The sequence below is a fragment of the Protomyctophum parallelum genome (genome assembly GCF_964188405.1).
Source record: "Protomyctophum parallelum genome assembly, chromosome: 15".
In the NCBI taxonomy this organism is placed as follows: domain Eukaryota; kingdom Metazoa; phylum Chordata; class Actinopteri; order Myctophiformes; family Myctophidae; genus Protomyctophum; species Protomyctophum parallelum.
The window spans coordinates 19,872,361-20,117,188 of NC_139710.1; the positions used below are offsets into that span (position 1 = coordinate 19,872,361).

Below are 244,828 nucleotides of genomic sequence, written 5' to 3' on the forward strand. Positions count from 1 at the left end.
TATAGGCTACTAAATGTATTTCTCCAGGTCTTTAATTAAAATGTAACTGTCAAATGAGATTATACCACCTGCTGTCACACCCATAAGCCTACACCAGGAGCAGCACGATATCTCCCTCTAGTGACTAAACATGAATATTACACAGAAATGAATAAAATAAGGAATGCCAAACATTTCCCACAGCTAGCTGCTGCCAGAAGCTTTGGGGTCTTCAGGAGCCAGGGTCCTTGAAGACCCCAATACTCATTGGCATTTGACCTCTTGGTCTTGTTGAGATGAAGCGGACTGACACAATGGGACACGAGGCAGCATTCGATGAACTCCAGAATTGTCCTCACAGTAGTAATAGTGTATTCACAGCAGAGGAAACCATGCAAGGCACCAACCTAGGCTACTGGTTCAGTGTCTTGCTCAAGGACACTTCGACACTATTATTTTTGCCATACAGAAGCTGGTTCTGCGGTTCCATTGTCATTGTACAAACATGAATCATCTTGAACATGCATAAGCACTCCTGAAAATAATTATCAGCACTTTGCTAGCAGTCAACACGCCATTTCCAATTGCTGTGGAAAGAAATGGGATGTGCAGCACTTTACTACATTGAATTTGTCTATGTGATTCCACTTTGTCTCAGATCACTTCAGTTTATTGGTGCTTTATTGGCTGTCAGTGTACTGTACAATTTGCCAAAGCAATAAACTATAACATTAAATGTTATATTGTACTTTTTCTTCAACTCTGCAGGGAATAGCCTAGAGTCCCTAGACTGTATGTTTTTTATAAGCCCCTTTGAGTTTTCATTTGTTATAATGCTATAAGAAATCATAATGTTTAGTGTCTTCATTGGTGCTTCGTTATTATAGGTGGTGTCACCTGAGTTAATCATTAATTTCTCTACTCTGTTGGGTCACCACTCACCACCGCAGCAGCCCTATTTGCAGAAAGACGATGGAGAGGCTCTATAGTAGCCCCCAATCCTGTGCTGGTACCAGCGAAATTATGTGTGTAGTCCTGGTAGGCGTAGGCTACAGTGGGAATTAAAACTAGGCGAGCAGGTGAGGTTGTGACACAGGTATGCAAATCAAACGGAGACAGATGAGAACTAATCTAACCTTCTGTCGTTCCAGTCTCTTATCTCTTTTGCAATCTAATAGCAATTTGCATCAACGTCCAGACGCAGATGTAGTTCCTCCATGACTGAGACACGACCTAAATCATGACAATGGTAATGTACAATTTTACATGATATTTTAGTCGACACATATATTGTTTGTGTCGTTCGACGTTCCACAGGTGGAGAAGGAAGTGGGCAAGTGTACGTGTTTCTGACCATATAACAGACCTGTTTAGAGCGTGCATAGGATAATCAGTTTCTTTTGAAATGGGATTTTTGTAAGAATTGCTGATAACTAAGAAGACCATCATTAAAAAGTCTGATAATTAGTGTTACAGATGTTCTCCACTAACTCTAACTTCATAAAATGCTAATTTACTGAACTGACAGTTTGGACAGTATATAGCCTACCTTTAAAATAAGCTATCACACTAATTAATGTAGGCTTTTTTGTGTTAGTCAAAACTTAGATTTGGACTTTAATTAGAGGTAATTAAATAAATGAAAGGAGTCACATTTTCTCACTAGCCAGTTGATAGAATACTTAAGTCATGTGTGCTGGAACTTTCGGAATGTAATTATTAATTTTCTTACTATTGTTGTCATTTGGGATAATTAGCCTATATGGTGGCTTAATTATGTTACCATCTTGTTTCATTGTTTACTCAAATGGGTGCACTGTAAATCAGGGTGCACTTGATTTACCATGGAAGTCAACAGGATAAACACTGTTGTGTAGGCCTATTCCATATCTTTTCATCCAAAAATATCTTTGTTGGCCAATTTCAAGGATGTAGTTTGAGTATTATATTAAAAATATATATACATTTGACCTTAAACTGCGGTGCTGGAAAGGAATTGTTTCCCTGTCTGGGTTTCATAACCCTTTCTTTTAACAATGTAAAGCTGACTGACACTTTTACTGATGATCTTGGCTTCTAGGCCTACATGTTACACCGTTAATTCAACTACCTATCACACAGCATTTTATTTATTTTTAAACCCTTTTCTATATAATGTACAGTATGTGTGAGGACTCAACTTTGCGCAAATTCTGAATTATTCAATATTTGAATGATGGTAGCCTACTCAGCTTGTTTGCATATTGTTGTTGCACCACTTTTTCCTTTCCCTATACCGCCTGATGGATTTCTGGGCAAACAAGAAATATTAGAGGCTTATTATTGTTCGAGCTGTTGTTAAAGTTTGAATCAAAGGGCCAGAAATTGTACAGCTACAGAAATCTCTCTCTCTCTCTCTCTCTCTCTCTCTCTCTCTCTCTCTCTCTCTCTCTCTCTCAATTTCAGCCTTTCTTCTACCTTACTTCTACTAATTAGTCAGTTATCAATCATGTCAATTATGGTAATATTAATACTGTCTGGTTGTGTGTCCGTATGCCAAAGTATGCGGGATCATATTCTTTTAAACTATTTACCGTAATCCCTTTTGCACACCGGCCCTCTCTGTTTGTCCCTCTACAATCATTTACATTGCCACTTCCTCTATGACCATTGCTTGTGAGAACGGTGCCGACACCACTTCCTGATTCCACTTTATCATCGTCATTATGAAATAACAAACTACATACCCCTCCCCTAAGGCCTAAGCCATGGATTTACAGTATACTGTAGTGACACTGTTTTTTCCACTATCTGACCTTCACCACAAAGCAGGCATTGACAGCTGTAACAGGTCTGAGGCCAGGCTGACTATACTGAAGATTAACTACATATAAATGCTCATTAAATTGGAAGAAAATAAAATACTCTGTAATGTGTACATTTATGCTAATTTCTCTGTTTCTCCCATCTCTCTCTTCCTCCATCCCTCCCTCCTTCAATTTCTCTGCCTCTCTGATGTTTCAGAACTTCTTCGGGAAACTGAAGAATCTGTAAGTACACTAGATAAAAGTGTCATTACCTTTACTGCCTTCTGTGTGGTTTTCTATAGGCAATACAGGCTACTTTATTTGTCTGAGAGTGGAAAACATGCAAGTATAGCAGCATAATAATAATAAGGTACCAGCCTGTGTTTAAACTGAGCTGGTGCCAGTCCTGCATGGAATAACACAAGAGGTGTACCATATGGTACTGTTGTTGTAGTAGTAATAATAAAACAGTGCTGTATTATGTATATTGTATCCTCTCAGACACAGTGGGCCCCCAGCTCCACCCAAACGGATAGGTGAGATGCAATTCGCTCTTCATTTCAAAGGAAGAAATAAAAGTATGGTGACTTGTTTATATTTTGTATTGAATTGTAATGCTCTCTCTCTCTCTCTCTCTCTCTCTCTCTCACTCTCACTCTCTCTCTCTGTGTGTGTGTGTGTGTGTGTGTGTGTGTGTGTGTGTGTGTGTGTGTGTGTGTGTGTGTGTGTGTGTGTGTGTGTGTGTGTGTGTGTGTGTCTCTCTCGCTCTATCTCTCTCTCTCTCTCTCTCTCTCTCTCTCTCCCCCCCTTGCTCTCTCTCCCTCACTCTCTCTCTTGCTCTATCTCTGTATGCTTATTGCAGATAACAATGCTGGGTATGGCTGGCCAGAGGGTGAATTTGTAAGCAGCTTCAACATCTTTGCTGTAATTGTGCTCTGCTGAAATTGTGCTCTGCCAGGCTTTATCATGGAACAACCCGACATTGTAAATGACTGTATGTTGTATGTACTTACTTATGGCAGGATGAGGAATATGGGGGCGACACATATGAAGCACCTCCCTGTGAGCCTGATGTAAAGATGCCGTCTAGACAAGTGGAAGAGAATGTTTATTTGGGTAAGAGGAGCAAGTCATTCATTAGTTCAATTGTACTTTTACATCTAAGTTTTAAGTTAACATTATGTAATATGGAGGAGTTAATTGGTGACAATTGGCTATGCAGAGAGGACATCCAATCCTGTTCCCCAGAGGCAAGCCGCCCCTCCCCCGAGACCAGCCAAGGTGACACCGATGGGAAAAGTCTTGGTAAATAGTCTTTCTCTCAACTTTGTGGTCCATGTCATCTCATGGTTTCTATCTTATCTGTCATTAAAGTTCATAAAGACCATGTTCCTCTCACATAGAAACAGCCATCACAGCATGATTCTGAAGAATTCTACATTGATCCCAGCTTCAAGAAACGTAAGTCTATGATCATCATTAAACAGTTATAATTTTTGTTGTTGTTATCAAATGTTTTTTATTTTAAGACAAAAATCACAATAAGACACGTTAACAACATGAATGACTTAAAGAAAACAAAACACATATAAAACAACACATAACAGCAAAAGCAAGGAACACAAAAACAAACAATCCCACCCACCCCTCCCCCCCGAGACCAAATATGCCACAAAATGTCATTACTCCTACTACTGTGCAATGGAAACAAAAAATAAATAAATAATGATAATAATAATAATAATGATTAAACCATGCCCTTAACCAAATCTGCAATACCAGACCAAATCTCAATGTTTTCCTCTTTTGCACCATGCAATCTTGCTGTAGACATCTCTAGATAAATGATATCTAGAAAGGTCAAAGCCCATTGGCGAAATGACAATGTATGAGGCGGTTTCCAGTGCGAAGCAACCATCTTCTTTGCGGCCGTTACGCCAGCAAAGAAGACACGAATACGGGTGTTATTTAACGGCAACTGGGATACATCATTTAATAAGAATAGAGATGGGGAGGGTGTGATGTTAACTTGTAGAATAGTCGAAAGGTTAGTAGCAACCAAATTCCAAAATGTGAGGACACTCGGACACTCCCACACCATATGAAAGAATGTACCTATGGTGTTTGAAGTGCAGAAAGTGCAGTTGTGATTATTTAAAATCCGCATAGCACACAATCTAAACAGTTATTCTTTTGAGTTCATACTGTATATGAAAACATAATTTCTCTTATACATTATATATGATATAACCACGAGTGTCAACAACAGAGTGTGGAGGGGTGTTGTCCAGGGGATTATTTTTTTTCTTTTTACTGCTAGGTGTGTTTTGTTTTTTGTTTGTTTTTTCTTGTCTTTTTCTTTTGTGTAAGTCATGTGAATTTTGTAGGCTTTATTGAAAAAATCATTAAAAAACTTTGATGACAAAAGAAAACATAATTTCTCTAAGATTAGCTAAGACACCAATGTTTCTAGAACATCTTCATGATACTACTTTATGCACTCACAGCCCCTGAGATAGACAGGAAAGAGAAACCAGGGAAGAAATCAGCCCCCAGGCGGATGGCCCCTCCTGTCCGCACTGCCACGGCCCTACCTGCCCCGTCCCCTGCTGCTGCCCCACAGGCTGAAGAAGGTACTCGCCATGTAACATTGATTGATTGATTGATTGAATAGTTTATTAACATTTTGCAAAGAAATCCAAAAGAAAAAATACGTACAGTAAAGGGGTGGGAGGCTTTGACTTTTTCAAATTGTAGCCACCTGTAAGTGCTCTTTGATAGCGGTTCTGACGTGGTAGGGATTTACATTCCTTAACAACTGTTGATAGGGCGTTGTGGCATAAGAGGAGAACAACTCTAACCCCTTGTTTGAGCCAAACATCAGAACTGAACATCAGAATCAGAATTTTGTCACATCACATTACAAGTAAGGTGGGTGAAATACTTTGTTGTGCAGGCACTCATTGCAGTTACGTGAAGTGGAGCTCCCTCTGGTGTTGTAATTGTGGACATTGTTGACCTTTAGGAAGAGTTTGACAGGTAAATAGGTGTCTTTGCAGTGTAGCACAGGGGTTCTCAACCTGGGTTGAGAATTTGGGGGTCCCCAAATTATAAAAAGAATAAAAATAAATAAGATTTTCTTTTGCAACTGAATGGCTGCAAAATGGAAATGTAGAGTTTACATAGTACACATAGTGCATGCATAAACTTTCCTTGAATGATTATATCTGGTTTCAGTATTTATTTATGATGTATTTTCTCTAATATTAAGGTTATTGTAGCGTTCAAATTTGTATTGGTGGTGGGGAGGGGGCGGGGCAGGGGTTGCAAGAAATGGCCAAAGCCTTTTCGGGGGTTCCCAGCCAAAAATACCTGAGAATACCTGGTGTAGCGTATCTTGGAAACCAGGCCCATTACAAGTTGCTGTACTCCTCAATGTACTCTTAACCCATTTTAGGCGGGAACCCCTTTTGGTGTTAGCATTACGTTATGCTTTAGCTATTGAAAAATAGCAGACCTACAAGCTTGTAGGTCTGCTATTTTTGAAAAATTGAAGAGCGACTGACATAGAAGACTTTTTTTAAAATCTGATCTCAGGTCAGAATGAAAACTGTCAGGATGTAGAAGACAAGACATTTTTAGGTCAGAATGGGTTAAGGTGCGACCAGTAGGCATGTAACGATATATCGTATATCGATATATATTGCTATTATATCCCGACGATATGTATCGATTTATTAAAATTTTATAGCGATTTTCAAAAAAGATTATGTGTGACACAGGTGATGGTCGTTATTGATGCTCATTAATACATCAAGGAAGGCGATTATGTTTCTGCACTGTCAAATAGGTCTACATCTATCCTAAGATGCCATCAAAGAAAAGAAGAAATGTTAACTCGAGCTAGGTTTAAACATGAAAGCTTGTTTACAGTTGTTGCACAGAAATTAAGTAATTTTACATGAAAAGTAATGCTACTTTTGCAATGTAGTTAAATAAAAATTGTGAAAAAAGTTTGGGGGGAAGATAAATCATTAAAAAAAAAAGATCGTATCATGAACCTCATATCGTGATACGTATCGTATCGTGAGTTGAGTGTATCGTTACATGCCTAGCGACCAGTGAGGAGATCCTGAACAACACATGTGTTCTTTGGTTGACTTTTTTAAATGACATTATTAGTTGCCATTTTATCACTGGAAAGATGACCTCAGAACCCAGATTTCATCTTTTCTTGCGATAACATTGTCACCTACTTTAACTGTGAAGCCTTGATGGTTTCTATTTGGTTTCTATTTGACCCAAAGATAATGGATTCAGTTTTCCCAAGTGTAATGATAGTTTGTTATCAGCGAGCCAGGTGCCGATTCTACCAAGTTCAAAGTTCAGGTATTTTTCAACCAGCAATTTGTTGAGACGAGCAGAGTCGAGTACACCGCGAACAAGAACAAATTGCAGTCAATGCAATCAGGCTGATGTCATGTCGTTGACATAATATTAGGATTAGGAACAGTAAAGGAAGGCCCTAGTATGCTTTCTTGCGGAACGGCCACAGCTCACTGGGAGGAGGGGACTCGGGGACAGTGTTCTCTCCCCTCCAGGTAGGATTACACCCAGCTCAGAGCTCTCTGATGTACTATGAAAACCAATTGCCTTTGGCTTATCAATAAACTCGCTTATCAAACAACTCTTCCTTCACATAATTCACGCATGCTATGAATGCAATGCTTATTTGCACTGCGTGACTGGGAAGACATTTGCTACACAAAACTACGATAACCAACAGCAACAGTTTACCATTATTACTCGCTGACTTAATTACACCACCACTAGGGGACACTATAACCCAATGATAGCTGACCTAAATCTTTCTTTCCTTTCAGATGTATATTTGGATCCAAATGAGGGCGAGGTGAGCATTAGTGACATTTAATAACTTAGTTATGTGCCAGCACTTTATCTGGAGATATTAATGTTGATGGTGATCTTTTTGCTTCAGGGAGAAAATGATGACTTGTATCTAGAGCCAACAGCTGGTAGGTATCCCATTTCCCTTGTTTCAAGTCTTTGTGGGAACATTTATCACTAGTACATTGATGCGAAAGCACAACTGACAGCTACAGCTACATCTACATTACAGCAAATGCTTGCATAAACCCTTTTCCCATCTGATGAAGATTTAACCACAGTCCATGATACATTCCTTTATTTTTCTACCCTTTAGCTTGTCCTCCTGTCATGCGTGGGCCAATGAGGATTCCTTCCAAGACAGTGTCTGTCCCATCCCTTGTGCCCTTGTAAGTACATCTCAATGAATAAATGATATGATGATAATGATCTCTTATTAACTCTGGTCAGAGAATGAAGGAAATAAGTCACTGTAAAAAGAATCCCTCGAGACAGATTCAGAGCTCCGCAGCTGAATCTGTCAGCAACTCCTGTTACAACGTGTAGAGTTTGTTTGTTAGTAGGACTGTAAACAAAGACGCACCACCGGAAGAGGAGGGCTGAAGCAGAGTGCACGGAGCGACATCTGGTGTTGCTGATGCGGGTGGTATCCCCAGATGCAAATTCAAAGGAAAATGTTTCTTCTGTTTTTGGCCGACAGGTTGCCAGATTACTGTAAACATAAATGCACATGAGCAGATATGTCATTATAACTACATGCTATAAAAAATAACCTCCTCTATTCTCTGCTTGTAGGATGAAGCCTCCTGTTCCCAGGGCTAAGTCTGTGAGTGTCTTCAATCACGTCTCACCCCTTTAACCACTGAATCAATGCACCTTATCCTCATTTAAAGGGACCCAATGAATTGGAATCATTAGTCTGGTGAATATAGTATTTTCCTGTGAAACTGTTCTATTTCACTGGTGTGATGCCATGTCAGATCTACAAGATCACAACTCCTGTATAGATGTGCTATTTTTGAGGATCGCTAGCCCCTCCTACATCCAGCTTTTGGTTACCATCCACAAACGTCTTAAACAAACATTAAATTCCCATTGACAATGAATGGAGAATTTGACATCATAGTGTCTGAGCAAATAGGCATAGTGTCTATTTTACACTGCGATGATGTACGATGATAAGAGCGCCCCTCACTTCACACGGATATTGATTTATCGCTTTCTCCCGCACAGAGTTCTTCCTTCAATGAGGTAAACGCTGGTAAGATCACCTTGTTTGTGCATCAAAAATATCTCATGCCTAGTAAAAACACATCACAAGTCATGATGATGATGATGATGATGATGATGATGGTGATGATGAACGTCTGCTGTTACACCAGTTCCTCCTCTAGATGTGAGACGCTCAACATTTCCTGCGTTTCCTTCTAAACTCCCTCCGCCAACCCCTAGTGCTAAATCCCCCATTCCATCCAGCCTGAAGGAAGCCAAGCCCGGGTAAGAGTCTGGGTTTCGGTGCTGAGCACACACTGGAGGAAATATCTGCATTCAGTGTTACTCTAAGTGTATCTCTAATACTTTGTTTCAGCCCACCACCCCCTCCAATAGAGGCTAAGCCAGCAGGTAAGCAAATAAAGTGTGCAATCTCTAATAGATTTTTACACACATTTTATTTTTGTTGTCAATTGTTTTTAATTATTCATTATATCACAAAAACAATACTTACAATAATTATGCCAGCAAAATATAGTGTACATAGATGCATCGTGAATGAAACATTAAACAAAAATAAAACAACAGTATACATACATACAACACAATACACATTACGCAGTATACGCACATAGGTTGAGGACGTTTTTGAGTTTTGTTGGGTCTAACTGTGGACCTCTCAATTTTGTACACGGAGAAACTTTAAGTGAATCTATCTCAGAGAGTAAGGTTTGACTAAATAGGGTCAATGTTTACTCTTCAATTCAATTCCTTCAAGGATTCAATGGCCTTTATTGTCACATACACATACAATACCTGGTAATATTTGGTAATGGGATTATTGGTAGTGAAATTATTGTACTTACAAAATATGGTGTGGATAACAATCAAATAATAGCAATAGCACAGTCACATACTGTAGGCTGCTGCATGTGGTGGTGGTAAAATTATTATAAAGTGCGGTATAATACTACAAATTGGCAACACATTACAATATACACAATGTGATAGAATCTGTGCAGTCTGTGCAATCTGTAAACGGTGCAGTCTATATCAGTTATGGCCTGATGATGTTCTAGCCTTTATTGCCATTACAGATGGAACGAAATGTGTACATCTCAAGCCAATATCGCATGCACGCACGCAGGCACGCACGCACGCAATTTACAATCCTACAAGCAAAGAAAGGCTGTATGAATAAAATAAAATAAAATCCAAGATCCTTAGTGTAAAACTAATTGTGGTGGATGTATTGGTAAACAGTATTTTATACAGTACTCTCAGCGGTATTAACACTTCTGCTCTGTACTTATCACACACCTTTTTTGTTTTAATCTGTACATTTCAAGTTTCACCTACTGGTATGAAAGCTACAAAACAGTCAGGAAATGAGGTATGTTTCTTTTCGTGCATCCCATGTACAAGAATGATTATACATTTTAGCACTGGTATTGTGTGTTATGATTTGTACTTGGTTGTGCACTGTGCCACGCACCAAAAATAGCAGATCTACAAGCTTACGCTTGGCATGTTATGAGCTTGAATGATCTGCTATCATCCTTTATGATTTACTGTACAGGACAGAGAGTGGTTTGCCCGAGACTGCGATAGGAAGACTGCTGAGGACCTCTTACTTAGAGTCAATAAGGTACACAGCATTATGTCATTATATGAGGGATTCTCTGTCCCTTTGTCCTCATTTACAGAGAGGCGCTGTCTCATTTTACGCTAAAATGAACAACTAATGGTGTGAGAGTAATGTCAGCCACAATTAGTTTTTATTTCCTACCAAGGAATACACAGAGAAGGATAGAATTTATGTTTGTGTGCACGTAAGGTGTGTGTGTGTGTGTGTGTGTGTGTGCGTGCGTGCGTGCGTGCGTGCGTGCGTGCGTGCGTGCGTGCGTGCGCCTGGCCTAAGGATCTACAAAGTAGCTGACACGTACACATAATTGAAACCCTCTGAGTCATCTCAAACCCAGGCTGAGTCAGAGGCCTTACTGATACTGATACTTCAATACTGTGTAGACCCTACATCACATACATAATCACACTAACTGTCATCTGTTCAGTCACTTTCTCTGTCCCTCCCTCCCGTCCTTCTCTTTGCATTTCATCCATCCTTCTTTATGCATGGTCCTCCTTTATTTGTCACCCTCTGCCAATTTCTTCTCTGAATCTCGTTTTCCTCAATCAATAAAGGTCTGTCTGTCTGTCTGTCTGTCTGTCTGTCTGTCTGTCTGTCTGTCTGTCTGTCTGTCTGTCTGTCTGTCTGTCTGTCTGTCTGTCTCTGTCAGTCATTAAGTAAGAGCAAAATGTCTGTTGTGTGAATGTGGTCAATGATACAGTATGCTCTCTTTGCTGTAGGACGGAGCATTCCTTATAAGGCACAGCTCAGCCCAGAATTCCAGGCAGCCATATACCCTGGCTGTACTCTACAGACAGAAGGTCTATAACATCCCCATACGCTTCCTGGTGGAGACGCAAGGCTATGCCCTCGGGAAGGAAGGCAAGAAAAATGAAGAGGTAAGGATGAAGGCAGGATTCATTGGGTTGTATCGCTACCTGAACATGATACAAGTGCAAATATAATCATCTTTATCTGTTACTTCTGTGCTCTGTGAGAGAGAAACAGATGTAGTGACTCCATTCGCTTTAATAGTGAAAGCAGGTCTCAAAGTCTCACTTTTGGTATGTGAACAAAGGCAAATAAAGAAGATTCTGGACGTGCCTTAACCACTTGGCCACCCTGAGAAAAGCATTCATGGAACAAATGTGCCTCTCAGTAAGCAATCATACACGATTACACGTAGTAATCCCAGACTAAACAGCCTTTTTCTTTTCTCTGTCTCCGTGTGTCTCTGTCACTTCCCTCTCTCAGATCTTCAGCAGTCTCCACGAGATAATCTCTCACCATAACAGTAACCAGCTGCTTCTGATCGACAGCAAGAGTCAAGCCAAGTACACTACGTACCTCACACATCCCGCACGACCATAAGCACTTGAATCCTATATACTGTACTTCATTGACCAGGGTCCCCCAGTGGTCTATATTTGATCCCCTATTTGTCCCCCTCTACACCAAATCCTTGAAGCTCATTTTGAAGCTCACAACATGTCACTGTAAATCTGCTGTTTTCACCATGTTTGCCTATTTTTGCCTATTACAACACGCCCATACTCAGGACGCTAGGGTTCATGTGGTTAAAACTACACTACCAACAACCTCTCACACAAATTAACTGATACAGCATACATAACCTCCGATGAGTTTAATCAACGTTTTCAGCATGTGAGAACAATTTTCTTACTTACCAAAGCGTTGTTTGAATATTCTATCATTCAAAATGCAAAGACTTAATTTCGCTACTTGATATGATTTTACGTTTTTCATAGCAACAGTTAATACCATGAAATGTAAAATTAGAAACCCTCCATTAAGAAAATAAAAGGTGTGCAAGGTATCCTTGTAGCTCAAGTAGAGTAGAGCGCTCACCTTTGGACCACAAGGTTCTGGATTTGATTCCAGGTACCACGAACGCAGCGTTATGAGTAGCACGGCTTGGGTAACTAGTCTTGTGGTAAGTACTGGGAGATGGTAGGTGTTGCGCTCCACCACCTCAACAATCTCCTATATAGACTATATAGACTATAGTGTGTTTAAAAGTAGATAGACATCCTCGTTCTCAGGTGATACCAAGCCACTCTGACCTACCTACTCTTACTGAAAAGAAATGTCAAATGATACCTTTGCGATATTGTAGGCTTATCATTGGCTGGGTTTCTCGTACGCATGTGGTGTAAGGCGGCACATGCTCAGTTGCTCCTCTAGGCCGCACACAGAAGCCTGTGAACATAGACATTTCGTGCACAGATGTGCCACGCAATGGTAGGCCTCAGGCCTGAGGCCTGGTATGGTAGGCCTCAAGCCTCAGGCCTCAAGCCTCAGGCCTGGTATGGTAGGTCTCAGGCCACAGGTCTACCATTCTGAAATTAAATGTAATAATATTTGGACTGCTGGACAGCTGACTGAGAAATATATATATACATAAATATAATATATATATTTATTATATATATATATTATTAAATTAAATTTCAGAATGGTATACCTGAGGCCTACCATAACAGGCCTGAGGCTTACCATTGCATGGCACATCTATGCACGAAATGTCTATGTTCACAGGCTTCTGTGTGCGGCCTAGAGGAGCAACTGTGCGGCACTACAAGTCTTACACCACATGCGTTCGAGAAACCCAGCCATTGACCGTGAGCCAGCCTTATATTGACTAATCACATGATTCTTCCTAATGTATGTACAGCTGGCTACGTTTTTGCCTGATCTGCTTGAGTTTTGGTTGTGTGTATTGACCCATGAAGAAAAACAAAAAGAAACATTTGTATCTATCAATAAATGTTATAGGGTCATATGAATGTGTTTATTATTGCTGCTCTCCATTTGGTGGTCTAGTGGCATGAGCTGAAATAAATCCCCCATTGATGGAAGGAACCCGCTCAAGTACATTTCAAAATCCTGTGTCTTAACCACCTAAACCCAAAGCAGACCTGAGTTGCAAGCAACTGTATACTCGGACAGCTTTTTTCTGTCTACACACTAATATAGCCGATCTACACAATCACAACGTGTCTCAGATCTTGTAGATCTGCTATTTTGGGTGAATGTTCCCCTCCAGAATAGGGATGCTGGATCTCTCTAGAGAGATTCTATTACAAAGAAATAGATAATGACAGAGAGCAAGGGAGAAACTCTGAAAGCGTAAACACGGATAGTTTCAAAGGCAAACAGAGGCTTTGTGGTTAAACTCAGACTAAGGGCTTCCAGTGGCTGTTGACCATTGGTTGCAGTGGTGGTACTGCCTGGATAATGTATTATAAACTGGTGTTTAGAGAATTACGGTAGTTTATAGGAGAGAGTTTTGCATAATACAGCCCTGTGCGTAAACTTGCTACTAGTGCCTAATGTATGCTCTGGTTTATGCAACACCATTGTATAATGAAGTATAAATCAAAATCAGGCTACAGTTATAAATCTATTCTCAAAATCAGCACTTGAGGACTTAAAGTGGGCTCAGCCTGTGGTGAGTGGAGGGTTTGCAGTTTGGAGCTGGCTAAGCACAGGAGCTGAATTTAAATTGTTTCCTAGTGTCCAGTGACCATTGGTTAGCTTGCCCTCAGAATGAACCCCTTCCCAGTGTCAAACCCACAATTCTTTAGCCTGCCAACTGGTTCTGAACTGCAACTATAGATTATTCTATCAATATTTTTGTTTTGATTCCTATAATATTTTCTTAGTTTTTAAACGCAAAATAATTGAATGCAATACATTTGAACACATTTTTTTAAATTCTAATTACATTATTTTTAATAATAACTTTTATGACCAAATTACATTTTAAAGCAATACCTTGCATTAAACACTCATCCATTAGCCTATTTAAATCAATATTTGTTTTTTTTTGTTTTTGTTTCTTGCTGGTTCCAAACTGGTACATAGAGTGATTTTTCACCATTTGTTACTGGAAGAAGCTAAATGTATATCAAGAAGTTTAATTTAAGTTAATGTATATTCAGAACGCCATATTCTTCGGAACACTAGGCAGCGGCTATTGCTGATATAAAATGCTGTTGGTTCTTTCCACATTCTGACCAATAGGCTACTTAGAATGTGATGATCTCCAAAACAATCAGTCAGTCAAACTCTCTCCAAACCATCTGGTCTATCCCACTCAGCCAAGGAGTGTTATGCAATGTTGCATTAACACTTGAGATTTTACTGAGCAAGTGATCAACACTGAAAACTAACACATCAAACACTCTGTTACTGTTTACCATATGTATTCATTTTATTACAGATAGCTTCTCATACACCCTCAGAGGAGTAACATTTTTATATTTTAATTATTATTAAATTAAATTATTATTATTATATTATTAAGACAAATTGAATTATACTTATATTAAACAGACCCCTAGACCTCACCGAAGGCCCCCGGCTGGGGGTCCCCACACACCACTTTGAAAAACCAGTTTTTGAGCGGTGCCTCGATCCGCTCCATTACGCAGCTATGTGTGTACGCGTCCCAGCACGGATGCATGTCCGAGCACCCCCTGGCCGTGTTCCTGGGGGTCTGGATGTTGCGGGGACCCCCGGGGACCCCCACACTGTAACTCTGTCATTCCTCGACCGTTTCGGATGCGGGAAGGCTCGCCGGAACCGGGCCGGCCCCCTGGGCGAGTTCCCGGATGTCTGGATGTTCTGGGGACCTCCCACACGTCATTTCTCAAAGATTTCTTCCAAACATAATCAAAGTACAGTACACAGCACTGTCAGCACAGTACACTACAATACAGTACAGTAACTATAACAATAACTGTACAGTTGCACCGCTCAATTCACACAGGTGTGATTTTATTTATAAGTCCACTGGCTGCATTCTAGAAGTTGGCTGATGGAAAGGTCTTGATGATGATGATGATGATGATGATGATGATGATGATATGAGATGGGGGATATGGTAGGCTACAATAACATTAGGCCAAGGTGGGAGAGGGTAGATGCCCATGCCCTTAATTCTAACTTTCAGTCATCATGGTTAAAATCATAACCTTCAACATACTTTTGAGGGGGTGTGTTCTTCCCGCACTTGATTTAGCAGAGATGGTAAGAAGGTGGGAGGGTGGGGCGCTCGATCGTGTCACGAGCCCCGATTTCGAAGTTGGTGAAAGGAAGAGGGGGAGAAGGGGCTGCGGCGGAGGGGTACAAAGAGGACGTGTGTTTTCCCCCCACTGCATTGGTGTTTCTGAGGGAGCTGCCTGCGGAGCTCTGTACGCACGCTGCTTGCAAACCAACCATGTTTTAACTCGCTGACGCTGTCAATCCTAAAGGCTCCCTGGTCTGGGAGTTCTGACGAAACGTCACGGTCTCTTTCACATTGGGCTGAATAGTAACTGAAGTGGACTAGTTTCCTTAGCGGATGCGCAGATCCTTTTGCTTGAGGATTGTTGTAGGGGGCTAGTAGTGAATGGGAGCAGTCAGTGGATTCGTGTGATATCAACGCTAGCCGCCGCACAAGACCCAGTTCCTACTACTGGCCGTCATATTTGTACTTTTGAGGACATTTAGGGCACACACACAGTAAAAGACCACATCAATTCCCCCTCGTGTCCCCTTCCCCTTTCCTTTCCTTGCGGATTCTTCAGACAGAGAAAGCTTCAAGAATGGCTCAGATACTGCCGATACGATTTCAGGAACATCTGCAGGTAAGGAGCCCCCCCCCCCCCCTCCCCCAAAACGCCTAAAAATGTATGAAAGATGATTTCTGTTTGCAGAGCTCCTCTTCTCGTAGGTCCACAAACACACGGCACATGTCGCATTTCAATGGAATCTGAAATAGGGCTGCAGGGTGGTGCTCAATATAGCTACAGGCCTACTTTTCTCCCGTCGGGCAGATGATGACTTGTAGAAATTGAACGGGCAGGTCTAATGCGGACCCTCTCGATACGCCGCAAAACAACGTCGCTGTCATTTCCAATCACGCACTGGCGCCCAGTCAAACTGCAGTGTTTTGACACTTTGTAGCAGACAAGTGAGTGAGCTCAGCTGTTCGTGCAACATTGTAACTGAAACCTGGATGACACTTGTTTATGTAGCCGTGTAGCTGCCATATTACTGTCATATCCCGGAGCGGAGCACCATATTGCTATTGTAACGTTAAACAATATTGTGTAATCTACCTCTTGCATCATACTGCTGGGCCGATGCGATATATCTCATGTTTTGTGAGGAGAGTGTCACACAGTGAGAAAGGCAGAGAGAATGCATCAACATGTTAACGACAGTAGTAAACGGCCTTGAGACAATCTCGGATTGTGGACACAGACAGAATACAGACTCATGTAAAAGTGTGTAGGCTACCAGGCTTCAGAAAATTGTCAACACAGACAGTATGGCTGTGGCGAAATGTCCATGGTTGTCCTCTTTGCTACACTTTTGAGATCAGTGGACATAGTTAATAATCGTTTCACCATATAGCTAGAGCTGCCCATAGTGTTTTGCAGCTAAAGAAAAACTTTGTGACGTGTTTTGCACCCCCCTCCTCATCTGTAGCCTGTTGTTATGGTAACACCAGGCAGTCAAATGGCCTTTCACAAGAAAGAGCAGAGCCCCCACCCCCTCTCTGCTCCCTTCCTCTGGCCAAGTAGCCCTATTCCTACACTTCCTCGGCCAAAGATCCTCTATGCACTAAAAACTGTGCCAGTCTGAGAGTCTAGAGTACACAAGCTACAAGGCCCATCTCTTTCTGACAGCAGTCAGTGGACTTAACCTGATTGAGGCAGTGAGGTCCCTCTCAATTTCCAGGCTGTTGTGTTGGGTCATAATTCCCCAAACTCTACATACAACATCCATTTGCAAAAAACTCATTTTGGGCAATGAAAAGCAAGAGTGATTCTTATTCCAGTGCAACCGTGAAATCCAGACTGCCCCAGTCATATCCCCCCATGAATCTAGGTAGATCCAGCAGAGTAAAAAATGCTTGGAATTTGCAAACCTAGGACTTTGGGCCTCAAGTTGTTTAGCTTTTTCCCCCTGTCCTGGCATTTACAGCTCTCCCCTACAGTCTGGGCTCGAGATCAGGACTCTTAGAAAGTGTAGTACAAAATCAGTTCAAGGTTTTTGGTAGCCTTTTTAATTTTTATACATGGTTTTATAAATGGTGGACCAATGGTGCAGCATGGCAGGCAGACTAGCCATTGCCTAAGCAATATAACTGACAAAGTGAAATTGTACCAAGTCATGCAGTATTCCATTCAAGAGCAACTAAAAGTGTCTAATGTGGACATGTTAGATGATCTATGGCTCTCATGGCTATTGTTCCACTTGTGGGAGAAGCAATACCAGTCATTTTCTCACTCTGCATCAGTAGCTAAGCATAGCCTGTCTACACGGCCCTGTCATTAACGTTGAGCTGTGTGTGAAGTTGCCCTCACTGTTATTCTTTTTTCTTTCTTTGCTTATTTTTACTGGTCTGATTTATGATCTCTGGGCTGGAGCTGTGTGAGAGCATGTCAAAGTGTGTAATTAATTGACTAGATGGATTAGTGCTGCTCTAGTATGTATGTATGCCCTACTTACTTCTACTTGGATGTGTGGGGCAGAATGTAACGTAGCCTCATACTGTGGGGGGCTTCTCTGAAATAAGTTTGGACTGCAATATGATGGAGCACAAGGAGAACGTAGCTTGCTGGTTGCAGTTTTCAAGTAAAACAATCTACTTGCTGACATCGTCCTGTCAGTCAATATTGTACAAGTTTCTGCTACACGGCACTTGCTGATGGGTATATGCTCACTCTGTCAATGGGCTGGTGCCATCGGGTCTAACAGGCACATAATAATAAGGCGAGTCATGATGTACTGTAAGCAGGCCCATTTAAAGCCCAGCAAATCGCATCAGGACAGGAAGCCGGAAGTAGAAGTGATTTAATCATTTTCGGTCCCACAGAACCTGCCTGTGACCGTCACAGCTCCGCTAACGACCTGAGATGAGCATCTGTGCTGCGGTCAGTCATGTAGACCGTAATCATCAATCAGAGAGGGTGACATGGGTCTGTGTTCAATGCATGTTCAAAATACTGCATGTCACACACAGCCCGTAGTTCTTTTTGAGGTGTTTTCTCTTCTCATTTTCAGCAACATGGAATGTGAAGTTGTAACATCACCAATGGTTCTATTTGCTGCATTCAGTGCGTTCCTCAGTCTTTAATTGTGTTTGTGTAACAAACTCACATGATCTCCTTAGGGACCCAAACCCATCCATGTTGGGCAATATTAGTGATGTTCCATAACTTTCATTGCCATTTCCATGAATATTAGTTCAGCCATTTGACAAGCACTAGGCAAAAGTATTTAGGAAATATTATAGACAATTGTGTGTCTTTTATCAAGATTAATTAGTTGTGTAGCGAATAGTGTATGATAGCGGGAGACACAAGGTTGTGGTTAAAGAGCGATCTAGTCTGGAATGTTCTATTAAGAAGGGGGGGGGGTCTTCCGGTGAGTCAGCCGTCCCACCCTAACATGTACATTATTACTCAAGGCCTGTGTTACTGTTCCTTGGAAGCATAACTGAAAACTTCCTCCAGCTCTCTCTCTTCCTTCCTTTTTTTTTTTAAACACGGGTACACTGAAATATCCTTAACTCTAAAAGTGAACAAAACAAACACAATATACCCTTACTCTAAGAATATACCACCCTTTCCCCGAGTCCATATATTTTCCTCAACTTTTTCTCCTGTCTCTTCTTGAAGATAGTTCGGTTTTGGCAGCTGGAGGAGAGGCAGCAGCTTATGGCCTGCAATCCTCCTGCAGGTCCTCCCCGTGCCCCTTTGTTAAACCCTGCTCCCATACTTCCCCATTCCTCTGCACAGACCACTCTGTCTTCACAGAGAGAAGTGAAACACCCTCTTCTAGCAAATGCGGGTGGAACGTCATGACATGGACATGATTCATTATGAACGCTCCACTGTCTACACCACAACTATTCCAATATGCACAGTAAAATCGCCAGTGTTCATTTAAGTTCTTGAGGTGTATACATTGATCAAAATCGGGTCAATTTTACCATGGGAGATTATCACTGTAACGAAACCTGCTGTCTATCCTCACTCCTGTGTGCCCTAAATAAACCTTACAATCGCTTTTACTTCTTTTGCAGTGGACATGATTTAAGGATTTTGGACTGTAGGCTAGCATGCGCATAGTGTTGTCCTTGTGATTTGGCATACGGATTCCTTTCCCCTTGCCTCACACTGAATAATGGCGTCTGCTATTCCCAGTTCGGTCATCAGAGTAATATCTTACCGTATGTTTGGTCGCCACACCCTGGCACACTCAAGGTTGATTTATGTGTTGGCAAATTTGGCAACATCTCCTATGTCCCGAAGTGCGTTCATCAAAGTGAAGCTCATGAGGCTTTGCAGTAAGTCCACCTGACCATCCTGGATGAGGCCTCGATGCTGCATCAAACGGGTCTTGGGGCAACCTCTCATTATCAAAGTAAACGTGTTGTTAGATTTGCTGACAGTGTCTTCACAGAGGGTCCAGATGCTAATTCGTGCTCAGCTAGGGCAGATCTCCTCTGGGGAATCACTTTGGTGCACCCACCCTTATTCATGCTAGATGAAGTTAAACTCTCTCCCATTTGCAGTTGGTTGTTTACATAGCAGATCTAAGTGAGTAACAGTCTACTGTTCAGGCCTAAACAATCACAGGGTTTGTTGAATTAGGGTAATGCTATAATCGGGCAATTAGCCATATTGAATTATCAGAAATGTGATGGTCATTATATTGTATCCCCGGGAGGGATCTTTTCTGTCAACAAACGTGGCACAATACTCCAGAAAATGGTATTAGTGGATAAAATAAGAGTTTAAAATCTGTATTATTGGTTGAGTTAATGTTTTGTCTGCTGCCCATGTCTGGTTTCCCACTATGCCGCCAAATGTCCCTATTTGTAAAAGAAGCCATGAGAACATCCCCAGGAAAACTGGAACAGAACGTCTGCACTTTTAATAGAAACACTTGTTGTTTTTTGTGGGCCACCTACTGCTCCTTCCTTCGAGGCAAATGTCAGCTAGTGCCCATCAGCCATGTCATGTTTATTTTACTGTTGAATCTTTCTTTCTCGTTGGTGAGGAATGACTTTAATGCTGAATAAATCTTTATTTTTGCTCAACTTGGTGCCAACTGTAGGCCCTCTGTAGCTGACGTGGCATTCTGCTTCCTCGGTCCTGATGACTTGATTATGTGAACGCAATGAACACTGTCTGAACTCATGTTTTTATAATATGTTGGGACTAATGATGACGTGACATTACAATAATGATGATCGTCATTATGTAGCCCATTAGGCCTAATGTTACTTCCTGTCATTTTGGCCTCTTCCTTGCAGTTGCAGAACCTGGGAGTGAACCCGGCCAATATCGGGTTCAGCTACCTTACCATGGAGTCAGACAAGTTCATCTGCATCAGGGAAAAGGTGGGCGATCAGAACCAGGTGGTGATTGTGGACATGTCGGACCCCACCAACCCTATCAGAAGGCCCATCTCTGCAGACAGCGCCATCATGAACCCAGCCAGCAAAGTCATCGCCCTCAAAGGTAACATATAAGAGGCCATTGTTGTGACTGGTTCGAGCGCGTAGACTGCTCAGACATTAGATGAGAAATATGTTTTGTAGCAGGTTAGAATAGTGATTCAAGTTTCATGGGAAGAGCACACTTTCTTGTTTTCTTGTTCTTGGTTTTAGCTTTTAGAGTCCCACTGTGAACCCGCCAACCCGGCCATTTTGAGTACCCTAAATCTTTATGTTAGAAATGTTGAGTATGGGTCCCCAGCATTTAGAAACTGCCGGATGCTAACTTGCATATGATGGGCAATTTTCATAATTGGCATATTAAGCTGGGTTACCATTATCATCCAATAGAAGGGCGACATACCAAAGCCTACACGGGTTGTGCAAGGACGTGCTGTGATTGGCCAGTCGCTGTGATTGACAGCCTAAACCTAACCCTAACCTTAATTATTTTCTTGCCATCTACGCTTATAAACGTAGCTAGGCTATTGGGACCTATCTATGCCAGCTACGCTTATAAGCGTAGACGGACATTTAATCCATATATGAACGCGCCAACCGTTTGTTTACCTTTTAGCATTGCTCCGGGTAGAATAGCCCTCCTCCGTCACCACCAGCGATGCGATTTCTAAATCCAGCTCCGTTGAGCCTCCATTATAACCCGATTTTCAAAGTGCTGTATCTCCAAAGGTTAGAGAGCTGCCCATTGTGAGCCGGCACGCACCCGGCAATCGCCCGACGATCGTAAATCATTTGTGATTTTGTATCTGGCTGTGGTCTGTGTTGTGTGGTGTTGTTCCACTTCCGGAAGCCCCCACCTTCCTGTTTAACCCGGAAGGACAACCGGCTCCATAGAGTGGGCCTGGACGGGCAGACTTTGGGGCAGTACAACCATGCTAACACTAGGGGCAGCAAAGGAGTTAACCTCAGTAAAACTATACCTAAACCTAACCCCAACCTTAACCTCAGTAAAACTATACCTATACCTAAACCTAACCTTAACCTCAGTAAGCTTAACTTGCCCGGGGGCGTTGTTATAAACACAACCCGTGTAGGAATTAGTATGCCGCAATATAAGGCAACATTTTCATTATGCTTTAAGTAGCATGGTGAGAGGGGTCAAACTAGGGGTTTTTCATGATTCTGAATCCATCGCAAGAATTAGTTTTGCACAAAAAACACTCATTAAGCTAAAAATGGCCATAGCCGTCATCACAAATATGATGAGGTCAACACATTTGTGGCTATGGCCAAATTTAGCCCAAGGAGTGATGTTTGTGCAAAACAAAACTAATGCTTGCAATGGATTCAGAATCATGAAAACCCCCTAGTTTGACCCGTCACATGCAACTTAAAGCATAATGAAAGTTTCTAAATGCTGGGTGGGGACCCATACTCAACATTTCTAACATAAAACCTTGTCCGGGTTCACATTCTGGCAAGTAGACTATTTATTTTGTCCATCTAGTGTTCTGTTCATGTGGCATCGCCACCGTCGTGTGATGATGATGGTGACTAATGCTCTATTTCCTCAATGCTATAAATATATGGACTATACTCAATTCCATTGCCTGTATGTATTAAATTGGTTGTGTAAATCGATTTCCTGCTGCTGAATCCAGCTCTCGGAGCACAAATAACAAGCACAGCCCAGATCAGAATGATTTAGCTATAATGCTAGTCTCCACAGTCTTTGCCGTCTCTCTGGCAATCGCTCTCATAGGCTTGAGGCAAATTTACATGTATACTGAAGCAAATTTATAAATCGTCCAACGAAAATAACACATTTTTACCTGAAAAGAGTTACTTTCATTAACCACACCATACTAGGCCCCCTCCTGCTTTTGCTCTACTACATATCTTTGCCTAAAATAGCCTATCTGTTGTGGTCATTGTGTTGTGGATCTTGTGTTGTAATATGTTGCGAGCTTGAAGATCTGCTATTTTCACCAGATGTTTGCCCTCAGAATAATAGGCTTTGTTTGTGCATGATTGCATTTCCCTTTTCCAGAAGGTGGCATACTCACTCTTTCTTTCTTTTAAAAACGAATTTATATTTCTTGACTAAATGACCCATATGCTTCTGTGAGTTTTTTTTAAAGACTAGCTGCTATTCAGGTAAGTGGATCTGTTGATAAATGTAAAATTAAACAATAAATATCCTGTTTTGGGTCACTTGAGAGTTGAAACACATGAAGGTGTCATGTGTTATTGGTTCAAATCTCCTGCTGGGCCAATCAAATGAAGCTATGAGACACTGACCCAGGACACGAAACGGAAACGCCACCTTCTAGAAAAGGGAACTACAGTCGCACACAGAACCATATAGGGGTGGTAAGGATCAAGTGGTTAACTATACTTGACCCTTTATTCTTTTCCGTCTCTTGCCTCTCTTTATTCTTTCTCTTTCCCCCCGTCTCTGTCTCACTGACTTTCTTTGGCTCACTCTTTCTTCCTCCCGAGGATAAAATGTCCTTGTTCCCTGGGCTCTCACTCTTCGGTTCCCCTCTTCCCCACTCCCCCTTGACTTCTCTTTCTCTGATTGACACTTTGCTTTCTCTCTCCCTTGCTCTCTGTCCCCTTTCTCAGATGGTGAGTTCCTTTCTGTCCGTCTGTCTGTCTTGTCTGCCTGTGTCTACTTGTCACTGGCGGTCTTGTTTCAGTCATGAATCATGATACAGCAGTAGCCATGTCTCTCTCATAAAAGCCTCCCCTCATGTATTTTTTTTAAACGTATTGTCTTTTCACCCCTTTTTTCTACCAATGTAGTCATGCTGTCAATTAAGTAACCTTCTAGATTCTAGAACAGTGGTTCACAAACTTTTTAGCACAAGACCCAACAGAGACATCAGATGTATACCTGGGACCCAAACTAGTGAAAATGCCAGATCGGCTATTTTCACTACCACTTAAATATTTGTTTTGTAATTGATGGAATTTCTTGGATTTTGTTTTCTTTTTTTCTCCCATGCGATTCTTTGGAAAAAAAAAAATTACCCCTTGTTTGACCACCCATTTGTGGGTCCACGACTCACAAATGGATCCCAACCCACTGTTGGGGAAACGGCCTTCTACGGTCCCCTGTCTCTGCTGGTCTTAGGGAGGTTGTAGGCCAGCACGTGTCTCCAATACACGTGATGTCCGCTTATCGTCACCCCTGATGACGGTAAGGAGATTCACATGGAGGAGGTAACGCGTGCAGAAGACTTACGCGCTACTCCTCCCAGTTTAGCTCCTCGCCGAACAAAACAGGCCTCCCAGACCAACCTGCAGGCTTCGCTATAGTGCAGAGACAGAGATCCGCCCTCCCCACTCACAGCCTCCAAGAAGGCCAATTGTGTTCGTTGTGACACCCATGTATTCTGACCATGTGTTTTGACTGTTTTTATTATTATTATTATTTAATTAAAAACACACCTGCTTTAAAATATCACCAACTCCTCCATGCACACTCCAAACCCTGGCACAAACACTTTTATGAGAACAATACATGTGTTAGCATGACCTGTTGTATGCTGGTAGAATGTATGTGCGGTATTCATCATCAGATATCATACACTAGTGAAAGTGTGGGTGGGGGGGGGGGGGGGGGGACTGTTGTGTATGTGTCTGTACTTGCACGCGTGTGTGAGTGTGTGCCAGTTGGCCATATCCATGTCCAGATCTGTTCCTTGCAGCGTATGTAGTATGCCATACACTGTACATACATTATGTGTGTTGATGGCAGTCTGCAAAGTAACTCTACTATTACGCTGTTTATTTGTTCAGTTTGTTTCCTTAGTGGTCAGGTCATACTTGGGTTTATTAAAACAACCCACACAGATCTCAAGACAGATTTGTGACTCCTGCAATTTCCAAATGCTACCTGTCTGTAATTCACAAGCTCTGAAAATGAATAGTAAATACGACTGATATCCGGTAATTTACCCACTCCTGTGCAGTCACTTCAACTCCTACTGGAAAGAAAAAAGAATGTATATATATATACACAGTACACGCATTCTTATTTTTTACATTAAAAAAGGAAACAATTACTGCCCGAACACAGGCCAATTGTGTTCATATAGACGCTCGGTTAGACCACATGAACACTTGTGTCCCTATTCTTGGCATAAGCGAACATTCTGCAAAAATAGGCGAACATTTGGCAAATATAACAGATCTACAATCTCACAACGTGTCGTTGCGCTGTGAACTTGTAGATTACTGTTTTCAGCAAAGAGGAAGGAGTCGAGGGACCCCTGGGGTACCTCGATCAACAATGTAATACTGTATAATGGGTTTAAGTGGTTGAAATATATTAGATATTTTTAAATGATTGGTCAAATACCTCCTGGTCTTTTCCTGTGGAGGATGACGTCTTCATTTTCTCAAATTAACGTGCTGAATGTACAGACTGGAGCATTCAGAGATTGTGGAAGAGATGGGCTGGCTTGAGAGACTACACATGCACAGCCCAGGTACAATGACAGGTTCTTTGCTATAATTCATTCATTCATTCAAGTATATAGGTTTCCCTGCAATATCTCTGGTCTTGGTATACTATTTTTGACCTTAAAGATGTGATCAGTATTAGCTCACAAACAAATACAGTGATTAAAATTAATGTCAAGGGCTCATTACCTCCACATTTTATTTTTTATTCTTATTAAATGTTTTATTGGCTGGCGACAGGCCATATAGTGTCACCTTTTTTCTTTTTCTTTGTTATAAGTAGTATAGAACACAACCTCTGGAATACATATTCATGTACAAGGGTTTACTGTGCATTTCCAATGTATTTACTTTTGTTTTGTGTTTATTTGGCAGGGACAATACACTAAAAACAGGGTTTATGTATTACATACTGTACACATGATTAGACGTGACTATGTGTGACATAGTAGCTTATTCAGAGGAGATGTTGATGCCCTGTGACTGACTAATCTTCCGCGATTTGCATTGCAATGTTAGAATCGATATTTTGTGGCCCAAATAAAAATGATGCATCGTGATGTATCAATTAAATCCAGTAACATTTTGTGAATTCATTGCATTTTTAGGAATAATTCTGTATTGAAATTAATCGTGGTGAAATCAGACATTTACACCCCCTACACGTGACCCTTTGGCCAATGTACAACTGTTCGATGCAATGAAACTGTTGCTCTCTCTCTGTCGCACCTCATCACGGTCTATCTGTGCCTCCCTTTGTCATCAGCTGCTAAGACTCTGCAGATCTTCAACATTGAGATGAAGAGCAAGATGAAGGCTCATGCCATGACGGAGGAGGTCATGTTCTGGAAGTGGATCTCGGTCAACACAGTGGCCCTCGTCACCGACGCAGCGGTCTACCACTGGAGCATGGAGGGGGACTCGCAGCCCACCAAGGTGTTCGATCGGCACGCCAGTCTGGCGGGATGTCAGATCATCAACTACAGAACTGACGAGCAACAGAAGTGGCTACTGCTGATAGGGATCTCTGCGCAGGTATGAAAAAGAACCGAAGACCCGAACCGAGAACCGGGGTCGGGTCCAAAATTATTGACTTGTCTCTCAGGCACGGGTCAGACTGGTTTCAATTGCCCCGGCCCACGGGTCTTGGTTGGTCCATTTGAAATGGATGAACCTGTGAGGTCCCGATGACCAGCTTTTTATTATTATTATATTAAACTCTTTAACCTTTTGGTTTTAAAATGAGACTTATGCATTGTAATTAAGAATCCATATTGTCTGTTCTTGCATATTGAATGAGCCACGTTTAACATTAACAGTCAATTTCAAGCACACTGCCCTGCTGAACACCATGGAGGCTTCTTAGCAAAGTGAAATGCAAACTAGTTGGAACGTCATCTGTGTGGAGCATGTTTATGGACATCATCTCCGGTATAAAGTCGACAATAATGTTCTCTGGCTGCAGCACATTTTTGCCCCCATGTTTTAATACTAACTTTATTCTCGTAAATCTGTCCTGCAGCAAAACCGCGTGGTTGGAGCAATGCAGCTGTACTCCGTGGACAGAAAGGTCTCTCAGCCCATCGAGGGTCATGCTGCGGCCTTTGGGGAGTTTAAGGTGGAAGGCAACGACAAACCTTCCACATTATTCTGTTTCGCTGTGCGTTCTCAGGCTGGGGGCAAGGTGAGGGGGCTAGAGATGTCTGTTGAGATTCTACCTGCATTCTCATTTGTGTTTTTTGTCGTGTCAGTGTAACTCTGTGGTGTTCTTTGTTGTTTTTCAAAAGAGAAATCCCTGACTTTCACCACAGATTCTAATGAAAGTTCAACAGTCCCCAAGTTCCCTTACGTTTTCAACCAAAAATGTACACTGTATTATAATCTATTCTCATAGTGTGTATTTTGCGGCTGCCTTTCAGACTCACGCTGTCCTTGTTGTGGTTGTCCTGTCTACCTTGGCTGTTTGTTCATGTGTATGAATTCTTCATTTTTCTCTCAGTTGCATATCATTGAGGTGGGTCAGCCAGCTGCAGGAAACCAGCCATTCACTAAGAAAGCAGTGGATGTGTTCTTCCCTCCAGAGGCCCAAACAGACTTCCCTGTAGCCATGCAGGTAAGGAAGGACCCTCTAGAATTCCTACTTGAATATCGGTTCAATTGACATTGGCTGACATTTTACTCCAATTGTCTCTCTGATGTTTCTTAGATTGGTACGAAGCACGGTGTCATATACTTGATCACAAAGTATGGCTACATCCACCTGTATGACCTGGAGTCTGGAGTGTGCATCTATATGAACAGGATCAGTGCAGAGACCATCTTTGTAACCGCTCCCCATGAACCCACCTCTGGAATAATTGGAGTCAACAAGAAGGGACAGGTGAGAAGCTAGAGTGTCTAGCTGCTAGACAACGAAGGGCCTGGTGTTGAGAGCCAGTGTTTACAAATTTGTCTTGCTATTCCATTCGTGGCAAAACTGGAATTTGGACAGTTCTATACTATTGGAAATTAGTTATTGTAATTTATATCACTTTCTAGGTGTTGTCAGTGTGTGTGGAAGAAGAGAATATTGTCAACTATGCCACAAATGTCCTGCAAAATCCAGACCTGGGCTTGAGGATGGCTGTGAGATCAAACCTGGCTGGCGCTGAGGAGTTGTTTGCCAGGAAGTTCAACACCCTGTTTGCCCAAGGATCTTACTCAGAGGCTGCTAAGGTTGCTGCTTCAGCACCCAAGGTATGGTGTCCCACATATCTCCATTCCTCTGAATACTTTGTAATGCTATAAACATGAAACATTTAACAAATACCCCCTTAACTGCTTGAATCCTAAATACTTAATCCCGTCCTTTTCCCCCTATACACCAAGGGCTCCATTTTTGTCACCGCTAAACCCCTTATCCCTAAACTTCTTTGCCTATTTTTACTATTTTGCAAAACATTATTAAATAGTTAAAATGGTCCGTCCCTAATGGGACTTATCGAGGGTAGCTACTGGGACGTAAGTTGGGACTTGATCACTCCCGGCTGGGTCACCTGAGTGAGGGGTATGATGTTGCGAGACCCGAAACCCTGATGACCTTGGGATACATCAATGCGGATACGTCCCAGGTGCATCCGTTTATGTGTGTATTTTGTTATAGTTCTTCTATTTATAGTGACTCATAGGAATAGACTAAGTGACAACCAGGAATAGTCTGGTGACCACCGGAGAGACGGGTGGCAGCCGGAAATTAGACGGCACCCGGGAGCAGTATGGGTTAGCGCCCCAGCCTGTGTCTTCCGTGAGGAAGAAGCCCAACAAACCCACGGTGAGGCCTTTAGGAGGGCCATGCAAGCCTCAAGCGGAGTCTGCGGCACCACCAAGGGCAAGGTGGAGCCTGCGCAACCGTTGCGGCTTGAGAATCCACCATTCCTGAATAAAGTGCCTGGTGCTGGGAGTCTGGTCCAACGCACAGGGCCTGACCTGGTGAGAGCAGGAGTGGACCTGGTGAGACGTAGGAGGGGCCCGGACAGGTGTCAACCCACAGAGCCTAGTCCTTCCATGTGCCAGAATGGTACCTCCCAGTCCCGGCAGAGTAGTTCAGGAGGAACGGATTGTGTGGCCCTGGTTTTCCCCTAATGGGACTTATCGAGGGTAGCTACTGGGACGTAAGTCGGGACTTGATCACTCCCGGCTGGGTCACCTGAGTGAGGGGTATGATGTTGCGAGACCCGAAACCCCGATGACCTTGGGATACATCACTGAGGATACGTCCCAGGTGCATCCATTTATGTGTGTATTTTGTTATAGTCTACAAGCTCACAACGTGTCAATGTAAATTGGCTAGTTGAACTATTCAAAAATGTTCTTCAAAATAGTAGGCAAAGTAGTTTAGGAATAAGGGGTTTAGCGGTGACGAAAATGGAGCCCTATATCTCTTCGCCAAAAATAGCCAATCTATATATGCTCACAATCTGTCATTTTCTTAACAGCTTTTGTGCTTAAGACGTGGCCGCACGTCCTCTCAATAAATAACTGCGGGGTGCTGAGTATGTATAGGTGTCTTTAGGTCCTTTTAAATGATCAAAACGGGATCGCTGTAATCCATTTTTGACAGCTCCCGTTGCTAGGCAACGCCTTGTTCAGTGCTCCTGGACATGTTTTGCGCATGCGCACATCATTTACTTCCTTTACTACGCTACAGTTGCGTTGCACTTGCATGCCGACCCCTACATTAAATTCCTCCCTTCTCGCTGCTTCAATCGTCCCTCCAGGGTATCCTGCGTACGGCGGAGACAATTCGTAAGTTCCAGAGTGTTCCCGCCCAGCCGGGCCAGGCCTCTCCTCTGCTGCAGTACTTTGGCATCCTATTGGATCAGGGCCAGCTAAACAAGTTTGAGTCTCTGGAGCTGTGCAGGCCTGTCCTACAGCAGGGACGCAAGCAGTTGCTGGAGAAGTGGCTGAAGGAGGACAAGGTAGGAACGGAGTGGTGGGTAAAACAACAGTGGTTAAGGTGCATAACCACATAGGCGCTAATGTAGCCTGACAGCGAGTCGCGAGTGACCTTTGCTGCGTGTCACTCCCCGTCTCGCTCTCTCCCTATTTCCTGTCTCACTCGACTGTACTATTTTAATAAAGGTGGAAAATCCCCCAGAAAATATTTAAAACGAAACGACGGTGTGGGGCACAATCATTCCCAGGAAGGGCTGAACGGTATCTGCGATAATATAGCTTTTTTCCCCCATGACGTGCAGTAACATATGTTGCTATTATTTAATATATTTCTTAAAGATATTTTGAGGGGATGTTCTGCCTTGATTGATATTACAGTGTAGAAAGACAGGAAATGGGAAGGAAGAGAGAGTCAGGGAGTGACATGCGTCAAAGGCTCATCAAAGGCTATGTGGTATGCACCTTAACCACTCTGCTATTGGAAATCCATGTTATGTGTTATTACATTGTTGGTTGATGTATGTAATATTGTAACATGCTGTGTGAGGAGGCTGTGGCTCAGGAGGTAGAGCAGGTCGTCCAATGATCGGTGGGTCGGCAGTTCAAATCCTGGCTCCTCCTGTCCTTTGACTGTTCGGCACGTCAACTCGCCGTTCGCCAGCGCCGCTCGTCGGCAGTCTCCTCCGTGAGATTGTGGAGGTCGTACTGCTGGGGAAGATCGGCGTGTGCACGCATCCGCCTGGGTGACGTCAGACTGCTGGGCGAGTTGCTTTGGCATGGGATGAACTTTGACCAATAAATCACAATGACCTGGCTGGCAACATATATGGGGGCAGGGGTCTGATGTCACATGATGTCACGATGACCTGGGGTGAGCGACGGGGATTTGAGTTGGGTGACGTGACAGAGTCCGCAGTAGTTGACGGTGGAGAGCCGGGGCGCCAAACGGAATGGTACGGTCAAGCACTGCGCATAAGTTTCGCGCTCTACTCGCACACAAGTAGGCCACTCATGGCTCGACAGAGTGCATTTCTAGTTCATTTTGCACCATGTGCTGTTTACACATGACGAGCAGACTCGTCTTAAGGCGTTTAATATCGCTAGAACATTGCCTCGCTGTGTTTCATTCTTTGAACCACTCTGGTTGCTATGCACGGTTGCTAGGGCCCCTCCTGCACTGTTTGTTTTCACTCAACCACACTGTTTTAGGCCGCGTCTTTGCAGAATTTTGCCTCGGAAACTAAAGCGCTGTCCATGGTGTTGAACAGATCGGCGATGTTCGGAGGTCTTTTCTGATTATCCGTTGAGCGCGATGGGAACATTGGCATTTTCTAGAGCTAGTATGGACCTCATTTTAGCTCGGTAGCATTAACGCTAATACTTTAGCATTCAAGATGGAAGCCTAAAACGGAAGCGCATCACAGTGGAATGGCCAGAATTCCCCAGCGCCAGCGCCATACCACCTTCGTCCAGCAGGCGGCACTGAGTCAATGTGTTAATGTGGATGTGCCTCAAATGTAGACCTGAAAAAACACTTTAAATGTCTCATCACACCAGTTATGGACTAAACATCAGTATTCAATATCATCACGTGTTCCATATCCCTACACTTCTGTAATTGCACTATTCAGTAACATGCCTTCTTGTTGTGCATTCTTTTACTGTATTCATTTATATCCATTTGTATTTTTGTTTTGTTAAAACACAATATCTTTTCATAAGCAGAACTGGAAGTATATAACATAGCACCATCGTCATACTTTGTTACCTTGTTCAATCTAGCTATTGTGCAGTATAATCTGCAGCTCTGTTGAACATGTCCCATGTGATTGTGTTTCCGTGCTATAGCTGGAGTGTTCAGAGGAGCTAGGGGACTTGGTCAAAGCTTCAGACCCAACCCTGGCCCTTAGTGTTTATCTCAGAGCCAACGTCCCCAACAAGGTCATCCAGTGCTTTGCTGAGACCGGCCAGTTCCAGAAGATTGTCCTCTATGCCAAAAAGGTAATTCAAAACTGATCTCAGCACTGATCTCAGCACTCAGCACAGTGTTTCAAGCATTCTGTTCTACTTTAGCTATTGAAAAATAGCAGATCTACAAGCTCTACGAACTTGTAGGTCTGCTATTTTTGAAAAGTCGTGAAAATGTGGCACAAATCTTTAAATATATATTTCAGAGTGAACATTTTTAACTAAAATATTGGCTTCTGGGGGGGTCCCTGAAACTACATATTTTGAGATGGGGGTCCGTGGCCCAATAGAGATAATTCTGGGGGTCCTTGACATGAAAAAGGTTGAGGACCACTGACATAGAAACATGGGTTTTTTAATCGACCTCAGTCCAGAATGTGTTAACAGCATGATGTTTATATGGTTTGCTGCAGGTGGGCTACACTCCAGACTGGGTGTTTTTGTTGAGGAACGTGATGCGGGTCAGTCCAGAGCAAGGTCTACAATTTGCGCAAATGCTGGTCCAAGACGAGGAACCTCTGGCCAACATCAACCAGGTGAACACACACGCACATGCACGCCAACATCAACCAGGTGAACACACACGCACATGCACGCCAACATCAACCATGTGAACACACACACACACACACACACACGCACGCCAACATCAACCAGGTGAACACACACGCACATGCACGCCAACATCAACCAGGTGAACACACACGCACATGCACGCCAACATCAACCAGGTGAACACACACGCACATGCACGCCAACATCAACCATGTGAACACACACACACACACACACACGCACGCCAACATCAACCAGGTGAACACACATGCACGCCAACATCAACCAGGTGAACACACACGCACATGCACGCCAACATCAACCATGTGAACACACACACACACGCACGCCAACATCAACCAGGTGAACACACACGCACATGTACGCCAAAATCAACCAGTTATTACTCACTCACTCACTCACTCACTCACGCACTCACTCCCTCCTTAACATGAAACACTACTCCTACATGTACCCTCCTTTTAAAAATGCACACACTCACGGTTCCCCAGAGTGGGAGCCGTCCTCTGTGTTATTCCAGATGTGCCAGCGATGCCTGGAATTAACTGACTTGGCGACTGCCTCCTCCTTTTAAAGCCACACCACATCTCTGTGCTCAGTCTTGATCCTAACCAGGAAACCTGACCTGATGCTGTCCTAAGCAACACTGGCTTCTCTCAGCTGTGACCTTTATAGTCATTAAAACCCAAAGCATTGCAACATCTGGGTCCCAGACCTCTGATTCCTAACCCTAGCATCCTTATTCTGGGGCTAACAATCAGCGAAAATAGCAGTAATACAAGTTGTGAGCTTTTAGACTGACAATTTTCGTCAACGATGTCTAGTGTAGAGTAAAATGGAATGGGTCCTAGTATAGAGCCCTTGGGAATCCGATATACTAAGTGTAGGGTTTAAGTGGCTAATAGTCTTTATGGAGTGAGATAAACAGACTGGATAGGGCTCATAAAACATCTGCAATTGAATCATTTCATCAAGCTTTCTCCTTTCTCTTTGCCCTTCCTGGTAGATAGTAGATGTTTTCATGGAGGGGAGTCTTATCCAGCAGTGCACCTCCTTCCTGTTGGATGCTCTGAAGAACAACCGGCCAGCAGAGGGACACCTGCAGACACGTTTACTGGAGATGAACCTCATACACGCCCCTCAGGTATACTGGACATTCTTTCAATAATGTCTTGCCTCAACGCTAACAATTGGCAACAACTGCTCTGATCACGTTAAGTGTGTGTGTGTGTGTGTGTGTGTGTGTGTGTGTGTGCTCTCTAGGTAGCTGATGCAATTCTGGGGAACCAGATGTTCACCCACTACGACCGTCCCCACATCGCTCAGCTGTGTGAGAAGGCTGGTCTGCTCCAGAGAGCTCTGGAACACTACACTGACCTGTACGATATAAAACGAGCTGTGGTACACACGCATCTGCTCAACCCTGAGGTATGCTACTGTGTTTGTGTTCGTGTGAAGTCATTTCTTCACTCTTTTAATAGGATGACATTGTTCTTAAATTATCTCTCCGTCTAACTGTTGCTCTGTTTCTGCTGTTGTCTCTTGTCGTCTTCCTTTCTCCTTTTACTAAATAAGTAATGTTTTCATTTATACCTCCCTCCAGTGGCTGGTGAACTTCTTTGGCTCTCTGTCAGTAGAAGACTCGGTGGAGTGCCTCAGGGCCATGCTGGCGGCTAATATAAGGCAGAACTTGCAGCTTTCTGTCCAGGTCGCAACGAAATATCATGAGCAGCTGGGCACACAGACACTGGTGGAGTTATTTGAGTCGTTCAAGAGTTATGAGGGTAGGCGCTACCTAAATCTAAAGGGGGGGGGGGGAAAGACAGGTGTTTGTGGTTGGTCTGAGCCTTAGGGCTGAAGTCATAATTGTATGTACAACCGGGTGATGTTCATTCATTCTCACTCAGTGGTTGTTTTAAAACAACTTGTCTCATATGATAATGCAAGATGTAACTGATGCCAATTTCCCCTGACTTACTCCTTTCTGTTCAAGGCTTGTTTTACTTCCTGGGGTCGATTGTGAACTTTAGCCAGGAAGCTGACGTTCACTTTAAATACATCCAGGCAGCTTGTAAGACAGGCCAGATCAAAGAGGTGGAGAGAATCTGCCGAGAGAGCAACTGCTATGAGCCAGAGAAGGTCAAAAACTTCCTTAAGGTAAGAAGTTGCAGTCATTATTCATAATGATCAGTCCCAAAAATGTGTGTCACAGAAAGCTAATATGAATGATGTACACGTACAACGTGGCCATTAATTGGATAACACGGACACCTTATGCGTTTGTCATCCAATCAGGAAGCAAAGCTCACAGACCAGCTCCCTCTCATCATTGTGTGTGACCGATTTGACTTTGTCCATGACCTGGTCCTCTACCTCTACCGTAACAGTCTGCAGAAGTACATTGAAATCTACGTACAGAAAGTAAGCCAGAGAACCACTGCTTTTCTGATGATGTCTTTAATGTTGGGCTGCTTTCTTGTTACACAGTGGTTTGTTTTGTCTCGTTTAATTTGGGGATTTGGTTTCCAGGTGAACCCCAGTCGTCTGCCGGTGGTTATAGGTGGTCTGTTGGACGTGGACTGCGCTGAGGACGTCATTAAGAACCTGATCATGGTTGTCCGAGGACAGTTTTCCACTGATGAACTTGTGGCAGAGGTGGAGAAGAGGAACAGGTGATGAACAATGACGAGCCAATCAACGCGGTTCGCTTTGTCATGGTCCAGAATATATGTAACAACCTAAAAAGGAAAACTATATCGATGATGAATTATTCAAATCTTCTCTTAGGTTAAAACTCTTGCTGCCATGGCTGGAGTCCCGTATCCATGAAGGCTGCGAGGAGCCCGCCACCCACAATGCCCTGGCAAAGATCTACATCGACAGCAACAACACACCTGAGCGCTTCCTGAAGGAGAACCCGTTCTACGACAGTGCTGTAGTGGGACGCTACTGCGAGAAGAGAGATCCCCACCTGGCCTGCGTTGCCTATGAGAGGGGCCAGTGTGACCTGGACCTGATCAAGGTGTGTGTGTGGCTGAATTCCAAAAATAAATTATGTCAAGGAGTCGGACCCCCAAATTGTTATGTATTTGGCCGAGGACCCCCATCTGAAAAGGATTTGTGCCAGGGATACCCAGAATAGAAGAAACGTATAACTTATGGATAAAGTGGTGAATTGTTGTAATGCTGTATTATCAAATTTAGGGTCCCCAGATCCCACTTTGAGAACATCTGGTTTAGATTATCTGACATTATAACGAGATCTTAATTTTCATGTATACATAACTGAGGCCATTCCTAGGAACAATTAAGTAGTGGTGTGTTTATTTCTGCTCTAGGTGTGCAATGAGAACTCGCTGTTCAAGAGCGAAGCTCGGTACCTGGTGCGACGGAAAGATCCGGAGCTATGGGTAAACGTCCTGGAAGAGAACAACCCCTTCAGAAGACAGCTCATTGATCAGGTCTGTTTTTCTCTGTTGTGTTGTCACGTTTAAAAATAATTACAGGACAGAATGGAGGAAACGCAGCATTACAAGAACAAGAACGCAAAGAAACAGGAAAAAAGTTTCCTTTGGCACACACAGTATAACCATCCAGCACTGCAGCCAAATGGGAGATGGGCTGGGTGAATATACAGCATTGAAATTCCCTAGGAAATGCAGACGGGATACTGAATAGGTTCTTCCCCCTGGGGCCTCTTGACTATCTTCTCATTGTTCTGTCTCAGGTGGTGCAGACAGCCCTGTCGGAGACCCAGGACCCAGAGGAGGTGTCCGTGACGGTCAAGGCCTTCATGACCGCAGACCTGCCCAATGAGCTCATTGAGCTGCTGGAGAAGATTGTACTGGACAACTCTGTCTTCAGCGAGCACAGGTGCAGTAGAAGTAGCACTGCAATAGACGAGTGGTTTTCAACCTTTTTCATATTGAGGTCAATTATTTCAGTATTATTATTCAGTATTTGAGCCATGGACCACCATTTGATGAGATTTAGCCTCTCGGAACCAAAACTAAAGAATATTTTGTCGTTGTTGGATACGATTTTGTCCATCCATGCTGTATTGATGTTGGTACCATAGGAAAGATAACAGGTAAACGATGATCAACATTCTACATTCTCTAGTGTAGACTTCTTGTAAATTAACTGCTGCTGCCTGCAGATATTTAACAATGATTTATCTCTTGAGAGTGTAAAATGAAACCAATGGACCCATAAGGGGCCATTGGTTTAATTTTAAACTCTAAAAGAGTTAAAGATCTCTAAGGGTCCAAACTCTGGGGACCACCTGGAATCACCTCAAGGACCACTGGTGGTCCCTGGACCACTGGTTGCAAACCACTGCAATAGACCACTCTAGTGATGGAATTATGCATTCCTGTTTGTGGTACAGTCTTCATTGTTAATTCAAGATTATTTTCAAATTATCAAATTATCAATCTTTTTATTTTTGTATCCATTTAGAAACCTCCAAAACCTGCTGATTTTGACAGCCATCAAAGCGGACCGCACTCGTGTGATGGAATACATAAACAGACTAGACAACTACGATGCCCCAGACATCGCGAACATCGCCATCAGCAATGAACTCTTTGAGGAAGCCTTTGCCATTTTCAAGAAGTTCGACGTCAACACCTCCGCCATACAGGTAGTGGTCATGGAAGCGTCTTTCCCCATTTCACTGAATGTGACAAGTTGCTAGCCTTTTACCATCTCGTGGACATAGCATGTCTCAAAGACGGCAATTATTTTACTGTGAGGAGAATTTCTCACTGGTTAAAAAAAACATATAACCAGTGTTACTGGTAACACTTGACATTACATAATGTCTTAGACTCTCCTGGCAGAGGTAATTGCAACAATGTCTGAAATACAGTAAATACCAGTCCATCCATAAATATGAGCTCCCAACTCAATATCATTCACAACTACAGATCCCACAAGTGTATAAATGTCCCTGTACACAGATTGCAGGTTATGTCACTATCATGCTGAGTGCTACTGTGAGTTCTCAGACACAATAATTGATGAGACCGTTTTGTAATTAAGCACTCGTGCACTTTATTGTCTACAAATGTATATTTACAACACCTTTGTTGGGTGTTTAAATCAAAGTCTGTGCCAATGAACCATTTCACACTCTTTCTACTGGTTTTCTCTTTGGTGTTGTGTGTGTATAGCTACTCCCATGAGTGTGAGTCACTTCCCCCATTACCACCCACCATCTCACCCGGCTATGAGACCGCAACTGCAACAAAATCTCTGCTTAAATGTGGGCAAAGTAAAAAAACAGTTTCCTCACTAGCTGCATATGGCAATGTTCAGGGCCCATATGGAGTTTCAGAAGGACAGAGTTCTGTTCATTCTATACTGAGAAATGGTGGTGTCATTTTCAGCAATCCAGCAGTGTAAATAATTATCATTAGCAACAGCTCTGCTTTTACATTTGTCATTGAGACAAAATTCTCCGCCATAGTCTTGTGTAACCCTAACTATTCAAAAATAGCATAAATAGCAGATCTAAAAGCTTATTAAACATTTTTGGAAAGTGTTTTGCCTATAATGGAATGCCCAAAATATGGATGCTGTGTTGTAAGTGGCTAAAGTCATCTCAAGAGCCTAGTAAGTAAGTAAAATCTGACTTCCCTACTGTGCTGCAATTGCAGACACTTTCAATCATCCTACTCAAGTATTGTGGCATCTTCTGATGGGTTTTTATTTCTATTTGAAAAACTCATGGGGTGGCATAGGGCAAGTAATGTAAACGTGTATGGCCAAACACTGGTAACTGCAGCAACCCTAGTGCTTATGAGAGATTATATTCTGGATTCCCTACCCACCACCCCACTTCCTAGGTACTGATAGAGCACATAAGCAACTTGGACCGAGCCTATGAGTTTGCCGAGCGCTGCAATGAGCCTGCTGTGTGGAGCCAGCTGGCTAGGGCTCAGCTGCAACGAGACCTTGTCAAGGAGGCCATCGACTCGTACATCAAGGCTGACGACCCCTCCGCATACATGGAGGTGGTCAATGCTGCCAGCAAGAACAGTAAGGTTTTGCACTGCGGTATTTGTACAGTGTTGTTTTTGTACTCTTATTTTTATATTTTTACACACTTCAGTTTGTTCACCCATGCTCTTCTTATTCCCGCAGACAACTGGGAAGATTTGGTGAAGTTCCTACAGATGGCTCGGAAGAAAGCCAGGGAGTCGTACGTGGAGACTGAGCTGATCTTTGCTTTGGCGAAAACAAACCGCTTGGCCGAGCTGGAAGAGTTCATCAGCGGGCCCAACAATGCACACATACAGCAGGTAGAGCTGCTCTACTGGATTATGTGCTTTGAAAATGGACACATTTCACTTCACCTGAATGCTGGACACTCACTAACAAGCACGTACATATCTCTAATTCTCTCTATCTCTCTCTCGCTCTCTTTCACCAGGTGGGCGATAGGTGTTATGAGGAGGGAATGTATGATGCAGCCAAGCTCCTGTATAACAACGTGTCCAACTTTGCTCGCCTGGCGTCCACGCTGGTCCACCTGGGAGAGTACCAAGCAGCGGTTGACAGTGCTAGGAAAGCTAACAGCACGCGGACATGGAAGGAGGTATCTGTCTCTCACTCACGCACGCACGCACGCACGCACGCACGCACACACACACACACACACACACACACACACACACACACACACACACACACACACACACACACACAAAATGACCTGCTTATTGTGTATGTGTGTGTAAGCTGAGTGGTGGCAACTTATTTGGGGAATAAAAACACTGTTTTAGCCTCAGCTTTTTCACCAAGTACAGCACATGTGGCTTAAAAGGGGCCATCAATCATCATACCCAGATATTTATTTAAGAGTTATTAACAACCTCTATCTATTTCACTTCCCTCAAGAGTGACCACTGAAGGGATATTTTGTGGCCTATTCTTAGAGTTGGTCTTGTCTGCATTAAGCACTAGATCCAGCTGAAATGGCATATTTTGCACAACAATAAAAGCCTTTCCAAGTAGTTATTTACATCACCTTTGCTATTTTCATCATGGAGTATGTTTGTATTTTCTTAAAGGCAGGCCTATTTATATATCGCCATTAATAGGTGAGTTGTGGTCAAGTGTGAGCTACATATTGGTTCATGCTAGAGAACTTGCGTAGGAAAAGTATAGAGTAGAGTAGTAGACACTCAATAGCCAAATTCCAATACCCCAACTTCCACACTTGCGCACTCCAATTGCATATTAGTCCCGCCTCCAAGCGAGGAGGAGAGGATTATATGTGATTCCGGAGGAATCAAGCCGGCTGGACTGACAGACTCCTCACTCGCTCACTCGCTACCCCTGCATTTCATGTAACTGTAGATGCTATATTTCTTATAGGCCTAATGTATGTTTGACATACATTCTCGCACAACAAACGGCATAATTGTATAAATAAAAATCAACCAATTATTTTATTTGGTTGCTTCAGTAGCTTATAGATACTTCACTTTCAAACTGTTCAACACACGCATGCAAGGCAAGCACGTTATGTTTACATTTTAGCACATTATGTTTACATGATGTGCGTACACAGAACTATGTTTCGTCGGCTCTAAAACATCCCTAGGCTTTGAAATCCGTGACACAGCAATATAGTTATTTCTTTTTAGACTTTTCTCTCCCGGACAGCGTAGTCATGGATTTCCCTCTCATAGCCAGAGAGACGGTCCATCCAATAACAGAACTGATAGTCAAACAACACTTCCGGTGAGAGGACAAGAACAGGGAAGGCTGAAGGATTCTTTTTTTTTTTTTTTTAAGATATTTTTTTGCGGCTTACGCCTTTTATTGATTTTTGAAGGGACAGACAGTAGGCTGACAGGAAACGGGAGAGAGATGGGGGGATGACATGCAGTAAAGGCCGTGTCGGGTCCGGGAGTCGAACCCGCGGCACACTGCGACTGGATTACCAGTCAATTTACAATTTACAATTTAGGCATTTAGCAGACGCTCTTAATCCAGAGCGACTTACATTTAAGCAAGAACAAAGCATGGGAATACATCACATAAAAAGCATTTATCATGAAACATGCGTAAGCTAAGAAAGTAACAGTGGAATATTTATATAGTGAAACTATACATACACTATACATATAAACTATACATCTTTACTACTATGCTATATATGTGTACTATGGCGTGCTATGACTACATACAATACAATTACAGTGCTGTCTACATAACATGCTATAAGTCTGTATCAAATGCTATATAATCCAACAGAAATGCTATCTAAGGGTTTAGGGTAAGTGCTAAGGGCCATGATGGAGTCTGAAAAGGTGGGTTTTCAGGCTACGGCGGAAGATTGGGAGTGATGCTGCAGTTCTGACTGCAATGGGAAGTGCATTCCACAGTTTTGGAGCCAGAAGGGAGAAGAGTTTGGGACGTGTGGAGCGTTGTCCCGGCGTTTTTAGTGAGGGTACTTCCAGCTTCCCTGCGTTGGCTGATCTGAGTGCGCGGGAGGGTTTGTAGGGTTCAATCATACTTGTAAGATATGGGGGAGCCATACCTTTGGTTGCTTTGAATGCCAGCATCAGAGTTTTGTATTCTGTGCGGGCAGCGACCGGGAGCCAGTGGAGGGAGCGGAGCAGGGGGGAGACATGTGAGAATTTTGGCTGGTTGAAGACCAAGCGAGCTGCTGCATTTTGGATCAGCTGGAGAGGCTTAAGTGCACATGCTGGTAGGCCAGTAAGGAGGGAGTTACAGTAGTCGAGTTTTGATAAGACTGTTGTCTGGATTAGGAGCTGGGCTGATTCCTGGGTGAGGAACGGTCTAATTCGTCGTATGTTATAGAGTGTGAACCTACAGGATCGAGTGACAGCTGTGATGTGAGGTTTGAACGAGAGCTGACTGTCCAGGACAACACCAAGATTCCTGGCTGTTGGGACAGACGTTACCAGGGCGTTGTCTACGGAAATAGTTAGCTCCCGCATAGGGCAGGACTTAGCTGGGAAGAAGAGAAGCTCAGTCTTGTCTGGGTTCAGCTTGTCCGGTGCCCAGACCGTTACGCTACGGCCTGGGCCGGCTGAAGGATTCTTGATGTACACTCGCTGTTTCACGCTCCAATCAGCTTGGAGTGTCAAAGCTAGAGGAGTATCTCTCTCTATCTCTAGCCAATTTGTTTTTGGCTTTTTGCTTTTATTGATAGTTACTAGTGAAGAATGACACGAAAGAGGGGGAGAGACAAGGTCAGCAAAGGTCGTCATGAATGGGACTTGAACATGTGACGCGCTGACAGTGATAGCCCAGAGCCGGCATGTGCCTGGACCACTAGGCCAGCGGGAACCCCATCTCTAGTGGTTCTAATGGCTGAACATATCTGTCCTCTGATTGGCACCTCAATGTAGACAGTACAGAGTCAAATTAGAACTCGACTACAGCGGCTGTGACTCGCGGCGAATGTGGAGCGGACTGCAGGCGGTTACGGGCTATAAACCCAAGTCAGGTAATATCACTGACACCTCCGCGTCTTTACCAGACGAGCTGAACAACTTTTTTGCCCGCTTCGAGGCTCACAACTCGGACCCAGCCACTGCGCAGAGCGCACCGGAGGCGGTGGACCTGCAGGTGACGCAGAGGTCTGTGAGTAAAGCGCTCCAAAAAGTTAATGCTCATAAAGCTGCAGGGCCAGACGGGATAGCCTCTCGTGTCCTTAAGACATGCTATAACCAGCTGTCATGGGTATACACAGACATATTTAACCTGTCCCTGTCATTGTGCGTGGTGCCATTGTGTTTTAAAAAAACAATAATTGTACCCATTGCCAAGAAAAAACCTGTTACCTGTCTCAATGATTATCGACCTGTTGCTTTGACATCTGTTCTCATGAAATGCCTGGAGAAAATGGTTATCTCTTATATCAAGAGCATAATTCCTGCTAGTATTGATCCTTTACAGTTTGCTTACTGTGCAAATAGATCTGTGGATGATGCAATCTCTCTTGCTTTACACACTGCCCTGGTACATCTAGACAAGAAAAGCTCTTATGTCAGACTACTGTTCATAGACTATAGTTCCGCATTTAACACTATTGTACCATCTAAATTAGTGTTGAAACTCAGTGGACTTGGTGTGGGCAGCTCCATCTGTAACTGGCTATTTGATTTTCTGACGGGTAGGCCCCAGTGTGTTCGCATAGGAGAGAGAAGCTCATCCACAATTCTCACCAGAACCGGTGCGCCCCAAGGCTGCTGCCTCAGTCCTCTGCTGTACAGCTTGTTTACGTTTGATTGTGTCGCCAGATACGAGAATAACATCATAATTAAATTTGCGGATGATACCACAGTGATCGGACTAATAACCGACGGTGATGAGAGGGCCTATAGGAGGGAGATAGAGGATCTAACTCTATGGTGCGATAACAATAACCTCTCACTTAACACCAATAAGACCAAAGAAATCATTGTAGACTTTAGGAAGTCCAAAGGCATCCACACCCCCATTTCCATCAAAGGGTCATCTGTCGACATAGTTGATAACTTTAAATTCCTGGGCATACATATCACAGACACATTCACATGGTCACTCAACAACGAGTACATCCTCAAGAAGGCGCAGCAGCGACTGTACTTTCTGAGGCGCCTTAAAAAATTTGGCTTAAGTACAAAAGGACTAGTGAACTTTTATCGCTGTATAATTGAAAGTGTCTTAACTGGCTGTATCACAGTGTGGTACGGTAACACGACCGCTCAGGACTGCAACAGGTTGCAGAGGACCATTAAAACAGCAGCTAAAATCATCGGCACTACAGAATTACCCAGTCTCCATAACATCTACACCACTCGCTGTATGAAAAAAGCCCATAACATCATGGAAGACACCAGCCACCCCGCAAATACCCTGTTCAAACTACTCCCCTCCAAAAAACGCTACCAGAGCATCAAATCTCGTACCACCCGTCTCAGTAACAGTTTTTACCCCCAGGCAGTCAGGCTGCTGAACAGCTGACCTTGAACTGTATTGCACTTCACTTCACTTGCACTTTCTTTTACTGTTTTTTGTCTTTTCTTGCACTATAGATGTTTGTTTATGTCCTGTGTATGTAAGACGGAGAGTGCTCTGAGCAAAATAAATTTCATTGTATGTATACTCTGTATCTATACAAATGACAAATAAACCTGAACCTGAACCTGAACCTGAACCAGCTACCATTAGAAATGAAAGACTGACTGCTACTTGGTCGTTTGTTGTTACTGCTGGTGTGAGCACACGGTTTGAACATTATTGGACAGTTTTTGGTGGCTCATGTTCAGTTTATAGCATACTGTAACGTGGGAGACTTGTACTCTGCCAAGAACAAAGTGCTAAGTAACTACTTGTTGACTTCCTCCCTGCCCCTGTAAGGTGTGCTTTGCGTGTGTGGACGGCGAGGAGTTCCGCCTGGCTCAGATCTGTGGGCTCCACATAGTGATCCATGCTGACGAACTGGAGGACCTGATCAGTTACTACCAGGACCGGGGCTACTACGAGGAGCTCATCGCCCTGCTGGAGGCGGCTCTGGGCCTGGAGAGGGCTCACATGGGCATGTTCACTGAGCTGGCCATCCTCTACTCCAAGTTCAAACCCCAGAAGATGAGGGAGCACCTGGAGCTCTTCTGGTCCAGAGTCAACATCCCTAAGGTACCGTGTATGTGTTGTGCATGTATATTATGTTGCTTTGCTGGCTTGTGGTGGACACTTTTGTCAAAATTCCATTTTTGCCACGGACATACAAAATGAGTGGACAATAATATTACCAGAAACACATAAAGAGCTAGCCCTGAATGACCATAACAGGTCTGGCAGTACTAGTTCGACTCCTAATATGCCACGGTTTTGTAGTAGTAGTGTCATACATATACTATAAGTGTAATTGGGTCTCATGATCAAAATAAGAACATTATAATGGTGTATAAAAAATGTAATCTAAACTTTACCATGGACAAGACGTATTGCCACAGACACATTGATGACCCCTGGTGTTTGCATCTCAAAACTGTTACTCTACCGGGTATCAAAAATCCAATGAGGACCTGTACACTTAAAAAAACCATAAATATTTACGTTTGTTTTGTTACCATGTGTTTGCATGCATATGTTGTGTTGTTGCTGTGTGTGTGTGTTTGCATGCATATGTAGTGTTGTTGCAGATCAAAAATTGTCAAAGGTTAGCACTTCAAGTGTAGAGGACAATCTACTCACATTTCCACTTATTTTATTTGACACACACCAATAAACGTAACAGTTATGCGTTTCGGCCAAGAGCCTTTCTAATTCAATTGTTACCTGTGTATGTTCTCTTGATGTTCAATATGCAATGCATATGATCTAAGCCTGTGTGTGTCCTCTGCATATCAAGATGAATACTGATACTTTGCTATGGCGTTGCTCCGGTTTACCAATCAGGTGCTCCGTGCAGCAGAGCAGTCTCACTTGTGGGCGGAGCTGGTTTTCCTCTATGACAAATACGAGGAGTTCGACAACGCCATCATCACCATGATGTCACATCCCTCCGATGCATGGAAGGAGGGACAGTTCAAAGACATTATCACCAAGGTAATGTCGTGTATGTGCATGACTCTATGACTGATAGTGTTATATTATATATCACCAAGGTAATGTCGTGTATGTGCATGACTCTATGGGCTGTATTTTGCATGTCTTAAGTACCAGGTCTTATTCCCTAACTTGAGTAAACTAAAGACATGGAGGCGTGATCAATGCCATTTGGCTATTCTGAGTGGCCAAAGAGCATTGATCACGCCTCCAGGTCTTTAGTTTACTCAAGTTGGGGAATAAGACCAGGTACTTAAGACACGCAAAATACAGCCCAAAGACTCATAGTATTATATTATATACACAGACTCCATCTTGCTGTTGCACCATGCTAAACTCACCATTCTCTTTCTTTTAGGTTGCCAATGTAGAATTGTACTACAAAGCCCTTTTTTTCTACTTGGACTACCATCCCCTGCTCCTGAACGACCTGCTGGCTATACTGTCGCCGCGGTTGGACCATAGTAGAGCCGTCAATTTTTTCAGCAAGGTAATCTTTCGAAACGTTGTTCTTAAGTGTCTTTACTTTTTGTACAGTCGGTATGCAAGACAAAATGAGGTGACACACAGGCTATGCTTTGTTTGTCCAGGTCAACCAGCTGAAGTTGGTGAAGCCTTATCTGAGGTCTGTCCAGAGTCACAACAACAAGGGAGTGAACGAGGCCCTCAACAACCTGCTGACAGAGGAGGAGGATTACCAGGTGTGTCTGTTAGTTAGACTTTCACTCCTCATATATCACAATGTACACTGGTACTTATTGAAACTGAGTAACTAATTGAGTTGCTCAGATTTATGATACTTGTTGATGATATCAGGTGATATGTGTTCCAGTCAGGTCCTATGTCTAGCACATCACTGATTACCTGTGGCCACTAGAGGGAGCTAGACACAGGGTCCTAATGGAACTTGGGTTCCCTGGGATGAGAGACACAATCACCCCCATGTCAGAGGCATATCTACAATAAGCCTGTCCAAATCCATTTCTGGCCTGGCCAAAATCCATACAATGAGAAAAAAAGAGGACAAAAACAAGACCTGAGAACTATTAATGGACAGCTGATTGGCCGTTGCGGTAGAGCGCGACCCTCAATCACCCATTGGAATGTAAATGCATGCCTTTCAGCCTTTGTATCCTACTCGTCTGGCAGGTATATCTCTTTGAAAACCTTTAGTGCTACGATTGTGCGCAGGGAGACGACAATTAACACATGATCTTGCCTGCCCAAAACGTAATTCCTGGATATGCCACTGCTTCATGTGTGCATGTGCTTGTATGTTTGCATCATTCACAGGGACTGAGAGCGTCCATTGACGCATATGACAACTTTGACACCATCGCCCTAGCGCAGAGGTTAGAGAAGCACGAGTTGATTGAGTTCCGACGCATCGCCGCCTACCTGTACAAGGGAAACAACCGCTGGAGACAGAGTGTTGAGCTCTGCAAGAAGGACAAACTCTACAAGGTACACATCCAACAATACCATTCACTTCTGCTTAGTCATTTACATCTTGCTCCTGTAGATGGCACTGTTCATCTTCATCAAAACACCGACCAGCTCATAGTAATGCACTTCACCAGTTGCTCATCTTGGTACTTGAATGCACTACTTTTAAGCACTATCTATACCCCTAGGGTAGGTACCCTCACAAAGAACATGCAGTAATCCTGGTCTCTAAACTGCCTCCCCCTGGCCGGCCAGGGCGCCTGATGGAGGGGAAAGGAACTCGTTGGAATAACGTGTTCCTTCCACCCTTTACGTCCAACCAGGGAAACTCCCCCCTGTCAGGTGTAAAGGAGCAACTTGGACACTCGTGCATGAAGGAAGCATGAGTTCAAGTCCGTTGCTCTCCCCAGGTTGGCGGAGGGTGTGTAGAGCCCAGGATCACATTAGATAATTGACACAAGGGGGGAAAATGGGTTACAAAATCGTGGGATAAAGAAATATATAAATAGAAAAGAAAAGGAAGAAATACCGGGAAAAGAGGGGTTTTCCCCTGTACATGCAGACTGTACTGTACATGCAGATTCCATTTATATATTTGTATCTGTCTGCCAGGATGCCATGCTGTATGCTGCAGAATCCAAGGATGCAGAGCTGGCAGAGACTCTGCTGCAATGGTTCCTGGAGGAGGACAGGAAGGAGTGCTTTGCTGCCTGCCTGTTTGCCTCCTATGACCTGCTCCATCCGGATGTGGTGATGGAGCTGGCCTGGAGGCACAACATCATGGACTTTGCAATGCCATACTTCATCCAGGTTATGAGAGAGTACCTCACCAAGGTTAGCATTTCAGTGCCAAAACAAGACACTTCTGTTTTGTCTTGGTTAATTTCTGAGAAGATTCATAGCCAGTTAAGTCTCACTTAAAGCAGAATTTAAATGTTCAGATTCCTTTTGAGCTTATTGTCCTCGGAAGAGGAAAGGCACATTAGAATTAACTTTGATTGCTTTTTCTGTGTGACATATTGAACCATTCTTCTCGGATGATTGGTTTGCTGTAGATATTCCACAGGTGAGAGGACAGTTTTCTCACTCTGTCTCTGTATGTATTGAAAAATAGTACATTTTAATAATAAGTAAACATGTTGTGTTCCGTATGATGATGAGGTCTAGCTTAGCCTGAGAAGAAGGCTCTCCTTAGTGATGTTTAGAAGCATTACCCCATGCCTCCTCCCAAAACGAGACCTTCATGACTTCCTGTGCTGTTTCACCTGTAGACATGTGAGATGACAAGGGCATCTCTGTGGGTTCTTTTCCAGGTTGATGCGTTTGCAGAGAAGGTGACGGTCTCTGGCCCTATTTATTTATTTCTCTTTTTGTGTTCCGTCTGGTTCTGTTGTAACTTATTCCTTAGGTTTCTGATGTAGGAACCTAGCATGGACTGTAGACTTCAATAGGCCCTAACGTTAGCTGAGGGGCTAGTTCCAGTCCCGGAGAGCTGTAGCATGTACAAGCCTTTGTTCTGGACCAACACAGCAGATTTTGGGATAAATTCATGCGTGCGTTTGAGTGTGTTCCAATTTTCCTGAGGTGGGGGTGAGCATCACAGAATTCTTCTTGGGGTTGGGTTCACTACATTTACTATTTTAAATTATGATCAAACTACTTGGCGTTAAAATGCTTTTGACAGATGAGGCAACCATGCTTGACTTAAAAGAAAAAGTGAAGAAGGTTCATTAACATTAAGCAGCCAATTAATCATGTGATGGAATACATAAGCAAGAAGATGCATGCTGCAGATGTGAGAGTTACTGATGCACTTGAAATGGCTCACTAGTCTGTGCTAGGCAGCAAAGTTATAGTTATTACTGTCATAATCTACCGTATATGTGTAGCCTAATGTACATTGTGTAGCCTCTTGCAGCTAAGCTTACCAATTTCAGAATTTATTTTTTCACTGATCACATGTGAAGTGAAATGCAGTCAAGCCGTGGGCTTGGGTAGATTGCAGGGTCCTCCCAAGTATTACATTTGTGTCCACTGACTGAGGAATATAGTCTGAAATACATGAGCAAGTTTGAAGGCCTGAGTACCTGTAAGAACCTCAATACGAACAGGGGTGCGCACGCTTATCCGACATGCGGAAATCACCCGTCGCTCCCGACAACTTGGGGTTAGGTTAGGGTCTAGGTTGTCGGTCTAATGACAGTCGGACTGATCGTATGTCGGAAACTAAAGCCTGTACCCATACGAACACTGTACATGGCCAGAACTAAAGCCTGTACCCATACGAACACTGTACATGGCCAGAACTAAAGCCTGTGTGCTGTGCATTTCCTCCGGACCAGGAGTAGCCCGTACCAACCTAACGGTACACCCTTTCCCCTCTAACCCCTCAGTCTTGGGGCTGCATCTTGGTGTTTGATTGGCATTGTTTTGGTCCTCTCCTTGACTGCTACTCCAACATCTGCTCTGACACAAGATGTCCAGATAGATGGGTTTTTGAAGAAACCCAGTGGTAGACACTTTGTTCTCAGAGCACTGTGAGATGAAGTGTACAAGGAGAGGTAGCCACTGTGGACATCTTTGATGCATCCCCAGGTTGCTAATTCCAGGTTAACACGATGGGCAGTATAAAATGGCTGTTCACTAAATCCATATAGGCCCACTACTACTTCCTTCAAGGGCTGCAGGGTCCTCACATTTTCTCTCTCTGTTGATCTTCTATCCATTAATTTACGCATTACGTACATCATATCCATTGAATTTCTTTTTTCCACAGGCAAGCCACCTCGTTCCATAATGTAAATCTTTAGTGAAACTGCTCGGGTCCAAACTTGTCACTGCAGCCCTTGAAGAATACCAACACTGACGACCCATTTTACTACTTCTAGATCTAGTTTAACACTGAGACGGTACCACTAACATGCAGGAGCTGTCTTAAAACCAAGACCCCCTGTCAGCTGGCAGCTTAATTGGCAACGTTTCCCAATGATGTTTTACATACTATGTAGAATAGGATTTCTACATTTGCATTATACTACTCCTGATATTTACTTTAAGAATCCTTGCCATTCTGTATTAATGTACAGAAAGCCTGCCAAAATATCATCTATTTATTTGTCAGGTGTTTAACAAACACCTGACATTATTATATTGAAATGGATTCTTGACAGAAACATTACACTAGAAACAAATATATAAATTCAGCTGAACCACTTTTCAAGTAACGAATTTGACTTGCATCAGAAACCTTGCTAACTTTTATTTAGTTTTCTGTGTTGCCATTTACACTATTGATGCACCATGCCTGAAAATCCTTTTGCACCAAGTCCTGGAAAAACCTGAAAAACCCTATGTTACTTCAAATGTATCACACAAATGTCTGAGCAACACAAGAGTTGGTGAATTTGTAGCTTGCTTTTAACCCAGTGATACCGGTATTTACTCTCAATGGAACTGTAAGGGGGGCTTGCTCATAGCCATGTAATGGAAGCATGTGATATGGGATTGTGAGTGGCTGAATTTGTAGCAACAGCCTACATGCATGTACTAAGCTTCTCTTCAATGAAAACACAATGACATGGTATTTTATGTAGCACCCCCCCCCCCCCACCTCCACCCCGATGATCCTTGCTTTTGATTGTGAAAAGACAATATACGGTTCTTTACCACTTAAACCCTATATATCCCTGTACTGTACATCATTGATCAGGGTCCCCCAGGGGTCTCTACTTGGTCCCCTCTTTTTTTCACCCCACCAAACCAAATGTCATGAAAATAGCAGTTCTACAAGTTGTGAGCTCGAAGATCTGCTGTTTTCACTGAATAAGGACGTCATGAACCCTAGCTACTCTGGTGTGTACAGTGTACTGTATAGTGTACAGTGTACTGTATAGGGCTTCAGTGGTTATATGGCCTCTCACCTGTACTGAAAGCTACAATAGAGACCCTCACCAAAACGCATGGCATCTTCTACCTCAGTAACGTATGTATGTGTACTGTAGTGTATTGAATCATGAAAGTTAGCTAATATGATATGTCTTATAACGTCTAGTATGTATGTACTGTATAAAGTGTATACTAAAGTCTGGAAAGGTAAAATTGTGGTCCTTTACCATAATAATACATATTTGTTGTAAAAACAGAATAAATATTCATCATTAATAAGTGTGTGTGTATATATATAATAATCTCTGTCCAGCTAAATCTTTGTACCTCCAATTGTGAATGTTTTTATTTTATTGTTTTGTATCATACTTGATGGAACACATTATTCTCTGCATCTCCACATACCCATGCAAAATTGTGAAATATGCATTCTGAATTAATTTGGACCATCCATACATTTCCAAACAATTCCTAAAAGGTTTTGGAGGTACATGTTTCTGCGGAACACATTTCAAGTCCATGCACTGTACATTGTGCTGCTTCTGACCAACTTCTGTTCTCACTCCACCTCTTTCAGGTGGACAAACTGGAGGAAACGGAAAGCCAAAGGAAAACTGAAGATGAGGTGACGGAGCCTCAGCCTATAGTATTTGGTATGTCCAGACACAGTGACTGTTCATTGCATTGTTAAACACATCGCCAAAACGCTATCCACCCCAATTTGTCATGATCCAGGGTGAACTGACATCGATTGGCCTGAAGTAGATGGTGTTGCACTAATTGCAGTCAAATTAACATTTAAATGATCCTATCTCTTACTTTTTTGAAGATAAAATGAAATTCATTATTCTAACCACTTGAACCCGAGCGATCTCTTTTCTGGGCATTTCATAATGGTGAAATGAGTGGATCTGCAAGCTCGCAAAACACATTGTAACCCAACCCGTTCTGCCAAAGATGTTCAGTGTCAAAGAAACAAAGTAGTGGACCTAGTATAGACCCCTGGGGTCTCCGGTCAATGTATAGTAATATATAATGTGGTTAATCTATGATATCACCAATTTGTCTTCCTGTTCTCACAAATTTGCTCACCATTTTTGGTGGTTTGAAATTGCTGTAGCTACATCAATCAGGCAAGGTAATCCTCACAAAGACATTGTAAAGTGATGACTTTTGAGGTGGAAGATTACTGTCCTCCACCTTCCCCTGGACATCTGGAGGATTTTGAGGCAGTGGTCATTAGGCAGTGGTCATTAAATCATACTGAAAGAATAGGAAGTTGACAGGGCGGTTGTTGTTGTTGCTCAGTCACTAATGGGCAGATGGAACTTAGTGGAAATAGTGACACACAATGTTTAATTTGGTGAACTCTATACATTTGTGCTGTATGTCTCTGTCTGCACACAGGTCAGCAGCTGATGTTGACCGGGGGCACCAGTCCAGTAGTGACTCCTCAGCCGGTGTATCCAGGTTATGGGTACGCTGCCCCAGCCTACCCTGCTCAGCCTACTTATGGCTTCAACATGTAGACCTGTTACTTCCCCCCCACCCCCCTCCGTTTAACTTTCCTGACCTGAACCACACCTAATCATGCTGCTCTGGATCTCATGGTGGCCCACCCACAGAACAGAGACCCCTGATACCCCACCACCACCACGCCCAGCATTCATTCCCAAGGAAACCGCCACGCCCTCTGCCACATGACTACGGAGTAACCTCTCTGACGCAACCACCACTCCACTTGTTCACCCACCGAGACTCATAGAAACTGCTTCCACATTACCCCCTCCTCTCCCTCTATCCAGTGTTCTTCATTAGAGATGGGTGGCATCAAGGCCATCAGATCCCTCCGTGTTGATGAACTCTTGACCATGTCACCTCATTACACAGCATGAAGTCTGCTCTTAGCTCCTAGAGAAAGTCCTGTGCATCACTGGGACAACATTCTGTTCCATCAAACCACTTTCTCTACCCTATCGCTGTTCCATGTAGACTATTATTAACCATAAAGCAGCTGTTTTCATCTATCGTTTATTGTTTTGATTTTTATTGTAACATTTTTTGTTGCATAGAGATACAGCACTGAAGAAGAGACTTTGTTTTTGAGGAGGGAGGTTGGGGGTGTTGAATGGAACCGGTGCTTCCTCCCTCCATCCCGAAGCACTGCTAAAGGCCTTATATTAATAGAGGAGGTGGCATAACTGGGTCAATGACCATATTCACACGACAGCCATTTTGCTTATACTCGGGTGTATGACATACAGTACAGTAAGGGCAAAATTGGCATTGAGTGAATATGGTACATCTTTGTTCCACAACTGTCTCGGATCAAACTCTAAAGACAGTTACTGTGCAATAGTTAATTTTTTCCTTTAATCCTTTAACAACAGGTACCAAGTGTTTTAAAAAGGCAACACTGAAGCCTGATTTATACTTGGATAAGTATAGAGCACCCTTAAGGTTACGGTACTGTGTGTGTGTGTGTGTGTGTGTGTGAGAGAGAGAGAGACACTGCGTGTGTGTGAGAGAGAGAGACTGCGCGTGTGTGTGTGTGTCTGTGTGAGAGACTGCGTGTGTGTGTGTGACTGTGTGAGAGACTGCGTGTGTGTGTGTGTGTGTGACTGTGTGAGAGAGACTGCATGTGTGTGTGTGTGTGTGTGAGAGAGAGAGAGACTGCGCGCGTGTGTGTGTGTGTCTGTGTCTGTGTGAGAGACTGCGTGTGTGACTGTGTGAGAGACTGCGTGTGTGTGTGTGACTGTGAGAGAGACTGCATGTGTGTCTGTGAGAGAGACTGCATGTGTGTGACTGAGAGAGACTGTGTGTGTGTGTGACTGAAAGAGAGACTGCATCTGTGTGTGACTGTGTGTGTGAGATAAAGAGAGAGACTGCATGTGTGTGACAGAGAGACGGCATGTGTGTGTGACTGTGTGAGAGAGAGACTGCATGTGTGTGTGACTGTGAGAGAGACTGTGTGTGAGTGAGAGAGACTGTGTACTGGTATGTGCCACCAAACTTGAGAGATCCTGCCTGATCTGCCTCCCCTGCAGCTGTAACCTTTTGCCACATCAGAGTGGGCGCTGACGCTGTGGTCCACCAACCACTGACCTCCATAATATGGGATCCTGGAAAACCTGGAGGTTTGCGAATGCGATAATTGTGACTTGAGGATGAAACATGAGGTGAAATGACGAGGGAAAAAAACAACAAAACCGCTATATGCTGTTGTCTGTGCATGTGCTGCCAAACTATAATGCTGCGACCAGGAGCACAATTTTCATGTTACTATATCGCGACTATTTCAAGTATTAACTATTGTGTCAAGAAAAGAAAAAAGTTTCAAGTGATGTACTTTGAAAACTTTCTCACCTCACTAACAGAATGGTCACAAAGTACCAATAGCAAACACATTTGAGGCGATGAAATGTAGGGTAAGGTAACTCACTTACATCCTGGTGCCAGTTGTTCAGAAAAAAAATCATTATTGTACTGAAAGTGTATAATTTAAGATATGTTGAAATACCTAACTAATCAAAGAAGTCAAATATTATGGAACTACCATACCATATGTATTGTCTATAGTGTATTGTTGTAGTCTTCAAAATAAAAAAGCAATGATTTTTGTAAGAAAAATACAAAATACAAAAAGAGCAGGGAAAATAATGTGGTGTGAGTGTGTTTACTTCCTGTTAAAGGAGCCAATGAGACTGTTTCACAAGAGTGTTTTGTGGGCACACTGTCCACTATTATACACTGAGCTGTGTCCCACCATTGTATCAACTTTGGGATTTTCGAGAAGCAAACCGAACCATTAGCTGCACACAAGCACTCCCTTGATCTGCCTAGTCATGCATAGTCTATACAGAACAGAGAAAATAAAGTTTACAAGCAATGCTGTCTACTGCCTGGTTATGTGTTGAACCTGCATTAATTAATCTTCAATGTGTGGAAAATTTGGCTTTAATATTCAATGAAGATAGCCATAAGGTGTTTGAGATCTAGGGTTCAGAACCACAAACGACTGTTGGAACCCTGCAGTCGTGCACAATACTTACTGAACCAATATTTCCATAGGCAGTCTACTACACTGTGTATATCTGTTTCATATTTCAGGATGTGGAGCAGTCTTCTTTGTGCATGGCAGGGTGCCTCTGGGTCCTCTAGGAGCCAGGAGGAAGCCATTCTGCATGGTAACCTACTTTGCAGTTAAATTGATGGATCACCTTTGTGAGAGTCTGCTGCTTTTTTCAAGATATCTCCAAGGGTGTGGTTGGTTGCTAAAAAATAATAATATAATAAAGTAATTACAAGAAAATGTTCTGATAAGGGCGCCCGCTGGCCAAGTGGTACAGGCGCATGCCACATTTAGGCTTTGGTGACCGCGTGTTCGAGTCCCGTTCATGACGACCTTTATTTCTACGTGCGTCTCCCCTTCTCTCTCTCCCTCTTTCCAGGCTGAGGCTGTCTATCTTCACTTGACACTTGATATAATACTATAAAAAAAGGCAGAAAAGCCCAGAACAAATCTTTAAAAAATAAAATGTTCTGATTTAATTTTGTTTTCATTGATAGCGCTAGCTGCGCTACACACTAGTCAGCTTGCCGAAGAGGGTTTCGTTTGGTTGGTAGAGGCCACAGGGCGACAGCGATATAGAGACTGCGCCCCGCCCTTATCCTGGTGTGCAACAATAGTGACCAGTCTCCTCTCTCTCTACTCCAGCTGTAGTTGAACCTCTCTCTCCAGCTGTACTTCGCGCTCTCACTCTATCCTGGACTCCTGGCTGGCTGCTGTAGTTGAACATCCAGCTTTAAAACTGGCTGGCTGTAGATTCACATCAGTCTACTAAACTATCCGGACACGTCAGTACTCAGTGTGGGTGATCAACATCTGACCGGACAGCTGACCAATTCAAGTGTCTTTCATTTGTTGCGCGGTGTGGTCTTTTTGTGAAATTGACTTAAAAGTCGACTTTAAAACACCCGGTTTTGTGTTAGTTAGTCTTAGTCTAGTTTTGAGTTAAAATGCAAGGACGTAGCACATTCACCAGCCCCTTTCACAGACCGCGATGTCTAGCGGCTGCAGCTCCGGGAGGAAAAGCGAAATTAACTCACCCGGGAAAGGCTATTTTGGCAGGTAAGTTTATTTGTCACGCGGACAAGGAAGTTGTACTTTTTGTAGGCTACATGTACACCTTATAAACAACACATTACAACTACAAGGATGGATATTATCTAACAAAGAACGTAGCCTATTTTTGCTTTCGTTGTGTGTGCATTGGGTTTAGGTTATAGCCTACAGGTAGTATGCATGCAGTCTGCAGACATGGTGGTTTGTGTCACTGTTGTGGGTGTTGTTGGACGATGACGCTCTAAAAGAAGGGGAAAAACTGTTTTGTTTTTATATCTCACTTGGATTCCCAAAGAACTACACTAAATCACTTCTGATTTCTGTTTTATTCTAGTAAGTAGTATTTACCATAGCCTGCCCCACAGTTCTTGCAAGTTATAGAAGTTTAGGAACACAAAGAAGCACAACTCCGAATGGGGGTTAGATTTCTGTATTTTATACAGCTGGCTGGGCTTGGGCTTACATTTAGTCTAAGCTTTTATGGGCTTTTTTTTCTGTGTCAAATATGATTCAGTCTCCACTTTGGGTCGTGATGGCAACAAGCATCGAATTAGAGTTAAACATGAGGTGCAGGTTGAACACATTGAATGAACAGGACACATGGATTTGGAAATGAGGGACCAAAATTAAACTGCAGCCACTGGTATTACATTATGTACAACACAGGAATCACACTACCTCAGTGCCTACTGCTTTAATTTCACCTGAATTGACAACATGTTGTGTTGTCATATACTGTATAGTCCCTATGGATATACAGTATGAGCTGTGCAGCATATAGGCAGGCTAGCCCTGCCAAAGAAGGGACTGCGTTTCTTGTTCCTTAATTACTTCATCTCTCAATCTCTCCCTGCATGCAGGCACTGCTGTAGCCTCAAACTGCCATGGTGAAGACCATAGAGCTGCATTGATATGGTCTAAAGATCACCCACGGTGGTGCAGTTTTACATAATACCATTAGGTTGGTCCGTTGGTGTGATGCCCAAAGGATACTCGGGCACAGGGGCATCATTTTGGTTCTGTGATTTAGTGGCTTATCCCTGCTGAGCTCCCGGAACTCTTGGCCTTGACATTCCACCCCACCAGGCTCTGGCTCTGGCGTGGTCACTGGTCACAACACATCACATGTTCAGCAGGTTTGATTGACTGAAAATGTTTGCAGAATGTGTACAGTTCAAGGAAAGTACAGGTCAATCAATACAATACAATATCTGCTAAGAGGATAAAACCAGGAAAATCACTAAGACTTGTTTAAATAAGGGTCCTCCGGGGACTAATTGGTGTTAGGGTTTCTCAGGGCTGCTCTTAAATTAATTGACAGCTATTGTGGCAGTAAATTGACAGCATGGGTCTTTTCAGCCGTGTCAGACTCAAGCAGTGGCCCCTGAAAGCCATTGTACAATAGCACTGTAGCTCAGAGAAACGGTGCATCAAGCAATATTATGAAAAAGATTCATTTAAGGAACCAAGGACAGTTCAAAATATAAGGTAGATGTTGTCATCAACCACCTCATGTCCTTCTATCAACTCAGCCACTGATAAGAGAGTAAGAGACATGGAGCCACCATGGTGTGACCTCAACCCCCTCCCCCTGTCACACCCAACCAGATTCACAGAAACTGTTCTGCAATTTCTCTCTCTCTCACTCTCACTCTCTCTGTCTGTCTGTCCCTCTTTCTCTCCCCCTCTCCCTGGCTCTCACTCAGCCACTGGTCTGTCCTGTTTTGCAACAACTGCATTATTGCTGTCATCCTGCTTGGCTCTACTACCTTAACCCCAACTTACTGCCGTAAGGAAGTATTGACAGGCTCCTAGAGGTTATTTTGTGTGTGTGTGTGTGTGTGTGTGTGTGTGTGTGTGTGTGTGTGTGTGTGTGTGTGTGTGTGTGTGTGTGTGTGTGTGTGTGTGTGTGTGTGTGTGTGTGTGTGTGTGTGTGTGTGTGTGTGTGTCTTTGTGTCTGTGTGTGTGTGTGTGTCTTTGTGTCTGTGTGCGTGTGTGTGCGTGTGCATATTCACATTCAAAGAAGGTACATCTAGAATGGCCTTTGGGCCTGAGCTCTCCTCAGATGAGTCAGCTATCGGGGCAATGAGGTACAACTGGCCTTTAGTATCTGCCCTGAGGTGCTGGCCATCAGACGCTCAGCCAGGTGTTTACTGTGCCAGTGTACAAGACTCCTGCAGACACAGTCTGGCCGCCCATAAATCCTAACAACACTCAGACCGACATCTCTCGTAGTGCTCTGATGCTGCCTTCCATTTATCTCTTATATTTGGCAGCATCGTTTGGTGCGTGTGTGAGTCTGTGTGTGATGTATGTTTGTTTGTGTGTGTGATGGTGGACCTATTTGTCAAGCTTTAATGGATGCTGGTTGCTATGTGTTTGTAATGGCGTACTTGTAATTTGTTACTTCCCTCTATACCCCACCCCATTGTTTCTAATATTTCACACCTTAAGTACATATCCTGGTACAGTATGTATCCTATTGTGCTGTGGTCTAGGACATCATTATTATGTATGTTCTTACTAAAAGCTGGTGGAAGTTGGAACTAAAGGGCTGTGGAAGGACACTTATGCCATATTGGAGTGAGAGATGTGAGAAGAAAAGTAACAAATATCTTAACAAAAAGGCAAAAGGCAGGGTAGTCTCAAGTCAAACTCCTATCTGTACCCAAAGGCTGTGAGCACTGAGCAGACAGCAAGCACTGGGGAGACCTACCCTTAATGGAGGAGAGAGGTCAGACATTTCTTTGAAAAGCACGTGATGGCAGGAGGACCAGTTTTTATCAACAATCCTATAGGATTCTTTTGACAATACGGTCTCAAGAATTCACACCCACAAACATTGAAACTGACATGTGGAACTATGAAATGAAACGTCACGTTTTGGGACAAATCATAGCAGTTAACATTGAAACTGAAACGTGAAAGCCAAATAAGCCACATTTTGTGAATAGTTTCAGAAATGCCTTTTTTAATTTGGTTATTGTGAGCTTCTACCATATGTCTGCTATAGGCACTAGCTAGACGGTAATCTTGCTATTCATTTTACTTTTAATTCAGTTTGAAGTTGTTACAAAGTTGTAACACTAAATTTTTGTCAGTTTAACGTGGAGACGGGGACAGCTCTTATGCATATCCCCTGAGGGGGGTGGAGGGGGGTTAACGGGCTCTGGTCCTGATTTTCTGCATGCTTGTATTTGTGCATTCCTTCACTGTTGTGTCGGCCCTTTATGTATTGTGTATAAGCCTGCCTGTTCATGAGAGAGAGATAGAGAGAGAGAGAGAGAGAGAGAGAGAAAGGTGGGTCACAGAAAGGGCCTCAGAGAGGGGAGGGAGGGGGGGCAAGCGATAGAGAGAGCATCTACCCCCTCTCTCTCTCTCTCTCTCTCTCTCTCTCTCTCCGTCCAGCCTCAGGCAGTCAGTTACATTTTCTGCGTCTCCTTTCAGTTGCGGGTGGCTTGTCAGTGTGTGCACTTACTCCCTGTTGGCTCACTGTATTTGCCTTTATACACACCACACTACATGGCACTGTACCAGACATCAACTCTCTCTCTCTCAAACCTCTGCTCACTTAGCAAGTTAGCATGGCCCCACACCTCCATTCCAATACTCATGTTGTCAGTGAGCTGTTGGCACAACAGTGTAACTGTAACATGTGTCTAACTGTCTATCTATGGTGGCCCGGCCCCTATATAATCAAACTTACTGCAGTTTAATTTAATAGTGGGGCTTACACATTTAATACCACAGTGGGCAGCACACAGTAAAATCCTCAGTGTTCATTTATACATTTGTAACTCAGAGAGTAAGTTAAATTAAGAATTGTACTGTGTAGTTACTAGTAAATCAAGGGGTGGTGGGTGAGGATCCGCCTAGTTTGCAGGCGCAGAGAACATAATTATACCAACACAACGACGTATTACACATGTACATTACATTCTAAAGTTTATTACAGCCACAGAGAAATATATACAGTAAGAACAGTATGGCGTCCCTAGCAGATATGGAAACATAAGATAAGATCAGAATGAGCAGGAACTCATATCATTTCGCACATACAGTCAGTCCCTCTGATACAGCAGTGGACAGTCACATAGTCATACAGTCAGTCCCTCTGATACAGCAGTGGACAGTCATCATATCATGGTTATCTTATCAATTCAATATGCTTATGCAGATAAGTGTTTCGCCACTGAGTTAGGCAGCTAGGGTCATATATCATTACAGTTAAAGTTCATTTTGTATAGCACATTTTGCTTTACACAAAACATTAAGCAAAGCAAACGCCTAAAGCTCTCACCGCTGCACCAGAATAGGGGGGTCTTCATTGGCCTTGCGTAGACTCACTCATTGGCACATATTTTAATAGTAGTAAAGTCCATCTAATTCCGTCTTACGTTTCTTACCACAAAATAAGTAGTCCTAAGTATTGTTTGTATCTGTCCTGTCGGACAGTAAGAGGCTCGCCTCAAACTGAGCTCAGTATGCGCTACCCCTGCAGCTTGGAATAACCTGCAGGCAGATGAGCTGATCTCCTCTAGTTCTTAAAAAATCACACCCGTGTGAAGTAAGTGGTGAATTTTGAAGCAGCCTCCATATAAGGGCATGTCACGTCTATGACGTAACCCAAGACAAACGGTGTGACCCAAAACGTAACAATTCACACCCGCAAACATTCAAACTGAAATATGAAACTGTGAAATGTAACATGTCACGTTGTGGGACACATCACACCCGTTAACATTGAAATTGAAACGTGTGGCCAGATAAGCCACATTCTGTGAATGTTTTGGTGGCAGATTCCTCTTTTGTTTTCTTGAATTTGGTTATTGTGAGCTTCTACCATATGTCTGCTATAGGAACTATCTTTGAAAGTTTGTTTTATGCTATTTGTAATCTGTAATCTGGTTTTATGTTGTTAGAACAGTATGCTGCTATCTCAGAAATGAGATCAGGATTTACCTGGGGTGGTATTAAAGGAGAATTCCAGACTAACCATTTTCTTACCTTAATCTGATGTTATTATTATCCAAGAACAAGTGGTAGAGGTTAAACATCACATAATGCTGTAGCGCTCTAGTTACAGTATAGATAGCTTAAGTGCACCACAGCTCTGAGCATGTGCAAAGGGTTTAACGGCAGTTCGCCTTTTTACGGCAGCCCATTTGGGACAAAGGACTCTGGAGTGTAACTAGTCATTATGAAAGACAGATGTCTACAAAAATTAAGCCCTGGCTTGCGTATGGTCGCGGTGGGCTGGAAATGGAGTTTTCCACCTCTACCACTCACTCTTGGATAAAATTCAATCAGATTAAAACTGTTGGTCCGGAATTCTCCTTTAACGTTGTCATACGTCTAAAAACTATTACATGACTCGAATTATTTATTATTTATTACTTTACACGTTTCAAATCAATCTGCAAATAATGAATGCCATCACTAGCACATGTAGTTTGCATACCGGAGGGTAATAAGCAGTGGCACTAAGCAGATAGAACCAGTGTCCATGTAAAATTAATTGACATCCCTGATGTAATTAGAAATTAGTGCAGCAGCATCAGGAAACAGTGTTTTGGACAGCAAATGCCCCTGAAAGGCCAGACGACAGATGAATAATTCCTTTGATCTTTTTGTGCAAGGCAAACATAAATATTAAGTCTCTATTAATAGTACTACCTCATGTTTGATGTACAGTAGTCCTCTGGCTATCATTTCTCATTTGGATTGTCGATATGGATGTATTAATCACGTCATCTCCTGCTCCAGTTTTCGGCAGTATCCTTCTCTCTCCAGAGAAAATGTCTCTCTCTCTCTGTGTCGAAAAAGAGCTAATCGTCTAAATAAGGAACATTCAGATGAATAATGGATACATTCAATTAAAGAAACTGCGTATTAATTTGCTGGCATGCATACACGGTTGCAATTCTTTCGTTAAGTGATTTTTTTTTCAGATCCCAAGTTTAATTCTGGAAGAAGGAAGTTAATTATTATTCATTATTTCCAAAAGGAACGTTTGGCAGCAGACCATAATACCCTTATGTACTGTTTTTACACATTTTGTTATGTTGAAATCAATAAAGTGGACATGCAGTAGGCAGGCACACACACACGCACGCACACTCAAACAAACACACACACACACACACACACACACACACACACACACACACACACACACACACACACACACACACACACACACACACACACACACACACATTTATATATATACATTACATATCCATACACATTATATATACATAATTTTAAATATCCAGTGTTGGAAGTTAACTTCAGCATCAAACAACAATGGAGGCACAGAGATTTTATGTACTCTCTAATGGGTCTGACAGACTATGAGACAGAGACACCTGATTAACTGCATTATGTTGGCCATTTCAGACACAGAAAGTAGATTTCTTAATAAATAAAAAAAAATCACCATCTGAGGATTTCACTGAATAAGCTTCCAAATACAGTTGTAACTAGATAAAGTGCCCCTCGGGGCACAGGTCTCCACCAGGGCAGGCCAGGTTGTGGCGCTATAATAGGCCAATGTGAAAAGGGTGCCATTTCTTCTTACGCCTTGGATGGCAATTGGATGATTTGAGGCATTTTGTTCCAAAAATGTGTTTTGCAAAAATCCACCTGTTGGTGGCACTATAACAGGCCAATGTGAAAAGGTGGGATGTATTCCTCAGCCTAGTAGGAAAGTCTGTGAAAGATTTTACGTGAATTGCACGCTGCGTTCATGATTTGAGGCTTTTTGTTCAAAACAGGCCAATCCTGCTAACTTTGAAAGCCAATGTTAGCCAATTAGGCTATGAAATATCGGACAGATCCAGCTTGAACACATGGCTATAGAGATAGTGTGTAACGATTTTTGGACAGAATCTGGAGGAGTAATATCCAAAAGTTTGTGGTGGTGCTATAACAAGCTGTTCTGGAAAATTTGGGGCAGAGGTTCCAGGGAGTGTGTGCAAAATTTGGCATCGACTGGGTTAACGGTGCCGAAGATTAGCTGGTAACGGACGGACGGACACACAGGGACAAGTGCAAAACATACTCTCTCCCCATGCCTTCGGCCTGGTGGAGACAACTAATAAACAAATTAATTGGATGTTTCTTCCCTGAGAGCAGATGCTCATTAGAACATGTTTCGTCTCTGTAGCTCTGCCAGTTTACCTTTCCCTACCCTCTGTCACTTACTGTATACAAAGATTCCCTGATTTTCCCTGAACTGCGTGCGTGCGTGTGTCTGTGCGTGCGTGTGCACACATGCAAACTGAGTGGCTGTGACTGGATCCCCTGATCCAGTCACAACCCAGCTGGGAAGTGTGGGAGCTGTTGATTAAACTATAAATCTGGAGTGGCCAGAGGAGAGACTAGCGTGCAGCGACACATGGGTGTCTTTGCAGCACATTAAACTGGTCTCTACGTCTGTCTTTCCGACTGAATTAGAAAAGGAGACACTTTCTTCCTTTTGAACCGCTTAGTAAGGAAGGCTCGTCTGTGTGCCATCGTCACGCAGCAGACTTCGATTCGACAGTAATAACACTGTATTTGATTGCTGCCTCGGGCCCACTTTAACCCATTCTGACCTGAGATCAGATTCTAAAAATGTCTTCTACATCCTGAAGGATTTCTGAAAAAGCTATGTTTCTATGTCAGTCGTTCTTCGATTTTTAAAAAATAGCAGACCTACAAGCTCATGAGCTTTTAGATCTGCTATTTTTCAATAGCTAAAGCATAACATAATGCTAACACTAAAAGGGGTTCCCGCCTAAAATGGGCTAATATCCCCCAGCAATGACAATTCCGTTTTTTGCGATCTGCGCGTAATACCAAGTGCCAAAAAACACATGTGAATGCATTGATTTTGTGACACGCTGTGATTGGTTGGAGATGAGGAGAGATGCAGGGGCCAGTGTGGGGATATAAGTAGCAGTGGAGAGCACCTCTGTGTGGATGAAGATGAATGGTCATTTTCTCTCGTATCTTATCCGTCTTTGGGTCCTTTACTGGAATCCATCTCTAAAGGTGTGTGTGTGTGTGTGTGTGTGTGTGTGTGTGTGTGTGCGTGCGTGCGTGCGTGCATGCGTGAGTGCGTTCATTTGTAATGTACTGGAAGACAGTAGGAGCCTACTCAGTGTTGTGCATCTAATGAGGATTGATCCTGAGCCCTGTCTTCCCATGTAGCTATAGCACAGTGCTTAGCGGACCACTGCTTGGCCTCCGCAGGCAGCAATGTTTCAGATGCATTGCTGTCTCAGCTGAGGGAGATAAATGAGACGCATTGTACCACGCTGCCTGCCTGAGACACACTGACCCACAGAGCTGGGATCAGTGTGGTTTGAATGTGTAGTGTTGTAAAGCCCATGTGATCTGCCCTAGTCACGGCCGGGTAACATTTACTTATTACTCCACTGGGATTAGTGGAATGACTGGGGTTAGAACAAAGTTTGTGTGCTTGCTTGCGTGCGTGGCACTGCGCACACGTAGCGTGTGTGTGTGCGTGTGTGTGTGCGTGTGTGTGTGTGTGTGTGTGTGTGCATGCGTGTGCGTGCCGCGTGCGTGCGAGAGATAGAGTGAGGCCCATGACTCAGCTTTCTACAATTGCATTGAAAACAATATTACTTTATCTCAGGCCTCACATTGCTTATGAGCCGTGCATGCTTCGTTGGTTGATTCACAACCATGTAAAAGTACCACCTTATCTGTATTCTGTACAGTGTAAGTCATTGGTTAAATATAGCTGCTAGCCTGAGTGAAGTGTCAGAGAGATTGACTCGTGTTATGGTACAGTATATTGGCTGATGGACACTGTGCCAAGTCACAGAGTCTAATGAAATAGCCCTATGCAGGCTTGGAACACAACCACATTGATCAACTGTATTCCAAAATGGAACCCGTTGAGGGTGTTAAATGGGAGGCTTTCATATGTGTAAAGATTTAAAGATTCAAATGGGTATATTTGTCACTCACTCGTATAAGTATAAGTATATTATATATATACTGGGTCAGTGATGTAAATTAGTTTTCACTGTAATGGGTCCCAGGACCCAGCGGTGGTCTTTTGATGGGTACTGTCACGGGGCAGCCCGTGCCCTATAGACTAAAGAGGAACAAACGGGCATATACTACTAAACAGCTGCTTCCATTTAACAGCAAGCCGGCTTGGAGGACTGTGTGACTGGACATAAGTGTTGCATGTTGTTCTTATTTTATTATTTGTACAAAGATGGTGCATGGGTTTTAACAGCATTCCTGTTGATTGGGTATTGTGTTTAATGATTGTGTGGCACCTGGCCCTCCTGCAGTACTGGTGATCCTCTTGATTGAGTGTGGGAAGGTACCAAGTGCTATAGAGCAGGAGGGGGGTGTATTATGTTTCAAGAGCTCTTGTGTTATATGTTCTCTTATGTCAATGATTTGGTGCCTGAAATGTATTTGGAATAGGTTTAGTAAAACCGTATATAATTGTGTAAATCAACTCATGGGCCATGGTTTGCCTTATTTGAGTTAAGTGGTTACCAATTAATTCTGTGTTCTTGGTATGGTCTCACCTAGTATAAAAGTGAGGCTGCAGGATGCTGAGGTTCAGTAGTGGCTTGGGCAACAAGCAGGTAACACCCAGGGAGAGCTGCTTTGGAAGGGTTTATAGCCTAATACAGTTTCTTACGTTCTTGGTTTTTGTTTCCTAATTTGCTTTCAAGCAAAATTTCATCTGTCTTTTTGTGAGTTTAGTCTTCAGTGTTTTTTTGTTTGTTAGGCCTTCCACTGTAAATACTGCTGCAGCGGGGAAAAATAAATCTCTAAATGGTATTGCTGGATTCTGTCACTTTTTGGAGCCTTGGCACTCGGCCAACTTTACAGGTACCATGGACAGTCCCGCTTCAACGACGTTAGAAGTCATATTTTGTTATTTTTTACAAATTGCAGCATTTAACTCCCACTTCATCTAGTATGGTTATAACATGGTTATATTCATATATAAAATATATCTGAAATGAATAAAAACAATTGTAAATCTTCTAAAGAGTTATGCAAACAACAGTGCAAAGTATATGCAAACATAAAGTAAATTAAATAGCACCAAATTACAGTATAGTGCTTAGTACAGTAGTGCGTCCATGGGACCCCCAGAAAGGTCCACGGATGGGTACATTATCAATAATCTGCGTTTTGAGATGCAAAATGCACCCTATCAGCATCACTGCTGGGTATAAAATACTGGTTAGAAAAAGACACTGGTTAGAATGTGGAGAATAGTGTAGCAACCAGTGTACAGCATCCAGATAGTGAATAATATATAGATAGTGCAAGAAGAGTTATGTTCAAAGTACAACATATGCAGGGGGTCCAAAAAGGACAATAAAGCTAAAAATAGAGCTGTGTGTGCTCTGTAAAAAGTGGTGTTTAGAGATGCAAGTGTTTGACCTGCCAGTTTGGTCATCATTCAGGGCTCTAAGTGCCTGTGTGTGTGTGTGTGTGTGTGTGTGTGTGTGCGCGTGCGTGCGAGCACGTTACTACATGGCATCTTGCCGTGTGCGTATGTCATTGAGCTAATGGAAGCGTTTTGGCCTGGGTAATGGAGCGCCTCCCCGAGGGCAGAGCACATAATTTAATTAAGGACCATTCTGTCGTCCTGTCTCCTCTCCCCAGACTCCACCCTCACTCGTCGTGACTCATCCCTATTATGTGTAGTGTGGCTTCTGTGATGATAAATGCTGTGTGTTAATTTAGCTTCGACCAAGAGTGTACAAAATGGAACCAAAGGGACCCTTCCTTTGTTCCATTTGTACACTCTCTCAGAGGTAAATGAACTAAGGAATTTACTGTTTACTGAGATACTTATCCGCCGCTAGTGTATTTCTGCACTGGGGTGTTGTTTTTTAAGACATAATACACACCAACATCATTCATCCAACATATTTTTGCTACTTTAATCACAGGATAATTGTATGGTTGAAAAGAAGCTGCAGTAACAGTTAAGAACTCACAGCATCCGTCTTTTCTCTCTATATTTGCCTACTCCTCTGAATATAGTATTTCACAAAGCCAGTGCAGTCGCGCTGTCTAGTTGATCTCTGGCCGTGTTCTTGATTCATCTCCGCCCGGCCCATTACTATTCCTCTCACCGCAGCAATGTTTTAACGTTTATGGAGATAGCCATTAGTGCAGTCGTTTTAATGATCCACGATGCAATGGCACCTCCTTGAGATTCAAGTTGATAAAGTACATTAACGTTGACTCAGACCTCCAGTCTGAAAAGATGACAAGATCATATTATAGCCTATTGTTTCCCCCGCAAAAATGTAAATGCTCATATTGGATGGGTTTTGATTTAGGCCTTTTTTTGTTGTTGAAATCATTACACATCACATCAATGGATCCTGGTCAGCCGCTGACAAAGATTTGATTTGTTGCCCTGTGCTTCTCCCAGGCGGCCTTGCAGGTGGCATCGAGATCTGCATCACCTTCCCCACAGAGTACGTCAAGACCCAGTTACAGCTGGACGAGAAGGCCAACCAGCCCAAATACAGGGGAGTTAGTAAGTACTAGAGCATCAGTGTCTGTCTGTCTGTCTGTCTGTCTGTCTGTCTGTCTGTCTGTCTGTCTGTCTGTCTGTCTGTCTGTCTGTCTGTCTGTCTGTCTGTCTGTCTGTCTGTCTGTCTGTCTGTCTGTCTGTCTGTCTGTCTGTCTGTTCGTTCTATGTCTCTCAGGAACTCACATTCATCTCATTACCTATCATCTCCTGGCACATCATGCATTCTGACAGGCTGTCACCCTCCATGTTTGTCTTGTTTATATGACTGAGATCAGACCAACATGTGCACGCATGCACACACACACACACACACACACACACACACACACACACACACACACACACACACACACACACACACACACACACACACACACACAGGCTGTTACTCCCGGATGGAGATACCGTCCTAATTAGGCAACAGACAGCTGTTGCTTTCTCCTCTCTGTGGTCCTCCTCTCCTCTATCTGGTTAGCCAGCAGAACATGGATCATTGGACCAGAGCCTTTTAAGATGCTTGTTGTTGTGTGTCCATGTTGTATTGGTTTGTTTGTCTTTGTTAAAAAATCACACACGTGTGAACTGAGTGGTGCAATTCCCCCCCCCCCCCCTCTCTCTCTCTCTCTCTCTCTCACTCTCTCTCATTAGAGACACAGCACTACCCCTCTCACTGTTTCTGGCGCCCCCTACTGCTATTATTAAGTCACATACTCGTGCTCACTTATACATACAAACAGGTACACACACACACACACACACACACACACACACACACACACACACACACACACACACACACACACACACACAGGTACACGGACATTGCTGCTACTACCCCTCTCACTGTTTCTGGCGCCCCCTACTGCTATTATTAAGTCACATACTCGTGCTCACTTCATACATACAAACAAACAGGTACACACACAGGTACATACACACACAGGTACACGGACATTGCTGCTTGTAGGAGTGGTTGCACCACTCAAAAATGTGCCCATAATGACGTGCCCAAATTAGGGACACCAGGATGAAAGTCTGCCTGTAGGGTTTATGAATATTTGATGAAAAGTATTAATGAGAGCTTTTGTGACTTACTGTAATAATAACTACATTGGATCCATTGGAACACAGGTTACGGTATTTTCGACAGCGATGATATGATAATATGTCTGTTGTCTAGGTGACTGTGTGAAGCAGACGGTCAAGGGTCATGGCGTCAGAGGCCTGTACAGAGGACTGAGCTCACTGGTGTATGGATCCATACCCAAATCAGCTGTCAGGTATGTAACGCACACACACACACACACACACACACACACACACACACACACACACACACACACACAGTTTGTAAGCAGTAAAAGCTTAAATAGAGTGAGTGTTCTCAGCTCAGTGTGTCTACCTGGATCTCCCAACTCCAATTATTCTAGTCCATTACCCACAATGTACGGCATAAATGCCAGCCTACCCCTTCTGGGTAATTGTGTTATTCTTTCACAGCTCTGACATTTATCCCCAGACTCAGCGCGCACGTTCTCGCACGCAGCCATAGACACACATGCGCCAGGCTCTGTCTCTCACGCACCCACACAGTACAGTAACACACGCGCACAAGCCGCACATACACTTGATGCATTTTATTGCCAGAGTCTCCGTTCTCCAATTATGAAAGGTTTTCTTGGACTCTTTCCGTTTGTTTTGTTTTGCTGCCTGTGTGTGTGTGTGTGTGTGTGTGTGTGTGTGTGTGTGTGTGTGTGTGTGTGTGATGTGTGTGATTGTTGTGCTAACGGGTTGAGTGGAGCGACAGGCCTAGCCAGGCGGAGCAGAGCTGCCACTCAACCTCAGACAAGAGACACAAAGAGGAGGACTTGTGTGTATACTATACTGTGTGTGTGTGTGCGTGCACGTGCGTGCGCATGTGTGTGTCACTGAAAATGTAGGAAATAAAACGTCTGGGTTTCCGAGGCTACTGAAGAAGTGACAGAGGCACATACAGAGTTGTTGACCTTAAGCCTTGTCCACGTCATTGGTCTGCAGCTGACAGCTAACATGCATGAAGGAGGGGCTTGTGTGTATGTTTATATCTTTAACGCAATTCTTGAGTAAAAAAGAATAGACCACCGTATTGGGGTAGAGTAGATAGCGTTGCTATATGGAGAGTCCTGTATCCTTCCTATCATTCCTGTTTTTTCTCTTTACCGTCTTGCTGCCTCCATTTTTGTACTCCTCAGTCTTTCCCCGTCACCATGGCAGATAGCTTGCCGTTCCAGCATATGGGTGCAAGCTACCAAGATCATAAGAGTAGGGGTGCAACATTTAATCGAAGTAAACGATTTAAATCAAATAATCAATTCTTTGGGGGGAAATTAATTAGCATTATGTATTTATTTTCAAAGTAGAACATTTGTGAGAATAACTGATATTTAAGTTTATAATGCAACGCGTGACCTTGTATATGGGCTAATTTCTACATTTCTGAAATAATGTATGATATAAAACATCATGTGATGTATACAAAAACATAATTATTATTGTTTGCTAAGAAAAAACAATCTAGAGTAATTGTAGCCCTATTGGCATGGTCAAAGACCCCATATATACATTGCATTCAAATGTGATTTGGATATACAGTATAATCCCGACAATTAATGCACCTGGCTGACTTTGATTGAGGTCTGATTACAGTGTGAGCAAGAGTAACTCCACATCTGGTCTGGCCGTCTGGCAGATGTGATTGTGACTAGATACTATTTGCAGCGATACTATTTCCTCGACATGCATTTTTTACTCATTCAGATAAGATATCCAGGAACAGATCACCTTTTAAATCGTGTAAATGTGGTCTAAATGCATAATTCATTCTACACCAAGTCTATGAATGATTAATATTATTTTACATTTCATCTTACTAAATTATTTTAGGCATTAGATACCTGTACCACATGAACCCTAGTAGCTGCCATATTCTGGGGTTAACGTTCAGCAAAACTAGCATATCTACGACTACAAGCTCACAGACACAATGTATTTTACCTATCGAACAAAAGGCTACACAGCGCGCCTCAGCCTAATACGGCTGCGTCACAGGAGCAGGGATTCAGAACAAGGGATAGACACAACTCGGCAGCTCGGACAGTTTAAGTCTGTTTCATTCAGGTGCTCGTACAAGAAATGACGTTTCGATCTTACAGAGTCAATATGACAAACTGTATTCTTCTAGGCGTAGGGGGGGGGGGGCGGGGGGGGGGGGACTGTACTCTAGTTTGTTGGTCATGGGTGCCTGGCACCACTCATGTTCCCCACCCCCATCTTTCGTCCACTCTTTTTGTCCTCCCCTTTCCCCATCCCATTAACTGATTGCCTGTGCGTGCGTGTGTGCTGGTGTGCTGTGCGTGTGTGTGGCTATACAGCACCATGCGGTCAGATTGTGGATGTTTGAAGGAGAGGGGATGTTATTGAGGAGTCAGAAGTGGGACACATAAAGGAGCCTTTATATCCAATAGACTGATTTATACTTAGCTATAAAATGAAGCTCACAACCTTTTTTTCTTTCTTTCTTTCTTTCTTTCTTTCACTCACACTCTCTATTTACACCCTATCCTGTCTTTCCAAACTCATATGATCCTCTTTGTCCTCCTCTTGGACTGATGTGGAAATGATTGACCGATATATAAGTTCATTTCGTTTTTGTTGTTTTTATTTCCCCCTTTTGTGCCAGGGAAACAAATACATCTTCAATACAAAAAATAAATGTTCAGACTGTACAGTACAGCTTGGTAGGCTGCAGCAGTGTAGCTAACCAACACGCCAACAGCCAACGCAAAATGTATGTTTATCAACCACAGATAAATATCGGCTACTGCCATTGGTTAATGTCAGTTTTATTTGCCGATACCAATATTGATAACGGCAAATATTGGCCGATACCGAAATGTGGTTAGTTTTGAGGTTAGGATTGTATTGTCTTCCCAATTCGGAATGCCTGGGTCAACCTCAACAGACTTCTCTCTGGAGTAGCTAAGACCGAACTCTACCTGCCCATGATTGGAGTGTGCGCCACGCATTTCTTGCCACTGATCTCTGCGAATGCGGAAAACCACAGACTGTTGAACACATCATCGATGAATGCCCAATCTTCAAGTCACCACATGGAGTCAGCGGCCTAATTGAACTGGACGATTGATGTCCAAATTGCCTGTGTAGCCCTACACGAACGAACAAAGGCCAATTCTCTACTTCTCTTATTACCATCTTTCCTTCACTGTCTCCTTCTCAAATAAGCATGTAAAAGAAAGAGGCCTAATGGAGTTCCGTTCAGTTTTCCATGGTCTCCGTGATGACCAGAGCCTGACGGCAGCATGTTTTCTCGCCGCTGTCTTTTTAATGAGCAGTATTTGTTTGCGATGACGTGCGATGCCTCCTCATCGCACTTCAACTAAGTCATACTAAGTAGAGTACGTGAAATAGCAAAGTATTATTTGGGATATTTCGTGGGTTGTTTCTAAAGTTTTCGTGTGGAATCAGGGGGTTGTGCCGCTAAAAGGTTTAATAATAATAATAATAATAATAAAACTTTATTTGTATAGCACCTTTCATGACATGAAATGCAGCTCAAAGTGCTTTACAGAACAATGGCAGTTTGTTTCTGCCTGACAGTGGGAGTTGTGGCTGTCTAATTGCAGGGTGCCTTCAAATAAACAGAGACCATACCTGTTAATGAATGTTAATGAACAGTCCTAAAAACTGAAATAGAGACCATGACATGGAGATTGAACGATAAACATGCTGCCTGACTGTACACTAACACTGAGAGTGTAGAAATGGACCATTGGGAGTAATTCTGACCAAGTTTTCTATGTCCTAATGCTTATTTGCTTAATATATGCTCCGTCGTATTAGTGTCGAAAATAGCAGATCTGCAAGCACACAATGCATTGCATCTGCAACGTGTTGTAGGCTACAGTTCCGTTTGACTGTTTATGAAAGACATTGTGTAAGAAATATGAGCATGGCAGTTGGACAGTGGTCCAGACTCCACACACAGGAAAACAAGTGTCTTCAGTCTGCAGTTTTTCTCCTGTTGACTTCTCCTCGTCTCTCCAACCATATCGTGCACTCACTCCTTCCATCACCACAATTGAATTCCATCTATAAATAACCTTTCTTGTGAAGGACACGCACACAGTGCATTCTGACTGATTACAGTGATGCTTAAAAGGCACACACACATACACGCGCACACACACACGCACACAGATGCACTCTCTCTCTCCTTCTTGAGGTGCACTGCGTGGGCTGGCTTCCATGGCAGCAGTTGCTGGGGATTTGTTTATCACGCTGCACTTTATTGGGCCACTTTAACAATGGACAAGCCTGTTGCAGGACACAAGTGAAAGATGCTGCCTTATTATGCACAAAGATCTGGTCCAATTTATTTAACTTTTTTTTTTTTTACTGTGACAACAAAGCAGTTTTCTATGCAGTGGGTAATGGGATGGGATGCTGTGGTGCGTCCTATTGAAAAAGTCCTTCCTGCCAACCTGTTTCTGCTGACTCCATGCAATGTGATGATGTCCTGCTCTTTGGCACACTTTCATTTGCTCACACTTTGTCTTTGTCACTATTTATTGCATTTGGTGTAATATCATGGAGGCAGTAGAGCCCACACTCTCCACATGTATTAATCTCTTATAAAAACAAAGTTTCTTCATCAGGCCTGATGAAGGTCATTGAGATGAGACTAATTTGGAAGAAGCCGTTTTACAATTCCACTACCTTAACCCGCATGTATTATATAAGTAGTGTCATAATTATTTATTACTTAAAGCGGAAATGCTTATGTTTTATGTCGGTTTTCTCTCTCTCCTGATGCAGAGATTTCTCAACGATGTTCAAACTACGATAAAGATGCATAATAGCATTCAATCTGGTGCGCCCTCTACTTCAAAAATCATTTATTTATTTATTTTTAAGATGTTTTTTGTGGCTTTCACCTTTTTTTATTTTTTTTACGGAGGGATAGACAGTAGGCTGACAGGAAATGGGAAAAGATATGGGGGGGTGACATGCAGTAAGGTGAGATCGGGAGTCGAGCCCAGGGCACACTGCCGGACTGGGTTGCTAGCCATGGTGCCTGGACCACTGAGCCACGGCCCAGGCCCTTTATTGACATTGTAAATTACTAGGTGTCCTACCCGTGCTTTCAAATACGTTTATTGACATTAGGTAGGTCAGTAGCGGTATCTTATCCAACACCAGCATCTAAATGTCTCAATAGAATTGTAGAGCTATATTCTATATACCTCCAACCACTGACGATGTGGTAGTTGTATTGTATTACTATACTCTATCTATACAGATGTATTTAAAGACCAGCTGAAATGAAAAATATGTATTTACTATTTCTTATTCATTTGTGCATTCCCACCGTGATAGCAAAGAACAAATTAAAATCTGTCCGATCCCCTACTAATGCCCTGTTGTCACCATTGTCTTTGTCAGGTTTGGAGTGTTTGAGGCTCTCAGTAACTATGCAAGGGATGAGAATGGTCGTTTGGACAGCACCAAAGGCATGCTGTGTGGGCTTGGAGCTGGGGTGATGGAGGCTGTGCTAGTGGTGTGCCCTATGGAAACTGTTAAGGTACAGTACTGTGTATACTATTATTACCAGCTGCATGGTGGTCATATGTATTGACCTGCAGGTTTATATGCAGGCGTTTAACCTCAAAAGCTGCTGCTTATTCTACTCTACTCTAATTGTTTTAGATTTTTGTGCCTGCTTATTGTTTGACCAGGGTTTTGCACAACCCTGTTGTTGGAATTACTTATTTTGCAGTCTATGTAGTCAAGTTTAACCTTCTACGTCCAGTTTTGTTTCTTTTAGCCTGTTGTGAGACAGATAGGCAGACTTCAAAACAGGAATGCTATCAAATGTTGGTGGGTCTGGTATCTCACTGGTAACAAGCTCTCCTCCTTCAAAATTTTGGACTTAAGGATTATCTTGTCCTTCGTTTTATCCCCCAAGGTCAAGTTCATCCACGACCAGACATCAACCAACCCCAAATACAGGGGTTTCTACCACGGAGTCAGAGAGATAATCAAAACCCAAGGTAAAGCACAGTGAAATCTACTGTTCACATTAAGAGTTCACAGTTCATAGCAATGTGTGTGGATATGTGTACAAGTGGAGCTAAACATTTGGTCCTTCTCTTTTATTTTCAATTAACTTTTTATTGAATTTTAATCAAACATACATGTAAACGAAACGACTAGGACAATTGACAATACATACAACAGAAACAAAACAAAACTGCTTTTACAGGTTAAACAGATTTAACTGAAATTAAACATTTGGTCCTTCTCAATTGGTCTAGGTCTGAGAGGGACATATCAGGGCCTCACAGCCACCGTTCTCAAACAAGGCTCTAATCAAGCCATCCGTTTCTATGTGATGACGTCTCTCAGGAACTGGTACAAAGGTAAGTGTGTGTGTTTATGTGTGTGAGCACCTGAGGATGGATATTACAATGTTTACCGGTAATTTGAAACATACAACACACTCCATCAGAATGATATACTGTATTGAAAAGGTTATTTTCTTGTCGGTCCTGACCTCTAGTGGTCACTTACAAAATTACAGCAGTCTGAGTTAACCAGGGTCAGAGTTTAGAAATACTGGCCTTGTACCAATGAACAGATTGTCTCTTTTCTTACAACACCATGTCTGCCTGACTGGTTCAAATGTCATCAGGATCAGTGTTAAAGGAGTAGTTCACCCAAAAAAGTACTTATGACCCATGGCGTGTCCTCACATCTACATGTATTCTCCCCTCAGGCGATAACCCCAACAAAGCTATTAACCCCTTAGTGACTGGAACATTTGGAGCCATAGCCGGCGCTGCCAGTGTGTTTGGAAACACTCCCCTGGATGTCATCAAGACGAGGATGCAGGTAGAGAGAGCGCCTTTTATTGTCTTGTCTTTATTGTCTAATGTTGGTACAGCTTTTTCTCCAGTTGTTTGAAGCTGTACAACAGTAGATCTTTCTTGATAAAAAGTATCTTGAGCTTTAGTCTACTTGCCAGCCCATAGAGCCCCATTGTGAACCCGGACATGTTGAGTACACCAAAGTTTTATGTTAGAAATGTTGAGTATGGGTCCCCAGCAGGTAGAAACAGACAGATGCTAACTTGCATGTGTTGAGCAATTTTCATAATTGGTATAATATGTGACCATACCATTAAAACAGTTCTACTGCGTAACCCGTGTTCCCCGCTATTTAATCCAATATTCTACGCTGCCTAGATTGTCTTATTACCTTTGGAGCATACGCCGAAGTATTTGCAACTTTGATCCACGAAAATCCTGTGGAAAATAGTCAAGATGGTTTGTTGTTGAAGAGAAAAACATGCCTCATTTTCCCAGAAGCTCTAGCAGCCAAGAGCATGGCTCGATTTCCGGGTTCGTCATCATAATGCGACGGCCTCGTCACCAGGTCCGCGACAAATCCGATCTTTCTTTTTAATTATTAAAAAACGGCGAATTAAACACATTAAACAAATAGCGGGTTTAGCGTATTAAGCAGGGGGGGAACGTTGGATTCAATAATTCAAAGCCCTCAAGGTGTCCCTATAGATTTTTTTTATAGGGTTTTCATGATGCTGAATCCATTCCAAGCATTAGTTTTGCACAAAAAACACTCCTTGGGCTAACAATGGCCGTAGCCACATAGCCCAAATGTGCTGACATCATCACATTTGTGATGGCGGCTATGGCCGTTTTTAGCCCAGGCATAAAACCTTGGTGTAAACATGTCCGGGTTCACATTCTGGCAAGTGGACTACTTTGTAAAATGCAGCTTTAAATTTCATTGCTTCTTTCTCTTACCACCTATGACATTTGATGGAATTCTCTCTTTTTTAAAGGGTCTTCAGGCACATAAATATAAGAGTACATGGGACTGTGCTGTGAAAATAATGCAACACGAGGGCTTATCAGCGTGAGTACATTCATTCATTTACATTTCATTTTATTTCAGGAGATCGGTTTACATGGCAAGCCTCTTCTACTCCTCTTTGCCAATGTACACATTGATTTTGTTGCAGTCTGTGGGAAGTCTTCAAATTGGCATGAATAACACTGTCAACATTATATTCTGGACCTTTTTTTTTTTTAGAAGTAAAAAAAAATGAGTTTACAATCTCTTATTACAGTTGTACTCTCTTTAGCCAGCCCTAGCCAATCTCATTTGCAAACTGGAAACCAATCGAAATGAAACATCTCTGGACAGTGATATCAGCTCCATTTCTGGTCATTATACAGTAGATCCTTTAGTATTATGTCATTGGTAATGACGCAAATGATGATCATAGCCTATCAGTTAAAGTCAATCGCTATTCGCTAAATAACAGTCTGAGAATAACAAATAGACATTTCAACAAGTAAGCTGTCAGTGATTCATAAAATCATTTCAGCCATTTTCTGGTGTTATACTGTCATTATTGAATACAGAAAAGTTCTTTACTCATCTCTTTTTCTCTCTCTCTCTCTAGTTTCTATAAGGGAACAGTTCCTCGGCTGGGCCGTGTGTGCTTGGATGTGGCCATAGTCTTCATCATCTACGAGGAGGTGGTGAAGGCTCTGAATACTGTGTGGAAGACAGAATGAGATGCCGTCAGCTCTGACTCCCAGCCCTCTGTCACAGTTCAGTGTTCCTCTCTGTAAACATCACCATATCCTCTAGGGTGGGGTGGGGTGGGGTGGACGGGTTAAAGACAGAGCTGAACTTACGTAGATCTTCTTCTCTGCAGACAGGAGCCCAACATAACTTTGTACATAAGAAAAATATTATTATTATTATTTTGGGGTAGGCGTACTGGCATGAGGTGCACTGCACAGTGGACAGGCAAATTCTCTGAGCTGCAGTGGAATAATTTTCTTAGCCTGATGGTGTTTGGTATTTTGGGGTCTCGCCATGATCTGTGGGAGGAGTGTACTGCACTTTTGCCGTCGATGAGGACCACGATTTATGCCGTTCGCCTGCTTGGACCAGGTCAACCGGCATGTAGCAAAGCCATGATTGAACCCAATGACGTGGACACCCACTGACAAATTTAGTTGCCCTAATTCAACCAACCTCGCCACTGTGCCGTACTTACTTACTAGACCATTCTTTTGTTCTTCGTCACACCCCATTTGAAACGCCGTTGACTGAACTTCATGCCAGTTTGCCTTTTTTCCCAAAATAGGGCTCCTTGTCTGGGCTGAGTTGCTGTTGTGTGTGTGTCAGTGTCGGTGCATTATTAAGGCACCTTACACCAAAACCATGCACCCTGTGCCTCCGCAAGACCAATTACTAAAGAACAGGGATTCTGTTCTTTTTTATCATTTCCTGAGTTAAACTCTGTCTAACGTGAGAGACATATCTGGTCAGAGTTGCGGTTTACAGTCATATCAACAACCATAACTTCCATAACTAAGCCTTTTAAAACAATGGTATTGTTTTTATGATATGCCAATTATTTTTATATGATGCAGATTAGAGTTTAGTTTACTAGCTACCACCAGTTGTAAATTTAATGTTTGATTCCTGTGTGAGATGCCAAGCCCATTGTACTGTTGAAAGAGTCGACTGGACTGGAAGAATAGTCTAAAGATTTTATTAAGAGAAAAGGTTTATTATTTTATGGTTTAAATTATATGGAGAGATGTGGTAAAAATATTTATTGAGAGGTGTATAATGAATATCATATGATTATAATACAGTTGAGAGATCATTTACCGTACTGTTGACCTGTGCAGTGTTAACTATTTTTTTAAACAGGCTTGAAAAAAGGACAAGGCGTTTTACTTAATTTAATTTAGGACACTAATGGACTTACTGTCTTTCACTGTGATTGTAAAGGACCCCAGAACATTGAGTCAGATAAACAAAAGATCTCAGTCCTCATCTTATACTGTCATGGGAAACGTTTACATGTCTCTGTAAATAATCAGGTTACGGTAATAATTCCAAAAAAGCATTTACCGTAATTTCCGGACTATAAGCCGCACCTGAATATAAGCCGCACCAGCCAAATTTAGGGAAAATCCCATATACAAGCCGCACCGGACTATAAGCCGCACCGGACTATAAGCCGCAGCTACGTTAGCTCAGAGCCTGAGATGGCTCTGCGTTAGCTGTAAAAATCCATAGATTAGCCGCACTGTTGTATAAGCCGCAGGGTTCAAATCATGGGTAAAAAGCCGCGGCTTATAGTCCGGAAATTACGGTAGTTTGAAATATTTTTCTCTCAAATGGCCTAGATTTACACAGATTTATTTAGTCATGTGAGAGCAGGTTGTGATGTAACGCGGCCCAGGTCAAATCTCTGTTGGCATACTTTACTGAAAAGGAAAACACTTTAGACCAGTTATAATCCGATTTTAAACAGATGTCTAATATCCAACTATGTCTCACTGGGTACTTACCAGGATTATAACTTACACTATGATACATGTAAAAATCTAACTATAGTTGCAGTTTTGCCTTAATTGAGCGACATAAAATGTACCTTAAAACACTAAAATACACTGTTGATACCATCTCAGGTTATATCCGCATCCCACTTATCAATGTCACCCTGCCACAGGCTATAAAAACCTGGTGTGACATTTCCACATGGAGATTCAGTAGGCCTACTTCAATCTTCAATTCCACATCCATTCCATTCCATGTATTCCAGAAGCCTATCGCTTGATTTGCACTGTGTACTCTTACCACAAATAGTGATTGACAGGCTGGCCAAGCGTTACAGCATGACAAGCTTGTAGATCTGCCATTTTCAGCTTTATGTTGTGAGTCTGTGCAAAATATCCATGTTCACTTTTTTTGTTGCTGACTCGATGCAATGTTTCGGGATTATTATTATTTATTGTCATTCAATTTTTTGTTTTGCTGTTGCCCCACGCCGGTGCCTTTTTGCTATTCTATTTGATTATTATCAAAACAAAGAAATCATGCATAAGTTACTTCCAAACCTTGCCATTTTAAATAACTACTTGATGTGCCATTTGTATCATTGTGCCATAGTAATAGTGTAACGTGAGAACAGTCAGAAGCTATACTGTACATGTGCTATAATGATTATGATGTAAAAAGAAAAATCCTGCAGATTTGTTTGAAACAAAGTGCATCATTATTTTGTATTTACTGTTGCCGTCTGTCTGGGTGGCCGAAATGAAAATGCCTTGTGCTCCCCACTGCCAAAACAAAGGCAGGCTGTCATGGATAAAGCAAACTGAAGTTAACTTATGGCCATTGAGTATATGTACTGTATTATTTATGATACTCTGTGGGTTGTTTATGACAGTGCTTGTGCAATAACAGCATCCCCCTTCTCCAACTCATTGTGCCGTGGGGGTGGGAATGGGGGTGTGGTTCAAAACTCATTAAACTTGAAGCGACTGTAAACATGAACAATGTTTGTCTACTTGTTGCTTTTATCCTCCCTCTTTCCTCTGTTGCTCTGTGCTCTTGGTTACAGGCGGCGATCACATTGAGACAGATGGGGTGGGGGGCAGCGGGCAGGTACAGTAGGGGAAGCTTTGGACAGGAACCTCTTTGTTCCTTACTTGGCTGATGCTCATATGGGGCAATTCAACTGTCCATCCATCTCTCTCTCATCCAGATGATCTCTTGTGCCTCCAATGTTTGTTGTTAAATAGAATACAGTACACTGTGCTCTGCTGAAGATGAACTGAACTGCATGGAGGACGACGCTGGACATTAAGGGATCTATTTTCGTCAGTGCTAAAGCCCCCTTATCCCTAAACTTCTTTGCCCTTTTTACTATTTTGAAAAAAAAAATGTAATAGTTCAAATAGTCGAATAAGCTCACAACGTGTTGATGTAGATCGGCTAGTTGAACAATTTGAATATGTTTTTCAAAGTAGTATAAAAAGTCAAAGAAGTTTAGGTATAAAGGGTTTACACTGACGAAAATAGGGCCCGTGCATGGAGTCATGGACTCTGTACAAGCTAGCAGCATGGATGGACAGACACACAAGTGAAGCATGGGTGAGGGGACACACGAGACAGGGATCTGCACTGAGCGATTTAGTTCCTAGTGTATTTTATCGAATTTGACGTTTTCAATCTACGAGAGTCTTAAGTCCACGGTCTACCTCTCCCTGTGGTGTTGGACAGACCCCGACGTTGAGCCACTGTCTGCAACTCCGACAAATACAGTATAAATGCAAAATATATAAATATGCTTACCTCTTGCCACACATGTTAGAGGCTGCCGGTGTGCTTGTGCAATGTATTAGTGCGCAGTTTTCAATAAAGAAGGGTTTACCGCGTTTGTGGTCGATTCTGTCGGAAGTTCCCAAATTCTCAATGGCCATAAATAGCAATAGATCCGGTGAAAGCTGTTATTACGCTCAACGTAAACAGGAAGTAAATAACGAGGGTTAATTTTTTTTTGCACAAACGGGATTAAAACACTTATTTACGGCAGCCTTTTGGGGCTAGAGGGTAAGCACATTTATATTTTATTTTGCATTTGTACTGTTGTACATGTTCGAGTTGCAAGGACTCGGCGAGTCGGACTCTAATGTCAAAATCGATCAAATACAGTCTAAATATTAGGCTGGGTCTGCACGAGGGCTATAGCTAGTGAGAGGAATACCGGTAGGCCTGCCGCCTATATGAAAACATGATGACGCGATGCTTTCACAACAAACCTTGACAATAGCTTGACAAGTGAGACAGTGGAGAAACTGGCATCTGCAGAGCTGCACTGTCCAGTCTTTCTTACCCTGGTCTTACCTTGCTTGAACACTAGAGGGGGTGCTGCACCAATGCGATCAACAATGTACGGATCTGTTAGCATTCCTCAACCTAAATGACACACACACACACACACACACACACACACACACACACACACACACACACACACACACACACACACACACACACACACACACACACACACACACACACACACACACACACACACGTCCTCCAACTCCATGTCTCAGTGAGAGGGTATAGAATGGTCCACCTGAGAGAAAATCTCAGTGTTCCGTAAGTTCACCACCTGTTCTCTCCCCTCCAGATAGGATATTGCATTCTGCATTCATTCAGCTCACCTGGATTTGCTGCCTTTTTGTACAGTATCCTCATCAATAGGGAGAGGCTAAATCTCATCAAGGTGGTCAGTGGCTCAAATGCATAATAAATAATGGACCTTGACATAAAAAGGGTTGAAAACCACTGACATAGAGATTGTTGTATTTCTTTTACAGTAGCCAATACCCAATAGTCATCTACTGTTCAGCCCCCACCCCCCTTCTCCCCCGGGATCCACTCAGGACCAGTGAAGGGAACATAATGTCATTGTTCTTGAGCCATTCTCTTCCTCAATAGTATTAGTTTGGATACTTTTTCTCCCAGTGGAGGCTGGAGCACATTTATGCTGTAGTGAAGAAGACCAGTTCAGTTCACTGTTGTTTGCTGTGAGTCACAAATGTTTCAAAGTGTCTTTCAAAACAATTGAATATCGGCTCCACTGAAAGTTTTTATTTCCAGGAAGTGCCGCTGTCCGTAGTGCTGAATTTGATGAGATTAGAAGATCTATGAATAAGAATCCATTACGAAAACTGTATTTTCTTAAACCTAAAGTGCTTTTCTTTTTACGTCACGTCATTATGATCCAGCACTATTATGTTCCCTGTTTGTGTAATACACTTTGTGAACCTTTAGCGTGATACTGTCTGGATTATCACACACCACACAGCCTGCACACACTACCAGTCTGTCAGAACCAGACGAGGGTCCAGTTAGAGATTACAACACTCGTTTAGCGCACCACAACAAATTGTGACGTGCACGCGCAGGTACGGAACGGAACGGTACACGCGCATGCATGCTAGCCTAGAACGCGTCCCCATAGATTCAATAGAAGACGCACCTAACCACCTCGGTCACCAGTGACTAGGCTACTCACCAGACTTTCCAAGACGCACCAAGTACCCAAAACTCACCATTACGCCACTTGTGGATATATGTAACTGCCTTATTTGGCTTATCAATTTTAGCGCGTGCGATGGAGAGTGGAAAGTGCAGGCTCCACTTTTACGCACCATGTGGGAAAGACGGTTCGTGCAGTAGGTGACCAAGTGCGTGCGTGTGTGTTCTGAGGGGCGGTGTCGGTGGGACAGCGCGTGGAGAGTGCACGTAGCCTAACCTATACAGTAGGCTCCACTTTTACGCACCAGTAGTTCGAGTAGTATAGGTGACAAAGTGTTTTGTCTGAAAAGTGCTGTTAAATTGTTGATTTTGTTTCCTCGACGAACCTCAAACCATGTTGCTTGTTGATCTATCTCATTATAGTACTTGAGCAGCTGCTGAGTTAATTGAAACGCCATCCAGAAAAGACAGGATACAATTAAAACAGCAAAGCGAGTGTGCGGGGCCACCGTCCTTGAGCGCCCAGCCACATGTCCATCATGGGAGCGCATGGATGGACTTCAGCGCGTTATAGGCTCATTATGTGTGGATGTTTAGCGGTGATTCTTTCACAAGCTGAAGCGGGCTGTGGGGAGAGAGAAAGCCCCAACTGCTGCACGGGACGAAATAACGAATGCTCCGAGTACAGCAAACGAAAGACGGTCTGCTATTGTGATACCTACTGTCAGAAAACGGGAGACTGCTGCGAGGACTATCAGCTAGTGTGTCAAGTATCTGGTGAGTTGCTTGTTGATGATGAAAGCGATATCCCAAGGAACAAAACAAAGATAAAACACCCTTTTTATTGCATGTTTACTACAGAAGTATCATCCAGTGGTGGAGAGATGCCTGTTCTTTGTTTTACCGTTTGAGATGGTTAATTAATTGGCACAGGCCAGGGTGACACGGAGACAGTGAGACATACTTCACATAGCTGTCTGTCTGTCTTTGTTTATTATTGATGTTTGCTTCAAGTGGCTCTGGTCACAGATGACAACGTTTTGAGGTGAGATATTGCCATTGGACAGACAGTGGTTTGTGTACCTACAGTATTCTGTCTGGGTTGGGAGAGAGAGAGAGGGGGGGGGGGGGGGGGGGCGAGGGAGAGAGAGAGAGAGAGAGCGCGCACGCGCGCCTGACAGGTCACATTTGGGGATCAGTTATGAAAAAGGTTAAGGCTGAGGGGATATGGAATTAAATGGTAACACAATTTCTCCAAAAGTTATATAGCTAAACCATCATTTATCGATATATTCTATGTCTGTCTTTATACCGGACGGATGGATGGATGGATGGATGGATGGATGGATAGATAGATAGATAGATGTGCAGCTTGTTAAGATTAATGAATGTATATGGAAGTAAATGTATTAATATATTATTAAAAGAGAGGTAAGTGGAAACATTACAGCTGACACTATATATGGGCAATCAGCCGAATGGAAGCCATGGGAACAGACAGCCAAACATGGCCAGGATTACAGTCGAAGTTAAACTGTGTGTGAGATGTGAGTGAGAGAGAGAGAGACTAGAGCAATGTAATTTCCAGAGTGGTAATTTAACACTAAATTGGTGTCATAAGAGTCTATTGCACTCAGAGTTCGATTATTACTACAGATTTCCCAGGATGTACTTCAACCTGCAAAGCTCTTTGTACCTCTTTGTAGAAACATCCTGAGTTCAGATACCGTGATTATCTCTGTATAGATAGCCTCAGAGCAGGACCCTTGTTTTAAGTGAACACTAACAAGCACCTATAGGGATGATCTTAAGTTCCAAGTGCACTTAAAACACAGCAGTGATCCCTCTCTTTAGGCACATTTAAAAGTATACACAGTGGACCTTTTTGTTTGAGTGCTCTCTCTGTGTTGTGATGTGAACTGGCTGGTTCTTTCATCCATCCAAACTGGCTTATGCATTGCATGGCCTTCCTCACAGCGTTTTAATAGACCCCAGTGTTTAAGACAAAACTATTTGAACCTTCTCTGTGTTATTAACACACTGTAGCTGAGCTTGATCATTAAAACATATTAGAATGTGAAGAAGAATACTGTAACACTGACCATCTGACAGGGCCCTATTGCACTTTATAAGGAACAAGTCAACTGAACCCAGTCAAAATCCAACCTTCTGGCCCGTAGAGGTTGTTGATGCAACATTTATCATTAGGTCATCTCACAACCAGCTGACTAGATTCCAATACAACCATAATCCAGGTCCAGTTTCTCTCCTCTGGGTCTGCCAAGCTAGAAATATCACAGGATAAAGCAGGACACCACCCCAGATCATGTGTTGAGTCATCCCCATACTGTATTTGACAGCAGGGGGCCGCTGAAAGGTCCCTCTAACGGCTTCCAGACTGAGGCGATTAACACAGTGGACGTTGCGTCACGCAAGGTACACGCAAGTTGCGTGTCTGTGTGACAGAGCCAGTGCCGAGCAGAACAGAACAGTCTCTGGGAACCAGAGCTTACATGCAGTGAATCATATAGCAGGGGCTACTCCATAAATTATGCAGATAAAGTATACTGCTCCCTTCACAGGATGAACAGCAGTGAAACATTCTTATGACCTCAGTTTTTAAAGTGTTTAGATTTAGTTTCAATGAAATTGTTTCACTACTCATGCAGTTACTGGTTTTATTGGGAAGTGCTGTTTGTACGCCGGCTCTGTAAAGTGATGGAGCCACTGGTTAACAAGCTAAATGCAATTGGTTTTGATAGCACATCAGTGAGCTGGATGCAATCCTACCTGGAGGGGAGAGAACAGATGGTGGAGGTAAACGGAACACTGTCGTCGTCGTCGTCGTCCCCCCCCCCCCCTCCCAGTGAGCTGTGGCGTTCCACAAGGAAGCATACTAGGGCCTTTACTGTTCCTAATATATGTATTCGACATGACATCAGCTTGTGACTGCAACTTGTTCCTGTTCGCAGATGACTCAGCACTGATGGTCTCGGACAGAAACAAAGAACAAGATTCCTTTATAGGATCTCCTCACTGGTCAACAAAAACACCTTGAAGACCCTAACAGAAGCCCTCGCACAAGGTTTCTTTGACTATGCATGCACCTCTTGGTACCACAGCACCTCAAAGGCCCTTAAAACAAGGCCCCAGACTTCCCAAAACAAACTGGTCAGGCTCCTACTTGGCCTCACCCCGCGAACCCACCTCACCCCTGCCCACTTTGACAGGCTGAAATGGCTTAGATCGACGACAGAGTACAGCATCTTGCAATGGGTCTGGTCCACAAGATTCGATACACCACCAAGATACCCATGTACCTACACCAGAGGGAATGCAACAAACCATGTGCAACCCAGATTTGGCACAAACAAGGGACTAAATTATTTCCGCTTCTATGCCACCAAAATGTGGAACACCCTAGCAACAGTCATTAAGACATGCGAATCCCTTGACTCCTTAAAAACCGCTCTCAAAGGCTGCAATTCGAAACTGGCCCCTGTAAAATCGGAATCTTAGGCTTTGAGGGGAAGATGTGTTTGGAACTTTGGTTTGACAGGATAGAGATACACTGGAGTGTCTAGCCTGTTTTGGTGTGTTCGTCACATGCAGCTTTGTAAACCTGGCTGTGACCTATGAAGTTGAACCCAGTATGGGTCAATGTGTTTTACAAGACGTTGAGGGGAAAATAAACACGACTACCTCTCTTGCAAAATGTCTATTCTGAAACCCTTCTCTCTCCCCTCCCTTCTTCTTAAGTTCTCTCTGAAACTTTTACTGCATAAACAAAATTGTGTCACTTTGGCTCAAGTTGAAGCACCTATACGTTTTCTTGCCTGCCATTAGACTCATCTGAACCTGATTCTGCAGCTCTGTAAGGCAGCGCAACAGTCTGTGCAGCATCTGTCCCTATGTTCTGTCCTGGTCTATAATTAACCCCCTGTCAGCTGCAGGTGAGTAAAGGCCTGTCATGGTGGGTGACATCAGAGGAAAGATAGAAAGACGTGTTTGAACCCAATGGACACAAATGCTTAATAATGATAACATTTGACACACTTGGAACCACGCTTGTTGCCACACAGCAGCTGTCGGGGATGTGTGTAAACATTTATTATAATCATCAATCTTAATCCCATCGTGTTTGGATTGTAGGCCTAAACTCACAGCAAAGTTCTCGGTGTTAATTAACTTATTTCCAACGCAAGTTACTATGACGTCTGGTTGTTCTCACCTCAACAGGACACACTTTCCCTCAAATGCTCCAGTGGTCTGACCATCATTCATCTGGTCATCCTCCTCTCTCCTCCCTCATACTTATCCCTTCTGTTTTCCTTTCCTCTGCCTCCAGAGCATGTTGTTATGCCAGGATGTTTTCCTCTCTTTCTACCCCCCTCCCGCCCATGGTGTGGGCCGTGGCCGTGGTTGTAGCCGAGGGTTTGGCACTGCTGTGCTGAGACTGGCCAGCTGTTGTAGTTATGGCTTTCTGTCCTGTTTCTGTTTCTCCTAGTATTCAGGTAGAATACACACTGACGGGGAAGTGGGGAAAGGGAGTATTCTTTGCTCTCCAGGGCAGCAGAAATGTTAAAGCTTCTCCCTGCTGATTGCTGCTCATATGGCTCTGATGACCGTATGGGGGGAAGGCACTCTTTAAGGGTACACGGGTTGAATACACCCTGACCCAAGCATACACAGCAAAATCCTCAGTGGTTACATCTCATCCGCACGATGCCAGACTGCACTTGACGAGCACATTTTCTAGTTGAATGTAAATCTAACGTTATTGGTAACGGGTAACACACTAGGTTTCAACGGGTACAGGCATTAGGTGCAACAGGTATTGCATAGCAGGGTGGAGCATGCTGCAAGTATTATTAACTTGCATCGTTCCCAAATTGCATCATTCCTGAGTTGGTTGAGGTTAGTTATGGTAGCTTTTTAACTTAATTCTTTCTGTGCCATGAGGTGGCAGCAGAGTGTAGGTAAACCCTGTTTACTATACGTGTTTGACTATATTTGGTCATCTTCATTTACGGTTTCCCGGCCTGGAGGCCACCATTGTAACGATCAGCTATTATTAGCGTTAGCTCACACTGTTTACCTTTTGCCAGAAACGTTAACATGTCGGGAGTGATGCGAGACAAAATCACAAATGACATCCGAACCTCGGATGCATCAGAAAAACATGAACATGAACACTGAATTCAAGTTCCCAATACTTCATTGAAACGTTTCAGCCAAATCAGACTATAGTTAGAGTTAAATCCAAGACATTGTTTCTTTTCTTACGGCACTGTAGGGGCAGAGCTATCTAGAAGAGGGTCTGTTTGTACAGTGTGTGTGTGTGTGTGTGTGTGTGTGTGTGTGTGTGTGTGTGTGCGTGTGTAATGTGTATGTGTTTGCGTGCATGTATACTACTGCGTGGCACTGCGTGCGTGTCTATCTGTCTGCCTGCCCGGGGCTAATCTTGAACCATGACCGCTCCAAGCCAAATTGCTTTTGGCTGCATCCAATAGGTCAACAAAATGAATATGTCATGTTTCACATTATACTTTTTGAAATATTCAACTTTTTAAAACATTTTATACTGGAAGTCAAAGCAGTTCAGATTGGGCTGAAACTTTGGCCAAATTTGGGGATGACACTACAGTAATACTGACATCATAGACGCGATGTGACTGACGTCATAGACAACTGACATCATAGACTTGACAGAGAGAGATCCACATGGGAGCCACAGTGTTATTATTATATTGTTTATCGAGCACAAGATAGCTTGTGCATGTCTTCACTCTTATGTGCCATTTGATCTCCTGACTTCCATTGCGTTCACCTGTATCCTATCCCTCGTCACAATCCCAATTTCCCTCCTCGGATTAACCTACAGTATCTCTATCTCAGCAGTAGTTTATAACATCTTTATGTATTATTTGTTAATTATTTTCACAAAAGCTGTCTCAGCTGTGTTTGTAAATTAGTCCGCTCAGCTCACTCTGCGATGTCTGCAGGAAACACTGAAGAAGCAAGCCTGTAATTACAGTTTAGGCCTGTGTCCTTCACACCTATTAGGGTTTATGCTTGTTGTACAACATTATTAACTGGGTTTAATGGTTCTGTGTGTGTGTGTGTGTGTGTGTGTGTGTGTGTGTGTGTGTGTGTGTGTGTCTGTGTGTGTGTGTGTGGCTGGACAACTGGACATCTGGGTTCCATCAGAGAGGAGGAGGTGGGGGAGGGGAGGAGGAAGGAAAGGGGCGGGGAGCTGCAGGACAAAACAACAGGAGGACAGATGGGGAGTTGGGATAGTGGGGGGACAGACAGATGAAGGGACGGAAACAATGCTAACTGGGACGGCTGGTCTGATAGCAGGTTCATAAGTTATAACCCCTTTGTTATTAAACCATAAAATGGAGTAGAGGAAGAAAGAGATGGATGTAGCCCCATCTCACTGGCAAGGCAATCCATCTCACTCTCTTTAGCTTTAGTTTCTGCCTTGAGATTGCCTGCCAAAGCTATAAGATAAAGGAGAGGAACTTGCATAGACTTTCATTTTTAAATGGGAAATAACCCTCTCCAAGCAGTCAAAACATCCACATTGCTTTGCATTCATTCATTCTACGAAGTAAAATCTGTCCATTTTTTGAGCGGTGGGCACACCGTCTCCATCATGTAGCTTTGTGTGTCCCGACTCCCTAGATAGTTTATTAGATAGATAGATAGTTTATTTGTCTCGGTCATGGTTTATCCAACATTATTACATACAAGGAAAAGGGGTTGTCATGATACAATTGACCGAAAAGGAAAGGGCTGAAGCCGAAGCTTATAATGCCCACCTTTTTGAGATTTCAGTAATCTCATAAGGAAAAATAAAAAATAAATAGAGAAATCCGTTTTCTACATTGCTGCATTTCTAATGAAAGGATTAAACACAACCATGTTGAAAGAAAAAATCTAAAAATAAATCTGATCAAAAAAGCTGGTCAAAAATCACTATTTCTACAACTTAGTGACAATTGTTACAATGATGATGATGTTACTAATAATAATAATTATTCACTTGTTTCTTTTATAAACTTATATAGCATACATACATACATACATACATACATACATACGTACATGCATTGCATACATACTGTACATACATTTGCCTATGATACAAACACACATATACATATGGTCCTACATACATATGTGTTTACATGTATATGAAGTGGTTGCCTCATATACATGAATACTGTTTTGGTTTGATTTTGAGATGTGTATGTCCTCGCACACACACTCACACTCCTTTATACAGATAACGGTAGGTACGGGGATACACATATATACTGTATAGTTACTGTTATTATATAATTAACACTTAGTTAGAGTGATTTCATATAGCCCTCGATTACCTTTGTTTTATATGTTCTCTTGAATTTAATGATTGAATTGCTTAATTTTAATTCAGTGTCCAGATTATTCCATAGATTCACCCCAATGGCAGATAGACATCTCTCTTTGATGTTGGTCCGTGGAATTGTAGTCTTTTAAAAAATTCCGATTCCCCTGAGTTCATACCTGGTTTCCCTAGGCTTGAATAGCTCCTGCATGCTGACTGGAAGCGACCTGTTATATGCTTTGTACATTATTATTGCTGTGTTGAGGTTGGCTAGATCTGCAAATTTCAATGTGCGTTTTTTAATAAATAGTGGATTTGATGGCGCATAATAGTCAGCCCGGTTGACAATTCTTATTGCTTTCTTTTGTAGAATAAAAATGGGGTGTAGTATAGTTTTATATGTGTTTCCCCACTTCGACACAGTAAGTTAGATTATGGTAGAATTGTATAAAGTCTGGAGTGATTTTGTATTAATGATGTCTTTCATTTTGTATAGGATTGCTATTGTTTTCGATATTTTAGTTTTTAAGTAGTCTATGTGAGGTTTCCAGGTGAGTTTGCTGTCAATCATGATTCCTAGGAATTTTATGTGGGTTACTTGATCGATCTGATTGTTATTTATGGTTAGTTTGACTGATGAATTTATATTTTTATTGCCGAATATAATAAATTTAGTTTTGCTTATGTTTAATGATAATTTATTTATATCAAACCACTTCTTTAAAATTTTTAGGTCAGCTTCCACTACCTGCAAGAGTTGTTGGAGGTCGACCCCAGAACAGTACAGGCTGGTGTCGTCCGCAAATAGCACACAGTGTAGGTCTTGTAGGGCTTCCGCAATGTCGTTAATGTATAGAATGAATAGTTTTGGGCAGAGGACAGAGCCTTGGGGGACTTCACATGTTACTGGTAGGGTAGCTGAATCTAGTCCGTTTAAATTAACAAATTGTTTCCTTCCTTCGAGGTAGCTTTTGAGCCAGGTGAGGGCAATGCCTCTAATTCCATACCTATATAATTTATTTAGCAATATGTCATGATTAATGGTGTCGAATGCCTTTTGTAGGTCTATGAAGACCCCTACTGAGAATTCCCTGTTATCTATTGCTGAAGAGATGTTTTCAGTTAATGCAGGTCCCTGGAGTTCTATACACACAAGAAATGATTATGTTTTTGGAATTCTCAACAGTGATTTCAACAGTAATACATTCAAGAACGTTGTCTATAATGGTTGTCATATTTTTAACCATACAGCTTCTTAATGCGGTATCGACATAGATAGCCACGCCCCCTTATTTGTAGTAAATAATTCATAGCCTTCCATTTCTACAGCGTGTATTTTATCATTATCTAGCCATGTACACCCATAAGGACATACACACAAATTAAAATTAGCTCGCACACACCCCTGCGGGAAAAAAGAAAGCAAGTCCAACAGAAGCAGCAACAGCGCACACCCATACGGACGCACACACGCACAAGCGCGCGTACACCCATAAGGACATACACACAAATTTGCTCGCACACGCCCCTGCGGGCATGTACATGCACAATCACACACACATCGGAAGGCGCACACACACGTACACAAGCACACACACAGACGACAAAAATGACAGCAGAGCGAAAATTTAAAGTCCAGCATAGTCCGCGAAAAGATTTGAAAAAAATAAAGCAAGTCCGACAGAAGCAGCAGCAGTCTGTTTAGGGTACCTATGTCTGTTTAGGGTACCAACAGGTGAGAATGTGGCGTTGTTGAGCTTCACACTGTGCACAGGTGCATGATGGGAAGCTGAGTTTTTAGTGTAACACTTTTTCAGCATGAGTGTCTGTCTGGGCCTTCACACAGTACCAGTATGAGTACAGTACAATTACAGTATAGTTCCACCGCTCACTTCACACAGGTGTGATTTTTGTCTTACTAGTTCCACCGCTCACTGTAATTTTCCATTTTCCATTGATGTGAATCATCATCATCATGCATCAGGCAACACAGTTGCTATTCAGTTTTTGAGGGGACAAAAGCTGAACATGCTGACGAGCACCAGCAGCAGTGGGGTCAGAGGTTATTTTTGGAGATGTTGTCGATAAAAGGAGGGATGCAGCGGACAGCAGTTGCGGTAAAGTGCCCACGGGTCAGACAGTGTCAGACTGTCAGCTGTGTTATCATGTGGGTGGTGGAATTCTTGCGCTGGTGGTACCAGCAGCCGAGCAGGGGCCACCAATGTTTGTTAATTGCCTTGTGACCCCTGGTGGCTCAGGGGCAATGGGCTGAGACCTCCAGACATATTCTGAGCTGTGTGTGTGTGTGTGTGTGTGTGTGTGTGTGTGTGTGTGTGTGTGTGTGTGTGTGTGTGTGTGTGTGTGGGGGGAGAGTCAGTCACCCCACATTTCCTCTTGGGTGCGGGAACCAGTGGACCCTGGCGGGACACACCCTGCCTTCCCTCAGCAGCAAAAGACTGCGGAACGTATATAAGAACGTATATAAGAACGTATATAAGAACGTATATAAGAAGAATCTATTATTTATTATGTCACTCCAACATGTCTAATGTTTTTCTGTGTAAGTGACAACTGAGGGTGGAACATGCTCAAAGGGGTTGGGGGCTGTATTTGGGGAAATAAATGGTCAGTGGTGTGTGTGTGTGTGTGTGTGTGTGTGTGTGTGTGTGTGTGTGTGTGTGTGGTTATCTGGGAACGGCGAGCGTCAGGTAGGCAGCACTAATGTGCAGGAATGCAGAGATTCCACAATGGCTTTGTGGATTGCCTGTGTCACTGAGACACCCCCCCCCCCCCCCCACCCCAACAGGACCATGGGAATGAACCGAGCAGGCGGTACCTTGAAAGCTCTCGCTCTCTCATTATTTTCCTCTCTCCCTCTCTCTTTCACACAGCACACACACACTCGCTCATACACGCACGCATGCACGCACGCACGCAAGCCACGCACTCACTCACTCACTTGCGTTCACTCTCATACACACATGCTTAATTTCTCAGTATGGTATTGTCCAAAGTGTGTGCGTCTGTGCGTGTGCTTGTGTGCGTGGGTCACTCAGAGTGAGGAAAATTACTTCAATTTCTCAGTATGGTATTGTCCAAAGTGTGTGCGTGTGTCAGTGTGTTATGGTGACAGAGTGAGGAAAATTAGATAATGATGGGGATTATATTCAGTTATGGTATATTTATCCCCTCACATGCCATAATTCCGCAAAGGACAATGAACGGAGTTCAAGCTGTGTGCACCTGCTTCCACTATCCTGAAGACTTCTATGTGCTTATTATACAGACAAATTAAGCATATTCTTAGAATGCTGGAATGAAATTTTATTTTGTGTGTGTTTTGTGTGATTAAAACGTTTTTGTCACGCGTGCACAATACATGCGCATAAAGTGCATGCCAACACATTTTGCAATTGTGTCGCCAAACTAGCATGTCATCTTCTTAAATTGACATTTGTACTTGTGTGTCATTCCCTTTTTGAGAAGTAGACTGTTGAATGTTTGTTCTCAGCTGTTAAATCTGTTCGTCCAGGCCTCATTACTCTGGGAGACGTTTGACTTTGATCAGAGCAGCCATCTAACTAATAGAGCTTCCGCCTCCTTCACTTTAATTGGTTAAAATGACTCTCTGAATGAATGGGTGACTTGATTGTTGTTGCAGCTAGTGTGTGTGTGTGTGTGTGTGTGTGTGTGTGTGTGTGTGTGTGTGTGTGTGTGTGTGTGTGTGTGTGTGTGTGTGTGTGTGTATCGTGCGTCGCGCACACAGAATGTAGGCTCCTGTTTGTAGGGTAGACATAGCTAGACATAGACTTCCTGAGTCTGGGTTTGTTGACGATGCACTTACTTGCCACCCTTCCAGACATACCTGTAGGTGATTGGTGAATATTATATGCAGTGCTAATTTAGAAATGTACAGAGCGACTTACAATAAGTAACACATTTGTAATACATCAAATACATAGACCATCAGCAAGTTAAGAACCTAACAGTATAATATCTACAATGAAACTATGAGTATACACTATAGAGTGCTATGTCTACATACTCCATACTCTATACTGTACATACTGTACCTGAGTATTCAACTGCACACTTAACCCATTTAGACCTGAGGTTGATCCTAAAAAATGCCTTCTAAAACCTAACCTAAGGTTTTCTGAAAACCTTCAAATTCTTATTAAAAAAGAATACATTAAAAACATTATATTGCTATATGAGACATAGAGGCACGAAAGGTATAACAACGTATAGGTTACACAGATCTAAATGGGTTAAGGCCAAGGGCAACCCAATTTCAACTAGATAAAGTGCCCCTCAGCCACAGGTCTCCACCACGGCAGTTCAGGTTGTGGCCTCCTGGTGGCGCTCTTGAAAACATGACTATAGAGATATTGTGTAACGATTTGCGGGAGTTTTGGACAGAATCTGGAGGAGTAAAAAAAAGTCGGCCTCGTGGTGGCACTATAACAGGCCGTTCTGGAAAAGTTGGGCCAGAGGTTCATCTTGGCATCCAGGGAGTGTGTGTGCAAAATCTGGCATCGACCGGGTTAACGGTGCCGGAGATTAGCTGTACACAGACGGACGGACAAACAGGCGGACACGGACTCACACACACACACACACACACACACACACACACACACACACACACATGGACGGAGTGCAAAACATACTCTCTCCCCATGCCTTCTTCAGTCTGCTGGAGACAATAAATGGACAAGTATGAAGTAAGAGCAAATGCTGTTCTTAATTCACCCAACCCTCAGCTGATCTCAATTTCTCCCTGCTTCACCAGCAGCCATTGACTGCGTGGTGGGACCATGGGGTCCCTGGTCAGCGTGCACGTCTCTGTGTGGGGTCGGCAGCACGGAGCGGAGTCGCCAAGTATCCATTCCTCCGAGAAACGGAGGCACGCCCTGCCCTGACCTCAAACAGCGAAGAGGATGCTTCGGAAACGACGCCGTTTGCAGCAGTTCCAAAGGTAATGCTTAAGGAGCAATAGACAGTCATTAGATGTTGCACTTTCACAACACCTCTGTCGTATACACTTTTCTATTTCCCTGTCACCTCTATAAGGCAGCAAAGGTAGCAATCATGTAGTGATTGTAGTCTATGAAACTGTAAGACAAAGGCTGCCTGTGGCCTCTGAAGAATGTATTTACATCTGGTCAAAACTCTGTGGGGCCAATTATATGTACATCCATTTGGCATTTCAATATTCTCTGGGGTAGCTGTTGTTGACAGTTAGCATCATGTTTACACACAACTGGTCCAGCTGCCTTATCTACAGCTGCACTGCTTCAAATCCACCTGACACATTCTCCTGTTGAATCACTTTCCTAGTAGTGATTAGTGAAACAAGCAAAGCAAGACTTCCAAGAAAGGCCCAGGTTTACACAGTCAATGCTTTTACGCAATAGTAGTACTTCTTTTCATATTTTGTTTGCCTAAGCCAATAACCCTGGGTCAATGAATCATATGAAGATATGGAGAAGATATTGCGAGTGAGACTTGAAATGTGTGTCTGTGTTTATTATACCCATGTCCTCTCCCTCTTATAAAAGGAGGAAATATACGACGACGCCAGAATAGATGAAGGCCCATGTGCAAAAGTATTTCTTTCTTTTGTAGTTTTCTGCTCCAGTTGGATTGGAAGTGCACACCAGCTCACTTTTTTTTTTTTTTTTACTGCTCTCCCACTTATAATGTGACATAGGGTTTTAAAGTATTGCTTTTCCGTTTTCCCACAATCCCACTCCTTGCAGAGGTGGCAAAGATCCTGCCTGATTCATTCAAGAGGAACTTCAAGGACCCTTGGAGACGACCACACATGCTGATGAAGGAGGAGAGGCCCAGGTAGGGGCTTCCATTAGCAGGCCACTAATACAAACACCAGTGTGACCCATACAGCCTACTTGGTCTATATAGCATATAGTCATGTGCACATGTAAGGGATGTAGAGTTGGTGGGTGTAAGATTAACTACTACACTGACTCTACTACATGGTATCTACTGAAAACCTGAAGGTTTAACTGTGAGCCATGGGCCATGAGCCATGGCTTGTGGCTCATAACGTCCAATAGTATCTACTAGTAGGCTAAATTTTTTACCTTTCGCTCAGACGTGGTCAAGGTCAAGACCGGAGAACTGAGATTAGGCTACCATCAGCAGTCAACTTGCAGTCATGAGCCATGGGCTTGGCACACAGAATACAACATAACTTAAGTAGCGCATCTGCAGTGGATAGAGGTGGTCTTCCTGCTCTTCTACTGAGACATTTTGGGCGTGATCGGGTAGGAACGGTACTGGTTCAGTGGTATTGCCTGAAGCTGAAAGCACAATACTGGTATCTCCCCCCGAGTCGACCTCACATCTTAGCTTAGTGGCACTGGCAGATATTCCTGCGCAGAAGACCCGGGTTCAATTCTCGTGAAGTACGGATTGCCGTTTTAATTTAATTGAGTCTACAAAGGTAAAGGATTTTTTACTGTGTATCATAATATATAATCTGTCAAGTGCGTTATTAATCATCATCATCATTCGAGTGCCCTCGAGATCTGCGACACAAGCTGCTTCCACTGGTCTCTGTTGCTCATTGCCACACCAAGTTCATTCACAGTCAGTTCTGTGTCCCTACTCAGAACATCTGGAAATGTGAGTGGTCTTGTTCCTCTTGATGAGCAGGGTTTAATTTAGATGGAATTCATGTGAAGTTTCGAGTTTGTCTCAGAATTTGTTTTCAGATCACCCTCAGTAGCAAAAGATACGAAATTGAGATGGAAAAGGTTACCACTAACTCTTCCCGTTCCACACACCGCGGAGGTGTTTGGACAACTGACGTCTTACCTGACATCTGGCATGTAGAAACATGTAGTAAAGTAAAAAAGATAGTGAGGGGCGCACAGATCTTTGGGGGAATGTTGATGTGAAAAATGAAATAAAATAAGAATAAATATATAAAAATAATAAATCCAAATAAAAATAACTAGAAATGCACTCTGTTGAGCTTTGCACACAAGTTGGCCATGAATGTGTGCGAGCAGAGCGCGCAACCTACTGCTTGCTGACTCCTGTCAACTCACTGTCCGCCCCTCTTTATCCCATTCTGGGCGGGAACCCCTATTTGTATCTTACCCCCTCAGGCCGGGCACCCATATTTGGGTTCTGTACAGTATGTACAGTATTCAAAAATGTAAAAAATTTGATTCTGCTATATCAATATTTGAAGTTTTTCAGAAACCTTAGGTCAGGATTTAGAGGCGTTTTTAGAATCGGCCTTAGGCCTGAATGGGTTATAATATAAAAAAATCACACCTGTGTGAAGTAAGGGGCACTCATCATCATCTGGGGGTCATTATTGATTCTGAATTCAATTTTAATTCACACATTAATCATGTCACCAAGATTGCCTTTTTTCACCTTAGAAATATTGCACGAATCAGAGCCTATTTGTCTTTGGACGATGCAAAAACGCTAATCCACGCCTTTGTTTTTTCTCGGCTTGATTACTGCAATGCACTTTTTTCAGGACTGCCTAAGAAAACAACTGACAGATTACAACTTGTCCAAAATGCAGCAGCCAGAGTTTTAACTAGAACTAAGATGAGAGAACATATAACTCCAGTTTTGGCTTCACTGCACTGGCTTCCAGTTGTTTTTAGGATTGATTTTAAAATTATTTTACTTGTGTATAAAGCTCTCAATGGTCTCGCACCTTCCTACCTACATGACTGCCTGCCTAAATATGTCCCAAACCGCCCCCCTAAGGTCTTCCACTGCTGGCCTGCTCGCTTTGCCTAAAGAAATGGCAACTAAAAAACACGGGGAAGCAGCTTTTTGCTTCTACGGGCCGACGGCATGGAACAAGCTTCGTCAGGCATGGAACAACCTTCGTCAGGCAGCCTCTGTAGACATTTTTAAAGCACAGCTCAAGACCCACTTCTACAACATTGCTTTTAATTGATCTTTTATTTTTTGTTATTCATGTCCTCACTGTATTGCATTACTGCTTGTTTTTTAATGTTGTTGCCTTGCTTTTCTTTTTTTTCTCCATTGCTCTGTAAAGCACTTGAGCCCACTTTGACAGGCTGGGATGGCTTAGGGTCGTCGACAGAGTACAGCATCTTGCAATGGGTCTGGTCCACAAGATTCGATACACCACCAAGATACCCATGTACCTGTCTAAATACTTCCTTAATGTAAACGAAGTCCACACCCACAACACCAGAGGGAGTGCAACAAACCATGTACAACCCAGATTCGGCACAAACAAGGGACTAAATTCTTTTCGCTCCTATGCCACCAAAATGTGGAACGCCCTACCAACAGTCATTAAGACATGTGAATCCCTTGACTCCTTCAAAACCGCTCTCAAAGGGCACCTACGGATGGCTGCAATTCGAAACTGGCCTCTGTAAAATCTGAATCCCCCCCACCCCCCCCACCCCATTTTCCCTCACTGTATATTGTATCTTTTCCCTTTTTTGCTTCCCATATTATGAATTTAGCTACATAGAAATGTCTATTTGTATGTCTCTAAATGTTTGTATGTCTTTAAATGTTTTGATGAATTGAACAATGTGGACCCTGTTGTAAACAAGTGTAATGCTTAATTGGGTCGTCCACTCACAGTTGACAGTCTTTGTATTGAGTTTGTGCTTAAAATGTACTGTAAATTCTACAAACTGTTAATAAATATTTCAATCAATCAATCAAAAAGCTGCATTTCATGTCATGAAAGGTGCTATACAAATAAAGTTTTATTAGGGGGCACGGTGGCACAGTTGGTAGTGCTGTCGCCTCACAGCTAGAAGGTCCTGGGTTCGATTCCCGCTCGGGACGCTGTGGATGCTGGCGGCGTGTTTCCTCCACCGCGGCATCAGTGCCCATACCCGAAGGCGGGGTTGGCGAAAGGGCCTTTCTGTGTGGAGTTTGCATGTTCTCCCCGTGTCCCCTAGGGTAGGTACCCTCACAAAAAACATGCAGTAATCCTGGTCACTAAACTGCCTCCCCCTGGCCAGCCGGGGCGCCTGATGGAGGGGAAAGGAACTGGTTGGAATAACGTGTTCCTTCCACGCGCTACGTCCAACCAGGGAAACTCCCCCCTGTCAGGTGTAAAGGAGCAACTTGGACACTCAGGCATGAAGGAAGCATGAGTTCAAGTCCGTTGCTCTCCCCTTGTCCCCCATATATGGGGACTAGGTTGGTGGAGGGTGTGTAGAGCCCAGGATCACATTAGATGATTGACACAGGGGTGTAAAATGGGTTACAAAATCGTGCAATAAAAAATATTAAAAAAAATATATAGAAAAAAGTTTTATTATTATTATTATTATCTTACATCATCATCAAGAATGGTGGTCCCTTATTGGCCGATTTGCTCGTCTACATATGACGTAAATGTTCCCTTCATTGTCAATGGCGTTTAATGTTTTGATGTTTAATTTACTGGCGGACATTTTACCTAATTTCTCCATTCATTGTCAATGGCAAATATTGAGACGTGTGGGGACAAAAGCTGTATATAGGAGGGCGCCCCTCAAAAATAAAGACGAAAGCAAACGTACCTTTGTTGTCATCAGCCAATCCCTGATTGGCCGAGGGGGTCCGCCAAAAATTCACAATCCCTGATTGGCCGACGGGACCACCGATATACGCATCCGAAAACAGTACAGTACTTGCGCTCTGCTCGTGCAAGTATATATATTACAAGACGTAGGCTATTTCTTTAAGCGAGATGGCGTCTAAGTCTTACTGCCCTAGATAAACATTAAAGTCCATAGACTTGGCTGACGACAGGGAATATAATTAGGCTCTAAACAAACATTAAAAGTCCATATACTTGGCTCATTGGCTGGCCTATGATATATGATGTAATTTCGGAAAGCCATGCCTCAAAAATGTTACGGCCCTCACATCTAGCAACCTAGGCCTGCCCCCTCCGAGGGCCCTGGCGCTTCACCAAATCAAAAGGCCCCATGCACACAGCACGCACGTGATTCGCGTGCACGTAACACAATCAAGAACGACACTTTTTGCGTTCAGCGAACCGCCATGCAGCCGCTGCTCCCATAGAGTTATAAAGCTGCTCCCCAACGCTGGATCTGCTATTTTGGAGTCTCCCAGCTCCCACCAAGTACTGTTGGACGACCAAAAACACTAGCTGGGGTGTTGCTTTACAAGTCGGTAACCTATGAATACAGTTTTGACGGAAGCAACAGCTGCACCTATTTGAAATTGTCTCGCACAGGGCCCTGCAAGCTGCGGGAAATGACACTAGTGCGCGGCTGCAACTTGTAGCGTGGGCAAACAAACGGAAACGCTTTGCGCAGGGTTGTCCAGTCCAAGTTGTTGACTTGCCTATATTGCACTGAGGCTTTTATTTTGAAGACTTTGCCTGTTTTATCATTTCTATGTTTTGAGTTTGTCTCAGAATTAGTTTTCACCCTTGGTAGCAAAAGATCCGAAATTTGAGACTAAGCAAAGGTTACCATTAGGCACAAACTACGCTTGAAAAATTACTTTCACGACAGTTATGTTTGTCACTGTATGCTTGTGTGATGAGCTGATTGATGTGGCAGTACTAATCCATTTAAAGGGCAAAACCTTTCTGCCTGCACGTCACCTCTGATTAAAGCTGATTGTGGATGGGGCTCAGTGTCAGGACAATCAGAACCCAGGGAACACGCATCTTGGCCTGTTTCCTGGCTAAACAGAGCCTTTTAGCCAGATTAAAGTGGACATCGGATACATGTGTTTTGACTGAAGCACAAAGCAAGCGAGGATTGGAAGTGAATTACTCCTAAATGTGAGACCTTATCTATGATTAACAGTGCTAGACTGATTTCACATGAACATCTGGCACGCTGACTAGTAGCCAACAGTGTCTTGGAAATTGACCCAGTAAATGAGTGTCAAAATGTTGCCAAAATGGGATGAAATTATGATCTCTGTATAGGGTGTGCAAAATTATCAGCCTTATTGCAAGACATGTAAGAATTCCTGGGATTTAGGTATCCTGCATAAGAGACAACACCTGCTTGCCCAGGGGAGATATTACGCTTTGAGCTTCAGGCACCAGTTATTAACTAGAAGAGCAGCCAGGTAGACCACCTCCAGCTCCTCCAACCACCACAGATGTGCTAGTTAGTTGTATGTATTAACAACATACTGTACAGGTTGGTCAAAATACAATTGTATTCACTAAAATAAGTTCCAGATCGCAGCTTTAACTTACATATAGCTTAACACATAATTAAGCCAAAACAAGATTTCCTGTCTGTGGTTAAAGCTTTATTTTGCTTATTGTTTGCAGCATTGCATTTCCTGTTGTTGCTCAATATTTCTTCAAATTAAATGTATAGCTTGATTGCAACCAGATTATATAAAATGTGAACCGCAATGCAAGCGGTTCACAAATAAGTGATCTGTTATGAAAGAGATGGTGCAAGTGTCATCCCATTGTCTTGGTAATTCTGACAAAGTGCAAAGTACTTGTAAATTCTGCGTGTGATTGCGGTTTTGCAGCAAAGGTTCATTTAGCAAACAATCCCAATGCGGATCATTTTTAGTCACAACCAAGTGGATCAGAGACAAAACAAATAGGACTCAAGTTCAAAGTATCTTCCATAGAGAACACAGTGAACTGGAAAACAAGTAGTTCACAGTATGATCAAGGCTGATATTACTGTGTAGGAAGAAATTAGAGAAACGGCTGGATGACACTTACACCCGCCTTCTAATGAGAGCGCAAAATATCTCTTGGAAGAGCCACCCATCGACTTCTCTAATATACGGCAACCTTCCCTGTGTTTCTTCACTAGTCTGATCCAGAAGAACACAGTTTGCCGGCCACTGCTACAGAGCTGATCATGAGGTTATATCTTCCCTTCTTCTCTGGAATCCTGCCTCAAAGCAGACCAGAGGTAGAAAACTGTCGATCCCTGATGTTATTGCTAGGGAGTAGGGACACATGCATCAGTAAGCAGGAACTGGGGATGGCAATGAAGGACTGGGAAATCTGGTGTGGCATTGTGAAATCTGTGATCTCGACCGCAGTTGAAAAATGATGATGAATAATGCCACAACACCAACCTCATGAGTCTTCCAGTGGCTTTTTTCTTCTTATGCGTGATTGTAGTTACTTATCTAACAGAGCTATTACTGATCCAACTTAATTTGAGGGGTCACGTCAGACCTCCAGGTGTCTTTCATCAGTCCATCATAGGTTGATTGCTGATTGCTTCAACTTCAAGGCAGAAGAAGACAGAAGAATGGCCTTTTAGAGTCTTTTAAAACAGCCTGTAACTCTCCAGGTACTTCTGAAGGTTTCCTGGATGGATTTATTTTGCTGATGTTAGTAGTGGCATACACCATGACAGAATGATAACAGCCTAGACTTGATTCAAACAATGAGATACTGGTTCAGTATGATGCGTTGTGACTGGCAGTCTGTTTACTATCTGGGTTTCTTAGAGTAATCTCAAAGCCCAGCTGTGTATTTTGGCTTGGGTTCACCCTGCAGAGTGAGTGTCTGGATTTCAGCACCAAATATTCACGAGGTCCTTTAGTAGAGGAAAATGAGTGCCTTTAAAGCCTTTAACCATTAACTTCTGGATGGATGACAAAAATATCCATGAACTTCTGGATGATTGTCTCTCTCGCTCACTCTGTCTGTCTGTCTGTCTGTCTGTCTGTCTGTCTGTCTGTCTGTCTGTCTGTCTGTGTGTGTGTGTGTGTGTGTGTGTGTGTGTGTGTGTGTGTGTGTCTCTCTCTCTCTCTCTCTCTCTCTCTCTCTCTCTCTCTCTCTCTCTCTCTCCAGTTATTGTGTGTACCTGCGAATAAAACTGGTTATGCCAGCATGCAAACTCAAACTGTGGAGTGCCCAGCTGGTCCGAGAGAGACTGGTCTGTGCAGAGTGCCAGAGTGATGCCATGTCCAAGACAGACCGCTGTAGTGGCGACGGCCTAGAGAAGACCAAGTAAGAAACCACAAACCAGAGTTACAGTATTACCTACTGTACACAGTAAAATCAATGTTCCTTACTTTGCCTTTTTGGTCGAAACATTAAATTAATTAAATATAGGCTATTCCTCTTTTATCGTCTGTTGTTCTTTTCTAAATCAATGTTCATGTTGAATTCCTAGAACATTCTGGACTGCAGCCTCTGCGCCTGGATGTCACGGCTCATGGGAGCGAGTGTCATCCGCAGACGGCTGCCGGTGCCCACCGTATTCGGTGCTGTTCGTGTGAGTCGCCCGCCACATCACAAACCCTATCACCCATGACGATGCAGGGACATGGTCACAGCAGCTCCGACTCAGCCAAGGAGAACCCTGCCATCTAAATACAGACTCCCCGAGTGCAGCGTGACTAGAGGAGATCTGTGGTGTCCTGCCATTTTTTTTTACCAAATCCACCTCATACTCGGTACCGTATACACTCATACTATGCACTCAGAAATATTGTAAACCTATATTTTTACACCACACTATGTACTTTATTCTCCTCCAAAGCACAGTGACAGCTATACATTTTATTTTATTTTATTTTCTACCACTGAATCTTATAGACATCGTTAAGATGCCTTGAAAATGTACTGTCTTGTGATTATCTCAAGACATTGGCCATGGGTATCTTTTATTATATTATAAGCCTACTATATTATTGTACTGTATTATTGTAAACATTAACGATTATATTTTTAATATAATGACCTACAAATCATAACTGATGCTTTCTAAAACCTGTAAACAATAACAAAGATTACAGATGCATTTACAGAAAAATAATCCGTGAACAACTAAATGACAAATGCAATAATACAAAAATACAACAATAAATAAATACTACTATTTGAAAACAGTAGTAGTCTAAAATGATTTATTATTTATTGTTTTAGTACATAGAGTAATTGAAATACTGATTATATGGATGTGAATCACAGTGAATGTAAGATTTTTGTATTATAATTTTTTTAATGAAGATTGTATTATTGGGAATGTGGGTTATGTTGCTCTCAGTGATGTCCCAGTAGTTGCCATGGTTGCCTGTAGACTTTGCACCGAGCTCTTTGTGCTTCTGATCAGTGTTGATTTTGACAGCAAATTTAGATTTAGTTTAGTCATAGTCTTTGGAATAAAATTTCATTTAGTTTTAGTCCTATTTTAGTCATCTGAAAGGTTTTAGTCTAGCTTTAGTCGACTGAATCTACAATTGATTTTGTCGACAAAAATGTATTTGGGCGGGCCTTGATGGCGTTGACTCTAATGGACAATTTTACACTTGGTTGCATGTTGAAAATAGCTGATCTACAACACGTAGTGCTGCGTTCAGTGTGTTGTGAGCCATTTTCAGAACGTAACCAAACACAAAAATGACTAATGTCTTAGACTTAGTGTAATGTCTTAGTTCTACTGGATCTCTTCTTCACTAGTCCCTCCGTAACATTTTAGTCAACGAAATGGTCAGTATATTTAGTCTTTAGTCATCATACAGTAGCTTAGTTTTTGTTTAGTTTTGATCAGTTTTCGTCCGTGGAAAAAAGGTAGTCGACGAACATTTTGTCATAGTTTTAGTTGACGAAATCAACACTGTTGTGCACCAAGCTGTTTTCAGAAGCACATGTGGTGCAGAAACAGTGTAGGATGGCTCCTCTAATAAGATCTTGGAGCTTTGAGTAGTAAAAGGTGGGGTGTTGTTGTCAACTGGATTTCTAATTAATTCAACACCAATGAAAGTAAAGGAGAAGAGTTATAACATGTCTAACATGTAATGTTGCATTTTTCACTAACAGTCCAACAACAGAGATTACATCAAAGTGCATAAGGAATAGCCTACATGTTTATAGTGTCTACCTCCATGAATGCAACTGCATTTTGATTATGCACAAATGAATATATACAATTTCTATTTTCTATTTGTGTCAGTGTGATGTACTGTGTGATAGCTTTAGTTTTGTGTATCCACCAGTAAAGAAATATATATACTTTTTCTGGCTGCACCCAGTCCAAAAGCCTTTCGTTCACAATGCTTCAGAGGTGCTGAAAACGCACCTATTGTAGCTAGACGTCGCTGTCCTTTAATCAATTGTCTCTTGTAGTTTACTCCCCAAGAATGGGTGTTGAGTAAGCATCCTGTTCCTGAGCAGTGATCTACTCAATGATGTCAATGGTTGCCTAGGTATTTTGTACGGACACTCATTTCAGTGCTTCTCTTTCTCCTGTGTGTCCATGACTGAAAGCTAACATCTTTTAATTTTGTTTATCATTTAAAACCGTATTAGATACACAGGTGAGTTTTATCAGTAAGGCGAGTAAGGCATAATCCAACATGACTCACACTTCTGTAGCCCTGTTGTCAGGCCAGATAGTTATTCACTCCCATTGCTTATTAGCACCATCTCCTCCCAATGCTCCCCCAAAGCCTCATGGGCACACAGCTGTGTCTCCTTTTCCTCCTCCTCTCTCCTGTGTTGTCAATTTTGAGAGTCTTTAGAATGCACTACAGATGAACCCAGTACAGTAATTAGTGTAGCTGAGTCCGGGAACACGTCTGGTATCCTCTTGTGTGTTCTGGTATCCTCTCGTGTGTTCTGGTATCCTCTCGTGTGTTCGACTGTCTCTTTGTGTTTATTTATTTTTAAGCAAATTATAATTTTTGTGCAGCAACACAACATACACTTGTACACTTTCCATTAGTGAAAATAAACAGATACAAATATACCACCATTTCTCATCTTGTCATGTATTTTTATTCGCTTGTATGCAATGGTGTAAAAATAAGTACACTTACTCAAGTATTGTACCATTATGAGGTACTTAGATTAACAATATAAATTATTGTAGTTTGGCTATTGTCGGCGTGAGACACCATTGTACGACTAAGTATAAATTGGGCTTAACATACCGTGACTGAATATAATCGAAGACGACCATTAACATTGCTGACTTCTCCCTCCTAGCAATTACTGGTGGGAACTGGGAACACAGCAGTCCTAAGTATATATCCTCAATGTTAGACCAGGGTTCACATGCTGCCATTAGGCTACAGTTAAAAGGAGAGTAGGGTCGTAAGAGTGTGATATGATGCAAACATGGATCCATCAACACATTTTTGTTACATTCTTAGCTTGACTGTCCCTCAGAGGTTACATGTTAAGACGATGTCGGTAGGGTAGGTACTTACTAGCTAGCCTCGGTACCAGGCTTTCATTTTCGTCGGCGCAAAAAATTAAAGCCTGGAGGAACGCATTGGCCGCTCTGGTCTAAAAGTGGGAGTCAGTCAACCCTTCCGGCTAAATTATGTGATGTAGCGCTGCACTAGAGGGGAGAGGAGGGGCCGGGGGTGACTGACCGATCAGTGAGATCCAATCAGGGAGAGCGCAAATCTCTGCCGCGACCCGCCCCTCTAGACCAGAAACCTAACACATTAGCTCAGGCTACTTACTAACAAACCTTGTCCACACAAATTCTTTATAACATAGACAATATAATATTGCTAGACTAGACCATCTTTTACAGAATAATAATAGTAACAATAATGCAATATAATCCGGGTCATCGGTCAGTAGGAGATTCAGTAGGAGACTCTTACTGACCGATGACCCGTCATCAAATTATTGACTTAGGAATGTGATAAAATAATAGAAAAAATAATAATAATTCAAGGCTTCATGGGGTGTGCAATTGATAGAAAATATATATTTATTGGGGTAAACTCCTTTAACCTTTATATGTTGTGTAGTGCAATCCCTAGTGATGTGACCACTTGATTTTAGTAGACTTCCAACTACTCCCTCACTCTCTACAATCCCTTCCCAGTTTATAGCAACAAACACACTCCTCCCTTCCTCTTCTCTGCTCTGTACTAAACTCCCCGCCGTCAGCACAACTCTTTATATTTCTCTTCCTACAACAGTGGCAATAGAATGCCGTCAGCCACTCTGAAGTATAGGCTTTACCCCCTGGCGGCCCTGCCGCTACGTAACCTGCTTTCTAAAGGGCAGGAAGGCCTGTCTCTGGCCCAGTGCCTGATGGGGTCCGACAGCAGTGTGTTCTGGGATTACGTCTGCTGAAAAGAAGGGCATTCCATCACTGGCAGCCTTTGTCGCAGAGCGGTCACTGTTTGCTTTCGACAAGACAGCTGTTCAAAGACCACACGGCCCCACGGACGGCGTGAAGAGAGTGAACCCACGGCCCACGGGTGACTTCCGTCCATTGATGGCGGAGGCGGACTTGAGTAGGCAGGCTACACTACCCTAGAGTTGAGCGATATGGACAAACTCACAATATTTTTGACCAAATACATTGGTATCAATATTGTGACGATATTGTGGGAATGACTATTGGTTCTTTCGACAATATAAGAATATAAGAATGCGTATAGGGTTGTCCCAATCGGATCGGATAATCGGAAATTGGGGCTGACCAAATTATCGTAATTGGATCGGGAGCCAAAAAACGTGATCGGGACATCCCTATTATCAATATTATATCTATATCATGATATTAGACTGGATATGGGATATTGTACTATTGTGAAATGGCATAAACGTGTTCTATAAAATGTAAATATCGGATCGGGAAAAATCGGTATCGGCAGATGCTCAAAATTAAATGATCGGAATCGGATCGGGAGCAAAAAAACTTGATCAGGACATCCCTAGAAATGCGTAATTCCTATGTAATAGCCTGATGAAATGTGTAAAGGCAGTTAGAACAGTCAGGTAAGTTCAGGCAATTACATCACTTTACACTTTACAGTAATGCAACTGTCGCCAAGGAAAAACCTTTGACCTGTCCAAACATCCCGCAAATCGGTACACAGTATCTCGTCATGTGATCAAGACGGATCTGTCTGATATTTCATATTCCATCTTAATTGGCTAACATTGGCTACCAAAGTTTGCAGGATTGGCCCGTTTTGAACAAAAAGCCTCAAATCATGAACACAGTGTGCAATTTACTTGAACTTTTTCACACACTTCCCTACTAGGCTGAGTAATAAATCCCACCCTTTTCACATTGGCCTGTTATAGCGCCACCAACAGGTGGAGTTTTGCAAAACTCACTTTTGGAACAAAATGCCTCAAATCATGAATTTGAAAGTCCATCAAAGGCGTAAGAAAAAATGCCACCCATTTCACATTGGCCTATTATAGTGCCACCAGGAGGCCACAATAACCTGACCTGGCGGAGACCTGTGCTCCGAGGTGCACTTTCTCTAGTTGAGTGTGTGTGTGATACACATGTGGTTGGGTGTGAGTGATTACTCTACACTACAGTAGGCTATATGCATGTGTTCATGCGAGGATGTATGGATGTATGTTATGACGTGCATATGTGTGTGTGTGTGACTGCATGTGTGTGTGGAAGGTCAGGTGTGTATGTGTACTGTAATTAGCAGGTCATCCTAATGAGTGCTTGTTGCGTGTGCAGCAGCAGCTGTCCTAACGCAGAGGAATGATAATGAATAGACAGCAACGCAGCTGGAACACAACAGAGGCAGCAGTAACACAGGCCTGCTGCCTGTGTTACTGCAGACTTCACGCTGTGGGGTTATCATTTGAACAGAAAAATGTGTGAAATACTCAACATCTCACTGTCATCTGGTCTGGATTGACTGCTTTCTCCTAATCAATAATTTGGTGTTATTTTTGCATAGCTCCAACCATAGAGTAGCTCCAACCCCTAAATCATCATGCCCATTAAAATATTCTGGGCTGAGAATCAGGCTGGTCTGCTTTGGTCACCAGTACCCACCAAGTATTTTAATACAAGGAAAGATACATAGTTAGGTCATATATCCAATGACAATTTGAGAAAATACAGCTGAGGCAAGTGGTGTGATAACTTTGCGTATTCCCAATATTTATAGCAATTATATAACGTTTGAACAGAATACACATTGGTGTGTGATCTGTAAAAGCCAAAAAAAGGTCACATAGAAAACACTACAAACATTTGACTATGATTACCCTGGTTTACTGGAACTGTGGCGCCACCTGGTGGTACATTCACTGTAATGCTTGTTCACCGTTATAGGCTGGCTATGATCAGGCATCAACACTGTTTTGGGCTGGGCTATGATCAGGTGTCAAATGAATGCAAAGGCAGAAGAAAAGTACTAAAATCATGTTTTTAATTTATTTCCCATTTTAAATTTGATTTAAATGTCATGTGCTTCATGAATGTAATCTTACAATTTAAAGTATATGTGATCAAGTATGACTTAGTCAACATTCCTGCATTTTGTTATATTCACATGATAAAGATGCATACACAACTCCTCACACAAGCTGCACTGCAATGAAAGCCAATCAATCAGTACAGACAATAAGCATGAAAGAGTACAGGAAAATGGATAATTCTTACACAAAAAGCAGGCTTGAAAGAATCTCAGTGTGCAGAGACACTGGTATAGCAGTTATGGCACAGAATCAAACCAGGGTCCATATCATAATGTACAGGTAAGTAAGGCAACAGGGACAATAGATTTGATTCCCAAAGGCTAGTGTGTATGTTTCTCACGTTTAAGAGATCAAATGAAGAGTGTCTGTCTTGTACACGTGTTGAAGTGGTGTACAAACGTTACAACATTCTAGTTTAAAGCAGATCATCTTCTATAACCATTCATTCAGCATATTCTCATTTTCCATCCTTTGCATGTTTGAAACACAAGCAAGCAATTAAGGGAAAGTCTGTGTGAAAACCCTAATTTGGTTATCAAGTCAATATTCTCATCCACACAAATTGCCAGGTAAATGTAACCCTCTTATAGAGAATTCCTTGCATTGACTACAAGTACAGAATAGATCCTTCCCTCCCCAGCACACAAATGACAATCATAATAAAAAGGTTGGATGTGCGCATGTCCACGCTGAGTGCGTAGTCTGTGTAGCATAGTTCAATACATTATTTATTCAAATTTCTTTAACAGGAGGCGTTTTTACAGGCGCTATATGTTGTGTTATGGACAAACATGAACATACATAAAACCAGGGGAAAAGTTCACAGGTTTGTTGTTGAAGAAAATAACTAGACAGTAAATGAAAAATAAAAATAAATGTGTGTTTACCTGTTTATCTGTCAGCAACTCAGCATTACATGCTTTAATACGAAATAGAAAGGTTTATTTCACAGAGAAGAGCTTGGAAACCCGGACGAAAGGAGGTTGAACTGTTCTCATGTCTTTGTCTCCGTTGAGTGAGTCTACATGTTTTGTATGCCGAGTCATTGCTTTGTTTTTACTAGAGCTTTTTGATCTGTTGGTTGGTGTTGTGGATCTTGAGGTCCATCTTGTCCACTTTGTTCAGCAGAGAATCTAGGTCGGCATCCTGGCTTTCTATCTCCGTCTGGAGGCCCAGGCCCAGGCCCTTTAGTCTGCTCAGGCCCAGGGACATATCATCTAGATGACCACACACAAACAATGTTTGAATTCACTTCGACAGGTAATTGGCTGGTTATCATTGGCTGTTCATTGTTAACTTTGAGGGGGGATACATGTACACTGAGGATTTTATTGTGTACAGGTAAAAGTGTCTGTTGAGATTCTCCACACACAGTCTCATTTTGTACTACACACACGTACATAATCCTCCTGTCTAACCAGATCAGCATATATATGGGTACACAAAGCCACTCTTTTGTAAGTGTTCTTGTGTGTTGATTCCAACATAATTAGTTCAAATCTAGCATACAACTTCTGTCATATGTACTGTACCCTGTTAGTACACAGTATAGGTTAGATTAAGTCATACATGTGATAAGGATTCAAATAGGACAGGTATTCTTACCTAGGTTGTTGTCCAGCGTTTGGTGAGCAGTCTTAAGATATGAATTCTGAGGGTAGCCATTCTTTCTGGATAAGTTGTCAGTGTCATCTATATCGGCAGCAGCCCCAAATCCTAAAACACACAAAACAGAACAAAGTGCTCGTATATCATGTGCCCTCACCCTGTCCAATCACATTCATATACCGGTAGTTATTGTGTAAGTCTGGTGCAAACCCTTACCTCCTGTATCTAACTTCCTCAGGTTGGGATGGCTGGCTTGGTACTTATCTTCATGTCCTTTACTGTTGGACAAGGCATTCTGTAATCTGAAAGAAATGTGATGCCGTCAGATAAGCATTGTTTATTTAAATAACGCAGACCAGTCAATGACAAGACCTTCAGAGGAAAAGTAAATGTTTTAGAGAAGAAAGTTTTAGCATCTGTAGTCAGTACGTAATGGTATGGTTCCTTGCACTATAGGAGATCTACATTTTTGGACACCGATTTATCTATGCATCTAATGCTAGTGGCTAATATTGAAAAAAACGTAGTTTTTGTGTGTGTTTCAGAAACATTAAAATGGAATACCAGTATCTCATTACCATTAATTCTGTGAGAGACTGACAGACACTATTGAAAGGAGTAAATCACAAAGATGAAAACAGAAAATTATTATTATTCAGAATCAAAGCTTCCCAATCAAGCTACTAACCCTTAGCCCAAGGGGACATAGTACTACTAGGGATGGAGCTCGAAACCAGATACCCGAAAAAAAGATAACAAGCTTATTGAATGAGTACCCGGGATCAATACGCTTTGGGCTTATCAAGCCTGTTATCGAGCATAGCTGCCCATGACGTCATGTTTAAACAATCACGTTGGTCTAAAAGTGTATTGATACCTGCCAACCAGCCCTGCCTGAGTAAACAAAATTACACTTGTGACGGACGGTACACACATTAACAAGTTAACAGTTTCTTAAATATTATTATCCAAAAGTAAAAAGGTCAATTGCCTTCCGTCTGTTAGAAAAGTACTGTATTTGAAGGCCCTAGTAAATGGGTCATGGGTGGATACGCATAACACCTAGCTCAATGAAAGAAAAGCTGAGATTCTCCTTACTGGCCCCAAATCTGACAGACACAGTCTATAATCAGTGCTTGGATCTCTGGCTAGATAGGTCAAAGCAGAGGTCACAGACCTGGGTGTGATCTTAGACTCTAACATACATTTTAATAATACTTTTAACAAGGTCACACAAGAACAGCCTTTAACATGGCGTTTGCATCATCTGCACTAGTAATCCTACAGTATGTGCCTGTCAGATAACAGTTTGTAGTGGAGGATGATGCCATGACTACTATTGAGGGGAGTTTTTTATTTATTGATCTCTTTCCCCCCTTGTTCTTCCCTTTCTTCTTTCCATGGAACACAAAATATTCCAGAAGTGAGCATAAATTAAATACTAATTTTAAAATAAAAAAGGATGTGAGAGGAAAGTAATGTCTTATTACTTGTCGCTGGCCTGGTAGGTGTTGGTTGGCTGCTCAGGTTCGGGCTTGGTGGTCTCTGGCTTGCCCTTGAAGTAGTTGACAAGGCCTCCCCACACACTCTTGATACCATTGATGTGCTTCTGGCTGGTCTTCAGGTCCTGTTCCATGTTGTCGACCATCTTATCCGTCCTCTTCAGAACCTCCCCCTGACGCATCAACTCCTACACACACAGGCAGAGAGGGAGGGCAAGTCAATACAATATGCAGGTACACCGGTAGATGATCGGATAGTGTGTTGTTGACAATATGATCGCACAAACTCCAGTTCAATTCCAGATGGACAAATTAGTTGTATGTCTTTCCCCCTCACATAAAGTAAAAAGTGGCCTAAAAGAGCCTAAAAGAACTTGAAGTGATGCTTTAGTTTAGTGTGTGACTGTGTGCAGGTTAAAACATTTGGGAGAGTAATTCAGGGATATACAAATAAACAATTGTTGGTGGCTATCATCTTATTATGACGTATTGCATGAGAGAGAGTGAACAAGATTTACCATTTACCTTCATTTACCAAGATAGTGAGGGTAAGAGAGAGTAGCCTTTTAGTAGCTATGTCAAACAGGCAACTTGACATTGTGCCTGTTAGTGTTAGACAATGCTGACATAGTTTGACAGATTTTTTTGTTTAGGGTTAGGCATAGTTTTACTGATGGTTTAGGAATACCAGGTAGAGATCGCGGTACCGTTCCGCCGGAGTAACCCCCGAGGCGACTGTGTTTTGAGGCGAGTGTTCTGGTATTCTTTGACATTGCTTACCTCTGCAGTATCCACACCCATCTTCTCAGATTCATAGATCATTCCAAGGGAACGGTAGCTGCTGTCGACAGCAGACTTGGCTGTACGCATCACTTCCTGCTGGAGGTACTTCTGCTTTCTCTCAGCATCACTCATGCCTCTATCAGGGTCCTCATTGAAGTCCCTTCCACTAGACCCACACACTTCCTCCTCATCGTCATCTGCAAACGGGTTGTGGGATTTGGGGTAGGCCATCTAAAACAAAGAATACAATTATGAATCCTTAGTTTATTACAATCAAGAACGTGCACCCTGCACACCATTCAAAGTAATATGTCACAGAAAAGAACATGGCGGCCATCCACGTATGAGTTCAAAGGAAAAGTGGCGCCAGTTATATTCGGTTCCTCAAGCTATATTCTGATCAATCACAGCTATGGGTGTAGCCCTAGAATGTCTGTGATCTTACATACATTTCATGTATTCCAAATACACAGCCATAGTGGTTAGCTGACTAACCTGCATGGCATAATTCTGCCCCGCTTGGCATGTGTACTACTCACCCAATAATTAATTCCTAAGACATGGAGTCAGATATTGTGCTCTAGTTTCATATCCATTTGAAAGTTCTGGCAGAAAACGTTGTGTTTAGTAAAATATCTCCACTTTTCCAAGAGCTGCACATTATCTCAGGGCGAGGGGCCCTGAATGAGCGCAGTACTGAACATATCAAAACTTCCTTTGGGAAGCACAAATGTATGGGGCACACAATTGGAAGGTGGTGTGATTAATTACCCCACAATCGCAACACCCCTGTCAATTGTCTGACCCATAGTCCATACATAACGTTTGTGCTTCCAAACATCGACTGTTCTTGTGGTGTACTTTGAATCATATTATAGCATATATCATATTTCTCCCTTTATCCCATCACAGTGTTTTAACTATTTGCATATCAATTGTCCTACAGGCAGGAAGCCTTGTGGGCTTCACTATTTGACTTCTCAAGATAATTCTTTGGGAGTGATCTTTTGATGATATTATCTTTAGGGTCTCCAAACTAGACCACGTGGGGCTTAGGCCTTCCTGTTTGACTGATAAGTGACAGACGAGCCATACAGGTACGAGTACTACAGGGACTGTCACAGTTGGGGGTCTTTGATTAGCTGTTTCCACACGCACACGCACACGCACACGCGCACACACACACACACACACACACACACAGGGACAAAAGGGGACAACCCATGGCATGCGAGAGATGTACTGTATAAAGGGATGGGTTGGAAATGACTGGAGAGGTGGGTTGGTTGGAAACGGAGGAGGCCATGCAGGACAGGTCTTGACCTGGTCTGAATGTGCTATACGATGGAGAGATGACTTTATATGCTGGTAACTTGATGTAACTATGGGAGATGCCTCATTGATTGAATAAAGAAGGACTTTGCCTGGGAAAACGGAGCTCATTTCTCGTTCTTGATACATTAGGAAAATAAGGTGATAATCTACAGACTCCTGGAAGAAATTACACGACAATCTCAAAGGAAGTTTTCATATGTTCAGTCCAGTCCAGTCCAGCACCCATTTCAGGTCATCGATCATCGCTGGCAGACAATATTATATGTGAATCTTCTTGTCTCGTGTGAAACTAGAGGACAATATCTGACTCTAAGAAGTCTTAGGAATTCATTATAAATAATCGTAATCGATAATCGTTAATTTAAATATAGTGAAAATATAGCTGAACATCTGCCATTTTCAGATTTAAATTCGAAATTTTAAATCGCAGTGTTTCACATTTCAACAGGCTGCCATCACAAATTATTATTAAACACATTGATTCCATTAGACATATTACATGTTATAATGTAATAAAACAATAACAATTTCATGCAAGGTTGGTTAACGTCAGCTAGGTTTACAGGGCATGGTGTTCAATCCATAGTCAATATGGGGAACCTATACAAAGGTAAAAGTTATTCTTATATGACAGTAATAATCTTACACACACTGAAAACAACTGACAATTTAAATACGATTCATGACAACATGCTCAAGGCAGCAGTTGCTGGCCACGTAAAGCTAATGTGGCTGAATATGTTGTATATGACACATATAACAACAACAACAACAACATATAAACAGTGTTCTTCAAATCTAATTCGTAATTTGGGAATACATTAATACAAACGTAACGAAGTTATTAATACTACATAACACAAACCTTTGACCCAGAGAGAGGAGAGGAGAGATCGATCTGATGTTGTTGTTCTGTCAGCTGACTCAGACTTGTTCTTTTCTGTTATGTTCTGTTCTGTTCCACTGACAGGAAAAGGCGGCACCAATTTCCCGTGAAAGGTTATACTTCCTTCCTGCCAACGTTTTCGCGACGCGACGTGGTGGGGTCCAATCAGAGGCAGGCGGGGCGGGTCTTTGCGTGAGACAGTTGCTGTCTGTGTTCAGATCATTTATTTATTGGACTAAATCAGCCCTCACGGCTCACTGCCCTCAGTGTCAGTCAGTGGTGACTGCATAGTGATGGTGAACAACTAGCCTAAGATTTTTTTAGACGCTCGTCACGCTCGTAGATGTATTTATCGATTCTGACGCCATCACTCGTTAGAATCGGTAAATACATATACGAGAGTCTAAATCTTAAGGCTAGTGAACAACCACTTAACTTGAGTTTTCCCTTTCCCCGGCCTTCAAGGGGGAACTGCCCATAGATCCGAAGTCCCGTTAGTCCGAACATGCACTGCTCCCGTGCTTGCGGTTAGGTTTAGGTTTGAGCAGTGGTGGAAAAAGTACTCAAATGTTTTACTTAATAATAGTAAAAGTATCAATACTGCAATGTAAAAAAATACTCTGTTACAAATGAAATAATTACTATCAAAATGTACTTTAAAGTACCAAAAGTAAAAGTACTCAATACTACTCATTATGCAGAATGTCCCGTTTCAAGTTTTCATATTGTATTAAAAATATATATTTTGAAAATAGCAGTTACAAGTACTGGTGGAAATACTGCAGTAAAGTAAAAGTACCTCAATGTACTAAGTTACTTTACACCACTGGCCTGGGGAAACCAACCAACCACTGACTGAGTTATACGGACGTTTGTCCCCGCTGAGCCGCCGTACTGCGGATCAGCAGCAACAGCCACAGCCAGAGGCAGCGGAACAGAGTGCTGTCCTCTCCTCCCTTCACAATATCACATTATTAATGTCAGATAAACATGGCTGCATCCAGGGGTTTTTATTTCAACACGGTTCTGTCATTAGCCCGCTCTTTAGCTGCCCACCGCCCCGCGCCGCTTGACAAGGTGAGACACGAAACCGAACCACGTTATGATGATGTTATTATTAATGTGCAGCAACAGGGTTGTTGTTGTTGGGAGTCTTTACTTTGCTTCCGCACATTGAGGCGGAATGATTATTTAGTGACAGTTGTGTGGACACCAGGCGACATATCTAACAGGTGTGTGTCTGACTGTTGTACAGTAGCAGTGTGTGACACTAATGCGCCGCTTGTGTTATTAAAAAAAAAAAAATCGTGGAGGAAGTATCTCTTTTTGTGGTCGGTTCATTTCATTTTAGCCTTTACCATAATAACCACCACTGCAGCACTGCGGTCAAACAGGTTTGAGACAGAGAGAGTGAGAGAGAGTCTCTCTGAGACAATTGCATCTTGCAACCTGTTGCTACACAGTAAAAATCCTAGCCCCATATATGGAACCTCTCCAGCCGATGTGTTAAAAAAAAAGCTATACTGTATGTGCACTAAAACTTACTGGACACTAGGGATATGTGGGCACCTTCTTAGACAACTGGGCACCATGGACAACTGGGCACCAAAACCATCTGGGCAGAGTGAGTGTACAGATGTACAATTGTACATTCTCAGAGTTGAAAATGAAAAAATAAATAAATGAACACAAGCATTCTGCTATGCAAGATCTTCATGTCTAATGTAGACATTTGTTTTATTTTGATGATGGTATTTTCTTTCTATTTCTAATATGGAAACAATATAGCCATTCCATTCCAACTCTGCCAGAGCCTTACATCAAGGGCACTGCTTTTTTGCTAGGTGTTTCAGCAGTGTAGTCCATCAATGTTACTGTAAAAAACATATTTATATTGTGTGCCAAATAAGGGATTAAGGGTTTGAAGAAGAAAGGAAGAGCAAGCACGCAGTTGACTCACTGCACTGCACGGTTCTGGAACATACAGTCTAAACGAAAGAAATTAATACCAGCACTCACGTTATATCCTTTTAGGATTCTTGTTTTTTATTCGGTTTCCCCAGCAGGCAACAACAGCAGAATGGATGTTTCGGCCTGGAGGCCTTATTCAACATAAATCTAAACTACAGTCTGTGTCACTTATAAAGGGGACCTGGGTGCATTGGTAAATAAGGGTTTGAACATCCTTCCTTCTGGGTTTCTCTCAGGTTCAAAAGCTACAATGCATGTGCCCAGTAGAAGTTCGGGGTGTGTTCTCCCTGGATGTACGTCGCAGAGATGCTGTCCTAGCACTTGCTGTGTTTCTAGTGGAGTCAGACTTACAGGTGAGTGCTGGTTGACAACAGCGGGAGGAATTTAGCCTTGTAGGCCCACTTTAGCCTGCTGGATCCAAAACCAATCACTTCTAGTTATACACCATGACTGCAGAATCTACTGCATACAGCGTTTAGATATTTAACATCTTAGGTGTTGTATAGTTTAATTTATATGTGCTCTTTCACCAGTCTACCAGATCTTGCGGTCCTCCACAATATGCCAGTATGTTTTGCGGAGACCAAATTTCACTGCGGTAACGTGTGTGACAAATCATATGACTTAAGCTCATTCCCTTGATCTGATTAAGGTGGTTATTAGGCAGTCTGCTGGCTGTTTAAGCTTCCAAATCCATCACTATGCGACCTGAGCTAGAACATCTCCCAGTGGTGTGAGTTAGTTCAAAGCTAGCCCCATATGGGACCTCAGTCCCCCCGCTCATACTGTAGCTACAGTAAGAGCTCCTATACTACTAATTGTCAGAATCATCTTTATTGTCACATCACAGTTTGGACGAAGTTTTTATGCAGTTCCCATCGCACGCACTCACGCACGCACATGTGCAGACACACACACACACACACACACACACACACACACACACACACACACACACACACACACACACACACACACACACACACTCGTAGGGTCTCTCTTAGCTAATTTACAAAAATACAAAAAAGGTTTCCAGATATATACAAGCTTGTTTCACAAACGGCACAACCATAAGGTCAGGTGATTTAGTAATAATAATAATAATAATAATAATAATAAAAACTTGTTTAATCTCCTTTTACATTTGTGATGATGACCCTATGTGGTGGCTATACAATGTGTCCAGTGGTTGTAATGTGTGTAATGTTGTGCTTTCCTCTGGCAGCACAAAGACACAATTGTTCCCTACTTGCTGAGCCTATTAAGAGGGTTACCACGGGTCCAATGGATCGAGGAAAGCTCAGGAAAGAAAGGAAGAGGTAACAGCAATCCTCTTATATTCCACAGGTTTGCTTTTACATTGTGTCTATTTAGGCTTTGATTTGATCTAGTTTGAAATGAGCTGTGCTGTACTTTATATGGTATTTTAGTCATTCCTAGTAGTTGTCAATGTCAAGGTATTTGGTAAAAAGGGTTTGGTTAGGGTTAAACATATATATGGTGACGTTAGATTTTGTCCATATTGCCCTTATGTCTTATGTGGACACACTGGCCAGTACTTTGTTCTCAGTGCCAGTGTACACAGAATGTCAAATTCTTTGTTGCCTTCTCTTGAATGTTTGATAAGCATTTGATAAGGTCTCCCATGTTTGCAATTTGTCTGTTTTTTGTGAGAGATTCCTGTGTTCTGCTCCTTTGCAATGCTTGTGGGTCATGCTGTTAGTTCTTATCTGCTTTTTCAGAATCTCTTCCTGTTGCCGAAAACTTCAGCTTCTGTTTAGTGACCCTGCTGTCGGATGTGGCTCAGAAGGACTCAGACTCCAGACAACAGGTCAGAGATGTGTGTTATCATCACTGTATGTGCTAGAAAGAGTATATCATTTAGTGTCTCTTGCAGTTGATTGCTGTGTTATGTAAATGTATTCTCTTTTTTGGGGGACAATTTCCTTTGCAGATTTTAGATACCATCACGGAAGTTATGCAGGGGATCCTGGAGATGTGCCAGACACCAGAGAACCAGGATAAAGGTACAGCCTCACTCACTCACTCACTCACTCACTGTGTGAATATTTTGGGGAAAATTTTGGAAAATGCAGAAAATCCTTGCCTATAATGACATTCCCAAAAAGCCAAAATAGAGACACCAGGGTTAAAGGACCATTTCACCACTTTTCAACCTATCTTCATATAATTGGTCCTCACTAATTTGTCATGATAAAATATCACAATCTTTTCCTACCCTGTCTGTGTAGTCCGGCAGCCAGGCTTGTGGGGTGGGAAATTTGGTATATATTATTTTTTATTGGCAAGATAAATAAACAAGATTTAAAAAAATATATATTTAGATTTTTATTGTCGTGAGAACGATGGCTTCCATTTTCGCATTGCAATTTTTCAGGAATAGAAAGCCTGCAGTTTAGATTAGCTTGGATTCCCCAAGCTATTCTATCATGATTATTAGTGAGGACCAATTAGATAGGTTGAGGAGTGGTCCTTTAAGTTGTTAACATGTCTGTCCACTCAGACAAACAGCATAAGAACCACTCTCCTTCCTCCAGTGTATCTGTGCAGGTACGTCATACCATGCCTGCTGGGGTTGACGAGGGCATTCGGTCGCTATAGCAACACAGATGAGGCTCTGCTGTCCAAGCTGTTCCCCAGAGATTCTCCTCCGACCCGCTGCGTTACAGAGGAGACGGAGGTCCTACGGCGGAGGTCCTTCAATGACTTCCGCTCTATCATGCCATCGTCACTGCTGACGGTGTGCCAGAGTGACAGTCTACGGAGACGCACTGGAACCAGCCCAGATACCTCATCACAGGTGTGTGTGTGTGTAATGGAGTAGGTTGAGTAAAAGTGTGTTTCTCTGGCCGCAAAGTTTTGTACATTTTTAAGTATTAAAGGCGAATATAATATGATACCACATGAACCAGCTCAAGTATATAGTGTTTAAGTGGTTACGTGTTAGTAACTAATCACCAGTAGAGTATGGAGTTCTTACTGGGAGGGGAAATAACTTTTTCGCATTCATCCAGCAGCAGGCTGTTCAGGTGGTTCAAATGAGCGCATAGGTGGAAGCTGTTATGGGTTAAGTGTCTCTCTCGGGGACACTTAGAAGCTTAGACTCGGCAAGCCAAGGGTTGAACCGGAAACCTTCTGATTCCCAGATGGCCTAGTCTCTACCCACTCGCCAATGCCCACCCCAGGAAAAAATAGACAATCACACCTTTGATGATTATGTAGTTTATGATTTATGATGATGGTTGAGTTGATCTGTTCATCACAGGTCAGTTCTGATCCTGGAGGGCTCTCCCCCTGCTCCCCTACAGCTCCCGGTCCACACTACTTTGAAGGTAAAAACAACAGCCTACTCTGAGCTTAATTGTCTCCACCAGGCCGAAGGCATGGGGAGAGAGTATGTTTTGCACTATGTCCGTCCGTCCGTGTGTCCGTCTGTCCGTCCGTGTGTCCGTCCGTCCGTCTGTGAACAGCTAATCTCCGGCACCGTTAACCCGGTCGATGCCAAATTTTGCACACACACTCCCTGGATGCCAACGATGAACCTCTTCCCCAAATCTTCCAGAACGGCCTGTTATAGTGCCACCAGGAGGCCAACTTTGGAAAAACACACTATTTTACCGTACTCCTCCAGATTCTGTCCAAAAATCCCGCAAAACGTTACACACTATCTCTATAGAAAAGGGCTATATAAGTCCCAGATATTATTATAGTCATGTGCTCAAGACGGAACTGTCCGATATTTCATTTCATATTCCATCCTAATTGGCTAACATTGGCTTTCAGGATTGGCCTTTTGAAACAAAAAGACTCAAATCATGAACGCAGCATGCAATTTACGTGAAATCTTTCACATACTTTCCTACTAGGCTGAGGAATATATCCCACCCATTTTACATTGGCCTGTTATAGCGCCACCAACAGGTGGATTTTTGCAAAACACATTTTTGGAACAAAATGCCTCAAATTGCCATCAATGGTGTAAAAACGAATGGCACCCTTTTCACATTGGCCTATTATAGCGCCACCAGGAGGCCACAACCTGACCTGGCCTGGTGGAGACTTGTGCCCTTTTTCTAGTTTGAAGTGTGTGTGTGTGTGTGTGTGTGTGTGTGTGTGTGTGTGTGTGTGTGTGCGTGTGTGCGCGTGTGCGTGCGTGTGTGTGTGTGTGATGAGTGATTTTACATAATCCCAGAGTCTACATCCATATATTTTCTGCACTTTTTAGGGCACACTTTTTAGGGTTAGGCGACCTTGAGGCGGTTCCAGGGTGTCACCAGCTAAATTGATATTAGAACCAAATAGACCTTTGTGAGTCTTACATCTCAATTAGTACAGTATACTCTCAAAGCCAAATTAATTTAGGATTTTACAGTGTGGATTGGGGTCCCAGAGTTAAAATGTATTTTGTATCAGATGGGCGATTGTGACCTAATGCATGTCAAACTGGGGTTCCATGGAATTCAAAAGGTAAATAATCATTGTTTTAAAGAACAGTTTCAGTCAAGGGTTACGTTTAACCATCACTTCATGCAGATCATACCCAGACCATTCCCCCTTTGTTTCCAGGTGCCTACTTCCCTTCCAGCACGGTAGATCCTGACTACTACTTCTCCACCGTCAGCTCCTGTTTCTCCATGTCTCCTCTCTGCATGGGAGGAGGGGAGGGTGAGATGGAAGTGCCGGTCGACCAACTCAGACAGCTCCTCAGCATGGTACAATAGCACGCTACACCGCCGTAGTCTGAAATCCCACCTCTTCAGACTCCATCTTAGACCGTAGCACTTGCCCTAGCCCTAGCATTGGCGACCTTACAGGCATATGCAAAGGATCAACTTGCACGCATAAATGCACCATTTTTACGCAGTTTAATTATATAGATATTCCACTGGTTCTTAGCTTTATGATTCTTGATCACTATTTTTATGTATTTGATGTCTGGATTAAGAGCGTCTGCTAAATGCCTACATTGTACACATCACAGCAGGAACACTCATTTGCTCCTTCTATACATTTTCTTTTTATATAACCGCTTCTCGGTTAGTAGATTAATCGATGGATGTTTGTGTTGTCGCTGTGCTGGTGATTATAAAGAACATGATCAATAGTTGTGTGTGTGTGTTGTCTTGTTGCTGTGCAGGTAAAGAGTTTTGTCACAGACTCGTTTCTAAAAACACTGGATACGACCATGTTGGAAGTCATAGAGGTGGGCGATTTTACTTTACAATTTGATATTACCACAGTCTATATGAGGTGAATTTGCTCTAAGTATTACTTACTTTTTACTTATAATATTTCTGACACGTCTCCTTTGATTGATTTTTCAGTCCAATGCTGGAATCAACTTCTACTACAAAACCTTCAGTGATCCTATCTATGTCTGTATGTTCAAAATGCTGAGAGATACACTGTACTACTTGAAAGGTGAGTAATGAGTAATGTTCCGTTTCACCCAAAATGGTGAATCGCTGGACTGGCCAAATGCTCTACTGTATTTTCTAACCTGTCAAGTGGACATTGTACCATTGTGTGTGTGTGTGTGTGTGCCTCTCTCCCTGTCTGCGCAGCCTTGCAGACGGCATTTGCGCGTGAAGTGCACGACTTTGTCCTGGAGCAGTTCAGCAGCAGCCAGTCAGAGCTGCAGCGCGTCCTACATGACACGGGCGGGTTGCCGGGGGAACCTAGCCCCCTCAAACTGCGTTGTCAAGCCAACGCTGCGTGCGTGGACCTCATGGTGTGGGCCGTCAAAGATGAGCAGGGTAAGCCGTTGTAGCCCAGAGCGAATTGAGCCGCGTGTGTAGGGGTGCAACAGTTATTACATTTGATTGAATTGATTATGAAAATTAATCAATTTCAATAATCAAATAAAAGTATTCTTGAGTCATTGCTGTAATACAAAGTATAAAGTAGAGCTTAAAGGACAACTTTAGGTTTTATTTTCAACCAAGGTTCATTTTTTAGGTTATTAGAGAAAGTAAAAGATGAGTGTTCATTTCTTTAGTTTTAGCAATCTTCGTGATTATTTTTTTACAGGGGGCATTCGAGCAAGTGGCTAAATATGTATCTGTTTAAAGAAAATCACACCTGTGTGAAGTGAGGGGCGCTAATATATTAAAGTCTAACTCATGTTAGAGTTACCATTACATCACCATTAGGTGATGTAAAACAAACGGTGCCAACACAAACATTAAACGCCATTAACAATAAAGAGACAATATGACGTAAACGACACATTATGAAGTAAATTTTCCCTTCATTGTCAATGCGTTTACAAAACAAAATTTGAACTAAAGACAAACATTAAACATGTGTATAAACATGTGTCAAAAATGTACAGCGATTTCTTTATTATATTATTTACCCATACTGATCTTTTGTGGCCAGATTTAATTTATTGGGGTCTAGTAGGACTATAGTAAATAATAATAAAGAAATCACTGTAGAATGTTGAAATCGCTATAACGAAAGAAAGCAGTAAATGAAAACAAATAAATGAAACACTCATCTTTTACTTTCTCTAATAACAACCTAAAACATGAACATTGGTTGAAAAAACTGAAGTTGTGGTAAATCAGACTAATAAATAATATTAAAACAAACATTGAATTGTTTTTGTCAAACAAAAATCTTGTTTTACAATTATTGCTAAGCCCTAAATATGTGCACATGTTGAGATTAGATGGGTGCTAGCTGCATTGGTTATTGTTTGTTTAGCAGTCATTGGCTATGTTTACATGAGCAGTTAAATCCCCTTTTCATTCCGAATAGAATTTCAATCCTATTAAACGTTGTTATGTAAACACCTACAAAAATGTACATCCGAATGAAAACGCTCGATGCGATCTAAAAACCATTCCGATGTCACTGGCCGGATTACTCCGATGTTCAATGCGATTGAAAGAAAATTGGACTCATGTATACACTAATTCGGTGATCACCTTCCCAGCGGAGAAGCGGTGCCGCAGCGGTTGGGGAAAAATAGACTGCGGAATGAAATGATGGGATTTCAAAGTATCGTCTTTCGTCTGACTCTGTAATATGTTTGTATTGTTGAGACAGTCACAATGAATGAACTGCCTATATTTTATGTGTCCAACAGATGGCGTAGTTTCACGTGAATTATCATGTCTTCTATCACTTCTCCATATAAACACTCATTCGGAATGACCATTTCCCATGTAAACTCGCGGCAAAAAACATTACATCGGATGTATTTTATTCTGAAGTATTTATTCGGAATGATCACCCTTCATGTAAACGTAGCCACTGGCTACGTTTACATGAGCAGTTAAATCCCCTTTTCATTCCGAATAGAAGTTCAATCCTATTAAACGTTGTTATGTAAACACCTACAAAAACTTACATCCGAATGAAAACACGATTTCAAAACCATTCCGATGTCACTGGCCGGATTACTCCGATGTTCAATGCGATTGAAAGAAAATTGGACTCATGTATACACTGCTTCGGATGTAAGTTCATTCTGGTCTTTCTGAGCATGCTCATTTCCATTGCGCTCCAACTCCAAGGCGCTCATATCCAAGGCGATGAAATAGAGATGAAATGATGGGATTTCAAAGTATATGGTCTTTCGTCTGTAGGCTAATGTATTGTTGAGACATAGGCGGCTACTGAATGAACTGCCTATATTTTATGTGTCCAACAGATGGCGTAGTTTCACGTGAAATAACATGTGTCATGGCTTATATCACACCGACGGCAACGTCCATGTAAAACATTCGTTCGGAATGACCATTTCCCATGTAAACTCGCAGCAAAAAAACATTACATCGGATGTATTTTATTCGGAAGTATTTATTCGGAATGATCACCCTTCATGTAAACGTAGCCACTGTATCCGTTGTACCCTTCCCACCTGTATGTTTATAGGAGCAGAGAATTTGTGTACAAAGCTGTCAGAGAAGCTGCAGTCTAAAACTTCCAGCAAAGTCATCATAGCCCACATGCCCCTTCTCATCTGTTGCCTGCAGGTATGTGACAACACCATCAAGTCTATTTTGTTTGTATAATAGCACCTTTCATACCAAGGAAACCCAGTAGATAGAGCACCGGAGTCTGGTGTAATTTACACATCGTGCCTGGGTCAAGTTTTTGAGTATGTGTGGTGAAATCACTCCTACAACCAGCAATGTCCGTGTTCACCCGTGTATGTATTAATGAGCACGAGTATGAGTACCAGTAGGGGCGCAGAGAGAGAGAGGAGTGGGTGGGTGGGGAGAGAGAGGGGAGTTGCACCACTCGGTTCACACAGGTGTGAAACGTGTCAGCGTTCTCAAATAAACATGAGAAATTGCATCTGAGTCAGTCTTGCATCTTTTATTTTGGTGTGCCGCTTTTTCCACTTAGTTGGTTTATGAGTTAAGTTATTTTCAAAGCTGAGCACCCACTGCCTTAACCAAGGGCAGTTTACAATTTACAATTTAGGCATTTAGCAGACGCTCTTAATCCAGAGCGACTTACATTAAGCAAGAACAAAAAGCATGGGAATACATCACATAAAAGCATTTATCATGAAACATGCGTAAGCTAATCGTTTCCTAAGGAAGCGCACCTGCTTTTCTTTCTTTACCAATATCACAGAGACAGTTTGTTTATTTTTGGACCACAATTCTTTTATGAGACGATTCAAAGATGACCCAATGTTATTCTTCATAGGACCCAACTTCCCAACTTCATCCCTTAACAAGTTACTCCCTCCCCCAGCCCCAGACTGAGTAGATCTCAAAATACAGGTATCATCAATGATGTGATCTATTAAATCGCATTAACCACACTCTTTTGGTGTTCATATTTTTGAACGGGTAAGGACTAGTATACTTAGTTTACCAGATTACCAAGGGCTCTATACTAGGCCACCCTCCTGTTTTCACTCTACACTAAATATCTTTGCCAGAAATTAGCTGCTCTACAAGCTCACAACGCTTTGTGTTGCGACCCGCTGTGAGGTTGTAGATCTGCTATTATCGCTGGATGTGAGCGCCACAATAGGGACGGTAGGTTTCAAGTATTTATAGATTTGTATAAGAATGTTCTTTTTATCATGGAAAATTATTCCACCTTTACTCACCTGTGGGCTGTCCCTCTCCATGGTAACGGATTGTCGTGTGGCACCTGCTTGGGCCTCGCCGATCCTAGATTTGTACATACTAGACTAGTGCCCGGCTGTAGAACACCAAGTCAGTAGCGATGGAAGTTGGAGATCCACGCCCCACCCAGCTAGCTTGCAGAGTACCCTACCCGTTCCAACCATCTCCTGTGTCCCTTTTATGCCCATATATGGAGATTTCCGTACTTGTCACATATGGAGTGTTGTCATGTCAAAACAGGCCAGCTCCATATATGGAGCCTGGCCAGGGGCCCTGCTCAGAGCCCGGGCAGAGGCCTTTTGTGGCAGTTCTGGACAACTTCAAGTATTTAAAGATAAAAAATTAAAATAACTCACTTAATCAATGCAAATGCAATCATGAACCCTGACCTTGGTTAGTGGTATCATGACTCATGAAGTCTACTCAAATGTAGTAACTAGTATAATCTAGACATCTTTGATAATTCTGCATGTGGTTTTACACATTCTATACACACGCACACACGCACACACGCTCACACTCCTGAGCAACCTGATAAACAACCTGATAAAGCTGATTGTATTGTTTTTCCATATCTATTTGAACAGTTTTCATTACGTGTTTCATTTCTCAGGGACTTGGGCGTCTGTGTGAAAGGTTTCCAGTCGTGGCCCACTCTGCCAGTACCTCTCTCAGAGATTTCCTGGTGGTCCCCTCCCCTGTTCTGATAAAGCTCTACAAATACCACAGCCAATACAGCACAGGTAACCACCCCCACGCCCCACATTGGTGTGCATCTGTCACATTAAAATAGAGTTCATTTAAATAAAACTAAATTGACCTGTAGACTAGTGTTAAAGTAGTCTAAATGGAAATAAATTGACCCGTAGCCTGGTGTAAATTTAACCAGTCTAAATGCAACCAAATGGAGTCGTCTATTTGGTCCCATTGGGAGGCTACTGTAGGCTGCAAACTTTATTAGGACTAATTCCAAACTAGGGTTTTTGGGACCAACGGAACAGTACTGAACAATTGCTCATAATTGTGGGACTGTCCACAAATTTGAGTCAGTCGGACTCATGATGTGAATGAATTACCTAAACTACAAAATCAACCATTGTACAATTGTAGCCCTACAATAATTTATCTAATTATTTTAATGCATAAGATGTGAGTGGATGCATGCGTTTAACATTTGACATTTTTTTATCTAGACGATTCCATACTGTAACAGTGCAATTGACCAGATCCCATATCTGACAGAAATAGCCCAGAACATTTCTCTCGTGGCTGGTCGGATGTACAGTCGAATCACCATCCATGACAGTGTGTCCGCGTCACATCTGTGGCCCAATTCTATTGTTCAGAACATGGCATTCATTGACCGAACGGTGGCAGACACAGGGACAAATCGAAATGCAATTCACATTATTGATTGCACTGCAGTGCCTCGCAGAATGCAACACTTTGATATATTTAACAACCCATTTAGACCTGGTGTAACCTATACATTGTTATACCTTTCATGCCGGGAGCTGCCTCTGTGTCTCATATAGAAATAAAAATGTGAAGGTTTTCAGAAAAACCTAGTTTAGGTTATGTTTTAGAAGGTGTTTTTAGAATTGGCCTCAGGTCTAAATGGGTTATACTCCTTCATATGACAAATGACATATGACAGAAATAGCTGTAGAAAAAAGCGGAGATCCCGGCAACACTTAATAGTTAAAAAGGAGGAAAACAGAAATAGCTGATCTACAAGCTTGTTGCAATGAGGGGAAATTTAATAAAGAAATGGAATAATTGAAATGTTGTATAATGACATGCCCGAAAAGTGTAGTTAAACATGAGATGCTTCGTAGATTCATAAAGTGATGCTTCTATAAAACATGCCTGTCTCTCATTTTGAACTGTAATGTGTTTCTGTCCTTCACATGCTGTGCTTTTTGTTATAAAGGTACCGGAGAAATCAGGATCAACGTAACCAACGAGCACTGCCAGCCAACCTTCAACATCCTCACCAACAGGAAGGATCAGCCTTCCATGTATGAGCAACTCAGAGACATCTCCATCGACAACATCTGCAGGTTGGACGCAAATTAAAAATATTCTGTCTGTCGGAAACAAAATGACACGTTTAGCATCAACAAATTGTTTTTTGACGGCCCCAGATTCCCCAGAGTCATCTCCCCATCTCCATCAGATTGTTGGTATCTTTTTGGTCTGTAAGTTGTTTGCATTAAACTAATTGTGTAATATGGCAGATCAGATGAGAGTTGTATTGCAACAGTATTGATGTTTGGTCAATAAATTCCTGGGCCATGGCTCAGTGGTCCAGGCACCTTGGCTGGTAATCCAGTCTGCCAGTGTGCCGCGGGTTCGACTCCCGATCCCGACGGCCTTTACTAACATTAGCAACTGTTTTTAATTGATTATTTTCAAATCAAGTATTAGCTGATCTCAATCTCCACCTCTCTCAGATGTCTCAAGGCCGGTCTGACCATGGATCCTGTGATAGTGGAGGCCTTTCTGGCCAGTTTGTCCAATCGTCTCTACATCTCACAGGAGAATGACAAGTGAGTGACATCTCTTTCTCTCTTTTAGACCAAAATAAACCTGTATAGTCAGTCACCCTCGGAATTCTAATCAATGTCCACATTTGACATTGATTGGGAGTCACTCTACAAAAGTCCCTTTTTCCTGCCACAGGGAGGCCCATCTGATTCCCGACCACACCATCAGAGGGCTGGGTCACATCGCTGTGGCTCTGAGGGACACGCCCAAGGTCATGGAACCCATCTTGCAGATCCTCCAGCAGAAGTTCTGCCAGCCAACCTCGCCGCTGGACGTGCTCATCATAGACCAGCTGGGTTGCATGGTTATCACCGGAAACGTGAGTTTTGTGGGGGCGTGCGCACTCGCGCGCACACACACACACACACACACACACACACACACACACACACACACACACACACACACACACACACACACACACACACACACACACACACACACACACACACACACACACACACACACACACACACACAGTCTTACCACTTCCCTTTTGCTTCCCTTCAGCAATACATCTACCAGGAGGTGTGGAATCTTTTCCAGCAGATCAGTGTGAAGGCCAGCTCGGTGGTTTATTCGGCCACTAAAGACTACAGAGACCATGGCTACAGGTCAGGATATGATATAGCATTAGTATGAGCAGAAATACTGTTGATACTAACTAACTAACATCATGATGTACTGTTATGTGCTAAACGGTGTGTGTGTGTCTCTTTCCCTCTAAGGCACTGCTCCCTGGCTGTGATAAATGCCCTGGCCAATATCGCAGCCAACCTGCAGGTGGAGCCACTGGTGGACGAGCTGATGGTGAACCTGCTGGAATTGTTTGTCCAGCTGGGCCTGGAAGGAAAGAGGGCCAGTGAGAGGGCCTCAGACAAAGGGCCAGCCCTTAAGGTATACTGTAGCGTAGTACGCTAGTTCTCAACACCCCTGGTTTCCAGGGGTCCCTAGTTAATAATTGATAGTTAGAAAAACAAATGGGCCCTTTTAGGTCTGTAACTCAGAGAGTGATACAGTGTACAAAATTTACAAATGAACTTGGTTCCATTTGTAACTGGGGGTCTTTGAAAAAAACAAAAAAAACAACACTGTAGCATTACATGCATGCATGCATGTACTACTGAATGTCATTTCTGATTCCTCGTCTGTCTTTATGTAATCTCTCAGGCATCAAGTAGTGCTGGAAACCTTGGTGTCCTCATCCCAGTCATTGCTGTGGTAAGTAGGAATTGTATATGTTTACTGTAGGAGTGTAGGTAACCACCCCTCGCCCCCTAAAATGTTATTTTTGTGTGCTTGGTGTTGAAATACAACACTGTTAGAAAATCTACAGGAGAATCTGAGTGGTTAATGGTGAATCTGGGCTCTTAGTTATTATTTAACTCCATGGTCAAATATTTACCCTCCCCGCTGGTGTACACAGCATCGGTGTCATAGGGTTGGTGATTCTTTTCTCCCTTTTTTGTAAAGTTTTTATTAGATACATTGTATGACAAGTGACAACACATTTCTATAGTAAGTTAACATTAGTTCTGTGCATAATGTGTACAGAAGAGTGTTCATTGCTGAGTTAAATCAGTTGAATGATGAAAATAGTATTTCCATCAAAAGGCCAAGTACACAAATTGTTCTTTCATAATATCTGTAACAAAACAAATGTTTTTTCTAGTGGATCTTAACCTCTTTCTTTACTCTCATTGTTTATATTACATATATTATAGGGGTGTAACGATATAGTAACTATCGATATTTTAATTAAAAAAAGTATATCGAAATGTAAATGTCAAATATCGTTTAAAATGGTGATAATCGGTATCGAATCGTTTTGCTATGTAAATAAATAAAACCTGCACTATCTACAAGTTTCACACATATTTAATATATTTGCTAAATAGTTAGTGTATTGATTTCAAATCATCGTATCGCCATAAGGAACCAATATCGTCCATTTATCGTGATACGTATCGTATCGCGGTTAAAATGTATCATTACACCCCTAATATATTACATTGATTACAGAATCACATTGCAACATAAGTGCTCTTGCAGACATAAAAGATCAGGATTTTAGTATACTGGCCTCATAGCTAGAGAGGAACATTAACAGATAGCAAATAAGAAGCATTTTCGGGCTCACTCAGCCAAATATTTACAGAGACCATTTCTATGTAAAAGAGGAAAAGTATTTATGAAAAGTCTTTAGACATAAAAGTGCATGTGATGATGATACATTTCCAAACTGCACCTGTTGAGTTGAGTGTCATGTAAAACGATTGTACCGTGGCTCTTTAGAACCAAGGCTGAATACATTGCATGAATCATAGAATTTGCGGGAACTATTAGGGGTGTATTAGCTGGACTCCTGGGTAGGACTGTCACAATTATTACATAATAATCGCCTAATCGTAATTATTTGAGATAATCGCAATTATTTCGCACATTTTCAAAAATAGTGGAAATAGATCTGTGATGTGTTGTGAGCTTGCAGATTAGCAATTCCCACCATTAATGTTTTTCTTTAGACGATATTGATGGTATATTTAGGTTATTTGTCAAACTTCAAAGCCTAAATGCCAAACGGAAATGTATTTTGTATTCATATGTTCCAGTGTTTCAACGACAGAAACACAATTCAATCATTAATCTCAATTATTTGTGTGACACAATTAATCGTCATGTAAAATGTCCTAATCGTGACAGACGTTTTTAGTTTTGCGAGGGGTCGGCCACCCGGCCCATGAAAACAAGGCACTCTGTGCGGTGCTCGTAGATGAGGAAGAGGAAGGGCCTGTCCACCACGAAGCGGATCTGAGAGGAGAGCGGCATGAAACCCACCTGGGTCAGAGCCGCGGCCTCTGTCCCCTCCTCGTTCACCGTGATGGTCCCCTGGTGTTTCAGCTGGATGGGCACACAATGGGGAGACGTGTTTGATGGATTGAAGTTCACATGAAGAAATGGACAAGGTGTCCATCCATGGCTGTGATTCACAACCATCGATGGACAACTTGTGAATGATCCACTGTCTTTCTGTTTTTAACAGTTCTCTTCACATTTGATTTGGTTATGGTTTATTGAGAGAATGGTTGATTTAGAGTTAACTATACCTACCAAATTAATGCCGATCTTTTCCGTGGATATCCCAGTAAAGTCTCCATTCTGCTCAAACAGGTCTGTCAGACCCATCTCCTTCAGATTGTCAATGAGGTTATAATTCTGCTCCAATTTAAATCTGGGGAACACCACTTCACGAGTCCTAACAGAGGAAGAGACAGAATAGACAGAATTGGACAAAATCTAATATTATGATATTTTTGATAATGTAATACCAAATACCTTGCTTCATAGCGATATTGTGGAGATGACTATTGCTTTCACAAAATATTTACACAATGTGATCAGCAGTAATACCTACGTTTACATATAACTAAGTTATAACTTATGCTTGATATCACAATATTACCATATTCAAAATCCCAGATGATATCTAGTCTCATCACAATATTGATATAATAATGATATATCGCCCAGCCTTAAGTCAGAATATATGTCTATTTTCGATCTGTTAATGCCAAGGACTCAGGATCTCAGTTATACCATACCATCTTCATGGAGTGATTTGCCTCACCATGGACCCTTCTCTCAAAATTGTATGTATGTGGTCATATAATAGTTCAGTACAGAGTGTCCTGCTGACCTGTTTGTCATGTTGTTTAGCCACTTGTTGACCACAGTGGGGGAGATCTCCTGCTCCAATTTCCTCATGTCGGAGATTTTCCTGGGCAGGGCGATGAGCATGCTGATGTTTCCTGCGTACGGGAGCTGAGATCAAGACAGTTTATTTTTACTGTACACTGATCATTTCTGTTGGCTATAATGAACTTGGAGAGAGACTTCATCAGAAAGATGCAATATACCCATACAATGGTCTACCATCAGTTTGAGACCACCCACCTGCAGGATGTCACACTCTAGTTCGTGGTCGGCCGCAGCCATGTAGTTCCCCTTGTTGGTCATCATTGGCACACGTACGTTTGTCCTCTCGTTCACACGGAAGTTGCGGTAGTAAGTCATTTCTTTGGGGAACTTTTGCTCCCATGTACCTGTTTCATGAAAGTAAGGGACATTTGATGTTCTGTGAGTAACCAAACAAAACTGGTCTACTGATGACCGACTGTTTCCTGTTTTGAATAGTTTGCAACTACAATGAAACAACAACAAAACTCAATACTGGTCCAATTTCCAACTTGTGCTTACTGCTTACCTTTGAAGTACAGATAGTTGAGCAGCATCAGCACCATGTTTGGGTCCACACTCTTAAGTGGCTCTTTGATCAGTCCTTTGGTCAGCCTTAGGATACGACGGTTGGCCTTGTTCAGAAAGGCTGGGTCTCCGAAGTCCACTGACTGTGGCTCGGCAAAGTAATAAGCCTTTGTGTCCGCACGGAAAGAATCTTTCAGTGCGACCTCTTTCTTCACGTAGAGGTCGTTCACCGAGCGCAGTGTGTAACCAAAGTTCCTCCGGAATAGACGGTGTGTCAGCTTCCTGAAAAGTTTGTGCACAGTCATGTTGTCATAGTGACGGCTGGCGTTGACAAAATCGGCAAATCCCATAGATTTGTAGAGCTGGTCATGGGTTCTGGGCCCCGCTCCCAGCGACATCATCGCCATAGCAATAGAGATGCCCGCCGGGGCCAGCAGGATGTTGTCGGTCTGGTTAACGTGGTTACGGAGGCTCCGGTACAGGCTAAAACCAAAGCGGGCATTGATGATGTTTATTCGCTGGAGCCGCGAGCGGCTGTGGAACAGCCGTAGGAGTCTGGCACGGCGGATCTTGGGGTCTGAGGGCTCAGCAAATATGTCGATTTCCGGAGCCGGGGTGGCAATCTCATCTATTGTGTCACCTTCTCTGAAAAACAGTTGCATGATTGTATCATCCACTTGTATGTTACATTTAAAACAGTATTACGTTTTAAAATAATGTTTTAAGATGCTGCATTTTAGTAGTGCATAAATGATCCAATAGCAGTATATTGGATATTACCTTAGATGTGTATTTTAACATGTCACTTACTTATCCTCATCGGTGTCCTCAGCCAAAAGCATATCAAAATCAAGATAGTCTTCATCCTCAAAGCCGTCAAAAGGAAGGTCGTTGGTCACAGTGTTCTCTTTATGGAAATCCAAGGGGATGGCCTCCATGTCCGTCACCCCTGCCTGGCTTCTGGGGTCCGGGTCAGGCTCAGTAAAGTGAGTGGCCAGGTCTTTTATCCCAGCTAAGGCTGGACTGGCCAGGAGGCACAACATATAGGAGACTTTGATGAGCCACATCCTGAAAGGAAATGGGCAAGAACAGAGGCTGAATCAGAGAACGACAGAGTAACTGGCCCTCAATGGCAATGACTAGCTTGATGATATATCTCAAACTTTGAACCCCAAATTGGAAAAGTAAGATTAACATGATACTGAAATTTGAATGACAAGTTAAAAATAGAAATGGCATCTGGAAATAAATTAAGTACTGACTCTAACATTTAGTATTTGGTAGCATATCCTACAAATTAATATAACCAATGTTTTTTAGGCACTTTTCCAGGCTTTTACTACAGCCCGTTTTCTGTGATGTCACTGACTGATGTTTTGGGGAGTTTCTTCACAGCTCTCACAATGTTTCTGTGATCAATATCTGTTGTTGTCCTTGGTCGACCTATTCAATGTACATCAGCTGTTGCTTTCTTTTTCAGGACATTCCAAGTTGTTGTACAAGCTATACGCAATGCTCGTGCAATGGCTCTGATCCATGTCCCCTCTTTTCTAAGCTTCAAAGTGGCTTATTTTTCTCCTAAAGGCAGCTCCCTAGTCTTCACGTTGGTTTATGTTTTCTAACACAAATACAGTCTAAACGGGCAAAGTCCAAGGCCAAAAGAGTAAGACATTAAGAACTATTTATTGTTTAATCACGTGGACACATCTGGGCAACAAGAAACACCTGTTAGTCACATGTTCTAGTATTGCTCACCTACAAATTGATTGGATGAAAAGTTGATATAGATATAGATACAAAAAATTGCTATAATTAAAAGCTGAATTTCAGATCTGTCATTTCATGCACATCTTTTAACCTCAAATTCAGGTCTCTTTCAGCTTACAATAAGAATTGACCTTGTTTTCCAATACTTTTGTATGGGACTGTATATACTGTATTGAATGTGAAATGGCTTACCTTGTGGTTGTTGTGCGTAGGCAGGAAATGTTGTATTGGTTCTGTGTGCAGATCTATGAGCAAGGAGTTGAGCATGGCAACTGAACTTTGATGCAAGCTCCTCCTGAACAAATAGGCCAGATCAAACATCGGACAAAAAGTGCTGTGACTAACTGAGAACTTGAACTCTTCCCAAATCACTTCATCCCTCCAGAATATTTGTTTTGGTTAATTGTCAAAAGTCTTTTAATCAATATCTTTTTTGGTATGTTGTCACATACATATTGGAGTTTGTACAATGGTCTTGATTGTTGTTTCACTCTCCTTTTGGAATCTCATAGTGCAGTGTGAGATGGAGATTTGAAGATGCTTGATTGTTCATCTCGCTGCTTCTCCTTTTTTCCTCAACCCACAGCTGACCAGACGCCTTCCGCCAATCAAAGAGGCCAAGCCCCGCCTCCAGAAGCTGTTCCGTGACTTCTGGTTGTACTCTGTGGTGATGGGCTTTGCGGTCGAGGGAAGTGGTCAGTCATCTTATTGAATTCCTCAGTTTTAACAATCCAGTGCCACACACCAATTTGTATTCCTCTGCTGTCGGGAAGAAAACACCTAACTCCAAATTTCAAGAAATGTAAAATATACATTTTTCAGGAAATAAGAAAACCTTATATTTTGAAAACAAAGCAATACTGCCTCGTCAACAGTTGGTGTTGTGACTATTGTCAATTACTTGCATGAGAGGGGGAGAGGTGGTGGAGTTAGTGGCGTTTGCAGACAGTTTAAGAGTCCAATGGAGTTAAGAGGTTTTGTCCGAAGCGTGTTTTACTACTTTACATTGGTTCATTATTTTCGACGCAACACAGATGTAAAGGGTAGCACTGATTTATTTATGTAAAAAAAAAATCAAAAACATCAAAAATGGAGTTTCCTTCCAACGGCAACGATATTTCGAAAATAAAGTGGGTTAGTGACGCCTTTAATGTACACATTGATGCTTTATCTTAAGTCTAATTTATACATTGTCATATGGCCGTATTGCTTGCCCAAAAGAAAATCTGTTATTTTCACCAGCATGAGGTATAAATTAGGATTTAAGCGTCATACTTTGCATGATAAGGAATGTTCTCCCTGTTTGTCGGTCTCTGTGCGTGTGTTTGTTTTTGTGTGTCTCTCTGTCTGTCTGTCAGGACTGTGGCCAGAGGAGTGGTATGAGGGAGTTTGTGAGATTGCTACCAAGTCTCCCCTCCTCACCTTCCCCAGTGGAGAGCCTCTACGCTCAGAGCTGCAGTATAACTCTGCCCTGAAGAATGACACCGTCACACCGGTATGCACGTGCGCACGTGTGCACACACACACACACACACACACACAAACACACACACACACACACACACACACACACACACACACACACACACACAGTCACACACACACACAGTCGTGCGCGCGCACACACACACACACACACACACACACACACCCACACCCACACACACCCACACCCACACACACACACACACACACACACACACACACACCCACACACACACCCACACCCACACACACACACACACACACACACACACACACACACACACACAGGCGGCTGAGGAAGCATCATATCATGAGAGATCAGTATACAACATTTTATGCAATTTCGGGCTAGTCCTTACTGTATAGTAATGAACTCATCCAGGGTCACAGCGCCATCTGGTGGAGCGCTCGCTGCCACAAATGCATTGTGAATGAGGATACTCTTAACTTGAAAGCCCTTTTGGCCGGAAACCACTGAGTCGGGAAGTACAATCTGCTATTTCCCACGACTGTCATCTAAACCACCCAAAACATACTTTTTATAAGCAAAATACTATCGTTTAGATAGACAAATCAGACGCAAATCAAGTTTGTTTTTGGTCTAAAAAGTGATTCTGAGACATTTACGTTCTAAGTTGCTGTGTCCCCCTGTCCTCATAGAAAGCATAAGCCAGCGGATTTTTCATTTCCGGTTTGAGACGGTTTTTTTCAACGTAACAGTGGACGCAGCTGACCACCATAATCAATTGATATTAAAAAGGCGTGATACGGCGTCATCGGCAACGAAAATGTAAATAGGCGTCAAAAGTCGGACGTCATGAACCCCCAGTTTGGGCAAGACTGAAGTGGTACTCCATATTTGGACAAATCCATATTTGGGCAAGAGTGACATAGAAGAAGTGATGTGTTACAGCAAGTCTGCTTAAAAGCACACTCGGAGAGCGACATTTACTATTTACCAGATACCGAGCGATCATCAGCAAGAACCCTGCCATACTGAGTCCTTTTAGGAGTCAATACCCGCATTGAGCCGCCAGTATGTCTGCTCTGTCTGCTTCTGCTCGGCTGCTGAGGAGTGCAGTGAGGACTCAGATGGTCCCCAGGGCCAATTTAACAGAAAAACCTGCAAAGCACAAACTTACTGCTGTGGAACAGGGCTTTGCGTTGACGGTCATGTTTGCTACCATCCTTGTTCCCTCTGGCTGGATATTGGCTAACCTGGAGAGTTACAAGAAGAAAGTGTAAAATGAAGACGGACAAGAGGAAAGAGTTGCAGAAGAAGACAGGAATATATGACAGAACTAAAAGCTTGTTTGACATCAAGAATATGTTTAATCACTTCACCCTCTCTTTCCAGTCTTTCTCTGTCTTCAACGCGAAAAGTGAGGATCCACAGCACTTTTCTTTTTGTCCAGATGTCTGTCTCTGTAGAGTAGACCTATCATCCAACAAATGTACAATACCATCCAAAATTAATAAAGATTAATAAAGAGAAATCACACTTGTGTGAAGTGAGGGGCGCTCTTATCATCATACCGTGCTCAGCCAATCATATGAGCACAGACAGACAGACATGCACACAAAGCTGTGCATAGGAGGGGCCCCACTTCACACTCTTGTGTGAAGTGGGGTGCCTCAAAAAAACTTTTGTACTTCACAGGGCTCCTTAGATTTGTTTGTTTTAAGCATCCCGGGGCGTCATGTGTTGGGTGGCATGAATAAGACAAACGTGAAAAATCTGAAGTTGCTTCTGTGGGCTGATCCCCCCCCCCCCTTATCCACCCTGGTTTGTTTCTTGTTACAAAATTTGATTATATTGGCCACATGACGTCTTATGTTGCCATTTAGTGCCCTAAACAAACATTAAAGTCCATAGACTACACACACACACACACACACACACACACACACACACACACACACACACACACACACAATGGTAACAGCGTTACATAACAACAACCTGTCAGATGTTCTTATACAACACGAAAGCGCGCAAAAATAATTGAACTGAACCACACTCATATCAGGCTCTCTGTCACACATCCCAGCCAAGCTCCACCAGAACAGGAACACCGGCGGGGACTATAGTAAACACACGCTGCGCACGCACACACACACGCAACGCGTGTGCGCGCGCACACACACACACACACACACACACACACACACACACACACACACACACACACACACACACACACACACACACACACAACCCTAACCCTTACCATGGCTGCCTGCATCATACCATGGTCGACCCTGCAAGCTTTTCTTAAAAAGTCCTTCCTTCTCTGTAAATCCACCACAAAATCAGTTTCTTCTCCTCCTTCAGCAGTTTTCCGCGTTTGTTTGTGAGTTAAATCTGTTAATTTAGCTATCTCAGTCAACCCCCGCTATGGTCAACCCATAGATGGGAACTTGCGCAGAAACCTTTAAACACCAGTTCTCATTGTCCAATGAGAATTGGACAATTTATTCCCCCAGCGATGGGATACAGGCAAGACGCTAACGTCATCAAAGGCCAGCTAGAGTACCCTGGCACTGGAAAGAAAACGCCCAGCAGGGCAACCTCAAAATCTGATTGGCTAAGGAACCTGTCAATCTCTATATCGCTCCCATTAATTTCACCTGGGATTCACTGGGGATTCTGAAGGCCTGACGGTGGAGATTTTTACCCGGAGACAACACAAGGAAATAATCTCATTGGTTAAAAAAAAAACAAGCGCTATTGTACCTGCACAGAATGGAAGCAGCGCGTCCAGCCTGTCTGAATGAGAGACAGGGCAATGATGGCAGCAAAATAAATATATTATATTTTAGAAAAAGAAATATTTATTATAAAATAAAAAATTCTGCATCAGGCAAGTGCAGGGCCAGCAGAGAAGGTCTTGCTGGCCCTAACGGCACACCACTGATTGGAAGGGCTAGCGTCCCTCAAAACATACAGTATAGAGAACATTTTGACAGAATCCCTGATCTTATATTACCTTCCTTCCGTCCAATAGCGTGGCCAGTCTTTTTTTGACTGGGGTGCCCCAAAAGAGATCTAGATTCAGACCTATGCAATCTCATTTTGTGACGAATCATACAGCACTAGTTGGCTGTCCAATTCATTTTAGTTACTCTTTTATTATTTTATGTTTTTTCTCAATTATTTTCAGGTGAGGCAGCAACTCCTATTGGTGGATTTTCTATTGTAGAGGAAATATTGACAACGCTTTGTGTTTCTGTCCCCAAGGCGGAGCTGAGTGAGCTACGATCTACCATCATCAACCTCCTGGATCCGTCCCCTGAAGGCTCTGCGCTCATCAATAAGCTGGACTTTGCCATGTCCACATACCTGCTGTCAGTCTACAGATTAGAATACATGAGGTACAATGTACAATTTTTAGCAACTTCAGCTCTATTTTATACTTTGTTGTATGACAGTGTAGTGCAGTGAAAATAGCCCACCTACAAGCTCGCAACGCATCGCTCGAATGACACGAAGGATTTCTTTCCCTCCTTTCAGGATGCTCCGTTCCAACGACCCAGACCGGTTCCAGGTCATGTTCCGATACTTTGAAGACAAAGCCATTCAAAAGGATAAGTCTGGTAAGGTTATGTGTTCTCTTCATACAGTATACCATACTGTCAGTTGTGGAGTACATGAGTAAAAGTGCTGTACTTGACCAATTCACACATTTTCAACCTATCTTCATACTGTATATTGTAATTGGTCCACACTAATGCTCATTGTAAGATGGCATAATTTCTCTTTGTCTCAGAGGAGAGCTATGGACAGTTCAGAAACCAGTCATCTATTTTTTTTATTAATGCAAGATTCTTTTTTATTTCTACATTGTGTTATTGTGCTACCTTAAGTAAAAAGGTCCTTCCACCACTGCATAGGCTTGTGTCCTTCTCTGTGTCTGTTCTCTCTCTCATCTTGTTTTCTCATGATGACCATAATGACCAGGCATGTTGCAGTGTGTTATTTCTGTCGGGGACAAGGTGTTTGATGTCTTCCTGCAAATGATGGCTGAGAAGGTAGGAGTCACACATTGCACACTACTAATTCATGAGGGTTAATATTGACTCTGAAAGTGTAAAAATGGACCCATAAGGGTTCACCAATCTCTATCTTTTTTCACCTCTTTAAGCCCAAAACCAAGGAGCACGAGGAGGAACTGGAACGGCATGCACAGTTTCTATTGGTCAACTTTAACCACACCCACAAAAGGATCCGTAGAGTTGCGGACAAATACTTGTCTGGTTTGGCCGAGACGTAAGTATTTCTGACCCTCCAGAAAACCTGTCAGCTTAGGACTGGGCGATGGGACTTCATATCAATATCACAATTATTCGAAATACAGTCATAATACACTACGTTAGTGACATCACAAAATCATCCCCTGCACTAACCCCTCCCCCTTTATTATACAACGACAGCTGTGGGTGCAGGTGGTGACCCACCAGAAAGCCAGTTATACTTAATTATTTTACTGCTAAGTACGAACATATATGTGAACGAAGTTCACCGTCCTTTCTATTAGTAACACCCAGCGCCCAGGACGAAGTTTTATCCAAAAAACGAAGTTTATTAATAGGAAAACCGATCGCATCGCTCCACAGCCTGGGAGCACCTGTTGCGCAATCCTCAATGTTTTGGATAAAACTTCGTCCTGGGCGCTGGGTGTTACTAATAGAAAGGACGGTGAACTTCGTCCTGGACGATTGGGGTGTTAATAACTGGCTGTTTGATTCGTTTTATTTTTTAAATACATTTTATAATATCAAAATGCTTTTATGTTGTTTTAAATCTCTTTTTGTGTGACCAACTTTTTATTTTTCATTTTACATCTAGAGCAACCCACTTTAGCTTCAATTACAAATGAGGTTTTTGTCCTGGTATTTGACTGTTCAACTACATCTATGTGTTAGATTCCCCCACCTGCTGTGGAGTGGTCGTGTGTTGAAGACCATGTTGGACATCCTGCAGACACTCTCTCTGTCACTCAGTGCTGTAAGTATGAGAAGTGACACCAACACCAAATAAAGAAGCATTGTGACCCGAGAGATGTTGGTTACAATCTCCAGAACGGATGCAGTCTTCCCATCTCTGTGGAGCTGCTCAGTAGTAGAGGAGTGAATATTTGAACAAAGGAAGAATTTAGACTCATTGAACTTCTCGTTAGAAAGACATTGTTGTTCTTGCTTACTGTAAATCGCTCTGATTAAGAGCCTCTGCGAAATGCCTAAATTGTAAAGGGGGGTTGCATAGTCTTATATTTGGGTATTTTCTGTTTTACTTTTTAAATGTATCCAAGTCAAACTAAACTATAAGCATGCACTGAACATATTTCAGGACATCCACAAGGACCCACCTTACTATGACATCCTAGACACCCCCTACAGGATCACTGTCCCAGATACATATGAGCTCAGAGAGGTGAGTTTGGACTTCACTTACACTCGTGACCACAAGAGGGCACCAGCCTACTGTTTTACACATTCAGAACATTTCCCTTTTAATGCTAATTGATGTAATGTATAATCTGCAATTCTGCATGTGGTCTAACTTTTCCATGTTGTCAATGAATGACCACCTAGAAGTGAGTATTTCATGTTTTGTTTTTTTTGCCCCTAAATAGTTTCCTATATTCCCTAATTAAGCACCTTCCGTAGGTATTTAATGAAAGTCATTAAGCAAAATTTGATGATCATCTAAACATTTCTGAATCCCACCGAGTCCTTTCTGTGTAGGTCATCACCAGTTGACTCTCCTTTCAGAGCATAGTGAAGGACTTTGCTGCTCGCTGTGGTGAAATCCTAAAAGAGGCGATGAAATGGGCCCCCTCTGTCACCAAGTCCCACCTGCAGGTCAGTGCTGTGGTTCTCAAACGTTTTAAGAGTCTGTATGGGACGGGTCTATTTGGAACCCCTTCAAGGCACCCTGGGGATCCGTGGACCTCACTTTGAGAACCACTGCTCTAGTGCATTTACCCCCTTGGTTCGGTTGGGCGAGTGTTAATACTATTGATTGATTGAAGTATTTATTAACAGTTTGCAAGATGGGTACATTTCACATGAAAGCACAACACAGCATACAACAGTTAAACTTGGCTGGCTGTGGACGAAAACACACACACAGACCCCTTTAATTCCGCACCATGATCGACATTGAATAAAATGACCGGGTCTGCCGTCAATCGTCATCAAGCAACCCCTCCTGTTCCCTTACTGGTGGTGTCACCTCAAATAGGGTCCGCTATGGGAGATATGCGTGGCAGTAATAGCCAATAGACGCTATTAGAGGGCGGCATGGATAGAGTTTGAAGCTTCTTTCTTCCATTTCCCGAAAATTAATGTTTTAGGACATACAACAAGGTTTACACCTAACAGCAACTTTATATAATTATTTTGTTCTATTGTGTGTGTGTGTGTGTGTGTGTGTGTGTGTGTGTGTGTGTGTGTGCAGGAGTACCTGAACAAGCATCAGAACTGGGTTTCAGGTCTGTCCCAGCACACAGGCCTGGCCATGGCCACAGAGAGCATTCTGCACTTCGCTGGCTACAACAGACAGAGTACCACACTAGGCGTGAGTCTCTCTCTCTCTCACACACACACACACACACACACACACACACACACACACACACACACACACGCACACGCACGTGCACGTGCACGCGCGCATTAATGAATGCAGGTAGGGTAGGTGTGCACACTCGCTCTCTGTCTCTCTTTCTCTCTTTTACATTGTTTTTGATGGTACTGCTGTTGGATTGCACAGACTAGCTGGGACTAATGCTGCTAGTTTTAGATAAGCGATGAAACATTACCCTAAAACAAATTAGTGTTTTCTCAGATGTCAACTAGCCTAAATGCTAGGTTGCAAAGTTAACATTTGTCATTTCCGTGAAACATTTGTCATTTTTGTGGAAGTGTTCATAGAATTATAAGCATCAACAGCCTATTTGTCAATGCCACATATTGATGAACATTTTTTGTAGACACTGGGAGCACTGAGTTACAGTACACTTTCCGTTTCCATTCATACTATTTGTCAGGCCTGGGCCATGGCTCAATGTTCCAGGCACCTTGGCTGGTAATCCAGTCTGGCAGTGTGCCACGGGTTCGACTCCAGATCCCAACGGCCTTTACTGCATGTCTTCCCCCCATCTCTCTCCCCATTTCCTGTCAGCCTACTGTCTGTCCCCCCATAAAAAAAAATATAATAAAGGCGAAAGCCACAAAAAAAACATTAAAACAAACTATTTGTCACATTAGTGAAATGCAGAGGACAGGGTAAACAATGTCCTCTAACTTAACAAAGAACTGACCTGTCCTACCGTGACTAGTTCATTGTCGGCGTCCAGCTGTATTGCTTATTAACCTTTGTCCAGCATCGATAGTTGTTCAACATTAACATTTAATGTGCCGTCTAGTTGCTTTGTCAAAGCCACGCAGTCTTAATATCACTAAGCATAAATGTCTTCTGTTCTTTATGTTCTTCATGTGCCTTTAAGTACATTGTTTTTGAGTATTTCATTTTGTATTAGGTAGCACCATGGTTTCTACTTTGTCCACATGTGCATGCATTAGCCTACTAGTCTATATGTGACATTATTTTGCTTGCTGTTGCATTTTATATGTTTTTTTTTGCCTGCATTATGTTGTATACATCCTTTTCATTTGCTTCATTTGTTGTATTTTGTCTTTATTAAAACTGCAACGAACGTGCCTACCTGGTTGCTTGGCTGGTTTACGGATTTGCTGGTTACCTGGTTACTTACCTGCAATGGACTGGTGGGTTGGTTGGCTGGTTGCCCATTTGGCTAACTGGTTATGCTGGTGGCCTCCTCCGCCCTTGGGGCCAACTGTGTAGGCTGCTTTTCCTCAGGTTGGTCAGCACTCCATCACAACGAGACGACACCTTCAACATAGAACAACAAACAGTGTTACACCTGATTTATACTTGGTTGCGCACCAGTGTCTTGAAGGTCTGCAAGCCCACACTGCGTCGTGCTGTGATGTATTGTCAGCTTCTAGATCGGCTATTGTCGGTGCGAGACACGTTGCACAACCAAGTATAAATCAGGCTTTACAGTGCACCCTGTTGACTGGTGAATCTGTGTCTCTGCTCTAAGTGGGCTCTAACCTGTGTTCTCATCTAGACCACCCAGCTGACTGAGAGACCAGCCTGCGTGAAGAAGGACTACTCCAACTTCATGGCTTCCCTCAACTTACGGAACCGCTACACTGGAGAGGTGATGTCTATTGTTGAACGTTATGATGATGGTAATACGTGAGTAGCTTTCTGAAGCGCTGAACATGGTCATTTTTACTTACTGAGTCGCTAATTCAGAGAGTGTGGCAGTTAAATGTTAAAAAATTAGAAACCACTGTTTGCTATAATTGTTGGAAAACTAGCTAGCACGCTAGATTGATAATTCACCACATGGCACATTTCACATTGTATGTATTTGATTTGATGAATTAAGACATTTGTAATTTGTATATGACATGGGAAACACAGCATGAGCAAATAACCCAGATTATGTCCAATTTATCCTTCTACCCTAATAGAAAGGGGGTACACATCCTTCTACCCTAATAGAAAGGGGGTACACATCCTTCTACCCTAATGGAAAGGGGGTACACTACACAAGCACACAAGCCGTTTATCCGTTCTCCTTCTCCTATCAAACCACTCCGTTAGCACACATCTCTCCATGCACAAAACATCCTGCACGCCACCCGAATCCATATGCACTACATCGCTTCCCCACAACGGACATATTCACTGTACAAATATTACTTTTGTCAGACACACTGTTATTGCGCAACATTTTGCTGTGACGCAAATTACATCACAACTTCCTCATTCCCTTCCGCACCTCCCCTTTTCACTGCACACACACACACACACACGCACGCGCGCACAGCAGCACGGTACAGCACAGTATGCTACAGTACACTAAGTAGAGTACAGTAGAGTACAGTACAGTATGGTAAGGCACAGTATGGAACAGTACAGTACGGTACAGTATTGTACAGTCAGTATTGTACAATACCGTATAGTACAGTATGGCACAGTTCAGTATAATACAGTACGGTCCAGTATGCTACAATACGGTACATTATGGTACCGAACAGTACAGTACAGTACAGTGGAGTACAGCGGAGTACAGCAGAGTCGTACGAAATTCTAGTTCCAATTATTTCACAGTATTATTGTGCATGTGTGTGTGTGCGTGATGTTTAGGTGTCTGGCATGATCCAGTTTTCCAAAGCGACCCACAACCAGTCAGACCTGACCAAGCTGATGGTCCATCTGACGACTGACGCTCTGGAAAGGAAAGACCCAGAATCCTTCACTCAGTCTATGTTCAAGATGGCCGCCCTGCTAATCAGTAACAAAGGTTTGATTGATTATTAACAGTTTGCAGAATTACAGTACAATTCAAGCTCAACTCAATACAAAGACTTAACTGTGAGTGGACGACCCACTAAAGCATTACACTTGTTTACAAGAGGGTCCACCTTGTTCAATTCATCGAAACATTTAGAGACGTACAAATATACACTTCTATATAGTCAAAGAACAGAACGGGAATTCATCATAAAGGAGGTAAAAAGGGAAAAGAAACATAAACAGTGAGGGGAAAAGGGGTGGGTTGGTGGGGGGGGGTCGATTCAGATTTCACGGGGCCAGTTTCGAATTGCAGCCGTCCGTAGGTGCCCTTTGAGAGCGGATTTGAAGTCAAGGGATTCACATTTCTTAATGACTGTTGGTAGGGCGTTCCACATTTTGGTGGCATAGGAGCGAAAATAATTTAGTCCCTTGTTTGTGCCGAATCTGGGTTGCACATGGTTTGTTGCACTCCCTCTGGTGTTGTGGGTGTGGACTTCGTTAACATTAAGGAAGTACATGGGTATCTTGGTGGTGTATCGAATCTTGTGGACCAGACCCATTGCAAGATGCTGTACTCTGTCTTCGACCCTAAGCCATTCCAGCCTATCAAAGTGGCCAGGGGTGAGGTGGGTTCGGGGGGTGAGGCCAAGTAGGAGCCTGACAAGTTTGTTTTGGGAAGTAAGCACCATCTTATGTATTCCACACTCCCCTCGTCCTGCTTCATTCCATGTCGACCAGTTCCACGCCACAGTCCATGCGGTTGATACGGGTGATCAGCTCATAGCTACAATATGGGGATGATCACACCGAGATGCTCAACTCATTCGCTGCCATCACATGTTTTTTTTTTTTTAAGATATTTTTTTTTTGCGGCTTACGCCTTTTATTGATTTTTTAAGGGACAGATAGTAGGCTGACAGGAAACGGGAGAGAGATGGGGGGATGACATGCGGTAAAGGCCGTGTCGGGTCCGGGAGTCGAACCCGCGGCACACCGCGACTGGATCACCAGTCCGGTGCCCAGACCGTTACGCTACGGCCTGGGCCGCCATCACATGTTTTGACGTGTTTTTTCCAAAGCCTACACTGACACTCGTGTTTTGATTTTTGTTTGTTTTTAGTTCTTCAGCTAGATGGCGCTCTTCGCAAACCCGTTTGACTCTCTTTCACACAGAGATCCAGGAGATCACGTGATCGCAAGTTTTCCTCTGCCGTTCGCTTCAGACAGGCTATTTTCAACAGACAATTTCCCCCACCCCTAAAGCACAGAGAAATGTATCAACGGTCGGGGGATCGTTCGTAGTGGAGATAAATATTCTGTGACTACTTAACACGTCCTATCTAATCCAACGCTTCACTGTCAAATACACTGATCTATGTCCTATGGTCTTTTCAGTGGTTTATGATAGATATCTTTCTTCACTAACGTATGAATGGTTCTAGGTCGCTGGGAGATAGATAAAGCTGGAAATTAACCGGAAGTGAAATGTCGCCTGGATGAAGCCCCTGTTGACTCTGACCGGACAATGAATAAATGAATGAATGAACGAACATTCATTATTTTATTATAAAGCATTTTTGTTTCTTTTTATGACATATCTTTCTCTTCCCCCCTCCCCCTCTCTGTCCTTCAGACTGTGATCCTCAGCTCTTGCATCATCTGTGCTGGTCTCCTCTGAAGATGTTTACTGAACATGGTATGGAGACGGCCATCGCCTGCTGGGAATGGCTGCTGGCTGCGCACAACGGAGTAGAAGTCCCCGTATGTAAACTGTAAAATGAGAAGTGTTGCGAGTTACGTTAACCCTGAGCAACCCCACAAATGTGTCCTAACATCCTACTATTAAACGAGGCAACCTCTCTCTGTCCTTCCGTCTTCCGTTTCTCCTCAGTGGATAGACAAATCGACCAATCTTGCACATGCTCATTGGCATCATATATGCAGGGAGTGAGGAAACCGATTTCTTCCCTTTCTCCAAATTTAAGACGTTTATTAGCATTTTTGTGAACTCCCACTGAATTTAGACTGGTGTGGGTGGAAATTGCCCTAATCTGTTGCAAATGTAGACCCCATGATTGTCACTGTCATGGAGGGTGAAGACAACCACATATCCCTCTGATTGTTTTACATACCGTACGAGTGTTTTTATTTTATTTTTTACCAATATAACACACAGGTGACACCTTAACAATACTCCTGTTCTTTTGTCTTCCTCTCTCCCAGTTCATGCGTGAGATGGCGGGGGCTTGGCAGAATGCAGTGGAGCAGAAGCTGGGTTTGTTCTCGGAGGCCAAGGTAGAGGCAGACCCTCTGGCCGCCTCCGAGGAGAGCCAGCCTGTGCCCTGCCCACCTGACGTCACACCTCATTTCCTCTGGATAGAGGTCTGTTACGCCCGCCATGCTTCACTTCCTGGTCTATGTACTGTAAGGCTGTACCCTAGCCCTGTTTTTAGGACTCGAACTTCGAGTTATTAACATAACCTACTCTGCCACAATGTTATATGCTTCACACACACGGGCAGATGCAAAAGATAAAGATCACAGACTGTATTTGTAGCAGTGTAGTCGTTATGCAGCTCAACCCCACCAAGCAGCTCAACCACTGAAACCAAAACAAACGTCCAACAAAGTAATTACTCACCTACTGCTGCAGGTTCCATAAATAATCCCAGTGTTGTTCAAGATGCATGGTTTTTATAATTGTAAATAATTATCGTTGCATGGTTTAGACTACCACTATGAGAGGAGCACGTAACTTTGGGACTTTTGTATCATAGTAGCTTGTTTACAACTTAAACGGACTTCCTGTGCACTAACTTCCTCTTCAAAATAATAATAATAATAATAAACTTTATTTATATAGCACCTTTCATACATAAATGCAGCTCAAAGTGCTTTACAGAGCAGAAAAGATAATAAAAGCAAAACAAAACAGCATTAAAACAGGCAAGCAGTTAAAACAATAGGACAATGGTACAAAGATAAGAACAGATAAAATAAGGCAACGACATTAAAATCAAGCAGAATAAAAAAAAATAAAAAAAATAAAGATCACTTAAAAGCAATGTTGTAGAGGTGGGTCTTAAGCTGAGCTTTAAAAATGTCTACAGAGGCTGCCTGACGAAGGTACAGTGGGAGCTTGTTCCATGCCGACGGCCCGTAGAAGCAAAAAGCTGCTCCCCCGTATTTTTTAGTTGCCATTTTTTTAGGCAAAGCGAGCAGGCCAGCAGTGGAAGACCTTAGGGGCCGGTTTGGGACATATTTAGGCAGGCAGTCAAGTAGGTAGGGAGGTGCGAGACCATTGAGAGCTTTATAGACAAGTAAAATAATTTTAAAAATCAATCCTAAAAACAACAGGAAGCCAGTGCAGTGATGCCAAAACTGGAGTAATATGTTCTCTCATCTTAGTTCTAGTTACAACTCTAGCTGCTGCATTTTTGACAAGTTGTAGTCTGTCAGTTGTTTTCTTAGGCAGTCCTGACAAGAGCGCATTGCAGTAGTCAAGCCGAGAAAAAACAAAGGCGTGGATTAGCGTTTTTGCATCGTCCAAGGACAAAGGACGATGACAAAGGACAAAGGCTCTGATTCGTGCAATATTTCTAAGGTGAAAAAAGGCAATCTTGGTAACATGATTAATGTGTGAATTAAAATAAAATAAAATAAGAGCCACATGTAATGATTAGTCAACACTTTCTAAGTCTACTTACAGGAGGTTAACATCTCATTTGAGTTCCTTTTGAATGCCTGTCAGATTTCTCTACATAACTATCTCAGCTGTTGGTGCGTAAATGAGCCTTGCATCTACCACGCAGAAAACATTTTGACGACGTATGCGCACTGGCCACCCGCCACCGGTTGTGTGCCCCCCTGATTAATAACATCTAAACATGAAAATGTAAACACAACATGAACGTAGTACTCTTATTATGCATATCGCATTCTCACCGAGATATATTTTAGAGTTGAAAAAAGGAGAAAAAACAAAAAAAATAATGGTTCAAGCCCATCAATTGGCCAGCCGGGGCGCCTGATGGAGGGGAAAGGACCTGGTCGGAATAACGTGTCCCTTCCACGCGCTACGTCCGGCCGGGGAAATTCCCCTCTGTCAGGTGAAAAGAAGCAGCTTGGACTCCTCATGCATAGAAGGAGGCATGAGGTCAGTCCGCTGCCCCCCCAGGTTGGCAGAGGAAGTGTAGCGCCCAGGATTACATTAGATAATTGGCACTGGGTGAAAAGAAAACTGGGTTACAAAATCGTGGGATAAAAATTTAAAATGAAGCCCATCAATTAAGATTCGAGTGCCAACCCCAATGAGCGAACATTCGAACCATGAATGTTTGGGGACAGCCTTAACACATTGAGTACGCCGACTGCCTTCAAAATATAGGCTATAGAATACCGGAGGTGTCTGATCGCTTTTACTTTGAAAGCCATGAACCGGAAACACTTTCCTAAAAAAGTTGACTTTACAAAGTGACCTCAACATCCCCGATCATCTTAATATATTGTTTTACGCTCCAAAAAGCGTTCATATTTTGCGGGAGAGACGGATGAGGAGCAGAAAATAAGCGCCAGCATATCGCTCTATTCATCACCACGGAGAGCGCCCTGGATTAGGAGCTACGAGTCATTCTTTCCGTCTCGCTAACGTGGGAGTCAATAATAAGCTAATAGTTGCACTGAGCGTTAGCATACGGCAAGCGAAAAGCGAAATGCCAAAAAAATAAATAGGAAAAAATCTGAATATTAATATCTCGCCCCGCATCGCTGGGATGTCGCTAGGACGTCCTCAGACGTCCTTAGAACTCTACTCTACTCTATCCTATGACGTTCTCAGGCGTCCTACGTGCTGATAGTGTGTACTGTACACCTCCCTTCTGTCTTGTCCCAACTAATTAATGCTGGCCAAAATATTGAATTCTACAATAATATAATATCATAAACATTCCATAATGAGGTACCAAATGTTCCTACTTTCATTGGATAATATCAGCTTGATGATATTGAGACCACATTATGCCACATGCCGAAGCTGTCCATTATACATCTATCTAGATGTTCACTAACAAATTAGATGGATGTGTGTTAAGATGATTATTGTATTTTAGCTAGTTATTATGTTGTTACTAGTTACTACTACAACTACTACTAAGTAATATTACTACTACTGCTGAGAAGGTGAAGGTAGCAAAAGATCATCTCTCTCTCTTTTTTTTTTTTAATCTTGTGCACATACCCTCGGCGCCCCTGCAGTTCCTGGTGCAGAGATTCGAGATAGCCAAGTACTGCAGCGTGGACCAGGTGGAGATATTCACCTCCATCCTCCAGAGGTCACTGTCGCACAACGTTGGAGGAGCCAAGAGCAGCCTCAACAGACATGTTGCTGCCATCGGGCCCAGATACAGGTAATGTCAGTCTCAACAGACATGTTGCTGCCATCGGCCACAGATACAGGTAATGTCAGCCTCAACAGACATGTTGCTGCCATCGGGCCCAGATACAGGTAATGTCAGTCTCAACAGACATGTTGCTGCCATCGGGCCCAGATACAGGTAATGTCAGTCTCAACAGACATGTTGCTGCCATCGGGCCCAGATACAGGTAATGTCAGCCTCAACAGACATGTTGCTGCCATCGGGCCCAGATACAGGTAATGTCAGTCTCAACAGACATGTTGCTGCCATCTGGCCCAGATACAGGTAATGTCAGTCTCAACAGACATGTTGCTGCCATCAGGGCCAGATACAGGTAATGTCAGTCTCAACAGACATGTTGCTGCCATCGGGGCCAGATACAGGTAATGTCAGCCTCAACAGACATGTTGCTGCCATCGGGGCCAGATACAGGTAATGTCAGTCTCAACAGACATGTTGCTGCCATCAGGGCCAGATACAGGTAATGTCAGTCTCAACAGACATGTTGCTGCCATCAGGGCCAGATACAGGTAATGTCAGCCTCAACAGACATGTTGCTGCCATCGGGGCCAGATACAGTAATGTCAGTCTCAACAGACATGTTGCTGCCATCGGGGCCAGATACAGTAATGTCAGTCTCAACAGACATGTTGCTGCTATCGGGGCCAGAAACAGGTACAGTAATGTCAGCCTCAACAGACATGTTGCTGCCATCGTGGCCAGATACAGGTAATGTCAGACACTGGTTCTCAAAGTCAGGTTCCCCCAGTTTCAGACGGTCATCTGAAAGGGTTTTGTGCCAGGAATGGCAGGGATTCCCCAGAAGAGAAGATTTATGTAAATAATGTTTTAAATTATTAAAAATGTTCCAATCTAATCTAATATTTTCAAAAATAGCAGATGTACAAGCTTGCAGCGCGGCATGAAGTGACACACTGTGAGCTTGGAGATCTGGAACTCCCCCAATGACCCACTTTCAGAAACAATGGTTTCAGGGTTCCCAATCTTTTTCAGCTCGAGACCCAAAAGAGAAATGTGGTGTCTTCCCATGACCCAAACCTAACAAAAATACATTATGAATTACAGTTAAGCCACTATTTAAAAAATAGTGAAACGCACGCACGTGTGTGCATGCGTGTGTGTGTGTGCGCACTGTTCTTTTGGGCATGTAGAGGCACAGCGCAGACAGCAGCACAAAATGAATCCGACCTCCGACGTTTATAAGTTTATCGAGATGAAGAAAGTCCACACAGACGGACTCAATATTCTGTACACTAGTGTTTTTATGTGCTTCCTTAGTGCTTCAGTCTCGTTATTTGCCCACGTCTATCCATGGTAACGGCTACTAACGGGACATCTTTGCGCTACGTAAAATTAATATACCTTCTCGGTCTCCAACTGTGTTTAGCTCCTCATCCGCCACATGTTTGCCTCATTTCCTTTATTTGCTGCGGATTGCATTCACATCTGCTCCGAATCAAAATCAAGTGTGATTGGAAGCGAAGTGAAACCCCTGTTTTTTTGGCGGAGTAGAATGCGGTTCTTTGATGCGCATTAGGATTCGAATGAGGCTTCACACATGCCAAACGAAGCGCACTTTCCGACAATGTGCAGCAGGATTCGTTTTAATCGCAGTTAAGCTTTCTGGTGTGAAGGCGACCTAAATGTAATGCCTCAACTCAAATACCAGTTCAAATATGATGCCTGAAATGGTGTAGAACTACTAAGGTAGTGTACCATGAGACCCAAAGATGTAGATGGCACTGAGTTCAAATGTCATGGAAGTTGTCGGGCTCGTCACGTGAACTATTTCTATTTCTGCCAGACTGCTGACCCTGGGCATGATGGTGCTGCACGCCGATGTCGTGACAAGTTCCACCATCCGCAATGTGCTGAGGGAGAAGATTTACTCTACAGCCTTTGACTACTTCAGGTAGGAATATATAGTGGTGTGTTGTGAGCTTGTAAATCTGATATTCTTTTTTTTTTTTTTGTCTCTCTTCTGTTTGAATAAAAATTGAGTAATAATCAGAATCTTTCACCATTTTCACCATTTTTCTTTGTCTATAGCATTGCTCCTAAGTTTCCCACACAGACAGACAAGAGGTTGAGAGAAGACATCAGCATAATGATCAAGTTCTACGCCAGTCTGCTGTCAGACAAGAAGTATCTGGCTGCCGCCCAGCTGGTACCAACAGGTACAATGCTGAAGAGGCATAGCACGATCAACATTATTACACCCATTCCACACTTGTATTCTAAGGTGCTATTTACACGAGGATGGTGTTCATAAAAAACGGCAAAATAAAGTATCGTTTAGCGCTGTCATTTAGACGAGAACGGTGTTCTCAGGAGGTGAAAACGCATCGAAGTGAAACCGCCTCCCAGAGTGGAAATCATTCAGAACACCGTTTCCTATGGTCTCCATATAAACAGGCAAAACGGTGAATCCGCAAAACTTATGACATCATGGCTCATGTTGGCTCACAGCGCATATGTTTATTACATTGATGCAGAGCCATATAATTATGATATAATGGAGTTCCTGAACAAGCCTCCCTCCTCGCCTACAAAGTGCTGCCCATCAGCGATGTTGAATGTAAAACCATGATGTAAATAAAAAGCCTTGTGATAGACTGCAGCCGCGGCAGCAGCGTTTATGTAGCCTAATGTATTATAAAATATATACCATCCCGTGGCGCGCCCAGAGCCGTGTTGCGCAGGCTTGCGTGAAGGTTTCTTCTTCTTGTACGTGGGTGACCTGTCTATTTGGCAGCCCGTTATCGCCACCTAGCGACAGTATAGCATAATAGCACATCATATCATAACGTGTGCGTTCTCGTGTAAAGGGTAAGAAAAAATGAGAACGCAACGGGACTTTGACGTGTTATATGGAGATGGTCCCCGTCTAAAAGAGGCCTAAAAGTGGTCGGTTGGTCTGCCTGTCTGTGTTCGGAGTTCAACTTCGAAACCGCTGCACGTCCCACTTGTGTTTTTATTAGCAGTCAGGTTCAAAACGCATACAGAGCTCCATGAGCAGAGGTAAGAAACTGTAAAGTCCAATTTGCCAGCATTAGAGAAAAGAAAAATCAAATATGTTCAGTTACACTGCATTGGAATTGTCTAGGTAACATTGAGAACACTTTACTTAACTGGGCAGATGCTCATTGGGAAATGTTACCTTCTGACCTAGCTAACGCACCCCCTAACACCAAGTCTCGTATTTGGCTGAAAATTATACATTTTTAATATGATTATGGCAAATAATGACAGAATGTCACTGCACTGAGAGACTGCAGCTCCTGTATACTCCCGCAGCTGCAATGTTTTACCTTAAAACAGTGTTTTACCTTAAAACAGTGTTTTACCGTACAACAGTGTTTTACCGTACAACAGTGTTTTACCGTACAACAGTGTTTTACCGCACAACAGTGTTTTACCGTACAACAGTGTTTTTCCGTACAACAGTGTTTACCTTAAAACAGTGTTTTACCGTACAACAGTGTTTTACCTTACAACAGTGTTTTACCGTACAACACTGTTTTACCTTAAAACAGTGTTTTACCTTACAACAGTGTTTTACCGTACAACAGTGTTTTACCTTACAACAGTGTTTTACCGTACAACACTGTTTTACCTTAAAACAGTGTTTTACCTTACAACAGTGTTTTACCGTACAACAGTGTTTTACCGTACAACAGTGTTTTACCTTACAACAGTGTTTTACCGTACAACAGTGTTTTACCGTACAACAGTGTTTTACCGTACAACAGTGTTTTACCGTACAACAGTGTTTTACCGTACAACAGTGTTTTACCGTACAACAGTGTTTTTCCGTACAACAGTGTTTTACCTTAAAACAGTGTTTTACCGTACAACAGTGTTTTACCTTACAACAGTGTTTTACCGTACAACACTGTTTTACCTTAAAACAGTGTTTTACCTTACAACAGTGTTTTACCGTACAACAGTGTTTTACCGTACAACAGTGTTTTACCGTACAACAGTGTTTTACCTTACAACAGTGTTTTACCTTAAAACAGTGTTTTACCGTACAACAGTGTTTTACCGTACAACAGTGTTTTACCGTACAACAGTGTTTTACCGTACAACAGTGTTTTACCGTACAACAGTGTTTTACCGTACAACACTGTTTTACCTTAAAACAGTGTTTTACCGTACAACAGTGTTTTACCGTACAACAGTGTTTTACCTTACAACAGTGTTTTACCGTACAACACTGTTTTACCTTAAAACAGTGTTTTACCTTAAAACACTGTTTTACCGTACAACAGTGTTTTACCTTACAACAGTGTTTTACCGTACAACAGTGTTTTACCGTACAACAGTGTTTTACCTTACAACAGTGTTTTACCGTACAACAGTGTTTTACCGTACAACAGTGTTTTACCTTAAAACAGTGTTTTACCGTACAACAGTGTTTTACCTTAAAACGATAGTTACGTATGTAACTACGGTTCTATGAGTCCCGAATGACCGCCAGAGGCGGTGCTTTAAGCACTGAATACGTCCCTTCGCGCATGCGCAGTCGAGTATTTTATACCAACAATGTCGGTTTTGACCCCGTGATGACCCGGAGTCGTCTATAACTTCCGGCAGTCACCTGGGGCTCAGTCCCTACAGAATCTTCTCGCGAGAACACGAGGATTCTGAGTGACAAGAGTGCTCTGCCGGTCATTCGGGACTCATAGAACCGTAGTTACATACGTAACTATCGTTCTATTTCGTCCCTGCTGACCGCCAGAGGCGGTGCTTTAAGCACTGAATGACTTATACCAGCCAAGTCACGAGGAATCCTGATTACAAACCTCAAAGGGTAGAACCGGAGGATTCGGGGAAGAGGACCACGTCCAATGGGTGGGGAGTGGCAACATTCACCCTGTAGTATCTTGAGAAAGTGCCTGCCGAAGCCCATGAGGCGGCGGCACAAATGTCCTCCAAGGGCACCCCTCTCATGGCAGCCCATGATGTGGAAATGCTCCTTGTAGAGTGGCACCGTACACCTGATGGTACGGGGAGGTTACTTACCTCATAGGCGTGGCTGATTGTGTCTACAATCCAGTGGGACAGGCGCTGCTTGGAGAGAGCGCCGCCTATGTTCACACCACTATGGCAGAGGAATAGCTGCTCTGCCCGCCTGATGCGTGCAGTAGCTTTAATGTAGGCTCTCAGGGCCCGGACTGGGCACAACAGCTCCAGTTTGTCTGTCACCTCCCCAGGTGGGGGGTTAAATCGAGCCAGCCTGATAGGCTGGTTGAGGTGAGCCTGCGACAGCACCTTCGGGAGGAATGCTATGTTTGGCCACAGCGTGACCCCCGAGCCGTCTGCGTTCCACCTCAGACATGATTCGCTGACTGACAGAGCGTGCAGTTCACTGACGCGCTTTGCCGATGTAATGGCCAGGAGAAGAGCTGTCTTGCATGACACCCACTTCAGCTCCGCCTGTGCCAAGGGTTCGAAGGTAGGCCCGCACAGGGCATCCAGTACCCGGTTAAAAATGGTGCATTTATATATAGTAAATGGTGCATTTATATAAAGACAGACCAATAAACGTTGTGGTTCGGGATGGGATCAGGCAGCTTTTTTCCACATTTACCTTTAACCCCAGCCGGGCTGCATGGGACAGGAGATGTGCTGTGTCCTCGGCTACCTGCGCCTGGGATGGCGCGCAAATCAGCCAGTCGTCCAGATATGGAAGGATCTTGACGCCCTGCGACTGGAGAGGCGCCAGCGCCGCTGCCACACACCTTGTAAATATTCTCGGAGAGAGGGAGAGTCCGAACGGCAGAACTCTGAACTGCCAGTGGCGGCCTCGATAGGCAAACCGCAGGAACTGGCGGTGTTGCTGAGCAATGGGTACATGAAAGTATGCGTCCTTTAGGTCCACTGATGTAAACCATTCCCTGTGGGCGATGGATTGCAGGACGTCTCTTGAGGTCAACATGTGGAACGGAATGACCTTCATGAATTTGTTTAGAATCCTAGAGTCTAAGACAGGACGAAAACCGCCTGTCTTCTTTGGTACTAGAAAGTATGTTGAGTAGAACCCCCTGGGGTGTTCCCGGGGGTCTACTGCTTCGATGGCGCCCTTGGCCAGGAGGGTGGATAGCTCCTGGTCTAGGGCAAGGGCCTTTGCCGGGTCGGCTATGGTGGTCATTCTGACCCGGCCGGCTGTGGGGAGCCGGCGTCGGAACTGGAGCTTGTACCCGTGGGTTAAGGTGGCAACCACCCACGTGTCCGAAGCTTGAGCAGCCCAGTACCTGAGCTGCTGAGGTGTAAAGTATCCAACGGCCGGGCCTGTGGTCTCAGCGTCTGCCCCCCCGGCCCCTAGGGGCTCTGGGGGGGGGGGGTCCGCCAGGGTCCGGGGCTCGAAACTGCCTAGTAGAGGACCGGCCAGGGTTATGGCCCCGCCTCTGTTCGGTACGCTGGGAAGTGCGCTGGCCCCAAGTGGGGGCCTGTGGCAGGCGAGCTCGGGTGGCGGCCCAGGGGCCTCTGCTCCTGTTAGGAGGCCCCTCTGGGGGAGGCATGCGCGGTCGCCTCAGGCTTGACAGCTGCTCCTTGTCCTCCCTGGCCCGGATTGTGCGGTCCAGCGCTTCCCGCGCAGCTGGGCCGAATATCGCTCCCGGCACCACTGGGAGTCCGCGCAGGGTTGCCCTGGTTTTCTCAGTCAGGTTGGCCTGCGAGAGCCAGACTTGGCACCGCGCCTGAACAAGAGTGGACATCATCCGTCCAAGTTCTCGTGACATGAGGCCGAATGCCTCCAGTGATGCGTCACAGAGAGTGTTGGAGTCTGCGGGCTCTGCGCTCGCGTTGTCCGCCTGCAGAGATGCAGAGAGGGCCAGCATGAGGTATGACAGGGAGTTAGAGATCCTCCCGGCACGGGCTCCTGTGTCATAAGCCCTTATGAGGAGGTCGTCGGTGGTCCTGCACTGGGGTCGGGGGCACCTGGTGTCCTGCCGTAGCGCCTCGTCGGGGTCGACGACTAAGGAAGCAATGCAGGGCTCCACAGCCGGCATGCGAAGCAGGCCGACTCCTTCCGGGTTGTCCATGGCCGCAAGAGTATGCCCATCGGCAGAGAGACGAGAGCAAGCCTTCGAGTCTCTCCAGCAAGTATGAAGCTCCTTCAGAAAGTCCTCCGAGTGAGGAACGGCAAAGCTCGAGTGGGCTGGCTTGTTCTTGAAGAATCGGCTTGACGGGGCTGGCTCCACCTGCTGCGGTCCAGCCAGGCCCTGATGTTCAAGGGCCATGTACAGGGCGGCCCTCATGGAGCCGCCCCCCGTCTCAGTCAGACAGGTCTGGGCTGATGTGTATGAGCCCTGCTCCGAGGCCTCGGAAGCCCCCTCTGTCCCATCCTCCTCACCATCATAGTCCTGGAAGTGGGTGGCTGAGGCCGCCAGGGACAGTGTGTCAGGGTCCTGACCCTCAGGGATCAGGTGTGGCATCGGAGGAGTAGGTGGTTCCACTTCCTCCGGCTGGATCTCGGGCTGGCGGGCCATGAAAATGGCCCTCATTAGGGCCAGGTCGGCAGACAGCTGGTCGACCTTAGATGACAAGCTATGGTCAGATCCCGCCCTTCTCCTGGAAGCGGGGGTCGAGGTAGCAGGTGCGGTGGATCGCCGCTTGGAAGCCCTGGTCTGGCGTTGAGTTAGCATGCCCAATGGGGGAAGCTCACCTTCAACCTTCTCCACCTGTGCCAACCTGGCTGTCCTCACCTCCCGGGGCATGATGGTGCAGTTCATGCACGGGTTGTCACCGAGTGACTCCCTCAAATGTTGGGGGCCAAGGCACCCAGGGCAGAGGTCATGCCCATCCTCTGGCCGCAGAGGAGCCTGGCAGGAGGTGCACAGGTGGTGGCGGGGTTCGTCCATTGGTAACCCGCAGATGTAGCCCCCGCTAGTGGTCGCTAGGGGTGGAGCCGCTTAGCTGGAGCACGCCACCTATGCCAGGTAAGGGGTGCTCTAGCAGAAACCAGTATATATAATATATATATATAATGATAGTTATGTATATATAATTTAAGAAAAAAACAATCTATAAAGTGGCAATGACTCTGTGCCGAAATTAAAGTACACTATTGAGAACAAGTGACGACTAAATCAGTCAAGCTAATTCATATAACTGGGGTTACTGAAGTAACCTCGAAGACGATACTCGTCGGCGGTGCTATATAGCTGGCCAGTGGCCAGCAAAGACTCATTAGAGAGGCAGAATAATATAGCAGTAACTAAGTACACTTATAAGTAGTATAAGTAAAAGTATAAGTAGTAAGTATAAGTAGTAAACAAAGAACAATAGCGTCGACTCACGTGCTGGGAGCGGGCAGCGCTAACGCTTGCCGTCGCTAGCACTGCGGCGCAGCCTTCGTGGGAAACAAAACAGCGTAAGCTGTCAAAGAGAACGAGCTATCCGTTCAACTTTGACCGGTGCTGAACGGGACGCTCAGGTCGCCGTTTGTAGCACGCAGCCTATGTGCACAGGGGTTGTCTGCTTACCTTGTTCCCCCGGAGAAAAGAAGACGATGTGAAGCCCAGCTCCACTCGAAAACGATACAATAGTAGTAGTATTAAGTCGCAGTTCCTGGAGGGCGAACGCACGCGTCACAACTCCGACCAATAATGGTCACGGGACTACCGGCGACTTAGCAATAGTAATAGCAATAGTTCTGTAATCATGCAGTTCAATTCTGCTGTAGAACTCTGTACTGTGTACAACTTGCACGAGCGAGAAGAAATTAGGGACTGAGCCCCAGGTGACTGCCGGAAGTTATAGACGACTCCGGGTCATCACGGAGTCAAAACCGACATTGTTGGTATAAAATACTCGACTGCGCATGCGCAAAGGGACGTATTCAGTGCTTAAAGCACCGCCTCTGGCGGTCAGCAGGGACGAAATAGAACAGTGTTTTACCGTACAACAGTGTTTTACCTTACAACAGTGTTTTACATTATAACAGTGTTTTACCGTACAACAGTGTTTTACCTTACAATAGTGTTTTACCGTACAACAGTGTTTTACTGTACAACAGTGTTTTATTGGATTTTGAGGTTGTGCTGCTAAATATCACCATAAAACCGCCATTACCCTTTTCATGTCACGCACCCCCTAGAAGGCGTTCGTGCACCACAGTTGGGTGTAACATCTCCTCTTTCTGTTTATGGGAGGAAGTGTTTTAACATTGTGATAGATTGGTGTTGGAATATTTGGATGAACAGGATGTTTCCTCTTCTCCAGACAATCAGGACATGTCGGTCAACAGCCTGTCTGTGATGACGGTGACAGACAGCCGCAGCAATCTGGACGTGGCCGTGGGTCAGAGGCAGCAGGTGGCTCAGGGATGGATCAATACTTACCCTCTGTCCTCTGGCATGTCCACTATATCCAAGAAATCGGGTAACACACACACACACACACACACACACACACTCTCACACACACACACACACACACACACACACACACACACACACACACACACACACACACACACACACACACACACACACTGCTGTGATATGCACTTGCAACTAGAAAAAAAAGTCCTAAACAGTGAAATACTGTATCCATTTGTAAGAGCATACAAATGTAGCATTAATTTGTACGCTCTAAAGGTGCGTTCAGACTTGGATGGTTAGAGAGGCGCGATTACATACAAAGTCAATGCAAAGACGAGAATTGCAGCACAAACTGGATGAACCGAGACGAATATATATATTCAGGTCTGAACGCAGCTTTAGAGTTAATTTAACACCCATAATATTACAATGTATCGAAGCAGAACTCCATCATATACAGTAGTACATGAAATATATGCCACATATATAAAGTTGTCTTTCAAAATGTGTTTGGTACATTTCTGTTGTGCTCTTTCAGGACTGTCTAAGAAAAGCAACAGAGGCTCTCAGTTGCACAAGTACTACACCAAACGCAGAACCCTACTACTGGCACTGCTTGTAAGAATCTTAATCTATTATCACTTATGTTTGTAAATCTATGCTCTTTTCATACTTACTGACTACCCTTTTAGCCCCACTACTTGCTTACAAAATCAGCAATTATATTATTATATCAAAATGTTCATATTGCCATGAAAGTTGGTTAGCGTATATATGCTCCATGGATAAACAAATCACACCCGTGTAAACTGAGCCTCCACAGCCAGCAGTGATGCTGCTCAACATCACTGCTGACTGTCTGCAGTTATAGTTATATACTGCTCAGTGTGAATGGCCCTTTAGGCTCCTCAACTCTGTGTGACCCGAATGTGTGTGTGTGTGTGTGTGTGTGTGTGTGTGTGTGTGTGTGTGTGTGTGTGTGTGTGTGTCCCAGTGTCATGTGGCATTCAAGTTAATGTATGTCTTGTCCCGTCAGGACCCTGGTGGGCCCAAGACCAGACGTTGAGAAACCATGGTGTATTTCTTGTTATGTCCCTCCTCAGGCCAGTGAGATTGAGCGTCTGACGACGTGGTACAACCCCCTATCCACCCAGGAGCTGGCCATCTCCACAGAGCAGTCTGTGGAGACCAGCATCGCAAACTGGAGGTCCAGATACATCAGCCTGACTGAGAAACAATGGAAGGACAACGTGAACCTGGCCTGGAGCATAGCACCGTATCTAGCCCTGCAGCTCCCTGCCAGGTACAGGACAAGATGTTTACATTGTACCTTACCAATACCATGGCATGTACCATCACCCCCCAGGGCTCTATACTTGGTCTGCTCCTTTTTTCCCTCTACACCAAATGTCTTTGCCAAAAATAACCAATCCACAAGCTCATGTACAAGGTTGTAGATTATCTATATTTGCCGAATGTGCGCTTCAGGGTTAGATTTGCCGCATTGTGAGCTTGTGAGCTTTTGAATTCTGTCCTTTTACTTGTAACAGAGTATTTCTACTGTATATGGCGGTATTGGTACTTATTTTTTTATTCCCTGCCGCCGGTTGCACTCAGTCATAAGTAAAAAATGTGAGTACATTTTCCACCGCTGGGGCAATGTTTCTCATATAGGATTACATGGAGGTACTACGATGTGAGAGAATGTGGAAAATGTAAAACTTTATTTTATTGTTACTGTACGTTTTTGTTTAATGATAAAAACATTGACAACCATAGTGTGAACCTCCTGATCTTTAAAGTGTAACTTAAAATTAAATCAAAAAGTAGCACCAATGTTATTCAATAGGAAGCGACACTAGGTGGGTTATCATTCATTCATCATACTAGCTATGGTTTAATCTTGCAGTTTTTACAGTGTACCTACTGTAAGTCAGTCAGCTCATTCACTCTGCATATAGTCCGTTCATCTGTCAATCAGTCTGTTATTGATCCAGTCTGTCAGTCAGTGGCTTGGCTTATGCACACCCAAGTGTTAGGTTTTGATTTGACATTTCAGGTTCAAGAACACAGAAGCCATTGTGTCAGAGGTTACCCGTCTGGTGCGTATGGACCCAGCTGCCGTATGTGACGTCCCAGAGGCTGTCAAGGTGAGATCTTTCACCCGTCACAAACTGTCTAATCCCACTCTCTTTCCTCTTTCTTAAGTGACAACATCCTAAAGTCCCCTGTAAAAGGGTGACTCATCCTGTTCACACTTTTATTTGGCCCCTTTAAGCACACAGTCAAATTCTGTGTTAATTTATGCATTTGTAACTCTCTTAAATGTATTCAAATGTGACCAGATTTGACTGAGAAGCTGCCATCGCGCAAATTCCAGCTTTTCACCAGAGGAGAAAAACATTTCTTTCCCCCCAAAATAAGTTAATAGCACAGGCAGACTCTTCACATACTGTACTAGAGCATGTCTGAAGTGTCAGAGCTGAAATTGACATGTAAATATGAAATAAATGCTTAAACATGTAGCTAGGTGTAATGTTAGAGACCACAGAAGTGAACCTTTCAAGCCCGTTTTCTCAACTCAACTGTTTTCTGCAAGACATTACTCTATAAGCCATATCTCCAAAACTGGTGGGTCAAACTGAACAACCAATACGTCAATTTGAAGCTATGATTCCCTGCTTTCATATGACGAAACAAAAAAGAATCCAATGGCAGTCTCTCAGTCAAATTTGGTCACAAACATTGAAGCTCTCTGTCTATCGACCAATCTTCGTTCCTACTCTCACCTATGGTCATGAAGTGTGGGTCATGACCAAAAGAATAAGGTCACGAATACAGTCGGCCGAAATGAGTTTTCTCCGACAGGTGGCTGGCATCTCCCTTAGAGATAGGGTGAGAAGTTCAGTCACGTGAGAGAGACTCGGAGTAGAGTTGCTGCTTCTTTGCCTGGAAAGGAGCCAGCTTAGGTGGGCATATGGTTAGGATGCCTCTCGAGCGCCTCCCTAGGGAGGTCCTCGATGCACGTCCCACTTGGAGGAGACCCCCAGGCAGACCAAGGATGAGATGGAGGGATTACATCGTCTCACTGGCCTTGGAACGCTTCAGGATCCCCCAGGGGGAAGTTACTAATGTTGATCTGGAGAGGGAAGTCTGGAGCTCTCTCGTGGAGCTGTTGCCCCGCGACCCGACTACGGATAAGCGGTTGAAGATGGATGAAGGCTAAGGCTCCTAGAATGCAATGTGCTTCATTTTGTATAGAAATTGTCTAGACAATTCCAACCAATTGTATTGGTTGTACGTCCGGCTGGCCCCATTATAACTAGCCCTAACCTCACACTAACCTAATGGTCGGAGTACGTCTGGCTGGCCCCATTATAACTAGCCCTAACCTCACACTAACCTAATGGTTTTATTGGTTGTACGTCCGGCTGGCCCCATTATAACTAGGCCTAACCTCACACTAACCTAATGGTCATTATAACTAGCCCTAACCTCACACTAACCTAATGGTCATTATAACTAGCCCTAACCTCACACTAACCTAATGGTCATTATAACTAGCCCTAACCTCACACTAACTTAATGGTCATTATAACTAGCCCTAACCTCACACTAACCTAATGGTCATTATAACTAGCCCTAACCTCACACTAACCTAATGGTCGGAATAATGGGATGTCAGAACTTTGAGTGAAACCCATCTGGGATTGCTTTACATTTTAGAATCACAAATGTACGTTCCATTATACTGCCCTGGCTACATTTTAAGGGCCTACTTTGTAGAAGTTAAAGAGAGACTCACTCAGTCACTCATCATAAATAAGGCAAAACATTTTTATTTCGCAATACTTATTAATCTCCTGAGATGATGTTGTTGTTGAGATGATCTGTCTCCCTCCAGCTTTCTTAAGTCTGTCTGATTTAGTTCTGCCTGGCTGGAGTCATAATGAGCCTCTTATCCGTCTAGCAAGGAGAGGGTTGAAAGTGAAGGGGCGTGCCACTGCCAAGCCCGCGTCCTTGGAGTACACCATGATGGCTACTTGATAATCCTCTCTGACATCTCACTGTTGTTTGTTGTTCCCCATCACTTTAGTTACCAAAAAATACAGCTCCCTCTAGGGGACTTGTTAGCACATGACGTTGTGCCAAAAAATGTGAGTCCAAAATCCAATCCTCTCTGATTATCAACAGTCCGGGGTGCGATCGTAGTGGAGATGAATATTCTGTAACTACTTTAAAGGTAAGTAAATACGGGAAAAAATAAAAGGCACTGGGTGGAACATTTAGGTATATAATCTGGCAGTCAATTAGTTAATTTATCCTTATAGGTCTGCCACTGAAAGTGTAAAAATGGATTCTGCAGCGCTGTCATAAAAATGGATCCTAGCCAAGGCCTGATTCTGATGTCTGAATTAAGTAATCTCACTCTTACTCATCTTTTCTATACTTTTGCCTGTGTGTTTGCAGTTCTTAGTGACATGGCACACCATTGACGCTGACTCGCCAGAGCTGAGTCACATCCTATGCTGGGCCCCGGCCGACCCCCCCACCGGACTCTCCTACTTCTCCTCCATGTACCCCCCCCATCCCCTGACCGCCCAGTATGGGGTCAAAGTTCTCCGCTCCTTCCCTCCGGTATGTCAACATACACTTAAAGGGACATTTCACCGCTGGAAAAAACTGCAGTCACTCAATGTTAATAGTTTTTCTAGTAGCACAAATTGAAATTTGCACCCTATGGCCAGAAAAATACTGAAGTATGTGTGTTTGACTGTATTGCTGAATTCCTACAATGCCCATAATGCTTTAGTGCACTTCCCCTCCTTTTGGAGAGGGGGGAGGCTGCATGGAGGTGTGACTTTGTAGTCCAGGAAGGAATTGAGACCATGTTAATGACAGGTTTAAAAGGTCATGAACATGGCGTCATAACTAAAATATATTAACAAAAAAAAACATATTACCGGTACACACATCAAATCCACAGGAAAGTGTTTCTTGTCTCCAAAACATAATTAAAATAAGTTCTGGTTGCAAAAGGGGTTACGCGGCCCTTTAAGCCCGATTTATACTATTTTTACTGTATAAGCAAATGTGTGTTGTGATGCCGTGATAGCGGTAGATGTAGATTTGCTCATTTTGACACGTGATACATCATACAATATTAATAATAAATTACAAATTATTTTGAAATTAGTCTCTTTGATACTACGCCCATTACCTGCTTGTCTGAAGTACACCTTTTCAACACATATAATAAAGCCTGAACAAATAGCTTTGTTATAAATAATATGTAAGTACTAAAGCCTGCATAAATGTGTCAAGTATCTACATGTTGTCTAATGTTCTGCCCAGTCACACTTTCGCCTGCCTTTCTTTCTAGGATGCCATTTTGTTTTACATTCCTCAGATTGTCCAAGCACTTCGATATGACAAGGTAAAGTTATTATGAGTGCTGCGAGCTTGTACATTGACAAATCTTGAAAGTGTGAGAACCACTGATTTAGAAGCCTCAGGTCTCGGTGGGTTCAAGTTGAATGTGCGCCTGTCTTTGTGCCCTGCTGTTAGATGGGTTATGTGAGAGAGTACATCCTGTGGGCGGCTCAGACGTCCCAGCTGCTGGCTCACCAGTTCATCTGGAACATGAAGACCAACATCTACCTGGACGAGGAAGCACATACCAAAGACCGTGAGATGCCTTCGGCCTGATTCACACTTACTTGCGCGTGGGTCTCGTGCACTGAAAATAGCCGGCCTACAAGCTCACAATATGTGGAGCATGGCGTGTTCTGAGCTTGTAGATCGGCTAGTTTCAGAGAACGACACCTGCGTGCCGCTAAGTTTAAATCAGGCTTTCCTCTCTGTCACTATATAACATTCTGCATGTCTTTGTGTGCGAGTGTGTGTGCTCATGCGTGTGTTCATCTGCGCCTTGGTTCCTGTCTGCAGCGGACATAGGGGAGCTGTTGGAGCAAATGGTGGTGGAGATCACTGGCTCTCTGTCTGGCCCAAACAAGGACTTCTACCAGAGAGAGTTTGATTTCTTCAACAAGATCACCAACGTTTCCGCCATAATCAAGTACTTTCACCATGTTCCTTGCTTCTCTCCTCTCTCTCATCTTTCTTCAGTTATTGTGCAGGAAGCTATACAGTCACAAACCAACTGGCTGAACTGGCTGAAAAGCCTCAGAGTAGCATACTTTACTTACTTTATATGATTATTTGGACAGGACAATGCATATTAATGGACGTCACATGGACGTAAATACACTGGATATAGCACAGTTGCTAACATTTATACTTTCCTCTTTAACTTTATGAATAACATTAAGTCCCTAGAGGTAGTTTCAATGTGTTTATGAGGTGTAATTAGCCCTTTCATCAGTGAGCTGCTCTCCAAATCCCTTTGCTGTTCATTTACTTTGCCCGTGGGTTGCTGCAGTGTCTTTGTGATTATCCAGTGGACTGGAAGGTATTTACATGCTGGGATGTTTATCCCACACCATCCCTGAGTACCTGTCCATCTGAGAAGTATGTGTGATGAGTAGCATACTGGCAGCATCCATTAGTGCAGGGTCATACTGGGAGATATCCATCCCCTCGCTACAGGTTGATGAAAAGTCCCTTCTTACCTCAATAGGGTGTTAATTGGACACAAAGTGCCTCTAAATGAACCTTACGTCCCCTGCGTCTCCTCCTCCTATTACTCTATAACCCCAGTGACTGCCAAATGTGAATAACAACAGAGCCCTGCTGTCACTTGTGGTAACAGTAGCCATTAGCTGATGGAATGCCCATGTAGAGTTGTATTCTTCGTAAACTTAAGACATAGAAGTGCAGAAAAACGTGCGATGCGCTTTGTGTTTTGGTTTGTCATCCTCAGGCCTTTTCCTAAGGGGGAGGAGAGGAAGAGAGCCTGTCTGGAGGCCATGTCCGAGATCAAGGTCCAACCCGGCTGTTACCTCCCCAGTAATCCGGAGGCCATAGTCCTGGACATAGACTACAAGTCTGGCACGCCCATGCAGAGGTAGGCCTGCGCAGGGCCCATCTTCTGGGACAGGAAGCAAATATTGTTGTCCTCACTTCTGTTAAAACTTAAGGCTATTTTATACTTCATCCTACGTACGGTACAACAGTGCCTATTTTCGCAAATGTTAGAATTTGTTTCCACTTTGTGCCCCCTGTCTAGTGCTGCCAAAGCTCCTTACCTGGCCAAATTTAAAGTGAGGAGGTGTGGTGTCAGCGAACTGGAAAAAGAAGGTACCGAGCCATCTATGTTGAAGATATTTCCGTTTCTTCTGCGAAACTCTTCTTCATGGGTTCTGCAGCGTGTCATGATGTGATCTCCTTAGGTCTACAGTGTCGCTCAGACTCCCTGGATGAGGCCAAGAGCGAAGAGGAGGCAAAGAGAATCATCTGGCAGGCGGCCATCTTTAAAGTAGGAGACGACTGCAGACAGGTAGGGTGCAATATTAAAACAAATTGTAATAAAATATTTGATTGTTTTGTAATATTTTTTTAATAAAATAATCGCTACTTTGCAGCCCTATAGGCAGGTTTCACTAATTATTTTTCATTGACCATATTTCCCCAGAGTAGAGATTGAGAACAACCAAACTCGGTATGAATTATCTTTCACTTATCCCCACGTGTCGTGTACCCATGTGTTTTCAGGACCCCATTGGAAATAAGTGTCTTATTACACTTTGTGTACATCCTGGGTTGAAGTTATATTGTGTTGAAACTTCTTTTACCAAAATAAAATTAATCAATCCACTCTTGTCAACTAGAGGCAATAAAGTTCTTCCACTAGAATACAATCCACAGTCAACTAAATAGGAACTTACTTCTTCCCTGGTCGGTGTTTTGTTTTTCCAGGACATGCTGGCTCTGCAGATCATTGGACTGTTCAAGAACATCTTCCAGTTGGTGGGTCTGGACCTCTATGTGTTCCCCTACAGAGTGGTGGCCACTGCACCAGGGGTGAGTCCATACAAGAACTATAGTACCATATCTGGCCAGCTCAAGCCAGCTCAGTGGCCTTGTGGTTAGAGTGTCCGCTCTGAGCTTGGGAGGTCAGTGGTTCAATACCCAGCCGAGTCATGAATGAATTAATGTATTTGATGATCAAAGAGCACATCAGCACTAGGGGTGGGACGATTCACTTTTTGCATGCATGCTGGTAGAATCGGCCTCAGGTCTTAATGGGTTAACATAAAATTCAACTTTTTCAATTTATTTTGTGTTTTTGGGGCTCCCATATGTGTTTTCTATCCCCGCAAATAACCAATTTTGAACAATCAGGCTTTCATATCATATGGGTTCTTTAATGGAAATTGCTCTCAGGAACAGCTCAACTGATTTTGTCCTCATCGTGATGAGGACAAATGATATTGACAAATGTCAATGTCACCCTACTTTGTATAATTCCTCCTCTTCTTCAGTCTTCAGTTCCAAATTTGCATTTCCACTTTGTTTACAATGTCCGCCATTGTTGATTTTCCAAGCTGGCATGGAATGGAAACAAGCCTGGTTTTATCTAGCATCAGTATTATACTGACTCCAATATTAAATAATCTGCATATCAGCGCCCCCACCACCTCAGGACACGTGGTATTGCAGCTAAAACTGCTTTCAAAGTCCAGAAAGAAATGCCATGGACTGGTTATATCAGAGTGGTGATTGAGGCTCAAACCATTAGAAATAACTTTGAGGGACATAAACAATATGACATTAAATATTAAAAACTGTTTTAAAATACATTTCTGCATTTCTGCTTTTGAATATGCTATGTTGAAGACTATAAGACATGGTACCCACTAGGCCACTACCCTGCTTGGCACTCGGCATCAGGGGTTGGACTGGGGTGTAATATACAGTAACGTAAGCCATGTGTGTTAGCATAATTTGTGCGTGTGTATGAGCCAACCTAACAGCCTTGTTACAGTAGCGCGGCGCTTCCTCCCACCACTTTTTCTAAAGTATTATTTATACTAGCTATTTTGTCCAAATGTTTGCCTATTTATGCCGAATTCTTACCTATTATGACATGCCCAGAATAGGGACGCTAGGGTCCATGTTAATCCTTCACCTTGTAAACTGAATTCAAAAGAAATTATGCACATCTCTAAAAAACTTTCAGGTGCTGAACAAAAAGATACCACACTGTTTTGTAGCTCCCACGGGAATGTGTATTTAGGTATAAGGATTAACGTTTCGAAAGTTCCCGTGCCAGCTACAAAACAGAATCCTTCACCTTGTCCCAACATCCTCTCGTCTTTCCCATCTTTGGCCACAGTGTGGCGTGATTGAATGCATCCCCGACTGCAAGTCTCGTGACCAGCTGGGCCGGCAGACAGACTTTGGCATGTACGACTACTTTAGGAACCAGTATGGTGATGAGTCCACACTTGCGTTCCAGAAGGTAAGTGTTGTACGATGCTGTCGATCAACACAGTGTGTTTATTTTCACGTTGTCCTATTATGTGGCACACACAACTATCACTACACCAATGGTTCTCAACGTTGGCTCCAGAGACCCCCAGGAGTCCAGGGCTAAATGATTGATAGTTAGGAACCAAATGGATGGTCTGTAACTAGAGTTAAATTAACACTGAGGATGTTACAGTCTAGATTGGTGTCCCAGAGATAAAAGTAACTGAGTGTTCTTGAAGTTAAGAAGCTTGCCTTGAACTGCACTACACCACCTGGTGGTGTGTTTGGACACCATAGACACACTTATTTGTCTTAGCTACGATCCTGAGGTGTAATGGTTTGACCCTTTACCCCATCATCCATATCCCCCTCTCTTTCTCTCTCTGTCTTGTCATACAGGCACGGTACAACTTCATCCGCAGTATGGCCGCCTACAGCCTGCTGCTCTTCCTGTTGCAGATCAAAGACAGACACAATGGAAACATCATGCTGGACAGCCAGGGCCACCTTATTCACATTGGTGTGTAATATGGACATGCATTGTTTAACCACTTAAACCGTATATACTTGAGTTGACCAGTGGTCCCCCAAGGGTCTACACTTGTTCCCTGCTTTTTTCCCCTTCTACGCCAAATCTCTTCCCTGAAAATAGCTGATCTACAAGCTCAATTCAATGTTATGAAACAAGTTGTCCCAACAACAAGTTAGCCCAAGACACTTTACATGTAGAGCAGAGAACCGACAGAGATCCTGTCCTGAGCAAGCAACTCACAACTCATCACGTCACAACACGTTGTGAGCTTGTAGATCTTTATGCAAAGACAAGCACAGGAGAGTACAGTCCAATACAAGGTCTGTTAAGAGGATTTAGACCCAAGAAAGCAATATGGCTTGTATTGTTGTATTGTATCGTTACCATTGGGGTCCTTCGTACTCAATTCATCGAAACACAATGCATAATGTTTGACTATTTAGTTACTCATGTAACATTTGAATACAGGCCTTCTTTGTCTTGTAATAGAATATTATATTTTTGTTTTGCTACTTTAACACAACACATTTAGAATACTTCTTCCACCATTGGTCCCTATTAAACCTTGGATTATCTCTCTCTCTCTCTCTCTCTCTCTCTCTCTCTCTCTCACATCAGACTTCGGTTTCATCTTTGAGAGTTCTCCCGGTGGGAACCTGGGCTGGGAGCCGGATATCAAGCTGACCGATGAGATGGTTATGATCATGGGAGGGAAAATGGAGGCCACGCCCTTCAAATGGTTCATGGAGATGTGTGTGAGGGGATACCTGGCCGTCAGGTGAGTTCTAAACGGGCCTAAAGTTAAAGGGCCACTTCACCCCTTTTGAAACCAGATCTTATTTTAATGATGTTCAGGACACAAGAAACACTTCCCTGGCGTTTGTACTGTAGCCAGAGAATAGCCTGAAAAAAAACTCTGTATCCGCTTCACATTCTGGGCTTGCAGATCTGCTATGTTTGGTGCGCAACACCACCATGCGACAAAGTACAAATCAGGCTTTTGTCTGCCTCCGCCTGTCTGACTTATGGCTCATTTAAGTAACTGATCTTTAGTGCACAACACGTTAGATCACGATGCATTGTGAGCTTCAGTGACCTTGTAGATCGAATGGCTATTAAAACATTTGGAGGATTTTTTAAAAATTCTATATTGAGAGATGTGTCCTGACCCAAGGAATCCAGGGGAAAAATAATTGTGATTTTACGACATACGGTTCAAGTGTTAAAATTAAAAACGTAAAGTCGACTGTTATAGCGCCACCATGAGGCCGACCGATATAGTTATATGTTAATTAATTTTGGTAATTTTTATGATCTCCAAGTGTTGTAACTACAGCCCTTACGGGCTCAGAGAAACAAATAGTTAAATGTGAGTTTTCGCATTTTCCCATTCAAGTGAATGGGGAAAATTAATTCACTAATGAATATGAATTAATATCAATTATACAACATTTCTCTTAGCAAAATGCAAACACACGATTCCCAATGAAGCCAGTCGATTTGACATATGGCTCGTGTGTGTGCAGCAAAAACTGTGGGAGGAGTAGCGCGGCAAAATAAAGTTTATCTATAATAAATTAAGTGTTACACTTACAATAGTCTGGCAACCACACTAATTAAGTATACATCAGAAACCCAGTTATCAAAATGTGTCTTATTTGTTTGTATTGTCTTTTTTGTGGTACAAGGGAACAAGATACCAGGGTTGTGGCTCTTTCAGAGCAGGAACTTTGGGAGGGGGTAACATACATTATTTTAGTACGCTTTTGTCTTATTGACCTGTACTTTATGTGATAATACCATTAAAATACCAATAAAGAAACCTTGAAATCAGCAGACTGCCAGTCAGCGCAGCACCACATTAACAGCGCTGCTGTTCATGATATATAAATACACACACAGACAGAACAGAATTATTATTATTATTACTTTAGTTTTTGTTTGTTTTTTCAGCCCGTTCGGGGAAGAATTTGAGAACTCTAGTGGGAATCAGTGGCCTTGTCTAACAAAGTCATGCATGAATGTTGGACTTAGACAAGTGGCTATCTCTTTCTGTTATCAGGCCCTATATGGACGCAGTGGTCTCCCTTGTCACCCTGATGCTGGATACTGGTCTTCCCTGCTTCAGAGGACAGACCATCAAGTTGCTCAAGTGGGTTTACACTGGGATCACACACCCACCCTAATCCATTCAAGTTGCATACACAGTACTCTGCTCTTTTAACCCATTAAGACCTGAGGCCGATTCTACAAATGCCTTCTACATCAGTAGTTCTCACATTTCAAAAATATTTTCGATAACGCTAAAATCTCTCTATATATTTTTTATTTTAATGATGTCACCACTTTTTGGCTATTTTGGGCATTTGAGGTATAAGGAACCGGTGGCTCAAATAAATTAACGTGAACCGATGAGATTGCATTAATGATTATAATATTGCAAGGTTGCTTTCCTAACGACTAACGAGACCTTCAGTTTAGTAATTTGCACACGCAATGCGAGCACTGAAGTATACAGCACTTCCACCTTTTGTTGGATAATGACACATTCAACATGTTCTAAAGTTTAGAATCGGTTTAGAATCTAAACTTCTCTCCCCTGCTTTCAGGCAAAGATTCAACCCAAGCGTGAGCGAGAAGGAGGCAGCCGCCTTCATCATCAAAGTCATCCAGAACTGCTTCCTCAGCAACAGGTCAGTTTTGCCTCTTATCACAATTAATGAACGATTACTAAAAGTAAAGAAAAATAGCGAAAAGAGCAAAGCTACATACTACAACACAATGAAGAAAATTCTTTTTTTCAAACTTGCTCCTCGGTTATAAGTCTACCGTATTCACACAGAGGTCATTTAGGTCGTACATCGTACTCGATTATGACGTCAAAGTAAAATGGACTGCCATGTGATTATGGTCCTTCAACATTGTTCATTCTTGTTTCACAGGAGCAGAACGTATGACATGATCCAGTACTACCAAAACCAGATCCCGTACTAAACGTCTGTGCCTACTATGGCGACTGGATCAGTACTATGTGTGTGCGTGTGTGTGTGTGTGTGTGTGTGTGTGTGTGTGTGTGTGTGTGTGTGTGTGTGTGTGTGTGTGTGTGTAATAAGTATACACCTGGGTGTGTGTTTTTCGTAGCTGGTCAAGACTGTCAATGGTTCTTTAGTTGTTTAATGATTGCTGGTTATTGGCAGTCCAGTTGTTTGCTTTAGCTTCTTGTTCTTCTCCAAAAGTTTTTTTTCTTCCCGTTTTGGTATTAGTTGTATGTTCCAATATTGAACTTATGTTTAATGAATATGATTAATATGAATATATTATTGCACTGGCATCTTGACTTCTGTGCACTTGGAGGAAAAAAAACCTGAAACGGTTTACGCTCGATTAATTCTGCACGTTCGTTCAATTAATATTTTAACAAAGTGTTTGTGCCAATTTTCCTCAAAAGATTAGTAATGTGAGTTCCATCTGCGACGTGTAATGTAATGTCTCAACATTGAATTGGATACTTGAAGTACCAAATGTACTGTAGATCGGTTTCAGTTCTGACCAGTGTTGCCTACTCTGTGATCCCGTACTTTTGACTGTACTACTGTGCTTCTCCTTTTAATGGACCAATCAGAGTTCTATGATCTGTGGCATGGTACTCATTGACTGCTTGTATTTGACAACAAAGGCTTACTGTATAGACATGGGCTACACTGTCTGGTTTGGGGGGGGTGGGGGGGTCACCAATGGAGAAGTGATGTGTTACTGTATATGGGTGTGATTTCTATTTAATGTTGCCAAAAGGTGGTGATTCCTATTAAATGTTGCCAAAGGGTGGTGATTCCTATTTAATGTTGCCAAAGGGAGGGTGGTGTTTGGGACGTGTTGGTGTGTACAGCTCCTGAATCCAACTCTTATCTTAAGGTGTAATTAAGGCACAGCTTGAGGTTTGAATGTGGACGTTAAAAGAGGTGAGCTAACGTGTGACCCATGTAGGGTTCAGTAATCCACAATGCAGTGTCGTATCCTGTGTCTATATGGTTGGCGCCTGCCTTCTTTATTTAATGTTACTGAATGTAAAGATTCTTCCTCTTTGTATATTTATATCCATGGCCCATATTTTCTGTCTCCTTTTCTATTGTCTTGCCTTTTGAATGAGAATTGCTCAGATATTAAATAAAAAATAAAGTTATATTAAATTAAAACCATGCTGTGTTGTCATTCTCGCTGATGTTTGAATACAAAATCATGTGTACAAGTGCCTGAGAGCACAAGAACGGAGAGCATGCAAACAGAAAGAACATTAAAAGACAGAATGCCATGCATCAACTTGGCTTTGTGTGGAAAAACAAATATTTTATCCGTATAGAGTAGGGGTTCCCAAACTGTGGTGCGCGAACATCTAGGGGGTGCGTGACATGAAAAGGGTACACTAATGGCGTTTATTTTTGTCTTGTTTAACAAACGGCAAAATCTGGTAAACACTGTTGTAAGTAAGGATCAGCTGGTAGAGAGGAATCCACTGGGGTGCCCTGGGTGCAGCCATAGCTGAGGTGCAGCTTTACACCACAGCACTGATTCCCTACACCTAGCTGGCAATCACTGCTCCATGGTTGAGAACTACTGTACTAAGGAACAGTGTAGGCAGTGAAAGAAAGAGGCCTTTCATCATTTTGTTGAAAACTAATATAAACAACATACGTATGGTATGATGTTTTTCATGATTTTATTTATTTTATCGTGTAAAGCCATGAAAAACAACATACTATAGCAGGGGTTCTCAACCTGTGGGTCGAGAAACTGCTGAACTGATGACAATCATGAAAATCGACATACTATAATATGTAAAAAACCATGAAATACAACATACTATATAGCAGGGGTGCCCAGACTAGTGCCCACACATGTTTGACTTGAGATAAAATGACCAGCTGAACAAGATCTACCAACCCAAAACATTATTATCCCACTGCTGAGCAGCGAGGCGCTGGCGTTACATATATATGCCGTCTATATTCCAATATCCATGTTTCACCAACCAACGTGAATTAGTAAGGGGTATTATATGCGGTGGAAACGAGCATGAAATTTGGTACAGATGTCCCTTGGGTCATCCTAAAACATCCCAGAAGGGGTGCCTTCCTCAACAGGAATTGAGTTATTGACAAAATTCAAAATGGCCACCTAAACTGTTGACAGTTGACTCAAAAGACACCAAAACAATCTCCAAAAAAACATAAAATTTGGTACACACGTCCCTTCACCCTTGGGTTATCCTAAAACATCCCAGAAGGGGTGCCTAAAAAATCTTAAACAGGAAGAGAATTATTGACACAATTGAATATGGCCGCCTACAGTGTTGGTGATTGACTCAAAAAGCCTATCTCATAGAAGCATACAATTTGGCACATTATGTCCCTTGGGTCATCCTGACACATTCCAGAAGGGGTGCCCAAAAAACTGAACTTATATCGGAAGTGAATTATTGACAAAATGTAAAATGGCCGCCTATATAGTGGCTAATGTTGATGCTATATTACCAATTTCAGAAGAATAAAACAAACAAAAAAGCAGTGTGAATTGCCTGGAACCAGTGGCTCAGTGTGTTAGAACACTGGCCACATGTTTGGGAGATGGTGAGTTCAAACCCCACTCAAGTCTTTACTTTCAAGACCAATTTCAGAAGAATAAAACTAACAAAAAAGCATTGTGAATTGTCTGGAGCCAGTGGCTCAGGTCGCATTCATACCAGAGAGCTTTGCTGCGATTAAAACGAATCCTGCTGCCCATTGTCAGAAAGTGCGCTTCGTTTGGCAGGTGTGAAGGCTCATTCGAATCCTAATGCGCAGCAAATAACCGCATTTTACTCCGTCCAAAAACGTGGGTTTCGCTTCGCTTCGAATCACACTTGACTACGATTCGGTGCAGGTGTGAATGCAATCCGCAGTAAATAAAGGAAATGAAGCAAACATAATGTGGCGGGTGAGGAGCTGAACACAGTTGGAGACGGTTAAGGCATATTTTACGCAGCGCAAAGATGTCCCGTTACTGTGGATAGACGTGGTCGAATAAGGAGACTGAAGCCCTGATCGAAATGAGGACGTGTAGGCTACATTAATCAATTGCTTAAGAAAACACATAAAAACACTGCAGTGTATTATAGCCTACATAATATTCTGTCTGTCTGTCTGTGCGTGCCGTAAACATGGAGTGCTGTCACTGTGTGGGACTGGGGAGTTATATCAGTGCGCTCATGCAGCGCTGTGCCTCCATGCCCAAAAGAACAGTGTGTGGCGGCTGCGTGCGGAGAGAGAGAGAGAGAGAGAGGGGGGGGGGGTCCCAGGCGGCACGACACATGCACGTTATGAGTGTAATTTTATCACCATAGATTTCACTGTGTAGGCTATAGTTTATGAACGGAACACATTGATAAAGGTCCCCCCTGCTGCGTTTCCAATTGCTGCGAATGACAGTGTGAAGGCAAACCGCAGCCAATTAAATATGCAAGTATCCCCTTTCCCCGCCCATACGGATCTGAGTCTACCGAAGTATTAGGTGAGAATGTGACCTCAGTGTGTTAGAATGCTGCCACATGATCGGGAGATGGTGGGTTCAATCCCCCCTCAAGTTCAAACAAAGAAATAAAGGGGCCAATCCCACCCCAGTCTTTACTGTGACACTTTGCATTCCACACTAACATCAAGTGGCACAGAAAAGCTGTGTTGTAGTAACCAGCAGTTAGCTCAGTGTGTTGATTGGCTGTGCTTGTGATCCACAGGTCGAGGGTACAAATCCCACATTAGTCATGTGGCTCTGTGACACTTTGCTTTGCACACTGACTTTCAGAAGGACAACTTTAAAGCAGCACAGAAATTCCCCATGATTGTGTTAGCCTGGTTAATAAACCAGACTTTTACCAACGGCTGATTCGGTCTGGTTTATTAACCAGGCTATGATTGTGTGCCTCAGTGGCCCAACGGGTAAGTCAGATGATATCCGTAGTATACCTAAGAGAAGTGTGCCGGTTCAAACCCCGACATACTCAAATCACAGACAGTGGATAATTGATATCCATAGATCACCGACCCTGTCCATATCCATATCCTAGTAGAAGTATGCAGGCCACATATTAGGATGCTGAGTAGATAGGGGTGTGTGCAGTTAAGAGCCCTGGTGGATAAATCAGATAATATCCATAGAATACCTAGTAGAACTCTGCCGGTTCAAACCCGACATAGAATGGTGCTGTTTCAAATCACCATCACCTAGAGTAGGTATGACTGTGTGCCGTTAAGTATGTAGGACTAGTAGCATGCCAAATGTTGTGCTATTGCCATAAAGAATGCATTGGGAGTTTAAGTTAAATAACTCAGAAACTACAAAACATTTCAAAGTAAAAAGTTTTAGCAGGGGTGCCCAGACTAGTGCCCCCTAGGGCAGTGTCTCTCAACCTTTTTTGTCCCGGGGCACACTTTTCATAGCCTAAAAATCTCGGGGCACACCTAGATATATGGTGTGTGTATATACTGTATATATATACCGGTGTATGTATGTATGTATATATATATATGTATATATATATATATATATATATATATATATATATATATATATATATATATATATGAACCCAATATACTTTTAAAAACACACATGACAGCACTCGTCAAATAACTTTAAATAGAAAGAAAAGGACAGAGACAGTGCCTCAGTTTCACCAATTTATTTTTGAAAGCTCATACAAAATGTAGCACACACATGTTCAATTTGTCAATGCAAAGTAATACTTCTAAATAAAAAAAGGAGTTGTAAAAACAAGAACAAAAATCTTTTGCCACAATACAATGGTCTTAAACTTTTGTACAAAGAAAATCGTAAAAAGTAATTGATAAAAAGAAAAGTAAATATTTTTGACAAGTTCTTGCTAATTCCTTTGCAGCATCTGGTGGCACCAAGCCCACACCCCCCGCGAGTTTGAATGCTCTGGCTATTACTGTTTCTGCCAATGTATGTGGCATTTTTAACTGTGCCAACATCTCTGCGATTTAGTAGCTTAATTCCAGACCTCGTTGTGTCTTTCTCCTTTTTTTCTTTCAAGCTCACGAAAAAGTGTTTGTCCTTCGTAGCGAGTTCATCATGATTGGTATCAAGGTGGCGCTTCAGTTTACTCGGAACTATGCCGCTGTTTGCAAGCTTGAATCCACAAACTATACACAGCGGAATCGGGTACGTTTTATCCCCAGTAAACGTGAAGCCAAACTTCATGTAATCATCGTGGTACAGTCTGGCAGGGGCTTTCTTTGTAGGCGTTGCGTTAGTAGCCGCCGTTGTTGCTGCTGTTGCCAGGCGATTAACATTTCTATGGCCGATGGTCGTTAAGAGTCTATTGTTCCGTCGTCATGTTGTTTTCGGACGTCTATTTAGACGTGTGACAACAACAACGACGCAACAATAGGACGCCTAGCTATCGCTTTCGGGAGAGGGCTAGTGTTACTTTCGGTCAAAATCTCGAGGCACACCTGGAGATTTCAAAGGCACAGTAAAGTGCCGCGGTACATAGGTTGAGAAACACTGCCCTAGGGCACCCCTGCTATATAGTATGTTGTATTTCATGGTTTTTTACATATTATAGTATGTCGATTTTCATGATTGTCATCAGTTCAGCAGTTTCTCGACCCACAGGTTGAGAACCCCTGCTATAGTATGTTGTTTTTCATGGCTTTACACGATAAAATAAATAAAATCATGAAAAACATCATACCATACGTATGTTGTTTATATTAGTTTTCAACAAAATGATGAAAGGCCTCTTTCTTTCACTGCCTACACTGTTCCTTAGTACAGTAGTTCTCAACCATGGAGCAGTGATTGCCAGCTAGGTGTAGGGAATCAGTGCTGTGGTGTAAAGCTGCACCTCAGCTATGGCTGCACCCAGGGCACCCCAGTGGATTCCTCTCTACCAGCTGATCCTTACTTACAACAGTGTTTACCATGTGCGATTGTGGTGTTGGTATGATCGAAAATGTGGTTATAAGAGCGAGTAAAAAATTGTCATCGCGATAATTTCCTCGTAAGAATGATACAATGGAGGTCAATGAGCAGCGTGACTGTATTTGTGTCACTTAAACAGCCGTAGTTCACATTCTGTATGTCTCTGTGCTTTGGTGGTCACATTGTGTGAAAGAGGACATGTGTGGCTACAAAATGACCAAAGAACATGCGTGTAAAATGAATATTTTGGCCGGGACGACAACTTGTTTGGTAAATTTTCAAGGAAAGATTTTCACTTTCCGCACTCTAGTGAAAGAAGCCCCGCACTCTAAATTGGCACTAATTAGGCAAAACGGCCTGCGATTGAACTGCGATTTCGGAAAAAATGTTTAACGTATTCGAATACGGTTTGAACCACGAAAAGGTCCAGAGTCGTGTGAGCTTTCTAAAGTTTAAATCACGTTTCTACGACAAAGTATGCCAGAGTAATGAGGCTGCAAAAGTGAGGTTGATTTAGAGATAAATCCCATACATTGTCAATGGGAAGAAAAAACTATAAATAAAGTTAAATATTTTAAAAAGTATAAACTTTTTCAAAACAACTTTTTCACCAAAGTAAATGAAGTTTCAAAGTGAAAGTATGACGGAGTAATAAGAGCTCAAAAAAGTTAACTGTGAAAAATGGGACCTTTTTTCCATCGACTCTCACTAAAGAATGTAAAAAAAAGTTAAAAAGTTAAAAAGTATAAAAAGTATAAAACTTACAATACAAGCACACATCACTGCAAAGAGCTGAACAGTTTGAAGTTTGAACAAAATTTCTAGCATAAAGTATGTGGAAGTAGTGAGGTCGCAAAAAAACGAAGAAGAATAAAGAAGTATAAATATAGACTGGCAATAACTATTGTGTGCTCGCTGTGGCGAGCTCGCAAATATAGACTGGCAATAACTATTGTGTGCTCGCTGTGGCGAGCCCACAATAAAGTGTTACAATTACTAGAGTCTGGTTGCCCTTTGGGCAACCACACTAATAATAAAAAGTGATTATAATGCAACTAAAAAAATACATGAACCTGTCTACTGGCGCCCTCTACTGAAAGTGACGTCAGACTTCGGTGCTCTATAGAGATATTCCACTGTTTATAGCTTATATGAAGACTTTTTACATAGATATTCCACTGTTTATAGCTTATATGAAGACTTTTTACATATGTATTAGGCCTACCATGTTTTTTGTACTTGCTACTGTAAATCGCTCTGGATTAAGAGCGTCTGCTAAATGCCTAAATTGTAAATTTATAAAGTGCTTCACAGGAAGAAGAAATCACAGAAATAAGAAATATTGCGATTAATTTGCCCCCATAAGGTACTTTGCTTTTTTAAATTATGTTTTAGGCTACTCTATAGACTATAGGCCTACTATAACACTAACATTTTAAAACAATTTAATATAAACCATGAAAAGTTGAATCATACACTTCAATGCAGCCATATAGCCTATAACGTCATTCAGTCTGTCATGAAATGAATGAATGAACGAACGAACGAAATAATTAATGAATGAATGATTCTGAATGAATGAATGAATGGATGGACGGACGGACGGACGGACGGACGGACGGACGGACGGACGAACGAACGAATTAATGAATAAATTGTGTGCCGCGTGCGTGTGTGTTTGTGTGCGTGTGTAAGTGTAGGTGTGTGTGTGTGTGTGTGTGTGTGGGGGGGGGGGGGGGGGGGGGGTGTTTCCTTGAGCTGCGGTGCACGGGATGCGCATGTGCATGCAATTTAAGTCCTCAGGTCGCACCACCGCACCTTCTGGTAAAAAAAAGTAACCGCACACACCACACGCCAACTCCCAACACGTGCCTGCTAGTGTTTGTAACTTACAACAAGCCGTTTGTTTTAATGAATAACTCGTAATGTAACATTTAATTGACATGGACATCGAGTATACTAGACTCGTCAGTGTTTTTACCTGGCTGGTGAAAAACAAAAAAAGCTTCTACAAGAATCTGCAGTGGAAACAGAAGTCCTCACTGTCCACTTTGCAGCCTAGGTGGGTGTTTGGTGTTGGCTCATTTGCTCAGTGGTTTTCAAGCCTATTTATTCGGCATTTGAGGAGCCACGGATCACCATTTGATGACATTTAGCCTCTCAGACCCATTTGAGCCACGGACCAGTGGGACCACCATTTGATGAGAATTATAGCCGACTCAATCAGACCCAAAACTATTAGAATATTTTGTTGTCGTTTGATAAGATTGCAGTATTTATTAACAGTTTGCAGAATGGGTACATTTCACATGAAAGCACAACTTAATACAAAGACTGTTACTGTGGTCTGTGGAGGCACACTGATACAGCATTACACTTAATTGTTTACAACAGGGTCCACCATTTTCAATTCATCAGAACATTTAGAGACTAAAACATATTTTCTATAAAAGTTTGTCCACAATTCCATTCTGTATTGACGTTGGTACCATTAGGAGAGATAACAGGCAAACGTTGATCAAAATGACAATTATTTTACATCTAATTGTGTAGACTTCTGTTCTGGTATTACATTAATGAACGCAGATATTTACTCTGATTGGTTCATTTGGTTTCATTCTATCAAGAGTTAAAGATTCAATAAGTGTCCATTTGGTTACAAACTCATCATTCATTTAGTTGGGGACCACCTTGCTGGAAGGACCAATGGTGCACTGGCTTATCTAATTAACTGCTTAATTATCATTAAGGAATTGATGGAATTGCCTGTGTGTAATTTCACTTTGATTTCCCAATTGATAAAGCAGCAACTAGTTAGAAGCATTGTTGTTTTGTGTGATGTGAAGCTTTTATTTGCTGAAGTTTTTCCAATTTGACAATTTTGACACTGTTTGTTTGTGTGTGTGTGCGCGCGCAACATAATTGTGATTTGGATTGCACACACACCTGAGTCAAAATTACTAATTGACATCACCAGCTGCTTGATTGGAAATTTGGAAGTGACTGTTAAGTCATGTTGTGTTGCACATGTTTCCTTGTGTACAACATATAGACCATGTTGAAGTAACAACACACAAGAGAACTAAAATGGTTTATAATGTGTTGACACTGTGGGGAAGCTAAATTATGTGTGGGTCACCTGCCTGTCTCATATGCAGTGTTGTTGGCAATCCTGTTGAATGGGAAGGTGCCAAAGCACTGTAGAGGGGTGTTCATGTTCATATCTGTATGGTGTTTTGTCTTTTTGAGTATTTACCTTTTGCAGACCACGGCCATGAGTTTGGAAGCACTCGTTTTCAGTAAAGCAATGTCCTGCTGCCTCTTGCATTATGTGCTAATTCAAAACAGGTGGTACACAGGGCAGTTGAGTGATATCTAACGAGCACTTCCAAACTCCAGCACTTAGAAAAATAATCACCTGCAAGGACACAAAGTAACTCATAACATGTATACAGTGAATTTTTATGAAACAAACACTTTGAGGATAGAAAGAGAATAAGTCAAGCTTTCCATACAGCTGCAATGTTCGACTGTGTGTGTGTGTGTGTGTGTGTGTGTGTGTGTGTGTGTGTGTGTGTGTGTGTGTGTGTGTGTGTGTGTGTGTGTGTGTGTGTGTGTGTGTGTGTGTGGCCTAACAGACAGATACACACAGGCCAGGGAGGAGGGCTTGTACAGTATCACTCACTTCAGATGGGTCTGATTTTTATAATTAATTTCGGAATTAATTGGGCCTTTGAAATATAGTGGAATCAGTTTGGAAATTCCTTTGATTAAGAGTCATTTAGCCACAATTTGCAACACTTAACAATGTGATGAATCTAGAGTTGCAATGCCCTCCATTGACATCCCATTGATCCAAATTGCATTTACGATCTGTATTGAACAACGTTAAACTCATTGCAGCTGTAGTAGGGCAAGCTTGAATTATCCTCTTTCAATCTGCCATGCTTTTGTTTCCTAAAAATCTTTTGAGCTACTTTCTGTCAATAAAAATCTGTGTTGGGATATTTTTGAGTGACACAACCACTCCTGTAGACAGCTCTGTGTGGCTGTGCCCCTGGGTCCCTGGGTCCTTATAGCATTTGTTCACCATGTGTCATTGTTGCACAGCTTAACACTCAGGCCACGGAGGAGAGCTTGTACAGTACAGTACAGCAGACATATTTCGACATGGAAGCATTGATACTTTAGCTTAAACGGATAGTTCACAATGTTTTAACTTAAGCTGTATGAAATACTTGCCATTAATAGTGGTTGCAACTTTATTGATTAATTGCCCGAGTCCCGTGGTGGGAGTTCTGCTCTGGTTTTGGTGAATATTAAAGGGACACTTTTTGCAATATATGTTAATGACGATTAGAAGATTTAGAACACTTTCCTGGGGGTCTTTATGTGTGTAATATGTGGTTTTAGATTTGAGTCCTTCCTGGACTAAAATTCCCGTAATGCTTTGGTGCACTGCTCCTCCTTTTGGATAGAGGGAGGGCTGTCTTACTGAGCCAACATGTAGGCCTAGTCCAGGAAGGATGTGAGCCCAGTGTCCATGACAAACACATATTACACACACAAAGACCCCCAGGAAAGTGTTCTAAATCTTCTAAACGTCATTAACATATGTTTTGCAAAAAGGGTGACAAGTTACACGTGTGTGTGTGTGTGTGTGTGTGTGTGTGTGTGTGTGTGTGTGTGTGTGTGTGTGTGTGCACTGAGTCAAAATTACTAATTGACATCACCAGCTGCTTGATTGGAAGTGACTGTTAAGTCATGTTGTGTTGCACATGTTTCCTTGTGTATAACATATAGACCATGTTTAAGTAACAACACACAAGAGAACAAAAATGGTTTATAATGTGTTAATTTATTGACACTGTGGGGAAGCTAAATTATGTGTGGGTCACCTGCCTGTCTCATATGCAGTGTTGTTGGCAATCCTGTTGATTGGGAAGGTGCCAAAGCACTGTAGAGGGGTGTTCATGTTCATATCTGTATTGTGTTTTGTCTTTTTGAGTGGTGCAACCACTCCTATTTACCTTTTGCAGACCACGGCCATGTTTCTTTTCCAGAGTTTGAAAGCACTCGTTTTCAGTAAAGCAATGTCCTGCTGCCTCTTGCATTATGTGCTAATTCAAAACAGATGGTACACAGGACAGTTGAGTGATATCTAACGAGCACTTCCAAACTCCAGCACTTAGAAAAATAATCACCTGCAAAAAGGGTGACAAGTTACACAAGTTAATTGATAAAATAATTCCTGTTAATTTTCCTCATAGACTTTTCAAAAAGTATTTATTTAAAGATGTTTACGCTGCGGACAAAGCCAACTTGAGTTGTCACAAATCATGACAAACACAATGTTTTGGGCCGATCAAATAATTTGTAATTTCTTTCTAATTATTTGATCATCCCAAAACATTGTGTTTATTGTCATGATTTGTCACAACTCCAGTTGGCTTTGTCTGCGGTGTAAACGTCTTTAAATAAATACTTTTTGAAAAGTCTGACGAAATGAACGCGGAATTCTTTTCCGGGTCTCTCGATGGAGCGGGACTGCGATGCTCTATAGATCTTTAACTCTTGAGAGCGTTAAATGAAACCAAATATTTGGTTTCATTTTACGCTCAAGAGTTAAATTATTGTTAAAAATCTGCATTACTTAATTTACAAGAAGTCTACACAATTAGAGAATGTAGAAGAATTGTTATTTTGATCAACATCTGCCTGCTATCTCTCCTATAATGGTACCAACATCAATACAGCATGGAATGGTGGAAAAAATCTTATCCAACGACACCAACATATTCTTTAGTTTTGGGTCTGAGAGGCTAAATGTCATCAAATGGTGGCTCAAATGCGTCTGAGAGGCTAAATGTCTTCAAATGGTGGTCCGTGGCTACAAATGGGTCTGAGAGGCTAAATGTCATCAAATGGTGGTCCGTGGCTCAAATGGGTCTGAGAGGCTAAATGTCTTCAAATGGTGGTCCGTGGCTCAAATGGGTCTGAGTGGCTAAATGTCATCAAATGGTGGTCCGTGGCTCAAATGGGTCTGAGAGGCTAAATGTCGTCAAATGGTGGTTCCGTGGCTCAAATGCCCAATAAATAATGGGCCTTGATGTGAAAAGGGTTCAACCACCGATCTTAATGTACAAACTAACATATAGTAACGAAATATTTCAAATTAACGTAGTGGAGTAAAAGTACAATATTTGCCTCTGATATGTAGTGGTAAAATTACTGGAAATTGAAATACTCCAAGTAAAATATATATTCTTTTATTATGTTTTTCCTATATTACAACCGTCCAAACGTGTGTAACTATCATGCCAGCATGGTATACCCCTGCTTTAAAGGAATAATGTCAAATTTTTCTGGACGCCGAAGATATGCTCAATTTTTGTCCGAAGTAATTTCAAAGGCTTCAAAAGTAAAAGTTTGGTTGATTTTCAAGGGGCGTTAGTCCCTCCTATATTCGGCTCCAATTGACAATGAATGTTGAATTTACGTCGTGTGTCTTTTCAAATCGACATACGTTATGTCATGATGACACCCCTCACTTCACACGAGTGTTTTTTTTATACAGCTTTTGTCTCATTTCATTGACAATGAAAGGAGAAATTAGGTCAAATTTCCGCCAAATATGATGTAAATTAAACATTAATTACATAGGGACCATTGGGGACCACCATTCTTGATGATGATGTACAATGATGAGTGCCCCTCACTTCACACACAGGTGTGATTTTTTGGTGTTAAGCAATATGTTATACTTTAACTATTGAAAAATAGCAGATCTACAAGCTCATAGTGTTGCTATAGCTATAGCTATTTTTGAATTTTTTTGAAAATGTGGCACAAATCTTTTAATATATTCTCTCATTGCGAACGTTTTTAACTCAAATCTTTGCTTCTGGGGAGGTCCCTGGAACAGCATATTTTCAGATGGAGGTCGGCCGTCAATTTCATATTTTTGGGGGTCCTTGACATGTTTGAAAACCACTGACATAGAAACACACACAAAAAAACATGAGGATTTTCAGTAAACTGTCAGGATTTAGAAGGCATTTGTAGAATTGTCCTCGGGTCTAATCCTTTTTTTTTTTTTTTTTTTAAAGGAAAATGATGCCTGCTGCCCTTGTCTGGAACCCTCCTCAGAATGGCGGTGGGGGAGAGGTACAGATTTGGCTCCCTGCCTCTCCCCGGTCTTTGGACCCGGCAGACCGGTGAGTGTGTTATTACAATGTTATTTTATTACAGTGTTAAGCGAACGCTTAACACTGTAATTTCTTAAGTTTGAGTACTTCGGTCATTCCTTAAAGATGGAGTGCCGTGGTTTTTTTGTCCACCATAAAACATGATCATCAGGTCTTATTGTTGTATAAGGAGGTATAACTTGTACAGTATTTGTTAAAATGTTGTTTTTATGTGGGCACGGCCGGCACGCCCATCAGTTCATTAAGTATGCCTGGTTTGCCTGATGGGTGGTGATCCACCTGAACTGAAGCCGCACCCACAGCTGTAGTATGATAAATGTGTGATGGTGTGATGTCACTATATTAGTTTATTTCATTGGCTCGTTTGACTGTCAAGGGTTCATCCTCCCTACGTTACATCTCGGATCCAAATATTATAATTTTACCTCCACTACATTTATTTGAACATGGGGCTAAATATGTTTTGTTTTTTTACAAAATGTTATAGCGATTTTTTTTTTTTTTTTACTACAGTCCTACTAGACTCCATAAAATTACATCTAGCCACAAAAGATCACAGGATCTGTTGAATGTCAAGGGTGAGGTGACAAACTGACATATTGAGCCTATGACACAGTATGGCATCCCCCCAGTTTCCTCCTTCACATTCAGTTGATCCTGTGATCTTCTGTGGCCAGATGTAATTTCCTGTGGTCTAGTAGGGCTATAGTAAATATTATTAAAGAAATCGTCATAACATTTTGTAAAAAAATGTTATTAGCCCCATATTCGAATGCCCCCGCCCCCTTTCAAAAATAGCTAAAATCGCTAAAACGAAAGAAAGCATCAAATGAAAATAAACAAATGAACACTAATCTTCTACTTTCTCTAATCACAACCTAAAACATGAACCTTGGTTGAAAAGAAAGAAAGTTGTCCTTCAAGTATTTATTCCAACACTGCTAATAAATACTTTTAAATAGTATTCATCATTGCTGTTAGAAAGATTGTATTTTTTGTAGCTACAGCATTGCAGTGGCAATACCTTGCACTGCGAGCTGTTGTGAGATTGTAGATTTAAGCAATAAGCCACGAGAGGTCTCAGGTTACCGGGTATTTTACACTGCCTGGGAGCGTAGGCAGACCCGAGGCGCAGCCGAGGGTCTTCTACCTCCCAGCCAGTGTAAAATACCCGGTAAGCTGGGGCCTCGAGTGGCTTATTGCTTTTCTAAAACGGTTACAAACATATAGCAATATTAAAACTATTAAATTCACAAAAGTATCTACGCTTTGTGCCACCAGAGCGAGCGACCCAGAGCCAAATCACTTCCTTGTTTTGCTCAAGGAAGCTCTTAGAAGGAAGTGAAGTGGTCACGTGACTGGGCTGCGCCATGACACTTTCATGGACACTTTCATGGGAGCCAAACTCACACCGGTAGTGCAATGAATACATGGCAGTGAATGGAGCCGGCTGGACCAGCTCATAACAAACATTATACATGAACAATTGCGAGCTTTGTCATATAATTGGTTCAGGAATATGAAAGAAGACATAAGTGATATCACACGTTTTTTCCGAGTGGTTGTTTTTCTTAATTACTATTTATTTTTATTGAGGTATTTATAGAAGAGCACATAGTAAGTTTTCTGCCTGGGCTGCTCTCTGCTCTTTGAAAAAATAAATCACATTAAGTAGTATGCACATCAAAAAATAAGACAGCCTAAAATAACGTGTTATTTTATTTTCCAGAAGCGATCACTTTACAAAAGGTCTCAGTCATTCATAAATAATGTTTCTTCATGAGCTGGTCACTGAGCTCTCATTGGCTCCAGTGCATTCTGCCGAACTTCCGGGTGTAGTTTGGCTCCTGTGAAAGTGTCCATGAAAGTGTCATGGCGCAGCCCAGTCACGTGACCACTTCACTTCCTTCTAAGAACTTCCTTGGTTTTGCTCCGCAAGTAGCCTATGTGACGGGAGAATAGCGCTTGATGTATTTACGGGGCTGCCTGGAGCCACACATTCACACCTGCCAATTGATTACTTAACCAGTCCACTTTTCAGTCTGTTTGCACTCTTCACATACAGAAAGGGACACAGACAGACAGTTAAAACTAGAGATGCAACCGATCCGATATTATATCGGTATCGGCCTCCGATCCAGCTTAATTAATGTATCGGAGATCGGATTTGATGCCACCGATACACGCTCCGATACAGGAGGGGGACACGTGTTTAATGTTTACAGTCCGTCCTGCACAGACAGTGCAGTGAGCGAATCCAACCTCCAGTATGTACAGACTGCAAACAGACTATAGAAAAAAGCCCCACTAAGGTGCAATATGCAAGAGAATGGAATCACTTACAGTATTAACAGTATTAAAAGTATAACGTTTACCCGTCGTCGCACGGATCAGTCAAGTGCTTTCGCAGTTCAGTTGTGTGGTGGAGCCTGATCATCTAGCTGCGTTCTGACATTGTTGATGAGATTGCTCTTGTAATCCATTCTTCAGGTTCAGGTTCAGGTTCAGGTTTATTTGTAATTTGTATAGATACAGAGTATACATACAATGAAATTTATTTTGCTCAGAGCACTCTCAGTCTTACATACACAGGACATAAACAAACATCTATAGTGCAAGAAAAGACAAAAACAGGAAAAGAAAAGTGCAAGTGAAGTGAAGTGCAATACAGTTCAAGGTCAGCTGTTCAGCAGCCTGACTGCCTGGGGGTAAAAACTGTTACTGAGACGGGTGGTACGAGATTTGATGCTCTGGTAGCGTTTTTTGGAGGGGATCTGCTATATATTTACTGCACACACGTGCTGTTTAGCGCTATGTGATTCAATCTTTGTAACTTTATTATTGCCATTGAAAAAAAATGCTGCTGTGACGATGATGATGATGAATAATAAGCACGCGTCGTCGTCGTGGTTAAATCCGTCTTTATATAATTGGCTCAGTTATCAAATCATGACATTGTTGTCAGAAGCTCAAACACTGATTCAGATTGTAAGTGTAGTGCAATTCTTAAGACAAAGACAGAGTTTGCAAACTAAAGTAGCATTAACACAACACCAGCGCCAAAACAAACGTCCTGAGGTATCTTTTTTCTCCCAGAGTTCTGTCGGTAAGGCTCAAGGCTTTTGTCTCATGATAGCGCAGCTGCTTCCCGGCATCGCATTAGGGGTAAAAAGGTACCACGTGTATATAGGAATAATAATAATTACTATTATTATTATTATTATTAATAAACCATAGAATGAATTAACGGGTTACATGCAGGCATCACTTTAGGGGTAAAAATGTACCTTTGCACATAATAATCCATAGTATTAATTAACAGGTTGCCATTCCCTTAAGGTTTACAGGTTAAACGGTTCATATTCTTATTTTTACAGGTTAAACACTTAACCATAAACATCCCCTCTTTGAATTTTTTTTGTATTTATTTGTTTTGCTATGTAGCCTACAGCAAATATCGGATCGGCAAATATCGGATATCGGGAAATTTCAAAATTAATATATCGGATCGGATCGGAATTGAAAAATCAGTATCGTTGCATCTCTAGTTAAAACGGGTGCTATGACAAGTTGACAACGGTTATTATTGGGTTCCAAAGTTGCATCGTTCTCAAGTAGGCTGGTGGCCGACGGGTGTGTCTTTTTTTCTTTTATATAATCTTTTTATCCCACGATTTTGTAACTCATTTTTCACCCCTGTGTCAATTATTGAATGTGATCCTGGGCTCTACACACCCTCCGCCAACCTGGTCCCCATATATGGGGGACATGGGGAGTCATTTCTAACACTTTTTCTTTATATATTTTTTATTTTTTAAAGGATATGATGCCTGCTGCCCTTGATGTCTGGAATGCTCCTTGGGAACACCGGGGGCTGGATTGAGGGTCTCCCCGCCAGGACAGTGATCTTGGGACGTCGAGGGTCTCCTCGCCCGGGCAACGATAGTGGGCGCGCTATGTTGTCTGGAATCCCCAAATGTACCCCTGGAGCCTGGGTACATTGAGGTACATTAGGCCCGTCACAAGTATTAATACATTATTTACATTACAAAAAAAAATACATGAATTGTGAAAGTAGCAGATCTACGAGATCAAAACAGTTTTGAGCTCCTAGATCTGCTACTTCCACTACTTTCTAACATGGGAGCGATTATGACTATTATCCCAAAAGTATTGCGATTATCACAAATACTTATTATGTAGTAATTGTGATGGGCCTAAGGGTGTGTGGGGGGGGGGTGTGTGTGTGTGTGTGTGTGTGTGTGTGTGTGTGCGGGGGGGTTTGTCTGTCTGTGTGTGCGCGCGCATGTGTTTGCCGTGTGTGTGTTGAATCTGTTTTTGATTGGCCCGACGCGACGTGTAATCTACGAGCATGTTGAATTTGGGGCCCGACGTTGACAACATTAAATCTACGAGCTGAACGACGCTGGATCTACGTCAGTTATAGTGTAGTTCTCCCCGGGGTATGGGTTGAATCTGGGATAATCGGGCATAATGGGCAGGCGGGTCGTGCAGGAACTGGGTGGTGCAGGAACCGGGTCGTACCCAGCGGTCCCTCGTGCGACCCCCGTCCATTGTGCTCTGATACCCGGCCTCCCGTACCAAGGTCTTTAGTCTAGTTTCTCTCTTCTCTAGTTTCAGGTTTCAGGTTTTCAGGTTTCATCTCTTCACATCTCTTCAAAGTACCAACTGTTGAATATCTTGTTTCCTTCCCAAGGTTGTTTCCTTCCCGCCAGGTTGGCCAAATGTTTTCCCAATCTTGTACTTTCCTTCCCGCCAGGTTGGCCAAATGTTGTCGTTTCTGTTTGATTAACCTCTTTTCGTAGTACTTTTCAGGTGGCAAACGTTGAATTTGTGTCACTCTTCTAGTGACCCAAATTAACATATGAATTAGTGCAGCTCTGTACCGTATTACCCTACATAGCTATTAGGACGTTGTAGTGGTGTGGATGTTAATGCACGCGTGTGTGCGTATGTGCGTGTGTTTCATTCAATGAAACGATTGACGAATTTCATTTCTTCAAGACAATCTACGCATTTCATTTCATTTCCCATCATTCATTGGAGTCCCATCATGGCAAGGTAACTATATTACCTATACTATATTGATTAGGGGCATCTGCTAAATGCCTAAATTGTACATTGTTGATGAAATAATATTAAATATATACACAGCAAGGTGTGTATTTTTGAGTGGTGCAACCACTCCTACAACCAGCTTGCAATGTCCTCGTACCTGTTTGTTTGTGTGTGTGTCTGTGTGTTTGTTTGTTTGTGTGTGTGTCTGTCTGTGTGAGTATGTGACTTAATAATAGCAGTAGGGGGCGCCAGAAACAGTGAGAGGGGTAGTGACGAGAGAGAGAGAGAGAGAGAGAGAGAGAGAGAGAGAGAGAGAGAGAGAGAGAGAGAGAGAGAGAGAGAGAGAGAGAGAGAGAGAGAGAGAGAGAGAGAGAGAGAGAGAGAGAGAGAGAGAGAGAGAGAGAGAGAGAGAGAGAGAGAGAGAGAGAGAGAGAGAGAGAGAGAGAGAGAGAGAGAGAGAGAGAGAGAGAGAGAGAGAGAGAGAGAGAGAGAGAGAGAGAGAGAGAGAGAGAGAGAGAGAGAGAGAGAGAGAGAGAGAGAGAGACCACTCAGTTCACACGTGTGTGATTTTTATTATTTTATCAACAATTTGCAATTTAGGCATTTAACAGATGCCCTTAATCCAGCCAATTTACAGTAAGCAAGAACAACAACTTGCTAATAATGAGCATTTTTCTTTTGTTTTGTTCTCTTTCTCTAGCCTATAGGTTGACGCTATATATTAAGTGACAGATCACATACTACTTCAACAGAAGATGATGCTACAGTTGTATTAAATAGAAATTTCACGAAATACCTTTCGTTTATGGGTAGGTTTCCTTCAAAACCTAGATGCAGAACATTATTTTATGTGCTCCCAGGACAGAAAATTCTAGACTTTTGCTGTCCTGGGCTCTTAGGGGTGACGTAGGAAGCTACGCCCACGCCGTATAAAGCGGACGTGGCTACGTCATCCCTCATTCGGAACTTTTCTTCTGCTATAGAGAACAGAAGGGCGTTCCACGAAAGGTATTTCGTTCAATGTATTTATACAACCGTGGTTACTAAAGTAACCTATAACGTTGTATTAAATAGAAATTTCACGAAATACCTTTCGTTTATGGGACTTTATGAACTCCCGTGACCTGAACTTCCAGTTCGTAAGTCTTTTGGGAGGGACTCGGACCCTTTTGTTTCCAGAACCTAGTCCTTGCGGAGAACAGGAGGCAGCGCTATGCTGCCCTGATTTTCTACTGAGCCGCTGCCCCCAGCTAGCGAAGGCGCTGCCACATCTAGGTTATAGTATGTGGAGAAAGTCGAGGGTGTAGACCAGCTTGCTGCTGTGCAGACTTCCTGAATAGAGACACCCTTGTAGAGTGCCCAGGAAGCTGCCACGCCTCTCGTGGAGTGGGCCCTCAGGGCTTGAGGGGAATCCACGCCTTGGCTAGTGTAGGCCAGACGGATGGCTTCCACTATCCAGTTGGAGATAGTGACCTTCGTGACAGGCTTTCCTTTGGTCCTGGCACCCCAGGACACGAAGAGTTGGCTTCCTTGTCTGAAGGGAGCCAGTCTATCCACGTATATGCGTAAGGCTCTGACTGGGCAGAGGCAGTTAAGCCTCATGTCATGAGGCGAACGGCGGGGGGTGGAATGCCTGTAGGTTCACTGGCACACACACAGAGCATTTTTGGGAATGAAGGCGGGTTTGCTTTTAGGGTGACCTTGGTCGAACCATCATTGAACCTCATGCAGTCTGGAGAGATCGAGAGCGCATGTTAGGTCGCTGACCCTTTTTGCCGTCGTGAGGGCGATCAGGAGAGCCACCTTCAAGGTTAGGAGCTTGAGGCTCACGGTTTGTAGTAGTCCAAAAGGTGCTGTAACCAGAGCCTTTAGAACCAGGGACAAATCCCACGAGGGAACAAGGGATCTGCATGTCCTATGTTCCCTGTGTACACCCTTCATGAACTGTTTTACCAGCGGGTGCTTCCACACCGTCTGGTTAACAAGGCCCGGGTGGCAGGCGGAAATTGCTGCCAGGTGGACCTTGACTGAGGAGAGGCCTAGACCGTTGTCTAGGAGCTCCTGTAGAAATGTCAGGACGTCGATCACTGAGGCCTGGTAGGGGACAACTTGGTCTGGTCTTCGTGACGCTCGAAAACGCGCCAGGCTGTGTCGTAACGGTCCCTTGTTGACTGGGCCCTGCCTTTCTGAATCGTTTCGATGACGATCGGAGGTAGGCCCACGGAGGTCAACATCACCCTTTGACGGGCCAGACGTCTAGGTCCTGGGGGTGAGGGTGAAAGATCTCCCCTCTCGCTTGGGAGAGGAGATCCGCTCGAAGAGGAATTTTCCACGGCTGGTCGTAGAGGAGAGGGGTTATTTCCGACCTCCAGACCCCCAGGACGGGGCTATTAGGAGCACCGTCAGACCCTGAGTCCTCACTCTGTCCAGAGTGGGGCTGATGAGGGATAGCGGGGTAAAGGCGTAGAGAAGGGTTTTGGGCCATCGTGTGACAGAGCGTCTAGCCCCGATGTTGAAGATCCCATGATTGCGAAGAAGAGGGGACACTTCGTGTTCTCCTCTGTGGCAAAGAGATCCACCCTGGATTTCCCAAACCTGCTCCAGACCTGGGACGCTGCATGAGGATGTAGCGACCAGTCTGCATAGAGAGATTGAGTTAAGTATTATGCCTATGAAGTCTATTGACTGCGTCGGCATGAGCATGCTCTTCTCGTGGTTTATTAAAAACCGAGCGAGGCGAGAGTGGCTGAGCACGCGATGTGTGTGCAACAGTGCTTCTCGTGGAGAGTTTGCAAGTAGGATCCAGTCGTCCACATATGTTGCGAGACGGATTCCTTGCTGTCGCAGGGGAGCAATAGCTGCCGCGGTGCATTTTATGAAAACTCTCGGACTCAGAGACATTCCGAAGGGAAGGACTGTGTATTCGTACACTTTTCCTTTGAACCCAAAGCGCAGAAATCTTCTGTGCGGGTGGTAAATCGGAATGTGGAAGTATGCATCTTGCAGGTCTATTGACGTAAACCAATCCCCCTCGCGGATTAGGCGCAGGAGGAGTGGTGGTGTCAACATTTTGAATCGCAAATGACGGTTCAATGCTGAACCGTCACTTGAAAAAGCTGCGACTCGAAGTGTACTCTCTTACACGGCCCGCCTGAGCCAAGAGAGAATAGAGGCAACATTGCAGTGCGTGGCATCATTCAAAAGGGGACGCTCGATTCCCTTTCATGCATGCCTCCGAATGGCAGGGTTAATGGCCTTGGCGGTCTATCTAATCCGCCTAGCAAGACTACATATGAGACCTTTCCAACAATGGATAGGCTCTCTACATGTACCAATGCACCGTCGCCACCAGAAGGTAACAGTGACGTCACAATGCATACTAGCCCTTCAATGGTGGTCAGACAGAAAAACCCTCTCAGAGGGCGTCCCCATGGGAAAGCCTCTGATCAGGAAAGTCGTCACCACAGATGCCAGCATGACAGGCTGGGGAGCCACGCTGGAAGGATTCACAGCCAGAGGTTTATGGTTGGGGCCACTACGTGCCCTTCACATAAATTACTTGGAGCTTATGGCGGTCTTCCTCCCTGAGACACTTCGAGCAGCGCATCCGGGGTTGCCACGTCCTAGTCAGGACAGACAACACCACGGCCATGTGCTACATCAACAGACAAGGCGGACTCAGGTCCCCTCGTCTTTATCAACTGGCTCGGAAACTAATCCTGTGGTGCAACACACGCCTTCTCTCCATAGTAGCGCGTCATGTCCCAGGTCTTCTGAACACAGGGGCAGACCTGCTGTCCAGAGGACCTCTCTGCTACGCAGACTGGTCGCTACATCCTCATGCAGCGTCCCAGGTCTGGAGCAGGTTTGGGAAACCCAGGGTGGATCTCTTTGCCACAGAGGAGAACACGAAGTGTCCCCTCTTCTTCACAATCACGGGACTATCAACATCAGGGCTAGACGCTCTGTCACACCGATGGCCCAAAACCCTTCTCTACGCCTTTACCCCGCTATCCCTCATCATCCCCACTCTGGACAGAGTGAGGACTCAGGGTCTGACGGTGCTCCTAATAGCCCCGTCCTGGGGGTCTGGAGGTCGGAAATAACCCCTCTCCTCTACGACCAGCCGTGGAAGATTCCTCTTCGAGCGGATCTCCTCTCCCAAGCGAGAGGGCAGATCTTTCACCCTCACCCCCAGGATCTAGACGTCTGGCCCGTCAAAGGGTGATGTTGACCTCCGTGGGCCTACCTCCGATCGTCATCGAAACGATTCAGAAAGCCAGTCAACAAGGGACCGTTACGACACAGCCTGGCGCGTTTTCGAGCGTCACAAAGACCAGACCAAGTTGTCCCCTACCAGGCCTCAGTGATCGACGTCCTGACATTTCTACAGGAGCTCCTAGACAACGGTCTAGGCCTCTCCTCAGTCAAGTTCCACCTGCCACCCGGGCCTTGTTAACCAGACGGTGTGGAAGCACCCGCTGGTAAAACAGTTCATGAAGGGTGTACACAGGGAACATAGGACATGCAGATCCCTTGTTCCCTCGTGGGATTTGTCCCTGGTTCTAAAGGCTCTGGCTACAGCACCTTTTGAACCACTACAAACCGTGAGCCTCAAGCTCCTAACCTTGAAGGTGGCTCTCCTGATCGCCCTCACGACGGCAAAAAGGGTCAGCGACCTAACATGCGCTCTCGATCTCTCCAGACTGCATGAGGTTCAATGATGGTTCGACCAAGGTCACCCTAAAAGCAAACCCGCCTTCATTCCCAAAAATGCTCTGTGTGTGTGCCAGTGAACCTACAGGCATTCCACCCCCGCCGTTCGCCTCATGACATGAGGCTTAACTGCCTCTGCCCAGTCAGAGCCTTACGCATATACGTGGATAGACTGGCTCCCTTCAGACAAGGAAGCCAACTCTTCGTGTCCTGGGGTGCCAGGACCAAAGGAAAGCCTGTCACGAAGGTCACTATCTCCAACTGGATAGTGGAAGCCATCCGTCTGGCCTACACTAGCCAAGGCGTGGATTCCCCTCAAGCCCTGAGGGCCCACTCCACGAAAGGCGTGGCAGCTTCCTGGGCAGTCTACAAGGGTGTCTCTATTCAGGAAGTCTGCACAGCAGCAAGCTGGTCTACACCCTCGACTTTCTCCACATACTATAACCTAGATGTGGCAGCGCCTTCGCTAGCTGGGGGCAGCGGCTCAGTAGAAAATCAGGGCAGCATAGCGCTGCCTCCTGTTCTCCACAAGGACTAGGTTCTGGAAACAAAAGGGTCCGAGTCCCTCCCAAAAGACTTACCTGGGACGAACTAGAAGTTCAGGTCACGGGAGTTCATAAAGTCCCATAAACGAAAGGTATTTCGTGAAATTTCTATTTAATACAACGTTAAAGGTACCACGGTTGTATAAATAAATTGAACGAAATACCTTTCGTGGAACGCCCTTCTGTTCTCTATAGCAGAAGAAAAGTTCCGAATGAGGGATGACGTAGCCACGTCCGCTTTATACGGCGTGGGCGTAGCTTCCTACGTCACCCCTAAGAGCCCAGGACAGCAAAAGTCTAGAATTTTCTGTCCTGGGAGCACATAAAATAATGTTCTGCATCTAGGTTTTGAAGGAAACCTACCCATAAACGAAAGGTATTTCGTGAAATTTCTATTTAATACAACTGTAGCATCATCTTCTGTTGAAGTAGTATGTGATCTGTCACTTAATATATAGCGTCAACCTATAGGCTAGAGAAAGAGAACAAAATAAAAGAAAAATGCTCATTATTAGCAAGTTGTTGTTCTTGCTTACTGTAAATTGGCTGGATTAAGGGCAATGTTAAAGGTTACTTCAGTAACCACGGTTGTTTAAATAAATTGAACGAAATATATGCGTTTCATGTTGATTGTAATATTATCATTATGCTTCATATTGACTTTAATATTGTGTTCTGTGCTGTGTTCTGTCCCCTCCCCCCCACCCCCTCCCCCCCACTCTCGGCCTGCACCTTGTCGTGGTGAGTGGGCTTTAAACCAAGACAGGCCATTCATACCCATTACCTCATTTACTGCCACAGTGAATGCATAAATGTGGCCAAATTTTCGTGACATATTGGTTGTTCAGTTTGACCCACCAGTTTTAGAGATATGGCTTATAGAGTAATGTCTTGCAGAGTTGAGAAAGCAGGCTTGAAAGGTTCACTTCTGTGTTTCTCAAACTTTATACCTAGCTACATGTTTAAGCATTTATTTTGTATTTATTTACATGTAGATTTCAGCTCTGACACTTATTTCATACATGCTCCAGTTTGTGAAGAGTGTCTGTGCTATTAACTCATTTTGGATAAAAAAGGATATTTTCTCCTCTGGTGAAAAGCTGGAGGTTGTGCGATGGCAGGCTCTCAGTCAAATCTGGTCACAAATAATCCACCCCTTGCCCGTGATGTTTTGTTTTTCCTTTCTTTTCTAGTAGTCGCAGAATGTTTGTCTCAATTACGACCATTTAGATAAACACAGAGGTTTACTCTGTTCCGCGATATGCTGTGAATGCTGGACAACATAACGACATGCGACACATAATGTACAGTACAGTACGGTTCACCTTTAACGACATGCGACACATAATGTACAGTACAGTACGGTTCACCTATACCGACATGTGACACATAATGTACAGTACAGTACGGTTCACCTTTAACGACATGCGACACATAATGTACAGTACAGTATGGCTCACCTATAACAACATGTGACACATAATGTACAGTACAGTACGGCTCACCTATAACAACATGTGACACATAATGTACAGTACAGTACGGCTCACCTATAACGACATGCAACACATAATGTATAGTACAGTACGGCTCACCTATAACGACATGCGACACATGTACTGTACAGTACAGTACGGCTCACCTATAACGACATGCAACACATAATGTACAGTACAGTACGGCTCACCTATAACGACATGCGACACATAATGTACAGTACAGTAGGGTTCACCTATAACGACATGCGACACATAATGTACAGTACAGTACACCTATAACGATATGCGACACATAATGTACAGTACAGTATGGCTCACCTATAACGACATGCGACACATAATGTACAATACAGTACAGCTCACCTATAACGACATGCGACACATAATGTACAGTACAGTACGGCTCACCTATAACGACATGCGACACATAATGTACAGTACAGTACGGCTCACCTTTAACGACATGCGACACATAATGTACAGTACAGTACGGTTCACCTTTAACGACATGCGACACATAATGTACAGTACAGTACGGCTCACCTATAACATGTGACACATAATGTACAGTACAGTACGGCTCACCTATAACGACATGCGACACATAATGTACAGTACAGTACGGCTCACCTATAACGACATGCGACACATAATGTATAGTACAGTACGGCTCACCTATAACGACATGCGACACATGTACTGTACAGTACAGTACGGCTCACCTATAACGACATGCAACACATAATGTACAGTACAGTACGGCTCACCTATAACGACATGCGATACATAATGTACAGTACAGTACGGCTCACCTATAACGACATGCGACACATAATGTACAGTACAGTACGGTTCACCTATAACGACATGCGACACATAATGTACAGTACAGTACACCTATAACGACATGCGACACATAATGTACAGTACAGTACGGCTCACCTATAACGACATGCGACACATAATGTACAGTACAGTACGGCTCACCTATAACGACATGCGACACATAATGTACAATACAGTACAGCTCACCTATAACGACATGCAACACATAATGTACAGTGCAGTACGGCTCACCTATAACGACATGCGACACATAATGTACAGTACAGTACGGCTCACCTATAACGACATGCAACACATAATGTACAGTACAGTACGGCTCACCTATAATGACATGCGACACATAATGTACAGTACAGTACAGCTCACCTATAACGACATGCGACACATAATGTACAGTACAGTACTGTAGATCACATAATCACCACCTGTCTCCTTTTACTGTCGATCACATAATCACCACCTGTCCCTTTTTACTGTTACTGTAGAAAACCCCACCACTCTCCGGCTGAGAGTGGGGTGGAACCGGAGCTGATCACCTCATTCCTCCTCTAGTGGTGGGTGGGGCTATACTGAATACTAGTTGGGCACACCTGTGGCTGGCCTATAAAGGCTTTAAACCAAGACAGGCCATTCATACCCATTACCTCATTTACTGCCACAGTGAATGAATAAATGTGGCCAAATTTTCGTGACATATTGGTTGTTCAGTTTGACCCACCAGTTTTAGAGATATGGCTTATAGAGTAATGTCTTGCAGAGTTGAGAAAGCAGGCTTGAAAGGTTCACTTCTGTGTTTCTCAAACTTTATACCTAGCTACATGTTTAAGCATTTATTTTGTATTTATTTACATGTAGATTTCAGCTCTGACACTTATTTCATACATGCTCCAGTTTGTGAAGGGCTTTTTCTCCTCTGGTGAAAAGCTGGAGGTTGTGCGATGGCAGGCTCTCAGTCAAATCTGGTCACAAATAATCCACCCCTTGCCCGTGATGTTTTGTTTTTCCTTTCTTTTCTAGTAGTCACAGAATGTTTGTCTCAATTACGACAGTTTAGATAAACACAGAGGTTTACTCTGTTCCGCGATATGCTGTGAATGCTGGACAACATAACGACATGCGACACATAATGTACAGTACAGTACGGTTCACCTTTAACGACATGCAACACATAATGTACAGTACAGTACGGTTCACCTTTAACGACATGCGACACATAATGTACAGTACAGTACGGCTCACCTATAACGACATGCGACACATAATGTACAGTACAGTACAGTACACCTTTAACGACATGCGACACATAATGTACAGTACAGTACAGTACGGCTCACCTATAACAACATGTGACACATAATGTACAGTACAGTACGGCTCACCTATAACGACATGCGACACATAATGTACAGTACAGTACAGTACGGCTCACCTATAACAACATGTGACACAATGTACAGTACAGTACGGCTCACCTATAACGACATGTGACACATAATGTACAGTACAGTACGGCTCACCTATAACGACATGCGACACATAATGTACAGTACAGTACGGCTCACCTATAACATGTGACACATAATGTACAGTACAGTACGGCTCACCTATAACGACATGCGACACATAACGTACAGTACAGTACGGCTCACCTATAACGACATGCGACACATAATGTACAGTACAGTACGGCTCACCTATAACGACATGCGACACAATGTACAGTACAGTACGGCTCACCTATAACGACATGCAACACATAATGTACAGTACAGTACGGCTCACCTATAACGACATGCGACACATAATGTACAGTACAGTACGGCTCACCTTTAACGACATGCGACACATAATGTACAGTACAGTACACCTTTAACGACATGCAACACATAATGTACAGTACAGTACAGTACGGCTCACCTATAACAACATGTGACACATAATGTACAGTACAGTACGGCTCACCTATAACGACATGTGACACATAATGTACAGTATGGCTTACCTATAACGACATGCGACACATAATGTACAGTACAGTACGGCTCACCTATAACTACATGCGACACATAATGTATAGTACAGTACGGCTCACCTATAACGACATGCGACACATAATGTACAGTACAGTACGGCTCACCTATAACGACATGTGACACATAATGTACAGTACAGTACACCTATAACGACATGCGACACATAATGTACAGTACAGTACGGCTCACCTATAACAACATGTGACACATAATGTACAGTACAGTACGGCTCACCTATAACGACATGCGACACATAATGTACAGTACAGTATGGCTCACCTATAACGACATGCAACACATAATGTACAGTACAGTACGGCTCACCTATGACAACATGCGACACATAATGTACAGTACAGTACGGCTCACCTATAACATGTGACACATAATGTACAGTACAGTACGGCTCACCTATAACAACATGCGACACATAATGTACAGTACAGTACGGCTCACCTATAACGACATGCGACACATAATGTACAGTACGGCTCACCTATAACAACATGCGATACATAATGTACAGTACAGTACGGCTCACCAATAACGACATGCGACACAATGTACAGTACAGTACGGCTCACCTATAACGACATGCAACACATAATGTACAGTACAGTACAGTTCACCTATAACGACATGCGACACAATGTACAGTACAGTACGGCTCACCTATAACGACATGCAACACATAATGTACAGTACAGTACGGCTCACCTATAACGACATGCAACACATAATGTACAGTACGGCTCACCTATAACGACACGCGACACATAATGTACAGTACGGCTCACCTATAACGACATGCGACACATAATGTACAGTACAGTACACCTTTAACGACATGCGACACATAATGTACAGTACAGTACGGCTCATCTATAACGACATGCGACACGTACAGTACAGTACGGCTCACCTATAACGACATGCGACACATAATGTACAGTACAGTACGGCTCACCTATAACGACATGCGACATATAATGTACAGTACAGTACGGCTCACCTTTAACGACATGCGACACATAATGTACAGTACAGTACGGCTCACCTATAACGACATGCGACACATAATGTACAGTACAGTACACCTTTAACGACATGCGACACATAATGTACAGTACAGTACAGCTCACCTATAACGACATGCGACACGTACAGTACAGTACGGCTCACCTATAACGACATGCGACACATAATGTACAGTACAGTACGGCTCACCTATAACAACATGCGACACATAATGTACAGTACAGTACAGCTCACCTATAATGACATGCAACACATAATGTACAGTACAGTACGGCTCACCTTTAACGACATGTGACACATAATGTACAGTACAGTACGGCTCACCTTTAACGACATGCAACACACAATGTACAGTACAGTACGGCTCACCTTTAACGACATGTGACACATAATGTACAGTACAGTATGGCTCACCTATAACGACATGTGACACATAATGTACAGTACAGTACGGCTCACCTTTAACGACATGCAACACATAATGTACAGTACAGTACGGCTCACCTATAACGACATGCGACACATAATGTATAGTACAGTACGGCTCACCTTTAACGACATGCAACACATAATGTACAGTACAGTACGGCTCACCTTTAACGACATGTGACACATAATGTACAGTACAGTACGGCTCACCTTTAACGACATGCAACACACAATGTACAGTACAGTACGGCTCACCTATAACGACATGCGACACATAATGTACAGTACAGTACGGCTCACCTATAACGACATGCGACACATAATGTACAGTACAGTACGGCTCACCTATAACGACATGTGACACATAATGTACAGTACAGTACACCTATAACGACATGTGACACATAATGTACAGTACAGTACACCTATAACGACATGCAACACATAATGTACAGTACAGTACACCTTTAACGACATGCGACACATAATGTACAGTACAGTACGGCTCACCTATAACGACATGCGACACGTACAGTACGGCTCACCTATAACGACATGCGACACATAATGTACAGTACAGTACGGCTCACCTATAACAACATGCGACACATAATGTACAGTACAGTACGGCTCACCTATAACGATATGCGACACATAATTTACAGTACAGTACGGCTCACCTATAACGACATGCGACACATAATGTACAGTACAGTACACCTTTAACGACATGCAACACATAATGTACAGTACAGTACAGTACGGCTCACCTATAACATGTGACACATAATGTACAGTACAGTACGGCTCACCTATAACGACATGCAACACATAATGTACAGTACAGTACACCTATAACGACATGCGACACATAATGTACAGTACAGTACGGCTCACCTTTAATGACATGCAACACATAATGTACAGTACAGTACGGCTCACCTATAACGACATGCAACACACAATGTACAGTACAGTACGGCTCACCTTTAACGACATGCAACACACAATGTACAATACAGTACGGCTCACCTTTAACGACATGCAACACACAATGTACAGTACAGTACGGCTCACCTTTAACGACATGTGACACATAATGTACAGTACAGTATGGCTCACCTATAACGACATGTGACACATAATGTACAGTACAGTACGGCTCACCTTTAACGACATGCAACACATAATGTACAGTACAGTACGGCTCACCTATAACGACATGCGACACATAATGTACAGTACAGTACACCTATAACGACATGCAACACATAATGTACAGTACAGTACGGCTCACCTATAACGACATGCGACACATAATGTACAGTACAGTATGGCTCACCTATAACGACATGTGACACATAATGTACAGTACAGCTCACCTATAACGACATGCAACACATAATGTACAGTACAGTATGGCTCACCTATAACGACATGCGACACATAATGTACAGTACAGTACACCTATAACGACATGCAACACATAATGTACAGTACAGTATGGCTCACCTATAACGACATGCGACACATAATGTACAGTACAGTACACCTATAACGACATGCAACACATAATGTACAGTACAGTATGGCTCACCTATAACGACATGCGACACATAATGTACAGTACAGTACACCTATAACGACATGCAACACATAATGTACAGTACAGTATGGCTCACCTATAACGACATGCGACACATAATGTACAGTACAGTACACCTATAACGACATGCAACACATAATGTACAGTACAGTATGGCTCACCTATAACGACATGCAACACATAATGTACAGTACAGTATGGCTCACCTATAACGACATGCGACACATAATGTACAGTACAGTACACCTATAACGACATGCGACACATAATGTACAGTACAGTACGGCTCACCTATAACGACATGCGACACATAATGTACAGTACAGTACGGCTCACCTATAACGACATGTGACACATAATGTACAGTACAGTATGGCTCACCTATAACGACATGCGACACATAATGTACAGTACAGTACGGCTCACCTATAACGACATGTGACACATAATGTACAGTACAGTATGGCTCACCTATAACGACATGCGACACATAATGTACAGTACAGTACACCTATAACGACATGCGACACATAATGTACAGTACAGTACGGCTCACCTATAATGACATGCGACACATAATGTACAGTACAGTACGGCTCACCTATAACGACATGCGATACATAATGTACAGTACAGTACGGCTCACCAATAACGACATGCGACACAATGTACAGTACAGTACGGCTCACCTATAACGACATGCAACACATAATGTACAGTACAGTACGGCTCACCTATAACAACATGCGATACATAATGTACAGTACAGTACGGCTCACCTATAACAACATGCGATACATAATATACAGTACAGTACGGCTCACCAATAACGACATGCGACACAATGTACAGTACAGTACGGCTCACCTATAACAACATGCGATACATAATGTACAGTACAGTACAGTTCACCTATAACGACATGCGACACAATGTACAGTACAGTACGGCTCACCTATAACGACATGCAACACATAATGTACAGTACAGTACGGCTCACCTATAACGACATGCAACACATAATGTACAGTACAGTACGGCTCACCTATAACGACACGCGACACATAATGTACAGTACAGTACGGTTCACCTATAACGACATGCAACACATAATGTACAGTACAGTACGGTTCACCTATAACGACATGCGACACATAATGTACAGTACAGTACACTTATAACGACATGCGACACATAATGTACAGTACAGTACGGCTCACCTATAACGACATGCGACACATAATGTACAGTACAGTACGGCTCACCTATAACGACATGCGACACATAATGTACAGTACAGTACGGCTCACCTATAACGACATGCGACACGTACAGTACAGTACGGCTCACCTATAACGACATGCAACACATAATGTACAGTACAGTACGGCTCACCTATAACGACATGCGACACATAATGTACAGTACAGTACGGCTCACCTATAACGACATGCGACACATAGTACAGTACAGTACGGCTCACCTATAACGACATGCGACACATAGTACAGTACAGTACGGCTCACCTATAACGACATGCGACACATAATGTACAGTAATGTACAGGTGTAACCTGACCAAATGTAAACATTTGGTCTCATTTGGTATAGAAATGTTGAATGGGTGAAGAGGTAGAAACCTGATTCTGTCCACCTTGATGCGTTAATATAATTCAACCATCATCACTCCATGTCACCCTCAATAAATATATGTGAAACCACAAGCCGACTATGGTCCTGCATGGTGCTCTAATAGGCACACTGGTGTGAGGGTGATATAGTCTACAACCAGCAAACCCCTTCGTACAGTATACAATTATTTCATGGTCCTTCGAGCACGGATCACCCTGCCATCAGAGATGGACCCGAGTCCCCCTCCCCAGCTCGCGCCACCATCGGCGCAGCAGCGACCATGGGCCCCAGCCCCCCAGCAGACATGGCCCTCAGCCCCCCAGCAGCCATGGCTGTACTGTACTGTACTGTACATTATGTGTAGCATGTCGTTAAAGGTGAGCCGTACTGTACTGTACATTATGTGTCGCATGTCGTTATAGGTGAGCCGTACTGTACTGTACATTATGTGTCGCATGTCGTTATAGGTGAGCCGTACTGTACTGTACATTATGTGTCGCATGTCGTTATCGGTGAGCCGTACTGTACTGTACTGTACATTGGTCAGTGCAGCAACAAGCCCAGACTAGGTTACTGCAGCCTTACTGTGCAGCCACAGCCACTCTGCCCAGACCAGCAGGAGCAAGCCAGGCTCCAACCCTTGCAGCGCAGCCTTAGGCCGGATAGTCCCCCTGCCTGCACTTTGTTGCCTTCCTGGCCTGTCTGCCTGCCTAGGCGCCTCGGTCTTCCTGTCTGTCTGCCCTGGCCTGCCTGTCTGAAACTGGTTTAGACTAACTGCGTGCTTGCCAGCTGCGCTGGCTTGCTGAGCTCGTATTCTGAGCTGGCTGGCTTGCCAGCAAGGCTGGTTCTGTTGCTGCAAGGCAGGGCGGGGCAGACCGGGCCAGGCAGACAGAGAGCCAGGCCTCGAGAGAGGCCTGGCTGAGCTGACTGAGCAAGGCTGGTATGGCTACAATGGCTGACTGCAAGGGCTGATGTGTGCTGGCTTGGCAGCCTGACTTTCTACACTGGCTGACTGGCGGAGCTGGCTGGCTGCGTTGGCTTACTGAGCGGGCTTGCTGGCTAGCTGGCTTGTTGGGCTCCCTGAGGGAAGCTTTGGGATGGATCTCTAGGGGCATCGGCTTGTGTTGAGCCTTCCAACGGCGTCTACCTTGATCTTCGTCCTAAGAAAGAAAGACAGAAAAAGAAAGACACACACAAACTCAACTATGTAGCTTCCACATGAGGAAGGCAGGCACGCACGCAGTGTTCTCCAGGTGTTTTTTGAAGGAGTGTCCTGTCCAGTGTAACTCCAAGTTACATGGGGTGGGTATAGTTGGAGAGTTTGTGACTATCCCAAGTGACGCTCAGTTCTTTTTTCGCGTCTCGGTTCCTCAGGTGGAAGCTGCATAGTTGGGTTTTTGATGGGTTGGGTTTCAGGTGGTTGTATTGTAGTAGCTTGACATTTCTTTGAGGGCACTTTCAAGGACAGACTCAATCTTCTGGAAGTCTGCTTGTTGGGTGGTAATGCAGAGGTCGTCAGCGTAGATGAAACGCTGGCATTCTGTGGGTAGTGGCTGGTCGTTTGTGTAGATTTTGAAAAGGAGGGGGGCGAGCACGCTACCTTGTGGGAGGCCGTTCTTTTGGGCTTTCCATTTACTCCTCTGGTCATTTAACTGGACATAGAAGCGCCTGTTGTTGAGGAGGCTTTTCCTGACCATTGTGCAGTGTTGGACAGTGTCATAGGCAGCAGAGAGATCTCTGAATGCTGCTCCAGTTATTTGTTTTCCCTCAAACCCATCCTCAATGTGTTGGGTGAGGTTGAGCTCTGTCCAGCACAGGAGCGGCCGGGACGGAAATCAGCTTGGTCTTCAGTCAGCTTGGTGTCTATGAGTGGCATGAGGCGTTGGAGTAGCAGCCTCTCTTTTAGGTGATGCAGAGGAGGGAAATGGGTCGGTAGCTCTTTGGGGATCATCGAATGAAATGTGGGAGGTCGGCAAGAGAAAGTTAAAAAAAATCTAAGCAAATACCGGTAATTCAAAAATGTTATTTTTGTGCTTCTGTGTTTTTCTTCTTTATATATTACTTTACTGTTGAAATGTAAAATCTACATTTCAACGAAAGGACCTGTAAATGACAACACAAAAACTAAGGCACTGGTGTCGTACTTCTGGTTTACCGGAACGGGGTTCAACTCCCTGCAGTGCCCTGCTCAATATATATAAACTTTATTACAGGCTCATGGCCCACAGGGTAAAAACATACAATACATAGAAAAAGGTAAAATAATAAGATAAAATAAAAATAAGTTATCCAGCCCCTCAGGGAACAAATCAAAAGAGGCACTCGTGCCAGTGTCCTCTGATGGTGGATGTGAACCTGACAGAGCTACAGAGAGGGTCTGTCATCAGCCGTATTAATCCATTCAAGGAGCGGTCCAGTCTACACATGAATTTGTAGGTAAGGTTCCTCAAGAGGGCCATGAAGGTGGTGAGTCCTAGTGTACAGAATAGTGCACTAGCTCTAGTGCTCCTGGGTTTCTTGAGTAGAATGCGCAGACAGTCATTGTAGGCTACTTGCAGCTTGCGCAAGCTCTCCTTTTTAAAGTTCACCCACAATGGGGCAGTATAGAGGGGGGTGCAGTACGCTCTAAACAGGTTAACCTTAACATCAGTTGTACAGTGGTGAAATTTGCGAACCAGCATGTTTGCTTGCACATAAAGCATTCTCCTCTGTCTATACATATCTTCATCATCATCTAGTGTATCTGTGATGATGTGACCAAGATATTTAGCACTTTTAGCTACATTTACAGTCAGACCAGACAGGTAAAAATGTGGGAACCTGAGCTCCGAGTCATCCTTCGTTCTACATATCAGGACCATGCTCTTCTTAGCATTATACTTAATATTAAAGTCCAGCCCATAATTAGAGCAGATATTGAGCAGATGTTGGAATCCGCTGCTACTAGGGGATATTAAGCTCAGGTCGTCCGCGTACATAAAGTGGTTAATTAGAGTATCACCAATCATACACCCAGTATTGCACTCTTCTAGCTGCTTTGATAGGCCGTCCATATATAAATTAAAGAGGGCTGGGGATAAAATCCCCCCCTGTCTGACGCCATTGCCCACCCGAAAGGGGGCAGATAGGGTGTTGCCCCATTTGACCTGCATTTGCTGGTTGGCATACCAGTAGACCAATATACGTATTAAATTACTGGGCACACCCCTAAGCTTGAGCTTATTAAAAAGCTTATAATGATGAATAAGATCAAAAGCACGGGAAGCATCAATAAGACCAACAAACATAGTAGAACCCTGCTTTCTATATGTCTCTACTGCTTCTTTGAGAGCATATATACACATATCAGTACTATGTTTAGGCTTGAAGCCAAACTGATTGTCAGTGGTGGTTATATACATACTTAATCTGTCCAGAAGTAGTTTTTCTAATACTTTGGACAAAATGCTTGCAAGCGCTATAGGCCGGTAGTTATCAATACTACCAACTTTCCCTGACTTGTCTTTTATCACAGGGACTAGAACAACAGACAACATGGAGTCAGGTAAAGTACCATGGGTCATCAAACCAGAGAAACAAATAGAAAGCAGCACAGCCAATCTAGGACCAGCTAGCTTTAGGTGCTCAGCAGTGATATTATCTAGGCCACTGGCCTTTCTCTCAGACAGTTGCGCTATTGAATTAAAAACCTCATGGGTGTTAAAAACAGTGATTTCATTTTCATCTTCTATTTTTCCCACATGGAAAGGCTCACTTTTGACACTATTAAACAGGGAAGCATAATGCTGCCTCCAGAGTTCAGCGATGCCCACAGGATCAGTTACCCCCTCTATATTACATGGGAGTGCTACTTGAGCCCTGTTTAGGGACTTGACTTCTTTCCAAAAGTTAGTAGAATCATTATTAAGCAGATTGTCAGCCATAGAATGTGCACTCATGGCCTGCTCTTGCTTACTTATAAACCTTAATGCATATTTGTACTTGGCATTGGTTCTCTTTTTATGTTCTAGGACAGGTCCCAGTCTGGGCCTGCCAGCTATAACCCAGGCTCTATGGGCATCGTTGGCCTCAGCATGGTGGCTAGCTACATATTTATTCCACCCAGGCTTGGCCTTTTTAGGGCGTGAGAATAAAGACCTACTAGCATTCTGCAGGGCACTCACTATGTCATTGTACATGAGACAAAGGCTTTCCCCATGGGCTGGGTCCTCGCAATTTACATTGGTGCAACAAATTGCATTCATGGGTAGATGCATATTAGACAATAATTCATTAGAGTAAAGAGAATATTTGAGGACATCATTTTCAGAGAGTTTGCCCCAATTTATTTTAGCCTCTTTTTCTTCATTAACCTTAGTGAGAGTTGGCACATTTTCAACATTTAAAACCATGGCAACAGGTATGTGGTCAGTCGTAGCTAACCCATAACGTATCTCCATATTAACTAACGTGGCGTGTGCATCAACAGTGGATATCACGTGATCGAGCCAAGAAGTGGTGTTCCATGCTTCGCTAATATAAGTAAAGCTTGACTCAGGCAAGAGCAGTTTGCTTGATATTACTAGGTTGGCTTCATTTGTGAATTTCTCCATATTCTTAGCAAATAAAGACTTGTTGTCTGACAGGTCAGCATTATAATCACCCAGCACATAGATACATGACGAATTGTTTTGTTCAATAAAAGAATCTATGAAAGCAAGCCTGCTCACAAACTCGTCAAGATGATCATATGATTCATATGGCATATAGATATTAATAATAACAAAATTCTTGCCACCTATGTTAAACTCAAGCCCAATTGCCCAGTCAACATTTAAACGTAAAACTTTAACCAGTGAGTCATATTTCGTATTCCATAATATAGCAACCCCACCAGCAATCCTACCTCGCAGAATTCTCGAGCTAAGGTCCGTGGTGGATTCTCCAGCACCGTGGAATTCCGGGTGTAGAGTGTTCAATTTATCCAGGTCCTGCTTAGCTAACCAAGATTCCTGTATACACAAGACATCACAGTCATCCAGCAGTGAGTCCACCACCAGCCGCCTCGCTTTGTCGGCAGCTGTATGTCCTACTCTTAGGCCACGAGAGTTGTAGGATATGACCCTCATTATGAGCCAGTGATAATCCCGACAGGGCTACTGGTTTCCCCGTTGACCGGGGACACGACCACAGGGGATCCAGAAGGGATCCTCTCTGGTGGTCTACCAGCTCCCTTTCTAGGGCGGCGAGGTTCGTAGTATTGCCTCACCACAGAGCCAGCTGGCCAGAACTGGGGGTCGTACATCTCCTTCCACTCGTTCCATTCAGCAGAGATACAGAAGGAGCTGAATCGGCTCAGTGGCGTCTCTATTCTCCTGCATTTCACTTCCCGGTTCATTTTCTCTTTCAGAAAGTCACGGAGAGTATCAGCATCAAGATCCGGTGAAAATTTCGTGGCAAACACGCTAACCAGCTTTGTGCTCACCGTGGACAGTTTATCGTCATTTATCACCGCCGTCCCAGTTATGCCAGCTTTTTTCCGTGGATGTTTAGCTGCGCGGAGTGCAGGGTTCTCTGTGGCTGCCGTCCGTGGTTGTTTGGCCGCACGATGAGCCGGGTTCACTGGGGCTGCAGCTCGTTTGAGGCCCCGTCTCGCCACTGTACTCCAGCCGGGCGAAGCAGTGTTCCCTGGGGCAGTTTCACTCCCCTGAGCAGGAGGCACCCCAGGTGTGCCAGACGACGACCACCTCCTTCCTTGCAGCGGTGTTTTCCGGCTCGAGAGGAGCCGTCTCCGCTGTTCAGTCGCGGCCATTCCAGCCAATGCCGAGCTGTCGCTCAGCTCAGGCCCGCTGCTTGAGGCGTCATCGCCCGCAGGCCGCGGAGCAGCAGGCGCAGGTAGGTGGGTATTCATGGAAGAGCCAACACCCCTCCCCGCAGTAGTAGCGGTGTTTTCCACCACCACCAGTCGCTGGCTAATGGAGCCAGTAACCTCCAGCAGCGTCTCACAAGCCGTCGCCTGCGAGTTGAGTGAAGTTTTTAAAAGTTCAATGTCAGCATTGATCTGCTGCATTCTTCCAAGAAGGGCAGAGACATCCACATGTTTAAACGATATTGGTGGTAATTCATCCAAGAAGTGGGACACAAATCGTGGCCCTAGCTCCTCGCCTTTCTCTTTGAACACCGCCAGGCACATTTTGATGTTGATTTCGTCTTTCTTCTCACCTCTGTGAGCAGACCAGCGTTTAGAGTCGGGGAACAGCTGCGCCATTGTGTCTTTAGACGCTTCAATCCGCTGTGAGCTGAAACTAGTCTTAACTATCTTAATGATGTTGTCTTGGTCAAGCGTTCTTGATTTAATCAGGAGAAAATTCAACAGTTCATCTTCTACTATTGTATCTCCATTCGTAGTGGAATAAATCACAGGTTTGATGCGGGCAAACGCTCCCGCATCACACCGACGTTGCACGCCTGCCGCCATCTTCTAAGCAAGTATAGTTTTAGTCGATGTTGAAATCCATGACGAAGCTGGAAACATCGCGGCTCACCCCAAGCTGATTGTTTGCTGCGAGGTGCAGCAGCTCCCACCAGTGGCCGTCGACTGCAGTAGCACGGGAGCCGGTCGCATATCCACAGAGCCGATAAAGCTGAAGAACATGAAAAGAGAGCGAAGGAATCTAAAGGCCAAATTTGCTGTGCCTAGTCAGAAGGGCATGGCGGCCGTCCTGAGGGAGGTCACGGTCGTCCCCAGCACGCGGGTGTCCCAGGTGGAGATCTGGAGTCAGGAGGGCGAGGACGAAATGACGCTGAAGAACAAGGAGAAGATAGAATGGGTGGCAGGAGACTCACTCGAAAACCTATTCTACAGACTGTACGACGAGGGAGGCAAAGCGGTGCCTCTCTCCGAGGAGCATGCTGCACAGATCAAGGTTAACTGGAGCGCTGACGGAAACCTGGAGGACCTGGCTCTGGGCAAGCTTCCCGTCGTCCAAGTGCAAGTACAATGTGTTGTATTTACATGGTTCATTGGTCAATGGTCTCAGAGGTCATTGAGCGGCGCGCTATAGTGCGCGATTCTTCATCATTGTTGAGGATTTCTTTTAAAAGGCTATAGTCCATGGTCACGGAGGGCATACTGTTTTTCACGATTTCAGAGGATTTGAAAAAAAATTGAAAATCACGGAAAAGCTAAAGGCTATAGTCCATGGTCTCGGAGGGCATAAAAATGTGTGGTGCTATACAGGCCGTTCTGGAAAATTTGGGTCAGAGGTTCATCGTTGGCATCCAGGGAGTGTGTGCAGAATTTGGCATCGACCGGGTTAATGGTGCTGGAGATTAGCTGTTAACAAACTGACGGACACACACACAGAGTGCAAAACATACTCTCTCCCCATGGCTTTGGCCTGGTGCCATACCGTTATTAATTATTGCCTACAATGTCAATTGTGAAATTACTTTACCGTTGAAATGCAAAATTTACATTTCAACGGATGGACCTCGTAAAACAAAACAAAAACCAAGGCACTGGTTGTGGTACTTCTGGTTTACCGGAATGGGGTTTGACTCCCTGCAGTGCTCTGCTCAATTTGTTGTATTTACATGGTTCATTTTTATTTTCTGCTCATTCTGTTGCCTTTTCATAGATGATAACCCCCAGGTTCTTTACTGTGTATGCACTCCCTACAGTTAGGTTACCAAGTATATTTTTTTATTATTTCTGTTCACTAGAACTAGAACCAATTGATGAGATGCACACGGCTGCCGTCTTGCCAGCAAGGTGCTACCTAGTCAACGAGCACTTCCGAACTCCCAACACTTCAAATCATCTGCAAGGAGTTTCTTGTCAGAGAATAGCTCATACCATGTCTACAGTGGATTTTTATTAAACAAATACATTGTAGATATAGAGGATAATTCAAGCTTTCTGTACAGCTGCAATGTTGGTGAGTTTGACGTTATTTAATACAATTCGATGGGACTGTTCTGTTTGGATGAATACGCTGTCCACGGTAAGTTGCACCATTTTATCCTGATTTCTGAGGATTCGAAAAGCGAAAAGCGAAAGTCCATGACCTTTGGCCTGGTGGAGACAATAATTCAAAAATGTTAGTTTTGTGCTTCTGTGTTTTTAACTTTTTCTTCTTTATATACCGTTATTAATTATTGAGTAGGCCTACAATGTAAATTGTGAAATTAATTTATAATTGAAATGTAAAATTTACATTTCAACGAATGGACCTGTACAACGAAAACCAAGGCACTGGTTGTGGTACTTCTGGTTTACCGGAATGGGGTTCAACTCCCTGCAGTGCTCTGCTCAATTTGTTGTATTTACATTTTTATAGTTACATTTCTTTCCTGTTCATTGTGTTGCCTTTTCATAGATAGCCCCCAGGCTCTTTACTGTGTTAGCACTCCCTACAGTTGGGTTACCAACTATTTATTTATTATTTCTGTTCACTAGAACTATAGAACCAATTGATGGAACCTTACAGGTCTGTAACTCTGAGAGTACGTATGGTGGACGACAGGCACGTACAGGACTTTTACACGGCTGCCATCTTGCCAGCAAGGTGCTACCTAGGTGCAACTCCCCAGCTTACTGTGGAGACACATGCTGGAAAGTTTTACTTTGAAATGTTTTATAGTTTCTGAGTTATTTAACTTTAACGCCCAATGCATTCTCTATGGCAATAGCACAAACTTTGGCATGCTACTAGTCCTACATACTTACACCTAGCAACCCCATTCTTCTAAAATGGGGCTCAATGGCAGACATTGGCACGTCAAAAATCACTTTCACCTAGAAACTCCATTCACACTATAGTATGCCGTACAGTATGGGCTATAGCCCATGGTCAAAAATGATGAAAAACCAGGATAAAAAAAATAAATAAAAAATAAATAAAAACGATGGGCTATAACCAATCGTTTTTTTTTCTTCATTCTTTTCAAATCCTCAAAAATAATGAAAAACGGCGTGCTACAGTATGCCGTATGATATGGGCTATTAGACGAGCGTCTAAAAATGGGATAAGAAACGTCTAAGAATAGACGTCTAAAAAACGTCTAAAAATAGACGTGTTTTAGACGTCTATCTTTAGACGTTTTTCGACGTCTATTTTTCGACGTTTTTTATCCCATTTTTAGACGCACTTCTAATAGCTGGCTATTGCTCAGTGGGATGGTCAAAAATGATGAAAAACGAGGATAATTTTTTTTTCAAAGAATCAAAAAACGATGTGCTATAACCCATCGTTTTTCATTTTTTTTTCCATTTTTTTCAAATCCTCAAAAATTATGACAAACGGCGTGCTATAGTATGCCGTACGGTATGGGCTATAGCCCATGGTCAAAAATGATGAAAAACCATGATAAAAAAAAAATCAAAAATTCAAAAAACGATGGGCTATATAACCCATCGTTTTTTTTCATTCTTTTCAAATCCTCAAAAATGATGAAAAACGGCGTGCTATAGTATGCCGTAAGGTATGGGCTATAGCCCATGGTAAAAAATGATGAAAAGCGAGGATAAAAAAGAAAAATTAAAAGATTAGAAAAAAACGAGGATTAAAAAAAAATCAAAAAACGATGGGCTATAACCCATCGTTTTTTTTCCATTCTTTTCAAATCCTCAAAAATGATGAAAAACGGCGTGCTACAGTATGCCGTATGGTATGGGCTATAGCCCATAGTCAAAAATTATGAAAAACCATGATAAAAGAAAATATAAAAATTTCAAAAAACGCGTCTAAAAATAGACGTGTTTTAGACGTCTATTTTTAGATGTTTTTTAGACGTCTATTTTTTAGACGTTTTTTATCACATTTTTAGACACACGTCTAATAGCCGGCTATTGCTCAGTGGGATTGTCAAAAATGATGAAAAACGAGGATTAAAAAAAAAATTCAGTTTTTTTTAAATCCTCAAAAATGATGAAAAATGGCGTGCTACAGTTTGCCGTATGGTATGGGCTATAGCCCATGGTCAAAAATGATGAAAAACGAGGATAAAAAAGAATAATTCAAAAAAACGATGGGCTATAACCCATCGTTTTTTTTCTTCATTCTTTTCAAATCATCAAAAATGATGACAAACGGCGTGCTACAATATGCCGTATGATATGGCCTATTAGACGAGCCTCTAAAAATTGGATAAAAAACGTCTAAAAATAGACGTCTAAAACACGTCAAAAAATAGACGTGTTTTTCGACGTCTATTTTTCGACGTTTTTTATCCCATATTTTGACGCACTTCCAATAGCTGGCTATTGCTCAGTGGGATGGTCAAAAATGATGAAAAACAAGGATTAAAAAAATAAAAAAACGATGGGCTATAACCCATCGGTTTTTATTTTTTTCAAAATGATGAAAAACGGCGTGCTATAGTATGCCGTACAGTATGGGCTATAGCCCATGGTCAAAAATGATGAAAAATCTGGATAAAAAAGAAAAATTAAAAAATTAGAAAAAAACGAGGATTAAAAAAAAATCAAAAAACGATGGGCTATAACCCATCGTTTTTTTTCCATTATTTTCAAATCCTCAAAAATGATGAAAAACGGCGTGCTACAGTATGCCGTATGGTATGGGCTATAGCCCATAGTCAAAAATGATGAAAAACCATGATAAAAGAAAATATCAAAATTTCAAAAAACGCGTCTAAAAATAGACGTGTTTTAGACGTCTATTCTTAGATGTTTTTTAGACGTCTATTTTTTAGACGTTTTTTATCCCATTTTTAGACACACGTCTAATAGCCGTGCTCAGTGGGATTGTCAAAAATGATGAAAAACGAGGATTAAAACAAAATCTAAAAACCCATCGTTTTTTTTTTATCCTCAAAAATGATGAAAAACGGCGTGCTACAGTATGCCGTATGGTATGGGCTATAGCCCATGGTCAAAAATGATGAAAAACGAGGATAAAAAAGAAAAATTCAAAAAAACGATGGGCTATAACCCATCGTTTTTTTTCTTCATTCTTTTCAAAACCTCAAAAATGATGAAAAACGGCGTGCTACAGTATGCCGTATGATATGGGCTATTAGACGAGCGTCTAAAAATGGGATAAAAAACGTCTAAAAATAGACGTCTAAAACACGTCTAAAAATAGACGTGTTTTAGACGTCTATCTTTAGACGTTTTTCGACGTCTATTTTTCGACGTTTTTTATCCCATTTTTAGACGCACTTCTAATAGCTGGCTATTGCTCAGTGGGATGGTCAAAAATGATGAAAAACAAGGATTAAAAAAATAAAAAAATAAATAAAAAAACGATGTGCTATAACCCATCGTTTTTTTTTTTTTTTCAAAATGATGAAAAACGGCGTGCTATAGTATGCCGTACGGTATGGGCTATAGCCCATGGTCAAAAATGGGATATCCTAAAACACGTCTATTTTTAGACGTGTTTTAGACGACTATTTTTTGACGTTTTTATCCCATTTTTAGACGCTCGTCTAATAGCCCATACTGTACGGCATACTATAGCACGCCGTTTTTCATCATTTTTGAGGATTTGAAAAAAAAGAAGAAAAAAAAACGATGGGTTATATAGCCCATAGTTTTTTGAATTTTTTAGATTTTTTTCAAATCCTCAAAAATGATGAAAAACGGCGTGCTATAGTATGCCGTACGGTATGGGCTATTGCCCATTGTCAAAAATGGGATAAAAAACGTCTAAAAATAGACGTCTAAAACACGTCTATTTTTAGACGTGTTTTAGACGTCTATTTTTAGACGTTTTATCCCCTTTTTAGACGCTCGTCTAATAGCCCATACTGTACGGCATACTATAGCACGCCGTTTTTCATCATTTTTGAGGATTTGAAAAAAAAGAACCGATGGGTTATAGCCCATCGTTTTTTGAATTTTTTAGATTTTTTTCAAATCCTCAAAAATGATGAAAAACGGCTTGTTATAGTATGCCGTACAGTTTGGGCTATAGCCCATGGTCAAAAATGGGATAAAAAACGTCTAAAAATAGACGTCTAAAACACGTCTATTTTTAGACGTGTTTTTTCAAAATGATGAAAAACGGCGTGCTATAGTATGCCGTACGGTATGGGCTATAGCCCATGGTCAAAAATGGGATATCCTAAAACACGTCTATTTTTAGACGTGTTTTAGACGACTATTTTTTGACGTTTTTATCCCATTTTTAGACGCTCGTCTAATAGCCCATACTGTACGGCATACTATAGCACGCCGTTTTTCATCATTTTTGAGGATTTGAAAAAAAAGAAGAAAAAAAAACGATGGGTTATATAGCCCATCGTTTTTTGAATTTTTTAGATTTTTTTCAAATCCTCAAAAATGATGAAAAACGGCGTGCTATAGTATGCCGTACGGTATGGGCTATTGCCCATTGTCAAAAATGGGATAAAAAACGTCTAAAAATAGACGTCTAAAACACGTCTATTTTTAGACGTGTTTTAGACGTCTATTTTTAGACGTTTTATCCCCTTTTTAGACGCTCGTCTAATAGCCCATACTGTACGGCATACTATAGCACGCCGTTTTTCATCATTTTTGAGGATTTGAAAAAAAAGAACCGATGGGTTATAGCCCATCGTTTTTTGAATTTTTTAGATTTTTTTCAAATCCTCAAAAATGATGAAAAACGGCTTGTTATAGTATGCCGTACAGTTTGGGCTATAGCCCATGGTCAAAAATGGGATAAAAAACGTCTAAAAATAGACGTCTAAAACACGTCTATTTTTAGACGTGTTTTAGACGTGTATTTTTAGACGTTTTTATCCCATTTTTAGACGCTCGTCTAATCGCCCATACTGTACGGCATACTATAGCACGCCGTTTTTCATCATTTTTGAGGATTAAAAAAAAAAAAAAAAAAAAAAAGACTATGGGTTATAGCCCATTGTTTTTTTTTGAAATTTTGATTTTTTTTTATCCTCGTTTTTCATCATTTTGGACCATGTCGTATGGCATACTATAGCACGCCGTTTTTCATCATTTTTGAGGATTTGAAAAAAATGAAAAAATGAAAAAAAAACGATGGGTTATAGCCCATTGTTTTTTTTTTTTTTTTTCTTTTTTTTAATCCTGGTTTTTCATCATTTTGGACCATGGGCTATAGCCCATATCGTACGGCATACTATATCACGCCGTTTTTCATCATTTTTGAGGATTTAAAAAAATGAAAAAATGAAAAAAAAAGATGGGTTATAGCCCAATGTTTTTTTTAAATTTTGATATATTTTTTTTATCCTCGTTTTTCATCATTTTGGACCATGGGCTATAGCCCATATCGTACGGCATACTATAGCAAGCCGTTTTTCATCATTTTTGAGGATTTGAAAAAAATGAAAAAAACGATGGGTTATAGCCCATTGTTTTTTTGAATTGTTGAATTTTTTTTTATCCTCGTTTTTCATCATTTTGGACCATGGGCTATAGCCCATATCGTACGGCATACTATAGCACGCCGTTTTTCATCATTTTTGAGGATTTGAAAAAAATGAAAAAATGAAAAAAACGATGGGTTATAGCCCATTGTTTTTTTTATTTTTTTAAATTTTTTTAATCCTCGTTTTTCATCATTTTGGACCATGGGCTATAGCCCATATCGTACGGCATACTATAGCACGCCGTTTTTCATCATTTTTGAGGATTTGAAAAAAATGAAAAAATTAAAAAAAACGATGGGTTATAGCCCATTGTTTTTTTTAAATTAAAAAAATATATATATCCTCGTTTTTCATCATTTTGGACCATGGGCTATAGCCCATATCGTACGGCATACTATAGCACGCCGTTTTTCATCATTTTTGAGGATTTGAAAAAAATGAAAAAATGAAAAAAACGATGGGTTATAGCCCATTGTTTTTTTTAATGTTTTTAATTTTTTTAATCCTCGTTTTTCATCATTTTGGACCATGGGCTATAGCCCATATCGTACGGCATACTATATAGCACGCCGTTTTTCATAATTTTTGAGGATTTGAAAAAAATTAAAAAAAACGATGGGTTATAGCCCATTGTTTTTTTGAAATTTTGATTTTTTTTTTATCCTCGTTTTTCATCATTTTGGACCATGGGCTATAGCCCATATCGTACGGCATACTATAGCACGCCGTTTTTCATCATTTTTGAGGATTTGAAAAAAATGAAAAAATGAAAAAAACGATGGGTTATAGCCCAATGTTTTTTTTAAATTTTGATATATTTTTTTTATCCTCGTTTTTCATCATTTTGGACCATGGGCTATAGCCCATATCGTACGGCATACTATAGCAAGCCGTTTTTCATCATTTTTGAGGATTTGAAAAAAATGAAAAAATGAAAAAAACGATGGGTTATAGCCCATTGTTTTTTTGAATTGTTGAATTTTTTTTTATCCTCGTTTTTCATCATTTTGGACCATGGGCTATAGCCCATATCGTACGGCATACTATAGCACGCCGTTTTTCATCATTTTTGAGGATTTGAAAAAAATGAAAAAATAAAAAAAACGATGGGTTATAGCCCATTGGTTTTTTTGTTTTTTTGTTTTTTTAATCCTCGTTTTTCATCATTTTGGACCATGGGCTATAGCCCATATCGTACGGCATACTATAGCACGCCGTTTTTCATCATTTTTGAGGATTTGAAAAAAATGAAAAAAAAACAAAAAACGATGGGTTATAGCCCATTGTTTTTTTGAATTTTATTTTTTATTTTTTTATCCTCGTTTTTCATCATTTTGGACCATGGGCTATAGCCCATATCGTACGGCATACTATAGCACACCGTTTTTCATCATTTTTGAGGATTTGAAAAAAATGAAAAAATGAAAAAAAAACGATGGGTTATAGCCCATTGTTTTTTCTTTTTTTTTTTTTTTTTAATCCTGGTTTTTCATCATTTTGGACCATGGGCTATAGCCCATATCGTACGGCATACTATATCACGCCGTTTTTCATCATTTTTGAGGATTTAAAAAAAATGAAAAAATGAAAAAAAAAGATGGGTTATAGCCCAATGTTTTTTTTAAATTTTGATATATTTTTTTTATCCTCGTTTTTCATCATTTTGGACCATGGGCTATAGCCCATATCGTACGGCATACTATAGCAAGCCGTTTTTCATCATTTTTGAGGATTTGAAAAAAATGAAAAAAACGATGGGTTATAGCCCATTGTTTTTTTGAATTGTTGATTTTTTTTTTATCCTCGTTTTTCATCATTTTGGACCATGGGCTATAGCCCATATCGTACGGCATACTATAGCACGCCGTTTTTCATCATTTTTGAGGATTTGAAAAAAATTAAAAAATTAAAAAAAACGATGGGTTATAGCCCATTGTTTTTTTGAAATTTTGATTTTTTTTTTATCCTCGTTTTTCATCATTTTGGACCATGGGCTATAGCCCATATCGTACGGCATACTATAGCACGCCGTTTTTCATCATTTTTGAGGATTTGAAAAAAATGAAAAAATGAAAAAAACGATGGGTTATAGCCCATTGTTTTTTTTAATTAAAAAAAAAAAAATTATCCTCGTTTTTCATCATTTTGGACCATGGGCTATAGCCCATATCGTATGGCATACAATAGCACACCGCTTTTCATCATTTTTGAGGATTTGAAAAAAATGAAAAAATGAAAAAAAACGATGGGTTATAGCCCATTGTTTTTTTTTAATTTTGATTTTTTCTTTTATCCTCGTTTTTCATCATTTTGGACCATGGGCTATAGCCCATATCGTACGGCATACTATAGCACGCCGTTTTTCATCATTTTTGAGGATTTGAAAAAAATGAAAAAATGAAAAAAAACGATGGGTTATAGCCCATTGTTTTTTTTAAATTTTGATATTTTTTTAATCCTCGTTTTTCATCATTTTGGACCATGGGCTATAGCCCATATCGTACGGCATACTATAGCACGCCGTTTTTCATCATTTTTGAGGATTTGAAAAAAATGAAAAAATGAAAAAAACGATGGGTTATAGCCCATTTTTTTTTTTTTTTTTTTTAATTTTTTTAATCCTCGTTTTTCATCATTTTGGACCATGGGCTATAGCCCATATCGTACGGCATACTATAGCACGCCGTTTTTCATCATTTTTGAGGATTTGAAAAAAATTAAAAAATTAAAAAAAACGATGGGTTATAGCCCATTGTTTTTTTTAAATTAAAAAAATATATATATCCTCGTTTTTCATCATTTTGGACCATGGGCTATAGCCCATATCGTACGGCATACTATAGCACGCCGTTTTTCATCATTTTTGAGGATTTGAAAAAAATTAAAAAATTAAAAAAAACGATGGGTTATAGCCCATTGTTTTTTTGAAATTTTGATTTTTTTTTTATCCTCGTTTTTCATCATTTTGGACCATGGGCTATAGCCCATATCGTACGGCATACTATAGCACGCCGTTTTTCATCATTTTTGAGGATTTGAAAAAAATGAAAAAATGAAAAAAACGATGGGTTATAGCCCATTGTTTTTTTTTATTTTTTTTAAAAATTTTATCCTCGTTTTTCATCATTTTGGACCATGGGCTATAGCCCATATCGTACGGCATACTATAGCAAGCCGTTTTTCATCATTTTTGAGGATTTGAAAAAAATGAAAAAATGAAAAAAACGATGGGTTATAGCCCATTGTTTTTTTGAATTTTTGAATTTTTTTTTATCCTCGTTTTTCATCATTTTGGACCATGGGCTATAGCCCATATCGTACGGCATACTATAGCACGCCGTTTTTCATCATTTTTGAGGATTTGAAAAAAAATAAAAAATAAAAAAAACGATGGGTTATAGCCCATTGTTTTTTTGAAATTTAGATTTTTTTTTTATCCTCGTTTTTCATCATTTTGGACCATGGGCTATAGCCCATATCGTACGGCATACTATAGCACGCTGTTTTTCATAATTTTTGAGGATTTGAAAAAAATGAAAAAATGAAAAAAAAAACGATGGGTTATAGCCCTTTTTTTTTTTTAATTAAAAAAAAAAAAAATATCCTCGTTTTTCATCATTTTGGACCATGGGCTATAGCCCATATCGTACGGCATACTATAGCACGCCGTTTTTCATCATTTTTGAGGATTTGAAAAAAATTAAAAAATTAAAAAAAACGATGGGTTATAGCCCATTGTTTTTTTTAAATTAAAAAAATATATATATCCTCGTTTTTCATCATTTTGGACCATGGGCTATAGCCCATATCGTACGGCATACTATAGCACGCCGTTTTTCATCATTTTTGAGGATTTGAAAAAAATTAAAAAATTAAAAAAACGATGGGTTATAGCCCATTGTTTTTTTGAAATTTTGATTTTTTTTTTATCCTCGTTTTTCATCATTTTGGACCATGGGCTATAGCCCATATCGTACGGCATACTATAGCACGCCGTTTTTCATCATTTTTGAGGATTTGAAAAAAATGAAAAAATGAAAAAAACGATGGGTTATAGCCCTTTTTTTTTTTTTTTTTTTTTAATTTTTTTATCCTCGTTTTTCATCATTTTGGACCATGGGCTATAGCCCATATCGTACGGCATACTATAGCACGCCGTTTTTCATCATTTTTGAGGATTTGAAAAAAATGAAAAAATGAAAAAAACGATGGGTTATAGCCCATTGGTTTTTTTGTTTTTTTGTTTTTTTAATCCTCGTTTTTCATCATTTTGGACCATGGGCTATAGCCCATATCGTACAGCATACTATAGCACGCCGTTTTTCATCATTTTTGAGGATTTGAAAAAAATGAAAAAAAAAAAAAAAAACGATGGGTTATAGCCCATTGTTTTTTTTTAATTTTATTTTTAATTTTTTTATCCTCGTTTTTCATCATTTTGGACCATGGGCTATAGCCCATATCGTACGGCATACTATAGCACACCGTTTTTCATCATTTTTGAGGATTAAAAAAAATGAAAAAATGAAAAAAAACGATTGTTTTTTTTTGTTTTTTTTTTTTTTTTAATCCTGGTTTTTCATCATTTTGGACCATGGGCTATAGCCCATATCGTACGGCATACTATATCACGCCGTTTTTCATCATTTTTGAGGATTTGAAAAAAATGAAAAAATGAAAAAAAAGATGGGTTATAGCCCAATGTTTTTTTTAAATTTTGATATATTCTTTTTATCCTCGTTTTTCATCATTTTGGACCATGGGCTATAGCCCATATCGTACGGCATACTATAGCAAGCCGTTTTTCATCATTTTTGAGGATTTGAAAAAAATGAAAAAATGAAAAAAACGATGGGTTATAGCCCATTGTTTTTTTGAATTGTTGAATTTTTTTTTATCCTCGTTTTTCATCATTTTGGACCATGGGCTATAGCCCATATCGTACGGCATACTATAGCACGCCGTTTTTCATCATTTTTGAGGATTTGAAAAAAATTAAAAAATTAAAAAAACGATGGGTTATAGCCCATTGTTTTTTTGAAATTTTGAATTTTTTTTTTATCCTCGTTTTTCATCATTTTGGACCATGGGCTATAGCCCATATCGTACGGCATACTATAGCACGCCGTTTTTCATCATTTTTGAGGATTTGAAAAAAATGAAAAAATGAAAAAAACGATGGGTTATAGCCCATTGTTTCTTTTGTTTTTTTGTTTTTTTAATCCTCGTTTTTCATCATTTTGGACCATGGGCTATAGCCCATATCGTACAGCATACTATAGCACGCCGTTTTTCATCATTTTTGAGGATTTGAAAAAAAATTAAAAATTAAAAAAACGATGGGTTATAGCCCATTGTTTTTTTTGAAATTTTGATTATTTTTTTATCCTCGTTTTTCATCATTTTGGACCATGGGCTATAGCCCATATCGTACGGCATACTATAGCACACCGTTTTTCATCATTTTTGAGGATTTGAAAAAAATGAAAAAAATAAAAAAACGATGGGTTATAGCCCATTGTTTTTTTGAAATTTTGATTTTTTTTTTTATCCTCGTTTTTCATCATTTTGGACCATGGGCTATAGCCCATATCGTACGGCATACTATAGCACGCCGTTTTTCATCATTTTTGAGGATTTGAAAAAAATGAAAAAAAGAAAAAAACGATGGGTTATAGCCCATTGTTTTTTTGAATTTTTGATTTTTTTTTAATCCTCGTTTTTCATCATTTTGGACCATGGGCTATAGCCCATATCGTACGGCATACTATAGCACGCCATTTTTCATCATTTTTGAGGATTTGAAAAAAATGAAAAAATGAAAAAAACAATGGGTTATAGCCCATTGTTTTTTTTGAATTTTTGAAAAAAAAATTATCCTCGTTTTTCATCATTTTGGACCATGGGCTATAGCCCATATCGTACGGCATACTATATCACGCCGTTTTTCATCATTTTTGAGGATTTGAAAAAAATGAAAAAATGAAAAAAAAGATGGGTTATAGCCCAATGTTTTTTTTAAATTTTGATATATTCTTTTTATCCTCGTTTTTCATCATTTTGGACCATGGGCTATAGCCCATATCGTACGGCATACTATAGCAAGCCGTTTTTCATCATTTTTGAGGATTTGAAAAAAATGAAAAAATGAAAAAAACGATGGGTTATAGCCCATTGTTTTTTTGAATTGTTGAATTTTTTTTTATCCTCGTTTTTCATCATTTTGGACCATGGGCTATAGCCCATATCGTACGGCATACTATAGCACGCCGTTTTTCATCATTTTTGAGGATTTGAAAAAAATTAAAAAATTAAAAAAACGATGGGTTATAGCCCATTGTTTTTTTGAAATTTTGAATTTTTTTTTTATCCTCGTTTTTCATCATTTTGGACCATGGGCTATAGCCCATATCGTACGGCATACTATAGCACGCCGTTTTTCATCATTTTTGAGGATTTGAAAAAAATGAAAAAATGAAAAAAACGATGGGTTATAGCCCATTGTTTCTTTTGTTTTTTTGTTTTTTTAATCCTCGTTTTTCATCATTTTGGACCATGGGCTATAGCCCATATCGTACAGCATACTATAGCACGCCGTTTTTCATCATTTTTGAGGATTTGAAAAAAAATTAAAAATTAAAAAAACGATGGGTTATAGCCCATTGTTTTTTTTGAAATTTTGATTATTTTTTTATCCTCGTTTTTCATCATTTTGGACCATGGGCTATAGCCCATATCGTACGGCATACTATAGCACACCGTTTTTCATCATTTTTGAGGATTTGAAAAAAATGAAAAAAAGAAAAAAACGATGGGTTATAGCCCATTGTTTTTTTGAAATTTTGATTTTTTTTTTTATCCTCGTTTTTCATCATTTTGGACCATGGGCTATAGCCCATATCGTACGGCATACTATAGCACGCCGTTTTTCATCATTTTTGAGGATTTGAAAAAAATGAAAAAAAGAAAAAAACGATGGGTTATAGCCCATTGTTTTTTTGAATTTTTGATTTTTTTTTAATCCTCGTTTTTCATCATTTTGGACCATGGGCTATAGCCCATATCGTACGGCATACTATAGCACGCCATTTTTCATCATTTTTGAGGATTTGAAAAAAATGAAAAAATGAAAAAAACAATGGGTTATAGCCCATTGTTTTTTTTGAATTTTTGAAAAAAAAATTATCCTCGTTTTTCATCATTTTGGACCATGGGCTATAGCCCATATCGTACGGCATACTATAGCACGCCGTTTTTCATCATTTTTGAGGATTTGAAAAAAATGAAAAAATGAAAAAAACGATGGGTTATAGCCCATTGTTTTTTTTGAATTTTAGATTTTTTTTTAATCCTCGTTTTTCATCATTTTGGACCATGGGCTATAGCCCATATCGTACGGCATACTATAGCACGCCATTTCTCATCATTTTTGAGGATTTGGAAAAAATGGAAAAAAAACGATGGGTTATAGCCCATTGTTTTTTTGAAATTTTGATATTTTTTTTATCCTCGTTTTTCATCATTTTGGACCATGGGCTATAGGCATTTTTTTAATTTTGATTTTTTTCAAATCGTCAAAAATGATGAAAAACGGCGTGCTATAGTATGCCGTACGGTAGGGGCTATAGCCCATGTTCAAAAACGATGAAAAACAAGGATAACATTTTTTTCAAAAATTAAAAAAACGATGGGCTATAACCCATGTTTTTTGAATTTTTGAATTTTTTTCAAATCCTCAAAAATGATGAAAAACGGCGTGCTATAGTTAGCCGTACGGTAGGGGCTATAGCCCATGTTCAAAAACGATGAAAAACGAGGATAATTTTTTTTTTTTTAATTAAAAAAACGATGGGCTATAACCCATGTTTTTTGAATTTTTTATTTTTTTTCAAATCCTCAAAAATTATGAAAAACGGCGTGCTATAGTATGCCGTACGGTAGGGGCTATAGCCCATGTTCAAAAACGATGAAAAACGAGGATAACATTTTTTTCAAAAATTCAAAAAACGATGGGCTATAACCCATGCTTTTTGAAATTTTGCACTTTTTTTCAAATCCTCAAAAATGATGAAAAACGGCGTGCTATAGTATGCCGTACGGTAGGGGCTATAGCCCATGTTCAAAAACGATGAAAAACAAGGATAACATTTTTTTCAAAAATAAAAAAACGATGGGCTATAACCCATGTTTTTTGAATTTTTTATTTTTTTTCAAAAATGATGAAAAACGGCGTGCTATAGTATGCCGTACGGTAGGGGCTATAGCCCATGTTCAAAAACGATGAAAAACGAGGATAACATTTTTTTCAAAAATTCAAAAAACGATGGGCTATAACCCATATTTTTTGAAATTTTGAATTTTTTTCAAATCCTCAAAAATGATGAAAAACGGCGTGCTATAGTATGCCGTACGGTAGGGGCTATAGCCCATGTTCAAAAACGATGAAAAACGAGGATAATTTCTTTTTCAAAAATTCAAAAAACGATGGGCTATAACCCATGCTTTTTGAAATTTTGCATTTTTTTCAAATCGTCAAAAATGATGAAAAACGGCGTGCTATAGTATGCCGTACGGTAGGGGCTATAGCCCATGTTCAAAAACGATGAAAAACAAGGATAACATTTTTTTCAAAAATTAAAAAAACGATGGGCTATAACCCATGTTTTTTGAAATTTTGAATTTTTTTCAAATCCTCAAAAATGATGAAAAACGGCGTGCTATAGTTAGACGTACGGTAGGGGCTATAGCCCATGTTCAAAAACGATGAGAAACGAGGATAACATTTTTTTCAAAAATTAAAAAAACGATGGGCTATAACCCATGTTCTTTGAAATCTTGAATTTTTTTCAAATCCTCAAAAATGATGAAAAACGGCGTGCTATAGTATGCCGTACGGTAGGCGCTATAGCCCATGTTCAAAAACGATGAAAAACGAGGATAACATTTTTTTCAAAAATTCAAAAAACGATGGGCTATAACCCATGTTTTTTGAAATTTTGAAAATGTTCCATTCCTCAAAAATGATGAAAAACGGCGTGCTATAGTATGCCGTACGGTAGGGGCTATAGCCCATGTTCAAAAACGATGAAAAACGAGGATAACATTTTTTTCAAAAATTAAAAAAACGATGGGCTATAACCCATGTTCTTTGAAATCTTGAATTTTTTTCAAATCCTCAAAAATGATGAAAAACGGCGTGCTATAGTATGCCGTACGGTAGGGGCTATAGCCCATGTTCAAAAACGATGAAAAACAAGGATAACATTTTTTTCAAAAATTAAAAAAACGATGGGCTATAACCCATGTTTTTTGAATTTTTGAATTTTTTTCAAATCCTCAAAAATGATGAAAAACGGCGTGCTATAGTTAGCCGTACGGTAGGGGCTATAGCCCATGTTCAAAAACGATGAAAAACGAGGATAACATTTTTTTTTTAATTAAAAAAACGATGGGCTATAACCCATGTTTTTTGAATTTTTTTTTTTTTTTCAAATCCTCAAAAATTATGAAAAACGGCGTGCTATAGTATGCCGTACGGTAGGGGCTATAGCCCATGTTCAAAAACGATGAAAAACGAGGATAACATTTTTTTCAAAAATTCAAAAAACGATGGGCTATAACCCATGCTTTTTGAAATTTTGCACTTTTTTTCAAATCCTCAAAAATGATGAAAAACGGCGTGCTATAGTATGCCGTACGGTAGGGGCTATAGCCCATGTTCAAAAACGATGAAAAACGAGGATAATTTCTTTTTCAAAAATTCAAAAAACGATGGGCTATAACCCATGCTTTTTGAAATTTTGCATTTTTTTCAAATCGTCAAAAATGATGAAAAACGGCGTGCTATAGTATGCTGTACGGTAGGGGCTATAGCCCATGTTCAAAAACGATGAAAAACGAGGATAATTTCTTTTTCAAAAATTCAAAAAACGATGGGCTATAACCCATGCTTTTTGAAATTTTGCATTTTTTTCAAATCGTCAAAAATGATGAAAAACGGCGTGCTATAGTATGCCGTACGGTAGGGGCTATAGCCCATGTTCAAAAACGATGAAAAACAAGGATAACATTTTTTTCAAAAATAAAAAAAACGATGGGCTATAACCCATGTTTTTTGAATTTTTTAATTTTTTTCAAATCCTCAAAAATGATGAAAAACGGCGTGCTATAGTTAGCCGTACGGTAGGGGCTATAGCCCATGTTCAAAAACGATGAAAAACGAGGATAACATTTTTTTTTAATTAAAAAAACGATGGGCTATAACCCATGTTTTTTGAATTTTTTATTTTTTTTCAAATCCTCAAAAATGATGAAAAACGGCGTGCTATAGTATGCCGTACGGTAGGGGCTATAGCCCATGTTCAAAAACGATGAAAAACGAGGATAATTTCTTTTTCAAAAATTCAAAAAACGATGGGCTATAACCCATGCTTTTTGAAATTTTGCATTTTTTTCAAATCGTCAAAAATGATGAAAAACGGCGTGCTATAGTATGCCGTACGGTAGGGGCTATAGCCCATGTTCAAAAACGATGAAAAACAAGGATAACATTTTTTTCAAAAATTAAAAAAACGATGGGCTATAACCCATGTTTTTTGAAATTTTGAATTTTTTTCAAATCCTCAAAAATGATGAAAAACGGCGTGCTATAGTTAGACGTACGGTAGGGGCTATAGCCCATGTTCAAAAACGATGAAAAACGAGGATAACATTTTTTTCAAAAATTCAAAAAACGATGGGCTATAACCCATGTTTTTTGAAATTTTGAAAATGTTCCATTCCTCAAAAATGATGAAAAACGGCGTGCTATAGTATGCCGTACGGTAGGGGCTATAGCCCATGTTCAAAAACGATGAAAAACGAGGATAACATTTTTTTCAAAAATTAAAAAAACGATGGGCTATAACCCATGTTCTTTGAAATCTTGAATTTTTTTCAAATCCTCAAAAATGATGAAAAACGGCGTGCTATAGTATGCCGTACGGTAGGGGCTATAGCCCATGTTCAAAAACGATGAAAAACGAGGATAACATTTTTTTCAAAAATTAAAAAAACGATGGGCTATAACCCATGTTCTTTGAAATCTTGAATTTTTTTCAAATCCTCAAAAATGATGAAAAACGGCGTGCTATAGTATGCCGTACGGTAGGGGCTATAGCCCATGTTCAAAAACGATGAAAAACGAGGATAATTTTTTTTTCAAAAATTCAAAAAACGATGGGCTATAACCCATGCTTTTTGAAATTTTGCATTTTTTTCAAATCGTCAAAAATGATGAAAAACGGCGTGCTATAGTATGCCGTACGGTAGGGGCTATAGCCCATGTTCAAAAACGATGAAAAACAAGGATAACAATTTTTTTCAAAAATTAAAAAAACGATGGGCTATAACCTATGTTTTTTGAAATTTTGAAATTTTTTCAAATCCTCAAAAATGATGAAAAACGGCGTGCTATAGTTAGCCGTACGGTAGGGGCTATAGCCCATGTTCAAAAACGATGAAAAACAAGGATAACATTTTTTTCAAAAATTAAAAAAACGATGGGCTATAACCTATGTTTTTTTGAAATTTTGAATTTTTTTCAAATCCTCAAAAATGATGAAAAACGGCGTGCTATAGTTAGCCGTACGGTAGGGGCTATAGCCCATGTTAAAAAACGATGAAAAACAAGGATAACATTTTTTTCAAAAATAAAAAAAACGATGGGCTATAACCCATGTTTTTTGAATTTTTTATTTTTTTTCAAATCCTCAAAAATTATGAAAAACGGCGTGCTATAGTATGCCGTACGGTAGGGGTTATAGCCCATGTTCAAAAACGATGAAAAACGAGGATAACATTTTTTTCAAAAATTCAAAAAACGATGGGCTATAACCCATGCTTTTTGAAATTTTGCATTTTTTTCAAATCCTCAAAAATGATGAAAAACGGCGTGCTATAGTATGCCGTACGGTAGGGGCTATAGCCCATGTTCAAAAACGATGAAAAACAAGGATAACATTTTTTTCAAAAATTAAAAAAACGATGGGCTATAACCCATGTTTTTTGATTTTTTGATTTTTTTTCAAAAATGATGAAAAACGGCGTGCTATAGTATGCCGTACGGTAGGGGCTATAGCCCATGTTCAAAAACGATGAAAAACGAGGATAACATTTTTTTCAAAAATTCAAAAAACTATGGGCTATAACCCATATTTTTTGAAATTTTGAATTTTTTTCAAATCCTCAAAAATGATGAAAAACGGCGTGCTATAGTATGCCGTACGGTAGGGGCTATAGCCCATGTTCAAAAACGATGAAAAACGAGGATAATTTTTTTTTTTAAATTCAAAAAACGATGGGCTATAACCCATGCTTTTTGAAATTTTGCATTTTTTTCAAATCGTCAAAAATGATGAAAAACGGCGTGCTATAGTATGCCGTACGGTAGGGGCTATAGCCCATGTTCAAAAACGATGAAAAACAAGGATAACATTTTTTCAAAAATTAAAAAAAAACGATGGGCTATAACCCATGTTTGTTTTTTTTTTTTTGTTTTTTTGAATCGTCAAAAATGATGAAAACCGGCGTGCTATAGTATGCCGTACGGTAGGGGCTATATCCCATGTTCAAAAACGATGAAAAACGAGGATAATTTTTTTTTCAAAAATTCAAAAAACGATGGGCTATAACCCATGTTCTTTGAAATTTTGAATTTTTTTCAAATCCTCAAAAATGATGAAAAACGGCGTGCTATAGTTAGCCGTACGGTAGGGGCTATATCCCATGTTCAAAAACGATGAAAAACGAGGATAATTTTTTTTTCAAAAATTCAAAAAACGATGGGCTATAACCCATGTTCTTTGAAATTTTGAATTTTTTTCAAATCCTCAAAAATGATGAAAAACGGCGTGCTATAGTATGCCGTACGGTAGGGGCTATAGCCCATGTTCAAAAACAATGAAAAACGAGGATAACATTTTTTTCAAAAATTCAAAAAACGATGGGCTATAACCCATGTTTTTTTTAATTTTTTAATTTTTTCAAATCCTCAAAAATGATGAAAAACGGCGTGCTATAGTATGCCGTACGGTAGGGGCTATAGCACGCCGTTTTTCATCATTTTTGAGGATTTGAAAAAAATTCAAGATTTCAAAGAACATGGGTTATAGCCCATCGTTTTTTGAATTTTTGAAAAAAATGTTATCCTCGTTTTTCATCGTTTTTGAACATGGGCTATAGCCTTTACCGTACGGCATACTATAGCACGCCGTTTTTCATCATTTTTTAAGATTTGAAAAAAAATCAAAATTTCAAAAAACATGGGTTATAGCCCATCGTTTTTTGAATTAAAAAAAAAATGTTATCCTCGTTTTTCATCGTTTTTGAACATGGGCTATAGCCCCTACCGTACGGCATACTATAGCACACGGTTTTTCATCATTTTTTTTAGGATTTGAAAAAAAATCTAAATTTCAAAAAACATGGGTTATAGCCCATCTCTTTATTGAATTTTTGAAAAAAATGTTATCCTCGTTTTTCATCGTTTTTGAACATGGGCTATAGCCCCTACCGTACGGCATACTATAGCACGCCGTTTTTCATCATTTTTGAGGATTTAAAAAAAAAATCAAAATTTCAAAAAGCATGGGTTATAGCCCATCGTTTTTTGAATTTTTGAAAAAAATGTTATCCTCGTTTTTCATCGTTTTTTAACATGGGCTATAGCCCCTACCGTACGGCATACTATAGCACTCCGTTTTTCATCATTTTTGAGGATTTGAAAAAAATTCAAGATTTCAAAGAACATGGGTTATAGCCCATCGTTTTTTGAATTTTTGAAAAAAATGTTATCCTCGTTTTTCATCGTTTTTGAACATGGGCTATAGCCCCTACCCTACGGCATACTATAGCACGCCGTTTTTCAACATTTTTGAGGATTTGAAAAAAATTAAAAATTAAAAAAAACATGGGTTATAGCCCATCGTTTTTTGAATTTTTGAAAAAAATGTTATCCTCGTTTTTCATCGTTTTTGAACATGGGCTATAGCCCCTACCGTACGGCATACTATAGCACGCCGTTTTTCATCATTTTTGAGGATTTGAAAAAAAGTGCAAAATTTCAAAAAGCATGGGTTATAGCCCATCGTTTTTTGAATTTTTGAAAAAAATGTTATCCTCGTTTTTCATCGTTTTTGAACATGGGCTATAGCCCCTACCGTACGGCATACTATAGCACGCCGTTTTTTATCATTTTTGAGGATTTGAAAAAAATTCAAAAATTCAAAAAACATGGGTTATAGCCCATCGTTTTTTTTATTTAAAAAAAAAATGTTATCCTCGTTTTTCATCGTTTTTTAACATGGGCTATAGCCCCTACCGTACGGCATACTATAGCACTCCGTTTTTCATCATTTTTGAGGATTTGAAAAAAATTCAAGATTTCAAAGAACATGGGTTATAGCCCATCGTTTTTTGAATTTTTGAAAAAAATGTTATCCTCGTTTTTCATCGTTTTTGAACATGGGCTATAGCCCCTACCCTACGGCATACTATAGCACGCCGTTTTTCAACATTTTTGAGGATTTGAAAAAAATTAAAAATTAAAAAAAACATGGGTTATAGCCCATCGTTTTTTGAATTTTTGAAAAAAATGTTATCCTCGTTTTTCATCGTTTTTGAACATGGGCTATAGCCCCTACCGTACGGCATACTATAGCACGCCGTTTTTCATCATTTTTGAGGATTTGAAAAAAAGTGCAAAATTTCAAAAAGCATGGGTTATAGCCCATCGTTTTTTGAATTTTTGAAAAAAATGTTATCCTCGTTTTTCATCGTTTTTGAACATGGGCTATAGCCCCTACCGTACGGCATACTATAGCACGCCGTTTTTTATCATTTTTGAGGATTTGAAAAAAATTCAAAAATTCAAAAAACATGGGTTATAGCCCATCGTTTTTTTTATTTAAAAAAAAAATGTTATCCTCGTTTTTCATCGTTTTTGAACATGGGCTATAGCCCCTACCGTACGGCTAACTATAGCACGCCGTTTTTCATCATTTTTGAGGATTTGAAAAAAATTCAAAAATTCAAAAAACATGGGTTATAGCCCATCGTTTTTTTAATTTTTGAAAAAAATGTTATCCTTGTTTTTCATCGTTTTTGAACATGGGCTATAGCCCCTACCGTACGGCATACTATAGCACGCCGTTTTTCATCATTTTTGACGATTTGAAAAAAATCAAAATTAAAAAAAAACATGGGTTATAGCCCATCGTTTTTTTAATTTTTGAAAAAATGTTATCCTTGTTTTTCATCGTTTTTGAACATGGGCTATAGCCCCTACCGTATGGCATACTATAGCACGCCGTTTTTCATCATTTTTGAGGATTTGAAAAAATTAAAAAATTAAAAAAAACATGGGTTATAGCCCATCGTTTTTTTTATTTTTGAAAGAAATGTTATCCTCGTTTTTCATTGTTTTTGAACATGGGCTATAGCCCCTACCGTACGGCATACTATAGCACGCCGTTTTTTATCATTTTTGAGGATTTGAAAAAAATTCAAAATTTCAAAAAACATGGGTTATAGCCCATCATTTTTTAAATTTTTGAAAAAAATGTTATCCTCGTTTTTCATCGTTTTTGAACATGGGCTATAGCCCCTACCGTACGGCATACTATAGCACGCCGGTTTTCATCATTTTTGACGATTTAAAAAAAAAAAAAAAAAAAAAAAAACATGGGTTATAGCCCATCGTTTTTTTTAATTTTTGAAAAAATGTTATCCTTGTTTTTCATCGTTTTTGAACATGGGCTATAGCCCCTACCGTACGGCATAGTATGGCACGCCGTTTTTCATCATTTTTGAGGATTTGAAAAAATTTAAAAATTAAAAAAAACATGGGTTATAGCCCATCGTTTTTTTAATTTTTGAAAAAAATGTTATCCTCGTTTTTCATCGTTTTTGAACATGGGCTATAGCCCCTACCTTACGGCATACTATAGCACGCCGTTTTTCATCATTTTTGAGGATTTGAAAAAATTTCAAAATTTCAAAAAACATGGGTTATAGCCCATCGTTTTTTTAATTTTTGAAAAAAATGTATCCTCGTTTTTCATCGTTTTTGAACATGGGCTATAGCCCCTACCGTACGGCATACTATAGCACGCCGTTTTTCATCATTTTTGAGGATTTGAAAAAAAAAAAAAACATGGGTTATAGCCCATCGTTTTTTAAATTTTTGAAAAAATGTTATCCTTGTTTTTCATCGTTTTTGAACATGGGCTATAGCCCCTACCGTACGGCATACTATAGCACGCCGTTTTTTATCATTTTTGAGGATTTGAAAAAAATTCAAAATTTCAAAAAACATGGGTTATAGCCCATCATTTTTTAAATTTTTGAAAAAAATGTTATCCTCGTTTTTCATCGTTTTTGAACATGGGCTATAGCCCCTACCGTACGGCATACTATAGCACGCCGGTTTTCATCATTTTTGACGATTAAAAAAAAAAAAAAAAAAAAAAAAAACATGGGTTATAGCCCATCGTTTTTTTTAATTTTTGAAAAAATGTTATCCTTGTTTTTCATCGTTTTTGAACATGGGCTATAGCCCCTACCGTACGGCATAGTATGGCACGCCGTTTTTCATCATTTTTGAGGATTTGAAAAAATTTAAAAATTAAAAAAAACATGGGTTATAGCCCATCGTTTTTTTAATTTTTGAAAAAAATGTTATCCTCGTTTTTCATCGTTTTTGAACATGGGCTATAGCCCCTACCTTACGGCATACTATAGCACGCCGTTTTTCATCATTTTTGAGGATTTGAAAAAAATTCAAAATTTCAAAAAACATGGGTTATAGCCCATCGTTTTTTTAAGTTTTGAAAAAAAAATTATCCTCGTTTTTCATCGTTTTTGAACATGGGCTATAGCCCCTACCGTACGGCATACTATAGCACGCCGTTTTTCATCATTTTTGAGGATTTGAAAAAAAAACAAAAAAAACATGGGTTATAGCCCATCGTTTTTTAAATTTTTGAAAAAATGTTATCCTTGTTTTTCATCGTTTTTGAACATGGGCTATAGCCCCTACCGTACGGCATACTATAGCACGCCGTTTTTTATCATTTTTGAGGATTTGAAAAAAATTCAAATTTTCAAAAAACATGGGTTATAGCCCATCATTTTTTTAATTTTTGAAAAAAATGTTATCCTCGTTTTTCATCGTTTTTGAACATGGGCTATAGCCCCTACCTTACGGCATACTATAGCACGCCGTTTTTCATCATTTTTGAGGATTTGAAAAAATTTCAAAATTTCAAAAAACATGGGTTATAGCCCATCGTTTTTTTAATTTTTGAAAAAATGTTATCCTTGTTTTTCATCGTTTTTGAACATGGGCTATAGCCCCTACCGTACGGCATAGTATGGCACGCCGTTTTTCATCATTTTTGAGGATTTGAAAAAATTAAAAAATTTAAAAAAACATGGGTTATAGCCCATCGTTTTTTAATTTTTGAAAAAAATGTTATCCTCGTTTTTCATCGTTTTTGAACATGGGCTATAGCCCCTACCGTACGGCATACTATAGCACGCCGTTTTTCATCATTTTTGAGGATTTGAAAAAAAAAAAAAAAAAAAAAAAAAACATGGGTTATAGCCCATCGTTTTTTAAATTTTTGAAAAAATGTTATCCTTGTTTTTCATCGTTTTTGAACATGGGCTATAGCCCCTACCGTACGGCATACTATAGCACGCCGTTTTTCATCATTTTTGAGGATTTGAAAAAAATCAAAAAAAAAAAAAAAAACATGGGTCGTTTTTTAAATTTTTGAAAAAATGTTATCCTTGTTTTTCATCGTTTTTGAACATGGGCTATAGCCCCTACCGTACGGCATACTATAGCACGCCGTTTTTTATCATTTTTGAGGATTTGAAAAAAATTCAAAAATTCAAAAAACATGGGTTATAGCCCATCATTTTTTAAATTTTTGAAAAAAATGTTATCCTCGTTTTTCATCGTTTTTGAACATGGGCTATAGCCCCTACCGTACGGCATACTATAGCACGCCGGTTTTCATCATTTTTGACGATTAAAAAAAAAGAAAAAAAAACATGGGTTATAGCCCATCGTTTTTTTTAATTTTTGAAAAAATTTTATCCTTGTTTTTCATCGTTTTTGAACATGGGCTATAGCCCCAACCGTACGGCATAGTATGGCACGCCGTTTTTCATCATTTTTGAGGATTTGAAAAAATTTAAAAATTAAAAAAAACATGGGTTATAGCCCATCGTTTTTTTAATTTTTGAAAAAAATGTTATCCTCGTTTTTCATCGTTTTTGAACATGGGCTATAGCCCCTACCTTACGGCATACTATAGCACGCCGTTTTTCATCATTTTTGAGGATTTGAAAAAATTTCAAAATTTCAAAAAACATGGGTTATAGCCCATCGTTTTTTAAATTTTTGAAAAAAAAATTATCCTCGTTTTTCATCGTTTTTGAACATGGGCTATAGCCCCTACCGTACGGCATACTATAGCACGCCGTTTTTCATCATTTTTGAGGATTTGAAAAAAAATAAAAAATAAAATAAAAAACATGGGTTATAGCCCATCGTTTTTTTAATTTTTGAAAAAATGTTATCCTTGTTTTTCATCGTTTTTGAACATGGGCTATAGCCCCTACCGTACGGCATACTATAGCACGCCGTTTTTCATCATTTTTGAGGATTTGAAAAAAAATCAAAATTTCAAAAAACATGGGTTATAGCCCATCGTTTTTTGAATTTTTGAAACAAAATGTTATCCTCATTTTTCATCGTTTTTGAACATGGGCTATAGCCCCTACCGTACGGCATACTATAGCGCGCCGTTTTTCATCATTTTTGAGGATTTGAAAAAAATTCAAAATTTCAAAAAACATGGGTTATAGCCCATCGTTTTTTAAATTTTTGAAAAAATGTTATCCTTGTTTTTCATCGTTTTTGAACATGGGCTATAGCCCCTACCGTACGGCATACTATAGCACGCCGTTTTTCATCATTTTTGAGGATTTGAAAAAAAATCAAATTTTCAAAAAACATGGGTTATAGCCCATCGTTTTTTTAATTTTTGAAAAAAATGTTATCCTCGTTTTTCATCGTTTTTGAACATGGGCTATAGCCCCTACCGTACGGCATACTATAGCACGCCGTTTTTCATCATTTTTGAGGATTTGAAAAAAAATTAAAATTTAAAAAAAACATGGGTTATAGCCCATCGTTTTTAAAGATTTTGAAAAAATGTTATCCTTGTTTTTCATCATTTTTGAACATGGGCTATAGCCGCTACCGTACGGCATACTATAGCACGCCGTTTTTCATCATTTTTGAGGATTTGAAAAAGAATCAAAATTTCAAAAAACATCGTTTTTTTAATTTTTGAAAAAAATGTTATCCTTGTTTTTCATCGTTTTTGAACATGGGCTATAGCCCCTACCGTACGGCATACTATAGCACGCCGGTTTTCATCATTTTTGACGATTTAAAAAAAATCCAAATTAAAAAAAAACATGGGTTATAGCCCATCGTTTTTTAAATTTTTGAAAAAATGTTATCCTTGTTTTTCATCGTTTTTGAACATGGGCTATAGCCCCTACCGTACGGCATACTATAGCATGCCGTTTTTCATCATTTTTGAGGATTTGAAAAAATTTCAAAATTTCAAAAAACATGGGTTATAGCCCATCGTTTTTTTAATTTTTGAAAAAAATGTTATCCTCGTTTTTCATCGTTTTTGAACATGGGCTATAGCCCCTACCGTACGGCATACTATAGCACGCCGTTTTTAATCATTTTTGAGGATTTAAAAAAAATAAAAATAAAAATAAAACATGGGTTATAGCCCATCGTTTTTTAAATTTTTGAAAAAATGTTATCCTCGTTTTTCATCGTTTTTGAACATGGGCTATAGCCCCTACCGTACGGCATACTATAGCACGCCGTTTTTCATCATTTTTGAGGATTTGAAAAAATTTCAAAATTTCAAAAAAATGGGTTATAGCCCATCGTTTTTTAAATTTTTGAAAAAAATGTTATCCTCGTTTTTCATCGTTTTTGAACATGGGCTATAGCCCCTACCGTACGGCATACTATAGCACGCCGTTTTTCATCATTTTTGAGGATTTGAAAAAATTTAAAAATTAAAAAAAAACATGGGTTATAGCCCATCGTTTTTAAAGATTTTGAAAAAATGTTATCCTTGTTTTTCATCATTTTTGAACATGGGCTATAGCCGCTACCGTACGGCATACGATAGCAGGCCGTTTTTCATCATTTTTGAGGATTTGAAAAAAAATCAAAATTTCAAAAAACATGGGTTATAGCCCATCGTTTTTTTAATTTTTGAAAAAAATGTTATCCTTGTTTTTCATCGTTTTTGAACATGGGCTATAGCCCCTACCGTACGGCATACTATAGCACGCCGGTTTTCATCATTTTTGAGGATTTGAAAAAAATCTAAATTAAAAAAAAACATGGGTTACAGCCCATCGTTATTTTAATTTTAGAAAAAATGTTATCCTTGTTTTTCATCGTTTTTGAACATGGGCTATAGCCCCTACCGTACGGCATACTATAGCACGCCGTTTTTCATCATTTTTGAGGATTTGAAAAAAAATCAAAATTTCAAAAAACATGGGTTATAGCCCATCGTTTTTTGAATTTTTGAAAAAAAATGTTATCCTCATTTTTCATCGTTTTTGAACATGGGCTATAGCCCCTACCGTACGGCATACTATAGCACGCCGTTTTTCATCATTTTTGAGGATTTGAAAAAAATTCAAAATTTCAAAAAACATGGGTTATAGCCCATCGTTTTTTAAATTTTTGAAAAAATGTTATCCTTGTTTTTCATCGTTTTTGAACATGGGCTATAGCCCCTACCGTACGGCATACTATAGCACGCCGTTTTTCATCATTTTTGAGGATTTGAAAAAAAATCAAATTTTCAAAAAACATGGGTTATAGCCCATCGTTTTTTTAATTTTTGAAAAAAATGTTATCCTCGTTTTTCATCGTTTTTGAACATGGGCTATAGCCCCTACCGTACGGCATACTATAGCACGCCGTTTTTCATCATTTTTGAGGATTTGAAAAAAATTTAAAATTTAAAAAAAACATGGGTTATAGCCCATCGTTTTTAAAGATTTTGAAAAAATGTTATCCTTGTTTTTCATCATTTTTGAACATGGGCTATAGCCGCTACCGTACGGCATACTATAGCACGCCGTTTTTCATCATTTTTGAGGATTTGAAAAAGAATCAAAATTTCAAAAAACATGGGTTATAGCCCATCGTTTTTTTAATTTTTGAAAAAAATGTTATCCTTGTTTTTCATCGTTTTTAAACATGGGCTATAGCCCCTACCGTACGGCATACTATAGCACGCCGGTTTTCATCATTTTTGACGATTTAAAAAAAATCAAAATTAAAAAAAAACATGGGTTATAGCCCATCGTTTTTTAAATTTTTGAAAAAATGTTATCCTTGTTTTTCATCGTTTTTGAACATGGGCTATAGCCCCTACCGTACGGCATACTATAGCATGCCGTTTTTCATCATTTTTGAGGATTTGAAAAAATTTCAAAATTTCAAAAAACATGGGTTATAGCCCATCGTTTTTTTAATTTTTGAAAAAAATGTTATCCTCGTTTTTCATCGTTTTTGAACATGGGCTATAGCCCCTACCGTACGGCATACTATAGCACGCCGTTTTTAATCATTTTTGAGGATTTAAAAAAAATAAAAATAAAAATAAAACATGGGTTATAGCCCATCGTTTTTTAAATTTTTGAAAAAATGTTATCCTCGTTTTTCATCGTTTTTGAACATGGGCTATAGCCCCTACCGTACGGCATACTATAGCACGCCGTTTTTCATCATTTTTGAGGATTTGAAAAAATTTCAAAATTTCAAAAAAATGGGTTATAGCCCATCGTTTTTTAAATTTTTGAAAAAAATGTTATCCTCGTTTTTCATCGTTTTTGAACATGGGCTATAGCCCCTACCGTACGGCATACTATAGCACGCCGTTTTTCATCATTTTTGAGGATTTGAAAAAATTTAAAAATTTAAAAAAAACATGGGTTATAGCCCATCGTTTTTAAAGATTTTGAAAAAATGTTATCCTTGTTTTTCATCATTTTTGAACATGGGCTATAGCCGCTACCGTACGGCATACGATAGCAGGCCGTTTTTCATCATTTTTGAGGATTTGAAAAAAAATCAAAATTTCAAAAAACATGGGTTATAGCCCATCGTTTTTTTAATTTTTGAAAAAAATGTTATCCTTGTTTTTCATCGTTTTTGAACATGGGCTATAGCCCCTACCGTACGGCATACTATAGCACGCCGGTTTTCATCATTTTTGAGGATTTGAAAAAAATCTAAATTAAAAAAAAACATGGGTTATAGCCCATCGTTTTTTAAATTTTAGAAAAAATGTTATCCTTGTTTTTCATCGTTTTTGAACATGGGCTATAGCCCCTACCGTACGGCATACTATAGCACGCCGTTTTTAATCATTTTTGAGGATTTAAAAAAAATAAAAATAAAAATAAAACATGGGTTATAGCCCATCGTTTTTTAAATTTTTGAAAAAATGTTATCCTCGTTTTTCATCGTTTTTGAACATGGGCTATAGCCCCTACCGTACGGCATACTATAGCACGCCGTTTTTCATCATTTTTGAGGATTTGAAAAAATTTCAAAATTTCAAAAAAATGGGTTATAGCCCATCGTTTTTTAAATTTTTGAAAAAAATGTTATCCTCGTTTTTCATCGTTTTTGAACATGGGCTATAGCCCCTACCGTACGGCATACTATAGCACGCCGTTTTTCATCATTTTTGAGGATTTGAAAAAATTTAAAAATTTAAAAAAAACATGGGTTATAGCCCATCGTTTTTAAAGATTTTGAAAAAATGTTATCCTTGTTTTTCATCATTTTTGAACATGGGCTATAGCCGCTACCGTACGGCATACGATAGCAGGCCGTTTTTCATCATTTTTGAGGATTTGAAAAAAAATCAAAATTTCAAAAAACATGGGTTATAGCCCATCGTTTTTTTAATTTTTGAAAAAAATGTTATCCTTGTTTTTCATCGTTTTTGAACATGGGCTATAGCCCCTACCGTACGGCATACTATAGCACGCCGGTTTTCATCATTTTTGAGGATTTGAAAAAAATCTAAATTAAAAAAAAACATGGGTTATAGCCCATCGTTTTTTAAATTTTAGAAAAAATGTTATCCTTGTTTTTCATCGTTTTTGAACATGGGCTATAGCCCCTACCGTACGGCATACTATAGCACGCCGTTTTTCATCATTTTTGAGGATTTGAAAAAAAATCAAAATTTCAAAAAACATGGGTTATAGCCCATCGTTTTTTGAATTTTTGAAAAAAAATGTTATCCTCATTTTTCATCGTTTTTGAACATGGGCTATAGCCCCTACCGTACGGCATACTATAGCACGCCGTTTTTCATCATTTTTGAGGATTTGAAAAAAAATCAAAATTTCAAAAAACATGGGTTATAGCCCATCGTTTTTTTAATTTTTGAAAAAAATGTTATCCTCGTTTTTCATCGTTTTTGAACATGGGCTATAGCCCCTACCGTACGGCATACTATAGCACGCCGTTTTTCATCATTTTTGAGGATTTGAAAAAAATTCAAAAATTCAAAAAACATGGGTTATAGCCCATCGTTTTTTTAATTTTTGAAAAAAATGTTATCCTTGTTTTTCATCGTTTTTGAACATGGGCTATAGCCCATATCGTACGGCATACTATAGCATGCCGTTTTTCATCATTTTTGAGGATTTGAAAAAAATTAAAAAATTAAAAAAACAATGGGTTATAGCCCATTGTTTTTTTTTTTTTTTTTGTTTTTTTTTTTATCCTCGTTTTTCATCATTTTGGACTATGTCGTATGGCATACTATAGCACGCCGTTTTTCATCATTTTTGAGGATTTGAAAAAAATGAAAAAATGAAAAAAACGATGGGTTATAGCCCATTGTTTTTTTTTGAATTTTTGAATTTTTTTTAATCCTCGTTTTTCATCATTTTGGACCATGGGCTATAGCCCATATCGTACGGCATACTATAGCACGCAATTTTTCATCATTTTTGAGGATTTGAAAAAAATGAAAAAATGAAAAAAAAACGATGGGTTATAGCCCATTGTTTTTTTGAAATTTTGATATTTTTTTTATCCTCGTTTTTCATCATTTTGGACCATGGGCTATAGCCCATATCGTACGGCATACTATAGCACGCCGTTTTTCATCATTTTTGAGGATTTGAAAAAAATAAAAAAATAAAAAAAACCATGGGTTATAGCCCATTGTTTTTTGAAATTTTGAAAAAAAATTTATCCTCATTTTTCATCATTTTGGACCATGGGCTATAGCCCATATCGTATGGCATACAATAGCACACCGCTTTTCATCATTTTTGAGGATTTGAAAAAAATGAAAAAAACTATGGGTTATAGCCCATTGTTTTTTTTAATTTTTGATTTTTTTTTTATCCTCGTTTTTTATCATTTTGGACCATGGGCTATAGCCCATATCGTACGGCATACTATAGCACGCCGTTTTTCATCATTTTTGAGGATTTGAAAAAAATGAAAAAATGAATAAAACGATGGGTTATAGCCCATTGTTTTTTTTTTATTTAGATTTTTTTCTTTTATCCTCGTTTTTCATCATTTTGGACCATGGGCTATAGCCCATATCGTATGGCATACAATAGCACGCCGTTTTTCATCATTTTTGAGGATTTGAAAAAAATGACGAAAACGATGGGTTATAGCCCATTGTTTTTTTTTAATTTTGATTTTTTTTTTATCCTCATTTTTCATCATTTTGGACCATGGGCTATAGCCCATATCGTACGGCATACTATAGCACGCCGTTTTTCATCATTTTTGAGGATTTAAAAAAAATGAAAAAATGAATAAAACGATGGGTTATAGCCCATTGTTTTTTGAAATTTTGATTTTTTTTTAATCCTCATTTTTCATCATTTTGGACCATGGGCTATAGCCCATATCGTATGGCATACAATAGCACACCGCTTTTCATCATTTTTGAGGATTTGAAAAAAATGAAAAAAACGATGGGTTATAGCCCATTGTTTTTTTTTTTTTTTTTTTTTTTTTTTTATCCTCGTTTTTCATCATTTTGGACCATGGGCTATAGCCCATATCGTACGGCATACTATAGCACGCCGTTTTTCATCATTTTTGAGGATTTTAAAAAAATGAAAAAATGAATAAAACGATGGGTTATAGCCCATTGTTTTTTTTTTTTTTTTTGATTTCAAATCGTCAAAAATGTTGAAAAATGGCGTGCTTTAGTATGCCGTACGGTAGGGGCTATAGCCCATGTTCAAAAATGATGAAAAACTAGGTTAATTATTTTTTCAAAATTTCAAAAAACGATGGGCTATAACCCATGTTTTTTTAAATTTTGATTTTTTTTCAAATCCTCAAAAATGATGAAAAACGGCGTGCTATAGTATGCCGTACGGTAGGGGCTATAGCCCATGTTCAAAAATGATGAAAAACGAGGTTATTTTTTTTTCCCAAAATTTCAAAAAACGATGGGCTATAACCCATGTTTTTTGAAATTTTGATTTTTTTTCAAATCCTCAAAAATGATGAAAAACGGCGTGCTATAGTATGCCGTACGGTAGGGGCTATAGCCCATGTTAAAAAATGATGAAAAACGAGGTTAAATCTTTTTTTTTAAATTTCAAAAAACGATGGGCTATAACCCATGTTTTTTTTTATTTTGAATTTTTTTCAAATCGTCAAAAATGTTGAAAAATGGCGTGCTTTAGTATGCCGTACGGTAGGGGCTATAGCCCA

The 244,828-nt window shown here is 41.7% G+C and overlaps 7 protein-coding genes and 1 long non-coding RNA gene across 11 annotated transcripts; 6 read left to right on the top strand and 2 right to left on the bottom strand.

Moving 5' to 3' along the window:
• The first annotated feature begins 1,099 nt into the window (after positions 1-1,099).
• On the top strand, positions 1,100-12,749 carry LOC310872458 (lymphocyte cytosolic protein 2). Of its 3 annotated transcripts, none has more exons than XM_083784352.1 (19): positions 1,100-1,228; positions 2,983-3,008; positions 3,267-3,301; positions 3,628-3,665; positions 3,788-3,881; positions 3,988-4,070; positions 4,169-4,226; positions 5,273-5,398; positions 7,649-7,677; positions 7,765-7,801; positions 7,990-8,062; positions 8,469-8,499; positions 8,907-8,934; positions 9,056-9,170; positions 9,262-9,296; positions 10,235-10,278; positions 10,465-10,533; positions 11,253-11,411; positions 11,767-12,749. In XM_083784352.1, exons 1-19 carry the CDS (start codon positions 1,220-1,222, stop codon positions 11,881-11,883), a joined length of 1,206 nt encoding a protein of 401 aa, XP_083640478.1. In that variant the 5' UTR covers positions 1,100-1,219; the 3' UTR covers positions 11,884-12,749. The 3 variants fall into 3 exon arrangements, with proteins under 3 accessions (XP_083640478.1, XP_083640480.1, XP_083640479.1); XM_083784354.1 differs by having other exon boundaries at positions 9,068-9,170; XM_083784353.1 differs by having other exon boundaries at positions 4,175-4,226.
• Positions 12,750-15,644: 2,895 nt separating this feature from the next.
• On the top strand, positions 15,645-51,984 carry cltcl1 (clathrin, heavy chain-like 1). Of its 2 annotated transcripts, XM_083784775.1 has the most exons (32): positions 15,645-16,166; positions 20,855-21,062; positions 26,238-26,506; positions 26,994-27,155; positions 27,471-27,584; positions 27,678-27,851; positions 28,010-28,207; positions 29,728-29,928; positions 31,754-31,906; positions 32,287-32,409; positions 33,456-33,593; positions 33,713-33,877; positions 34,053-34,233; positions 34,443-34,606; positions 34,745-34,870; positions 34,979-35,121; positions 35,237-35,471; positions 35,788-35,910; positions 36,177-36,322; positions 36,911-37,094; positions 38,302-38,494; positions 38,600-38,757; positions 38,889-39,053; positions 43,841-44,116; positions 44,882-45,031; positions 45,390-45,521; positions 45,622-45,732; positions 46,325-46,495; positions 47,090-47,311; positions 47,791-47,817; positions 50,940-51,015; positions 51,770-51,984. In XM_083784775.1, the coding sequence occupies exons 1-32, from the start codon at positions 16,125-16,127 to the stop codon at positions 51,889-51,891; spliced, it is 5,052 nt and encodes a 1,683-aa protein (XP_083640901.1). In that variant the 5' UTR covers positions 15,645-16,124; the 3' UTR covers positions 51,892-51,984. The 2 variants fall into 2 exon arrangements, with proteins under 2 accessions (XP_083640901.1, XP_083640902.1); XM_083784776.1 differs by lacking the exon at positions 47,791-47,817.
• Positions 51,985-55,097: 3,113 nt separating this feature from the next.
• On the top strand, positions 55,098-76,760 carry LOC310872170 (tricarboxylate transport protein B, mitochondrial). Its single transcript, XM_083783890.1, has 9 exons — positions 55,098-55,493; positions 66,934-67,041; positions 68,219-68,318; positions 73,540-73,678; positions 74,063-74,147; positions 74,412-74,516; positions 74,873-74,988; positions 75,962-76,035; positions 76,589-76,760. Exons 1-9 carry the CDS (start codon positions 55,382-55,384, stop codon positions 76,701-76,703), a joined length of 954 nt encoding a protein of 317 aa, XP_083640016.1. The 5' UTR covers positions 55,098-55,381; the 3' UTR covers positions 76,704-76,760.
• Positions 76,761-76,805: 45 nt separating this feature from the next.
• LOC310872687 lies at positions 76,806-79,497 on the top strand. Its single transcript, XR_014570415.1, has 2 exons — positions 76,806-78,064; positions 78,312-79,497. It is a non-coding gene; the product is annotated as an uncharacterized lncRNA (long non-coding RNA).
• Positions 79,498-82,574: 3,077 nt separating this feature from the next.
• Positions 82,575-104,166, top strand: LOC310871715 (somatomedin-B and thrombospondin type-1 domain-containing protein; the record flags this gene model as incomplete). Its single annotated transcript, XM_083783355.1, has 5 exons — positions 82,575-82,770; positions 94,167-94,352; positions 95,137-95,227; positions 102,192-102,350; positions 102,517-104,166. 5 exons carry the CDS (start codon positions 82,575-82,577, stop codon positions 102,620-102,622), a joined length of 738 nt encoding a protein of 245 aa, XP_083639481.1. The 3' UTR covers positions 102,623-104,166.
• A 4,323-nt stretch (positions 104,167-108,489) lies between these two features.
• snap29 (synaptosome associated protein 29) lies at positions 108,490-114,768 on the bottom strand. Its single transcript, XM_083784078.1, has 6 exons — positions 114,654-114,768; positions 112,451-112,684; positions 111,659-111,858; positions 110,385-110,470; positions 110,166-110,276; positions 108,490-109,777 (listed from the first exon to the last, which is right to left on the bottom strand). The coding sequence occupies exons 2-6, from the start codon at positions 112,682-112,684 to the stop codon at positions 109,620-109,622; spliced, it is 789 nt and encodes a 262-aa protein (XP_083640204.1). The 5' UTR covers positions 114,654-114,768; the 3' UTR covers positions 108,490-109,619.
• Positions 114,769-115,600: 832 nt separating this feature from the next.
• On the top strand, positions 115,601-174,159 carry pi4kab (phosphatidylinositol 4-kinase, catalytic, alpha b). The gene is made up of 54 exons (XM_083783888.1): positions 115,601-115,751; positions 116,882-116,998; positions 117,871-117,964; positions 118,388-118,476; positions 118,600-118,672; positions 119,204-119,466; positions 119,932-119,998; positions 121,233-121,378; positions 121,804-121,869; positions 121,991-122,087; positions 122,231-122,422; positions 124,554-124,654; positions 126,384-126,513; positions 127,704-127,833; positions 128,227-128,322; positions 128,456-128,639; positions 128,831-128,934; positions 129,049-129,217; positions 129,491-129,541; positions 134,937-135,045; positions 135,709-135,845; positions 139,077-139,210; positions 139,350-139,432; positions 139,797-139,867; positions 139,981-140,105; positions 140,762-140,843; positions 141,186-141,269; positions 141,611-141,700; positions 142,299-142,418; positions 143,998-144,090; positions 145,089-145,245; positions 146,872-146,999; positions 147,462-147,620; positions 150,492-150,643; positions 152,478-152,585; positions 152,723-152,850; positions 159,905-160,063; positions 160,544-160,623; positions 161,109-161,308; positions 162,065-162,155; positions 164,476-164,643; positions 165,389-165,442; positions 165,574-165,694; positions 165,955-166,084; positions 166,889-167,032; positions 167,195-167,265; positions 167,358-167,464; positions 167,884-167,988; positions 169,304-169,429; positions 169,840-169,960; positions 170,591-170,750; positions 172,035-172,124; positions 172,582-172,665; positions 172,915-174,159. Exons 1-54 carry the CDS (start codon positions 115,665-115,667, stop codon positions 172,964-172,966), a joined length of 6,279 nt encoding a protein of 2,092 aa, XP_083640014.1. The 5' UTR covers positions 115,601-115,664; the 3' UTR covers positions 172,967-174,159.
• On the bottom strand, positions 131,030-133,650 carry serpind1 (serpin peptidase inhibitor, clade D (heparin cofactor), member 1; the record flags this gene model as incomplete). Its single annotated transcript, XM_083784701.1, has 6 exons — positions 131,030-131,221; positions 131,432-131,576; positions 132,018-132,142; positions 132,275-132,423; positions 132,585-133,228; positions 133,394-133,650. The coding sequence occupies 6 exons, from the start codon at positions 133,648-133,650 to the stop codon at positions 131,030-131,032; spliced, it is 1,512 nt and encodes a 503-aa protein (XP_083640827.1).
• Positions 174,160-244,828: the final 70,669 nt, after the last annotated feature.

Bases quoted from the DNA above. Each gene is read 5' to 3' on its own strand.
- cltcl1 (XM_083784775.1), top strand. From the start codon at position 16,125: ATGGCTCAGATACTGCCGATACGATTTCAGGAACATCTGCAG. The intron at 35,122-35,236 runs GTGATGAACAAT...ATCTTCTCTTAG, and splicing joins GAGGTGGAGAAGAGGAACAG to GTTAAAACTCTTGCTGCCAT. The intron at 51,016-51,769 runs GTATGTCCAGAC...GTCTGCACACAG, and splicing joins GCCTCAGCCTATAGTATTTG to GTCAGCAGCTGATGTTGACC.
- LOC310872170 (XM_083783890.1), top strand. From the start codon at position 55,382: ATGCAAGGACGTAGCACATTCACCAGCCCCTTTCACAGACCGCGATGT. The intron at 55,494-66,933 runs GTAAGTTTATTT...TGCTTCTCCCAG, and splicing joins GGGAAAGGCTATTTTGGCAG to GCGGCCTTGCAGGTGGCATC. The intron at 67,042-68,218 runs GTAAGTACTAGA...TCTGTTGTCTAG, and splicing joins GCCCAAATACAGGGGAGTTA to GTGACTGTGTGAAGCAGACG.
- pi4kab (XM_083783888.1), top strand. From the start codon at position 115,665: ATGGCTGCATCCAGGGGTTTTTATTTCAACACGGTTCTGTCATTAGCC. The intron at 135,046-135,708 runs GTCAGTCATCTT...TCTGTCTGTCAG, and splicing joins CTTTGCGGTCGAGGGAAGTG to GACTGTGGCCAGAGGAGTGG. The intron at 140,106-140,761 runs GTAAGTATTTCT...TCTATGTGTTAG, and splicing joins TTGTCTGGTTTGGCCGAGAC to ATTCCCCCACCTGCTGTGGA.
- snap29 (XM_083784078.1), bottom strand. From the start codon at position 112,684: ATGGCCTACCCCAAATCCCACAACCCGTTTGCAGATGACGATGAGGAG. The intron at 110,471-111,658 runs GTAATAAGACAT...CATTTCTTTCAG, and splicing joins ACCTACCAGGCCAGCGACAA to ATTACAGAATGCCTTGTCCA. The intron at 110,277-110,384 runs GTAAGGGTTTGC...TGTGTGTTTTAG, and splicing joins GAGGAAGTTAGATACAGGAG to GATTTGGGGCTGCTGCCGAT.
- LOC310872458 (XM_083784352.1), top strand. The intron at 7,802-7,989 runs GTAGGTATCCCA...TCTACCCTTTAG, and splicing joins GTATCTAGAGCCAACAGCTG to CTTGTCCTCCTGTCATGCGT. The intron at 9,171-9,261 runs GTAAGAGTCTGG...ACTTTGTTTCAG, and splicing joins CTGAAGGAAGCCAAGCCCGG to CCCACCACCCCCTCCAATAG.